The sequence below is a fragment of the Paramisgurnus dabryanus genome, chromosome 14 (genome assembly GCF_030506205.2).
Source record: "Paramisgurnus dabryanus chromosome 14, PD_genome_1.1, whole genome shotgun sequence".
Taxonomy (NCBI): Eukaryota; Metazoa; Chordata; class Actinopteri; order Cypriniformes; family Cobitidae; genus Paramisgurnus; species Paramisgurnus dabryanus.
Genome location: NC_133350.1, coordinates 8,426,094 through 8,714,451, shown reverse-complemented (window position 1 = coordinate 8,714,451; position 288,358 = coordinate 8,426,094). Strand labels below are relative to the sequence as shown.

Here is a 288,358-nt window from a genome sequence, read left to right as displayed (position 1 = left end):
CTAAACCACATGAAACGTTTCTGAAATTATATTTTGTAAGGCTTGTTTTATTTGTCAAAGAAAGGGAGACTGATTTCTAGATAACGTTATGTATTTAATGTTTTGAAAACTATTGTGAACCTGTGCTTAAGTCAAGTTTTTATTACACTTAAACTGATAAATTATTTAACAAATAAATCTTGAAATGAGACTTACTGCTCTCAAATCCTATTATTTCATTTGATGCTAAAGGAAATTTTTTGTTTTTAAGGTTTTTGGCTTATGATAATTTTAATAGACATCAGTGTCTGATTTATTAATGTCCTTTTATTAATTGATTGGTTAGCCAAGAGAGTTATTTCACATAATTTGAGTTTTGTGACAAAAATGATACGGCCATAATAAATCACAGAACTTTTGTACTTAAGTACATTTTGAGGCAGATACTTTTGTACTTTTAGTCAAGTAAAAATTTTAAGCAAGTACTTCTACTTTTACTTGAGTAATATTTTACCCTGGGTATCTTTACTTTTACTCAAGTACACGATTTGTGTAATTCGTCCACCACTGCATCTAACCAAAATCACACACATCAAAGCAAAAAATATTCATCCAACCCCGTTTAAAAACAGTCTGTGGGTGGACATTCATCGTATTGCATTGGTTTTCATTTCTTTCATTGACTTTATTGTATATGAGAGGTTGTAGTGAGCTCACATTTTCTGCTACAATGAAGACTAAGATATTGAATTAAACGGGTAAATATCAGGCATGCATTGCAACCACTCTAAACGTGCTAATAAGAAAGGGGGCTAAATAATTGACCAAATATTAGTTTAACCAAAAAATCCTAGCTTGCACTTTCTGTCTGTCTTCCATCAGAGTGCAGTTTTTCCTTGTCTTTCATATTTGTGTTTAGTATTGTGGAATTGGCAAAGACCTGGTGGTTGTTTGTGAAAGCTGTACAGACAAAATTAATAGGCCTAGCTATTTTCATTATTTCACAGCCTTATTATACATCAAAGTTTAATATGACATGGACAAAATATTAAATATCCTTGTCTAATAGTCTGACAGTATTGTGGCATAGTATCAGGACATCCTTGTGTCTGTTGCGCACGGCTAGGGGCGAATGGCCGGATGATGGGCCTATTTGGGAAAAAGTCCAGGGCTGTTTTTTAGCCCCAGTCCGTCCCTGGTAGGAATACAATAAGTGATTGTGTAATATTACTAGCAGTAAGATTTTTTCTGTATAATATTCAAAATATTATAACCCATTTAATGAATAAAAGAGGGTCAGTACAGCATATGCATTATGCATGTGACATTTTTCCTCCTGAATTTGGAATATAACGAGTTTCCTGTCTTACGTAACCCTGCTTCTTGGGGATTTTTGTGCATGTGGTATGAAATGCTTTGGAAAGGATGTGAAAGATATCTTCTGTCCTCCTCGTCCCTCTCTTTCTCTCTCACTGCCTTATTCAGCCTTCTCACTATCTTGCTCGCTCCCTATCTCTGTCTGTCTCTCTCTCTCCCTCTCTGTTAAACACATGAGAAAAACCAAATCTATGTCCTTTACCCTTTAGCAGTACAGAACCCATGGCACACAGCTGGCAGAAGGTGATAAAAAATGTTTATGCGGTTATGTGACTGCATGCTCTTGCAAAGGATCAGTACTGATGTTTATAGTTGTTTATAGTTTCACATGCTCACATAGTACAGGTGTGTGTGCATGTGTGTGTGCGTGCATGCGTGTGTGTGTGTAGGCTTAAAGCTTTGGCAGAAAAAAGTAAAACGTGAGTTTTCCAGGCGCGCAAATACGTTTACGGGAGGGTGGAATATGAATGTGTGTTTATGCTAGTGGACATCTTTTGGTAAATATGACTCAGCCGTGAATTACCTTCGTCAAACTGGACTGGCAAACGCTCTGTTACACATTCACAACTGGAAATAACTTATAAATAACTTATTGAAATGACTAAGGCCACAGCATGGATAATCTGACTCTCTCACTAGCATCAATTCAAGCTGATTAAAATTGCGTTCACTTTACATTGTTTCATGCATGATCTGTTTTTCTTTTCTCTGTGCAACAAAAAAAGTTGTCTTTGAAATGGAGCTGTGTGGTATTTACTGGCAGATGTTTATGCCATCTGCAGTTCATTAATGCACTACCACCAAACAATGGGCACATGAGAGTTCCTGCATTAATTCAATTCACACTTTTCACAATACAAAAGAGGTAAATTTAATAAAAGCTGCAGGCTTTCTTGAACATGTGTGTGTTTCTATCACACACACCCCTCTTATCATCAAACAGCCGTCTGAACTAGTGAGGGGGGCTTGGGGGAGTCCATCAGTGTGGATGCACAGCGCCGCCATGTGGATGGTAAGGATACTACAAGATGCTGAGGTTGAAGAGGCTCTGCTGTAACCCTGATGAAGGAGGGACCGGACTTCTGTTCGCATTGGGAGAGGCGCAGAGGAAACTTCTGCAGCTTGGCTTCTCCCGAAACATTTGCTACAGTTTGGACCTAATTCTGATTTCTGCTTCAAATCATTCGGAATGTATGCCTGATAACCCTACATATAAACCAGTACACCAGCAGTCTGAAGATTTTGTGATTTTGGGAGGGTAAGTGGAGACTTGACTTTACTTTTGCTGTGTATCAGAAGAGCGCAGCTAAGCTGTAACTTTGTAGCACGTACGTTTTTCGTTTGTTCGCGAAAAGGTTCATTTGCATCTGCTGCGTATATGAAAAGAAGAAAATAACTTTTTATAATTGTAAATACAATTAATAAAAATAATAAACATCGGTTTATAAAATCGATTCACAAGCATATAAATAGTTTGTATTTTTGTTATTATTAATTTAATATTATTAAATGTGTGTGTCAAGCAGCCAATCGTGTAAGATCAATCTATAGATCATTTAACTGAATAGAGCGTCTTTGCGCGCGGCTGTTATTTCTATTGGCTATAAAACTCATTTTGGAAGATGTGATAAGCATATTTAAAATTGTATATATTTTGTTAAATCAAAATAGGCCCTGGTATACCTGTGGTTAAGGTGAACAGAACTTTATTAACCTACATCAGATATATATTTCTGTATATAATAAATGGATACATTTGCTTGTTAATGCATGTGGATCGTTTGCAAATTATGTATTTACGCAATACTTGACAGTGCATGTCGTAGTATCACCTATGCTTTAGGATTTAAGTATAGGAGTGAGTTGTAAGTTATTTCTGCAGTGATGTCTTTAATAGTTCATAGACGTTGGGAATTAAATAACTTCATTTTGATCACAGTGTGAGTTCAAAAAAAAAAAGAGAAGGCCTTGCTCAGATAATTCTGCTTATAATTTAGATCAAGTCCCTCCTTTAAGGACTGACCGACACATTACTTACAAAGAGTAAATGGACAGGTGAACTGTTGAACTTACATCAGTTGTTTTATAGTTACTGACTTCCACATTTTTGGAAACAATAAATTAACATCCACAGATAACATCTGCGCATAAATCTTAATGTCACAAGCAACAATAATATCTGTTCCTGTCAAAAATTTCCAATCCTCAATCACCATTTAAAGGGGAGATATCATGAAAATCAGACTTTTGCCATGTTTAAGTGATATATTTGGGTCCCCAGTGCTTCTATCAACCTAAAAAATGTGAAAAAGATCAACCCAGTAACTAAGTTTTGGTAAACCATTCTCGTCAAGCATGTGAAAAAAATATGTCATTGAAATTTGGCTCCACCTGTGATGTCAGAAGGGGATAATACCGCCCCTTAATCTGAACTATCCAACCACGGCACTGCCATTTACTACAAAGATCAGCCCATTTGCATTTAAAAGAACACACCTAAAATAACTTGCAAAATGTGAATTATAACATGCTATAATAAATTATCTATATGATATTTTATGCTAGAAGTTCACATACGTACTCTGGGGACACCAAAGATTTATTTTACATCTTATAAAAGTCTTGTGAAATGTCCCCTTTAACAACGATAATAAAAGATAAGTGTAATTTTGCCTATATATTTTATTTTATTTATTTATTTATTTATTTTATATTTTATATATTTTATTTTATTTTTATTTAAAAAAAATATTTCTTTACAACAACATAACATTTAACCACGTAAATATAATTAATACAAGAATTAGACATTCAGACGGAAATTCACCTTAGCAATAGGCCTACTAATTATATCAAAAGCTTTCTATCTGCTGACCAATTAGAAATAACTTCTGGACACTAAACCACGCCCATATTAGGTTCTCAGATTTGCTGGCTTGTAATATTTCTGTCGTTCAAAGACAAGCTTTACCAATGTAAGTTTCATTAGTGTTTCAGTGTTTCACTCTCTTTCTTTGTAATGCCTCCAAAAATTATTATTTTCAAAATTATATGACTTTACCAGAGTAATAAACATGGTACGAAGTTTTCACAATCTTTTTCAGGCACAATATTGATATAGGTTTACCTTAGACATGTCTATGGAGCACATGCATATCCTAATATCCATTTCAAAAATCCAAAGCTACATCAACTTTTGAAGCATTATGTCAGACCCAAATTCAATTACAATCTATGTCCCTGTTGAACTAAATATTGTTAGAAATTAACATTGACATCTAGCAGGAATTTTATGGTTTGCTGATATATAATTATGCATTGGATATATTTAGTTAAACAAAGGCATTATGCTGCAAATTGCTTTATTGTTAATTCATACAATTCCCCATTTTAACAGCCATTATCTCTGAAAATATGTTTTACTTTGCAGTCTGTTTACTGTCTGTTTATTGATTTTCTCTGCCTAAAGATGACAGATGTTCAACAGACAGTCTAAGTGTGTTGTCTTTTATAAAAGATCAGTGTGGTCATCCTGTTTATGTCTCTCTTTAGGAAGGAGAATGAGGATGTTGGGAATATTGGTGCTTCTTGTGGTTCTTGTGAGTGTGGCACAAGGCCAGACTCAATCCTCGCCATGCACACGTGAGTTAATGTTCATTTAATGAAAATATGTATGAATGTATAAACAAAAAAATATTATTTTAAATATAATAACATAACATACAGACAGTAGAAGTTTGGAATACAATAAAATACAATCTTATCCTACTTTTTTAATCTATTACTTTCATTTACAGGAGTGAAATGGGTAAATGGTTGATATTGACTAAATATTTGTTTAATTTGTTTATGAAAAACATTTGGTCTAATAATAAGAAACGAGTGAAGACATAAGGAATTAAATTTCTCTATTATCAGTTGTATAAAAGGTCTTTGTATTATTAAAGGGATAGTTCATCCAAAAATTCTGTCATCATTTACCCAGCTTCATGTTGTTACAAACCTGTATATATTTCGTTGTTTTGATGAACACAAAGGAAGATATTTAAAAAATATGTTTGTAACTTAACCGTCTGTGGACCCCATTCACTATAGTAGGAAAAAATAATAATGTGGAAGTAAATGCCGTCCACGAACGGTTTGGTTATAAACATTTCTCAAAATATCTTCCTTTGTGTTTATCAAAACAACGAAATTTATACAGGTTTGTAAACAACATGAGAGTGAGTAAATAATGACAAAATTTTCATTTTTGGGTGAACTATCCCTTTAATACACCCTACAAGTTTTATAGCTTAAAACATTATCCTCATCTTTAAAAAAGCATTTATGTAATCAAGCTCAAAAAATTGGGGGTCTTAATAATGATGTATTTGGGTCATTCTACAGAAAAGGTGGAATTCGGGTGATGGAAATTTGCTTAAATGAACTTCTTTCAACATACCCAAAACTTCTTAACTTGTCAAATCTATGAATCCGCAAAACGGGGAGCTTAATCTATTTTTAACTTTTTAATACATTTTAATAAAGAATCTATGAGTAATTTATTTGTCATTGGTGTTACCTGTGATTTACACAACATTAATGTTGATACTAAATATTTTTTCTAATTACAGCTTGTGTATTTAGTTAAAGGTTGAGTAGAGGAATGATAACAGCAAGAAAAAAAATTGATTATTAATATTAGTTTAATTAAATTCTTCACCTTTACCCAACATTGTATGAAATTATTTGATTCTCAGTTTGACTTTTTTCTTTAAAACCAACAAAAACATTCAACCAAAAAGGCTTTGATGCAAAGACTGAAATATCAACAATGTCTTATATCCCATATCAACAACAAAATATTACTGGAAAGTACAAGAAAATACATTCATAACACCAAAACTTGGTTTAACACCAATGACACAATGTAACACCAATGACACAATGTAACACCAATGACAAAATTAGAATATAATAATAGATAATGAATATGATAAAACTTTCTGGGCCCTATTTTAACGATCTGAAACGCAAGTACGAAGTGCAAAGCGCAAGTGACTTTGTGGGCGGATCTTGGGCGCTGTTGCTATTTTCCCGGCGGGAGAAATAACTCTTCAATAAGGGGTTGGTCTGAAGTAGGTTCATTATTCATGGTTTGGGCGTAACGTCAAATAAACAAATCAGAAAGTCATCCAACATTCCCTTTAAACGCAAGTGCGCAAGTTCAATGGCGGGTTGCTATTATTATGACGGATTTACCAGGCGCACGCCAGGAGCGGTTCACAGCCGAGGAGACCGACGTTCTTGTAAGAGCAGTCAATGACAGAGAAGTTGTTTTGTATGGGGATAGGAGAAACCCGCCCAAATCAGCGTAGGTTAAACAGGCGTGAGAGGAAATAGCCACAATTGTCTCATCAGCTGGCATCCCCAGGACGTTGCGCCGCAAGCGCTACAATGATGTCAGGAGACGGGGAAAATCCCAAGCTTGCCAGCATAATTCGGCACGCCGTGTAACAGGAGGTGGATCTGCCTCAGGACCTGACGCCAGCAGAGGACATCGCTGCGTCCACCCTCACCGCTGAAAGCCAAGAAACGCAAGCAGTTCAACCCCAAAGTACACTTACAAATCAAGTTCACATAGATTAAGGTTTCTTATGAAAACATTTTAATTATTATTTACATAAAATAAACGTAATACAGCCACACAACAAACTTATGAAAATATCTTAATAACTATTTGCATGATAATTTTTTAATGCAGCCACACAAAATAAATAAAAACTATCACCACAATGCTCACCACTATGATTCCCCTTATCTCATGTGTTAATATTTTTAATTATAACAATTTATTATTTGCAAAAATAACTGTTGCATCTGTGTAGATTAGATAAGTAAAATGTGTGCGCGTTGTGCACGCTATACATTATGGTCATGCATGCGCCCTTAAAATAGCATAATGAACAATGCGCAACACACCACTGACTTTAGACTAGTTTTTTTCTGGTTAGTGGTGCAATTGTTTTTTGAAACTGCAAAATAGCATCAGGGATGGTTTGCGCTGGAACACGCCTCCTTTTTTCACTGAACCGCCCAGGGAGCGCAAGTTCATTCCCTAGTTTGCCGACGTGCGTCTGTGGAGGGAAAAACCCGCTGTGCGCCGGTACAAAATACGAATGATACAGTACATGCGTCACTGACAAAGTCAATTGCGCTGGGTGCAAGATAGGGCCCATAAACTTTCATAAAATTTTCCATCTTGTTTTGTTTTTATGCTTTTATGTTGGTCAGTTAAAGGAATAGTGCTTAGGAAGTACTCATTAGAGAAGTAACACTAATGATGGTAACACCAATGATGGTAACCCCAATGACAATTTACAGAAAAAAAACTAATATTTTAACAAAATGGCTGCCATTAACCATTTCATCAGAGATGTAACAATCACATACTTATTCAGTATAATGTATTTTTATGTAAAGATCTTAACACTCCCAGCTATAAAAAAAAAAAAGAGTAACACTAATGACATCCAAAAAAATCTTATCTCAAAATTCTTAGATATATCATGATATTTTAGACAAATAAGGTAAGACATCCCACAAACCTTTTGCCTTCCTCCACTGCACTTCTTTCACTGACCTCTTGACCCATGAAAAACTTCAAAGAGCTGATGCATTGTTTCAAAATAAAAGTGCTTTGGGTAGGGTAACGCCAATGACATAAATTTGGGGGACAAATATTTATTTGATATTATTCATATAAATAGTGTATTAAATTCATACAGGGTTTAAGGTAAATGTAAATTTGATTTGTTTTACAAAAAACATGGTTTTAAATAATAAGTACACAGTTCAACTTCCATGTATGATCAGAGGGACAGGGCAATTTTCTGGACCAGACATTTAAAAAAAAGTTTAAAAAAGACAAAAAAGAAAATTAAATAAATAAACTCTCTCGTCATTTTTAGGACAGTCTATATTTATTAAATATATATCATTATGGGATTATTGGGTCAAATTAAATGATTAAGGGGTCTGCAAAAGCAAGGGACAAGCATTTCCACCTTTTTTGTAGAATGACCCATTTGTGAAAACACATAGGCTAATTCATTTGCGAATGACTGGCCCAACTGCAAGAGAACAACACCTACTTATCCACCTTATTCTTGACGTAAATGCAGGCGCCGCCATCTTTGAGCTTATATGGGTAAAACTTCCAGGGAAGCCACTACATCCAATGGTAGTCCTATAGTAAGGGATATGAGTCTGCCGTTTTGACCGGCATTTTAATGCTTATTATGAAATCCAGGAAGACCGGCATAATTTGTGCAGTTAGGGGTTGCCATAATAGCTGATACAAACACCATAAATCTCTACAAAACATTTGTTTTAACCATAATACACGCACAAGAACTGAATGTATATGTGGCGCATGTGCATCTATAAACTATATCCACACATCCATCCATTAAAACCTTTCATAGAAACTGACAGTGAACAATAAATACAATAATTATTCAAAAACAATATAAAAATATGCTAATTTAGCTGCTTTATTTATTCTGCTACAATATATTATTACAAAAATGAAATTACAGTACAGAATATATAGCCTACGACATGAACTGCTTATTAGTAAATGTTTATAATAGTTTGTGATGTGTTTGCGCATACTTTTGTTATGTTTAAAAAAAAAAATTTTTTTAAATAAGCAAACAATTTCATAAGCTCATATTTTATCTACCACATACATAAAACAATAAAAACATGTAATAGTAGTTTAATATGTTTATTATGGTTTGTTTAAATAACTTACAATGTGTTGAATGAGAATCATAAGTTACTGCTGCTGTCGGATCGCGTGAAGCTTGATGTGTCGCCATCAAAACTAGATAAAAAATTGCCGTTTAAAAAAACCTCACACCAGAGGGACAGTTACATTTTAAACCATCACCTGAAAAGGATAAAAACAAGAAGTCTCTGTATATTCCGTGTATTAAACATTCGACTGACTGTCCCACTATAGAGATACTGGTATGTCTCTGTGCTTTTATATTTGCACATTGAAGAACCGTCACTCCCGAGGAACAACATGTAATGATTGAATATATCTTCATGTCATGTACCAGGACTCTTCTTAATTTCATCCTCACACTGGCTCATACATTAAATTATGACCGTAATCATCATGGAAACCTTGTTTCCGGTTCAGTGACAGTATGTGCCGGAAGTCGCCCCCATAATTCGTGCAAAGCATCATGGGACGTAGGAATAGTGTGGATACATCATCACAATATTAGCCCCGCCCTCATGCTTCTGAAGGAGTGCTTATTTAGATTGTAATGTCAACCAAACATTGCGCTATTCTTAGCTGTGATAAAACTATAACCTTCAAGCTTCAAAATTACATAAAAAGGTTTAAATTAATTAATTTAATGCTTCCATTAGTGGCAAAAAATGTAAGTGATTGTTTGGGTGTTTGTGACATGAATGTGCTTAAAAACTGTTTGAGTGTAACTTTTACACCTCAGGGAAAAATAATATAATAAAGAAACCATTCATGACCCCCTTAATAGCGTGTTCTTTTTTTTCAGAAAAAAGGGAATGTCCCATCGACTTGTATTTTGTCATTGATACATCGGAGACCATAGCTCTGCAGGAGAACCCACCTGGAAGTCTGGTAGACAGTATCAGGGATTTCACAATCCAATTTGCAGAGAAACTACAAAATTTTAAATACAGAGATGCAGTTGATATCAGCTGGTCTGTGGGAGGTTTTCACTTCTCCCAGGACTATAAAAACATCAGTACCGTCACCAGTAAGGATGAATTTATCAAGCAGCTGAAAATTAAATTGGCCAAAAACATGTACCTGGGCAAAGGGACGTACATTGACTGTGCCATCAAAAACATGACCAATCAGCTTGTCAATGTTTCTCCCCACCCCAACGCCACACGCTTCTCTGTGTTCATTACCGATGGTCACGTCACAGGAAACCCGTGCGGTGGGATCAAAGAGGCAGCGGAGCACGCGCGCGAGCACTCAATTAAACTTTTCTCCATCGGATCATCATCCAACAATCTTGAGAAGACGGGGCTTGAGGAGATTGCTAATTCACCTGCTGGACTTTATCGGGATAAATACATAGCAGTTGATCTTACAGGGGGACGGCCTCGCATAGCCACAGAAACAATTGACCGGATTTACGATTCAATGGTATTGCAGTGTACCTTTATGTACCTTTTTATTTGGTTTGCAGTTGTACAAAATAAATAAATTTGAATAATTTATAAATAAATTATTACAAATACATCTAAGTAAATTAAGATATATGTCATATAAATATGTATGTTATCTTAAAAATGTTTTAATTATTCAACTTTAATATCTTTTTCTTTCACAGCTTCATCTGGCTTACCAAGAGGTGAGAGTCATATCAACTAAACTGACTACATTTCTTTATTTTGACATTTAAGTTATGTTTTGTTGAGACAAGTTATGAATTGTCTAGATAGGACAAATTTCTGAATTGTGTCATCATAGTTTTAAGTAGTACCTCAATTTAATTTTTAATCCATTTTTATAGTGCTACTCAACAAAATGTTTGGAGACTCCAGGATCCCCAGGTCCAGCGGGACCCAGAGGACAGAAAGTGAGTATTTTAAGTTTGCGATACCAAGTGTCTACGACTAGCCAGTAATTTAGCTGTGTTTTTAGCATCTAACATGAATTTGGATTATTACAGGGAGCTAAAGGTGATAACGGTGGCGCTGGCCTCAAAGGTGCAAAAGGTCGTGCTGTAAGTACAAACTCAAGGATGCATTTTGGTAACATAGTTTTAAATAAAAGTGAAAGAAAATTGCATATCTAATATATACATTCCTGCCAGTATAATTTGCTTTAAATCAAAATGTGAAAACTTACAGGGAGATCCAGGTATTGAGGGACCAATTGGATATCCTGGACCTAAGGTAGGGGTCTTACTTTCCTCTTGTGCAATTATGTCAATTTTATTATCTCTATCTACATTCATGTTTATTTTTTCTTTATTAGGGAGTCCCTGGTTTCAAAGGTGAAAAGGTATGAGTGTTTTGAGAATTATCTGTAGTATCATAAAATATGCATAATGCATCAAAGACAGCAATTCCTTTTTTTAACACAATTCTCTGACATTTAGGGAGAAATTGGAGCACAAGGGAGAGTGGTAAGTTCCTCAATGTGTGTTTTTCTTAGCTTACCCAATGCATGTGTTTAAAAAATATGAATGAAACATTTTTATTTTTTGTATACCAGGGTGTTTCAGGAGGTCCTGGCCGGAATGGAACAGATGGGCAAAAGGTTGGTTATGTTGGTTATATAGCGTCAGAGTGATGGTTGGATATTTTAACTGACTTGAAATTTATAGACTCATGAAATAATAATCGAAATTCCAATATGTCAACAGGGAAAAATTGGAAGGATTGGCGCCCCTGGCTGCAAAGGTGACCCGGGTGACAAGGTGTGTGAGTTTTTCTTTTCGATCATCATTTGGATATAAGGTGTTAACATAGAGGGTCACTGACAAATAAATATTTCTTTAACAGGGTCCTGATGGCTATTCTGGAGAAGTTGGAGAACCCGGTCTTCCAGGGTCTCCAGGAGAGAAGGTACCTGATACAGAAAAGGAAAATCTGCCTCTTAGTCGAATTGTTGGTTTGAGATGTCATGCCTTCTGACTTTGTTCTCAGGGTGATCCGGGTCGTTCAGGAAGACCAGGTCTAGCCGGCCCACCTGGAGATCCTGGACCCAAAGTAAGTATTCACAGCTGAAGATATTACAATGGTATTTGCTATCAATCATGTTTTAATATGCTCTCTGATGCCCCCTACAGGGAGAACGAGGAAGTCCTGGATCACCCGGAGTTCCCGGTCTGAAAGGAACTGCTGTATGTATTTATTTAAATCAGCTTTATGATTTCGAAAAATGTTGATCTATAAGTATTTAGATTGTTTTATGTTTTGTTTTATAGGGGACACCTGGGGGACCTGGACCGAAAGGCGATCCTGTGAGGAGCTTTTACATTTATATTTTTTGTATATTGCATTTTCCCCCTGTAAACTAAGATGACCTGTGTAAGATTTGTTATATTTTATAATGATTTTTAGGGAAGGCGAGGTGACTTTGGACCCAAAGGCAGCACTGGAACGAACGGGCCGAAAGGAGAGAGGGTCAGTGTTGTTTAAAATTTCTTTTTATAAAGGTCTTTGTCTTTATTAAAATTAGTTACTGTAATAACTTTCTCTCTCTTTTTAAACTCAGATTTCATATAAGGAAAGACAATGCTTTAGTGGTGTTTTTAATACATAAATCTAATGTATTGACTTATTATTTAATCTGATTATAATTTGACAGGGTGAGCCAGGTCCTGAGGGTACCAGGGGTCTTGCAGGTGAAGTTGGGAACAAAGGATCTAAGGTACAAAACCTGTTTTCAAACTGTTTTAAACAGGACTGAGAGTCTTTTAAACAGGACATTTTAGGGCGGAATAAATAAATATAAATATTTACTGACCTAAATGCTTGTTTTTGAAACTTCTAGGGTGATCCTGGACTTCCAGGACCAAGAGGCCCACCAGGAGCTTCTGGGGAACCCGGAAGAAATGTAAACAATACATAATCAAAATTGTCTTTATTAATAAATGTCAAATGTTAAGACACAAAAGGGCCTGTGGGAACAATACACATTGGCTGTGTTTTTAGTATGATGGCATCTTTTATGGTTTCGGACCGGCTTCCAAATCATTATGTTATGTCTGATGATGTTGAACAAATTAACTTGCAATGGCCATAAAGGTTTTTTCTTAGTGGAAAATAATCAATAGTTAAACAAGATATCATAAACAGCATTAAAGGGATAGTTTACCCGAAAAAAAAAAAAATCTGTCATCATTTACTTATGCAATTAAAGATATTTTGAAGATCTGGGGCACCATTGACTTCCATAGTAGTTAAAATAAACTATGGAAGAAAATAGTGCCCCAGATTTGTTTGGTTATTGACATTTTTCAAAATATTCTCATGTGTGCACATCAGAACAATAAAAGAAATTTAAATAAAATGAAGTATAAAGATTTGTGGAAAAAATAATTTTTAATAATAAAATATTTATTACTTAAAAAGAAAGTTGGAACAACCTGATGGTGAATAAATGATGACAGAATTTTCATTTTTTGGTCAAGTATCCTTTTATTAAGTTTATATAGCAAATAATTTCCTATCTGCAATTTAAAGGAATAGTCTACTCTTTTGCCATATTAAACTATGTTATTACCTCAACCTAGACGAATTAATACATACCTATCTTTTTTCAATGCGTGCACTATACAGCGCGTTATGAATGTGTTAGCATTTAGCCTAGCCCCATTCATTCCTATGGTACCAAAAAAAAGTTTTATTTTGTGGCACCATACTTGCTAGTATAACTCCTCATGTAACAGTCTTTAAATAGGGAAAACACAGAAGTGTTTGGTGGCTTCCCTTTTTGGTACCATAGGAATGAATGGGGCTAGGCTAAATGCTAACACATTCACGACGCGCTGTACAGTGCACTCATTTAAAAAAGATAGGTATGTATTCATTCGTCTAAGTTGAGGTATAACATAGTTTAATATGGCAAAAGGGTAGACTATTCCTTTAATTTGGGTTTAGGTTTGTTAGTGAACTTTTTACAGTATTTACAATGATGGAATCAGCTTAGGATATAAGCAAGTGTTATGTTTTCATTAAATCTAGAGCCTATTCATCTACAAAAGTAAACTTGTTTTTTTTCTGCTGAAGGGTTCACAAGGTGACCCAGGTGATGCTGGCCCTAGAGGTGACCCCGGCCCCCCAGGACCAAAGGTACTTCAGACAACGTCACACAAAGATTTGACTAAATATTACTTCAATAAAAAAACTTGTTAGTCTTTTATAAAGAGAGGATTTTGTTTCGGTTATCATAGGGTGATTCTGGCAGAGCTGGATTCAGCTATCCTGGACCAAGAGGACCTACGGTACTGTAATAAGTTAAATATTGACCGCAGTTCTTGCAGTTACTTCAGATCACATCACATATTGCAAAAATAGTTGTTAAAAGTTATAATCTTTTCACAGGGTGACAGGGGTGATAAAGGTGCACCTGGACCAAGAGGAAGCAGAGGAGATTGTGGATCAAAGGGTGATCCAGGCACTAAGGGAACTTCAGGAGAGCCTGTGAGCAATTTTTTGCCACATTTTTATGTTTACTGGGCCCTAGTGACACAACTAGTTGACGAGATGCATAGTTCAGGAACCTAATGTGGATTCTGTCATGTTACTGTGTTACAGGGAGAACCCGGACCCCCAGGAGAACCTGGACCAAGAGGGCTCAAAGGAGGTCCAGGAAGAGATGTAAATATATATTCAGTCACATAAAATTACCAGAACATTTTAACGTTCGTTACCAGCGCAGCTTAAGCATTCATTTTCACTTAGACTTTTTTTTACAGGGTGATCCCGGCTCAGAAGGAGATCCTGGTCTTACTGTAAGCATTACGATAAAGATTTTGTAATCGCTTAGTTGCACACAGTTACTTTAGGAATGCGGTTTCAATTGTGTTTATGTTTTGCTCAGGAATGTGATGTCATGAACTATGTCAGAGAGACCTGTGGATGCTGTGGTAAGATTATTGTAATCTTTTCAATCAAAGGGTTTGCTACTCTAATAAGTTCGATTTGGTTCAACAAGAGCCGTCTCTTGTGTTTCAGACTGTGAAAAGAGATGTGGGGCCCTGGATATTGTGTTTGTGATTGACAGCTCAGAGAGTGTGGGGCAGACAAACTTTACCCTGGAGAAGAACTTTGTGATCAACACCATCAACAGACTGGGCTCATTTGCAGATGATCCCAGTTCTGAGACAGGTGAAAAGACTAAACATTGTTTTAATTCATTGTATTCTCAGTGATCCACTTTATGCTATAGATGCAAATGATATCTTTAAAAAAGAGTACCATGACAAAAATACAATTTAAAATGAACATTTAAATAAGTTTAGTAGAGGCTATCTAACCATCTTTCTGTAACTATCATGTGCAACGTTTCTCAGGAATCAGAGTCGGTGTTGTTCAGTTCAGTCACAATGACACATTCGAGGCCATTAACCTCAATGACTCCAAGATCGACTCTCTGCCCGCCTTCAAAGAAGCCGTGAAGAAGCTGGAGTGGATCGCCGGAGGAACGTGGACTCCTTCCGCCATGAAGTTCGCCTACGAAACCCTGATCCATGGCAGCCGTCGTGCAAAGGCTAATATCACCGTGGTTGTTATCACAGATGGCCGGTACGACCCCCGCGATGATGACCAACTGCTCGGTTACCTCTGCCAGAAAGATGAAACCGTTGATGTCACTGCCATTGGAGTTGGGGACATGTTTGAAAAGAAGCATGACGACGAAAGCCTGAAGTCCATCGCCTGTAACAATGGAGCGATTATGAGCATGAGGGGTTTCGCTGATCTGGTGGCAGAGGATTTCGTCGATAAGAATGAGCATGTTCTATGCCCAAGTGAGTCATGTTAAACTCAAGAGTTAAATATGTTTATCGATTTTTTTTTAATAGACTATAATCTATATATAATAACATTTGCAATAAAATTAGCATATAATAAATGCAATAATACTATATTATTTTGTACTGTATATAGTTTTATATAAAATTTTAAAGAGGTCATATGATGCGCTTTTATGTTTTCCTTTGCCTTTGGAGTGTTAAAAGCTGTTTGTGCATATAGAAGATGGACAAAGATTAAAGGGGACATATCATGAAAATCTAACTTTTCCATGTTTAAGTGCTATAATTGGGTCCCCAGTGGTTCTATCAACCTAAAAAAAAGTGTAAAAGATCAACCCAGTAACTTAGTTTTGGTAAACTATTCTCTGCAAGCATAAAAAAATTGGTCATTGAAATCTGACTTCCCCTGTCATGTCAGGGACAATAACACCCCTTAATCTGCACTATCCAACCACGACACTGCCATTAAAGGAATATTCCATTTTCTTAAAAGAAAAATCCAGATAATTTACTCACCACCATGTCATCCAAAATGTTGATGTCTTTCTTTGTTCAGTCAAGAAGAAATTATGTTTTTTGAGGAAAACATTGCAGGATTTTTCTCATTTTAATGGACTTTAATAGAGCCCAAAATTTAATACTTAACTCAACACTTAACAGTTTTTTTCAACGGAGTTTCAAAGGTCTATAAATGATGCCAAATGAGGCATAAGGGTCTTATCTAGCAAAACAATTATCATTTTTGACAATAAAAATAACAAATATACACTTTTAAAGCACAACTTCTCGTTTAAACGAGAAGTTGTGCTTTAAAAGTGTATATTTGTTCTTAACAAACGTGTCCCAGCCAATAAATGACAAGAAGGATTTGGGAGTGGGGGTTGGGAACGTTCATGACTATTTTAGAAGGCACGTAAGGGAGGGGGAGGAGCTAGCTACGCTCCGTTTTGTTTGACAACACTGTGAACGTGAACAAGAAGTGACGTCACACAGATTCGCTTAGAGCGGTTTTAAAGTCTTGAACGGGGCGTAACATTTCCGTCACACGCTTGAGGTATTCTGCCAACACACTGGATAGCTGGCCAATCAGAGCACACGCTTTTCAGAATGATTTAAAATCGACGCGTTTCAGAAAGGCAGGGCATAAAGGAGAAACAATAGTGTACGGTATGTGAAAAATAATGTTTTTTACCCGTAAACCGCGTTATAAACTGCATTACACAAAATATACAAAATGATGTTCTTTTTTAGCAACGTCATATGACCCCTTTAATAATTTCCCAATTTTCTGTTTTTCCTCTTTCTTGTTTCCTCTACTTTGTAGTAATGAAACATTGTGAGAAAACGCTACAAATAACTTTTATTGAATTGTAAAGCCTTTAAATCGCCTTTTAAACTTAATGTTTTATTTTGTATGTTTTAGATCCTGAAATTGTTTGCCCCGATCTTCCATGCAAATCTGGTAAGTTGTTTTTCTGATCTGTCCATACTTAACCTAACAAACTAGGTAAGACTAAAACAAGTTAAATGTATATGACAAATTTCATGTTCTTTTATTTATCCTTTATCTTCTCAACTGTATTCGAATTGCCTTTCACAGGGTTTGAATAGGGGACAAGTGCAAACAGGCTAATATAAAATAATGTCCAAAACAGGTCCAAAAACCCAAATCATTTTCTACATAAAATGATGCAACATTCTGTAAAAATATACCCTTGATATATTTAATGTTGACTGAGTGTTAAAATTAATTAAAAAAATCAAGCGTAGATCATGAGAGTTTAGCCTGGATTTCACACACAAGGTAATGTGTTGTTATACATTTGTAAAATGTAATAAACCTGCCCAGTCTGACAAGCGAGGCATCGATTGTCAGTGTTCAGTACCACCCAAACATTGCAGTAGGATCGTTTTAGGCGGAGCCATTTGCTAGGAGGGCTCCTAAACTATTGTTTCAACACTCACTTGCAGATGTGGGGTCTACCTGGAATGAGTATCCCGTACATATCGCCCTTGCAGAGGAGGGGAAGGACAGTCCCATCCCGAACACTGTACCGAGTGTCGCAAACTTAATCGACAATCTACAAGAGGCCAAACACCCAGATGCCTACACCAAGGCTATAGCTACATTGGCTTACTCAGCCCAGAGAGCCAAGATGGCCTCTGGTCCTGACAAACAGAAATGGACCGATCTTTTCATTGACTCGTTTAGAGTCCTCTATTCTGACATCACGGGAGACCCAACCAAAGCTCTTGGCTTGTGTTAGGGCTCAGTTAATAAAGCATGATATTGGGCAATTTAAAAAAAAAACACACTGATAGTTAGTAAAAATAGGAAGCACTTGGCCTCGCTGTAGAGTTGTGCTTATGAATTCTTGAGTAAAACGCTAGCTGGACTACGCATGAATTTCGTCATCAATTCGTTGTTGCGTTAGCAGTTATGATCTAACGCAGTTACTAATAATCTAGCATGAACAATAATGAGCATATTGGCTAGATTAACAATTATTGCTACTTACACGTCTATGCTTTCCTCGTAGTTCCTTTCTAAGTTAATGTGAAATAGCTATCTTTGTCTCTGACCTCAATGTCTGCTATGCTGGAAATCTTTTTCTTTAAAGGAAGAAAATTAGATTACAAACTTGAACACTTTTTACCTGTGCAACACGCTTGAATCCTCAGGGTTTAAAGACTCTTGTAAATCTGGGAGATGGGTTAGTGTTGTAAATAAAGGATTCGTGGTTATCATACTTGAAATCTTAGTTTAAAAAATTAAGGGTTTGAATAAAAATTCTGTCATCATTTAATCCCCTCAAGTTGTTCAAAACCACATAGACTTTCTTTTGTCCATGAAACACAAATTAAAAAAGAGTTTACCCTTTATCCTACCCTTTTTTTATACATGGGGGCCGTAAAATTAACTTTAATAAATGTATTAGCTAGCATAAAGTAACAATAGGCAATACCATTTTTCGGCCGCTCCAAACACTTTCCTGTCTAAACGTCACCATACTGTCTAAATAAAAGCCTACAAAAAAAAAGAAAAGAAAAGAAAAGCTGATGGGTAAAATTAACAAGACAGTCAGTGGCCGTCGGTGGGATTAATGGATGATGTCAATTAACAAAAGAATCCAAATCGAATGTCTTGAAAGACAGGTTTGCTAAAACGGGGATAAATAAAGTGAGTGGGTGAATTTTTTCACTGAAGGGGGGTATTTATGTCTTAACACCTTGTAAAAGTGGATTTTGCATAATATGTGCCCTTTAAAAAATCTTGGGGCAATTTCGCGGACAGTGTTTACATGAATCCAGGACTAGGCCTTTGTTATTTTAGGACATTTAGGTAGTTTACAAAAACATTAATGGTATGCATCTTGAGACAAAACAATGCCACTGACATATGTTAAAGTCGCCATGAAACGGAAGTAGCAATTGTCTTATTTTTCTTGTGGTGGCATATATCCGATAAAAAACTACTTCTGAAATGTTGTTATTTGCTAATCGCTGCAATCTTTTCCCGGACCCCGCCCACATGCCATACCGAAAGTAAAGAGATTGTTTTTGAGAAGGGGGAGGTGATTTGCATTTTTGATTAAAGATTATAAGGGCACATTATTATTATTATTATTATTATTTAATAATGAAGCTCACAGAAAAATACCCCAGTAGTCCAAAAGAAGTAGTTTTTCAGTTCAATTTCATTGTGACTTTAAGATATGTCAGTGCAAGTTTTTTTTTAAATGAAGGCATTTCAAACATGCATTTTAGTCTGGGAGTAAACCACCACCTAATGTGTTCCATTAACCCCCTGGGGTCCAAAAACGCGGCGCCGCGTTTTGACGTGTTTTCTCCTTATCATGGCAGAATCAACTTAAAATACTCCATCATTAATAATCATACACTTACGTGTTTGACATCATTTGAAACTGTAAAGGGTCTTCTTTAATATGTGTACATTCACAATAACAACAGATCTTTGTGTTTTTGTTAAATAAAGAAAATAAACAGGGTGCGCATCCAGACATTTCTGTCTCCGCCAGCTGTCTCTCAAATCACGTTACAAAAATCAATTGAAACTCAGCGAATACTCGTCACACAAACATGATACACATATCCAAAGAAAGCCTGAAATGTTTATTTTTAAACAAGCTAATTATAATCGAAAACAAATATTGCCTGTTTATATAATCTGCATGTATTTGTCCTCACATTCTTTACTATAGTTCCCTCTCACATTCCTGCCTCATTATGCAGCTCATTATGTGAGTCTTTTGTTTGCTAGCTGTCAATCAATCTTTCTCACATACGGCCCCTCTAAACAAAAAGTGTCTTACAATTTCTAAATCAATATATTGTTTTATGTGAATGAGTATGCAGGATGATTTTCACATCATTTTAAAGAAAAAACTCTAGACTACTAGATTCTGTTTAGAAAAGTCTTGTTAAAACATGTTTAGTATGGGTTTTGTGGACTCATATCAGTGCCTAAAAAATTTAGCTTTTTTCAAAACCATGCATAAACATTTTTCTCTCAAAAATACAAACATATTGTACATACATGTAGCTCATATAATATTTTAGCCCAGTTTGTGCTGAACGCAGTGTTATGAGACACTTGCCATTAATATGTTTAAAGCAACTGAAAAAAGACCAAATGTAAGAGCATGACCTCTGACAGTGTCCCAAAATGGTCGGACCCCAGAGGATTAAAAGTACATTTTATTGAAATGGGGGTGATTAAATGATAACAGATTTATTTTTATTTTTTTTGAGTGAATAATTCCTCTAAAGCATCTATACATATGCCATTAGTTATTAAACTTGCTATGTTCAAATTCATTTAAATCAGTTTTGCACTTTGCACATTGTGACTGAATTCCAAAGCTTCTCATAGATGTATAAAGTGTTTTAGTGCTGTTTTACCCTTGTTGATCATCAGATGTCACCTGCAGTGACTTTTTTTAATCTATCGTGCAACATCTGCAAGTCTGTGGAAAAGTGCTTTAGCTAATGTTACGCATTTTTGTTTAATTCTTTATATATCCTAAATTACTCTGAGTTATTAATTAGCTTTTTAGGCAGCATTAAAGGAACAGTATGTAAGAAATTTATAGCAATTAATCATAAAATGGCCCTGATATGTCACTAGACATTAAGAAATAATTTTCATTTCAAATACTTATATCACTGACAACAGTGGTCTGGCCAGGATACTGTCATTTAAAGGTGCAGTGTGTAAATTTTAGCGGCATCTAGTGGTGAGGTTGCGAATTGATATCAAAGGCTCAGTCCGCTGCTCACCCCTCGCTTTTGAAGCACATAGAGAAGCTATGGTAGCCGCCAACGGAAACACACATCATTGTTGGAGACAACTTTGTAAAAAAAGGGTTGTCCGTGAAGGGCTTCTGTAGAAACATGGCGGCACAAAATGGTGACTTCCACGTAAAGGGACCCTCTGTGTATGTCGATAAAAATGTCTCATTCTAAGGTAATAAAACATAGCAGTTCATTATAAAAAGGTCTTTATACACCCCTGATAATATTTTGTATATTATTTTTCATTGCTTTTTAAAATTACACACTGCACCTTTAAAAAGTGGAATTGCAGCCCTCAACTGATGTTTATGTTGTCATTTTGTGTATTGGCCACCAGTTGTGTGATTGCAGTACCAGTTTTAGCCACAAGTTTTGTGATTGCAATATAATTTTTGGCCACAATCCTACATACTGTTCTTTAAGCTTTAGAGAGTCCAAAATGTATGATTAAAATAGATCTATATACAGATAGACTTGTGCTTTTCTGTAGCTTCTTATGTTAATGACCATCTATGTGACATATATTGCACCGCATACAGTATATGCAGTGATTTTTATATCAGGCAATGTTTATATTAAGCAGTTGATTTTAACTGAAAATACATATTAATGTAAATTAGCTGTGTATACATTGACAATAGCTTCCGAGACTGAAAGTGTACTATTCAACATTTAGTATGAATACTAAAGAATGCCATAATGGTCAAAAATTGGTAATTTTTCTTTATAATGCGAAAGTATGTATATTTAATTAAAATGTTAGGTGACACTGTTTATCCGAATGGTGAAGTGAAAATGGTGTTAGCTCTTGGACTGCAGACAATGTTTAGCCGAAACAATGTGAATTATTTGTATCAAATAAACTTCTTTAGCAATCAAATGCTTATTGTGTGTAGGTTTATCTGTTCTAGAATTAAGCCGTTGTCATGATGAGCTATTTTAATCCTTTGAACATTTCAACAGTGGTGGCCGGTGACTTCTTTTTTTCGAGGGTGGACAATGCGAAATTCATCACAACATGTATATAGCTCGCATTGTGTGTGGTTCGTAATTTCAAAATATGTGTTCTCCGTGTCGAGTGATCCTATGTACATCAAAATAAGTGCCTGCTGCAGACGCGTCTAAAGGGTTTATGATAAAAAAGATGCTCGCATTTGCCAGATACTCTTATAATCTCATGCGTAATCAGAGTTAACTGTTAAGGGAGTGTCTTGCGTGTATTTTGTGAACATGAGCGTCTCTTTTATCATAAACGGTTTTGACGCATGGGCAGCAGGCACTTATTTTTACAAAACACGTGATGCACATGGTTCACATGACGCAACAAACACATATTTTGAAAACATAAGCAACACACACATTTGAATTCGCGCCCCTCGGAAGAGCAGTCAAGCGCCCCCACTGCACTTCACACACTTTATTCAGTTTAATGAGTTTAATTCCACAAGAATTTTAGTTTTGATAATACCTACAGTTGCATTAAAAAAATATGTTTGAAATGCATATTGTTTTTAAATATTAGAGATTTTAGAGATTCCACATGAATGAAGTTGCATTTACACTCTTTTTGTGTTTTACAGAGCCAGCAGTAGCCAACTGCATCCAGCGTCCAACTGATATCATCTTCATGTTGGATGGCTCAGAACGCATGGGTCTGGAGAATTTCCGCTATGCACGTGAGTTTGTGGAGAATGTCGCTCGCCGTCTGACCCTGGCCCGTGGAGACGACGATACACGCAATGCCAGGGTGGCTCTTCTGCAGTTCGGTAATGATAAAGATAATAATGTGACCTTTCACCTTACCAGCAACATTAATGTCATCTCTGATCGCCTTGCCAAGATGACGTACCTGGATGCTACTTCCAACGTTGAGAATGGTATTATCTACGCCATCAACAATATTGTTAGGAGCGAAACCAAGCAATTGGCTAGGCAAAATGCTGAGCTGTCGTTCGTCTTCATCACTGATGGGGTCACCAACACTAACAATCTGACTGAGGGCATCGCCGCGATGCGCAAGGCAGAGGCCGTTTCCACCGTGATTGCTATGGGCAGCGACGTTGACAACGAAGTTCTGACGAAGCTTGCACTGGGAGACCAGACGGCTATTTTCAGGGGGCAAGATTTTGCCCAGCTGAGCAAAGCCAGCTTTTTTGAGCGCTTGATTCGGTGGATCTGCTGAGGGGTGGGTTCATAGTAGAGGGGCGTGAATTGGTGCGTCATTGAGTTGAGCACAATAATAAAAGTAGAACAAATGTTATACTATGTTCAAAATGTGATGCATTTCTGTGAAAGCATAAATGATTTGTTAAACACTACTGGATTGAATGACATTTTAGCTTTTGAAACATCTTGGTAGAGACCCTAAGTGGACCATTGAATGGATAAAAAACTATTATTTGCTTGAACTCAATGATGCACCAATGGAGAGGGGCTGGGTACAGAAAAACATTGCAGTAGAGGTCACCTGTAACATTTCAAAAAATTTGTATTGAATGTGTATTTTGACAAATTTGCAAAATGTAGTTTTTATGTCTGTATTTTTTATGCTGAAAGGCCTTTAGCATATTTTTTGTTTTGTATATTCCTCTACACAAGGTGCTAAACCAGCAGATTATGACTGGAGTTTTCATTGAAGAAGTGTTTTCATGATGCACGTTAATAGGAAGTGCACCGATTCAGGGGTACAAAAATCCATTCCAACAAGTACACTTACATGTGCCAAATCATTAATGCATATTAGAGATTTGATTACATAGTATTATTCAAATTTGCATTGCCATTGATTTAAAAAAGGGCCTATACAGAAAATCTATGCCAGCTTCCATAGCACATGCACTCTTAATTCAACACATGCTTAGGATGTCTGTGTTTCAGATTAAACATGTACATTTAGTGAAAATAGAAATTTTGTTCACCCATGTTTTAATATAAATGATGATACGGCTATACTCCATTATTATAAGCACCACTTTATTTCAGGAACCAAAAAGGATTGGATATTTGACATGCTATTGGACACTTGAATGATAAATTCCATAGTTGCTGTCAAACAGAAGTCTTAAAAGTACAATAAACCAAAACTGTGGTAACACAACTGGGGTGTCTGGTTTGTTATTTTTACCGAACAACACACTGAGAAACCAGAAGTGGTTTTGCAGGGTGCACTAAATTCACATTATGCACTTTGGATCAGAGTCAACAACAGTTTAAGGTCCGTACTGTCATTGATTTCCAACATTTCCTGAAACTTAAGGAAATGTATCATCCGACAGTTGGTTTCAACACACTGAAGTTATGAAAGTAAGGTTTTAAATTATATCTAAGTATTTTCAAACCAAATTAATTAGTGCAAAAGGTCAGATTTTCTTATTATAGGCATATAGCATATGTGGTCTTTGGTAAATGGGAACATTTTTAAATCATAAAAGGGTAAAATTGATTATATTGTGTTGTAAATATAATATACTGTATTCATGAATTACGGTAACATATTTTATAATCCAAAATATACACTATATTTCTAATAGGACACATCCAATACAATTTAATCTCATTGTTCTGCAATGCCATCTTGAAGCTCATGAAGAGATTGTGTACGACCTAGTAAAGGCATGTCTATAAACGCACGTGTCTTTATTCTCTCTCTCTCTCTCTCTCTCTCTCTCTCTCTCTCTCTTGCTTTTAATGTACTCAATGCACTTTCCTGCTATCATCATGAGCCAATCAGAAGAGGAGTTTTACTACAAAAACCAAACCGCTTTTGGTCCCGTCCGCGTACCGTAGACAGATCTCAATGTCAAGTGCGAACATTAACTGAGATTTTCACATCCACAATTTAATAAGCATTCTGTGTGTATGTGGTCAGATGACTGGATGATGATAATAATTAGATTGTCTGACAATTATTAAAGTGAAGGTATGTTTAAATAACTGTAAATCATCCATCCGTCTCTGGATGCTAGCGAAGGGATTAGCCAACTTCCGTGTTTCCTGTCATTCAAGCCGGTAGACGTCACAATGTGGGCGGGGCTCTTGTCTCCTGTCAACATATTTCACGACATAATTCACGGAGGATGTCCAGCATTTAACATGCAAAACAGTCGGATTTTACACGAGGAGATTTTTTAAATGTTTTAAAAGCCTGCTTGTGCGGCGGGTATAGTAGTTTTATCGAACAATGGAGGGACAACAACACCATTGCGGACATGACTTGGCTCTTCGTGAATGACACAGATCTCCGGTTGCATGCTGTCCTCCTCTTGTGATCAACAGGGAAGACGAATGTTTTATCTTCTATAACGTCTTAATTTCTATTTGATAAGCATATAAATAGATGACAGCATGAGGAGCCGCAGTAATTCAGGAGTGAGATTGGATGGATTTGCCAGACTTGTCCATGAAACGATATTATGCCATCAGGTAAGTTCAAGTTCTATTCTAATCTATTCTATTCGTTATGTTATGTTATGTCAATAGATTAAAATATATCCTGATCAATTAAAATAAATAACTAGTTGTTTATTTAATCTTTTAAATTCGTGTGTTTATCATTTGTGTGAATAACACTCATAAATGGGCAATATACATATGCATTGCCCATTTGCATTTACTTTGAATCACTAATCTTTTGCAATTGAGAGAGGATACAACATTTTGTCAACAATCAGACAGGTGTGAATACATCACACAGGTGTAGGTTCATGCAACACCAATTAATTGAAACTAATAACTGGGTTATTGTAAAACACTTACGTTTTAAAATCAAAACCAAATCTTTTTTTAAAAGTAATAATGAAAAAGTCTGTCTGTGTGAACTTTCGGTGTGGCTGAGATTCCATAGTACTGTTGGGGCCCTTCTGACAAGGGGAATCTAAAAATAAATAAGGCTTGAACAAAGGTCACTTTTAAATAACCCATGGGTGAGGGAAATATTTGTATTATCTACAACATGCATGTGAATTCTTTTAAAAGCTGGGTTGAAGACTTATGCACAACCCAAGTAACTGCAAAACATGAAACGTGAAACTTTATGAAAACCTTTCTGCCATAAAACGTTATTGTATGTGATATCAGTTTAATTATTAAGTGAGTTTTTAGAGATAACCGATTACAAAAGGTTTAAGATATAAATGCCTATAGAATGTAAGAAATAACAACATTGTCAGCTAATGAAAACTGATTTTACTAATGTACAGAATCCAGTGACCGGTCTCCTGCCAGCGAGTGGGCAGCTAAAGGATGCCTGGGTCAGGGACAATGTTTACAGCATCCTGGCCGTGTGGGGTCTCGGCATGGCATACCGGAAGAACGCAGATCGTGATGAAGACAAAGCCAAAGCCTACGAGCTTGAACAGGTGAAACTTACAAACTAGACCACCTGAACCTACTGAACCATTAGCGCACTAGTAAGGATAACATACTGTTGGATGGTTGTTTCACCTGTAAAGATACACTGACTGTAAAAGTTTCCTATTATGATGGATTTGAAATTTTACAATATTTAATTTAGTTGTAAATGTGTTACTTTGTTATATTGGAATATGTCTTGCAAATAAAAAGTAGCATGGTAATAATTAGTGCTGTAAAAAGATTAATCGCATACAAAATAAAAGTTTATGTTTGCATAATATATTCGTGTGTGTATAGTGTGTAATTATTATGTATATATAAACACACACACATGCATGTATATATTTAGGAAAAAATATTTATTTTTCTTTTATTATGTATATATAAACTCACACATACATACTGAGAATTGTTACTAGGCCTGTCAAAAGATTAATCACGATTAATCACATACAATAAATATATATAAAAAATATTTTTTTATTTATTTTTCATTTATATATATAAATGAAAAATAAATAAAAAATATTTTTCAATATATATGTATTGTATGTGATTAATCGTGATTAATCTTTTGACAGCCCTAGTAATAATTCTCAGTTACTACATTGTAATAGAGGCTTAATTCTTGTATTTTTTGTTGTTTCAGAGTGTGGTCAAACTCATGCAGGGACTGCTGCAGTGTATGATGAGACAGGTATAGCATTATTAAAATCTCATTTTTAAATCTTTTAGCTGAAGAAAGTGTAACTAAGAGCATTTGGTGTGGTCTTGTATCTGTTCTTTCTTTCATACATTCATAAGTTAATTTATTATTTTATGAGCACATGCATACATTTGAACACACACACCAGGTTATAAATTGTAAAGCATGTGCGTATTACTGCAGGTGGCAAAAGTGGAGAAGTTCAAGCACACGCAGAGCACAAAGGATTGTCTACATGCCAAATATGATACAGCCACCTGCGCCACGGTGGTTGAAGATGAACAATGGGGGCATTTGCAGGTAGATGCGACCTCACTGTACCTGCTCATGCTGGCTCAGATGACAGCTTCAGGTGAGAATAATAATTTATAGATGATATACATTTGATCTTTAGCATTTGTAGAAGTTATTTATTGAAATGTTATTTTAGGTCTACGCATCATTTCTAACTTGGATGAGGTGGCGTTTATCCAAAACTTGGTGTTTTACATCGAGGCGGCATATAAAGTGGCTGTAAGTCCTAATCTGTTTATTAAGTATTTATAGCAGAGTGACCAAGCATCACAGTCACATTGCAATTTCCTACAGGATTATGGGATGTGGGAGAGAGGGGATAAGACCAATCAGGGAATTCCTGAGCTGAATGGAAGCTCTGTTGGAATGGCTAAGGTAGGAGACTCACCCTTTTTTTTCATTTCTACTACCTTTTTGATACCAAGTTCATTTTATATAACTGTTTGTGTTGTACTAGGCGGCATTAGAAGCCATTGATGAGCTTGATCTGTTTGGAGCTTACGGAGGCCCAAAATCAGTGATTCATGTTCTACCAGATGAAGTCGAACATTGTCAGGTGACTTACAATAACAATTATGCAGATTATGAATGTGTTAGTTAGTAGGTCATACTTTACAGGCAAGTTCTATTATTAGGTAGAAAGTAATGCATTTCTGAGACAAAGGATTTGTTTCTTGTGCATCTTGTCTAGTCTATCTTGTGCTCCATGCTTCCTCGCGCCTCCACCTCTAAAGAGATTGATGCCGGTCTGCTGTCCGTGATCTCCTTTCCAGCGTTTGCAGTGGAGGATGTTGATCTGGTGAACATCACCAAAAGTGATATCATCAACAAGCTGCAGGTACTGTGGCATTAGGTCATGCTAAATGCTACAGAAACTTTGTATAGTATATTATTTGAAGAATCGTGATCTTAAAGCTGGTGTAAGCAATTTTTGGGCCAGACGGCTTTTTAAACATTCCCTCAGATTGAAACAGAACCTCTTCCAAGTTTTCTGACTGGCTAACACCCTAATACATCATTTGTTATTGTTGTGCTGTCATGTTGTGCATTAGCCTGGTCCAACCAGACTCTCGTACATTCATTTCATTTGTACAGAGAGTCTGGCCACGCTCCATTGCAAAGCGTTACTTCCCTTAAGGAGGGTCCATTGTTGAAGTTTAAAACTATTGGATCTGCCCAGAGTCACTCAGGATCTGCCAAAGCCAATCGCTAACATGTGGTCGTGACGTATATCATGCACCGAAACCGTCCGGAAACAACAAGTCAGAATAATCAGACAAACAAAACTTAGCAAACCTGGGTCTTGCTCCGGCTTTAACTTCTGTATATTCGGCAGTTTTGCAACAACGCTTTTCTAACGTCTTTCTCCGCTGCCATTACTGAACTACAACTCAAACTGACGCACGACCTCAACGTCATCGTTCTTAGCCACCCCCATCTGTTCGCTGATTGGTCCTGCAGATGTTTGCAGGAGAAAACGAAACTCTATAGAGCCATCCCAGACGTACTGCTGAAGCAAAATGAAAATTAAGCGGAAGCACTAAGGAGGGCGGAGCCAGGCTAGTTGTGCATAGTTTAAAGAAAAAAAATCACTTACAGCTAGTTAGGAAATAATGCAAGCTTAAAAAAACTTGCAACACTATAATAACAGTACATGAATAATACTGTATTAAGACCTACATTTATTTAAAAAAAGCAATAATGAGTTAAAGCATGTACTAATCACAAACTAATGAAGAGTCATCATTAACTACAATCTGACAGTTTGTTAAATATTAGTTAATGTATTAATTAACAGGTATTTTAGTGTGACAGGTTGTACTGTTTTGAGCAAACTAATGTGTGTAGTTCATTATTTTTGCAGTTAATTGGTTAAAAAGATACTTCAAATTAAAAAGTAATATCTCCCAAACTATGGCATAAATTTAACTTCTTACACCCTGAAGCTATTTTGGGGATTTTTGCCTGGATTTGGCCTACCCAATTTCAAAAGCATCCCATACCCACATGCAGAGGTTTACATACAAAAGTTTGGTATCATTTTACAGGTAACCCTTTGAAATTACATAAAACACTGTTAAAAGTGCTCATTATGGTTGTATGTGATATCAGTCCTCTAATAAACACAAAAATAAATAGGCGCTTTTTGATGTTTTTTTCTAAAGTTTTTATTTGAAAGTATATAACTCTGGCCCTGGGTATCTCAGGTCCCTGCAGACAGTTTTGTTTGATTCCAGCAATTGTCAGCTTACAGAGGAAAAAGGAATTTTTTCTCTATCATAATCTATGCAAAAGTTATTTTACTCCAACTGAAGGGAGGAATAATACCCTTTTTGTATACAATTTCTGCCTAAAAACATTTGAAGTGTCCCCATAACCACATACAGTGGAATAAATGCAGACAGTTCTGGTTGTTAGCAGCAGCAGACAGTAAACAACCAAAAAAAGAATGAACTCTTTAGCATGTCGCATTCAAAAGTTATTCTTATTTTACTAAAGGGTGTGAAAATACATTTTTCATATAAATATGAATTTTTTGTTTTGCACATATAATAAATAGCAAGGGATTATATATGCACACATATACTCATTGTTTAGAGTAGGACCTAAAATAAAAGATGGTGTATCATTTGTGGCTATCTGTGCTATCTGAGGCAGTCCACACTCAAGTTTCCCATATGTTTACAAAAGACCATTTTTTACCTTATTATTCATTCGATGATTGTTGGATATGTGTTGATATTAGAACAAAAATAACGCTGTAGCCTTATTCCTGAGAGTGAGAGCTTTCATTTGATATAAGACTTGCCCATGTTTGTCATTTTTGAAAAATATGAAATATGTAAATATTAAATGATATAATAAAATATTGGGGGGGTGATAGTGTAAATTAAGTGTAAATAACTTTCTTACAGTAAAAGATGTGTCAAAGTGATGCATATCTGCAGAAAGTAGAGACTCTAAGCTTTCAAACAGTATCTCATATGTGTTACTGGGGTCCATGACGGAGCATCAAAGATTAAAAGAATATTTTATATTAAGTCAAAATACGAAATTCTGGACCCGGGACAGGGTCCTCAGGGTTGAAGAGGTTAAAGCTGAAAAGGAAAGAAAAAATTATATATATTTTCTATTATTAAAAATATTACGTTTTTGTACAGTCGCTCTGTAAAAGTCTGTCGTCACTGTGTGACCCCAAAGATGTAAATGTAAGTGTAAATTGTATTTGAGGAGAGTTCAATGGTTAAGTAAGAAAAATTTAGTTCTTTATTATTATTAATTTATTATTAATTATTAACTTTTTAGTAAATGATTAATTTACTGTTATTGTAAAGTATAACCAAAATATGTTTCATTTTAGGGACGCTATGGTTGTTGTCGGTTTATCCGTGATGGATACAGAACTCCAAAAGAGGTAACCAGTTATGAACTGATTTCTATTTCATTGACCCTCATTGACTAGTTCATGTCTATAACATTGTGACTTTTTATAATGTGATAGGACCCCACTCGACTTCACTATGATCCAGCAGAACTGAAACTTTTTGAAAATATTGAATGTGAATGGCCAGTGTTTTGGACCTACCTAATATTGGATGGGATTTTCAATGAGGAACATGAGCAGGTACAAACATAAGAAATAACCTAAAATCATATAGCTCTGCTTTTATAAACTAGAAGTCACTCCTACTGGCCACATGCAGGCATTATGTTGTGTTGACGCTTGACTGTGAAATTCCTCATAGGTGCAGGAATACAGAGAAGCCCTTGATGGAGTTTTAATCAGGGGGAACCATGGGATTCGACTGGTGCCAGAACTCTATGCTGTACCTGCTGACAAAGTAAGTTTAAACACTGGATGTCTATTGTCATTTAGTGACCCTCCCGTCCTTCAAAACGTCCTTTAGTGGAACAGAAAGTTTTTTTTTTTTTTGCTATCGCATTGCTATTAGGGCTGTCACAATGATTAAATAATCATCTCATTGCGATTGTTTGACCTCATCGCGATGATTTCAGATCACCGCAATTATTGCACATCTCTATAAAAAACACAAGGGGGAGCTGCAGCGCCTGTATAAACAAGACCGTGTCAGGTTACTTTTTAATAAGTGTTATGTGTATTAATATTTACAGCTAGGTAAACCTTGCAAAAGATTTCATTTAAAATCACAACAATGTGAAAAATTTTCATAAACAAAGGAAAAAATTTATGAGAATGAAATGTCAAACTAAAAAAAAAAAAACGGTCAATTAATCATCGTAATCGCCAAAGCCCTAAAACAGGCAATTAATTGTCACATTTTATTAGACGACTTACCATCAGCCAAATTTCATAATTGTGACCGCCCTTATTGCTATGAAGAACCCTTTAAGTGCTTTTATTTGAGTGTATGCCACATTATACTACAATAGCCAGATCCATCTCAGCATCTGTTATAAGTGGTGGGTTAGATGCTGCATTTGGTTCTTCCTTAATGAAAGGTGACCGAGTGCCACAGGGATGACATATTTTTGTATGGGTTATGCAAAACCCATAAGTGGCTTGGCAATTTAGCACTTCCGGTTCCATCATCCCAAAGTAAATAGGGTTTTGGTTAAACTAAATAAGATCTTGGGTTAACATAAGCCCAAGATATCTTCACGTTTTATTTCAATGAATACATTTTTCAAGTTTAAAAGTGTCTAAAAGGGCGGTTGCTAACAAGTTGCTACATGGGACTGCAGACTTTAAACGCCATCAATGCATAAAGATCTCAAAAACCATGCAATTCAGAGTATTTCCTTATCAGAAAACATTGTGAGAGCTGTCAGCACTTGGTGGTGATGACGTTGATGTCGAGAAGCTGTGTGGTTTGGTTGTAGCTTAAAGGGACATTCCACTTTTTTGAAAATAGGCTCATGTTCCACCTCCCCTAGAGTTAAACATTTGATTTTTACCATTTTGGAATCCATTCAGCTGATCCCCGGGTCTGGCGGTACCACTTTTAGCATAGCTTAGCACAATCCATTGAATCTGATTAGACCATTAGCATCGCGCTCAAAAATGACCAAAGAGTTTTGATATTTTTCCTATTTAAAACTTGACCCTTCTGTAGTTACATCGTGTACTAAGACCGACGGAAAATTAAAAGTTGCGATTTTCTAGGCCAATATGACTAGGAACTATACTATCATTTTGGCATAATACTCAAGGACTTTGCTGCGCAATGATATTACGCAGTGCCCCAAAATAGTCCCCTGTTATTGAAAGTAACCAAGGGGCATATTTTCGGGTGTTGTGTAATATCATTACACAACGCCTGAAAATAGTCCCCTTGGTTACTTTGCTGTCGTACCATGCAGCCATGGTACGACAGCAAAGTCCTTGATTATTACGCCAGCATGAGAGTATAGTTCCTAGCCATATCTGCCTAGAAAATCACAATTTTAATATTCTGTCGGTCTTAGTACACATGACAATGTAACTACAGAAGAGTCAAGTTTTAAATAGGAAAAATATCGTAACTCTTTGGTAATTTTTGAGCATGATGCTAATGGTCTGTTATGCTTAGCTATGCTAAAAGTGGTACTGCCAGACCCGGAGATCGTCTGAAAGGATTTCAAAATTGTAGAAATCAAACGTTTCAGTCTGAAAAATGAGCCTGTTTTAAAAAAAAGTGAAGTGTGCTTTTAAGGTTTGCTTTTTACTTCTAGTAAGTGCATTTAGACTTCAAAAATTCTTAAAAGTTAATCTGTGAAGATTATCTTGTTAGACAAAACGTCTTAGTGTCGTCAAACATTTGTTAAACACAGAGTTTATTTTTTGCAATAATCCAAAAGTCTGTGTGAAAAACGAATGGGCTCTTTGGCGTGAGAACCAGTGACCTGCTAACTTCCGGGTTGGCCTAAAAAATATGTCATCCAAACAGTCCTCACGCACAATGTTTAATAAACAAACAATCATGGGCGAATTGATTTCATCTGTTGCTCATTTCTGTTTGTATCTTGTTGCAGATTGAGGAGGAGTACAGGAACCCTCACTCTGTGGAACGTGTGGCTGCTGGCCAGCTACCACACATGTGGGGCCAGTCCCTGTATATCGTTGGCAGACTGCTGGCTGAGGTGCTAAAGTTGTAAAGACTGTATCCGTATATGTTTCCAAAATGAATCACATAACACATAGCTCATTGTTTTGTTGATTACTTGTTTTGCCAGGTTTTGTGTTGCCAAGTCTTCCCTTAGTGTCTTTGATTAAGTGCAAGTGTTAAATGTCAACACAGAGTAAGGTTGCATCCAGCCTTACTTGTGCAATCATGCCTATTTTATCTCTTGGGTGCTTTTACTTTTTTTTTTTTTGCCAAATTGTTCGTATTTACTAGGGATTTTTGGCGCCGGGAGAAATTGATCCTCTCAACAGGAGATTTTCCAAAGGGTTCAAGCCAGATGTTGTTGTGCAAGGTTTGTGACTATTATGACTTTAAAGTTAGACTCTACCTTCTTGTAAGCTTCCTCTGAATTATAGCAGGTTGAATGATTTGACATCAATTTAAAGTGTGGTAAAAATGACGTTTTTAATGATGTTTACTGGTGTATGTCTGTGTGGTGTTTTTAATATCCTTTAAAACAAACCATGTGCAAATTCAGCAGTCAACACCATTGCTGAGTAATTTCTTATCCGCTTGTTAAGTCGTAAGGAATACTGTTTCCGGGTCCAAGCCTCCACTCATTTCAATAGAGGATATTAGCTGACGCTTTTATCCAAAGCGACTTACAATTGCTATTTATGTCAGAGGTCGCACGCCTCTGGAGCAACTAGGGGTTAAGTGTCTTGCTCAGGGACACAATGGTGTGTCACAAGTGGATTCAAACCCGGGTCTCTCACACCAAAGGCGAGTGTCTTATCCACCACCCCATTTACGCATCCATGAGTCCATGTCTGGTCATCTTGGATTTTGTTATGAAGATAAAAATTAGGATTGGGTGTTTTTGGAAGTTTTGCATAATGATACAAGTGTATATTAGTGTGATTTTTCTGTTATTTCCCTATGGCATTTGATATCATTTGGACCCGGAAGCACTGCATGATGTCAGACATGCGAATTAAAGCAGTTTATCAAAGACAGTGTCAACAACATTGCATTGTGGTTTGAAATGTTTTAAACAAACACATTAACATGCTGACAAAGTGGATCAGGTAGTTTGAGCTGAAGTGATTGTGTAGAGGCGTGGTCTAATTTGCATATTCAAATCCACATGTACTAACAAAGCAAAGGTGTAGAGTTACATTCAAGCTATGTTAAAGCAAGAAGAGATTATTTTCACCGGAAATTTGATTATAAAGAAAGATGACTGTTAAGGGATAAAATTATCGACTACAGTGGGACTTAGAATCAAATTCAATTTGTAAAACGAAACTCATACTTGACCCTTCAATTCGATTTGCTCTGTTTAGTGAGTGTAGTGGCTGAATCAGTGGAGATCCAACTACTGCTGAGGGATCATGGGATAGACGTTCAGACAGTGTCTGAGGTTTCACCCATCCGAGTCATGCCAGCTCGCATTCTGAGCCACATTTATGTAAAATTGGGTAAGTATGAAACAGAACAACCGGTATGAATAACAACACTGATTTAAAGGGGACATATCATGAAAATCTGACTTTTTCCATGTTTAAATGGTATTATTGTGTCCCCAGTGCTTCTATCAACCTAGAAAATGTGAAAAAGATCAACTCAATAACTTAGTTTTGATAAACCATTCCCTGCAAGCATGTGAAAAAATTGCTCAATGAAATGTGGCTCCCCTTGTGATGTCAGAAGGGATAATACCGCCCCTTAATCTACACCATCCAACCACAGCAATTGCTTTTAGATCTACTCATTTGCATTAAAAAGGACACACCCAGAAACGGCACATTTTTGCTCACACTTACAAAGTGGCAATTTTAACATGCTATAATAAACTTTCTATATGATATTTTGAGATAAACTTCACATATGTACTCTGGGGACACCAAAGATTTATTTTACATCTTTAAAAAGTCTTGTGAAATGTTCCCTTCAAACAGCGTAAACATCTGCATTTGTAGATGAATCATAACATCATTTGTGACCCTGGACCACAAAACCGGGTAAATTTTTAAAATTGAGATTTATACACCACCTGTAAGCTGAATAAATATTTAAAATCCTGGAAGCTCAAAATATTGAGAAAATCGCATTTAAAGTTGTCCAAATGAACATGTATTACTAAAAACGTGCCGCGTTAACCAATCAGGAGCTTGCTCTAGTAGTGACGTGATTACAGGATGCAAATGGAGTCCTGGAAAGCCCCTCCCATGACACTATGGGCTCTATCTTACACCCGGCGCAATGCAGCGCAATGCGCGACGCAAGTGTCTTTCGCTAGTTTCCACCCTAATTTTCACGTTTAGCGCCGCGTTGTTTAAATAGCAATTGCATTTGCGCCCCCTTTTGCGCCCATGGGCGTTCTGGTCTGAAAACGAGGTGTGTTCAGGCGCATTGTTGGCGCGTTGCTATTTTGAGGCAACTAAAATAGACTACGCCATTGACCAACAAAAACCTGGTCTAAAGTCTAAAGTCAATGGCGCAATGTGTTTTATGTTATTTAAAGAGCGCATTAGTAAAATGCGCCTAAACACGGGAGGACAACGCGGGTTTGCTTATCACAAGGTACATAATGCGCAGCAGCACAAAAATGCTTTTAAATATGAAAGATTAAAGGATTGAATGTAAAAGATTATTATTGAATCTCTTGGACATAAATGAGGACCGATTATGAGACGTTAGAAGGCGCAAAGAGCTGCTTCACCTGCAGCCTGCTAAGTAAATAAATGCTTTGCTTTAAACAAATGCGTCTGTTTTTAAATGTTTTTTTTTTAATGCTACCTCACGGATTTATTGTCTATGATGACTCTGTACCTGTGGATATGGTAAGATGAGAAACATTTTTACGTAATGCTTAAAAAAACTCTTTGCTAAAAAAAAACGCTGTCCAAAGTGCTGAAACGTGAGGAGAGCCGTTTGTAAATTCTTTATCTCCTGTTTATTACAAATAAAGTATTTTTAGAGTACAAACCTTATCTTACATGCTTGTAAATAATTTTTTGATGATATTGGATAGCCATACATTAAAAGCAATTACAAGCCTGCTTTTTACTTCCATGACTAAAAGAAAACGTGTTTTAAAGGTTTTGATAAAAAAATAACAATTTCAATACAAGTGAAAAACAACACAATTATTTAACATTAATCTTAAACTGGGGATCTTCTTCCTCCGCTTATTTTTTCAGTTTACAAAGTCCGTCATCTAAATAGGGATTAGACATAACGCCAGCGCAACTAGCTTTTAAAGGGGATGAGAGCAGAGACTCTCATTGGTTTATTGCACGTTACGCCCAAAATACTCCCATTACAATAGGACCTACCCTTTTCGACCATGCGCTCGGCGCAAAATCCATTTTTCCCGTCGTTAAATTAGCAAAAGTGGATTCGGACACGCCCATTTAGATGTTGCGCTGTGCGCTTTAGACAATGCGCTTAGATCGTTAAAATAGGGCCCTAAGTCTCGTGAATGTCTCGATAACTAGAATTTCATGCACGAATGAAGCAAGTAAACTCAAAATGTTCAAGCGGCAAACTAGACGCGGTAGACGTTAATTTGACGCCTCAAACGCGGCTGGTGTGAACACACAGTAATGCTACGAACACCAAACGCTTGATTTAACTTTGTGACATGCACATTTTTCCTTCGAGTTGAATATTTTGAATATTTGAGGCGAATAGAGCATGTTTTTGTGGCAAACACCATGCTCATATCGCGTCATTCGCATCGCTCCACGCGAGGACGCATCTTATTGCCTCTTTGCATTGACTTTGTCTGTAATCTATTCGCGCAAATTGTTGAACTCGCGTCTGGTGTAAACCCACAGTAAGAGTAGTGGCATTTCGGCAATTTTAACTGACCTGACTTTTTTTATTACACAGGTAACTGTAAGAAACTGAATCTGAGTGGACGGCCGTATCGTCACATTGGTGTCTTGGGAACGTCAAAGTTCTATGAGATCAGAGATCGTACCTATACATTCACCCCACAAGTACCTCAAAGCATCATCCGACATAGTTGAAATACTAAAACAAATAGAAAATCTAATGTACAGTAAGACCAGGACCCTAAAAACAAATTTTTCTTCTCCTTTTTTCTCAAAGTTCATTGACCAGCATCACTTCTACTTGGCCCTGGATAACCAGATGATTGTGGAGATGTTGCGAACAGAGCTTGCCTACCTCTCTTCCTGTTGGCGTATGACAGGAAGACCTACACTCACATTCCCTATCACAAAGAGCATGCTGCGTAAGATCCTTCAAAACATGCAATGTTGCAGTGTAATAAGATGAGAGATTAATATGTTCATACTGTATCTTCTTTTCTTGGACCAGTTGAAGATGGTGACAGTTTTGATCCTTGTATTCTGTCTACACTGCGCAAACTTCAAGATGGCTACTTTGGTGGTGCAAGGTCAGAAAACAGGAAGTAGTGAAAGATCAGAATAACAAAAACAGAACCTTGATAGCATAGCCTATATACAGTACATCACCTACACATCTCTTTGACGTGTTTTTGACACACACACATTAATATATATATATATGCATTAGAAGGATCTAAAGTCTTGTTATTTGTAGGGTACAGATGGCAAACCTCTCCTCATTCCTCACCACATCCTTCCACACTCAGCTCAGCTTCTTGGATGTCGATTCTGAAGACAACCTCCTGGATGAGGACGAGGAAGAAGATGAAGATGAAGACAGTTTTAGGCCCTCAGGTATTCCTGCTGACTGATACAAAAGCTCACGGCTGCATAACTGTAATATAACATAAAGTTGACTGATTTATTATCCAGTGGCCTCTGTTTTACTTTTTAACTTCATTGCAATGATTTTAATGACATAAAGCTGCAACATTAGCACTGGGCGCTTGTTAAGTTGTTATAATAAGGTGTTGTTTGTTTCCCTGTAGGAGGTTCTGGAGACATGTTTGAACAGTACCTCACAGATCTGCTGCACAGCACTGCCACAAAATGCCATTTACCTCCTATCCAGGGGGGGCAGCACCACGTTTTCAGCGCTGAACACACTACGAGGGACATTCTGTCTTTTATGGCCCAGGTTCAGGGAAAAAACATGCCCAGTAAGCTCTTAAAGGTCCATCTCAGAAAGAGTTCCTGAATTATTACCCCAAGACGATGGTCCTCATGTTTGCACTCTTCTGTTTTCCAGAACCTTCTATGTATTTACCTATAGCCCCCATCATGAGCAAACACAGAAAGTCTCTGAATCTGCTTGATGTACCACAACGCCTTGCTTCTCACTTTACCAAGGCAAGTGTACTCAGTGTTGTGCAATAACAAAAAAACAGCGTGAAAGCATTTTTTCAAGGCCCTGGGAAGTTTTCGAAAATATACATGCGTAGATACAGGTCATAGAAAGTGCTTGAATCTATTTTATGCAAGAAGTTTTCTGGAAAAAAATCCATATTATTTCCTGTCTAGTGTAGGATAATATAATAAAAAAATTTAAGCACACATGCTAAACTGTTAGCTTTAAATGCTTATATCTTCTGTATGCGAATGTTGATTCATACCAAAATGCTTTTTTGCATAGTTGTGTTTGACACATGAAAACGTCTCGGGTTACGTATATAACTGTTGTTCCCTGAGAAGGGAACCAGACGCTGCGTCTCCCTTGCCATACTTCCTGCGTCCCTGTAACGCCATCTTTGGCAATATTTCAGAAAGCCAGATACTTCCTAGTTCCCGCATCACCCTGTCTTTGTCATTAAGCCTCACCATTGGTTGAATTTGATATACACTTTCAGACGCACTTACCCCTGGAGGCGTCCCCAACGTGTCCCCACAGTGACGCATCGCGAGTTCCCTCAAAAGGGAACTGTAACGTATCTTAAAAGGTAACACGATGTGACCTTTCTCTCACTTGAAATGTGTCCCAACATTTAGTCATTGAGGGTATTGGACCTGGAAAGTGCTTGAAAGGTCCTTGAATTTGAACTTAACTAAGGTGTGGGAACCCTCCAGGGAACTTGCGCCGGTCTCTTGTACCTTAGTTTTGATTGTTCTGTTGATATCGATATTAAATTCACATTTACGTAAGTCTGCAAACCTCACCAGGCTGATAGCGTGGACTTGCACTTGCCACATGATGCTCATGGGAACACAGACTTTGCATATCTGGCTGACCAACTTCAGCGCTGTCCAACCCTTCAAGATCAGGCAGATATCCTCTATGTCCTCTATGCTATAAAGTGGGTACACACATGCACCTGCAACTGCATTATTATGATCATATGATATGAATGTAAATAATTTGTCATAAAATATGTGCTATTTTACACATGTCTGTGTTGTGTAGGGGTCCAGACTGGGTGGTAAATATTTCAGGTCAGGGTGGGGTGACGGTTCATTCACTGCTGGAGGAACTTTATGTTCGGGCAGGGACGTGTAAGGAATGGGGTCTCATCCGCTACATCTCGGGCATCATGAAGAAGAGGGTGGAGGTCCTTGCTGAAGTGAGAGTCTATTGATATTTATATACATTAATGTGCAATAGCACAACAAGTGTAATAGCAATAGCACTTTTTTAATGTTTTCATGTGCTCACCAGGCCTGCACAGATCTGATCTCCCATCATAAACAACTGACTGTGGGTCTTCCTCCTGAACCCAGGGAGAAGGTCATCTCAGTGTGAGTATCTTTATCCACTGATCCAGGACTAAGATGGTCTAAGATGTTCAAAATCTTCAAATCATTGTTATCCTTTTATTTTTAGTCCACTTCCCCCTGAAGAACTGATACACTTGATCTATGAGGCCAGTGGACAAGATATCAGCATTGCAGTCCTTACACAGGTAATGCTAACCAAGATGCATTTTTACAGATGCATGTTTAGCTTAAACCCTTTTGATTTTGTGCACATCATAGGAGATTATGGTGTACCTGGCCATGTATGTGCGGTCACAGCCGTCGCTTTTCGGAGACATGCTTCGCCTGCGTATCGGGCTTATCATGCAGGTGATGGCCACAGAACTCGCTCGCAGTTTACATTGTTCAGGTAAGATGGATAAGAGCATCCTTGCTTTTAGACATACTGTACACGTGTGCACAGGAACTCAATCTGAGTGCACCCCCTATAGGCGAGGAGGCATCAGAGAGCCTGATGAGCCTCAGTCCATTCGACATGAAAAACCTATTACATCACATCCTGAGCGGGAAAGAGTTTGGGGTTGAGAGAAGCGGTGAGTATACAGAAATCGGCATGTTTAAACTTTTAAAAGGTACAGTATTTTACACACTATAAGTCACACTTTTTTCATAGTTTGTTGGGTCCTGCGACTTATAGTCAGGTGCGTCTTATACATTAAAATTATTTTATATGAACCAAGAGAAACCATTACTGTCTACAGACGCTTTAGTCCGCTATATGCAGCTTCTGTATTTATGTAATTCAATGGATTCAGTGATGCGGAATGACTACATGGCATTTTTTAACTTGATTTGGCGTATTGTGTTAATTTAGTCTGTTCAGCCTCCCAGGTATGTTCGGTATGCTATTGTGTATCATGTAAATAACTGTTTATATACGGACACCTATTCAGCCTGCTGCTCTGTGCTATTGTTTAGTTGAATAACTTGCCTTTCCAGATTAAATGTCTGTTCTTCGGCTTGGATTTTGTGAAATCATTTTCTAAATAAACACGACGTATCGTCCAGTGCGACTTATATATGTTTTTTCCTCTTCAAAACGCATTTTTGACTGATGCGACTTAAACTCCAGAGCGACTTGTTGTCCGGAAAATATGGTACCCATTGAGATTGCCGAGATACAGTTGTAAAAATGATGTACAAGTTGCACTGTTTAAAACTTGACACATCATATGAGATATGACGTAACACAATGGCCAAAAACTGGTACAACAAACGTTATGTAGACCATGGGGTCCGGGGACCCTTGGGGGTCCGTGGTAGTAATACCAGGGCTTCTCCAAATATTGTTTAAATTCTAAATATTTTTGGGGGAAGAATGAAATAGGCATCCAATAAAAATGCATTAATAGTCTAATAATGAATATTAATACTTAATAAAAGCATAATTTCCCATTTTAAAATCTATTGAGTAAAATGTATGTAAAATTATGTAGATAACAGCATTCTACTGTGCATACCAAAATTTTTTATTTTAATATTTTGTTAACTTAACCATCATACAATGTATGTAAATCCAGTCTTAATTTTATACATGTACTACTGGGGGTCCCTCTTCCTTCTCTCTATCCATTAAGGGGTCCTTAACCTAGGGCTGTCACAATGATTGAATATTCGTCTCATTGCGATTGTTTGACCTCATTGCGATGATTTTAGATCACTTCAATGATTGCACATCTCTCTGAAATACACAAGGGGGAGCTGGAGGAATTGATTTTATGAATTTTTTTGCAGTCACTACAGGCATGTGGTCTAGTACTAATATGACCTTAGTATGATTATCTACTATTTAAGGCCTGTTCTGGTATAATTTATTTTGATTGCATTTTTATTTTAAGATATATTTCAGACACTTTATTGTGTTTATTTCTTATCAGGAATGTTCTGTTTTCAAAAGATATATTTATTAAATAATTACTTTTAAATCTGTGTTATGTGTTTTAATATTTCCTGCCAGTTAAACCTTGCATAAGATTTCATTTAAATAATCAAATACATTTTCATGAACAATAAATTTATGAGAATTAAATGTCAAAGCAATAAAACAGACAATTAATTGTCATAATCGTCAAAGCACTAAAAAAGGCAGTTAATCGTCATAACCGTCACAATTTATTAGACAATTAACTGCCAGCCAAATTTCATAATCGTGACAGTCCTACGCTTGACCTGAAAAGGTTGAAAACCTCTGATGTAGACTTTTAAAGGCATTTACCAGCAAATATTGACAAGTAGACTTCTTACATCGCTGCTCTTCTGATATTCAGTAACTTCTCTTTCCTGTGTCAAAGTGCGTCCGATTCAGTCCACAGCTGTAAGTCCTGCTATTTCCATCCATGAGCTCGGACACACAGGTGCCACCAAGACCGAGCGCACAGGCATCCGAAAACTGAAGACTGAAATTAAACAGGTGGAGTAAGAAAGAACATCAACAAAGTATTTCATAAATTCTGGTTTGATGTCTTTAACCTGCCATTGAAGTTGATTGTGAAATTTCTACTGTTGATGTGAACATAAATCTCTTCTGATGTATGTTAAATGACATATGCATTATTTTATTTTCAGCTCGATGACTCCAGACCCCTAAGTGTGGGTTAAGGTTTTTTTCAGGAATGCTTATAGCTGTAGAATTGCTTTCATTGTATTTGTTTCAGCACATTTGTCTAGACCACGAATTTAGTGATAGCATGAATATTCAGACTATTATTTATTTTCCTGTATCATGCACATCTTTTTTTTTTACTCATATAAAACATTTTCAGGTTTTAGTTTGTCATGAAAATGTCTTTTAATGGGATGTCTCAACTGTTTAGTGGACTTGCAGAATTCACCTGAGACGGTTTCCATTTTTCTGTTCATTGTTAAATGTTTGTTGTGCTTTTATTGTCTTAGATCTTTACCAGCAGTCATTCCATCAACAGTAATATCACGTCCCCTCGTTCAACGGTAACTCAATGCCATTGATTTTCTCAAAACTCTCCACTAACCCCTCGTTCTCCATGATTGAAAATATTGAGCAAAGCTGAGTTCTTTACCATTTCTGAATCAGTCAGTTCAAAAGATTCAATCAACCTGGATAGGGTTGCAATACCGAAACAACGCAAATGCGCATATCACAATATGCATAACGCAATGGTTTGCAATAACTACATGATTTTAATATTTCAAAAAGTTAAGTATACACTGTCAGAATTTTTTTTCAAAAATGGTCCCAAGCTATCACTGGGGCAGTACCAATTTTGTACACTCACCTAAAGGATTATTAGGAACACCATCCTAATACTGTGTTTGACCCCCTTTCGCCTTCAGAACTGCCTTAATTCTATGTGGCATTGATTCAACAAGGTGCTGAAAGCATTCTTTAGAAATGTTGGCCCATATTGATAGGATAGCATCTTGCAGTTCATGGAGATTTGTGGGATGCACATTCAGGGCACGATTCCCGTTCAACCACATCCCAAAGATGCTGGTGAGATCTGGTGACTGTGGGGGCCATTTTAGTACAGTGAACTTAATTGTCATGTTCAAGAAACCGATTTGAAATGATTCGAGCTTTGTGACATGGTGCATTATCCTGCTGGAAGTAGCCAACAGAAGATGGGTACATGGTGGTCATAAAGGGATGGACATGGTCAGAAACAATGCTCAGGTAGGCTGTGGCATTTAAATGATGCCCATTTGGCACTAAATTGTGCCAAGAAACATCCTGCACACCATTACACCACCAGCCTGCACAGTGGTAACAAGGAATGATGGATCCATGTTCTCATTCTGTTTATGCCAAATTCTGACTTTACCATCTGAATGTCTCAACAGAAATCGAGACTCATCAGATCAGGCAACATTTTTCCAGTCTTCAACTGTCCAATTTTGGTGAGCTCGTGCAAATTGTAGCCTCTTTTTCCTATTTGTAGTGGAATTTGAGTGGTACCTGGTGGGGTCTTCTGCTGTTGTAGCCCATCCGCCTCAAGGTTGTGCGTGTTGTGGCTTCACAAATGCTTTGCTGCATACCTCGGTTGTAACGAGTGGTTATTTCAGTCAAAGTTGCTCTTCTATCAGATTGAATCAGTCGGCCCATTCTCCTCTGACCTCTAGCATCAACAAGGCATTTTCGCACACAGTACTGACGCATACTGGATGTTTTTCCCTTTTCACACCATTCTTTGTAAACCCTAAAAATGGTTGTGGGTGAAAATCCCAGTAACTGAGCAGATTGTGAAATACTCAGACCGGCCAGTCTTGCACCAACAACCATGCCGCGCTCAAAATTGCTTAAATCACTTTTCTTTGCCATTCTGACATTCAGTTTGGAGTTCAGGAGATTGTCTTGACCAGGACCACACCCCTAAATGCCCAGAAGCAACTGCCATGTGATTGGTTGATTAGATAATTGCATTAATGAGAAATTGAACAGGTGTCCCTAATAATCCTTTAGGTGAGTGTATAGAGGTACTCATATGTACAGTACTAATATGAACTCTTTAGGTGCAAATGTGTACTTTTTAAAAGGGTACCACCCCATTGACAGAAATTGCATTTTAAGCAAGCATTTTTCTTCAATATCATGCAGCCCTAAATCTGGAGGATTGGTTTCATTAATAATTTTATTTATTCTGAGCATATGTACAGATTGAATTTGATTCGATTGATTTCATTGCAAGTGACTGAGTTGAAATGGGGTGATCTTCCAGTCACAATCCTCAGTAACATTACTAATAATCACCGCAAATCATTTTATACCAATCTTGTCCTGTTCACCCTGGTGATCGTTTCACTCACAAATGGCATGCGCTGATAAGATGACATCATAACCGTGTTTGAACCATTTCCTGCTTGCTTAACCTTCTAAACGCATGCTTTGACGTATCATCATGACATGCCGAGTAGTGCCTTCTCACATTGTGTCTTTAAAATGAAAATATTGATGATACAAATGTATCTGTAGCGATGCAGCAGTCCCTCAACTCCCAGTGGGATCCTGTCCCCGACCGGTACAGGTGATTCACATCTGCAGTGGGAAGAACGTCAGGGTCAATGGCTGAGACGACGTAGGCTGGATGGAGCCATAAATAGGGTGCCCATGGGCTTCTACCAGAAGGTCTGGAAGATTCTGCAGAAATGTCATGGCCTCTCCATTGCTGGTTATGTTTTGCCTTCTTCCACTACGAGTGAGGTACATCCACATGCACACATACAGATTGCAAACACAAATCACAGTAAATATATAATCTTTTTTGCAAAAATTAGTAAAGCTGTCTAAATTATCCTTTTATATGTATTTTTTTTTACAATGCCGTGCCCCATAGATTTTAATCTCCTGTATTAGTGCATTGTGCATTTTACTGTATTTTGTAATAATTAATAATAAATTATTTATTATTATAGATGACAGAGGGAGAAATAAAGTTTGCTGTACACGTGGAGTCTGTCCTCAATCACGTCCCACAACCAGAGTACAGACAGCTGCTGGTTGAAACCATTATGGTGCTCACCCTTGTGGCTGACATGGAGATTTCAAGTATTGGTGGAATTATTCACATCGATCGTATAGTCCACATGGCCAATGATTTATTTCAGCAGGATCAGGTACCATCATGTTCCTTTTGTACTGTATGCTCTGCCTATAATTTGTTACTCTATACAATGTAAAAAATACTTTGCTGCCTTAAAAAATTTAGTTAAATCAACTCAGATTTACAAGTCATGTCAACAGAGATGAGTTGTCACAACTTATAAAATATAGTCGAAAAAAGTCAACGTAATTTTATAAGTTATAACAACTCACATGTAGTTATAACAACTCATCTCTAGTCAAGATAAATAAGTTGAAATAGTAAGTTGAAATGACAAAAATTTTTAATGCAGCAAAGTATTTTTTACAGTGTAGGTTCACATTATGCTGGTGAAAAGTTTGGACTCTTCTTACATTTACATTTATTTATTTTTAGCAGATGCTTTTATACAAAGTGACTTACAAATGAGAAAAGCATTTAACAATTTGTCATGAGATCATTAAGTAAGGGATAATGTGTCAGCCGGATGTTATCACTGAATAAATCCCATCTGGGTGATTATGGATCACCCTGAATGGGCTTTATTTTGCGATAACAAATGGCTAACTGTACAGCTACTTCACACAAGTAAATATATGGATATAAAATATTGATGATTGTTATTTATTATTGTTTTTATTTATTTGTAAGAAATGCAAACTTTCTTTAAGCCAAGACACATCGTTCAAACAAGACGAGCATGCAGTTTGGTTTTTATTTTTAGATATAGGCTCATATTTGTTATTAATTACGGTATGCATTTTTATATTTAATTTATTCATGAATATTAAGCTGCATCTGTTATGGTACGTTCACATGGGGCATACGCGTTAAAGGGATAGTTCGGCCAAAAATGATATTAAACCCATGATTTACTCACCCCCAAGCTGTCCGAGTTGCATATGTCCATCGTTTTTCAGACAAACACATTTTCGGATATTTTAGAAAATGTTTTAGATCTTTCAGTTGATTAAATGTAATGTTACGGGGTCCACCCATAGTCCACGACCTTCAAGTCCAAAAAAAGTGCGTCCATCCTTCACAAATTAAATCCAAACGGCTCCAGGATGATAAACAAAGGTCTTCTGAGGGTAATCCTTGCGGTGTTGTTGTAGAAATGTCCATATTTAAAGTTTATTAACGTAATTAACTACCTTCTGGTAGCGCCGCCATCTTGGTCGCATCCGCATTCAGGATGAGAGCTTACGCAGCCTACGGAGGCTACTCTGCTGCTGCTCTGTGCCCCCGCCCTCCGAATTTGTCATACGTCACTAAGAAAAGTGCGTACACTACGCTAATACTCTCTTCTGAATACAGAGGAGTCTAAGATGGCGGCGCTACCGGAAGGTATTTATTTTCGTTAATAAAGTTTTAAATATAGATATTTCTACAACACCACCGTGTGGATTACCCTCAGAAGACATTTGTTTATCATCCTGGAGCCGTTTGGATTTAATTTGTGAAGGATGGACGCACTTTTTTTGGACTTGAAGGTCGTGGACTATGGGTGGACCCCGTAACATTACATTTAATCAACGGAAAGATCTAAAACATTTTATAAAATATCCGAAAATGTGTTTGTCTGAAAAACGATGGACATATGCAACTCGGACAGCTTGGGGGTGAGTAAATCATGGGTTTAATATCGTTTTTGGCCGAACTATCCCTTTAACGCTTCCCATTCACTTTCAATGGATGACGTCATGCGTTACCGAACTGAATTGTGGATTCGTCGCCGCTGCGTCATTGCCGTTGCTCGCGGCAGAAGTTATACACTGTGTGTTCTTATTGTTTGAATCGTAAAGATTTAATAAAGAAGGAAAAAATTAACATTTCTCAACTTTTCAAGCGGCAACGCGTGCTTCAGCCAATCAGATCGCCTTATGGAAATAACCTAGGCAGAGTCAGCCAATTACGTTTATGGAAGACCGGAGCATGTGTTGTAGACATTGTGATTGGCTGTTGGCCACGCTTCAGACAAGCCTTCCATCAAGCGTTAACACCCCGTGTGAATGTACCGTTGAGGTCACATGGAGAACCCGGATGATTAGGCAATTGTTATCTGGGAATAATTATCTGAATGTCGATCATATAGCCAATCAGCCAATCAGAATCAAGCATTCCACAGTGTCATGTAATAAAAGTAAATGTAAGCCACCTTTTGCGTAATGTCTAGCTCTGAATTCTCAACACATGTTTCCCATGTATGCTGAGCACTTGTTGGCTACTTTTTCTTTGCTGTCTGTTTCAACTTATCTATAAAAAAGAATAAATCCAGTAAACAGTATTTATGTTGTCTCCATGTTCGTGATTATGAAATTCTCCTACATGGGGATACTTTATAATTGCCTACAAAGCTTTCAAGGTTTTTCAGGATCATGAGAAATATTCAGTCGAATGTGTCCAGATGTTTGACTGGTTGTAAACTTCACATCATCCTTAACATCTGCTTGTATTACAGAGATCACAAGGGGCGAATGAGTATTTCTTGGAGAAAGATGCCGCCACAGGAATATGCAACTTCTTTTATGACAGTGCCCCTAGTGGCAGCTATGGTACAATGACTTATCTCTCAAAAGCTGTGGTCACATATGTGCAAGACTTCCTGCCAAACAGCAGCTGTCTGATGCAGTAATGACTGTAATTCCTATAGTCTTTCACCTTAAGGACTGATCTGGGACCAGTTTAATAAAAACTTACAGAGAAAAGAATGTAAAAAAATCAGTTGATCTCAGATCTCAAGCATGACCGGAAAAGTCAGTAAACATTAGCTGTGCATTTTTTGGTAGTACAGAAATTGTGAAATGCAGCCTATCTAGAGTATTAGATAAATTAATTTATATTTAGAAGTTTTATTATATCTTTAAATTATTTTTAATAAGTTAACTTATTGACTTACTCTTTTTAGTCATTTTAATCATAATTGTTTTATGCTCATTGAAGTGTGTTTTATTTAAATGTGTGCTTTGGACACTATGTTTGCTTCTATGTACTTTTCTGTGCTCTCTTTTGTTGAGTAGTTACAAAAACAGTTATATTACATTATGTTTTACTACTGTAAGTATTATGTTTTCACTAATATTTATCATGTACCTTGATGTTGCATTCTTAAAATACTATATAATAATTTATTTAACAGGTGCTTAACTCTATAAAGTTTGTCACTGGGGAGGAACCTTTTCAAAAAGTAAACTTTTGTACACTTAAAGGTACAAATTGGTACCTCTATGGTACATGCTGTTACCTAAGATGTACAGTACTGGTACACATCTGTACCATCCCAGTCACAAAACAACGTTTGTTGAGTGTTGAGTATTTAACAGGTGATTTCAAGTAACACAATACAGAGAATTATGTGAAACATAAAACACATGGTGTATATGCATGCAAACATGCAGAATTGTAAGTTATAGGAACATAAATGATGTACAATACTAGTTTGACTACATGATGTTTAAAGAGTATGAGGGCATTTTACTCTGTTGATGTGACTGAACCTGTCTTGTTTATTTCCATAATGTTTACAAAAAATATTAGTTTTGAGGTGATGTACTGTATATTATCCTCTAATAAGCATTTGTATGACCACATACAAATAAAATCTGATGAACCACCACTGTTTCATTGCAGTTTTTCTTGGTATAAGGTATAATGTATGAGATTGTGTATTTTTGCTTTGTCAGTAACTATGGCCACGTACACAAATCCTGCTGCATAAAACAACAAAATACAATTAAATCCTACTGGAATAAGTCGCAAAACACACTACGTAATGTACTTTGTATGTTTAATGTAGTGGTTTTAATGCCGAACAGTTTATAGTTAGTTACTTTGGCGCCCCCTACAGGCCGTTGTAGTTGAAATACAACTTCCGGTTTATGACATCTCGCGCGAGGTTGACTGCAACCAGTCAGTGAACGCGCGTGCTCGAGCGGGTGTTTGACTGAGGTAAAGAAAGTGACTAGGATTTTATATCGGAATAAATTTGAATTAAACTTGAGTTAAAGGCGATGGACTTTTCAGAGCAAACCGGCTTCAGACGTTTCGAGAGAGAGTAAGAAATCTGCGTTATTTTTTGTGCTATTCGTAATGTGGGTGTTGTGTACAAATAGCTTTTCACGAGAATGGTTAACATGGTAAAATAAGAGTGTTTGACTGAGAGATTTGGGTTGAAAAGCAGTCGTATGATGTTTGTAAGATTATTAAATGTTTTCTTAAAAGTGACCTAATTGAAAACAACGTTAAAGTGAGTTTTTAGATGTTCCTCACCGTGTTTCAAAACGTAAACAATTTGTTAGTTCGGCTGGTCACTAGGATTTTTAACAGCCTATGTATGTGTGAGGTAAGTTAGTTTGCTAGTTAGCTCAAGTGCATGTCTTCAGCATTACTTTAATTTAGTTTATTGTTAAAACTAGCTTGTAGCTGTACTTTAATGAATAGTTAGTTAGAAGATGCACGTAAACGAACATTAAGGATCTAGACATACCTGGCGAGTTAGTTTAACGTTATCTGTTGTATTTTGGTCACGCATAACTGTTGTTTTCAGGGAATGCTTCCATTACCTCGCTAACTTTCCTCAAAGACAAGAGTCAGGATGCAGCAGAGAGGTAGAAACCATCACCCTAATAAGTCAGGAACTGTGTGTATTAGTCTATATATGTTTGTCGTTTGGGTTCTTTATCTAAATTTTAAAATGTTTATAATTCATCACAGGTGAATGTTTTGGTTATCAGTGAGGTCTCTACCAGATCTGTCTTCATGAAACTGCGACGAGCCTCAGTCCTTAAAGGGCCACAGCAAAATGTCAAGGGCTTCCAGGCATCAAAGAGCAACAGAGTTTCAAAGCATGGTTCCTCTAGGATGAACGCTGGTTCCACCTGCTCTGAGATCAGCTCTTTAGTATTAAGTGACACTGACTCTAGCCAGTCGGATGGGAATATTATTGACCTCACTGTAGTCAAAGACCATGTGAGAGATATTAAAGAGCCACCAAAGAGAAGTAGAGGTGGGACATTAATCCAGTTAAGTGAAGAAGAAGAAGAGATGCCAAAGTTTATGAAATCTCAAGCGGACTCATCCGGAACGGTTCAGAAGATCTCCCTGGATCCAGCAGGAATGGCTGAAGACACTTTAGGAAAAATCAGATTGATGAGTAAGTGCTCTAGAAGCCCTTATGAATTTGAAGGAGATGAAGAATCTGGATCTGCATTGGATAAATCCAGCGCTGAATTTTCGGTGAAATCGGGTCCCAGCTCCCCTAATCTCACTGTTAATACGGCAAGATGCAGAAATTGTGAGAGTCTTTTTGGCAAAATGAGAAGACAACCATCTTCTAAAACGAAAAACAGAGACAAGAGTAAGCATCTCTGGTGGTTTGTAAGAAATGAAGCTTTGATACATGCACCCGTTTATATATGTGTTGTCTAAAAATACTTATTTCTTCATTTATTAGATCCAGCATCATTATCTTGTGACCAGTGGATACTTCTTAAAGAGTGGCATCCTCGGAAAGGTCGCCGTAGGAAGAAGGGGTGCGTAGTGTTAAAAAGCAACTATGCTCCAATTCACGATTTTACATTTTCTTTGGTGTGTAAGTGTGTATTAGTATGTTAACGATATGCAAAAGGTACAAATCCCAAAGAAATGACGCGATTTATTGTCTGCATCGTAAATATCTTTTCTTGAACTACAACAAACAAACAGATTGTAGGCAACAGTTTACTTCCTGGGATTGGTGATGTAGACAAGACCGACATTGTCATAATTTCTAAGGATGATCCAATCAGGATTTTTGCAGCCGATACCAATTACTGATTTTTTTTCTCTCTTCGTGATCGACCGATATCAATGCCGATTCTTTAAGCTAATATGCAAGCTCTTTGATGACAAAGAGAAATTTAATATGGCTTTAAAAACACTTACCGCTATGTCTGTTAAAAGTAGTGAAAAACACTTCACTGTCTTTACTGTATGAATTATATTAAAGGGTCATTTAATGTCGTTTTTGGCTGATACAGATCTGCGGCCAATCGAACAAAGCAACCCTAATAATTCCTCCCGCTTCGATTCAGGCCAATCACAACTTACAAATTAACTGGCCAATCAGGAAGACAGAGCTTTTCAAATCAATGAGTTTTGTACAAAATTTGTGCGTTTCAGGAAGAGAGTGAAATCTGGAGCTACAAAAATGTACAATATATGGATAATAATGTGTTTTTTAGCCATAAACCACTTGAACACATTGTATTTTACCAAATACACAAAATAACGTTGTTTTTAGCAATGATAAAGGTGCACTTTAAATATGATAATGGTATCATAATGGTATTCAAAGACATTTAAGCATTATAGAAACCAAAATGGTTGTGTGTACAAACTGCAAGGTTTTGGGATTCAAGATTTTAAAGTTAGATTGAGTTTCCTATACTGGAGGCACTTCCAAATTACTACTATAACCACAGTTTGGGCACCTTATATCTGTGAATACATTTTACAGTTATATTTTGGCTGAAATAAGTGTAAGGAACCAGAGATGGTTTGCCCAAAAATTTAAATTCTGTCATCATTAACTTGTCCAAAAGTTTTATACATTTCAATATTATGCTGAACACAAAAGTAGATATTTAAAAAAAATGTTTGTAACCAAACAGATCTGGGGCACCATTGACTGTCATTGACTGAGTAAATGATGACTGAATGAATGTTACATTTCAGATTGTTGTGGACCAGCCTGATTCAGATCAGAAAGCTGGCAGAACAAGGCTCCGTTTTTAAGGCCAGAAGTCAGACTGTCTGCTCCAGACCTCATGTGTTCCAGCAGCGGTAAGTCCTGATGGCATTCACTATCCCAACAAAATTTCAAATCAGCTTCTTGAGTTTGTACCAGTATTGCAGTAGTATTATGTGAGATACTAAGATGGTAAAGCCTGATTTATACTTCCGTGTCGATTGTACGATGTAGGTACAGTGTGGCCTATGCGTAGTCATGTATCCTACATGTCAATTCTACACGTACCACAAGTGCTGCAATTGGTCTGCTAGAGCCCCTCCCTCATGTCAAAAAATCTGTGATTTATAGCAGTGTTTCTCAAACTTTTTCAACATGCGGCCCCTATGTGTATGGAGCTTTCCTTCGTGGCCCCCCCAAAGAAAAGTTATGACAAATGGGTTCTAAAACGCAACATTTTAACTCTTTCACCGCCATTGACGAGATATCTTGTCAATTAAGAGAAAACGCTTCCCCGCCAATGACGAGATTTTCCGTCTTTCCGCAATACGCTATTATCCACCAGGTGGCGCCATTCCACAACTTTTTAAACCCGGAAGTATTGCCCTATGGCAAGCTGCTGCATGTCCGTGTCAGTTTTAAAGATCGCTCTGAATGGGATCTCTATAAAAGTCCGTCACAAAAATGGAATTATCTCTGCTTTTTGCTCAAAATGTGGTGTTTTTGCAGAAACCTACCCATATTCAAAAGCTGATTATAAAAGAACCACTGAAGGTAGGATGAAACGGTTTTTTTTGTTTGAAAGCAGAGGGTCTGTTCTTTCATTTGGTATATTGTATGTTTAAATATTTAAAGAAGAACATTTTCTGGAAGGCATTAAACTTTGGTGAAAATCATGAAAAACGCTGGCGCTGGCTGGCAACTTTAAAAAAAACTCTGGTGGTGAAAGAGTTAATTAAACAAAACATTAAATTATACAAAGTAGTACTTTTTTGTTAGTAGCCTTATTTTTTTTTAGGTTTAATTACATTGAATTTATGATAAATTTATTTATTTTATAAAAAGTTATAAAACTGGGGCCCCCCTGGCACCATCTCGCGGCCCCCAGTTTGAGAACCACTGATTTATAGTTTTGCATTTCCCGCTTGCAATGGTAAAAATGGACCAAGTTAAGGAGTGATATTTAACAACTATTTAATGCAACACCAAAGAGGTTTTTTTTACCTTAAAATAACATTTCCAAAAAAAGTTTCAGGCGTTCATCCACTCGAAAACAAGGTGAACGGCACTTTCACATTCGCTTTTCAGCCCTCTATTGGCCAAAACCGCCCTAAAGAAGTTTCCAACCATTGGATCGCGGTCCTGTAGTTCCAGTGAAAACAACAAAAACTTGCTTTACGGCAGACCTACAATCCAATCAGAGCCAGCTTTGCTGCAGTATGCTAAATTATTTACAACAGTGGTAATGGACCATTCCGCTTCCAACCTGTAGGGGGAGCAAAGAGCAAAACCTATTTAGTGTTGCTTTAAGTCATTATCTATTTGCCCCGATCACTGCTGATTCTTCTCCAACAATGTAAACAATATACTGCTGCTTTGGCTTTTGTGTCGATGCCCATCACTGCCTACTAGAGATGCACAATGTTTGGATTTTTGCTGATATCCAATATGCCAATAATTCTCAACTCATTTTAGCCGATGTCGTTAACAATATGAGACTGAAAACAAAACAACTTGCAGTTTTTGCTGAGTTACAGAGTGTTTTTAAGAATAATCATATGAAAATAGTACATTGCACAGTCTTTGTGTTTTGAAATAACTGTTTGTGTATTTGATAGTTAAAGCAACCCAACGTTAGGGGTCTGACGTCAAGCCGACGTTGGGTACCTACTATCAATCTGTATGTCGATGTGCACAACGCCGCCGAAGTATAAATGTCAAAGTTGAACTTTATTTTGTTCTGCTTATACCGTTTAAAAAGTCTTTCACAAAGTAAATCTAGATTTAATTTTAGAGTTATTTAAAGTGAATGTCTAATTCAAAAATTGTACAATAGAATTAGAATTGTTGTTTTACTTGCACTTACTTGCTATAAAAATGTAAATTTGACATTTTGTGTCCAAATTTTTTTATGAAAATTAATTTATTTAATAGCTTATAACCAAAATTGACAAATAACTAATTTTTGTATGCATGTGTTTTTAGGAATTTACGTCGTTGCAAGTATTTGGCCTCCATTCACACCGACCTGTCCTTGACCAAAGCAAAGCTCCAGCATCGTAAGAGACGGCGACCTGTGGCCTGGCCACCCGTCGGTGGATACAAACCGGTTAAAAGGAAGTCTTCCATGAACAACACTTTATCCCAGCAGCTCTTATCACCCGAACTCACCATCACCAATACACAGAAAAGTAAACCACAAGTTGTTGAGTTGTCAGTATTAAACGCAAGTTCCAGACAGAACTCTCATCCCTTCTCCAAACAGAAGAGGAATAATGTCCAGGACAAATTGGACAAGCAGGAAGTGTGCGATGGCGTAGAGGGAACGCGACGGGTGCTGAGATTTGATGCCACGCCTGAAGTTGTTGCCGTGGAAACTGCCAAAAAGAATCAGGACCCTCAGCGACGGCTTGAAAGTGGAGAGATTTGTGAAGCCCAGGAAGGTGTCAAGACCAAGGACTCGAATTGCCCGCAGGAGGAGTTTTTTGAAGATTCAGATGGTTTTAAGACACCGACAGATCTGTTCAGCGTGAAACCTGTGATTAAAAGAGGGAGCCAACAAAAAGTCCCAGCCTCTGGTGATACTAAACATACTCTACAGACGGCAAACTTCAGGTCCATGTTAGCCACTATGGCGAAGAATCAGAACAAGATTATTAAAGAAACTTTTCAGTGATTTTGTTTTTTTTACTATGGAGATTTTTTGAGTTCTTTTTTTAGCGTTACTGGCCTTGGGTTTCACTTCTGTTAAAAAATAGATGTAATTGTTGACTTTATAGCTAATATTTATTGTACTGTTACAATATTTGTATTTTGCAATTGGATTAGCATCTGTAAATAATAAATTGTTCATTGACACAGCATTTTGGTATCTAACCTCACCTGCAGTATTGATAATGACCACTGTGCGGCGCTGTTTTCACACAAACGTGCACTCGCTTTTTATTAGTTATTTAATTTTGCACTGTTTAGGTGACAAAAAAAATATTATTAAACATGGCATTTTGTCATCTAAGATGTGTGCAGGAATTAATATTATAAACCCTTAAAAGCTTTTGTCAGTGGGTTTTAAATCAGTCTCCTAATGAGGAATTATTTTGGATGTGTTTTTGGTCATGTGTCAATTAAAAATAACATGATTTTTATTATAATTTTATATATAATATTTTTCAATTAATAGTTTTTTTTCATAAATATGTTTAATAAATAGCACGTGTCCTGTTGGATTTATATTTTAGTAGCTATACAGTATTGTTTATTTATTTTAGCTAAGTTTAGTGCGGTTAAACGAGCAAAAATCCATCTAAAACACTTCAAACCCGCAAGATAAAAACTCTGCCCTTCAGGCACGTGTTCGCCTCAGTTTTATGAAGCAACAAACTGCTTAATAACACCATACACAGCTGTTTTAAATGGGTTAACGGGCACACAAGACATTTAAACTCTTACTGGTGCTGATGTTGAGGGGTAGGGCTCAGTGGTTCTATCAAAACCCAAACGCGCACGAGAGCGCGCGCACTCGTCACTCGCAGAGCATCAGTTCAGAAGGGATGCAACAAAACCGGACCTTTTCCCACAGGACTGTTTAGCTGATTTCTTTCTTTCGGACAATCATATACTCTTATAATCGCGTTATGTTATATGTGAGTGTCGCGGCGGTAAGGCGCACAGCCAGATGAGCAAAGCTAAGAGGATTTAATGCAGCTGGACACGAGCCACATTGAGTGAAGAAGATTATATTGTTTTAATCAAATGCAAAGAAGTTTTTATTGCTGGTCACTTTAGTTCGAGTTGTGGAGGGGTGATGTTTGTGTTCTGTTGGTCTGTTATGTGATTTAAGTGTTTTTTGCACTAGTATATAAAAATGATCACCCTACAAAGATGCATGACTTCAGCTTCACAGTAAAGGGGTGAGTTACGTGACAATTTGATATACTGTCATTTTTATTTCTTTCAATTTAATATATTTCTTGTCTCAGCTTTTGAACATAAAAATGGGTAACTTTAGAAGCTTAAACAATTACATATAAAGTTTTAAATTGCATTACATTAGTGTGTTAGTATTATTTAACAATTATACTGTTTTAATGTAAGCCAGTACCTTTCATGAAGAATAAAGAGGTGTTTATTATTAAATAATGTATATAAAAAAATGTGTTTTCTGTTCATAGGCATTCTGACAAACTCTGGACCTGATCTTTACTTGCCCAAATCTGGATTCATTATAGGCAAAGATGTGTCAGTGTTACTCTGCGCTGCTTGTGCTCTGTTTGCACATGGTATGTGTTTTAAATAAAATTATTATTCTGACTTAAACACTATTTTATTTAAAAAAGTGGTTTGTTAAAATACTAACATTTTTATTATTTTGTAGTAGTATTAATTTAGCTATTATTTCCCCTGCTATTGATTCCCCTCAAGGTCAATTAAATTTATATTTAATAAATTCTTGCCATTATTGAGGGAAAACGGTAACATAGTGATAAATTATTTTATTACTTCTATGAAACAGAACAGTATTTATAGCCTGAATGTCTCTGTTATGCATTAGCTCTTTGTAAAGGCATGTTTCATTTCCAAATATTCCAGCTGCCATAAGACCCTTAATCCATCAGTTTGACTTATTTCTCAAAGGAGAACAAAATGTGTGCTTTTTATTTTTAAAGATTAATTCGTATGCATATGAAAGCCCACGTTAAGGTTAATTTAAGGTTTTATCCTAGAAACCATCCTAAAATGAAATGACAACCTGCTCAGTCTTAAGTCCTCTCTCAAGAGACTTTTATTTCCACAGCCCGCAAGTCAGACCTTTATCATTAGTTTTTTTTCTTCGTTTTCCACCCATGAATTGCAAAATGTCGGATTAAGAGCAGGCCCAAATCTCTTTGAAAAGAATAAAAGTATTCATTATTTTTCTAATAAATTAATCTCTTTCCACTGAGAGGGGATTTGTGGCAGAGCAAAATGATCCAATTTTCACTTTTGCTTCTTTTGTCAGATTTTTTGTGAAGTTGTTATTTTATACATCTGACTTGGTTGCATTTTTTAATCTCATGGATTTGTGCTTTATAGAAACAATTAATTTCATATAAAATACAGCACCCAGCTATTTACCCATTAGGCTCTGTGCATGGAAATATTTTCACTTATTGTTACAAAAAATACATTTTCAATTAATGCCAAGAGGTCGAATAATGAGGTTTACATAATTATTGATGCATGTCTCATATATTCCCCTTTCTTGATTCTTTATCTGTGTAAATGAAATATAAAATCTATAGACAACTAGACAGTCTTTTGGCACGTATACATTACATTGAAACTGTTCATCAATGTATGCCACTAAATTTAAAAGTGAGAGATTTCTCAGCTTCATTGAAAGGAGAGCGAGTCTGGCAGCTCCGCCCTGTTCTTCATCTCTGTTTTCCTTCAGGTCCATTCAGTTTGGTTTATTAAATGCTGTTAACAATTTACATTGTTTCAAAGCAGCCTATTACTAATGTTTTTTTCAGGTCCATAATTCTCTATGTAAACTCATATTTGTCTGCTTATTCATGTGCTGTTCACATTAAACCATTGCTGTAGGTTAAGAAAGAAGAGGGATGGATGTGATTTACGAAGTAGTTTTACTACTTGGGGTTGAGAAAGTGTTTGTCAGTTAACGTTGCTGTGAATATTCATATGTGGTTACATCCTGTTTGCATCATTTAAAACAAGAGCGTAGCTTTCAGTTTCTCTTCCTTTTCATCTTCAGATTATTCATATGCATCATGTTCCTTTCATTTATCTTAAACATTCTCATTCTCATCATCTCTCTTTTTATTCTTGCTGTTATATTGCAGTCGTGTGAATGTGCTGTTCTTGATACATCAGGAAATATTACTCTTTAAACAAATCTATTACATACTAAATACGCTTTTTATGTATTATATTAAATATTTTACCACGTACAACCACTTCATTTCTCTCTCTGCTTTTGTCTTTGAAGGTGACTTGTGGAGCAGAGCTCAGAACAGCTGTGTCTCGTCTGGGTTGGAGTGAAAGTGATAAGGAGGCGAGCAACCCTCCTTACGGCTCTCGTTCGGGGAATCTCAAATCCATGCGGCTTTTCCCCCACCCGTCCCAATCTGACACTCAAAGCCACGATGCTCCTCCAGACCCCGGAGCACTAGATCTGTGGACTTGGTTATCAAACCAAACCGACACAGAAGGCATCCTCTCCAGGGCCAAACGTCGTCCCTATGTGAAAACCGGCAAGTTTAAGAAGATGTTCGGCTGGGGCGACTTTCATTCAAACATCAAAACGGTCAAGCTAAACCTACTCATCACCGGGAAAATTGTCGATCACGGCAACGGAACCTTTAGTGTGTATTTCCGTCACAATTCTACCGGACTCGGCAACGTATCCGTCAGCCTGGTCCCACCGTCCAAGTCCGTTGATTTTGAGATCACTCAGCAGGAAACGATAGAGGTGCCTAAAGACAATAAGGCTTTCAATTGTCGCGTGGAGTACGAGAAGACAGACCGGAGCAAGAGGACGTCCGTTTGCAGCGACTTCCCGAACAGGGTCTGTCTCCAGGAGCAGACCCAGAGTCATGTGTCCTGGCTTTGCTCCAAGCCCTTTAAAGTCATCTGCATCTACATTGACTTCTTCAGTGCAGACTACAAGCTGGTGCAGAAGGTCTGTCCAGACTACAACTACCACAGTGACACTCCCTATACTTCTGTGGGATAGCGCTGACGAGATTGCATGTGCTGAATCATCATCATCATCTCCTTGTTAAAGACTTTATAGCCTTTTCCCTTCAAACAAAAAACATCTGACGGAGGCAGAAGTTGGGAGAGCAAACACCCGTTTTGTTATGATTGGTTCACCCAAAGATTTAATTCTGTCATTAAATACTGTGAAACTCCGCTGTATAAATGTTTGTTAACATTTGTGTTATACAGAAATATTTAATTTCTGGGTAAACTCTTCTTTTAAGGATTGAGATCTGACAATGCTATAGTCTCCTAAGGACTGTTTCTCATGCTTTACACAGTGACCCCAGCCGTCCTCAATGACCCTTGTGATGTCATCTGTGTGAAGTTACAAAAGATTCAAAACATTTTCCAACCAACGTGGCTGGGATTTATGAGTAGAACAAAAATGTGAGGCATTTAGTATTGCAGTCATTTGTGATTCCCCTATTTCATCCCGACATGTTTTGTGCTTACCAACCCACAATATGAATAGCGAAGATAAATGTTCAAGTCATAATGCGATCTAATTATTTTTATATTTTGTTTCTGTTATTAAAAAACCACTGAAATTTTCCAAACACCTCCTTTTGTCCTTTCATTCTTATTAAGGGTTGTCTGCTGTTTTTTGCTATCTTGTACAATTGTGGATAAAGATTTTTACAGATGATGAAATAAGTAACAAAAAATAAAATTTTCTTTAAACCCCCTGTTTCCTTCTGGCACTACCAGTATTTGTCAAACTAGTGACCGTGGAGGGTTTACAGTGGAGGTAGGGTTTTTTTATCCATTTGATCAGTTTAACCTCTGTTGGTTCTCTAGTCTCACATCAGAAGATAACCTTTATATGAAATCTCTGATCATACACTGACTCTGGTCTCTTAAATGTACACAATATCAATATGGGGCGGTTAATCTCAGTCAAGCCTTGATAAACAGGCGGATTGAAGATTTGCATCACACTGAATTTAAACCTCTAAAGGAGATCAAAAACTAAACCAAGCAATGATTTTAGAAGTTTGTCAGATGCAGTATTTGGTTAGTTAAAAAATTTAATATTACTCATTACTAGTTCCTAGTTTTACCCACTACTAGTAACGTTTTCAAAAGTAATCTGATTACTTTTCCCCATTACTAGTTACTTTTTCCAAAAGTAATCTGATAGCTTTACTTTTTCCAACTACAAGTTACTTTTCCAAACGTAATCTGTCATGTGTGATTTATTTTCAACCCACCATATTTTTGTGCTCAGCAACCCACAATATGAATAGCTCATATCTTTACTTTTTCATCACTACTAGTTGCTTTTCAAAAGTAATCTGATTACTTTTTCCCCATTACTGTTTACTTTTCCAAAAGTAATCTGATTACTTTACTTTTTCCCATTACTAGTTACTTTTTCAAAAGTAATCTGATTACTTTACTTTTTTCCCATTACTAGTTACTTTTCCAAAAGTAATCTGATTACTTTACTTTTTCATCACTACTAGTTACTGTTTCCAAACGTAATCTGTCATTTGTGATTTATTTTCATCCCAACATATTTTTGTGCTCGGCAACCCACGATATGCATAGCTCATATCTTTACTTTTTCATCAATACTAGTTACTTTTCCAAAAGTAATCTGATAACTTTACGTTTTCATCATTACTAGTTACTTTTTCAAAAGTAGTCTTATTACTTTACTTTTTCATCATTACCAGTTACTTTTTCAAAAGTAATCTGATTACTTTACTTTCCCCCATTACTAGTTACTTTTCCAAAAGTAATCTGATTACTTTACTTTTTCCCCATTACTAGTTACTTTTCCAAAAGTAATCTGATTACTTTACTTTTCCCCATTACTAGTTACTTTTTCAAAAGTAATCTGATTACTTTTTCCACATTACTAGTTACTTTTTCAAAAGTAATCTGATTACTTTACTTTTTCCCCATTACTAGTTACTTTTCCAAAAGTATTCTGATTACTTTACTTTTTCCCCATTACTAGTTACTTTTCCAAAAGTAATCTGATTACTTTACTTTTCCCCATTACTAGTTACTTTTTCAAAAGTAATCTGATTACTTTTTCCACATTACTAGTTACTTTTTCAAAAGTAATCTGATTACTTTTTCCACATTACTAGTTACTTTTTCCAAACGTAATCTGTCATTTGTGATTTATTTTCATCCTAACATATTTTTGTGCTCAGCAACCCACGACATGAATAACTCATATCTTTACTTTTTCATCAATACTAGTTACTTTTTCCAAAAGTAATCTGATTACTTTTTTCCAATTACTAGTTACTTTTTCCCACGGTAATCAGATTACCCCCCACACTAGTTACTTCTTTCAGACCAAACAAAGCCATGATTTTTTTTTACATTTGCCAGATGCAGCATTGGGTTATTTAAAAAATGTAATATATTACTTCTTTCAAAAGTAATTACTTATTACATAACTTTCCACTACACCCAAAAACATGTTGGTAGAATAAAAAGAGCTAGCTTCCTGCATTTGTGACGTTGTGACAAAAATGTAACTTGTAAGTAGCCCGTTTTTGGATGGTAACTGCAACATACAACACTTTTGCACTACTTGTTACAAGGGAAAGTAATATTAGCCCAACACTAGTCAGACGACACATCAGGTTTGCTTTCAAACAAACATTTACATCTAGTATGATAAAATTAAGAACTCATCAAAAATATATTTGGATTATAAATACAATTATACCATTTAAGAAATGACACATGTCGATTGTGCAAATTAAGACCAGGAACAAATAACCAAGTCACTTTCAAAGTCATGTTAACACAAACACTCTTTACAAAAAAGCAAGCACAAAATTGACTTCCATTTTATTTCCAAAGCAATAAATCAAAGTTCATTTGAACTACAATACATTTGTTCAAACACAAAGAACTCTCCTGTTCAGTAAAGTACATTAACCATGGAAAATAAATTCACCTTTAACTAAGGTCAAAACTAATTCTGTGCGAAATAAAGGGGAAAACAAGGTCTGTAAACAACACCGTAAACAAATCTTCATATTTACCAAATAGTTTACCTTGGTGCAAAATGTCGACATCTTTTGTCTATTGACATCTACCGGTTTCGTTGCAATACTCAATGTGAATTCCCTCACATTTCACTTTACAACCTCAGTTAATACTTACACCAATTTCAATGATGATAAACGTACTACGAGACATTTTGCCAGCAATATGGGCAACATCATTAATTAAAAAGTGTCAGTGGAGACGATCTTTGCACTTGATGCATGTGCGTAGCTATGCGTTTAGTGAGCGTTTACTTGTTTTTTTGAAACGTCAGACCACAAGTTTACAGGTAAACCGGCCCCTCGACAACATGACATACAAGGTCCTAAACACCACCATGTTAAAACTACTGCATTATGTGGGAGCTAGTGCAATCCAGACAGGTCTGGAATCAGTCGCAGCAGGCACATAACTACATGTAGAGACACAAAGAAATGGCGGGGTGGATCCATTAAGGCCAAAGGACTCGCTGAACGACACTCCAGCAAGCCAGAGTAAACAGCATGGCGGCAACCACTACGAAGTCCATATCTTCTTCTTCCTCTCTTGTGAACGGAGACCACTGTGTTTTAAACAAGCTCCTCCGTTTTGTGTCTCCAGTAAGGGCGAGTGAAGAGGGGTGTTGGGCAAAAAGGAGGGGGTAGAAGGGCTTTGTGGGGTAGTTGCCTCATGCGTCGTATTTTATGCAGTCAGTGAGGGCAAAGGTCAGGACTGTTTTAGCCGTTTCCTAGGCAAACCAAAAGGGGGGCACTGGGCGGAGGCGAGAGCACGAAATGCCTCGGCCACTAAGTGAGGATGAGACTGAATCATCGCCTTCCAACCGGCCGTCTCCATTATATCTGCAGCGTGACTGCAAGAGAGCAAAAACAAGCCTGATGGTTACAATCAATAAACCGAAAACATTCGTCACAAAACTGTTTCCACTTTTAAGCTGAAATCCAGAATTTTTTTTGCTAAAAATAAACGAAAATCAGTTAGTGAGCAAGTACATAAAAATCATGATGTGAATGATTCATGGTAATGCGGTAAAATTATTTATAAGCACAGCTCTTGAGGCAGATTTTGTTGGAATGTTAGTTGCGTTGAGAATGTAAAGTTAGATGAAGTTTTACGTTTCGAACAGAGAGGCTAAAGTTACAGATATAAATAAGTAAAAATGTTATTAGTTCAGTAAAACTATACAAATAAAAAACACATCAAAATAACAAACAAGACAATGTCTGTGACATGCTGTGGATTGTCAGAAAATGTGACTCATCCTTTATTTGGCCTGTTCAAAAATCTTAAACACACAAAAATCTCACGGTACGGTACATATCTTGATACCGGGGTTGCGGTGAAATATGTTGTGATACAGTAAACCTAGGCGGTATATTGGGATATTTCCCGTTTTAGGAATAGGAGAATAATTTAAGGAAAGCTGGCACACCACCTTTTGCAAAAAATAAATAAATAAATAAATAAAATGTGGGGCGCGCCCCTATGCTAGTACTTTCTGGCACGGTTTAAGTTCAGAGATAAGAAAAATGCTAACATGAATCTCGAATAATTGCTATTTTGAAAATGTTCAATATTATAGGTTTAAGAGTCGACAAAATAAAAGCATGGTACTTGCGTGTATCAATATTTTTCTTACACCTCTAGTTACAACAAGCAATTAATGTGTTTGGTGCTCTTACAAAGTAAGTTGACACTCGGGGCAATATCTGAATTTAAATTCTGGATAGATACGCAGCGTCCGCTGAATATAAAAATGCTAATAAACGTCCAAATAATTTCAGTCGCCCTTAGAGCAGTGGGATGACTTAAAGGGGCATTAATGTCTTAATGTCTTTCACAAGACATTAAGATGTAAAATAAATCTTTGGTGTCCCCAGAAGTTTTTCCTTTGTGAAGTTCTAGCTCAAAATATCATATTATAATATGTTAAATATGCCACTTTGTAGGTGTGAGCAAAAATGTATGTGCAGTTTTTAGAATGGCAGTACAGTGGTTGGATAGTACAGATAATGCAGCGGTTTTATCCCCTTATGACATCACAACGGGAGCTAAATTTCAATGACCTATTTATTCACATGCTTGCAGAAAATTGTTTACCAAAACGAAGTTACTAGCTTGATCTTTAACACATTTTCTAGGTTGATAGAAGCACTGGGGACACAATTATAGCACTTAAACATTGAAAAGGTCAGATTTTCATGATATGTCCCCTTTAAATCACAATAAGCACACAATTGGCAGCTTCTATTTTAAATACAAATGTGTTAAGGTCTCTTTATTTGCAAAGGATTCTGGGAGGTTGTAACATGTTGGCACACATACTTGCTATTCCAGTTCTTGCCATCTTTACAGCCCAGCTGTCTGAGAATGCTGCACCTGAATAGGGAAAAAAAATGCAGACAAAACTCACTCAGGCACTGCTGTGTTTCAAAAGATAAAAATTTCAATATAGAAACTGACAGTCACTTTATCAAGCAAGCAAAACGAATATGTGCAATTCTGTTTGTGTACTTGCCTATTAATGAAGTCTATGGCTTGTGCTTTAAGCTGCTCTGCACTGTGCAGGTCAGCCAGAATGAGGATGTCGGCCACATTCTCTACAGACAGACTGTTACAGAGAGCCTCTTCACATAATACTTTTAATCTTTCCAGAGCATACTGCACACAACCATAAACAGACAGCAGGTCAGTTACAAGTACAAGTAGACAATAAACGTAGTAAGCATTTCCTTTAACACCTCTCACCTTGTCTGCAGCAGCTAACAGGTTGTCGGCCATTTTCTCCAGGTTAGGAGCTTTACCAGTGTAAATAAATACCATCATTTCTCGAAATACATCCGGTTCGACATCACTGATGTCCACGCGGTTCTGCAACAGAATTGCAAAAACATAAAATTAATTGCGTTCTGTTTCATTAGAACAGGGTTTCCCAAAATGTTGATGAAAAATATTAATTCCTCACAATAAATCATAAGCTGCAAATAAATATTTTTAAAAGTAAAAAATAAAACACTAATAAAAGTAGATTTTTACTAATAAAAGATATATATTTTATGTGTGAGTGTGAGCATTACGCAATACTACGAAAAAAATAACAGATGAAGGTAATAACATCATAATAACAATAAAATAGATGAAAAAAAATTAAATATGCAAATGTGCTATTAAATTATTAATAAAATAATATAATTATAATATAATAATATTATTAATATTTACTTAATCTCAGGAAATACTTTAAAGTCACAATGAAATTTAAACCTTTATTTTTTAATAATGTGTTTATTTTTTTATTACTTTTCTGTGAGCTTCATTATAAAAATAAATAAATAAATAAAGGAAAAAATTTATGGGTCCTCATAGTCTTTTATCAAAAATGCAAATAACATCTCCTAGAAACGATCCCTTCACTTCCGGTCACAGGGTATAGCGGGAGGCCGTAGCCCGGGACAAGATTGCAGCGTTTAGCAAATAGCAACATGACTCAACAATCCAATCAATTCTCGATTTTTCTCATTTCAAAAGACATTTCACTCAGATATATGTCATGACGAGGACAATAATACAATCACTACTTCCGTTTCATTGTGACTAAGTAAATAATTTAGGTAAAGGGGGTTTGGCTGACAAAAAAAGTTTAAAAACCCCTGCATTAGACAATTTCTCTATAGCAGTGGTTTTTATCTATTAAAAAAAACAGAATAGACAAATTCTTATTAAGTTACAACTCAAAGGTCTAGCAGTATAATTTGTTCAAAAGAATATAATACAGTTTGGTGCTAAATATTTTTTACCGATTTAATATTTTGGTTTTTATTTACAATTTTATTAATTCATCACAGGACATTTAATCTTGTTTCCAAACTTTATTAAATTAATTTGTAATGACGTAAACTTATGATTGTAACTTTGAAGTTAGTGTCCAAACCATTTTCACTTCAAGGCCCCCTAGTTGTCCACAACAATATTTAAAGGCCCCCCACTTACCAAATTTTTTCCACATAAAATTTAATAGAACTTGGATTGACTAGACGGGTACAAAAATTGACAAAAAATTAAGAAACATCTTGATTTTTGCTTAATTTTTTATAATTTTAAATCATCTTGAGGCCCCCTTGGAAATCTGCTGAGGTCACCCTGTGGGCCCCAGCCCCCTGATTGGGAAACACTGCTCTATAGTATTGTACAAAACATTCCAAAATAAACACAAACGTAACAAGTTGTATCTGTCTATCTTACCACTTACTTTTTTACTCTCCTCCATTTTGTGTTCAAACATAGCATTGAAAACTGGCGACCTCGCTGCAGACAGAAAAAAGTTCAGTGCAAAAAAACATGAATCATCTGTTTTAAGTGTATCATCTGTATGCACAGCACAGCCGAGCCGAGAGTAACGTCATGCACGTCATTATCAATTCACTGAATATTCTCTACTGACCAAATCTCACGTTCATATAACAAAGCTCACCTGCCAGTATGGATTTGTGCGCTTTAAACTCTTGTCCTCCAACGAACAAGCTGCAGTCTGTGAACCTGGAGCCTTCCCATAGGTTCCCCAAGTCATCGGAAAGTTGACACTCTGGGACCTTTAGCATGTTTGTGTTAGATTGGCCCGAGATATTCACAGAGTCCTGGACCACACTTACCTAAAAACACAGAAAAATGTATTTAATACTTTTTAGTGAAGTCTAACAAACTTTTTTATTAGACACTCAGCATCCTTGTACTGTTTTTGTGTTTGTATTATAGTCATGGGCCATTAACCAATAAGCATTCATTTTTTAGCTTTCTTAAAGGGACACTCCACTTTTTTTGAAAATAGGCTAATTTTCCAGCTCCCCTAGAGTTAAACACTTGATTTTTACCATTTTTGGAATCCATTCAGCTGATCTCCGGGTCTGGCGGTAGCACTTTTAGCATAGCTTAGCATAACCCATTGAATCTGATTAGACCATTAGCATCGCGCTCAAAAATGACAAGAGTCTCAATATTACGCCTGAAAATAGTCCCCTTGGTTTATTTTAATAGCAGGGGACTATTTTCGGACACTGCGTAATATCATTGCGCCTAATGAAAGCCATGGTACGGCAGCAAGTAATTGATTATTACGCTGGAATGAGAGTATATTTCCTAACCATATCTGCCTAGAAAATCACAACTTTTAATTTTCCGTCGATCTTAGTACACGATGGAACTACAGAAGAGTCAAATTTTAAATAGGAAAAATATCGAAACTCTTTGGTTATTTTTGAGCAGGATGCTAATGGTCTAATCAGATTCAATGGATTATGCTAAGCTATGCTAAAAGTGGTAGCGCCAGACCCGGAGATCAGCTGAATGGATTCCAAAACTATAAAAATCAAATGTTTCACTCTAGGGGAGCTGGAAAATGAGGCTATTTTCCAAAAAAAAGTGGAGTGTCCCTTTAAGGTTGTCTCATTTGTCATCATTAGAGGTGATGTAATTTTTTTTAATGCCAACAAACTTTTCCAATTTCAGCTTAAAATGGATGCATAATACAAAAGCTGTTGTAAGCAGGTAGATTCACATGATTTGAAATAGCACTGGGTTGCAAAACCTATATTGGTCAACTATACTGAAAACAGCTGCCCAAGTAAGAGCAAGGAACTAGATTTGGTTGTGGTTCTTTAGTGATCGTATGAGTATTTTAAGACAAGTACATTTCATAGGTCAAGGTACCTCACAGAACAGAGTAAGTTTGTCATCTGGAAGAAGTCCATTTGCTTCGTCGAGCAGAAAATCTCGCCTGATGAACTTCTTAAAGCCCCAGTCCTTTCCCTGGACGAAGCGGTAGGCTCTTTGGCTTTCTGAAGTGCGGTCAGAAAATACAAGCACTAAATAAATACACCGTACTGTAGGTCACACCCAAACACAATCTTCTGGACTTCTTAAAAGGCTCACCCATGGCTTTAGTTTCTTCTCTTTTGGCGTTCAGTAAAGAAAACTTGAACTTTGCTCTCACTTCACTTTTGGGACAACTAACAAGCAGTAAGTACAGAGAGAGATAATCTTTACTCTCATCATCCAGACCCTTTGGATTCACTCTTAGACACCTATAGGAAAGCAAAATGGAGAGGAAGGTTTCATTTGGAGTGTGTGTGAAGCTTTCTAGCAACCTCTTGACCAAATCAAAATGAGCAACTATGGCTTCACAAGCTGCGTTTCCATTAAAGATTTACTCAAGATTTACTTAAGCACTGTTTTCTAAATGTCGACAAGAAACTATTGTGAAATGACACCGTTTCCAAATACCGAGGTCAAAATTTTATGTTGTTGTTTTGCGATAAGTCATTCCAAAAACCATGCGGACCGGTCTACTCGACTGCATACGGTAGTGCGCAGACCGACATGCAGATGACATCAAAATACTGCGAGAGCGACTTGAAAGCATACAGAGCAGTTGACACCCGAATCGCCCTCGTGGTATTTTTATGTCACATATTGTTGGTTCTTGTAACCATGAAGTTGAACACAGCTCTTCTGTCTTGTCCTCCAACCAAACATACCAAGCCATATTTAAAGAATGATCATGTGACTTATACGCACATCAATTTGGTGATACATTCCTTTTATGAATTGCCTAAAAAAACAACTCAACCGAGCGTAAAACTTTTTTGTGATATATGGGAATTTATCCAAAATTGCTGTGTTTCCACATTTCAATTTGAAGGGTAATAGAAATGCAGCTTCAGATAACCACAATGGGAATGTCAAGCTCCTAGTTGTGTGTATCGTGTGAAAAGGTATTGGTCTTGGGCATTAGACAGAAAAATCAAGCCATTTGAGAGCTTTCAACAACACTAAAACAAACCATTTCATCTTGTCGTTTGGGCCAGACGAGAAGGTCGAGCTTCTCACGACTTCTCCCATCTCCTCCCGACAGAAGCTGAAGTTGTTTATCGTCCACATGTAAGAAAACTTCACAACTTTTACCTGCCGTGGAAAACACAAGGAGACGTTGTTGACTCCCGTTTTTTACTCGAACAATAGTTCATTTTATTCTCTCCGTGTCGCTCTCACCTGTGTGTAACACCAGCTCTCCGCTACAGGTCCTGATGTCATTTCCCCTGGGGGAGGAGGTGTGGGAACCCGTGACATGGCCTGCTTTTTTACCCTGATTTAGCTTACTGCTCGACCTACACACAAAAACAAGACAAAACTATGCAGCTGTAGTCAAAACATGGACTGTAAACAACCGGAAAACAAAGTCAAATGGTTTTCCCAATATGGCAACTAAATAATGACACTTAAAGTTACATAATTCATAGCAAAAACATAAAACTAACAGCAAAAACATATAATAGACACATAATATTAACCATTTAATGGATTAACTTAATGAGAAGCAAAACGCGCCACCATCCAGTGTGTTCTTAGGCAGTTGCTAAAGTGTTTTTAAAGGATTTAGAAAAAATTTTAATAAAATTTTTTTGGGGAATATTGTGGTCTTTCACAAAGAATTTATCTGTGAGCTGCTTTATAAATATTTTTTTTTATTTATGCACGCTCATAATTTTAATCAAAAATTGTAATCTTCTTCCCTCCTCAAAACGATTTCTCTTTACCTCCGTTCACGAGGGCGGGGCAAATAGGTTGCAGTGATAAAACCCAACTTCCAACAATCCAATTAATTATCGATGTACGAATTCATGCCCCGACCTAACTTTTCAGAAGTCGTTTCACTCGGAAATACGTCAAGATGGGGAAAATAAGACAATTGCTACTTCCGTTTCATTGTGACTTTAAAGCTGCAATTCAAAACTTTTGCCTCTGTATCGCCATCTCTGTTTGAAACGTAAAATTGCAGGAGGTTGCTGTACGTACTTATCTTTACATCTGTCCGGCAAAATTTGACCCAAAAATAATAAATTATTATAAACTTTTTCTATTCACATGTCCCGCCTAAAACGTGTGGAAAACACTAGGTACATATGTTCTTGTCACATGACCTGCGGTGCGCTTGCAACATTTGGAAAAGTTGAGATGTTTTTAACTCTGTGCACGTGCCTGGTAAATACGAGGGCATCACACCATGTGTGCGTCGCGACAGCGTCGATTCCATTATGAACACACATACCGCGCGCCTACATTTGAAAAAAAGTCTTAAACACGCAAAAGATTCGATATGTGAACGGACACTTACTGTGTGTTCACACCTTCACCGGCGAGAGCATCAAAGTGGCTGGAAGTCATTAATTTTCAATGAGAGCCATCAGCGAGCAGCGGCACGTCATGTACGGTGTGACACTCTCACCGATAATGGTGTGAACGCACAGTCAGGCGGTTGGTAAAGTTTTTTTGGGTGGTTTGCTGTGTTTCCTTAGCTGCCCAAGTCTTTATGACATTCTGGTCCCTCAAACAGCTCCTATTTTTAAAACTGTCTGTTTATCTGCCTGGAGAAAAATCGCCAAACAGCCAAGTATGAACAACTAGAAAAGTAATAGCACACAGCTCTCTTCAATATACAAACTGACTTGAACTATCAATCACGTTCACAGCATAAACAAAGCGACAGGTGATGCTGAAGTTTAATATTTCTACATTTTTGAACAGACAAACAATATAAGCAATAGTACAAGCAAAAACTGAATAAAATATAATAATACCTAGTGTTCAGAGATCAGCAGTTTGTTTTTCCATGTCATCGCTGGGCTCAAGCTCAGAGACACGCCGCCAGTGTGAATGGAAACAATGACTAACAGTTCAGACTGAACTCAGACTTTAAACAACCCATTCTTAACACACACACACACACACACACACACACACACACACACATACATACATACACGGAGAGAGAATAAAGCAGAAGTCACATTATGCATCCTTCATATGGTCCTTTATCACAGTAAACAAACTTGGAATTTGTAAAATAAGTTAATGTATAAAACATATCAATGTTACAACTGCAGATGACAATAAATCAGAATTCACCCAATAAAAAACACTCACCTCAACAAATCTGCTGAATCTCACTTACAGGAGTTTTGTGAGCCTTCAGTGAGGAATGTTTGGCAGGCAGGGATGTTGTAGGATGCCACTCTCAGTGAACCCTGGCAAGAATGAAAGACTTTTTAACACCACCACATCTACAACCAATGGCATTGCATGACATTCTGTGTGGCTCAAATCTCAATGTACAGATTAGTGACATAACTTACAGTATAATCAGATTTAGATATTCAATAAATAAAAATTTGAGGTCTGTTTGGGAATGTTCTATCATCCAAATGCTGAAATGCACAACCCCCATCAATAGATTTACAAGTAAATGGTGCAAAGGACACTGGGATGTTTGCTTAATTGATGTACAGAACAGGAATTGACACAGCCAATCAACCTTTGTTGATGAGACCGGCAGGTTTCCAGTGGCGGCCGGTGACTTCTCTTCCGAGGGGTGCAAACTAAAAAAAAAAGTGTGTTGAGTGTTGTGTGTTGCTCGTGTTTTCAAAATATGTGTTTGTTGTGCCATGTGAACCATGTGCATCAAGTGTCAAAACCGTTTATGATAAAAGAGACGCTCACGTTCACAAAATACACGCAAGACACTCCCTTAACAGTAAATTCTGATTAAGTATGAGATTATGCGAGTATCTGGCAAACGAAAACATCTTTTTTATCATAAACCCTTTAGACACGTCTGCAGCAGACACCTATTTTGACAAAACAGGTGATGCACATAGGATCACTTGTCGCGCCAAACACATATTTTGAAATTACGAACCACACACACATGATGGGCTGCAAACTTCGCATTGTGCGCCATCGAAAAAAAATTCACCTGCCGCTTCTGCAGGTTTTAGTCATGAAATATACAAAAACTAATATTTATAGTAAACTTGCTGAAAAGTCTTTTGCATTGCTCTGATTATGATTATTCATAAGTTTTTGTTGTATAGCAAGAACAAAACCGTTATTAAAGGGAACATTAAAATAACACTGTGTTTCTATAGCTCATCTAGCAGGGAGGGCATGTGTTAGCGACTCAAAAGTCATGGGTTTTATTCCCCGCAGTGGCGGCCGGTGACTTCTTTTTTCGAGGGTGCACGATGCGAAGCTTGTCACAACGTCTGTAGCACGTCATGTGTGTGGCTCGTCGTTTCAAAATATCATGTCATGTAAAACCCTGCAGATCCTTTGAACGGGTTTATGATAAAAGAGACGCTCACGTTTGCTAGAAACTCGCTTAATCTCATGTTTAATCAGAGTTTAGCGTTAAGTTAGTGTCTTGTGAGTATTTTGTAAACATGAACATCTCTTTCAATGCGTGTGCATCAGGCACGTATTTTGACATGACTCATGATGCACTTGGTTCCCATGACGCAACAAACACATATTTTGAATTTGCGCCCCTCGGAAGAGAAGTCACCGGCCACCACTGATTCCCAGGGAACATACATGCTACTAAATTTTTTTTTAGAAAAACAATGTCCCATAAGTTGGTTTGGAAAAAAGTATTTGCCAAATGCACAAAATGCAAAACACAAAAAATTGTTTTATAAAAATTTTAAGGATGGAAAGCAGAAACTTTTTGGGGAAAAGTTTTTATATTTGAATCTAAAACAAATGAGAACAAGTTATCCTTATTAGTCAAATGAATAAAGTTATCACACGTGGCTGATATATCATATCACTACTTTATCTATTAGAGAAGAAAAAACAACCTCACAACGAATGTAATTTTCTGTACCAAGTTTTGTTGTTCCAAATAAAAATTACTCACAAATTACATCACAAAATTTTTTTTATTTGTCAATTGAAAGTCATTTTTCAACACAATATCAACACAATATACATATTAAGATTTTTAGAAAATCTCAAATTTTAATAGTCCTAATCATACAAAAATCCATGTTAACTTTATTCAGTATATTAAGTTACTAACAAAGGTTATTTGCATAAGAATGCATCACATGCATCATAGCTGCTGGAAAATCAACTTTTCAGCTTGATTTTTATCAATTTAACAGAGGGTTTAACAGAGCGACTTCAGCTAAAATCGTCTATCATTTTCACGTCGCGCCATGACACACGTATCTACGATTACCGGCGTATGCACGCGATTCACACACACACGCAACACGGTAACAAATCTCCGGTATGCACCCCAAACCAAATCAGCCGGTAAAACAAGTGAAGTTTCTCTCAACATGAAGCAGACGATCGTATCAGCTAACGCGCTACAAAACCAAACCCAACAGCAAGTTTCTGTTACAAATCGATAACCGCGTTCCTCGCGACATAATAACAAGTATGTACGTACATTCACGCGCCGAGCACTTGTCGCCGTTCCGTTAGATCCGCTCGCCGTGCGACTGATGCGGAAAACGAAGAAGAAAAAAAATAGTAAAGGAAACCAAGTTAGCCAACCAAGGCTTGTCTCGTTTGGCCTAAATTTCAGGCACGGCCCAAACAAGAGGCAGAACCAAAACAAAGGCGAGCCGACAATTTTGCTTTCCGGTCGAAACAAAGAAAAAGCATTGTGCCAAAGCCCTCGAGTATCTCATATATTTGACCCAAAGCAAAAACATAATAGTAAAGATTTGTGAAATCGAGAAAGCCATCTGTCTTTGTGTCAGTGCGCAGAGCGGTGATTAAAATAAAAGAAATAAAATCATTTTACAAACCTCTCAGACACTCCGCATCACAGACATGAAAACACGGCACAATATGTGACCTGAGTAAGTCGAAGAAAGGATTTTGTGCGAAAGGAGTGAACTTTTTAGCCTTTCTTTACAGATAAGGGGTGTTTTTGCTCTCTGTCTCTCATAGCGCTGCCTGCGCTTCTGCTCTACGCACTGCGCATGCGCGGAGAACTTCCTCCTGAAACCATCTGTTCTAACAACAAGCGCAGCCAGTTTGCTTTTAGTAGGCTAAACGTAGAGCACATTCAAATATTTATTTAAATACGATTGTGTTTGTTCATCAAAAGTCGTAAAAGAATTTAAATAGGACGGTTTAATGCGTTTAGATATATATTAGGACAATAGTACATTTTGTGATGCATATTACAGCTTTAAACTTGTTTGGTAAAGTTTTTCTGTAAAGTCTATTTTTAAATTATGAAAAACCTTTAGTAACAAGCAATATTATTAAATGACTGCTGTTTATCATTATAAATAATAACAATTAATGTTGAGAAATTAAGTGTTATCAAAAAATATAGCCTTTTGTTTATTTCTCGGGGAACACAGATCCTGAAAAAAAGTATTGTTTACATGCACTACAAGTCGCTTTGGATAAAAGCATCTGCCAAATGCATAAGTGTGATACAGTTAGACATCTGCTGCAAAAATTGTTCTGTATAGGCATGGTTGTTAAGTAGACCCGTCCCATAAAGTACATGATGCAATTAGATTATATTAAGACAAGTCATGCAAAAAAGTTTTGGAATTGGGTATGAGCATCAGGCCTACAATAATGTTTAACATGGTAAAAGTTTATTCCAGTTCCCCCTCCCCCATACACCCAAACAGGACTAGTATGTGCCAGCCATCATTGACTAAAATTATATTTTATCCCACTTGTCATCATTTTAGATTGAGGCATGCTGATCGATATCATGTCTAAGAGATTGAATGAGATGCCACGCAATATATCATCGTTTGATATCTCCGAAAAAGATAACAGTATTTTGAAGCAGGTATTGTAATGGTAATGATCCTCAATAAATCCAGGCTATCACTCAATGGGATATGAAAAGCAGTTTGCCAGAGAAGATGTAATATTGGAAATAATAATACATGGAAAAAGTGACTTACGCATATTTTAATGGTTTTTGAAAAACTATTTTTTGTTAAAAGATGTGGGTTCATCAGCTCTGAGTTAAAAGCTCTCTCACTTTCTTCATTACCATGACAAAAACGGTCTCAATTCACTGTGACCTGGCTCTATGAAAACATCAGTGTTTGAAAGTAAGAGGATTATCAACTAAATGAAAAAGATGAGAGTGGATGAACGGGAATCTGTGTGGAAAAATTATTCTATTATCAATCATAAAAGAAGGAAAGTTTAATAAAAAAGGGCTTAATATGTTTGTGTCGGTGGTAAAATGATGGTTTGTATTACATTTACAACATCCCTACAAATCATTTTATTGTAATATAAAACAGTGCTTTTTATAAACACTTTAGTTCCGTTACAAAGTTAGCTGCCAACAGACAAGAAACATCATAAGTGATTGAAATAGTAGCTAGTCTAGGCAGCACCTTAACAATCCCAGATGACCAAAGTCTAGGTTACAGAAATAAAATATAAGTTTAATTATAACTGACATTTCCCCAACTTTATTAACCATTGTACATTTAATTATTTAAAAAAAAAAACTACTATTATGTTTGGACCTGTACCTCTACACTTTTACTATTTTTTCAGCCTAAAAGAACCTACCTTTTACCTAACTTTTTTATTACAAAATAAAAACTTTTGTGAAACAAAAAGGTGCAAAGGTCCGTGTAAAGTAATTTATGAGAATTGTTTCTAAACACATTACAAATGTTAGAAATATATTGCTGAAACACGTTGCAAAGACTGTTAAACTGTAGTACTGAATTGTGGGGTTAGACCACTAAAGCCCCAATAAAGTGAAAGTATAGCGATTGTCTTATTTTCCCTGTCGTGACATATAGGCCAAAGACTGCATCAAGACTGCCTTATTTCAGAATATTAACAATTTTAAACTTGACTATTATTCTTAATTAATCCTAAATTGCTGTAATATGCTTATGACTTGCGAATGTACTGCTTAGTGAACTTAAACCAGGCTTAATGATGTATGCATATGCGCCCTGAGAAACAAGCATATACCAGTAAAACCGCTTCTGAAGGGAAAAAATGTAGGGCTGGACTTGAATTCATCCATCGAATTGTTGAAAGTTGGGTCATGATGCTATTTGCTAATTGCTGCAATCTTTTCCCAGGCCCGCCCTTCTGCCATACCCGGTGACCGGCAGTAAAAAGAAATTGTTTTGAGGAAGGAAGGAAATTTGTGTTTTTGATTAAAGACTCGGCTCAACAAAATCGAGAGCATCTATTCAGGTTGTAGCCGTATTTGAAAGTTGAGAAAGACCAAGAGCCAGTGGGTTTTTCAATAATTCAAATTCAAAATTCAAATTTTCTGTGGTGTCACAAACAGAGAACAGATTTAATATCAGACTTTACACCAACTTTAGAAGAACCATTTTTGGCTGAATGGTCCCATATGGCAGTGTGAGGGACCTTTAATTTTAATAATGTACAGTATAAGCGGCACAGTGTGTTTTGTAACAGAGCAGTTAAGTAAAGATAGTCTTGGTTTAATAGATTTGTGGCACTGGCATACTACAAACTTTTTCATCAGGAACAAAGACAGTACAAGAGAAAAGAAAGAAGGAAATAACAGCTTTTTGAGTTGAGTTTACCCCTCTGGCTTTGTGAACCTCAATTAGAAGACAAAATTCCCTGTCAAGTTGCGAGATGCCCTGCTAGTCTTAACACTGACAAGAAAATGCTTGATCACATTTTCTCAGCGAAACCGTGTCAGAGAAAACTAACCTACATGAAAGGTTTTTTTTAATGTTGCTTTCTTTTTTTCAGATTTTTTTAAACATTTCCGTTTGTATGCAAAAACAAAATAGTCCACAGTAGTTGCAGCTGAGCTGGTTTCAGCTGAACGGTGTCAAACTCAGAATTGATCCCCCTAGCCACTAATGTCTTATGAACTCCAAAGCTACTGCAATAATCATCCGTTGTAATTAACTCTATTGTTTAAGCTCGGAATTCTAATCCGGGAAATAGTAATGAGTTTTAAAACCTTTGGCAACAGAGGAGGATGGAGAGAGATAAAGGATCAAAATAGAAAAAGTAACACATCTTTTAAAAGAGTATTCCATAGAGTCAAATTGTACAGTTGTATGTTGTATTTATTTTCTATAGAGGTAAAATGATATGGAACCATTTTTTTTTTCACATTTTTCACTTTTGTTGCAAAATCTGAGGTACAAAATTACTGTAAAAGTGTTGAAGTCATGTGTATGTGCATGTGAGTGAGTGAGTGAGTGAGTGAGAGAGAGAGAGAGAGAGAGAGAGAGAGAGAGAGAGAGAGAGAGAGAGGGATGGAGGGAAAGGGAGAGAGAGGGGGGGGGAAGGGCGGGGGGATGTTGCTCTGTGTATGACTGCCAGTTCTGTTACAACACTGTGTTACTGTCAATCAAGTGTTAAAGATAGTTTCAGTAGTAACAACATAAACAAGCGGCTTTCTTGGAACAGACGTAATTTCCTGTAAACTCTGCAAAGAATCAATAACAACAGAGTCCTTACAGTAGTTTATTTCTGATAACATGCTAAATAAACCAGTAAATTACTTTAATTAAAATCATAGCTAAAGCGTATCAAAAACTACATTGAGCTAACGTTACTGTGTAAAATGTGTACTATATAACAATGTTAACTACAGATGGGCTGCCAAACATACCTTCACATAGCTTTGATCCATTATCGCTGTCTCCCCTCGTCTTAAGAAAACCAAAACATTTGTTATTTTCGACGAGGTATTCCAAAGTTCAGTTTAGCCACTAGCCAGACCATTAAAGTGCACCTATTTAATTACTAAAAACAACATTATTTTGTGTATTTGATATAATACAATGTGTTGGCGTGGTTTATGTAAAAAAAAACATATTTTCCATATACCGTAGAGTTTTGTAGCTCCAGATATCCTGCCTTCCTCAACGCATAGATTTTGCACAAAAGTCATCGATCGGAAAAGCTCCGTGTCCCTGATTGGCCAGCTAATCTGCACGTCGTCATTGGCCCGAATACCTCTGACATCAGCCAAAAATATGACACTCCTTACAATGTTTGAAAGATTTGCTCACAATGCAATTCTAACAGTAGTTAATTTACAGGCTGCGAGTCAAAGCGGGAGGAATTATGATAAAATCGGTCTTGTCTACGTCAACAGTCCAGGAAGTAAACTGTTGCCAAGAAAAGAGAACTTGTGTCATTGTTTATGGGGTATGTACACTGTAAAAAAAAAATCTGTAGAAATTCATTGCATGAGGCTGTTATTGTATAGTTTTATTCTGTAAAGATAAAGACTTGTTCATATTTACAATTTATTTCATTTTTAACAAACTCTTGCCAATAAACAACTAATTTAAATCTACGGTAAGTTACTGGCAACCAGTTGCAAGTAACACTGTAATTTCTATGGAATACACACCAAAGGAAATGTTAAACCGTGATACAGACGATAGTTGCTCTTTAAACAAACAGAGACCAGAAGTTAAGTTCTGCCCAGATGTGTAACTGCAACAACGCACGTGCATCCAATGAAGCCATCTATACCTTTGATCATGTCTGAACTTCCCCATAAACAGAAACACAAGTAATTTTCGTCACACCTAAAAGATTCCCAACATGTTCTTTGTCTGTATAGATCCAAAAGAACCTTCACAAAACCTTTCTAATGCATTAAATTTCTTTGTGGTGGTAAAAGGTACTACTGACTTTGAATGAAAGGTTTTCCTATGGCATGACTGCAAAAAGTTCAAACATTATAACAAGAACACACTGCTTTTATCACTCATTCAGCAGATGATCTGTGCTGAGAGCACCTCTATGTGTCAATTCAGAATTAGCAGGAATATGTGCAGTAATATATTATAAATGTTGCTTTTTGCTATTTCAAAGACTTCTGTCAGGCGAGTGGTTTAAAAAAAAAAAAAACAAGTAATTATCAACAAAAGCAGACAGTTGGTTTGCTTAATTATGAATAAATGTATTGCCAAATTCCAAACACACACATAGCTTAAAGAGAAGTTAATCAACATTAGCTTTTAGTGATAAAGCATCAAAGGAAATGTGCAGACACAGCGACACACAAAACCACATTGTCTGTCTTGCTAACTGAGAAATCATCCTTAGTTTTCTATTAGAAATAGAAAATCTCTCTGTTCCTTTTCGCTCTATCACTGCTTGTCAGAAGAAAGGACAGAAAAGCGGGAAGCGCGAGGCGGCTAGTCGGTCAGAAACACGCGCGATTCACGCGCTTCCAGCAGCGCGCGCTGTGCAGATAACACACGCGCGGGAATGTCAACGGTTTGACAGGCTTCCGACGGTTTACTCGCTTTCATCTCCGACGCTGACAGCGCTGTTTAAAGCTCGTTTTGTACTTAACTTATATCTAATTTGTGGTTTTGGAAAGAGAAATCACAAATGTTTTGATGGGCTGGTGAAGGAAGAGGCGCATGAAAAAGTTGTTAAACTGCAAAAGACTCCTTGTGATCTGTCACTACAATCTGAGGTAAAAGCTCTGGCTTATTTAAGGGCATATGCAAAAATCACCAGAAATTATTTGGTATTCATTTTTTACGTGTTTACTATAAGTGCCCAGTTTATTTATATTATAAAACTATAATAATACGATATGGTTTCTCATTGTTAGACTGATAAAACTTGAATGGTTGCAGTTGCTATAGTGAATCAAACAAAGCTCACACCTAGTCTCTGTAAATAAACAATTCCCAATCCTTTCTCAGCTTTAAGTCTATGTAATTTTTACCTGTTTTGTTATCCGATGCAAACAGCACATGTATGATCGCTTAGAAAGCTATATCACACCTTTTCTACCTTTTCTTTTTTACCCCAAAATGAAAATATTGTCATTATTTACTCACTTTTATGTTGGACAAAGAAATATTGTGAAAGTGAATGGGACTCATGAACAGTTTGGTTACAAACATTCCTCAAAATATCTTCCTTTGTGTTCATCAGAACAAAGACATTTATACAGGATTTGTAACAGCATGAGAAATGAGAAAATTTTTGGGTGAACTATGCCTTTAAGCGGTTTTTAGGTATGGTTCGTGTCAGTATGGCAAACATTTTTGTGGAAAAATGTCTAGAATAACTGCACTAATATAAATCCAGACACAATCTCTCTCTCTCATTGACAAACAAAAGCACTTTGTCGCTGTGATTAGCCATCACTGACTTTTCACAAAAAAATCTATAAGCTAATAGGTTTCATCTATGCTAATACCAATACTTGTATTGACAGTTTCACAACCAATGCGTTGTTTGTCTGCTGTGAAAATGTTTAAATTGGTGTGTTTTCCTATCGAGCCCTTAAGCCAAACATACTCATCCAATATCTTTCCAAGCAGGTAAAACCCTGCACAGCAAAAAGTCCAGTGTTAAATTAACTCTCACAGAGTTGATTTCAACACTTTTTCAGAGTTTATATAGCTCCACACTCATCAGAGTTAAATGAACACTTTCAAGATTTTTTACACTAGGCCAGAGTTTCGTTTTTGTCTAGCAATCAGGGCTGGAGGCCCTAGGAAAAATTTAATTGGAGGCCCCTCACACCCCTCTAATTTTCAGAATAATGTAAGAAATCATTAAAGCACTGCAGTTATCAAATATGTTTTTCCGTATTACTTTTATTTTTTATCAAGTTAACCAATGAAATTTATCTTAATTTTATTAGAAATTATGCAAAACCACATGTGTTAAACATTTTAAGGGAGGTAAAATTTGCTGTTGCTGTGGATGCAGTAATTTATATATATAAAAAACACAGTTTGTGGAATTACATGTAACAATTTTGCTTTCTTCAAAGAATAAAATTAAAAAGACAATAATACATAGAAAATACCCAAACCCTAAAAAACTACAAATGAAGACCCCCCAGACATTATTTCATTAAATGAGCATCAGTGTTATTTGTTGCTTTTTTATTTTAGCTTGGTATGAATTCCACTCTTTCTGAACCAATATACAGTATAATATCTATTCTAGACCATGTATATGTTCACATGTATTGCATTACCTTAAATATACACATTGAATACCAATACAAATCAGCTGCTCCTGGTATTTAAACAGACATACTAATAAGCTAATTATTTTTACATCTTAAAAAAAATCATATGACCCATTTAACTCTGGGGATTTTGCTGTGGGTTTCAGATAAGGACACCAGAAATTAGAAATAAGCATAATATGCAGCCACAGAAAACAAGTTTCTGAAAGTTAAAATCAGAGCATTAAAAATTAGTGTAAATAATTTAGTTTTACTTACCGTTCAATCTGCAGGACATTTGGAAAAGGTAGTTGACCAGCTCAAATGGAAGACTGAAATGTGTGGGTGGGGTGTAATTACATCTTTAAGGAGTTGGGTTAACACTGGCATGATTAACTCAGTTAATTAACTTCAACTCCAAACAACAATTTACTATAAATGTTAAATGTACTCTTAAATTTCAACTCAGAAATGTTTAACACTTAAATTGTAACTCTCCCATTTTTGCTGTGCGTTTAACCCAGGTTTTATACTCGTGATATTAAAATCCTCCTCTAAAAAATATAATCGGTAACGGTGGCGTCAGGATGAGATGCTATGTGGCATTGTCAACCTTGCTAGGGCTGCACGATTAATCGAGGGAAAATCACGGTCTCATTCCTAAATTATAACGATTCGACTGTCTATTAAACCTTCGACAGAAATCATACCGGAACTTTGAAATAGGGCGCTGTTGCTGAGTCAAAGAGAGTCATCATCATGTAAATGGGGATTTTTAAACAGTGAGTTGCAAAAACAAATTGGCTCACGTGTTTAAACGACGCGGATGAAGCTGGGGTTTCACTGATGCAGCTCGCGATGGCGGATGTTCGTTGTGTTCATTTTTGTTTTAACATATTCACGGACGCGCAAATACTGGCCGCGTGTAGTTCGATTTATTTGCAAACTGTTTTAAAATTAACAATTAAGGAAGCCTCTTTAAAATGCTTATTCATCTTTTGCTTTGTTTTAAGGAAACTGAAAGTAAAAAAAACTACTCTCTTCCAAAAGCGATTGTGTTTTTTTCCTTATTCTCCCATTTAAAAAATTGTTACACTGCTTGAGACAGATTATACCGGTCTAGATGGGTCCTGGATTGAGGTCATTAAATATTTCAGATTTATAAAAAAATTCAAACTGATGAAACATTTTAAATAGATTGCTGCCATTCGGTTTTTTGTCAGATCCTCTAGTAAATAATTATTTTGTTTAGTTAGCATTCAAAATAGCGATCTTCGTTTAAAATTTCCTTTCAGAATCGTGCAGTCCTTGCCAAGTTCTGTGTTTGTTGTGTGCTCAACTGGTCATTAATACTGTACACATTTACAGAAGTTTAATCATCTTTATAACGTTGGTTGAATAATTTTCATTACATACGAACAGATGCCGTTGTGTATAAATTGCACAAAACCCCGATAATCACAACGCACTTAATTACTCGTTGGTTTTCAGCTTTCAGATAATAAAGACAAAACACTATTTATTTTTAATTTACCCTTTATTGATTTGTGTCGTGTTTGTGTTCTCCTCTCGCTACCTTCTTTCTTGGCGTGTGTGCGCTACGGCTGTCCGCTTCCGGGTAGGCTGTACGTCCTACTAAGGGGTCGTTGGTTCCAAAGGTGGTGCATTTATAGTTCCGGACGGGACCATTCATTTTCTTTGTTTAGGGCTGTTTGCCTTTATTATTATAAATTATGTACATGACTTTATCTTAAAGTAAAGTTGTTGCTTATATGCTTTTTAGTATGTTACACTATATTATGTTTATTTCCATCTGCATAAATTTTTTTAAATATAACTTCTTGGTGGGGTGATAATGAGGTGCAGATGGTTTGTTCCTGTGCTTAGGCTGTTGAAGCCTAAATCAGTTATCAGCCTTTGGGGTGAGAGGATGGGGGCTAGTGAGTTTGTCTGAAAGTGGCTGAAAATTATGATTATTGCAGTGTTCTTAAAAAAACAGAACATGTGCATATTCAAGTTATTAAACAAAATTATTTTCCTTTGATTATTGACACAGTAATCTCAAAAGTTGCTTCAATAAAACTCACTTGGGAAGTACTTGTGCCTTCATTACCACATAGCGAAATTGCCCATAGCGTATCATATGCCTGATCAATTATTATAGGTTTGGACTGCATGAAATAAAAACCTAATAAGAGCAAAACCACAGTGCTTCACATAAGAGCAGCCTTAAGCATTTGTGTGTTGAAGCCTCAAAAGACTTATGCGCTTGTTCCTAACTCTTTTTCAAAGGCCACCTTATACTGACCTCAGTTTTAATCAGTACTTACTGACCCTGTCACCTAGTCATAATCTCCAGTGTATTGGATTTAGCAAAGGTCTGTATTAAGATTCAGGCCCTTGGCAGAGGTAGAAGTTTTTTAATTTACCTGTGACATTAAGACAATGCCTGAGGGGCATAATGTGACGCGTATGAAGCCCCGTGAGAGGCCTGAGAAATGTTCAGTGTCTCTATAGAGAAAGCAGAGACACCTCACCGGTGAATTCAAACCGCGAACGGCACGTGAGGTTCCCCGCCTGCGATAACAGCTAAGAAACATGAGCTCTATGGATAAACACTTGCAGCCACTTACCCCAATGTCCACAAACGCTCACACTTATTTATTTCATGTGGTATTTTCTGGAAAAACACTTGAGGAATTGGTCTCAATAACCCTTCAATCACACAAGATGGCTGTTCAGTTTTAATTGTCAGCGGGAATAAATGCATGATTGGGACTCTTGAATATAAAGTTCATATCTACTAATCATTTAATTATGATCGGGAAATGAAGCAAAAAGATTAATTAAGTGGCATTTTCGTGATGCTCTGATTGATTTAGAATTACAATGTCATTTGCCAAGAAGCTCAATAATAATAATTATTATTTAAATAAACTTGAATTTTTATTGCAAGTTTGCAAGCCTGATGTGTCAGACACTTTCCTAGTCAATATCCTGCTGCTGTGATATAAGGATGATGAAATAATCTACAAATTATGATTCATTATTTTTTTCAACTTTTATTATCTCCAAACAGTAATGGAGCGGACAATATCCATATCTTTCCATATAGACTTTAAAAATGCCGCATAATTTTCAACCCAGTGTTGGGTCAAAAGGTGATGAACCCAACCCATTGCATTGTAATCTAATCTATGATGGGTTGTTTTAACCCATTGTTGGGCTGAATAGAAAAAAATTCTGGGTTAATTTAGCCCACTGGCTAGGTTTGTCTCTTTTTGACCCATTGCTGGGTTGAAAATACCCCAGCATTTTTAGTTGTCTCATGGTTGGGAAAAATAGCGACAAACCCAACTGTTGGGTTTAAATAAACCTATGCTTGGTTCTTTCAACTCATGGTTTAGTCAGACGTGAGGTTAATTTTAAACCATCAGTTGAGTTTGTCCATATTTTACCCAACCATTGCTTAAAAACAACCCAGCATCCTATTAAGTAATTATAAATGTTCCTAAAACGGAACCAACAGTATTTTGTAAATGCCTTTGAAAATATCCGCAGCCCATGCCTCTTTATCTTTATCTCTCCAGGCCGTCTTGCACTCCAAGGTGCTTTTTCTCAGCAAAGGAATTTTGCACGGTGCCTTGAAAACGGGACTAACACGTCCACGCCTCGTATCTGCATGATCAGAGGAAAATGAATGGGGTTGTCAATGTTCACACGGGGGAAAATGTATGATCTATTCTTCTTCTAGTGCTGTTTAAGCAGTGCAGTTTAACTTGTTTTACATTTCCCATTTATGTTGTCCTGGGGTCAAAAAGATAGGTGAGGGTTTGCAATGTGGACCCAGTTAACATTATACAATGAATGCATATAATTAATAAATGCCAAAGAATATGAAAAACCCAGCGTTGGGTCAAAAAAGGATATGAAACCAGCCTGTTGGGTTGTAATGTATCCATTGCAGGATTGTTTTAACCCAAAATGCTGGGTCAAATATTAACATTTCTGGGCTATTATAACTCAACGGCTGGGTTCGTCCCTTTTTGACTCAAAGCTGAGTTAAACATAACTTGTAGTATTGTGTTTGACTTCATATAAGTTCATTATTAAAGATTATAAGAATTGTATACCTTAATATTCCCTCCTTCCGTTCTGTGCCTGAGAAGAAGTGCAGACAGCACCCCTTAACTGCACCTTCAAGTCTAAGAGATACCGGACGTTAACAGCATCCATCACTTTCTCTTTTTTAGGATGTGGGGAGAGAGGACGTAGATGTGATTAGCATCCTGGTTGCAGAGTCGTGGTAGTGCTTTGGATTGGTCTTCATGGAAAGGAGCAGAGAGGTGACAGTGATGTATGGTTTCTGGAGCTACGCAGTCTTCGCCTGTTGATTACCTTGTAGCAACCTGAATGCTGAAACTCTGCTGAATCAGTCGAAAAGGTCTGGAGAAAAAAATGCATTATACATAACCGAATAACTTGTTTATGGGTGAATTTCATGAGCAACATGCTATGATTATATTTCATTCCAACGGAATACACTGCAAAAAAATTATTTTCAAGAAAAAAAATCTTAGTATTTTATTCTTGTTTTCATTAAAAATATCTTAAAATTCTTAAATTAGAATACTTTTTCTTGATGAGCAAAACGACACAAGAACATAAGTATAGTTTTTAGATCAAAAATATCTAATTTAAGTGATTTTGTGCATAAAACAAGCAAAAAAATCTGCCAATGGGGTAAGCACATTTTTCTTGAATTTAGTGTTTAAGAAAAATGTTGAAGATTTTTTGTTTACCCCATTGGCAGATTTTTTTTTGCTTGTTTTATGCACAAAATCACTTAAATTTGATATTTCTGGTCTAAAAACTAGACATATTGAGTCGTTTTGCTCATCAAGAAAAAGCGTCTTAATTTAGGAACTTTTAGATATTTTTACTGAAAACAAGACAAAATTATTAACATTATTTCTTCTTGGTAATAATTTTTTGCAATACAGATGTAAATGTGAAACACAATTTTTATTAGAATTTAATATAAATTACTATTGAGAATAATCTGAATTACCAAAAGAAGCAAAAGTAAAATGTCTGACTCTGCACACATTGTGAAAAATAGAAAAGGTCTACCTATTAGTAATCAAAATGCAAATGATCCTATACTTGGGGGGTGTTAACTGATGAATTGCTGCTAATGAGTATCATTTACCAAATTTGACAAGCCCCTGACTGAATTACAGCCACTGACAAAATTTCTCAAAGAAACTAAAAGACTTTGCTCTTTTCAGAGGCGTCATGCCCATTCAAACTGAGGGGGCACCTGCCCCCTTGGTTTTTTTGAGCCAATGGATTTTCATCCAACCTCAAAATCAAATAAGCGTCCATTAATCTGTTATTTGACTTTTAATCTGTTAATATGCACAATATTATACATTCTGTGCTGCATCCTTGTCACTTTTCGGAGATTTTCGCCGTTTTGATAGTGTTTTGATCATGTTACATTACTTTTATTCTGGCGGCAGCTGGCGCTGCAGTCAGAGCGCAGTCGCAGACGTCATCAGTGTCTGGGCGCGCTCACGAGCTCTCTGAAGTTGCTGGCTTGCTGCTGCATTTGGCTATCTGAGGAATTAAAACGTGTTAGAAACGCTCACAACATTTCCAAACCCCAGTACGGTAATGTGCAGTTAACCTTCTCTGTGTAGAAAATGTATGGTTTTAAATGTGACCGTCTCAACGTTATATTAGCAGAGATTCATCTTCTTGGCACAACGCCAAAGTTCGCCAAAGTTCACGCGGGCGCGGAATCTCACATGCTCACATGAGGTAAAATTTAATGCAAAAATCCGTTCCTCTAATAATTTTATCTAAACATATTTTTTAAAATCATTATTGAACATTAAAATCAATCACGTGGCTATAGCTTATGTCATTTTCGTTGTTTATATACTTTATGGATTTAAAATTACATTAATTTTATATGATAATGTAGTTGTTGTGCAAAATGCATTAATGACACAATTAAACAAGCCATTAAGACTTAAATAAAACATGCCGTTTCAGATGTGAATATGATGCAAATGTGTCATTATTCCGATTGAATAGTATATGATATGAAAGTAGTCATCACTTTTATTTTGGAGGTTTTTGCATGAAAGCAGGGGTTTTCAGATTGTTAGAAATGTAAGTGCCATGGAAAAGACTGAAAGCTCTATAATATTTCGTTTGATGTCTGTGTATGCACAAATTTCTGTGAGCTGTTGACACTGTGCCCCCTTAAAAAAAATTGGTGCATGACGCCCCTGGCTCTTTTAGTGAAGTTTTGTTGACACTGTTCTGCATCATATACTTTGCAATGCCATTAAGATTATACAGTATGACACGTGAAATTAGGTTGACACAAAACAGCAGTTAAACTCAGCCATCAGCCGGCCTGGTCAGACTGGAATACGAACGAGCTGAGTCTTCTGTCTCGGCACATTTGCTACGTAATATTAAAAGAGAACAACATCTTCACCACCCAACATTGCCTCTAGCAAGACTATCGACTCTCATCTCCAAGAAGAAATGGATCAAATGAAATATTACATGGCCAATGGTTGCCCGCAGCCACCCGCGGTTGAAGTCCCACATTACAGAGCGGATTGCGGATGCCGTGCTGAATTGTGTCTGGATTGTGTGTGTGTGGAGGGGGGTGATGAGGTGCTTTGCCAGGCCAGGCCCCAGGTGCCAAATGTGATGCTGAGAGAGAGCAGGAGAGTAATTCTTCCCGCTGGAGCGAGCACTCGCTGTTTAAATACCCCGGGCACTTGGCCATCTCTGTCTCACATAACAGCATCTACACACTCCTTTCTACCCGCATGTCCTTCTTCAGCAGTTTGGAGATCAAGAGGAAAACTGTTTGAGAGAGAGGAAGAAAGTGAAGCGAGTGATGGAGTGAGAGAAAGACAAATAGAAAGGCAGTCAAAGAAATAGGGAGGGAGGGAGATAAGACAGCAGAAGTGGGTCAAGGACTCAGTTCAGCCATAATTACAGAACTCCCAACACCACAAGCTGGAAGATCAATCCGACATGGGATTTAGGAACCTATTCTCTCTCTCTCTCTCTCTCTCTCTCTCTCTCTCTCTCTCTCTCATGAATGAATGAATGAATCTGTTTTGCAGAATTTTTTGGCAGAGCTTTTAGTGTCCTTTAACATAAGGCTTTTAACTCTCACTTTTGAACCTAACTAATCTGGAGTGAATTTCACAAAAACATATCCAAGGTTATATCGGACTCCAATACTAATTCACAAGATTTGGCTCACTTTCCATAATGGGACTCAACAGTAATGAGAATTTTGGGGCTTATAATAATAAAAAGACCTGTATTTTATTTATGCAAAATATACTTTTCCATATGTTTCATTCAAACATCCCCAAACAGGGAGGAATTTAGAAACCACCAAACACCTCCATGTTTTCCCTATTTAAAGACGTTACATGAGTAGATACACGAGTAAGTAAGGTGGCGTGGCACAAAATAAAACTTTTGTTTGGAGCCATAGGAATGAATGGGGCTAGGCTAAATGCTAACACATTCAAGAAGCTCTGTACAAAGATTAAAAGTTTACGCATTGAAAAAAGACAGGTTTGTATTAATTCATTTAAGTTGAGATTAAAACATAGTAAAATATTGAAAAACGGTCATGTTTTCCTTTAATAAGTCAGAATGCATGAAATACTGTTATACCTGTCCTTTAAAGGCGGAGTCCACGATGTTTGAAAAACGGTTTGGAAAAGGAGACGGGCCGACTACCAAAACACACTTATAGCCAATCAAATCAAATCAAATGCCGGGTTGCGTATGTGTGGGGCGGGTCTATCAACAGAAGGTCCAGATTCTATTGGGGTAGGGGCGTGTTTGTTTAGGCGATTTCAAATATCAACACTGGCTTTCAAACATCATGGACTCCGCCTTTAATATTACCTTTTTAAGGAGGCACCAATATATCGGCCTATAAGATGAAACAATCAGACAAATTGTTTAAAGGTCTCGTTCTTTCTGTGTTTTTTAAAGCTTTGATTGTTTTTACAGTGCGCAATATAACATGTGTTCATGTCTCACATGTAAAAAAAAACACGGTACTTTTCACACAATTTACTTATCTGTATACGGCTGTTTTCACTGTCATAAAATCGGGCTGATGTCTTTTTTGTTCTATGAAGTCCCTCCTTCAAAAATACGTATCGAGTTCTGATTGTGTTGTTTGTTTAGTGTGGTATGATTCAATAGCAGCTTATCTTCCCGTTAGCTTAGCTGGCGACTGACATATTCCTGTGGGCGGAGTTTAGTCAAAAAACTGTTCTACTGATGTCAATAAAGCAGAAAGTAGAGGGCTGTAGTCCAAACCGGCCGTTCGCTGTGCAAACCAGCACCAAAACCAGCATATGCTGGTCTTGCTGGTATGCTGTTTTTTCAGCAGGGAATATATCGCCTGGCAGTGAACTTCGAGCTTTATCATTTTACAGGTATTATTTATACTATTATAGCAACATGACACACTAACTAGGGTTTACAAAATGGGATCAGAAAGAACGTGACCTTTAAATACAGTCAATAACCAGGGCAGATTACATCCTGGCAATCAAAACGCATTAGATCTCATAATGTGTGATTATATCGAAATTTCAAACATAAGTAGTAAAATGCAAAACTATCGCAATTTATTGTATCGGTAGATGTCATTCCAAGTAATTGATTATTGTTCTGGCAAAGGAATATTGTGTTGGTGCACCCCTATCCCTTTAGTTTGTTTTTGAACACTCAGACAATCCGTTTAGATCATACAAAATAACCCAAACCTCGCTTTTCCGTAAATAACCTCAATCTGTGTTATGCCTTTACACAACAGCTTCACCTATCTGAGGAGTTTTATCACGGGCCGATATGAATTCTGTCAAAATGGCCTGCGGCAGTCTCATGTGTTTTATGATCCAGTGTTAACACTCCATTCTGAATATCTCTCTGGAGACCTAAAAGAAATGACACCAGGCTACATTGACTGAACGCGGTGCCACAGGTCAGCTACTGCCGCCGTGTCTAATGGATTCTCATGAGTCGCCGTGACATTCACATTGACAGGTGATATTGACAAAGAGGCAGTTCAGCGATACATTTTATACGTGAAACACTTATGAGTGCTGTTTCTGAGTTCCCTCTGCCGCCTATGGGCTGTGATACTGCAGAACATCCATTAATAAGGGTCAGCAGACAGCTTTATCATGCTCTCTGCTGTGAAGTTAAACCAAAAAAATGACTAACACTAAGAAAATGATATTTAGGTACTTTGTAGAAATGAATCATTTGGTGTCTTTAAGTATGTGTTAAATAGTTTATATCTGGAAGATGAAGGTTATTTCTTAAATGTCAAGTATATTACCTGTAGCTTATTGGTTTATAGAATGGAACACAAAGGACATTTGTGACCCTTTCTGTAAACTCTAATTGTAAGATCAGGAGTTTTGAGAGTGGCGGCTCGTGACTGCTCATCCGAGGGGAGCAAATTCAAAATATGTGTTGGGAGTGTCATGTGAACCATGTGCATCACGTGTTTTTTGTGTCCAAAAACTGTTTATGATTAAAGAGACGCTCACATTCACAAAATACACGAAAGACACTCCCTTAACAGTAAACTCTGATTACGCATGAGATTATGCGAGTATCTGGCAAACGCGAGCGTCTCTTTTATCATAAACCCTTATTTTGACAAGACACGTGATGCACATAGGATCACTCGACGCACAGAACGCATATTTTGAAATTACGAACCACACACATGACTGGCTACATACATGCTGTGACGAACTTCGCATCGAGCGCCCTCGATAAAAGAAGTCACCGGCCGCCAGTTTTGACATGACAGTATACAGAAAACAGTATATAACAAAAACTGACTTTAAGCCGGGTTCTCATAGACTGACCACAGTGATTTATCAATAAAAAGCATCAACAACATATCCATAAAGAAAGGGTTCAAGTAAGCCCACATAAAAATGAACAGAGGTAGAGCTTTATCCATCCTCTATGGAAACTACCACCCTCCCAAAAAAAACCCAAAAGCTTCTGTTACCTTTTGAAAACATATGTCATAAGTTTAGCATCAAAAGGATGAACACGTCTGCCTATGGCCAACACACCATTGCAACCTGTCAGCATTTGTGTAAAGCATACCACACTGAAGCTCATCTCTCAAAAGCACAGGCCAGGGACAATGTCCCTGAGACAGACCGTCTGCCCATAACTTTGCCCTCATCGGACAGGCCGTTCTCTGTATGTGATTGATAATGCCTGTCCGGCACGAGGTGAAACATACAATGGAGTTTGGCAGTCACCTGATTCGAAAGGATTGCAGAAAATGAAATCGATGCGGCTCTGTGGAGACGCGTCGCTTGATCGACCTCTATCGGACCGTCATCAATACAATTATTGATCCCAAGGGGAAAATGTCGGCCCGTGCGCACCGTCAGACAAACTGATTTAAATTACCGTTGAGAACAAATGCAAGATTTGATCGGAGGAGAAAACGCAGCAATCCGTCATCAAGATAAAAGGTTTCTCATTCATGCATCATGAGTCAGACTGCTGCAGAAAAATGTTTATGATGCACTTTTACAATCCTTGCTCTCATGATATTTCTGAAAGACTGGCTTTGGTTTTAAATCAGCCCACCAGAGGCCTAGCCAAAGGTTCAAGCAGTCCAACTTTGGGATAACAGTGGTTTACAAGTGATACTGTACAATCTCAGTAGGCGAGATGCGACATCGTCTGCTATGAATCTGAAACACCATCGCAGTTATGCTGCAGTTTCGCTTATGCTCTGCTTACATTGTTTGTGCATGCTGTGCAGTTTTGCTTACGCATCGCTCGTGCATACGTGCGAACCAGGGCATGTGTTGAAAGTGTGTGTGTCATAGCAGACTTCCTTACCCTTGGGGACCCAGTATTTTAAATAGTGTAGCAAGTCGCAGACTTAATTTCCCATGCACAATTACACTTTCTCTCCAGAGTCTTCAGCCGGGGGCAGAGGAGCCGGAGAAAGCTTTTAATGGAAGAGAGAAGGGAGTAATGAAGAGACGGGAGTTATCTCCTCCCAACACTCCTTTTTTCTTCACTGCCACTTGCTTTTATCTCGCTCTCTCATTATTGGCCGTCTTCTGTGTTTACGTCTTATAATGGTTTACTAATATTTGGAGGGTTAGCTGCCCTCTAGAAAGTGCTTTGCTGTTAAGGCAGACTGCTCTTTATGTTTTGTGCCGTTTAATAGAGTACATATAATTCAGGTCGATGGTTAATGGTGAAATTTGCTATTTTTTTCACAATACTTTCTGTTATCCCAGCTGTATGCAGAAACAACTATTTGTAAGCCAATTGTAAATTGATCCTCCTGAAAAGTGTAAACACCATGGCCCTGTGATGCTACCAAAACACTGCTGTTTGAGTAATCTGACAAACCTAACAACAATGTCAGGTGTTTGAGGTCAGACGATTTGTTTGAATACCAGAAAATCGAGGATAGTTGGAAACCTATCTGAAAAAAGTCTCCAAAACATACAACTACACACTGCAAAAAATGACTTTCTTACTTAGTATTTTTTGTCTTGATAGAAATATCTAAAAATTCTTAATGTACTTTCTTGATGGGCAAATGACCTAAGAAAATAAGTCAAGTTTTTAAACAAAACAAATAAAATGTAAGCAAATTTGTGCATAAAACAAGCAAAAAAAATCTGCCAATGGGGTAAGCAAAAAATCTTGAACATTTTTCTTAAACACTAAATTCAAGAAAACTTCAAGAAAAATTAGCTTACCCCATTGGCAGATTTTTTTTCTTGTTTTATGCACAAAATCCCTTAAATTTGATATTTTTGGTCTAAAAACTAGACTTATTTTCTTGGGTCGTTTTGCTCATCAAGAAAAAGCATCTTAATTTAAGAATTTTTAGATATTTTTACTGAAAACAAGACAAAAACACTAAGATTTTTTTTCTTGAAAATACTTTTTTGCAGTGCAGATATAACATATCTGTGCCGATACCGATATTCGATTTTTGTCTTGTTTTCAGTAAAAAAAAATCTAAAAATTCTTAAATTAAGATGCTTTTTGCCCTAAGAAAATACAATATAAAATTTAAGCAAATTTGTGCTTAAAACAGGCCAAAAATCAGCCAGTGGAATAAGAAAAATTGAAAAAGTAAACTTATTTCAAGAATTATTTTTCTTATTCCATTGGCAGATTTGTTTGCTTGTTTTAAGCACTAATTTACTTAAACTTTATATTTTTTTTCCAAAAACTAGACTTATTTTCTTTGCTCATCCAGAAAATAAATCATAATTTAAGAATTTTTAGATTTTTTATTTTACTGAAAACAAGACAAAAATACTAAGTAAGAAAGTCATTTTTTGCAGGGTAGAACAGTGGTTCTCAAACTTTTTGCAAACGAATTTGAATTTAACAAAACATATTAAATGATATGTATTGCTGTTAGTTAGAAACATAATTTTTTTGAGGTTTAATTACACAAAATTTATGATAATTATTGTATTTTTATAAAATGTCATAAAAATTGGCCCCCCTGGCACCATCACATGTCTCCCAAGGGAGACCCCCCCAATTATAGGTAGAATCACATCTACCTATAGTTTTGCTTTTCACTTTTTTTGTCGAAGTATTATGTCATAAAATTCTAGAAGTAAAGAGTGTACAAACTTTTGTCACAAATTTCAAAATTATCACATGCGTTTTTAGCACACCTTTTGATTGCCAGGATATAATCTACCCTGATCATCAGGTTTTTATAAAAATTTGGCCGATGTCCGATAGTGGGAAAAGCAGCTTTTATCTGCCCATACTGATTATAGGACGATATATCTGTGCATCACTACCAGTGGCAGCCAGTGACTTCTTTTTTCGAGGGCGCTGGATATTAAGTTCGTCACAACATGTGTGTAGCCCGTCATGTGTGTGGTTCGTAATTTCAAAATATGTGTTCTGTGCATCGAGTGATCCGTTGTGCATCACATGTCTTGTCAAAATAAGGGCCTGCTGCAGACACGTCTAAAGGGTTTATGATAAAAAAAGATGCTCGCTTTGCCAGAGTTTACTGTTAAGGGTCAGATCAATACCAAATACAGCATACAAGAGTACCAATCGTATACTTTAAACACTTTTTGGTGGAAGCACTATTAAAGAAAAGAATATGTAAATATATAAGTTTTGTGTTCCACAGAAGAAAAAAGTAATATAGTTTTGAAACAACATGAGAATGAGTAAATGAAGGTTCAGTTTAGAATTTGTAGGTGAAGTGCATCTTTAAATGTGGACATGTTGTTTTCAATAAACCTGGATCTCGATTATAAGAGTGTGCTGGTGTTGTTGTGGTGCGGAGCTGATCTGCCGGCACAGTGATGTATGTGTTTGTTGTTTAAAGTGCACGTGAGAAGAATCCCGCTGGGCTGGAACCCTATTAGAACTTCAGCACTCATTCTTATCTCATCTGATAAAGCGCACAGAGACACGAGCGAGAACGAGAGTTCTCTAATGCACTTCTCTACTGATAGTGAAGAGAGGAGGGGGAAGATACGAGAGAGGAGGAGAATGAAAAGAGTTTGTTTAAAAGCTATTATAATAGTACATTTTCTTACGAACACAACATTCAAAACAATCACATACTTAGTGAAAAGTCTATGGAGGTTCTGATGCTGTATGGACATGTAAAATTAATGTCGTCCTTCAGCAGTAACCAAATTGTAAGAGACAAAATACATTTTGATGCATAAATACTGCGGTGGGCCACCCATTTGCCTATAATGGGTAATCTGATGATCTCTGGCTGAATAGCTAGCACGAAAATATTCAAGGTCCAAATAACCTACAATATTTCCCTTTGAGAGTAGTAAAATGTTGTTTAGCTCTTCTCATAAATCAATGAATCCAATTTCGTAATCTGGGCTGTTGGAAAGTCTTATCAGTGACCTGACTCAAAGAACGCTGTGAAGAAAACTCGCTTAAACATCTGATTCGATCCACAACTTTTTAAATCAATCACATTTGCTGATTTCATTTATCGTACTGTAATCCATTTATCATTTACGGATTTAACAGCATGCAAAATTTTTATTTGGCTTTACAGGATCACACTGTTCTAGCCGGCCAAACTAGACCAAAGTGTTATTCTAGATGTAGGTAAGCTCCTGTTAAAAGAAAAGATATCTTAAAGAATGTAATTTTTACCAAACTCTATCAGACTTATAACAAAATATATATATTTTTTAAAGTACATTATAAGATATCATTAGTGGCTCGTGACTGCTCATCCATGGGGCGCAAATTCAAAATATGTGTTCGAAGTGTCATGTGTGTTGCTTGTGTTTTCAAAATATGTGTTTGTTGCATCATGTGAACCATGTGTTTTGTCAAAATAAGTGCCTGCTGCACACGCGTCAGAACCGTTTATGATAAAAGGGACACTCACGTTCACAAAATACACGCAAGACTTAACAGTACACTCAGATTACGCATGAGATTATGCAAGTATCTGGCAGCGGGCACTTAGTTTGACAAGACACATGATGCACATAGGATCACTCGACGCGCAGAACACATATTTTGAAATGACGAACCACACATGATGGGCTACAAGCATGTTGTGATAAACTTCGAATTGTGCGCCCTTGAAAAAAAGAAGTCAAGATATGCATTTTTTAATCATTATGTGTGTTCCCTGGGATCAAACCCACAACCTTTTGCACTGCTAATGCTGTATGACTGAGCTACAGGAACACTCAATATGAAGTTTAAATGTGAAATTTGAAAACTAGATTTAACCTAAGAAAACGGAAAACCCTCTAAATGCCATCTTTGTCAAAAAAGGATTATGACATTAACCGAATTCAGCACAAATTATACAATCATCAAATACCTTCGCTTTGAATCCACTTAATCTAATCAGAAATATCACTTTGTTTGCAAAATTTGTTAAAAGTGATTTTTCAGCAAAATCCTCTAAGTGCACAGTGCACAACTGTGGATCACATACAAACTTGTGCCCCTTGTGAGTAGTTGGACCTGAATGCATCACATTGCCCTCTTATGTATGGTTCGGTTGTATTTTTATATTGACTTTCACCATTTGCAATGTTTATATTTCATTTTGCAACTTTGTCTTGTCCAAAGAAGTAGATTTTTGCCAAAAAAGCTTACATGCACTTAAGAGGGTTTTGCAGGGAATCACGTTTAAAATAAGGTATTTCACTTACTGACTAAAAACCTTTTCATTGCCATTAATGTGAAATTACTGAACCTAAACATAAGAGACAGATAACAAAAAATATAAATTTACAAAAAACACACTTAGAGGATTTTGCATCCGAACTCCTTAAATAATAACTTTAGGTTAATTCTGTTCTTTATACAAAGTTATCACATGGCTTCAGAATGCTTGAATATGGATACAATTTTTTCCTACTTTGATGAGAACTGTACAAAGACAAAATCTCTAACTTTCGGTTTGTGCAGATATATTTTGACACAAGATTTAAGTTTTTCCTTGATCTTCTTTTATATGTTGCTATCAGCATATAACAAAGGCAGTGGTTCTCTTTTTCAGCCTACAGCCCCCTTGTGTACGTTCCTTCACTTCGTGGCCCCCCAATAAAAATGTATGACATAAAACATTATAAAACTTAAAATTTGAATTAAACAAAATATATTAAATTAAGTAGCCTTACATTGGTTAGTAGCCTTATTATTATTTTATTTTTTTTAGGTTTAATTACACATAATTTTATGATAAATTAACCTCCTAAGACCTGGCGTGTACACATATGTGGACATGAATTTTTTTGTTGTTGTTTGCACCATAATACTTAATTCTGTGTAACTGGAACCTGTTGTACACAAACATGGACAATTACACTGCTTCATGTTCAAATAAATATTTGGTTATTATATTTATTGGTTCTTCCTAACCCGAAATAGCTGGAAGAAATCTGGAAAAAAGAAGACAAACAAAAGCTCGGGTCTTAGGAGGTTAATGCATTTTATAAAATGTCATAAAACTAGGCCCCCCTAGCACAATCCTGCCACGGTCCCCAGTTTGAGAACCACTGCTCTAAGTTAGTGCTGATTTGTTCACAAACTTCAGTCAATCGCCTTTACTGTGTCATACTGCCACCTACTGGCTGATGAGTTTTCATGCAGTTATATCACACCTGTGTTTCCCTCATTTGATCTCATCTGCTGCTGCTAATGTGCATACTAATAACAATTCATGAGGGGAATATGACAGTCTGGGCTTGGCCCATCAAAGTTGGCCCAGTGTTTTGACACTGATAAGAAATGACAGCAGCACTGTTCCAGAACTGGCAAAGTTAAAGAGTGAAACCAGACAGTGAAACAGCAAAAACTTCTCACACGTTTAACCCAATATAAGATTATTAAAACACATCTATGGATCCTCATCTAACAATGCATTTATCTTCATCAAAGACTGCGAGATTGAGATTTATTTATAAACCACTCAAAGACACAGATAGAAAATATGTACAGCATACACATTACAAAAGAGCACGTCAACAGAATTCTTTCAGCTCCTTATTAGAGGTATAAAAGTACACAAAGTTATTGACACTTTAGGACTATGGTGAAATAAAAAGGATACAAACAATAAAGATATTTCTCAAATAAATAAATAAATAAATAATATGGCACTAATAATAATGGCACTAATGTAGTGCATAACTAAAACCCAGCTTTAAAGGGATAGTTCACCCAAAAATAAAAATAATGTCATTAATGATTCACCTTCATGTCGTTCCAAACTTGTAAGACCTCCGTTAATCTTCGGAGCACAGTTTAAGATGTTTTAGATTAAGTCTGAGAGCTTGTTGACCCTTCAATAAAAATCTATGTACGGTATACTGTCCATGTCCAGAAAGGTAATAAAAACATCATCAAAGTAGTCCATGTGACATCAGTGCGTCAGTTAGACCAAAATACATTTTGGCCCCGAAAAGAACAAAAATTATGACTTAATTCAGCATTGTCTACTCTTCTGCTTCTGTTGTGAAGCGCTTAGCAAGACTAAAGTCACGTGACTGCAGTGACATGGCTGACGTGTTATCCTCAGACATGTTTGCAAAGTTTCTTTCCAAACTTACATCGTGCGTCTCCCTCAGACTGTAAACGAAGCCCGGCCACAAAAAAAAAACAGCTGGGGCGCACCAGATAACACGTCAGCCGCGTCACTGCAGTCACGTGACTTTAGTCTAGTGCATGCGCTTCACAACAGACGCAGAAGAGAAGACAATGCTGAATAAAGTAGAATTTTTGTTATTTTTGGACCAAAATGTATTTTCGATGCTTCAACACATTTTAACTGACCCACTGATGTCACATGGACTACTTTGATGTTTTTATTACCTTTCTGGACATGGACAGTATACCGTACATAGATTTTCAATAAAGGGTCAATAAGCTCTCGGACTTAATATAAAACATCTTAAACTGTGTTCTGAAGTTGAACGGATGTCTTACGAGTTTGGAACGACATGAGGGTGAGTCATTAATGACATTATTTTCATTTTTTGATGAACTATCCCTTTAAAGGTTCAAAGGACAATTTCTCACTAAGTTGGTCCAGACAAAATGTGTGAGTTTCTTTTGCCTATTCTGCACAGACTCTGTGATTATAAAATGATTTTAAACATGTTAGAACTGTGACAAAACGAGAGTACTTACAGATATATACAATTTGACCAAAAAATGTCAAAAGCTACCCCATACAGGCCCGATTTCTGTAAATCTGCATGCTCAGGTTTTTGCAAGGTTCTATGAAACCACGTTGATCCATACCGGTAATAAGAGCATTACACAAACTTTATGATTGACGTACACACATAAACATACATACACAGGATACAAACACACACACACACGCACAGAATCTCACCATGGTATGCATGATAACAAACCATTTCCAGGGTATAACATTCACCACGTTCCTTTCGCTGTGTTTAATTCTCCTGTCAGCAATTTCTGTCATCTGGCTCTATTTGTGTGCTGTAAACATCCGTGTTGTGGTCTGACTTGAGATTGCTTTAGTATTGCATACACACTGTGTTAATGAGAGTTCACATGTCCACATCATCGTAAGTCATTGTCTTCTGTGGAGTGCTGCTGGGACTTTCCTCAGGGTTTTTACTGAAACACAAACAAGAATTTATCATTAACACACAACCGGAGAAACAATGTACAGTGTCCACCACTAGAGGGCAGAATTTAGCTATTAAATCAAAAATTTAGCTCTCAACCTAGTAGGTTTCTACATAAAATCATCCTAAATAATATAAAGAACATTCTGTAAAAATATAACCTTGATATCTTTATATTGACTGAAAATGGATATTAAAAATCAATGTGAAATCAAACGTTGATGCACTAAATCTCAAATAATTAGAAGATGAGACTTTAACCTGGATTTCACAGACAAGGTCACATTTACTTAAACTATAAACTGCATACCAATTGGCCAACAATATCCAAACAATATCGATAACAACAGGCTTACCACAAGATGAAGGACATAACAATGAGAAGCAGAATCAAGATGAACCCTGCAGCCATCAGTCCATAAACCCAGAGCTTTACACGGCCGTCTATCAATCAAAACAGAGACATCACATGAAGGTGTTATTCTGACTCGGATTTCAACCACTGTGTCATAATATAACACTATTATAATTTAGCTTGTAGTGGTAGCTGTCAATCAAATAACCTATCCAATAGGAATGAACAGGGAATCTGTAATACCTGGTCCAAGTGGCTGTAGCGCCCAATCATTAATCTGGTTCTTGTTTCGAGCGTGTTCTGGTCTGACATGTCCTGCGCTGGTCTTCACATCTGCTTTCTTATAATCCAATCCTGGAGTTCTGGTGCAATAGTCCAGAAAACCATGAGAGGACATGACCTCTGTGAAGCCCTTCTCACAACCACAAACTCCACTCTGACAGACGGAAAGATAGTGTATATGAATTCAGCAAAAGTTTATTTCTTTACTCAGTGATGAATTCAATGATACATGTATCCATATGACAGCTATTATTACCTGTGTACAAAAAGAAAAGGGTTTGGTACATGGAGGGTGACACTGTTTCACTGCAGAGGGCCGGTTTTGGGCGATGCAACCTCCTAATGGAAAGAAAGAAAATAGGTGAATAATCTTTGGGAAAATCTTAATCTATGCTTTGTAATTTTTCACAATGAACAACCTGAACACTGCAAAAAATTACTTTCTTACTTAGTATTTTTGTCTTGTTTTAAGTACAAATATAAAAAAATAGATAAAATATATAAAAAATATATTTTTCTTAAACAATTAATTCAAGAAAAATTCCAAAAATATTTTGTCTAAAATCTAGACTTATTTTCTTAGGTCATTTTGCTCATCAAGAAAATGCATCCTGATTAAAGAATTTTTCGATATTTGTACCAAAAACAAGAAGACAATACTAAGTCATTTTAGAAGCAGTCACAAATTAGTTAAAAAATAATGCATTCACTGCAAAAAATTACTTAGTATTTTTGTCTTGTTTTCAGTAAAAATATCTACAAATTCTTAAATCAAGATGTATTTTCTTGATGAGAAAAATGACCTAAGAAAATAAGTCTAGATTTTAGACAAAAACTATACAATTTAAGTGAATTTGTGCTTAAAACAAGCTAAATTATCTATCAATGGGGTGAGAAAATTTTGCTTAAATTAAGTGTTTAAGAAAAAAGAAAACTTATTTTTTGTTTTTTTTTCTCACCCCATTGGCAGAAATGTTTGCTTGTTTTAAGCTTAAATCTACTTATATTGTATATTTTTTTGTCTATAAACTAAACTTATTTTCTTAGGTAATTTTGCTCATCAAGAAAAAGAATCCTAATTTAAGAATTTTTTGATATTTCTACTGAAAACAAGACAAAATACTATGTAAGAAAGTCATTTTTTTTGCAGCGTTTAGACAGGTGCTTGTTTGTTAATGGATTAAGAATTATGTAAATCACCCGTGACGTTGACTCCATCAGAGCGCTGACACCACACCAGTCTGCGGTTATGCCTCCATTCACCAGTCATCCATTCATAACTGAGACAGGTCCCACCTGTAAACAGACACAAATACATGAGTGTACATTTACTGTTTAGTGTATAAACAACAGTTTTCAGTCTTGCAGAAGGTTGACAGTCTGCTAAACAACAGATTGTTGAAGAGAGACAGGTGTTCATTTGTCCAAATCTACAGGACGCCAAGTATTCTGCTCTCCACTAACAGATGTGGATAATTGGTGATTTACCATTACCTGTCCATCAACACATCTATTTCTAAGCACGTATTGCAAATGCACGTCCATGACAGAAAGAAGCCTTCAGCAAACGCCGAAATCTCGCAAGATGTTTGGTTTAGGATTCTGGCTAGATGGGATACTGCTAGGGCTAAATCCTGAGAGATGTTGGGTTTAGGGTTAGGTTAGGATAAAAACAGAACTCGGCACTCGACAAGACTTCACGAGATTTCTGCGTTTACTGTATTCCTTCTAGACACACCCGTTTTTATGAAATGTCTATCTGGCAATGCTTTTGTAAACATGTGCTGGGTTCTTAAACAATAGCGGGGTTTCCATCCAAACGTGAGTGAATTTTTTCAAAATTCCCCCCCCCAAAAAACAAACAATGCGAATTAGGTGCGTTTCCATCAAGTTGTTTGAGCGAACAATGGTGGTATTGGTAAGCTATTAACCAACAGTAAATAAAACAGCCCCATATTTGATAAAGACAATGACAGTGGAAACAGCTAAACGGTCAATCTCGTGGGTTTAATGGGTCTCATTCATTAAGCAAGCATACGCACAAATTTTCACAAACAAATCGTGATTCAACAAAAACTTTCATATCACAATTTCTTCTAAATGTACGCAATAATTACGTACACTATAATCAAAAACTAGGCTATAATTATAATGTTTATAACAATGTTGATATATAAAATTTACATGATTATATTTTATTTCATAATATTTTTTGTATTATATATTATTATACATGATCTATATTATTATTATATACATTATAATATACATTATTATAGACGGTTTCAGCATTAACAACATAAACAAGCGGCTTTCGTGGTCAACACGTAACTTTCGGTAACTTTATTTTTTTGATAGACCCTGATTCCTCTCAAATTATATCTATACTTTGGATGCTTTCACAACATAATTCCTAGAGTTAAATTTGTGTTTGATGAGTTTGCTATGATTATAAAATGTGGAGAACAGAATGAGTAAGTGTTTATAAACTTCTTAACATTCACTATAGAAATCTAACATTTCCATTGCCTTTAAAAGGCTTTCCTAGGTTTGAAAACCACAAATTTTAAATTCCAGGTTTTCCACGTCTATGAGAGATCCCCGTATGTTATTTCTTTACATACCTTGGCATGGCTGTGTTTCATAGACCTGGCTTGGACAGCTGTCCTGGTTCTCCGCCACCTGTGTGACTACGGCTCTAGAACGAGCCTGTCGACCCCACGTCTCAAAACTACGCCCATCCAAACACAGCAGCTGACATGAACTCCATGGGGACCACTTGGCCAGGTGACATTCGCCTGATGTACAAGATGAAATCGCAGACAATGAGTAATCGCAAAGACTGATGTCTAACCAAATTGTGTGCAGCAAATGCAAACCTGGGCAAGGGATCGCGCAGGGCTGCTGTAACTCAATCTCACTCCCTTTACTCTGGGAATTTACCACACACCAATGGTCATCTACAGGGACCGGCTGAGGAGGACCTGAAAGAGAACCCCAGTGCACAACACAGGACATTTCCCTCCGACTTACACCCTCACCACAGTCAGCACCCTGTGATGAAAGTCATACAAAGACAATTTGAGCTACACGTCTGTCTCTGGAGATAAAAAGCACAGCTATGCCTATCCATCAGCTAGACTAGCACCAAACCAGCATGGAAATTAGTTCAGGTCTAAGCTTGTCGTTTCAGCTGAGTTGGTTTTACAAAATCAATACCTCGACCCTGCATGGACTCCAGTTCCCCAGCCTCCAGCTGTAGCAGGGTTTGATGGGACACGAGCGAGTCTGTGAGAGCTGAGACGGACACGGACGACCTCCCTCTCCAGCAGACTGTAAAACCACCCTGGAGCGCGTCATCTGACCTGAAAATTTTACAGACGTACCTAAACGTTGGCATATGGAGATGCGAAAGTTTTCCCAGATTCACAGGTAGTGCATTTCACATTAAAGTGCAAGCGCCGTTCGCATGCTTAAATTTAATAAGAGCTCAGGGAACAGTTTACTCATGGGCCTGACGGAGCCTTGAATTGAGATAAATGAGACTGATTAAAGCTTTTAATTAAACTCCTAACAATAGACAGAAGGAGGGGTTGAGCTCCAAGGAGCATGAAGGAACTCACAAATGTTTAATCACAAAGGTGTGTGCGTGTGCGTTATCTTTTCAAAGACACCACATTCATTTTTCGTATTATTAGTTATGCTTGTCTGCTATTATTGTTCATATGTAGGGTTGGGGATTTGTTCAAAACCCCTAATCCGAAATATTAAACTTAACCTGACATGCACTGTTTGTGCCATCTCAAATTACCCAGGTAATGATAGCTGCCATTGCACCGTCTAGGTTGCCAAATATGTAGGCAATGAGTAATGAGTAACCCACTTCTAGCCAAAATAAACTTGAATTTGGTAATTTTTGCCAAAATAACTTGCAAAATGTATGATATTCCATCATGTAAGCATTATTTATGGGCTATTGTTAGACGCCTATTACATTTTCACAGACAGCCCATATTTTAGCCTAGACGTCTGGGAAGTTAACATTGACTTATGTGTGAAAATCCATGTGTTTAACTAACTAAATTTGTGTAATGTCTTGTTTCTAAACTTGCATATTTATTTATTTTTTCTCAAGTCTGCAAAACCTGTAAAAGTTTTTCAGTTTCTCTGTCAAATGCACGAGTCGAGGACAGACTTTTATGCATTGCTTTAAACTCATTTCCATTTGAGACGTTTATCTTTCAGACGCTGATACAAGTGCACATAAACAACACTGCAAGAGAGGTGTTTGTGTTGCAATATCGGGATAATGGGACATGTGCCAGTCGGATTTTGCTTTAGCCGTTTATGACTTTTCCAGGATAAAAGAAAAAAAATGTATGTTATTTTTTGGGCCAGTTTTGCATTTATTTGTAAGACAGTACGTCAGGAAAAACGTGAAAGCATAGGGTGGAGAGATGGGTACAGGATTGGCAAAGGACCTTGTGCAGGGATACGACCTCGGGTCGTCGAAAGTGCGTTTGCACCATATGTCAGAACACTGTCCACTACACAATCGACTCCGACAAAACAAAAAAGTTTTCCACGTTTACATGACCTTAAACATTATCAGTCGGGGGAAACGGAAAGAGCCTCTTCACAAGAATTTAATAATAATAATAATAATTAGTTATATAGAGATTGTACTTTGGTTTCCACAGGTGTGTGAACATTCTGACCAGTTGGACCACTCTGTAAGCAGGCAGTTTACAGGACAGCCCACCTCACAGGGGGCAGACAGCTTTCCTCGTGATGGACCCAACTAAAAAAGAGAAGAAATAGTAAAGTAAGTAAAGTAAGTGAAGTTTTATAATCTCAGTATATTAATAAAAAATATTGAGCACCTCTTTGCACATGCTCAGTTCCACCAGCTTTCCGTCACTGCGGACACAGTTCAGGAGTCGTGTCTTAATCCCCCTGCCGCATACTGCATTTTCACCTATCTGACAGCTACTCCAGTCTTTAAAACACACACACACTTATTTTCTAGGTTAATGTAACCCAGAGTTTGTCCAAATTTAACCAAACCTTGGGATGAAACAACAGAGCACTTTTTAGAATGTAGTAGAGATTTGCCATGGACTTGTTATTACTTGATATGTCACAACTAGCAGTTTTATACTAAAGTAATGATATTTTCTGTCCCTAAGTTTACCCTTACATAACATTTCTTGCATTTTCAGATATTATTTTAAACATTATTTACAGTGGCGGCCGGTGACTTCTTTTTTCGAGGGCGCACGATGCGAAGTTCGTCACAACATGTATGTAGCCCATCATGTGTGTGGTTCGTAATTTCAAAATATGTGTTTGCCGCGTCGAGTGATCCTATGTGCATCACGTGTTTTGTCAAAATAAGTGCCTGCTGCAGACGCATCTAAAGGGTTTGTGATAAAAAAGACGCTCGCGTTTGCCAGATACTCGCATAATCTCATGCGTAATCAGAGTTTACTGTTAAGGGAGTGTCTTGCGTGTATTTTGTGAACTTGAGCGTCTCTTTTATCATAAACGGTTTTCACACGTGTGCAGCAGGCACTTATTTTGACAAAACACGTGATGCACATGGTTCACATGATGCAACAAACACATATTTTGAAAACACAAGCAACACACATGAAACTCGGAACACATATTTAGAATTTGCGCCCCTCGGATGAGCAGTCACGAGCCGCCACTGGTTATTTACTGTTTTCCTTGTGCGATCCACACATTGCAACTTATTTACTGTAACACTAGAAAAGGATTTACTTTAATTCTGGGGACATTTGTGACCCTGGACCACAAAACCATCATCAGTCGCACGGGTACAGTATACTTGTAGCAATAGCCAACAATACATTGTATGGGTCAAAATTATAATTTTTTTATGCCAAAAATAATTAGGATGTTAAGTAAAGATCAAGTTCCATATAAATTTCCATATAAAAATGTATTTATCATTAGTAATATGTGTTACTAAGAACTTCATTTGGACAACTTTAAAGGTGATTTTCTCTTTTTTTGCACCTTCAGATTCCAGATCTTGAAATAGTTGTATCTTGTCCAAATATTGTCCTATCACAAAACAAACCATAAATCAATGGAAAGCTTATTTATTTTTTAAAAATTCCAATTACAAAAATAGTTTCATAGTGTATGATGAAATCTGACCCACACAATATGCTATATTGTGGCTAGGATGCATTTTGAATCAGGATGTGTTAATCTTGTGAATGCAGTACCTGAATATACGTATGAGTATTTAAGACAGGTGACATTGTTACAGGCTTGAGTTTGGTTTAGATCAGGGCAGATGTGATCTCCTTCTGGCCATCTCAACACACTTCGACTCCTCCACCTCAAATCACCATCGTTACAATCCTACAGGAACATAACTAGTTAAAATCATTCGATCACGACAGGTCATTTCTCCATTATCTGTCTATACATCAGTTGAACTCACCACAGAACATTTGGTCCATTGGCTCCATTCTGAGGTCACACAGTGGGTGGGGCAAGGCAGTAAACAGGTCTCAGCTGTGATTGGCTGCTCCTCTTGGTCACACAGCGAGTCGTCCACACTCTCATTCTGGTTCTGTCCTCCCATTTTCACACAGCTGTCAGTCAGAGAAAAAAGCTTTTTTTTTAACTATTCAATGAGAAAGAAACTATAAAAAAATATTCAATGCTCAGTTTTGACTACTTGTGCTATCCCATTATCCTCTCTGACTTCACTTCAGTCTGAAGGGCAGAGTTATGACCTCCCTTATCTTTTGAAGCAGAGTTATGACCCCATGAATCTATTTGGCGCTACTGTGACCTCTGCTCTGTTTTGAACGCTGACTTACAAGACAATTTTGCTGCGTGACGCACACAGGATCTGTTTTATCATCGAATAACAGTGGTAAAACACAATACAATATATCGAGCTGCTCTACCACAAAGGAGACATAATAAAAGTTTTTATTACTCACCGAAGAGACAACACTTCTCTTTAATGAAATAATGGATTATTAATAACTATTTTGATGACTTCAGTCTCACCGGATTTTGCGCGTCCGTAGTCCTTCTCCACACATAGGCCGGCCTGGTGTTGTGTTGGTTGATGCATTGTTAGTGTTTATGGGGTGGATGATGCACATGGACCAGGAGGTCACGTCCCATATATACTGACTGCACTGAGAGTAACAGTGCAGTACCTCAGACACCTGATAACAAACAATAAAACTGTCTTTAACTAAGCGTACAGGTATGTGTTTAGGCATATATGTGAGTTTGTGTGTATATGTGTGAATAAAGATAATATGGGACCCTGGACCACAAAACCACACAGTAAAAAATGACTTTCTTACTTAGTATTTTTGTCTTGTTTGCAGTACAAACATCTACAAATTCTTAAATTAAAATGTATTTTCTTGATGAGCAAAATGACTCAGGAAAATAAGTCTAGTTTTTAAACAAAAAAATATAAAATTTAAGCAAATTTGTGCTTAAAACAAGATTAAGCTTGATTAAGCTTTTATGAAAAAAGCTTGTTTTAAGCACTAACTTACTTAAAGTTTATATTTTTTGTCTAAAAACTAGACTTACTTTCCTAGGTCATTTTGCTCATTAAGAAAATGTATCTTAATTTAAGATTTATTTTTATATTTATTACTGAAAACAAGACAAAAATACTAAAAGTAAGAAAGTAATGTTTTGCAGTGCATATTTTTTCATATATATATATATATATATATATATATATATATATATATATATATATATATACATCATTTGAAAGCTGAATAAATAATTTCCATTGATATATGGTTAAGAATTTAACATATTTGTTAGAATATAAAAATATTTGGCTGAGATACAACTATTTGAAAAAATGCAATCTGAGGGTGAAAAAATCTAAATATTGAAAAAAAATTATCCAAATGAAGTCCTAAGCAACACATATTACTAATGATAAATATTTTTTTGGTATATTTATGGTATATATTAAAATATATATATTCATGGAACATGATCATTACTTAATATACTTAATGATTTTTTGCATAAAATATGATAATTTTGACCTGTACAATGTATTTTGGCCATTACTACAAATATACATGTGCTACACTGCAAAAAATTATTTTCAAGAAAAAAAAATCGTAGTATTTTTGTCTTGTTTTCAGTAAAAATATCTAAAAATTCTTAAATTAAGATCCTTTATCTTGATGAGCAAAACGACTCTAAACACTTAATTCAAGAAAAATTTGCTTACTTTTAAATTTTTTTAAAAATTTGATATTTTTGGTCTGAAAACTAGACTTATTTTCATCTTAATTTAAGAATATTTAGATATTATAACCAAAAACAAGAGAAAAATAAAAATATTTTTTTCTTGAAAATCATTTTTTACAGTGTGTAGCCTAATGTTATTAAAGTACACACAAACACTGCAGGAAGTATGGTGCGTGATCCCATTACCTTAATAATGCCTTGCTATTGCATGTTTTCTGTGATGAGAATATTGTGATACGTAAAAAAGAGGTTAATATAAGACGTGAACTTTAGCACAAATGTTCTGCGCAAGTGCACAAGGTATTTTTGCATCCGATTGATAAAATACTACGATTCATGCGTTTACATGCATACTTTTCACCTGATGATTGGATCACATATCGGACTACACCACCCCTTTCAATACGATCAAAACTTGCATCTGATTGACCTCAATCGTATTGATTAAGGTGTTAACATGAAGGCTTTACAATCCGATTAAAGGACAACACCACCGTTTTTCAAAATTTTATATGTTCTTACCCCAACTTAGACAAATTAATACATACCTCTCTTTTTTCAATGTGTGCACTTAATCTTTGTACAGCGCTTCGTGAATGTGTTAGCATTTAGCCTAGCACCATTCATTCCTTAGGATCCAAACAGGGATGAATTTAGAAGCCAAAAAACACTTCCATGTTTTCCCTATTTAAAGACTGTTACATGAGTAGTTACACGAGTAAGTATGGTGGCACAAAATAAAACGTGTTGATTTTTAAGCGGATAAAAAATGAGAACATATTGTATGGCAGAAGAGCACTTAGTTTGCAGCACTTCAGTTCTCAATACAGTTCTCAATTTTTATCCGTTTAAAAAAATCGCCCATGTTTTATTTTGTGCCACCATACTTACTCATGTAACTACTCATGTAACAGTCTTGCTAAAGTGTTTGGTGGCTTCTAAATTCATCCCTGTTTGGATCCTAAGGAATGAATGGGGCTAGGCTAAATGCTAACACATTCATGATGCACTGTATAAAGATTAGGTGTACGCATTGAAAAAAGATATATATGTATTAATTTGTTGAGGTAAGAACATAGTAAAATATTGAAAAACGGTGGTGTTTTCCTTTAAGCTATCAATACGATTACAAACAGATTATTTGGTTGCATGCAAACGTAGCTAATGTGTGCCTTCCCACTCACACACAAATACACAACGATACACTCACCTGAGCCTTTGTAGACATTCAAATCAGCGATGCATGACCAGCAGCCAAACCGCAATAAAGACAATGGTGGGAAAACAGGAAAGAGAAATAAAATAAAGGAAAGAAGTAAAAATAATAGATAAAGTTTTTTTTCATTAGTAACTAACTTTAAGGTCTGTACTTCAGCTAGGTTATACTGTCTTATTTCTATGAGTGAAAGTGAGCTTAAGGAAACGCTTGCGGACTTAATAAAACTTTCATTTTTACTCAACTTGCCCAGATGGAATATAAAATAAAGAAAGTGAAATACAGGAAAAAACAGCAAAATGCTGAGGGGGATAAGAGCTTCAATCCCTGTAGATCTCTGTCCTCTACAATCCTGACTTAGTGGAACAGAATGTGGTTGAGAAACATTGAGGATGGGCATGAAAGAGGGCAGACTAGGGAGCGACCAAAACCCAGGCCAAATGAATAATGAATCAGGTTTACACACGCTGCCACATCCTCCGTGACTCACATCCACAGTTCAAGATTTTTGAAAACAATACAGACATGAACACACATGTATTCATGTATCATTTCTTTACCCATGGCTGCTTTAAATGAATTGAGCAGCTGTATTAGCAAGCAAAAAGGTATTTAAGGTACATTGTTTGTATTTTTTATAATTTGCAAATTAAAAAATATCAATAAAGACAAATATCACACAGACACATGCACAAAAAAAGCCTCTCACCTGATTTTTGTTATTGAGTTGTGGGCAGGGTCGGCCTCCATTGAAAGGTTTTTCTCGTAGCCACTGAGAGCGAACTTTCACACCTCCACCACAAGAGGCGCTGCAGGTGGACCAGTTAGACCACTCACTCAACCTACAGTCTGTAGAACAAGGCACGTGACAGACTTCCTCTTCATAACCTGTAAAATCATATATGTCATTTTAAAATGTGCCTGAAATGCATTTGTGTCGCAAATTCATTTACAGTGGCTCTGCATGACAATATTTATAATATGTATTTTAATTACATTTAACTTTTATCCAAAGTGATTTGGACATTGCGTCATGGACATGCTATATACAAGCCTTCCTTAAAGGGATAGTTCACCCAAAAATGAAAATAATGTCATTAATGACAGCATTGTCTTCTCTTCTGCGTCTGTTGTGAAGTGCATGCGCATGACTAAAGTCACGTGATTGCAGTGACGTGGCTGACGTGTTATCTGGTGCGCCCCAGCTGTTTTTTTTTTGTGCACACGGGATTCATTTACAGTCAAAGAAGCATGCTGTAAGTTTAAAAAAAAAAACTTTGCAAACATGTCTGAGGCTAACACGTCATCCGCGTCACGTGACTTTAGTCTTGCGCATGCGCTTCACAACAGAGAAGACAATGCTGAATGAAGTCGTAGTTTTTGTTATTTTTGGACCAAAATGTATTTTCAATGCTTAAAAACATTCTAACTGACCCACTGATGTCACATTGACTACTTTGATGATGTTTTTATTACCTTTCTGGACATGGACAGTATACCGTACATAGATTTTCAATGAAGGGTCAGCAAGTTCTCAGACTAAATCTAAAACATCTTAAACTGTGTCCTGAAGATGAATGGAAGTCTTACGAGTTTGGAACAACATGAGGGTGAGTCATTAATGACATCATTTTCATTTTTGGATGAACTATCCCTTTAACACTAGACATCTGAAAATAAGTCATATGTATACATAATACCATATTTATACGATATAAAAACTCATAAATCACCAGAGCTGCTACAAAGCTGTGGTTCCACCAATCGTCCCTTGTGATCCAGACAGGCTAGGGCTCTGTAACGCTTGCCAGCTCCACACTCGCTGTTCCTTTTCTGAGTTTGCCAGTCCTGGACGGCCTTTTGGCCTTCCTGGTAAACTCCTTGGAGGAAAGGATGCCCAGCTTGATGTTTTATTGGATGGAGCAAACAGGGCGACCAGGGACCCTGAGGTTGGGTGTAAAACTCAGAACAGGGGCAGGCTTCTTTCTCCTGGAGAGGAAACAACTCTTGCTGTTGGCAACGCCAGCGCTTTTTACTGCGACCTGACAGTTTGTGTGGGGATGGGGAGAGATAAGAGGAAAAGTTAGATAAGTGATAAGGGCAGGATTAAAAACATTTTACAGGTCGTCCTTTTACTAGTGTCCAAAGTTAACCACTGCAAGTGCCAAATCTGAGAAAAACTGGCTTGTATCTTCATTTAAAGGGGACGTATCATTAAAAGCGGACTTTTTCTATGTTTAATAGACCCTTTTACTGTTTGTACACAATGATGACGTGGCAGCGTATGCGCGCGCATTTAGGCAACAGAAGTATCGTAAGAATCAACAGTGAAGCAACACAAACAGTAAGTTATTTTTAAAAAATTGACTTTATCAACATTTTCAACACAGCTACCAGATCCGTGTACTATAGTGGAGTGGATAAAAGACGTTAGCAGATGGCCAAATATAAAGTGGCCAGATACATATATACGTATATTAGTATATTATATTAGTGCAACCAAACGCAACAACGGGACATTTTGATGTTGAGAAACCGTTTTAATAAACTTTCTGAGTTGCTACCACGTTAGAACCAATGGGGAATAACACCACTTCTGTTGCCCAAATGCGCGCGCAGGCTATTTGATCACGTGAGCTGTAAAAGGGTCTATTGCTATAATTGGGTCCCCGGTGCTTCTATCGATCTAGAAAATGTATAAAAGATAAACCCAGTAACTTAGTTTTGGTTAACCATTCTCTGCAAGCATGTAAAAAAATAGGTCATTGAAATTTGGCTCCCCTTGTGATGTCAGAAGGGGATCATACTGCCTCTTAATCTGCACTATCCAACCACGGCACTGCCATTTAGAGCAGAGATCAGCTCATTTGCATTTAAAAGGACATAATATTAATATAATATAAAGGACAAAAAATATTTTAAGCAAAAACATCATATTCTTAACTTAAGTTAATACCTTTTGTCTAACAATTCAAAATACTTCATTGTAAAAATGTGGCTAAAATGAATTCTGGACCCTGAATGTACAAAAATGGTACCTATCAAGGATCGGTTTCGGGTACGCCAACTACCACAGCCTTGGCATTGGGTAAATCTGCTCCAGGAAGTGAAGGTGCATTCGTTTTTACATGCCACCCGGCACTCCCTCACCTGTACGGGCATCACACCTGCCCACCTCATACAGTCGGCAATATCTGCTGCAGCGTCATCCGCACCGACACAAGTAACGTCTTCAAATGGGAAGGTGATATGAAATAAACAGAGGGTGAGAGAGACAAAATTCATGAACGTAACCCAACATGCTCAAAGAACTAATACATTTTCTTGAAACTGACTTCATGCCCGTCTGTCCAGCTTTTCCAAAAAATTATACAGAATTTGGTCCCAAACACTGAGCCAACCTCTCAGATTTTAACATGCTGGTACCCAAATTTCAGTTGCCTGGGTTACTGTAGGTTTTCTGGATGCTGAAACTCACTTTGAAGGGATACCTGCTGTGCAGTAAGAGGCCTTTTAATTTACATGTCCCAGCAGGAGATTTAAAGTGGACTGAAATGTCCAAGCAGTGCTAAAAGATGCATTTTTACAACTGCCTATACACAGAAGGGAATTCCTTCAGGTAGTCAAATCTCACGTAGAAAACAATAAATCTGTTACCTACCTCTTAACTCTAAGCCAATCCCGCATGGCTCTGTGGGTCCGCCCACAGCATGTCTCACCGAATCAGGTACCAGAATGCACTGATGCCAGCGGTGGGTCTGCCATCTGCCAGAAAACAACATGTGCTGGGGTTTGGCTTATGTCCAGTTATATCATAAAAAATTAGTAATAATTATAAATCTAGTGGTAGTTTATATCAGTATGATGTACTGCATGGACACAAGTGTTTATGTTTTCCCTGATCATGTTTGTATTGGACTGGAAAGAGTTTTTTTTACCTGTAAACAGGACACAGAGGAGGCGGCTCACATTCTCTCTCCTCATAAAGAGTGTCTGGACACTCCTGACCTCCATTAGCAGGTTTCTGGATAATGATCCTGTGACGAGACTGGGTTGAGACCGTTTCATTCACTAGATGAGGGAAGAAGATCAAACAGGCCTGACTATTCATTGAAACATTCTTTGAAAGTTTCTTGTAAATGTAAGATATTAAATAACAGGCATTCCTGTAATTATAAGGTTTGGCAATGTGTGTTGATAGCAGTCAGTGTGAATTTATATAAAATTATTTAGCATTTGTCTCACTCACCTAAAAAACTCTGTAAATGTTTCCCTAAGAAAATTAAGCATGTTTTTTGTTTTAACTGTTGTAAAACCATGTTTACCAAAAAAATTAATAGTTAAACCATGGTTACTGTAGTAAAACCATGGTTTTGCTATTAGCAGTTAATACACACACACAAAAAAAAAACATAATTACTACACTTGTACCATAAAAATAAAACATGGTTAATTTTCGTAAGGGCTGACTCAAAATGCAAAAACGTAATTGTTAAACAAACTTGAAGAGAAACTACCAAGTGTTTTGTTGTTTCTGTGGATCATTTGTGTTACTGCCCTTATGAAAATGAACCATGGTTTTTATTATAGTGTAGTAAAAATGTAGTAATCATGTTTTTTTGATGCATTGATTACCATTTGCAAAGTATGGTTAGTGCAGCATGTTTTGGGTTTAAATTTATGCATGTGTCAGATGGGGTGCGCGGGGCAAAAACTAACGCGGGGTTAATTGTAACACGGACTGTTTACATTGTTGTACAGGGTTGAGGGATTAGTTTTTCTCTTATTTTTTCACGCTGCCAAAAGAAGATTCATGAAAATGTATAATGTTTTACCAGACAGTTATTGATGAACGAGTGTTTTGGTGGCATGTAAGTAAATTTTTTCATCATATGATTTTTTTCGGTGTCTAAGCTGGGTGTGTAAGATACCAAATCCAATGCTATGTCATCTTAATCATTGTCTTGTTGACTAAAACATAGCATCGTTTTGAAATATGTCTGCAGCTCTTAGCAACTTTTTTGGTGGGCTTGAAAATATTTTGACCCAGCGGGGTTAATTGTAACGCTGTGTTACAACTAACCCCTCAGCACTTACAATATGAAAACCGCTTATGTTAGCGTAATTCTTGCCGTTGTTTTAAATAGGCTACACACGACTGATTGCTGGCTGCCAACAAAATAAATGTGCCTGTCTTTTTAAAAATTGTGAGTCAAAATTTATAAAATTTATTTTTGTTCATATCTTCAATATTGATTGAATGAGGTCACGTCAAAGATTAAAATCATAATGAAATTAATGACTAAAATCAGACTTTGATACTCATTATCTCAGAATTAGATTTTGAGACTTTAGTATGGTTTTTAAAGACTGGGTCACATATAAAAAAATTTTTTTTTGTCATAATTGTGCTGCCTTTTCTCATATATTTAAACATTTGTATCCATTAAAAATTGAACTACTGTTAGAAAAGGGCTGGATGAATGAATATATAAACAATATTCACTTTAAGTATATAGACAAAATAGTATTGAAATATTTGCCTGCAAACTTAATTTTTAGCAAGTGTTACAACTAAACCCCCTGCCTGTTACAATGAACCCCACCTATGGGGTAAGTTGTAACGTTTGCACTTCTGTCACGTTTGGTGTAATTGTCCAAGAATGGTAAGTAATAGAAACAAACTTTAAATGTTCATTTGTAGCAGAGATGTGTGGGTTGCTTGCGTAAAAATATAATAAATCATACTCAAATACTTTTGGAATGATTGAGCCAAAACCAAACAGCGTTAGGTTGTGCCCCGCTCTCCCATACTTTTTCATGCAATGCTCCACCACTGAGCTATATGTATTTCATGTATTTGTAATAAAACCATGGTTAATTTTTGTAATAGTCTCCTCTATTCAAAATAATGCTGCCACAGCCTACAGATGAATTTGAAATTGGAACTAAATATAGCAACATGCAATGATGTGATAATCTACCAGTAGTTATGACAGACATTGCTGCATCTCACGGTGATTGGCTGTCGCCAAGTGTTTTCATTTCACATTTGCATAAATTTGAGATTTCTGACACAAGCTTCACTCTAATGTCAATCCCACAATCCACTGCACAAACCTGCAGCTCAGCTCTAAAAGAGAATGAAGTGAAAACTACCGCTTGTCACCGTGCCAGTTAGGGTTTAAAGCATAAATGTGTACAGAAGAGATGACTGTATGTTTACCTGGTAAACATGATGTGGGACAGGGGCTCCATTCACTAAAAGGTGTGACGACACAGTCAATTTGGCAAGGTAGAGCACAAGAGCGGATCGATTCGGGGCGAGATGACTCAGGGCAGCTAAAGCAGAATCAGTACAGAAATACTCACAATTTAATACATTTCAATTCCATTCAATTCAGGTTATTAGAGAGCCCAGAGGATAGTCTTATTGCTTGTTAGTTGCTAAACAGACTTCAAGGGAAAAAGTAAAAGCTTTATCAAATGATCTATTTTCCTCAATTTGTTACGGTTATTGCAATACCCAGTAAGAATGTAGTGCAATAAAATAAATGTGGATAATAACTCAGATCATCTGCTCTTGACAGAATGTTTTTATACTAAAATCTCTGGCTATTGATCAAAGACTTTGTGAGACATAAAATGTCTTGTTCTTTGGAAAAACATCTGAGATAAATAAGAATTTTAAATTTAATCTCAGCGATGTCTATTAGATATAACTGAGACATTAAAGCGATATAACACATAATATGTGAACCTGTCCAGGCTAAAGTCTCATCATCTAATGATGAAATCAGGTTCGATCTCATTGACATGACCTTATTCAGTCAATATTAAAGGAAAACACCACCGTTTTTCAATATTTTACTATGTTCTTACCTCAACTTAGACGAGTTTATTCACGCCTCTCTTTTTTCAATGCGTGTAATTAATTTTTTCACAGCACGTCATGAATGTGTTAGCATTTAGCCTAGCCCCATTCATTCCTTAGGATCCAAACAGGGATAAATTTTGAAGCCACCAAACACATCCATGCATTCCCTATTTAAACACTGTTACATGAGTAGTTACATGAGTAAAGTATGGTGGCACAAAATAAAAGGTGGCGCTTTTTTAAGCAGATAAAAAATGAGAACTATATTGCATTGCGAAAGACGATCAGGTGCAGTAATATTGACGGAAGTTTGAGCGAGAGGGGGAGGAGTCAGGAGTAATGATGTTACTGCGCGCCGAGGTCAAAGTGCTGCAAACTAAGTGCTCTTTTGCCATACAATATAGTTCTCATTTTTTATCCGTTTAAAAAATCATGTTTTATTTTGTGCCACCACGCTTACTCGTGTAACTACTCATGTAACAGTCTTTAAATAGGGAAAACATGGAAGTGTTTGGTGGCTTCTAAATTCATCCCTGTTTGGATCCTAAGGAATGAATGGGGCTAGGCTAAATGCTAACACATTCATGAGGCGCTGTACAAACATTAAGTGCACACATTGAAAAAGATAGATATGTACAAATCTGTCTAAGTTAGGGTGAGAACATAGTAAAATATTGAAAAAACTGTGGTGTTTTCCTTTAATATTGACTGCATTAACGTTATGTCAAGTGAAATCAAACCTGATGATACTTTAGCCTGGACAGGTTCACATATTATTCTAAATCAGTTTACACAATAATACATTACAAACATACACAGTCCAAATAATAAATCTAGTGTAAAAGATATAAGTTGTTTCTTTACCGTTTTGGTAAAACATGTCCATTGCCAGCTTTTCTGCAGGTGACTTGGCGCATCTGCACTCCAGTGCCGCAGGCGTCTTCATTCTCCATCTGGCCTGTGCTGTTCCTCTCACTCCCATCTGTGATAGAGTCTGGCATACAAGGCTCCCAAGATGAAGTATCCCAGTAATAAACTGAGCAAGGGTTTGTACCACAGGGTCTCCACTTCTCCAACTCAGATCGTGAAGAACATGGCTTACCTTCTGCAACCGACGGTAAAGAAATATGTTGTTTAGTTCCTTTTATGTTTAATAACAGTTTAAAACAAAGCAAAGTAGGCTTCTACTACTGTATACTTATGTATAATTTTGACATTTTGAAATTTACTTCATGTTTAAAGACATTATAAGTAAACATTGATTTATTATAGAAGGGTCTCTCAAACTAGGGTTCACAAACCACCGCAGGGAGATTGTGAGTTGATGAAAAATAAATAAATTGCAATTAAATCATAAATAAGTAATCCAATAGTGGTAATAATAACAATGTAAAATACTACAGATAAAAACTTTTAAACAAACAAAAAATAAATGTTTTTAAACATGCAAATGTGCTATTAAATTATTGAAATATTTACTTATATTAACTCTTTCACTGCCTTGATGAGATATCTCGTAAATTAAGAGAAAACGCTTCCCAGCCAATGACGAGATTTTCCGTCTTTCCGCAACTTTTTAAACCCGGAAGTATTGCCCTATGGCAAGCGGCTGCATGTCCGTGTCTGTTTTAAAGATCACTCTGAATGGGATCTCTATGAAAAGTCCGTCACAAAAATGGAATTATCTCTGCTTTTTGCTCAAAATGTGGTGTTTTTGCAGAAACCTACCCTTATTCAAAAGCTGATTACAAAAGAACTACTGAAGGTAGGATGAAACGTTTTTTTTTTTTTTTTTTTTTTAAGCAGAGGGTCTGTTCTTTCATTTGGTATATTGTATGTTTATATATTTAAAGAAGAACATTTTCTGGAAGGCATTAAACTTTGGTGAAAATCATGAAAAACGCTGGCTGGCAACTTTTTTTTTAAAACGCTGGCGGTGAAAGAGTTAAAGGAATAGTTAACTTTAAAATGAAAATTCTGTCATTATTTACTCATCCTCATGTTGTTCTAAACCTGGATGAATTTCTTTTTTCTGATGAACACAAAAGAAGATATTTTGAGAAATGATGGTAAACACACAGCAGATAGTGACCATTAACTTCCATAGTAGGAAAAAATATATTTTGGAAGTATTGTGATAAATGATGAAGAAAATATTTTAATAAATGATGGTAAGCACACAGTTGACGGTACCCATTAAATTCCATCATATTTTTTTATTCCTACTATGGAAGTCAATGGACACTATATGCTGTGTGTTTACCATCATTTCTCAAAATATCTTCTTTTGTGTTCAACAGAAAAAAGAAATTCATACAGGTTTAGAACAACATGAGGATGAGTAAAAGAATACAAGATTTTCATTTTAAAGTGAACTATCGCTTTAATTAATTTAGGTCAAGTAGGCTGACAAAAAAAGTTAGAAAACCCCTGTATTAACCCCTAACCTACAGAATAACTTTTATTAACAAATACAGTATAGCATATAGAAAAAATGCATAGGAATATATTACACTGTTTAAAAATGATAATCCAAAACAGGATAAATTAACAAATTGTAGTTTAAATGCCCTGTAAGTAGTTTTGGATAAAACCATCTGCCAAATGCATAAATGTAAATAATAAACAGAGAATACGCTTAATAATAAGCTAAATCACATGCATTAAAATGTATATTGATGTCTGTGGTAAAAAGGCCATATGTTCATGGGGTCAACTAGAAGTCATATCCATTATGAGTAAGTCATAAATAAAGCATGAATAATTAAAAAGATAGAGCTGCTTAATGGACACCAGCATAAAAGAAACATGTGTAAATAGGACAGGACAAGGATTAATAAATGATCTACAATACACTTTAAAAAGCGTATTAGAGACTGAACTTTAATAAGGAACTGTGTAATTCAGTGTCTAAAAAGGCGCTAAGTAAAAAGGATATCTTTATATCATCTACTCTACTTTCACCCAGCTTTGGTTCAAAAAAGAGATGAACCCAACCCTGTAACCCACAGTTGGCTCCGTTTCTGGCTTAATTTAACTCAACAGCTGGGTTTTATAGTGAACAATATCTATAGATTTATAGATGGATAAAGCTTTCAGTTAATGCAGACTACCTAGTGAAAAACAGATTATGATGTTGTGATATGCTGCACACTTATTTTCAACCCAGTGTTAGGTCAAAAAGGGACAAGCTCAGCCGTTGGGTTAAATTAACCCAAATATTTATATTTGACCCAACAATCGATTAAAACAATCCAGCATTTTAAGTTGAAACAACCCAGCATAGGTTAAATTACAACCCAACGGACAGGGCTTTTACATTAAAAACATTTTTAGATTGTACATCTTTGCAGTCCAAACTTTTAACAAGTGTGAACCTACGCTCCCCAGGAAGAGCCAGGATAGTGCGAGAGCGAGTCTGCCTTCCCTCAAAATGTTTACTGGAACAAGATTGTGAACATGGAGACCAGGAACCCCAATCTCCCATCACACAGTCTTCTGGACAGGCCATCTCACAGGTCTGCTGGGCCGGAGTAAAATCACCTGGACATCGATCACTAGGGGCCGACTCACCTATTATACAAAAAATACATTTTGACTGAATGCATTAACTTCAAAAACACATACACACAAGCCTGTTCTTTCTTCTATTTCAGATTCCTGTTACAAGATGTTTTTCTTCTCCAGTAAATTAGTATTCATTTAACATCCTATTGTAATACGAGGGAATATTCAATTAAATACACCAGTACAAAATTATGAGGGCTTTTTAAATAACAGAAATATCTCAGACTTCTTTCATCTTCCAATAATTATACTGAAAATACTAAAAATGCCGTGAACAATCAGTTTTCTGTAATTAAAGTAGAAAATTATGCAAATAAGTTGTTTAGCAGGCATGGTGATTGCTCGGTTCTCTCCTCAGAGACTACGAATGAGCAATATTAAAGCAACTGTAATTGTAATTAACAGACAGCTTAAAAATAATCATCCTGTAATGAATTTAACAGTAAAATATCAGTGCTTACTAAACAACTCTTTGAAATGATTTATGACGATCGGTCGGTGGCATTAAGTGGTCAGATATTTTTGTATAATGACCTCTGACCTGTACATTGACGTCTTCCACACTGCTAGTTTCTTGTTTCTGTGGTCTCTTTATTTAAACTCACATACGTATCTCAAATCAATACTTTATGTGCATTTGTTTGTTAATCAATTTATACATTTTATCAGTACGTGTGAAATTGAACTAGACGCTGCTAATGCAATATAACACATGCTGTTTCTGCTCCTTCATATATCCAAAGAGTTTTCAGTTTGATCCAATTTATAAAAGAGAGATCAGCTCTACCGATTCTTTCCGAATAGGCTCGAGCTCCTGGAGGCTTACCGTGGGCGGAGGCATGAACAAGCACACACACAAAACATTATACCTAAATTGTCTGGATAACTTATGATTCACTAAATGTTTGTGTCGTTTACATTATATGCACTTACGTGTGATCGCCAACAAAACACAGACATTTGATAAAGTTTTACTTAAAGGAATAGTTCAGCCAAAAATTATATTAAACTCATGATTTACTCACCCCCAAGCTGTCCGAGTTGCATATGTCCATCGTTTTTCAGACAAACACATTTTCGGATATTTTAGAAAATGTTTTAGATCTTTCAGTTGATTAAATATAATGTTACGGGGTCCACGACCTTCAAGTCCAAAAAAAGTGCGTCCATCCTTCAAAAATTAAATCCAAACGGCTCCAGGATGATAAACAAAGGTCTTCTGAGGGTAATCCGCGCGGTGTTGTTGTAGAAATATCCATATTTAAAACTTTATTAACGAAAATAAATACCTTCCAGCAGCGCTGCCATCTTAGACTCCCACAGAGCAGCAGCAGAGTAGCCTCCGTAGGCTGCGTAAGCTCTCATTCTGAATGCGAACGCGACTAAGATGGCGGCGCTACCGGAAGGTATTTATTTTCGTTAATAAAGTTTTAAATATGGATATTTCTACAACAACACCGCGCGGATTACCCTCAGAAGACCTTTGTTTATCATCCTGGAGCCGTTTGGATTTAATTTGTGAAGAATGGATGCACTTTTTTTGGACTTGAAGGTCGTGGACGCCGTAACATTACATTTAATCAACTGAAAGATATAAAACATTTTCTAAAATATCCGAAAATGTGTTTGTCTGAAAAACGATGGACATATGCAACTCGGACAGCTTGGGGGTGAGTAAATCATGGGTTTAATATCATTTTTGGCCAAACTATCCCTTTAAAGCTGCTACCGTGAATAAACTAAATCCATTGTTTCTATAATACTGCGTTCATTGGGAAGCGGAACAAGCTTAAATTACCCCCCACAAACAACAACACTTCTGTGGTGATGTTGATTTTGTATCAGTTCTTCGTTGGTGTGTGCGATATTCCAGTTAAAGTGCCCATATAAGGACTTCCACTGTACTTCCTGCACTGAAATTACCCATAAAAGATATAAAGGTATAGGTATAAATCTTTCATGTTCGAAAAAACTTGTAGGAACCCTGTCGAAGTACATCTGGCACAGAAATACTCGTCACACGTCCTGCTTTTTGACACTTTGCCTACTTTTAAACAGAAAGCATGAAATTACTTTAATTAACCCCCCCCAACTTAATAGGGTTTATAAACAGTTTAATTGATTATAACAATGAAAACAATGATAATAACCCTGATAAGCAATGCGTCCATTAAGGGTATCACGATTTCGATTTTAAATCAAAATAGTTTGAAATTAAGTCACAACCTTGAACTTCAAATAAAAAAATGGAATCGTCAATGCTTCCACACCCCCATGTCACATCTGGTCGGCTTGCCAAGCGGAAAAAAAACACGTGTTGAGGGCTGCGAGTCAACCTCCTCTAACTTAGCTAGTTATAGCCAGTCAAAAGATAAAATGGCAGATGCAGAAGACACCACGCGAGCTGCTCTTTACAAGGAAAAACAAAAAAAAACAGCATGCGCCTCCCAGCTTCATCCCACCGGCATCTCCGGGTTCAAGATCAGATTTTATATTTCATAAAAGTCTAGTCTAAAAATGGTATAGCATAAAAAAAAATTTAAATCGAGAATCGAATATAATCATGACCTTAGAATTGAAAATGTAATCGAATTGAGGATTTGGAGAATTGTGACACCCCCAGTGTCCATTAAATAACACTTAATTTTGTTGTTTAAAAAAACACACTTAAAGCAACACCAAATAGTTTTTTTTACCTTAAAATAACGTTTCCAAAAAAGTTTCAGTGGTCATCCACTCAAAACAGGGTGAACGGCACTTTCACATTCGCTTTGCAGCCCTCTATCGGCCAAAACCGCACTAAAGAAGTTTCCAACCGTCGGGTAGTGGTCCTGTAGTTCGGGTGAAAACTACAAAAACTTGCTTTACGGCAGACCTACAATCCAATCAGAGCCAGCTATGCTGCAGTATTTACGACAGTTCTAATGAACAATTACGCGTCTAACCTGTAGGGGGAGCAAAGAGCAATAACTCTTTAGTGTTGCTTTAATAACTCGGTCATTAATAAAATGTACTCTCAGTGTGTTTCTAGTTATTTTACATCGGCTTTCAGTCAGAATTCAGAGTTAGATCTATTCATTTCATTACACAAAAACCCTCAAGAGTCCCTCACTTCTTTCTGATCACCATACTGGAAGCATACATTTGTGTTTATCCTCTAATCCTGTACGGTAAGATCTTCACACAAAAACAATGCGGTTTGGCACGTACAGAAAGACACAGAATCAACTGGTAGATGTTCTTCAGGTTGTTGTGCGATAAAAGATAAAAGTAAGGTAATAAAACAGATCCCCTCTGAGAATCAGATATCGAGCTGCTATAGTTCATTTCTTCATTACGTCTCAGATGCAGGAAGGGCAGCGTTTCTCCAATTGATGCTCAGCCCTCAAAATCAATCTTTTTGAATCAAATGTTTTGCCTTAGACGTAAATGCACAAATGGTGCAAAGCGACTGAGGGTGCTCTTAATATGTACTTTTATGAGCTTTGTAACCACCGTCCTTGCCTGTTGTTTTATAAAGGGTTATTTTCATTGTCTTTGTGCCGTGCCAGACGGGGAGTTTTCCACCTAACTGTTGCAGGAAACCATTTCCCAGAGTTATTATGTACCCAGTACATTAAAAAGCGCATCAGGGGTGCAGAACTGTTTATAGGGAGCAGTCAGAAATCAATAGCAGGAACTGCCTCGTAAACATGTATCAGACTTGCAGTCAGATCACAAAACCTGTATTGACAGCTATTAAACCATCAGACAGTTCTGTAAACTGTTAGACACAAAACACGCTTCAGTGATCCCATCATCATATTTAAAACACACAGACCCGCATTGAGTATTTTGCATATAAGGGGACAGCAGGGTTTGGGCTTAATCAATCAAAAAATCTTATTTTTACACAAGCAACACATATCTGCTTATAAGCAACACCTAACTCTTTCCCCGCCAGCATTTTTTTTAAGTTGCCAGCTAGCACCAGCATTTTTTAAGATTTTAAGTTAGTGTTTTATAATTTGGGTAAAGCACCACCTAATGGATACTATGGATTGCCCCAAAAAAGTTTCATTAGCAGGGAAGAGTTTTTTCTTAATTGATGAGATAACTCGTCAATGGTGGTGTAAGAGTTAATCGGGGTTAGAGCTATTTCATGCATTCTGACTTATTAACAGTGTTTAAGAGCTGGATTCATAGGCAAAGTGTCAATGTATGACAGAGTATTTTTGTGCGAATGCACTTCGCCAGGGTTCGAACAAGTTTCTAAAAGTTTTTTTGAGCATGAAAGATTTATACGTAGGAGGTAATACTACTCTATATGTACTCAAAAGATTAAAGGATTAGTAAATTCTCTTAAAAAAAAAATCCAGATAATTTACTCACCACCATGTCATCCAAAATGTTGATGTCTTTCTTTGTTCAGTCGAGAAGAAATTATATATTTTTTGAGGAAAACATTCCAGGATTTTTCTTATTTTAATGGACTTTAATGGACCCCAACACTTAACAGTTTTAATGCAGTTTAAAATGACTCTAAACGATTTCAAACGAGGCATAAGGGTCTTATCTAGCGAAACAATTGTCATTTTTGACAAGAAAAATAAAAAATATGCACTTTTAAACCACAACTTCTCGTCTTCCTCCGGACCTTTGACGCGCCTCACGTAATAGCTCACGTCAAGAGGTCACGGATGACGTATCGAAACTACGCCCCAGTGTTTACAAGTGTGGAGAAAGAGGACCGTTCCGACGTTGTTGTATGTGGAATGATAATAATTAATGTCTTTGTGACAGTTTATTGTGTTAAATGGTCCGCAAATGTGCGTTTCATATATGCAACATGTGACCTTTCGACGTCACTACCTACGCAATTACACGAGGTCGCGCTGGCGCATCACAGGACCGGAGGAAGACGAAGTTGTGGTTTAAAAGAGCATATTTTTTATTTTGCTTCCAAAAATGACAATCGTTTTGCTAGATAAGACACTTATGTCGTTTGGGATCGTTTAGAGTCCTTTGAAACTGCAATTTTAAACAGCATTAAAACTGTTAAGTATTGGGGTCCATTTAAGTCCATTAAAATTAGAAAAATCCTGGAATGTTTTCCTCAAAAAATATAATTTCTTCTCGACTGAACAAAGAAAGACTTCAACATTTTGGATGACATGTTAATCCTATAACATGAGATAAGCAGAAACAATATGTGTTATGGGAGCTTTAAGGGTTTGTCTCTTATACAATTACAGAGACGGATGTCTAAGTGTTACAGTTTACCCCATGTAAACCTTTAAAGAGCCCAGATGCAAAACGTCTAAGTGCGTCTGACATGTTTACTTGTAAATGAGCATTTTTTTCAGACTCTTAATGGATTCTGCCAACAAAGCAATGGCCTCTATAATACTAAGTAGTACATTTCTGGAACAGCAGGTTTCATAACAAGACCATATTTATGCAATGTTACTGCAGAGAATAACCTAATTACTGTACGGCAAGAATCTTATATAACTTCAAGTCAGCTGCATTTCACATTAATGGGTTTGGCATTTAAGGTTCACTTCTCATATATGCAACATCCCTAGTGCATGCTGGGCAGATGATGCTGTCAGGGTTAATGCATATGTGTCTGATGCAATATTCAACTCTGCCATGTCTAGTCATGCCTGATGAAAGCCTATCCGGGAAAGTACACATTTTAGGAGACATGTATGTTTCAATGTATTATTATATACAGCAATAAAAATGCATGTGAATATGCATCGGTGCAATCAGAATAAAAACATATTTAAAATCTAAATGTCAACATCTGTGGGTGGGTGCCAAATATATACTATAAAAATCTGTAGTTAAAATCTGAAACACACCGCAATACTAATACATATCGTCAGGGTTTATACTGTATATTGTTAGTGTCTGGACTGCAGTGGTAACACTCTATAAATCACTTATTCACTCATATCCTTTCTGATGGTGGACATCACAGACACTTGTCATAGATGAGTGACAATTGGACAATACTGTCACAATCCCCCGAAGGCCTCCTCAGGCTACATTTGTATATCAGAACTACAGTACAACACTGTGACATGCATCAGTCTGTCAAAGAAGATTCTGATCTTAAACCTGTCAGAAACAGCTTAGAGATACACCGTTTGCCCACTGGGAGCAGAGAAAATGAAAACCACTGATAAGCTGTTTAAACAAGTAAAACAACTGATCATTCAAGATCTGACAAAGGGAATAATAGAAGGCTGGACACAAAAAGAGTGAATAGAAATAGGTTGCTAAGATGTTTAAAGTGGTTTAAAGCCTGTTGCTATGAGTTGCTACAGTGTTCTTGGTGGTTGCTTAGGTGTTGTGAGTGGTTTAAAGACTGTTGCTATAAGTTACTACAGTGTTCTTGGTCGTTGCTAAGGTATTGTTAGGTGTTGTGAGTGGTTTAAAGCCTGTTTCTATGATTTGCTACAGTGTTCTTGGTGGTTGCTTAGGTGTTGGGAGTGGTTTAAAGCCTGTTGCTATGATTTGCTACAGTGTTCTTGGTGGTTGCTTAGGTGTTGTGAGTGGTTTAAAGCCTGTTGCTATGATTTGCTACGGTGTTCTTGGTGGTTGCTTAGGTGTTGTGAGTGGTTTAAAGCCTGTTGCTATAAGTTGCTACGGTGTTCTTGGTGGTTGCTTAGGTGTTGTGAGTGGTTTAAAGCCTGTTGCTATGATTTGCTACGGTGTTCTTGGTGGTTGCTTAGGTGTTGTGAGTGGTTTAAAGCCTGTTGCTATGAGTTGCTACGGTGTTCTTGGATGTTGCTTAGGTGTTGTGAGTGGTTTAAAGCCTGTTGCTATGAGTTGCTACAGTGTTCTTGGTGGTTGCAGAGGTGTTGTGAGTGGTTTAAAGCCTGTTTCTATGATTTGCTACAGTGTTCTTGGTGGTTGCTTAGGTGTTGGGAGTGGTTTAAAGCCTGTTGCTATGATTTGCTACAGTGTTCTTGGTGGTTGCTTAGGTGTTGTGAGTTGTGTAAAGCCTGTTTCTATGATTTGCTACGGTGTTCTTGGTGGTTGCTTAGGTGTTGTGAGTGGTTTAAAGCCTGTTGCTATAAGTTGCTACGGTGTTCTTGGTGGTTGCTTAGGTGTTGTGAGTGGTTTAAAGCCTGTTGCTATGATTTGCTACGGTGTTCTTGGTGGTTGCTTAGGTGTTGTGAGTGGTTTAAAGCCTGTTGCTATGAGTTGCTACGGTGTTCTTGGATGTTGCTTAGGTGTTGTGAGTGTTTTAAAGCCTGTTGCTATAAGTTGCTACGGTGTTCTTGGTGGTTGCTTAGGTGTTGTGAGTGGTTTAAAGCCTGTTGCTACGAGTTGCTACAGTGTTCTTGGTGGTTGCAGAGGTGTTGTGAGTGGTTTAAAGCCTGTTGCTATGAGTTGCTACAGTGTTCTTGGTGGTTGCTTAGGTGTTGTGAGTGGTTTAAAGCCTGTTGCTATGAGTTGCTACGGTGTTCTTGGATGTTGCTTAGGTGTTGTGAGTGGTTTAAAGCCTGTTGCTATGAGTTGCTACAGTGTTCTTGGTGGTTGCTTAGGTGTTGTGAGTGGTGTAAAGCCTGTTGCTATGATTTGCTACGGTGTTCTTGGTGGTTGCTTATGTGTTGTGAGTGGTTTAAAGCCTGTTGCTATAAGTTGCTACGGTGTTCTTGGTGGTTGCTTAGGTGTTGTGAGTGGTTTAAAGCCTGTTGCTATGATTTGCTACGGTGTTCTTGGTGGTTGCTTAGGTGTTGTGAGTGGTTTAAAGCCTGTTGCTATGAGTTGCTACGGTGTTCTTGGTTGTTGCTTAGGTGTTGTGAGTGGTTTAAAGCCTGTTGCTATGATTTGCTACGGTGTTCTTGGATGTTGCTTAGGTGTTGTGAGTGGTTTAAAGCCTGTTGCTATGAGTTGCTACAGTGTTCTTGGTGGTTGCTTAGGTGTTGTGAGTGGTTTAAAGCCTGTTGCTATGATTTGCTACAGTGTTCTTGGTGGTTGCTTAGGTGTTGTGAGTGGTTTAAAGCCTGTTGCTATGATTTGCTACAGTGTTCTTGGTGGTTGCTTAGGTGTTGTGAGTGGTTTAAAGCCTGTTGCTATGAGTTGTTACAGTGTTCCTGGTGGTTGCAGAGGTGTTTTGAGTGGTTTAGAGCCTGTTGTTATGAGTTTCTACAGTGTTCTTGGTGGTTGCTTAGGTGTTGTGAGTGGTTTAAAACCTGTTGCTATGAGTTGCTACAGTGTTTCCTGGTGGTTGATATGCTGTTGTGATGTTTTGTAGCCTGTTGCTATGGGTTCCTCAGGTGTTTCCTGGTGGTTGATATGCTGTTGTGAGTGGTTTAAAGCCTGTTGCTTAAGTTGCTACAGTGTTCTTGGTGGTTGCTAAGATGTTGTGAGTATTGTTAAGCCTGTTGCTATGAGTTGCTAAGGTGTTTATAGGCAGTTGATAAGTTGTTGTGAGTGGTCTATAGATTGTTGCTGTAGGTTTCTAAGGTGTTTCTATGTGGTTGATAAGTTGTTGTGAGGGTTTATAGCCTGTTGCTACGGGTTGCTAGTGTGTCTCTAAGTCGTAAATAAGCTGTTGTGAGTGTTTATAACCTGTTTCACCAGTATGGGTTGCTAGGTGGTTGCTCTGGTGTTGTGAGCGGTTTAAAGCATGTTGTTAAAAGTTGCTACATAGTTCTAGGTGGTTCCTAAGGTGTTATGAGTGGTTTATAGCCTGTTGCTACAGGTTGCTAGAGTATTCTAGGTGTGTAATAGGCTGTTGGAGGGCTTTATAGCCTGTTACTATGGGTTGCTAGGGCCTTTCTAGGAGCTCATTTACTGGCCCAAGTCTCTATGATACTCTGGTCATTGAATACGTTTCACCAATAGTTTGACCAAAGGTTATGTTTTAAAATACCAACAATGTAAAACTAAACCTTCTCACCAGTGACAGAGAAGCACCCAACAGTCTGTTCTTGGGTTCCTGAGCCACATGATCCATTGTGAGGAACACAGGGCCCCTGAGATGTCACTCGCCACAGGAAGCAGATGGGGTCATCACAGATCATTGCTTCGGTGATATGAGGGCAACTGTGTGACTCTACCCAAGACTCAGTAATTACAGAACGTTTCCTTACCCTGAAACCTGAAAAAAATCACAGTATGCACATACAATATAATACAAACTGTCAATAATCTAGATTTAATTATAGATTTCTTAAGACATGTTCACAATGCAAAGGCAGCACAGAAGCCAAATACTAAATTAGAGTCAAGGGTCAAGCTTGGTTAGCATGGACTCAAACTGTAAGATTCTGGGAGTCTCTACTAACAGCTTTTTAAAGGGAGCCGTGTATGTAGATAATACAATTTTTGGTAATCATATAAAATGAAACTCTGTGGCTAATCTGTATGAATTCGTACATCTCATTTGTTTTTGTTTTTGTCTGTCTTCTTTCACTCAGGGTCTAGTGGTGGGTCTTCATTATTGCTTTTTTAAATAATTACACATTTTGAACGATTCACATAATACAAATTAATCTGAATTAGTCACCACGTAAAATAATGTTCATATTATATTAAAACTAGACTGCCAGCTCCATTTGACCTCACATCCTACACAAATATCCAGTCAATGAGATGAATAGAAATCCACTCAGGCTTTCTCCATGTGTTACAAATCTACAAGACAATCACATTGATAAGGATTTACACTTCTTTGTGGTGAATCTGCAGAAAAGACGACTCGAACCAAAAACACTCACTGTTGCAGCAGATGCCATTCCCTAAGAGAGCTTTTACAGCAAGCATAAATAATAGATGAATACAACTGTCCCATCACTGTCAGCTTACTAAAAGGGGGCAGGACTACAGCTCAATTTTTTTGAAGCACGCCCCCTTTCAGAGTTGTCCCCTCGGACACAAACCATTTACAGTTCTGAGAAGGAAAACCAAGGTCAAGGATGCAAACACGAGTGTGTGCTTAGAGAGATTTAGAGGAAATGTGTGATACAGTTTTATGGGATGCTTTTTGTCTCTTACCTCTCCTCCCTTGAGGTTCTAAACAATTGTCATGGAGACAAGGTCCCCAAGGTGACCATAGTGTAAGGGGGCAATGTTTCTGACAGGGGATGGAGCAAGACTGAGCCAAGGGCGGTAAAGGTCCAGTGCACAAGTTCCTCCTAACAGGCCTGTTGACTATAATGAAAAACATTCAGGAATAGAAACAGAGAGAGACAAGACAGATTTACCATAACGCTTCTCCACAGGAGTTATTCTATTAAAATTGTTTTCAAAACTGTATGAAATGCATTTTTGGAAACCTAATATAAGTCTGCTCAAAAGTAAATGTAATTCAAATCCGCCCTTTCACTGTGTGGCCACAGATTACCATTTAAATCAAAAAACAGAAACGCAGAGAAAAATAAATCCCGCCGGTTAGCCCTCAGCATTAACGGCCCATAGAGGATTAAAGAAAATAAAAGCAATCGTTCCTGTCTAGGAAACTTGTCTTAATGGGTTTACTATTAATAATAAAATACTTTCATTTGAGTTGATCAGATTTGTTTATTTACTATACATTAGAGATAATAATTCACCCGAATCAGCTGTTAAAAATATATATTATACCCGCCACCTATGAACCTATATTACACTTTAGTATATCGCGTGGAATGGTGCGCTGTGATTGGTTAAGCGGATTTTTTTTCATTCTGCAGAGAAAGAGAACTGGGGTTTGGAAAAAAGGGGAAAAAAGAGGACAGAATAACACAGTGGATATTGAATTTTGCATAAAATTAAGAATTTTATTTAAAGCAAAAGTTAAACCCATGCATTGTTCGTGTGGATATAACTGCAATCTGCACATCACTATTGTATTTAAAAAAACCACATGGTAATACTACAGTACGCTTTTAATAAATAATAATATGCTGAATTTTAAATCAGTGGTCTTACTTTGGGATGGAGCTGTGTTGTTATGGATTTTGACACAATATGCCTCTCGGGTCTGGATCCCACCTCCACACAGGACACTACTGTTGCTATGGCGATGGTCCTGTTGACTCAAAAGGGGAGTAACCTGACATGGACTCCATTTGGTCACGCTCCATTCATACCTGGATTTCCAGTAAATTAAGATTAAGGGAATGCAGCTCAAATCACATCGATCTGTTTAGTCTTCCTAAGAAACAAATAGGTAACACTTTACTTGAAGGGGTGTTCATAAGACTGACATGACACCTTCATAACCATGACATGTTGGCCGTGAACATGAAGGAGATTTTATGCACGTTTATGACAACTGTCATTAAGTGTCATTCGTTTAACTATGTCATTTTTAATGCAAAGATGACAGTGTTTGAGATGTCTTTGTTATGACAACTTGACATTAACCAATACATCATAACTTGTCATGACAACTTGACAATACCAAAACAGCATAACTGACCACTTTTTACCAGTGATACAAACTGAATTTGTCATTAAAATGTCATTAAGTGTTAATACTTGGTCAAATAGTTTTATAACAGCGTCATAAATATTTTTCTTGACCTCAGCTACAGTGGTAACAATATAATTTGTCATTAAAATGTCATTAAGTGTTAATACTCTGTCATATAGTTTTATAACAACGTCATGAATATTCTTCAGTTCATAATGTTTTTTAAAGTTTCTGCCATGTGTTTAAGAAAAAGATTATTATCCAATAATAATAATAATAATAATAATAATAATTTATAAAATTTTACTTTATTGCATTTGGAGACCGATTCACCTAAAATTAAATGAAAACAGTACAATAATGAGTTAAGCCATACAGCGTTAATTAATTTAAATGTTTTTGTTAGTTTTTTCTTTTATGTCAGAAAATTTCAGAACCCTCTGTGTGAGGATGAACACGTTCTGTTAGTTGTCAGTTTATTGTGCACATACTTAAAGTTAAGTATAATCTTAAATAGTCTGTTGCATTTTGTTAAAGTATTGGAAAATATTTGTCATAGTATTAACACTTAATGATATTTAAATGATTGTTTAATGTAATGTTAACCCATGAAGCTAGATCGTTTCTTAAGTTTGATCATTATGCTATGTCATGTTTATAACAGATTCATGACAAGTTATGATGTATTGGTTTATGTCAAAATGTCATAACAATGACATTTCGAACAACGTCATCTTTGCATTATAAATGACATAATTGAACAAATCAAAGTTGACATAAATGTGCATAAAATCTCCTTCATGTTCATGACACGTGTCATGTCATGATTATGAATGTGTCATGTCAGTCTTATGAACACTCCTTCAAGTAAAGTAATATCAAAAATGTATTTAAAAATCATTACATCTGCATTTTTACCTTGCGCAAAATGCCAGTGTGTCTTCCAAAATATTACAGCGTTGTGTTTCCTCCAGTGCGGGGCATGACTCTCCACCAATAGCTGCTCTCATTAGGGTGCGGTATCTACTTCTGAAGCCAGGTGATTGGTCGGATGTTCGACAGGTCTTAGAACAAGGACTCCATGTTGACCAATCAGACACTTTGCAGTCTCTGGGCATCACGCAGGATCGAAAGTTCACCGGGTTGTTGTCATGGTCACAAAGGCTAGAGAAAAATGTATTGCATCATAACATTTACAACAAAAAATTTACGACACTGTAAAATGAAGAATTGTAGTGTTGTAAAAAGTTGACTGATATGTTGTGAGTGTCCTTTACACCTACTGGTTTTGTATGTTTTTCATTTTAGTTTTTCATCAAATTTTTTGTTAAAGATTACATTTACAAAAAAGTCACATTAATTTAAATGGTTATTAAAGGTTTTCTTCTATGACTGTTGCCTTTTTTATTTTATTTGATTCTTCTGAAGCTGTTGGCATGCATTTAGCCTCTGGCTCGCATGATAAAAAGGTAACAATATAAACAGAATATTTCTCAAGCTGTCTTTAAACTCTCCAAGGCTTTAACATTGCTGCTGATTCTTGTGAATATATTGGCATACAAAACACGACAAAGCAAACTATGAAATCCTGGGAGAGAGTTGGGGTGGTTTGTGGGTGTTTCAAAAGTTTTTTTCTGGCTTAGTATAAATGCGCAAAAGTTTGAAGACCACGAGGGAAATCTTGTTATCAGGAAACATGTGAAAATGATATTAATGTATTAGTCATTTTGTGTAAACGAAAGCCATTTTTGCTAAGTCCCTTTAGGAAAGTCACACCACTGGGCGGCAATGTTTGCAACGCCTCCGGGCAGTTATTTTTAGTTATGCAAGACTAAACTTCTATCTACTTGAATGGGGAAAGACGGATAAAATCACAATTAAACAACATGTTTGCAACACCTCTGGGCAGTTATTTCAGTCATGCAAGACTAAACTCCAATCTACTTGAATGGGGAAAGACAGATATCTTTAAAATCACATGCTAAAACCACAATTAAACAACATAATTCTGTCCAACAACACTGAAAAAAATGATTCATTGAATTTAATCAATTTTTTAAGGTAAGTGGTTGCAATCAATTTATTTTAGCTACATTTAAACAAAAAAGATTAGTAAAGTAAAATAAAATATAAAACTTTTGTTTAAATGTAGTTTAAATAAATTGATTGCAACCACTTCCCTTAAAAAAATGATTAAATTCAATGAATCATTTTTTTTCAGTGAATTAAACCTGACATCAACTGTACCATAACTTTTTTAATTAATTATGTATTAACCCTTCAGTAAATCATTAAGAAAATCTGTGATAATAGTAAGAATCTGACATGAAGACAGTGAGATTATGAGTTTTATGCACAAATGTGCAACACAAATTGGCAATGTGATGACAATTACAACCATAAGAATTACCATATTTAGATGTATGTACATATTTTAAAACTTTTATATGCTCATCTTAAGTATGTGTTAGAAGTGTCAAGTAAGATTTACTTAAAGTTGTTTACCAAAGTTGTTTACTCATTCACAAAAATGCATCACTAAATAAATAATATTTGGCAGAGGAACAACTTTTTGAAAAACTGGAATCTTCGGGTGCAAAAAAAGAGAAATATCAATAAATAAAGAATATAAAAACGTAAAAGTCACACATATTACTAATGATAAATATATTTTTATGTATTTACGAAAGGAAATTTACAAAATCTCTTCATGGAACATGCTCTTTACTTAATATTTGATCATTTTCACCTATACAATGTGTTGTTGGCTATTGCTACAAAGAGTTTGGTTCCAAAACATGATAAACGCCATTAAAGAATTTTTTTTACCACCAAAATCATTATTGTATCAGGTCAGTATTAAAAAATATTATCTTTTCTCCATTTTTTTCCAAACAGTGACAAACGCTAGTCCTCCTTCTCTGCAGAATGCAATAAATCTGCTTATTACACGGCTCTCTGGAATGCTTGATTCTGATTGGTCAGTTGAGACATTTGCAGGTTCGTTCTTTTCGAATAATAACCGCTCCAAAATAATAACGCATAGCCGGTACTACTTTTACGAGTTAGATCCCTCCGCGCCAATAAAGATTACTGTTTGTTTGGCGCCATCTTGTGACAAACACTGGACAACCACGACAAGACACAGAGAGCTTACTGAGACTGAACTTGACAAAATAGAGCATGACAGCTACGAAGCCAACACACAAAAAAATACAGAATGGGCATTAAAACTTTTCAAAGACTGGCTAAAAGAGAAAAAAATGGAGACAGACAAGTATGAAGCAGAGGATCTTAATAAGGTATTACGATCATTTTATGCATCTGTGCAAAGTTTCGCGGAAGGATAAAAAATGTTAATTTAAAACAAATATGCCAATAAAATGTTTCAAATTCATATTCATGTCCAGTTTTTTTTCTTATGTGACAAGTAGCCGTGTAATAAGCGGGATAATGTAGAGGCAGCCGGTAGTTATCGGGAAATAAGCCCCTTCAGTGTGATACAAGACCCTCCGCTTCGCGTCGGGTCCTGATCACACTGTCGGGGCTTATTTCCCGATAACTACCGGCTGCCTCTACATTATCCCTTACTTAACCAATCACAGCGCACCATTCCACCCATTGTAAAAATAAGGGCGGTGCTTTGAATAAACACAGCATCTACTCTGTACTTTGTGATGAACAAACAACAACAAAAAAGAATACTTTTGATGGCATTGATAAACCTGTGGTGGTTTTCTGTGGCGGGGAAGAAATATAAGCCATCAAAATCTAATAATTTATGTGAGGGGCACACGGGCGAAGGAAAAATGCCGGCTGTTGCTTGTTCTCAAACACAGCATCAAGCTTCTGTCATCCTAACACATTGACCGCAGGGGATTTTATGAAAAACTTTCCATTATTTTACTCTAAGTCAACGACTTTCCAAAAAAAAAAAAAAAAAATTCAGCGACGATGTTTATATCTGTGTATACCACTAGTCAACTAAATGAATATAACATTGCAAAGATGAATGCACATTTATATATTGATTCAATAGATTTATAGCATTTTGGAAAAAAATTGGCATGGATTTATTGCATTTTCGTAAAAAATAATCAGTTTAATTCAAATTATGGATTTTAATTTTTAATGTTATTATAACCGTAAGATGCTATGTGAAAGTTTGTAACAAAAAATTGTGTTTTTCATCTTGTCAATTTCTTGGTATAAAAACAAATTTTTACCCAAATTAGTCAAAATAGATTTATTGCGTTTTGGAACCAAACTCTCCATGTATACCCATGCGACTTATGACTGGTTTTTTTGTGGTCACAAATGAGTAAGCAAGGCCATAAATAGTACCGGGTTACAGAGTTAATTTGTATCTCAAGTCACTTTTCCAGGGTCATAAAATATTTGGTACGTTTTCAAAGTTGGTTCCATCAGAACTGTGTCCTGGAAATTGATTTCCATGAGCTACTGAGGAAAGTTTGTCTATGGACCTGAACTCAACAGATGATATCATTGATTTTTTTTTAATCAAATACAAACTTTTATAAACCAAACATAATGCAATGGGATTTTGTTTTTCAGTTTCTTTGTGAAATCTCTACTTTTAAGATAAAAGCTGTGGTTTACTTGTCTCACTGGAATTCCTCTGTTCTACAGTGTAGTGTTTCCTAACATGTGGGGATCTTCTGAATTGTGTCTTAAATTTTTATATTCACTGCAACACATTGCAGTCCAGCGCTCTCACTGGAGCTTATTACTGGGCTTCTCAAAAAGGCAACAAGTACTATTTCCATTAAAATCGAATTAAAAATGTATCAAGTATGGCAGGATTGGGATGTTTCCTGGCCAGAAAAAGGGCTTCTCTGGTTTCTTTATCATCCAGAGTAAAAAGTAACATTAAAACACTGTGTAATAAAAAAGTAAATCCAAGAATAAAGGGATGTTTTTTGTGTAAACACTATCAGATTTTGTAACAGCATTATTTAAAATGTAATAAAGTAAAAACTCTATGTGACATATTATAATAAAGGTGTACATTTTTAAGACAAAAAGTACACTGACTGTATCATTTCATCATGTCTCCCATTCTCAGTGTGAGTTGTGTGGGTCATAAAAATTATATATGTATGGATGTATAGATCATGTATTCATTTATTAAATAAAGACCCACCTAAGCATCGAATTCTTTCCATCACTCCTTGTACAACGAAGCTGTCTGGTCTGGTAGCCGATTGTGATTTCCCACAATGCTTTGTGGCCTCTTTTATCATCATTGTGATTTTGGCGATAAACATTTTCAGTTTGCCGCTTGACGAAGTACGAACCTTTGCCTGCTTGTGTCAAATCCAGCCCAAAACTAAAGTCCACTGTTGTTTTTCCAATGGGTGCCTTTCCTTTCACCCTGCAAGGGCTCCAGGGCCCTACCCATAAACTGTAACTGTACTCCTGTTGGTCAGATGGACATTGGGCTGGGTGAGTGTTGTCATAGTTACACGGGCGTGTCTGGGTAAGACTGGGACAGTCAGCTCCTCCGTAAAGGGGTGCGGCCAGAACGTGCCTGGTGCGTTGCTGGAGAGCCGACCCGCAGGTACGGCTGCAGGTGGACCAATGAGAGAAGGCGGAGACGACGCAGTCGATAGGGCAGGGCAACAAACACGCCTGCTCTCGCTCGGGTGCCGAAGAGAAAGCTTCACACATACGAGGGCTCACCGCGGTGCCGTTAGTACGCTTCACACACAGCACACCTCGGCTCTGTACTCCACGCTGGGCGGTCACACATCGATTGGCTGGGAGGAAAGGGGTCGGGGTGCAGGGACCCCAAGGAGACAAATGCCATTCGAACAGATCCTTCTGCCATTCGCACATCTGCACACACACTCGCTGGTGTGGTGGGCGTTCAGACGGAAAGCAGTTGGACTCATGTGTGCTCCAGCCTTCGGAATGGATACACGATACCGAGCGGTTCTGAAGCCCGACTGAACCGCAATCACTGGCTACGCATATACCCCATACACCTGCAGCAAAACAGACAAATTACATTTATTATTACAGGCACCATTGTGTAGCAAAGCAAAATAACAACAACTGGATTACAAAGCATTACATCATCCTCTGGGGATGTGAAAGGTCATCACAACAATGATAAGGTCACCAATGCAACCAAATGCCAACTAATGGAGGGACTGATGTCAGAAAATGAAACAAAGAAGCATATGGGATGACATCATCACAAACCAGTGAACGCTCTCATCCAATCAGAACAGAAGACACATCTCGTGTTGGTAATAAAAAAATCTTGTTTTTAATTAGAAAGCTGTCAATGAATTAAAGCTCAAACGTAGGATGCAAATGACTGTTCATGTGCACACTGCCCACACTAAGTTTATGCGATGCAGGGTTTCAAGTAAAACTTTAACTGCTGAGATCTGTCCCACTGAGATCTCCAGCTTAATCAGGATTCTGATGGTTGGCATACTGATTAAAGATGTGGGAATAATCACTTTGGACTGAAGAGATGTGAGGAAAAACCACCATGAAAAGCAATTTCTGTTTTCTTCCTGTTTTTTCTTGGCTTTAAGTTGATAAGGCAATTTGACATTTTGAGGGATAAAACAGGGAAAAGAAATAAAAAATGATAAGAAAGGTAGCTTTTATATCTTTGAAATCCTCTTTGCGTTGGCTCTCAAATCTCATCTGCACTTGTGCTCATTCGAATACGCCGTCTCAAGAGCTGTCTGTGAATTTCACGAAAAAATAAAACCATACAGGTTGGAATGACATGAGGTTGAGTATATAATAATAGAAATTTTATTGTCAAGAGAACTTTAACAAGCCAGAATACGTGATTCTCCTGTAGCACAACTGGTAGAGCTTTGTGTTAGCAGGTCATGGGTTCGATTCAAAGGGAATATACTGAAAAAGCGCATCTTAAAATGCGGTTAACACATTAAGTTTTCCCATTTCCACACAAACATTTTCTTAAAGGGGTCATAGCGTAAAAATCTGACTTTTTCCATGTTTAAGTGCTAAAATTGGGCCCCCGGTGCTTCTTTCAACATAGAAAATGTGAAAAAGATCAACCAAGTAACTTAGTTTTGGTAAACCATTCTCTGCAAGCATGTGAAAAAATAGGTCATTCAGATTTTGCCTGTTTTGTGAGATAGGAAAAAAGGCCCATTACAATAATACCGCCCCTTAATCTGCCCTATCCAACCACGTCACTGCCATTTAGTGCAGAGAGAAAGAGAAAAAATTATTGACAGCACAATTAAGTTTCAAACCACCAACATTGCGATCAGTGTTTGCATTTGCATTTTAAAGGACACACCCAAAAATGGCACACTTTTGCTCAGGCCTACAAAGTGGCAATTTTAACATGCTATAATAAATTATCTCTGGAGCTAAAACTTCACATACGCACTTTGGGGACCGCAAAGACTTATTTTACATCTTAAAAACATCTCATAATATGACCCCTTTAAAGAACTGTGTGTAAATTATAGTGGCATCTAGTGGTGAGATTGTGAATTGCAACCAACGGCTCAGTCCACAGCTCACCCCTCCCTTTCGAAACGCATAGAGAAGCTACGTTAGCCCCACAGGACAAACATGGCGTCACCTGTGACAACATGTGTTTCTCAATGTCAAGGAAGGATCCTTGGAAGCCAGAATTTTTAGGATGCTACGTCATAGACATCAGTCGAAGGACTGTTTCAATGTCGAGGATCTTCGGAATTTCAACCGTGCCGCAAGCAGACTTTTTCACTGATGTAATGACGCAATGAATTTCGTGGACTATATTAATATCAGTGAAAAAGTCTGCTTTCGGCACTGCGCACATAGGATTGTGGGTGATTTGAGAGCATGAAGGCTACAAATATAAATCCTTTCCTGTATATGGGATATTTTTCAAACGAAGGACTCAGTCTTTGGTTGAAATTCCGAGGATCCTCGACATTGGAACAGTCCTTCGACGGATGTCGATGACTTAGCATCCTCGAAATTCTGGACCAGTCTGGTCAAGGAAGTATCCTTGACATTGAGAAACACCTAATATAGTGACGTAACAAGCTCTGTACAGCAGTTTGGGCATTTAGGGCTTCTGTAGAAATATTGGGGTGCAAAATGGCAACTTCCATGTAAGGGACGTGCAGTGTATGTAGATAAAAACACCTCATTCTAAAGCAGGGGTCTCCAACCTTTTTGTGAGTAAGGACTACCACAATGGATAAACCAATCTGGAGGGCTACTTTTTTTATATAGTCCACTTTTTTTTCTTTTACTTGTTGATTTTATTATGTTTTATTATTATTATTTTAACATTGTTTAAAATTTTAACATCCATAATTGAAGCCAAGCTTATATAAAAATAGTAAATAAATAAATAATTAAATTGAAGCTAATAATAGAATGTGCTTTGGCGGGCAACTTCATTATGTATGGTCTTTATACACCACTAAAATACAGTTATGTATATTATATTGCATTTCTGTCAAGAGATCCTCCTAAAAGTTTAAGCTAAAATCGCACAGTGTTTATGAGGGTAATAATATTCTTTACAGTTAAGGTGCACACAATGACTTGCACTGCTGTGACATGCTCTTTCCAACTTGCAGTCTGACTTGTGCATCTCGTGGGAAGTCAATCTCCTCTCTGTTGATCTCCTTGCTGTCACTCATGAGGTTGTCATGGAAACACAGCAGGCAAAGAGATGCACAGAGACCTGAGATGTGAGCAGGACTCTGTCCCACAGTGTCATGCACTATAAAGCTATGGGACGAGATGAGGTCGTTTCGAGGGCACTGGAAGCAAAGAAACCAGCGGCAGGATCATGACTGGTTTTACTCTGGTTTTAACAAGCTTGACACCAAGAAGGCAGACGTACTCTTTGAACTGCTCTGGTGTAGGACGTTTTACCCAGTAGAAGTATCAATCCCAAAAGAGGAACAATCCCTAAGGAAACTTTTGCTTAAGTCTCACGTGAAAAATAAATAAATCTCACAAATGTCTCCTTTTGAGTTTCAGTAGAGATCTCAACACTGTCACAAACTGAGATTGGATTTGCTAAGTCTGCAATCAAATGATTTCAATATAAACTAGTAAACATTCCATTAGCAGCAATTTACATGAAAACACACAAACCTACAGGGGCGCTTCCATGTTGGGACTCCAGATCTCGAGGGGAGTGTGGGTGTGAAGATGAACATTAGCACTGCTTCTTACAGTATGCTTCTGTACCACATCACCTCAGAAAACAGATCTCATTCTGACACATGCTATTGGTTAAATGACCATAATAAGGATAAATACATGAACAGAAACATAAACTAAGTCACCTCCTATTAAGCTAAGCCAGACAGTAGTTAGTAAGCATAGTTGGCTACTGTTTTGCTAATGAGCAAGTGTATTGGTATATTATGCTACACAGCATGAGATGACAACGCAGTCTTTGTTTATACAGAAAATAAATTGAATTACACATTTATGATGTCTGAAAGCGCTAGGCCCATTAGTGTTGTTTATACGTTTTAAAAAACATTTTCTGACCCAGAGGTCTCCCGAGACAGGCCGTTTTCTTCCTCTTAAATGCGCGAGGAACGTTCTAGGCTGCACTCGTGCACTTTTCGGTTTCATCCTGGGTGCAACAATAGGGCACATGACAGATTAATTACTCGCTGATGGGCACAGACACAATTACAGTGCTTTTAGTCTATCAGACACTTGAGCAACAGAAATGGAGCTGTTTTTGTTCTGTCACGAGCCTGTGGGAGTTTGCGGATGGGATTGGTGGATTGTGTCATCTTGAATGCAAAAGCAGAGGAATGCTGGGATGGAAGGTGATGATATTACAGTGTGCGTAGCTTGTATACACTATGTTTGGGGATTTAAAATATACACACATCAGTGATGCGCGGGTTGATTCAAAATCAACCGAAACAGTTGGGAGTCATCCAAAAATATTTTTATTGATATTCGGGTCGCGGACGGTCGAGTCGTTTGAAATAAAGATGCCAATTAACTATTTTAAACAATTTCTACTTGTAAAAAATGCGGGCCAGGAAGCGGGTTAGGCAAAAATAAAATTGCGGTCCGAGCTGCGGGTGGGGGGGACCTTTTAGTTAAAAACGTTGGTCGGGTGTGGGTTGTTTATACATTGACCTGTGCATCACTGACACACATAGGTTCATTAACTATTTCCCCGCCATTTAAGAGTTTATTTTTAAGAGAAAACACTCCCGTGCCAATGACGAGTTTTTCCGTCAATCCGTATTTCCGCTATTATCCACCAGGTGGCACTTTTACCCAACTTATAAAACCTGGAAGTATTCTGCAAACAGTTCAAAATCTTTGATCTCTATCAAAAGTCCTTCACAAAAATTGAATTATCTCTGCTTTTTGCTAAAAATTTGGCATTTTTGACGAAACCTACCCATATTTGAGGGCTGATAAAAAGAGAACAAATGAAGGTAGGATTGTTTTGCTTGATAGCAGAGGGTCTGTTCTTTCATTTGATATATTGTATGTTTATATATTTAAAGAAGAACATGTTTCTGGAAGGCATTAAACTTTTATGAAAATCATAACAAATGCTGGTGCTGGCTGGCAACTTTTTTAAAAAGCGCTGGCTGTGAAAGAGTTAAAGACATAGCAACAAAGTGTAATTGGTCCAAAGTCTCGCTGCACAAAGTTCAAGGCGGAAAAACGCGCTCCGTTAACCAATCGGGAGCTTGCTCTAGTAGTGACGTGATTACAGGAAGCAAGCGGAGTCGCAGAAGCCCCTCCCATGACACTAATTTCCACGTGAATTTCTCGATGACTAGAATTTCACGCACGAATGAAGCGAGTACACTCAAAATGTTCAAGCGGCAATGTAGACGCAAATTTGACACCTCAGATGCGGCTGGTGTGAACCCACAGTAAGAGATAAGATGTAGAGGTCATACATATCCATGCCCATTCCAGCATCATAAGCTATTTCAAATCTGTTATAAATCTTGAGAAAATGTAAAAACAAAGAGAACGCTTGCTTCTCATGAACACCACCACCAACGACTTTGTAAATATTTTGTGTGTGTCTGGTGCTGATTTCCTCTTATTCCCTGCACTGTAATCCTTCAAACCAAACAAATGAAAGAAATTAACGCTAATTGAATGAATTGCACAATTTATAAAACAGGCAGATATTTGCAACCCAAGATTCTTAGCTTAAGATCTAGTTCAGAGACGCTGAGATTTTCCTTTTGAAACAAAGTAGAGAAAGAATAACAAGAAAAGATGAAACAGATTTTATTTCATACTAAATATACAAAATAATGCAACTTTTTGGCATGTGCCCCCCAACCCATGAAGCGGCCATCCCTTTATGCCCCCTCCCAAAAAATTCATGAAATAAAACTTAGAATTTGAATTAAACAAAATATTAAATATATATTTTAAGTATATATTAAATTATACAATATAGTGCTATTGGTTAAAGCTGAATTTTTCTGAGGTTTAATTACACCGAATTTATGATGAAGTGATGTGTTTTTTAAAATTTCATAAAACTGGAGCGCCCCCAACCCCAGTTTGAGAACCCCTAATATAATGCAATCACTAGGGATGCAGCGATACCGCTACTGGTATCGGGCTCGATACCACATTTTCTAAAGTACTCGTACTCGTTAAAAGTCCCCCGATACCTGGAATCGATACCACGGTCTGAGAAATGTCTATGTTTGAGCGGCGTGTAAGGGGTTAATGCCTCTTGTGTTGTCCAAAGAGGCAGAGTTTACAACAAACTGGAAAACTAGTCCTTTGTTTTTTTGTTAAATTATATGACTAAAGCTGTTACCTGTAAATTTAAATCATGTTTTTTTATTAAGTACTCGGTATCGGCAAGTACTGAAATGCAAGTACTCGTACTCGTACTCCAAAAAAGTGGTATCGGTGCATCCCTAGCAATCATGCTGTTTCATGATATAATTTAGTTTTGTTTAGTAATTATTTTTCAACATTTTCCAATTATCTCTTGTTTTTATCAAAGTTTTATTATCTGCCTGTTTTATTTATTGTTCAATTCAATCAATTTAGCTTTAATTTCTTTCATCTTTTGGTTTGACTGAAGGATAACAGTGCATGGAATGAGAGGAAATCAGCACCAGACACACAAAATATTTGAAAAACTTAATTTCATTCACTTGCTCACTGATTGTGGTTTTACCAAGCTGTGATGTAAATAAAAACATTTCTCCAACCTTCTGTTTTTACAGGAAATGCATCAACACAAGAAATAAATCTTTGCTCATCAAAACTTGCTCATTTGCAGAAATCCTGACAATGCATCAGATCTGCTTCATTTAGTTTTTTTTCTCCTTTTAATAAGGTTAATTTTCCTCTTTACTTGTGCGAGATGAAACAGACTTTTGCGTCTAGCTTATGACGCCAGATAGAAGTAGAACTCCATGGAGACGAGTTTAAAATTAGGTTTTCAAGCTGCCCGACTGCTTTTAAGATACAAACTCAGAGTTTCCTTTTCCTCCACACAGACTGCTTATTCTCAGAGCACGTCAATTGTATGATATGAAGCAACAGGAAGAGGAGAAATCCAGAGTTCACACAAAGATAGACACAAACATGAAAATAAACAACACAATGCCCCAAGAACCATTTAGTCAAAGGTTCTTAAAAGAAACTTCTTTCATACACGTTTAAAGTCTAAAGAACCATTCTCATCTACAAATAACCTAAAAACAGAAAGGATGTTCAGATGTTAAAGTTTCTTAAAGGAACCATACAGCCAAAATTATTCTTCTATGCAGTGTGGAATTCACAACTTAATATCGACAGGATTAACAAAAACACATACGTTTGCTCTGATGTAAGAGCATGCTAATGCTAGCTAACTCAGCACATCATTGCTTGCAAATAATGACGCCTCTTTGTTCATAATGCATATATTTAAACTTAAAATGAGACGATTAAAAAGGGGGTGGCAGTGGCTCAGTGGTTCATGTAGGTTGTCTACAAACCGGAAGGTTGGTGGTGATCCCCGGCTCCACTGGACCAAGTGTCGAGGTGTCCTTGAGCAAGGCACCTAACCCCAGCTGCTCCCGACGAGCTGGATGGCGCCTTGCATGGCTGACACCGCCGTCGGTGTATGAATGTGTGAGTGAATGGGTGAATGTGAGGCAACATGTACAGCGCTTTGGATGGCCATAGGTCTGTTAAAAAAGCGCTATATAAATGCAGTCCATTTACCATAAAAGGCAAGACGGATGCTGACTGACATACTTATATTACAATATTTTAGCATTTTGTTAATAGACTGCCTACCCCTGAGTACCCCAATCCGATTGCGGTTCTCCCGGGGGTTAGTTTTGTAAGCGGGAGAATGTTATTATAGCAAAGTGGTCAGGCTGATGTCTTGTGTTTATTCCACTGTTTGATTTGTAATTATTAGATTATTTTCACAAATTTCACTTACCCTGCTGTGCATGCCATGAACAAAGCTGTTCCTCAATTTGTGTGTTTTCCATTTGAATGGTCAGCGAATGAGACACCTGCTGCTTGCACTGAGACCTAACATTATAGGCTTTAGCTTCAATTTTGATTAAATTATTATCTAATCGGTTGCATATTATGTGGTGGATATATCCCTCGAATGCTTACTGCAGTCCCGTTTGTCTTGCTCTCTCAGATATTTCACCTGTTCACCAAAAATGACTAATTATCTCCTTGGGAATGTCTGACACCGGTGCATACATACTGTAATAGACCTGCCAAGCTCAAAAGCTTAACTCTTTCACCGCCAGCGTTTTTAAAAAAAGTTGCCAGCCAGCGCCAGCTTTTTTCATGATTTTCACCAAAGTTTAATGCCTTCCAGATAATGTTCTATTTTAAATATATAAACATACAATATACCAAATGAAAGAACAGACCCTCTGCTTTCAAACAAAAAAAAACGTTTCATCCTACCTTCAGTAGTTCTTTTGTAATCACTTTTTGAATATGGGTAGGTTTCTGCAAAAACACCACATTTTGAGCAAAAAGCAGAGATAATTCCATTTTTGTGACGGACTTTTCATAGAGATCCCATTCAGAGCGATCTTTAAAACAGACACGGACATGCAGCTGCTTGCCATAGGGCAATACTTCCGGGTTTAAAAAGTTGCGGAACCTGGTGGATAATAGCGGTATTGCGGAAAGACGGAAAATCTCGTCATTGGCGGGGAAGCGTTTTCTCTTAATTGACGAGATATTTCCTTGTGAAAGAGTTAACAGACGTAGCAACAGTAACTAAGGAGGTCGGGGCTTAGCAAAGGGTCAATTGCAAATGATTGCCAACAAAATACATACATTGGATGCAGTTTTATTTACAGCCTGCGAGTCATGACCCAGTTCGGAACGCCCGATTTTGACAAAATCAGTGTTAAGACACTAACTCCAGCTGCTCCCGACGAGTTGGATGGCGCCTTGCATGGCTGACACCGCCGACGGTGTATGAATGTGCGAGTGAATTGGTGAATGTGAGGCAAATTGTAAAGCGCTTTGAATGGCCATTGGTCTATGAAAGCGCTATATAAATGCAGTCCATAAACAAAGACACACACACACAACTTCGCTGCTACCCTGGTCAAACAAACAATATCCATTGTTTCCAAAAGGCTGGGTTCATTGGTAAGCTAAACAAGCTTAAATTTCACTCACATACAACAACACACTACTTCTGTGACGTTGATTTCATGTCAGCTCTTGGTTGTGTGCTATTTCGGTTTAAGTGCCCATATAAGGACTTCTACTGTACTGGGGGGCTCTGTTACGCAACGGATTCAATGGGTACCATGCAAATTGTGTGATAAGCACAAACTCTTTAGGCTTGCATGCGCCATTGCAAACTTTTCTTTGTGGAGAGTGAATGTTAGCACTTATGTTTGCCGATGTACAAATAAGCATTTCTACACAAACAAAGGACTGTTTCGATTTTCCATTCCGGGAATCATCGCCCCTGTGGGCCTGCCCTTTGATCCAAATACAGCACGTGAGGAGACACAGTCAGAGCCTCTATGGACTGACCGCCACTTTAAAAAAAGTCTCATATTATCTGTCCTTTTTTAAAAAAGCATTTAAAGCTTTGTTTAACAATACTAGATATCCATCCATCCTTTCATCAATCAAAATAAGAGGGTTTTATTTCCACGTTTTAAATCTCTGAAAATTGCAGTTGTCATCTGATATCCCTAATGCCTACGGGGATTCACATCAATATGTTGGATATTTTGTTAGTAATTCAAAAAAGGGTTGGTTATGGTTATGAATTATACGATTACAGAAGCTTGGCTGTACAGGACAACGTTAACGGGACGAGTGCTAATTTTCTGTCCATCTCCCGCTTAACAATTGTTGCCATGGCAACATGAAGAACACTCAGCGTAACTCCAGCTGGATATAAGATTGATCAGACTTCACGGATAACACAGGCAGATGGTCTCACACTTATCAGATTTGCCAAACATACATCCTTCCTGATGGCAGATATTATGTCACCACAAGGATCAATATCTGAACCAAGCAGATCAGTTTTTACATTCACTAGTTCTGTTCTCTTCTATCAAAAGCAGACTTAAAAAGACTATTACCTCCTGTTGACTGACTGTACCAGACACTGTCATTCACACATTTGATTATGTAATCCCCAAGATGTGACTTCTACAACTGGCTCGGACCGCAGAGAAACTAAGCATGAAATAATTGGTCAGACATCTCAGTCTGTGGATGCATTTTAGAAATATAAACTGTACGTTTTGCGCCTTGAAATTGTCTAGAATAACTGCTGTGTGTTCAAAATATCACAGTAACATTTAACCTGCGTACTGTATGAAAAAACATCATGTTCCAATTTCCCTTAATGAGTTTGATCCAAATTTCTCCTTCTGTAGGACATTTGAGATATCACGTCCAATTATATCTATTATATCTTCTATTTTGCACACAACGACCAGAACATATTTCAACCAGCCAGTTTTAATGTCGGCTTTGGTCTGTCCCCAACAAGCCTAGTCTTTGAATATAGTGCATAAAAACATATGGTATATTTTTATGGGTTCCTTTATCCATTTTGGAGTTTTATTGCCTCTATGTACTTTGTTGTATTCATAGGAGAGGCATCTTGTTCCACCAAAGAAGGAAAATGACATGAGGCGAGTAAATGATGAAAGACGTTTCGTTTTCTGTGAAATAATCCTCAAGTGTGGATCATACTGTAGCAGACAAATGCTGATAATCCAGCTAGAGACAGTGCTAAAAAATTCACTATTGGAGTCAATTCTGAAAAAGCTAAATCCAAAGAAATATTGGCATCCCACCTGCTTTCCAAACATACAGGCTTCTCTTTAGTCCATCTGCCTCCAGGGGAAGGGTCAATAGGGCTACACAGAGCAAGATCGCCCAGAGAGAGATGACAAAGGGAATATTATGTTTCAAATATGCCATTCTCCATCAATGTGTTGGTGTCCAACCTGTAACAGAAGAAACATGACTTGAGGTAATAAACATGAGGTTTTACAGCACATTAAACATCAGATCTGCAACAAGTACTGCAACAACAAGTCATTTATGCCCAAAGTGAAAACAGGTGACACTACACTGCAAAAAATGACTTTCTTACTTAGTATTTTGTCTTGTTTTCAGTAGAAATATCTAAAAATTCTTAAATTAAGATGCTTTTTCTTGATGAGCAAAATTACCTAAGAAAATAAGTCTAGTTTTAAGACAAATAATATACAATTTAAGTGAAATTGTGCTTAAAACAAGCAAAATTATCTGTCAATGGGGTGAGAAAAAAAATTGTAAAATAAGATTTCTTTTTTCTTTTTCTTAATTCAAGTAAAATTTTCTCACCCCATTGGCAGATTTTTTTTGTTTTAAGCACAAATTCACTTAATTTGTATATTTTTTGTCTAAAAACTAGTATTATTTTCTTAGGTCATTTTGCTCATCAAGAAAATACATCTTGATTTAAGAATTTTTAGATATTTCTACTGAAAAGTTAGAATGTCATTTTTTGATCAGAGTGTAAAAATCTTATCTTTTACTGTCTATGATTCTTACGGATACAGTAAAGGGCTACGAAAGACAACATGTCGCATCTCGACTGTCATGAAAATAAACGCTACTTTAAAAAAAATATATCTTGGTTAGGGTGTCATGCCTACTCAATCCCTGATGCATTCTTCCAGCCGCTGTCCGCTGCTACCGAACTAACACTATTTTTACAACATAAGAAGGCGTGACACAACATGAAACTTTGCTCGAAGTATCACCTGGATCTTTACACATGAAGTTTACTAAAAAGAAAGTTTTTGTACAACTGACTTTGGCTGTTATGGTGTCCGCTCGTCATCTCTGCCAGACGTAAATAATCGATTTCCGAATACGAATGAATTAATCTCATATGAGGCTCCTTTTTCAACTAGAAGGTCAATATTGTTTTTCACTTGCGACAAAACAACGAATTATCTGTGCATTTTTACGGAACTATGCTTTAGGAGATATCAATCTTTACTCTCCTCCCTCCTTACGTCGCAATTGGAGATCGATGCATCTTGACTGGGAAGAAGGCGGCGAGCGGACGCCAAATCATCTAAAGTCAGTTGTTCAAAACCTTCTTTTTAGTTAACTCTCTGTTCACAAACAATGTTCTCAATGCTCGAGTTCATGTGTAGAGACATAGGCGATACTTCGAGCAAAATATCATGTTGTGTTGAGCCTTCTTAGTGTTGTTAAATAGTGATTTTGATGCTCACAGCATATTGAAGGCACAGCTTCTAGTTCTTTTGCGACCACTTCAGGTCCTCAAAATGGCGGAAGACAATTGAGTGACGTCAGCTGATATTCATGTATAGACCAAAACACTTTTTGTACCAGGCTGTAAAAAGATTATTTTCTACTGTAAAGTTGGCCATTTTAACATGGTGATACATGGGAATTGACTGTAGCGGCCACTTGATGAATTTGCAATTAATTCACACCCCTATTGGCTTCATCAGAAAAATTGTATGGTTGCCCCCTGGTCAAAATTCCCATCTTTGCAAGTATCCTTATAAACACGAACATTAGGTCTTAAGAGAAAGCAAACAGCTAAAAGAGAAAACAAACGTTTAACAGTAAATTGGATTCAGACTTTGGTCTTAAAGGCGGGGTGCACGATTTTTGAACAAACCATTAAACAGAGACCGGAAGTTAAGTTCTGCTCAAACGTGTAATCCCGTCACCGCATGTGCGTCTAACGAAACCATCTATAGCATTAAAAAAAAATGTTTCTTAAGTGGCTCTGGTAATTTTTGACCAATTATCTGATGGGGTGGTCAAACACTACAAACTTTAATCCATTGACTTCCATTCATAAGTATGTGAATGCTTAAAACCATGAATACAAGTTTATGGGAAGTGGGTTCACTTTTTTCCAAAGTTTAAGTTTAGCAGACGTGTGAATCTGTATCATGTGAAGACGTGTGACCAATAGAAGATTGATTGAAGTCAGGCCGCGATCTTTTTCGAAGACCCAAGATGGAGGATAACGTTTCATGCAATCCCATTTTATACAATACAGCTTTAATATAACAAAACAACACCAGTGCAAGCATGTCAGACTCCCTGATGTTAATAAAAAACCCAAACACTTGGTGAATGGTATATCTGTAGCTGCTCATATGCACAGGTGTCTCCTTAGAAATGTTTCATGCTGAAAGTCTAGTGAAACCTTGGCTTAAAGGGATAGTTCACCCAAAAATAAAAATTCATCCAACATTTCCTCACCATAATGTTGTACAAAACCTGTATGAGTTTCTTTATTCTTTATGAGATTTTGATAAATGATGGTAACACACAGCTGACGGTACCCAATAGTAGGGAAAAACAAATACTATGGGTACCAATAACTGGGTGCTTACCATCTATGATTAATATAATAATGACAGAATTTTCATTTTGGGGAGTAAAAAACATTTATCTAACAAGTCTTTCTGTGAAGAACTTTTAGCACAATCAAGCAGTGCGTGTGTGTGTTGTGAAATATACTGTAGGATGTGTCAGAGGAGGAAATCTCTAGAGATACTGAACAAATTTAGACAAAAGCTAAACCTGTGAAATCCTTCATCTATATTTCTTTCTCTCTTTCCATCCCATTTTACTCTTTATTCCTGCTTCTAAGGCACAAATAAACGCCTTACCACAGGAAGAGGAATCCAGGTAGTGTTTTAAAGATAATTCATTGGCACTGGTTAGGGCTGCCCAGCTGATGCGTGTGCTCTGCTCGGGAAGAACGTTTAAGAGATGAACAGAACGCTCTGAGAGCTTTGTTACACAAGAGGCCTGCCTGATTCAACTCTGCTAAATTACATCTGCCACATTCCTACCATGTCAAATCTGTTACTTACAGTGGGGAGAAGAGGAGACAATGTTGAGAGAGAGACAGAGATAGAGAGACAGGAAGAAGACAAAATGTGGAAGATAATAACAAAATGTGCAAATGTGGAGTTACGGCGAGACGAAGGGTTGGGAAACCAATTGTACAGTCAGAGAAAAGCTAGTAATTCTTTTGACTGGACAAACACAAAGATCCACTTAATATGCAGATCTCCGCAGGAACATCCGATTCAGACAACAGTCAATCAACACTTCATGTGATGTCTATAAGATTTTGGGTCCTCAGTCATGCCACAAAGTGCTGTCTCCATCCGTGTCTCCACATGTTGGGCTGGATTCACAGAAAAGGCTTAGCTTAAGCCAGTATTATGCTGTAGTTAAATTAGGATATTTAAGTCACTTTTACAAAAAATGCCTTAGAAAAATGCAACCTATTCTCCAACCCATACGATTGCTTTGGTTGTTTGACCATTTCACCAAATACGAACAATAGGTGCATTTACTAAATTAGCGCCTCTACCGGCAGCAGGTAAAACTTAAAGGGATAAGTCGGCCAAAAATGATATTAAACCCATGATTTACTCATCCCCAAGCTGTCCGTGTTGCATATGTCCATCGTTTTTCAGACAAACACATTTTCGGATATTTTAGAAAATGTTTTAGATCTTTCAGTTGATTAAATGTAATGTTACGGGGTCCACAACCTTCAAGTCCAAAAAAAGTGCGTCCATCCTTCACAAATTAAATCCAAATGGCTCCAGGATGATAAACAAAGGTCTTCTGAAGGTAATCCGCGCGGTGTTGTTGTAGAAATATCCATATTTAAAACTTTATTAACGTAACTAAATACCTTCCGGTAGCGCCGCCATCTTTAAAAGTTGTGATTTTCTAGGCAGATATGGCTAGGAAATATACTCTTATTCTGGCGTAATAATCAAGGACTTTGCTGCCGTAACATGGCTGCAGGAGGCGCAAGATATTACGTAGTGCCTGAAAATAGTCCCCTTGGTAACTTTCAATAGCAGGGGACTATTTTCGTGTACTGCGTAATATCATTGAGCCTCCTGCAGCCAAGTTACGACACCAAAATACTTGATGATTACGCCAAGTTATGAGTCAAGTTTAAAATAGGAAAAATATGGAAACTCTTTGGTTATTTTTGAGCACGATGCTAATGGTCTAATCACATTCAATGGATTGTGCTAAGCTATGCTAAAAGTGGTACCGCCAGACCCAAAGATCGGCTGAATGGTTTCCAAAATGGTAAAAATCTAATGTTTAACTCTAGGGGAGTTTTAAATTCAGCATATTTTCAAAAAAAGTTGTGAAAAAAAAAAGTGGAGTGTCCCTTTAAGGTTAAGTAAAATATGGGCTAATGTTAATATGGGGTTAACTATTCAGAGGGGAAGGAACAAAATGTCATCAGTTTTTCACGCTCAGATAATGCTGAACTTTCTTATCTTCTGTCCCTGCTGTTTCTGAGATATTCCTTTTTGTTACCAGAATCCCCAGACCACTGAAAATATCCATATCCAATGTAAATCATCATCATGTTTCATTCAGCACTTGGCATTTTTACCATAAGACAAATCTTTGTGGATCTGCCATTAATGTTTGTTATATGTTGCATTTCACTTGTTATATTGTTTGAAAGGTTTGCCACAACTAAAGTGGGCATCGAGAGACCATCCTAACAGTTTTCCGTCTTGTTCTCTTTGTGCTGTTTTCTTTGCATTCCCGCTCTGCGTTTTATCATGAGATTTTAGATTGACGCATAGCATTATCTGTTAGCTCGGACCGGAGATTCCTAGCCAACGCTGAGTAATTACAAAGCTAATCATTGTCGACAGGGGCATTCACTCACTGGCACGCACGTACAGACTTCAATGGACACACACATAGGTTAGTTTTACTATATAACTACCTTTGTTTCATACCAGGTTGTTGATATTTTAAAAATCAATTACCTAAACCTTACCCCTTAAACATTAAAGCAGACCATCACTTGGCTCATTTATAAGCACTTTTTTAACATGTACTGTATGGAGCATCCAAAGATGGCCTTAACTATATTTGTGGGGACATACAATCTTAAAAATAAAGGCACCAAAAATGATCTTTGTCTGGCTATATTGAACCTTAAACATAAAAATCTTACTTGTGCAACAGGAAGAAATTGTTCTTTTAAAGACTTATGTGGCCTTTACCTGCTATCGGATAATCATAAGTATGATTTTCCTCCAACACCCTCTGATATCATGTTAACCTGTGGGAAGTTCGGAAATAATTTTGATTCCTCAAATTCCCGAGACGGACAGGCCTCAAACTTTAAAAATGGTGTATGGGAGAAAGATTTCCACTGTGGCAGGTATGCTTTATCAATTTTTATCCGCAACAGCCTTATTGCCTTGTATTGTCGTTAAATTAATCATTTGAAGCATATTGTATGTAAGTATAAACCTGGCATCCTCGATTCTTTCCGACAACAAAGCACCTGAACAGAATAAACGTATAATCACAATTTTAGAAGTGTGAATTATCAAGTTTTCAATTGCACGTGAAGGCAGCGTAATGCTGCGGGCATACCATCGGGGACTTTGTTGCTGTGTGTTGTCTGTCTCTTTTAATAAGGTCGTTAGGAGGCGTTCCTAATTCTGGTTGTCCTAGTGACAGTTATTAACAAACGAGAAACCGCCTACCACCGTAAAGGGCGATCACACTACACTTTTCGTTCAATTGACTTCATGAAAAATGAAGTTGCATTTCGCTGTGTAAGTTCAGATCTGGTGAACTCTGACCTGCGAATTCGTATCACGTGGAGATATGTGACCAGTAGAAAACTGGTACGTCAAGGTGTGACCTTTCTCTTTACTGAAAAGCAAAAATGGACAAACACCTTATCTTGATCTTATATTGACAAACCGAAAAATATTTGCATGCTCAAAGTCTAGTGTAACCACCCCTTTAAGGTAAACAGCACCGTTTTTCTTACCACAACTTAGATTTATTAATATCTTTTTTCAATAAGTGCACTTTTAATCTTTGTACAGCGCTTCTTTAATGTGTTAGCATTTAGCCTAGCCCCATTCATTCCTATGGCTCCAAACTAAAGTTTTATTTTGTGCCACCATACTTACTCGTGTAACTACTCATGTAACAGTCTTTAAATATGGAAAACATGGAAGTGTTTGGTGGCTTCTAAATTCATCCCTGTTTGGAGCCATAGGAATGAAAGGGGATAGGCTAAATGCTAACACATTCACGAGGCACTGTTACAAATATTAAAAGTGCACGCACTGAAAAAAGAAAGGTATGTATTAATTCGTCTAAGTTGAGGTAAGAACATAGTAAAATATAAAAAAGGTGGTGTTTTCCTTTAACTAATGAGCGTTGGATAACATGAGCTCCACGGCTTTGGTAGTCAATCCCGAAAGTTGCTTATCATTTGCATAAAACTTTTCTTAACTTTGTCAAAATGTTGAACAAGCCCACTTTCTTTCGCCAACGGTCACGGTCTCATGTCGCCAGAAGTAACCAAGCTTCCATTAAAATGAATGAGATCACGTTACGCTGCAGTTGCTATTTGCTGAGATTCTTTGGAAAACCAAAAAGTTTTATTTTATGGTATTGCTGTGAAGAACCCTTTACTGTAAGCAAACACTTGCAGACACAAACAATCAGCCGCCTGATTAAAAAGAGGGTTCATTTGAGAAATTGCAAGACTTTAAACTTAGAAGTTTAACTGAATAGTTTTTTGTCTGATTGAATAAGTGCATCCTTTTCATTAAGCATCGAAATCTGCTCTGTTCGGGTGTTGAGAGGTAGTTAAAATAGAGTAATGAACAGATTTATCTTAATCTCCGGAATGCAGGCATCATTAAAACCGCAGGAAAAATAAGTACACACATTCCCATTCTCGTCTAAAAGATCTTTTCTAGGCAAGCAGTTTCAATATATGACTATGTTAAAGAGCTCTTACAGCTTAATCATAGCAATAACAAGCACATTAACGTTCACGGCAATTTTCACAGAACTTCTCACGCCTTGAAATTCGGTTCTCACCTACGAGAAACCAATGACATTTTCATAATGCCAGCCGTAGAGTGCCACCTCATTTAAAACATTAAACTTCAGCGTTAAAATTCAGCCTTCATTAAATCTCCTGCGCCTGAGTTTCAGTGTTTACTTAAACCTCAATTCAGGTGTGAGGCAAACGAGGATATCTAAAATAAATGTCAACTTGACTTGCCTTTGTTTAACCTTTACATCTCTGGTACTGTAGTAATTAACCTGGAGGACATCTGAATTAATCTTGAGTTACTGCGACGGCTGCGCTCGCTGATGTTGTCTCTTTATGAATCAGATCTTATTTTCTTTATCAGAATAATTAACTTTTCATTACATAGATGCTATTAAGGAGAGAAAGTGACCCGCGCTTTACAAATAGGGTGAGTTTCTGTATTGTTCCTTCGTCAAATTCTATCAAATTGCATTTAGATTTACGCATTTGGCAGATGCTTTAATCCAAAGCAATTTACAATGTATACATTTTATGTGTGTTCCCTGGGAATCAAACCCATGGCCCTTTTAGTATCCCTACCTTACCAATCTGTTACGTCCTGCTAAAACCGCGCTGGTAAAGTTGATCGATCAGCTTGGTCATCTGCATTTTCTGGATCAGATTTGGCTTGTATTGATAAGGTAGTAAAGACAATATTCACTCCATTGTATTGTGAACTAATCTTCCAAACATGGTAAGGAGCGTCACATTTCCGGTGGACAACAGAGATATTCAGGCCAATCACAATGTTCTGGTTAGCTGGCCAATGAAGGACACTGCGCTTTTCAGCAGGATGAGCTTTGGACAAAATCAATGTGTTTCAGGGAGGCAGGGCATAAAGGAGCAACAATAATGTACGGTATGTTGAAAATAAGGTGTTTTTTAAAACCATAAACCACGCGAACACATTGCATTACACCACTGGTAGATGTGTTGCTTCCAAGGCCAGCAAATGCCACAGGATGGTTTATTCTAAGATGCGATCTTAGATTGGTAGTATTTCCTCGCGAGACAATTTTCTGCTACAAATACGGCATATTGCCCCGTCCAAATTCACCGGCTGCCCCTTTTCATCTGTCTCAAAGCCAAAATGTGCCCAAATAGGTGAAACAATATTTGGTTTAGGCACAAGATTTGCAGCTATTTTTTAGGGATGCACCGATAGGATTTTTTGGGCCAATACCGATTTAAACAGACAACTTCTGGCCGATACCGATATAAAAGACTTGTATACAATACTACCTCCTCTTGATATTTCTGCAGAACACTCGTTGCAAATGCAAGATTTTGAAGAAAGCCCAGACCGCAGACATTTTTCCGAAATACTCTAGACCGCATGGATCACGTGAATGAGTAATCTCGTGTGATTTACTATTTGATTTATTATTTTTTCCCTCATCGCACGTCTGACAAACTATAATTTATACAACTTATTTTGTTTTGGGAAGTATTTAATTATTTAGATAATTATTGTAAAAAATGCTGGATTACGCAACAGACATGCAACTCATTGCCTTTATGCGGTTAATTAATAAACAATCGGTATCGGCATTTCTCGTGCTGTTGCCGATATGCCAATGGTTTCAAATTCAGCAAAAATCGGCCGATAAATATCGGCGGCCGATACATCGGTGCATTACTACTATTTTTTGAATATCAGGCTATTTCATCAGGCTAGCGCCAACTGTAAATAATAGCCTATACCACGTAAGAGAAGTAGTCTAAGCAATTAAAATTAAAAACTCTATTAACTCATAATTCTTTTGCCTGTTTGTGTGTATGTAAATGAATATTATCTGTAGATGTCACAAGTACTGAAATCTAGCTGTTACTTACCTACTTATTCATTTAGCTGACGCTTTTATACAAAGCGACTTACAATGGGCTTTATGCTCAGCTGCACTACTTCCTGAATTTCAGCCAGCTCCTTGTTTCCTGTCTGCCATTATTGGACAAACTGATTAATCCAGGTGTGCCTGACCTCAGTAGTCACAAACAAACTGATTAATCCAGGTGTGCCTGACCTCAGTAGTCACACCAACAATAATCAGACACACCTGGATTAATCAGTTTGTCCAATAATGGCAGACAGGAAACATGGAGCTGGCTGAAGTTCAGGAAGTAGTGCAACTGGGCATAAAGCCTATTGCTATATATGTCAGAGGTCACACGCCTCTGGAGCAACTAGGGGTTAAGTGTCTTTCTCAGGGACACAATGGTGTGTCACTCGAACCCGGGTCTGTCACACCAAAGGCGAGTGTCTTATCCAATGCGCTATCACCGCTGTTAATTAATAACAATAACAATCACACACACACACACACACACACACACACACACACACACACACACACACACACACACACACACACACACACACACACACACACACACACACACACAATAAACCCCCCATGTTTAATGGACTGTCCATTCCTTGCACAGGAAGCATTTGTTTTCTTCAGAACCCCTTGAACATTGAACAGAATACATTAAATTATGATAAACAATGATTATTATGTTGGCTTGACAAAGCCAACATACTGTTGTTGTATCTAAACTTATTATTATTATGTTGGCTTGACAAAGCCAACATACTGTTGTTGTATCTAAGCTTATTATTATTATTATTATTATTATTAGTGGTGCTTGCATTTATGCAAGGCATCACTATTATTATTGCTCATACTTATTAGTGGTGCTTGCATTTATGCAAGGCATCACTATTATTATTGCTCATACTTATTATTAGTGGTGCTTGCATTTATGCAAGGCATCACTATTATTATTGCTCATACTTATTAGTGGTGCTTGCATTTATGCAAGGCATCACTATTATTATTGCTCATACTTATTAGTGGTGCTTGCATTTATGCAAGGCATCACTATTATTATTGCTCATACTTATTAGTGGTGCTTGCATTTATGCAAGGCATCACTATTATTATTGCTCATACTTATTATTATTAGTGGTGCTTGCATTTATGCAAAGCATCACTATTACTATCTTGCATACTTATTATTATTATTATTCTTCTTTTTCTGGACACTTTTTTGGCGCGTAACTCGTCCCGCACGCTTTGTTGTAGACCCATAAATTAGGGCTCAAATCGACCGGCTTATTGAGGAGAAGACTGCTATGACTTTTATAAGCGATCGGGTGCAGGATTTCCGAAAGGGGGGCGAAAAACCACCCAAAAAATCCCATTGACTTAACATTGCGCCCAACTTTGACGAGTCATAGCTCCGCTCGAGGATTTTGTAGAAACATGTGGGTTATAACATTTGAAGAGGGTGGTAGGCTCTTTAAGAACATGGATCACAATGGGGTGTAAGTTGTACCCCTGGGGTGTAAGAGGTGCCCAAAAGTGCCCCAATGAAAAGTCAATGGGGCAAAATCCCATAGACTTACCATTGCAAAAATTTTGACGGGTCATAGGTCCGAGCCAGGATTTCATAGAAACATGTGGGTTACTACATTTGAAGAGGGTGCAAGACTCTGTCAGGACGTCCCCCACAATGGGGTGTAAGGTTACCATAGCAACCATTTTGGGCACCCTAGCAACCTATACCATAGACTGCCATTATAAAATGCCTGGATGGATATCTTTGCACCACAGTGTCATAGAGACATGGGGGTGGGCTCATTTTACTCAGGCATCCAATCAGTCTCTCAGGATCCTTACAGACTTACTAAGCCACGCCCCTAGCAACCACTTTTGAGCACCCTAGCAACATAAAATACAAACAGTTATATCTCGGCATCAGAACATCGTAGAGACACGGGGGTTGGACCGTTTTACTTGTGACTCGGAGTGTAATCACTGGGCACATCATTGGCCACTCCCAAGCCACGCCCCTAGCAACCAAATACAGTACCCTAGCAACAGAGTAAACAAAGCCTTATATCTCCGCATCAGAACATCGTAGAGACACGGGGGTTGGACCGTTTTACTTGTGACTCGGAGTGTAATCACTGGGCACATAATTGGCCACTCCCAAGCCACGCCCCTAGCAACCAAATACAGTACCCTAGCAACAGAGTAAACAAAGCCTTATATCTCCACATCAGAACATCGTAGAGACATGGGGGTTGGACCGTTTGACTCATGACTCGGAGGGTAATCACTGGTGGATGCCATTTTTTTCCCTAGCAACCAAATACAGTACCCTAGCAACAGAGTAAACAAAGCCTTATATCTCCGCATCAGAACATCGTAGAGACACGGGGGTTGGACCGTTTGACTCATGACTCGGAGGGTAATCACTAGTGGATGCAATTTTTTTCCCTAGCAACCAAATACAGTACCCTAGCAACAGAGTAAACAAAGCCTTATATCTCCGCATCAGAACATCGTAGAGACACGGGGGTTGGACCGTTTGACTCGTGACTCGGAGGGTAATCACTAGTGGATGCCATTTTTTTCCCTAGCAACCAAATACAGTACCCTAGCAACAGAGTACACAAAGCCTTATATCTCCGCATCAGAACATCGTAGAGACACGGGGTTTGGACCGTTTGACTCGTGACTCGGAGGGTAATCACTAGTGGATGCCATTTTTTTCCCTAGCAACCAAATACAGTACCCTAGCAACAGAGTAAACAAAGCCTTATATCTCCGCATCAGAACATCGTAGAGACACGGGGGTTGGACCGTTTGACTCATGACTGAGAGTGTAATCACTAGTGGATGCCATTTTTTTCCTTAGCAACCAAATACAGTACCCTAGCAACAGAGTAAACAAAGCCTTATATCTCTGCATCAGAACATCGTAGAAACACGGGGGTTGGACCGTTTGACTCATGACTCGGAGGGTAATCACTAGTGGATGCCATTTTTTCCCTAGCAACCAAATACAGTACCCTAGCAACAGATTAAACAAACCCTTATATCTCCGCATCAGAACATCGTAGAGACACGGGGTTTGGACCGTTTGACTCGTGACTCGGAGTGTAATCACTAGTGGATGCCAATTTTCTCCCTAGCAACCAAATACAGTACCCTAGCAACAGAGTAAACAAAGCCTTTTATCTCCACATCAGAACATCGCAGAGACACGGGGGTTGGACCGTTTGACTCGTATCTCGGAGTGTAATCACTAGTGGATGCCAATTTTTTCCCTAGCAACCAAATACAGTACCCTAGCAACAGAGTAAACAAAGCCTTATATCTCCGCATCAGAACATCGTAGAGACACGGGGGTTTGACCGTTTGACTCGTGACTCGGAGTGTAATCACTAGTGGATGCCAATTTTCTCCCTAGCAACCAAATACAGTACCCTAGCAACCGAATAAACAAAGCCTTATATCTTCGCATCAGAATATCGTAGAGACATGTGGGTTGAATTGTTTTACTTTTGGCTTGGAGTATAATCATATATTGTCCCCCGAAATTTGCCACGGCAAGCACCACTCACATTTTCTTCAGGAAATGTACCTATCTAGTTATTATTATTATATCTTATTATTCTTATGTCTGCACACTTTTTCGGCGCGTAACTCGTCCCACACGATTTGTCGTAGACACACGAAAGAGGGCTCAAATTGACCGGATTATTGAGGAGAGGTGTGCTATGACTTTTATAAGAGATCGGGTGCAGGATTTCCGAAAGGGGGGCGAAAAACCACCCGAAAAATCCCATTGACTTAACATTGGGCCGAACTTTGACGGGTCATAGCTCCGCTCGAGGATTTGGTAGAAACATGTGGGTTATAACATTTGAAGAGGGTGGTAGGCTCTGTAAGAACATACATCACATTGGGGTGTTAGTTGTACCCCTGGGGTGTAAGAGGCACCCGAAATTTCCCATTGACTTATAATGGGGCAGGAAACATGCCCATATAAGGGAATAAAAAAGTTCCAGATGGAATATCTTCGCTTTACAATGTCGTAGAGACATGGGGGTGGGCTCATTTTACTCAGACATCCAATCAATTTATCAGGATAGTCCCAGAGCTATTAAGCCACGCCCCTAGCAACCACTTTTAAGCAGCCTAGCAACATAAAATTCAAACAGTTTTATCTAGGCATCAGAACATCGTAGAATAAAGGGGGTTGGATCGTTTTACTCGTGACTCGGAGGGTAATCACTGGCCACATCATTGGCCACTCCCAAGCCACGCCCCTAGCAACCAAATGTGAGCACCCTAGCAACAGAGTAAACAAAGCCTTATATCTTCGCATCAGAACATCGTAGAAAAACGGGGGTTGGACCGTTTTACTTGTGACTCGGAGTGTAGCAACTGGTCACATCATTGGCCACTCCCAAGCCCCGCCCCTAGCAACCAAATACAGTACCCTAGCAACAGAGTAAACAAAGCCTTATATCTTCGCATCAGAACATCGTAGAAACACGGGGGTTGGACCGTTTTACTTGTGACTCGGAGTGTAGCAACTGGTCACATCATTGGCCACTCCCAAGCCCCGCCCCTAGCAACCAAATACAGTACCCTAGCAACAGAGTAAACAAAGCCTTATATCTCAGCATCAGAACATCGTAGAGACACGGGGGTTGGACCGTTTGACTCATGACTCAGAGTGTAATCACTATGGGATGCCAATTTTTTCCCTAGCAACCAAATACAGTACCCTAGCAACCAAATAAACAAAGCCTTATATCTCTGCATCAGAACATCGTAGAGACACGGGGGTTTGACCATTTTACTTTTGGCTTGGAGTATAATCATAAATTGTCCCCCGAAACTTGCCACGGCAAGCACCACTCACATTTTCTTCAGGAAATGTACCTATCTAGTTATTATTATTATATCTTATTATTCTTATGTCTGCACACTTTTTCGGCGCGTAACTCGTCCCACACGGTTGGTCGTAGACACACGAAAGAGGGCTCAAATTGACCGGATTATTGAGGAGAGGTGTGCTATGACTTTTATAAGAGATCGGGTGCAGGATTTCCGAAAGGGGGGCGAAAAACCACCCGAAAAATCCCATTGACTTAACATTGGGCCAAACTTTGACGGGTCATAGCTCCGCTCGAGGATTTGGTAGAAGCATGTGGGTTATAACATTTGAAGAGGGTGGTAGGCTCTGTAAGAGCATACATCACAATGGGGTGTAAGCTGTACCCCTGGGGTGTAAGAAGCACCCGAAATTTCCCATTGACTTATAATGGGGCAGGGAACACGCCCATATAAGGGAATAAAATCATTCCAAATGGGATATCTTTGCTTTACAGTGTCGTAGAGATAAGTGGGTGGGCTCATTTTACTCGGGCATCCAATCAGTCTCTCAGGATCATCTCAGAGCTATTAAGCCACGCCCCTAGCAACCACTTTTGAGCACCCTAGCAACCTATCCCATAGACTGCCATTATAAAATGCCCAGATGGATATCTTTGCACCACAGTGTCATAGAGACATGGGGGTTGGCTCATTTTACTCAGGCATCCAATCAGTCTCTCAGGATCCTTACAGAGTTACTAAGCCACGCCCCTAGCAACCACTTTTGAGCACCCTAGCAACATAAAATACAAACAGTTATATCTCGGCATCGGAACATCGTAGAGACACGGGGGTTGGACCGTTTTACTTGTGACTAGGGGTGTAACAATTGGGCACATCATTGGCCACTCCCAAGCCACGCCCCTAGCAACCAAATTTGAGCACCCTAGCAACCGAATAAACAAAGCCTTATATCTCCGCATCAGAACATCATAGAGACACGGGGTTTGGACCGTTTTACTTGTGACTCGGAGTGTAATCACTGGGCACATCATTGGCCACTCCCAAGCCACGCCCCTAGCAACCAAATACAGTACCCTAGCAACAGAGTAAACAAAGCCTTATATCTCCGCATCAGAACATCGTAAAGACACGGGGGTTGGACCGTTTTACTTGTGACTCGGAGTGTAATCACTGGGCTCATCATTGGCCACTCCCAAGCCACGCCCCTAGCAACCAAATACAGTACCCTAGCAACAGAGTAAACAAAGCCTTATATCTCCGCATCAGAACATCGTAGAGACATGGGGGTTGGACCGTTTGACTCATGACTCGGAGGGTAATCACTAGTGGATGCCATTTTTTCCCTAGCAACCAAATACAGTACCCTAGCAACAGAGTAAACAAAGCCTTATATCTCAGCATCAGAACATCGTAGAGACACGGGGGTTGGACCGTTTGACTCGTGACTCGGAGGGTAATCACTAGTGGATGCCATTTTTTCCCCTAGCAACCAAATACAGTACCCTAGCAACAGAGTAAACAAAGCCTTATATCTCAGCATCAGAACATCGTAGAGACACGGGGGTTGGATCGTTTGACTCGTGACTCGGAGGGTAATCACTAGTGGATGCCATTTTTTTCCTTAGCAACCAAATACAGTACCCTAGCAACAGAGTAAACAAAGCCTTATATCTCCGCATCAGAACATCGTAGAGACACGGGGGTTGGACCGTTTGACTCGTGACTCAGAGTGTAATCATTATGGGATGCCATTTTTTTCCCTAGCAACCAAATACAGTACCCTAGCAACAGAGTAAACAAAGCCTTATATCTCCGCATCAGAACATCGTAGAGACACGGGGGTTGGACCGTTTGACTCGTGACTCAGAGTGTAATCATTATGGGATGCCATTTTTTCCCCTAGCAACCAAATACAGTACCCTAGCAACAGAGTAAACAAAGCCTTATATCTCAGCATCAGAACATCATAGAGACACGGGGGTTGGACCGTTTGACTCGTGACTCAGAGTGTAATCACTATGGGATACCAATTTTTTCCATAGCAACCAAATACAGTACCCTAGCAACCGAATAAACAAAGCCTTTTATCTCTGCATCAGAACATCGTAGAGACACGGGGGTTGGACCGTTTGACTCGTGACTTGAAGTGTAATCAGCAGTGGATGCCAATTTTCTCCCTAGCAACCAAATACAGTACCCTAGCAACCGAATAAACAAACCCTTATATCTCTGCATCAGAACATCGTAGAGACACGGGGGCTGCACCGTTTGACTCGTGACTCGGAGTGTAATCACTACTGGATGCCAATTTTTTCCCTAGCAACCAAATCCAGTACCCTAGCAACCGTATAAACAAAGCCTTATATCTCAGAATCAGAACATCGTAGGGACACGGGGGTTGGACCGTTTGACTCGTGACTCAGAGTGTAATCATTATGGGATGCCAATTTTTTCCCTAGCAACCAAATACAGTACCCTAGCAACAGAGTAAACAAAGCCTTATATCTCCGCACCAGAACATCGTAGAGACACGGGGGTTGGACCGTTTGACTCGTGACTCAGAGTGTAATCATTATGGGATGCCAATTTTTTTCCCTAGCAACCAAATACAGTACCCTAGCAACAGACACAAAGCCTTATATCTCCGCATCAGAACATCGTAGAGACACGGGGGTTGGACCGTTTGACTTGTGACTCGGAGTGTAATCATTATGGGATGCCAATTTTTTTCCCTAGCAACCAAATACAGTACCCTAGCAACAGAGTAAACAAAGCCTTATATCTCCGCATCAGAACATCGTAGAGACACGGGGGTTGGACCGTTTGACTCGTGACTCGGAGTGTAATCATTATGGGATGCCAATTTTTTCCCTAGCAACCAAATACAGTACCCTAGCAACAGAGTAAACAAAGCCTTATATCTCCGCATCAGAACATCGTAGAGACACGGGGGTTGGACCGTTTTACCCGTGACTCGGCATGTAATCACTAGTGGATGCCAATTTTTTCCCTAGCAACCAAATACATTACCCTAGCAACAGAGTAAACAAAGCCTTTTATCTCCACATCAGAACATTGCAGAGACACGGGGGTTGGACCGTTTGACTCGTATCTCGGAGTGTAATCACTAGTGGATGCCAATTTTTTCCCTAGCAACCAAATACAGTACCCTAGCAACAGAGTAAACAAAGCCTTATATCTCCGCATCAGAACATCGTAGAGACACGGGGGTTTGACCGTTTGACTCGTGACTCGGAGTGTAATCACTAGTGGATGCCAATTTTCTCCCTAGCAACCAAATACAGTACCCTAGCAACCGAATAAACAAAGCCTTATATCTTCGCATCAGAATATCGTAGAGACATGTGGGTTGAATTGTTTTACTTTTGGCTTGGAGTATAATCATATATTGTCCCCCGAAATTTGCCACGGCAAGCACCACTTCACATTTTCTTCAGGAAATGTACCTATCTAGTTATTATTATTATTATTATATCTTATTATTCTTATGTCTGCACACTTTTTCGGCGCGTAACTCGTCCCACACGGTTGGTCGTAGACACACGAAAGAGGGCTCAAATTGACCGGATTATTGAGGAGAGGTGTGCTATGACTTTTATAAGAGATCGGGTGCAGGATTTCCGAAAGGGGGGCGAAAAACCACCCGAAAAATCCCATTGACTTAACATTGGGCCAAACTTTGACGGGTCATAGCTCCGCTCGAGGATTTGGTAGAAGCATGTGGGTTATAACATTTGAAGAGGGTGGTAGGCTCTGTAAGAGCATACATCACAATGGGGTGTAAGCTGTACCCCTGGGGTGTAAGAAGCACCCGAAATTTCCCATTGACTTATAATGGGGCAGGGAACACGCCCATATAAGGGAATAAAATCATTCCAAATGGGATATCTTTGCTTTACAGTGTCGTAGAGATAAGTGGGTGGGCTCATTTTACTCGGGCATCCAATCAGTCTCTCAGGATCATCTCAGAGCTATTAAGCCACGCCCCTAGCAACCACTTTTGAGCACCCTAGCAACCTATCCCATAGACTGCCATTATAAAATGCCCAGATGGATATCTTTGCACCACAGTGTCATAGAGACATGGGGGTTGGCTCATTTTACTCAGGCATCCAATCAGTCTCTCAGGATCCTTACAGAGTTACTAAGCCACGCCCCTAGCAACCACTTTTGAGCACCCTAGCAACATAAAATACAAACAGTTATATCTCGGCATCGGAACATCGTAGAGACACGGGGGTTGGACCGTTTTACTTGTGACTAGGGGTGTAACAATTGGGCACATCATTGGCCACTCCCAAGCCACGCCCCTAGCAACCAAATTTGAGCACCCTAGCAACCGAATAAACAAAGCCTTATATCTCCGCATCAGAACATCATAGAGACACGGGGTTTGGACCGTTTTACTTGTGACTCGGAGTGTAATCACTGGGCACATCATTGGCCACTCCCAAGCCACGCCCCTAGCAACCAAATACAGTACCCTAGCAACAGAGTAAACAAAGCCTTATATCTCCGCATCAGAACATCGTAAAGACACGGGGGTTGGACCGTTTTACTTGTGACTCGGAGTGTAATCACTGGGCTCATCATTGGCCACTCCCAAGCCACGCCCCTAGCAACCAAATACAGTACCCTAGCAACAGAGTAAACAAAGCCTTATATCTCCGCATCAGAACATCGTAGAGACATGGGGGTTGGACCGTTTGACTCATGACTCGGAGGGTAATCACTAGTGGATGCCATTTTTTCCCTAGCAACCAAATACAGTACCCTAGCAACAGAGTAAACAAAGCCTTATATCTCAGCATCAGAACATCGTAGAGACACGGGGGTTGGACCGTTTGACTCGTGACTCGGAGGGTAATCACTAGTGGATGCCATTTTTTCCCCTAGCAACCAAATACAGTACCCTAGCAACAGAGTAAACAAAGCCTTATATCTCAGCATCAGAACATCGTAGAGACACGGGGGTTGGATCGTTTGACTCGTGACTCGGAGGGTAATCACTAGTGGATGCCATTTTTTTCCTTAGCAACCAAATACAGTACCCTAGCAACAGAGTAAACAAAGCCTTATATCTCCGCATCAGAACATCGTAGAGACACGGGGGTTGGACCGTTTGACTCGTGACTCAGAGTGTAATCATTATGGGATGCCATTTTTTTCCCTAGCAACCAAATACAGTACCCTAGCAACAGAGTAAACAAAGCCTTATATCTCCGCATCAGAACATCGTAGAGACACGGGGGTTGGACCGTTTGACTCGTGACTCAGAGTGTAATCATTATGGGATGCCATTTTTTCCCCTAGCAACCAAATACAGTACCCTAGCAACAGAGTAAACAAAGCCTTATATCTCAGCATCAGAACATCATAGAGACACGGGGGTTGGACCGTTTGACTCGTGACTCAGAGTGTAATCACTATGGGATACCAATTTTTTCCATAGCAACCAAATACAGTACCCTAGCAACCGAATAAACAAAGCCTTTTATCTCTGCATCAGAACATCGTAGAGACACGGGGGTTGGACCGTTTGACTCGTGACTTGAAGTGTAATCAGCAGTGGATGCCAATTTTCTCCCTAGCAACCAAATACAGTACCCTAGCAACCGAATAAACAAACCCTTATATCTCTGCATCAGAACATCGTAGAGACACGGGGGCTGCACCGTTTGACTCGTGACTCGGAGTGTAATCACTACTGGATGCCAATTTTTTCCCTAGCAACCAAATCCAGTACCCTAGCAACCGTATAAACAAAGCCTTATATCTCAGAATCAGAACATCGTAGGGACACGGGGGTTGGACCGTTTGACTCGTGACTCAGAGTGTAATCATTATGGGATGCCAATTTTTTCCCTAGCAACCAAATACAGTACCCTAGCAACAGAGTAAACAAAGCCTTATATCTCCGCACCAGAACATCGTAGAGACACGGGGGTTGGACCGTTTGACTCGTGACTCAGAGTGTAATCATTATGGGATGCCAATTTTTTTCCCTAGCAACCAAATACAGTACCCTAGCAACAGACACAAAGCCTTATATCTCCGCATCAGAACATCGTAGAGACACGGGGGTTGGACCGTTTGACTTGTGACTCGGAGTGTAATCATTATGGGATGCCAATTTTTTTCCCTAGCAACCAAATACAGTACCCTAGCAACAGAGTAAACAAAGCCTTATATCTCCGCATCAGAACATCGTAGAGACACGGGGGTTGGACCGTTTGACTCGTGACTCGGAGTGTAATCATTATGGGATGCCAATTTTTTCCCTAGCAACCAAATACAGTACCCTAGCAACAGAGTAAACAAAGCCTTATATCTCCGCATCAGAACATCGTAGAGACACGGGGGTTGGACCGTTTTACCCGTGACTCGGCATGTAATCACTAGTGGATGCCAATTTTTTCCCTAGCAACCAAATACATTACCCTAGCAACAGAGTAAACAAAGCCTTTTATCTCCACATCAGAACATTGCAGAGACACGGGGGTTGGACCGTTTGACTCGTATCTCGGAGTGTAATCACTAGTGGATGCCAATTTTTTCCCTAGCAACCAAATACAGTACCCTAGCAACAGAGTAAACAAAGCCTTATATCTCCGCATCAGAACATCGTAGAGACACGGGGGTTTGACCGTTTGACTCGTGACTCGGAGTGTAATCACTAGTGGATGCCAATTTTCTCCCTAGCAACCAAATACAGTACCCTAGCAACCGAATAAACAAAGCCTTATATCTTCGCATCAGAATATCGTAGAGACATGTGGGTTGAATTGTTTTACTTTTGGCTTGGAGTATAATCATATATTGTCCCCCGAAATTTGCCACGGCAAGCACCACTTCACATTTTCTTCAGGAAATGTACCTATCTAGTTATTATTATTATTATTATATCTTATTATTCTTATGTCTGCACACTTTTTCGGCGCGTAACTCGTCCCACACGGTTTGTCGTAGACACACGAAAGAGGGCTCAAATTGACCGGATTATTGAGGAGAGGTGTGCTATGACTTTTATAAGAGATCGGGTGCAGGATTTCCGAAAGGGGGGCGAAAAACCACCCGAAAAATCCCATTGACTTAACATTGGGCCGAACTTTGACGGGTCATAGCTCCGCTCGAGGATTTGGTAGAAACATGTGGGTTATAACATTTGAAGAGGGTGGTAGGCTCTGTAAGAACATACATCACAATGGGGTGTAAGCTGTACCCCTGGGGTGTAAGAGGCACCCGAAATTTCCCATTGACTTATAATGGGGCAGGGAACACACCCTTATAAGGGAATAAAATCGTTCCAGATGGGATATCTTTGCTTTACAGTGTCGTAGAGATAAGTGGGTGGGCTCATTTTACTCGGGCATTAAATCAGTCTCTCAGGATCATCTCAGAGCTATTAAGCCACGCCCCTAGCAACCACTTTTGAGCACCCTAGCAACATCTCCCATAGACTGCCATTATAAAATGCCCAGATGGATATCTTTGCAGCACAGTGTCATAGAGACATGGGGGTGGGCTCATTTTACTCAGGCATCCAATCAGTCTCTCAGGATCCTTACAGACTTACTAAGCCACGCCCCTAGCAACCACTTTTGAGCACCCTAGCAACATAAAATACAAACAGTTATATCTCGGCATCAGAACATCGTAGAGACACGGGGGTTGGACCGTTTTACTTGTGACTAGGGGTGTAACAATTGGGCACATCATTGGCCACTCCCAAGCCACGCCCCTAGCAACCAAATTTGAGCACCCTAGCAACCGAATAAACAAAGCCTTATATCTCCGCATCAGAACATCGTAGAGACACAGGGTTTGGACCGTTTTACTTGTGACTCGGAGTGTAATCACTGGGCACATCATTGGAGACTCCCAAGCCACGCCCCTAGCAACCAAATACAGTACCCTAGCAACAGAGTAAACAAAGCCTTATATCTCCGCATCAGAACATCGTAGAGGCACGGGGGTTGGACCGTTTTACTTGTGACTCAGAGTGTAATCACTGGGCACATTATTGGCCACTCCCAAGCCACGCCCCTAGCAACCAAATACAGTACCCTAGCAACAGAGTAAACAAAGCCTTATATCTCCGCATCAGAACATCGTAGAGACACGGGGGTTGGACCGTTTTACTTGTGACTCGGAGTGTAATCACTGGGCTCATCATTGGCCACTCCCAAGCCACGCCCCTAGCAACCAAATACAATACCCTAGCAACAGAGTAAACAAAGCCTTATATCTCCGCATCAGAACATCGTAGAGACATGGGGGTTGGACCGTTTGACACATAACTCGGAGGGTAATCACTAGTGGATGCCATTTTTTTCCCTAGCAACCAAATACAGTACCCTAGCAACAGAGTAAACAAAGCCTTATATCTCCGCATCAGAACATCGTAGAGACATGGGGTTTGGACCGTTTGACTCGTGACTCGGAGGGTAATCACTAGTGGATGCCATTTTTTTCCCTAGCAACCAAATACAGTACCCTAGCAACAGAGTAAACAAACCCTTATATCTCCGCATCAGAACATCGTAGAGACACGGGGTTTAGACCGTTTGACTCGTGACTCGGAGTGTAATCACTAGTGGATGCCAATTTTCTCCCTAGCAACCAAATACATTACCCTAGCAACAGAGTAAACAAAGCCTTTTATCTCCACATCAGAACATCGCAGAGACACGGGGGTTGGACCGTTTGACTCGTGACTCGGAGTGTAATCACTAGTGGATGCCAATTTTCTCCCTAGCAACCAAATACAGTACCCTAGCAACCGAATAAACAAAGCCTTATATCTTCGCATCAGAATATCGTAGAGACATGTGGGTTGAATTGTTTTACTTTTGGCTTGGAGTATAATCATATATTGTCCCCCGAAATTTGCCACGGCAAGCACCACTTCACATTTTCTTCAGGAAATGTACCTATCTAGTTATTATTATTATTATATCTTATTATTCTTATGTCTGCACACTTTTTCGGCGCGTAACTCGTCCCACACGGTTTGTCGTAGACACACGAAAGAGGGCTCAAATTGACCGGATTATTGAGGAGAGGTGTGCTATGACTTTTATAAGAGATCGGGTGCAGGATTTCCGAAAGGGGGGCGAAAAACCACCCGAAAAATCCCATTGACTTAACATTGGGCCGAACTTTGACGGGTCATAGCTCCGCTCGAGGATTTGGTAGAAACATGTGGGTTATAACATTTGAAGAGGGTGGTAGGCTCTGTAAGAACATACATCACAATGGGGTGTAAGCTGTACCCCTGGGGTGTAAGAGGCACCCGAAATTTCCCATTGACTTATAATGGGGCAGGGAACACACCCATATAAGGGAATAAAATCGTTCCAGATGGGATATCTTTGCTTTACAGTGTCGTAGAGATAAGTGGGTGGGCTCATTTTACTCGGGCATTAAATCAGTCTCTCAGGATCATCTCAGAGCTATTAAGCCACGCCCCTAGCAACCACTTTTGAGCACCCTAGCAACATCTCCCATAGACTGCCATTATAAAATGCCCAGATGGATATCTTTGCAGCACAGTGTCATAGAGACATGGGGGTGGGCTCATTTTACTCAGGCATCCAATCAGTCTCTCAGGATCCTTACAGACTTACTAAGCCACGCCCCTAGCAACCACTTTTGAGCACCCTAGCAACATAAAATACAAACAGTTATATCTCGGCATCAGAACATCGTAGAGACACGGGGGTTGGACCGTTTTACTTGTGACTAGGGGTGTAACAATTGGGCACATCATTGGCCACTCCCAAGCCACGCCCCTAGCAACCAAATTTGAGCACCCTAGCAACCGAATAAACAAAGCCTTATATCTCCGCATCAGAACATCGTAGAGACACAGGGTTTGGACCGTTTTACTTGTGACTCGGAGTGTAATCACTGGGCACATCATTGGCCACTCCCAAGCCACGCCCCTAGCAACCAAATACAGTACCCTAGCAACAGAGTAAACAAAGCCTTATATCTCCGCATCAGAACATCGTAGAGACACGGGGGTTGGACCGTTTTACTTGTGACTCAGAGTGTAATCACTGGGCACATTATTGGCCACTCCCAAGCCACGCCCCTAGCAACCAAATACAGTACCCTAGCAACAGAGTAAACAAAGCCTTATATCTCCGCATCAGAACATCGTAGAGACACGGGGGTTGGACCGTTTTACTTGTGACTCGGAGTGTAATCACTGGGCTCATCATTGGCCACTCCCAAGCCACGCCCCTAGCAACCAAATACAATACCCTAGCAACAGAGTAAACAAAGCCTTATATCTCCGCATCAGAACATCGTAGAGACATGGGGGTTGGACCGTTTGACTCATAACTCGGAGGGTAATCACTAGTGGATGCCATTTTTTTCCCTAGCAACCAAATACAGTACCCTAGCAACAGAGTAAACAAAGCCTTATATCTCCGCATCAGAACATCGTAGAGACATGGGGTTTGGACCGTTTGACTCGTGACTCGGAGGGTAATCACTAGTGGATGCCATTTTTTTCCCTAGCAACCAAATACATTACCCTAGCAACAGAGTAAACAAAGCCTTTTATCTCCACATCAGAACATCGCAGAGACACGGGGGTTGGACCGTTTGACTCGTATCTCGGAGTGTAATCACTAGTGGATGCCAATTTTTTCCCTAGCAACCAAATACAGTACCCTAGCAACAGAGTAAACAAAGCCTTATATCTCCGCATCAGAACATCGTAGAGACACGGGGGTTTGACCGTTTGACTCGTGACTCGGAGTGTAATCACTAGTGGATGCCAATTTTCTCCCTAGCAACCAAATACAGTACCCTAGCAACCGAATAAACAAAGCCTTATATCTTCGCATCAGAATATCGTAGAGACATGTGGGTTGAATTGTTTTACTTTTGGCTTGGAGTATAATCATATATTGTCCCCCGAAATTTGCCACGGCAAGCACCACTTCACATTTTCTTCAGGAAATGTACCTATCTAGTTATTATTATTATTATTATATCTTATTATTCTTATGTCTGCACACTTTTTCGGCGCGTAACTCGTCCCACACGGTTTGTCGTAGACACACGAAAGAGGGCTCAAATTGACCGGATTATTGAGGAGAGGTGTGCTATGACTTTTATAAGAGATCGGGTGCAGGATTTCCGAAAGGGGGGCGAAAAACCACCCGAAAAATCCCATTGACTTAACATTGGGCCGAACTTTGACGGGTCATAGCTCCGCTCGAGGATTTGGTAGAAACATGTGGGTTATAACATTTGAAGAGGGTGGTAGGCTCTGTAAGAACATACATCACAATGGGGTGTAAGCTGTACCCCTGGGGTGTAAGAGGCACCCGAAATTTCCCATTGACTTATAATGGGGCAGGGAACACACCCATATAAGGGAATAAAATCGTTCCAGATGGGATATCTTTGCTTTACAGTGTCGTAGAGATAAGTGGGTGGGCTCATTTTACTCGGGCATTAAATCAGTCTCTCAGGATCATCTCAGAGCTATTAAGCCACGCCCCTAGCAACCACTTTTGAGCACCCTAGCAACATCTCCCATAGACTGCCATTATAAAATGCCCAGATGGATATCTTTGCAGCACAGTGTCATAGAGACATGGGGGTGGGCTCATTTTACTCAGGCATCCAATCAGTCTCTCAGGATCCTTACAGACTTACTAAGCCACGCCCCTAGCAACCACTTTTGAGCACCCTAGCAACATAAAATACAAACAGTTATATCTCGGCATCAGAACATCGTAGAGACACGGGGGTTGGACCGTTTTACTTGTGACTAGGGGTGTAACAATTGGGCACATCATTGGCCACTCCCAAGCCACGCCCCTAGCAACCAAATTTGAGCACCCTAGCAACCGAATAAACAAAGCCTTATATCTCCGCATCAGAACATCGTAGAGACACAGGGTTTGGACCGTTTTACTTGTGACTCGGAGTGTAATCACTGGGCACATCATTGGAGACTCCCAAGCCACGCCCCTAGCAACCAAATACAGTACCCTAGCAACAGAGTAAACAAAGCCTTATATCTCCGCATCAGAACATCGTAGAGGCACGGGGGTTGGACCGTTTTACTTGTGACTCAGAGTGTAATCACTGGGCACATTATTGGCCACTCCCAAGCCACGCCCCTAGCAACCAAATACAGTACCCTAGCAACAGAGTAAACAAAGCCTTATATCTCCGCATCAGAACATCGTAGAGACACGGGGGTTGGACCGTTTTACTTGTGACTCGGAGTGTAATCACTGGGCTCATCATTGGCCACTCCCAAGCCACGCCCCTAGCAACCAAATACAATACCCTAGCAACAGAGTAAACAAAGCCTTATATCTCCGCATCAGAACATCGTAGAGACATGGGGGTTGGACCGTTTGACACATAACTCGGAGGGTAATCACTAGTGGATGCCATTTTTTTCCCTAGCAACCAAATACAGTACCCTAGCAACAGAGTAAACAAAGCCTTATATCTCCGCATCAGAACATCGTAGAGACATGGGGTTTGGACCGTTTGACTCGTGACTCGGAGGGTAATCACTAGTGGATGCCATTTTTTTCCCTAGCAACCAAATACAGTACCCTAGCAACAGAGTAAACAAACCCTTATATCTCCGCATCAGAACATCGTAGAGACACGGGGTTTAGACCGTTTGACTCGTGACTCGGAGTGTAATCACTAGTGGATGCCAATTTTCTCCCTAGCAACCAAATACATTACCCTAGCAACAGAGTAAACAAAGCCTTTTATCTCCACATCAGAACATCGCAGAGACACGGGGGTTGGACCGTTTGACTCGTGACTCGGAGTGTAATCACTAGTGGATGCCAATTTTCTCCCTAGCAACCAAATACAGTACCCTAGCAACCGAATAAACAAAGCCTTATATCTTCGCATCAGAATATCGTAGAGACATGTGGGTTGAATTGTTTTACTTTTGGCTTGGAGTATAATCATATATTGTCCCCCGAAATTTGCCACGGCAAGCACCACTTCACATTTTCTTCAGGAAATGTACCTATCTAGTTATATCTTATTCTTATGTCTGCACACTTTTTCGGCGCGTAACTCGTCCCGCACGTTTTGTTGTAGATACACTAAAGAGGGCTCAAATTGACCGGTTTATTGAGGAGAGGTGTGCTATGACTTTTATAAGAGATCGGGTGCAGGATTTCCGAAAGGGGGGCGAAAAACCACCCGAAAAATCCCATTGACTTAACATTGGGCCGAACTTTGACGGGTCATAGCACCGCTCGAGGATTTTGTAGAAACATGTGGGTTATAACATTTGAAGAGGGTGGTAGGCTCTGTAAGAACATAGATTACATTGGGGTGTGAGTTGTACCTCTGGGGTGTAAGAGGCACCCGAAATTTCCCATTGACTTATAATGGGGCAGGAAACATGCCCATATAAGGGCATAAAATTGTTCCAGATGGGATATCTTTGCTTTACAGTGTCGTAGAGATAAGTGGGTGGGCTCATTTTACTCGGGCATCCAATCAGTCTCTCAGGACCATCTCAGAGTTATTAAGCCACGCCCCTAGCAACCACTTTTGAGCACCCTAGCAACATCTCCCATAGACTGCCATTATAAAATGCCCAGATGGATATCTTTGCAGCACAGTGTCATAGAGACATGGGGGTGGACTCATTTTACTCAGGCATCCAATCAGTCCCTCAGGATCCTTACATAGGTATTAAGCCACGCCCCTAGCAACCAATTTTGAGCACCCTAGCAACATAAAATTCAAACAGTTATATCTCCGCATCAGAACTTCGTAGAGAAACGGGGGTTGGACCGTTTTACTTGTGACTCGGAGTGTAATAACTAGCCACATCATTGGCCACTCCCAGGCCACGCCCCTAGCAACCAAATATGAACACCCTAGCAACAGAATAAACAAAACTTTATATCTCCGCATCAGAACATCGTAGAGACATGGGGGTTGGACCGTTTGACTTGTGACTCGAAGTGTAATCACTAGTGGATGCCAATTTTTTCCCTAGCAACCATATACAGTACCCTAGCAACAGAGTAAACAAAGCCTTATATCTCCGCATCAGAACATCGTAGAGACATGGGGGTTGGACCGTTTGACTCGTGACTCGGAGGGTAATCACTAGTGGATGCCAATTTTTTTCCCTAGCAACCAAATACAGTACCCTAGCAACCAAATAAACAAAGCCTTATATCTCTGCATCAGAACATCGTAGAGACAAGGGGGTTGGACCGTTTTACTTTTGGCTTGGAGTAAAATCATAAATTGTCCCTCGAAATTTGCCACGGCAAGCACCACTCACATTTTCTTCAGGAAATGTACCTATCTAGTTATTATTATTATTATTATTCTTCTGGTCCACACTTTTTCTAACTGTAACTCCTCCTAGAGCTTTCAAGCTACACCCACAAAACTTTACAAAACTTTTAAGACTGGTACGTAGATTTATGCTATATCTTTTCTAACTGATGGGACCTACCGAATTCCTAAACGGGGCGCTCAAACACCCCAAATTTTCCATTGACTTAACATTGCGGCAAACTTTGACGGGTCATAGCTGCAAGCGAGAAATTTGTAGAAACTTGTGGGTTACCACATTTGAAGAGGCTGACAGGCACTGTGAGAACATACCTCACATTGGGGTGTAAGTTTCACCCCTGGGGTGTAAGGGGCACCCAAATTTCCCCATTGACTTATAATGGGGCAAGGAACATGCCCATATAAGGGAATAAAAACGTCCCAGATGGAATATCTTCACTTTAGAGTGTCGTAGAGACATGGGGGTGGGCTCATTTTACTCAGGCATCCAATCAGTCTCTAGGGATCATCTCATAGCTATTAAGCCACGCCCCTAGCAACCATTTTTGGGCACCCTAGCAACATATCCCATAGACTGCCATTATAAAATGCCCAGAAGGATATCTTTGCAGCACAGTGTCACAGAGACATGGGGGTGGGCTCATTTTACTCAGGCATCCAATCAGTCTCTGAGGATTCTTATCAAGGTATTAAGCCACGCCCCTAGCAACCAAATATGAGCACCCTAGCAACATAATAAACAAAGCCTTATATCTCTGGATCCGAACATCATATAGACATGGGGGTTGGGTATTTTGGTCATGTTAGCCTTATGCTAGCTTCATGCTAAGTCATACTAGCTTCATGCTAGTTTCTTGCTAGCTTTATGCTAATTTCATAATAAATCTTGCTAACTTCATGCTAATTCATGTTAGCATCATGCTAGTTTCATGTTAATTCATGTTAGCATCGTTCTAGCTTCATGCTAATTCATATTAACATCGTGCTAACTTCATGCTAATTCATGTTAGCTTCATGCTAGCTTCATGCTAATTCATGTTAGCATCGTGCTAGCTTCATGTTAATTCATGTTAACATCGTGCTAGCTTCATGCTAATTCATGTTAGCATCGTGCTAGCTTCATGCTAATTCATGTTAGCATCGTGCTAGCTTCATGCTAATTCATGTTAGCTTCGTGCTAGCTTCATGCTAATTCATGTTAGCATCGTGCTAGCTTCATGCTAATTCATGTTAGCATCGTGCTAGCTTCATGCTAATTCATGTTAGCATCGTGCTAGCTTCATGCTAATTCATGTTAGCTTCGTGCTAGCTTCATGCTAATTCATGTTAGCATCGTGCTAGCTTCATGCTAATTCATGTTAGCATCGTGCTAGCTTCATGCTAATTCATGTTAGCATCGTGCTAGCTTCATGCTAATTCATGTTAGCATCGTGCTAGCTTCATGCTAATTCATGTTAGCATCGTGCTAGCTTCATGCTAATTCATGTTAGCATCGTGCTAGCTTCATGCTAATTCATGTTAGCATCGTGCTAGCTTCATGCTAATTCATGTTAGCATTGTGTTAGCTTCATGCTAATTCATGTTAGCATCATGTTAGCTTCATGCTAATTCATGTTAACATCATGCTAGCTTCATGCTAATTCATGTTATCATCATGCTAACTTCATGCTAATTCATGTTAGCATCATGCTAGCTTCATGCTAATTCATGTTAGCATCATGCTAGCTTCATGCTAATTCATGTTAACATCGTGCTAGCTTCATGCTAATTTATGTTAGCGTCGTGTTAGCTTCATGCTAATTCATGTTAGCATCATGCTAGCTTCATGCTAATTCATGTTAGCTTCATGCTAATTCATGTTAGCATCATGTTAGCTTCATGCTAATCATGCTAACATGATGTTAGCTTCCTGCTAATCATGCTAGCATCATGCTAGCTTCATGCTAATCATGCTAGCATCATGCTAGCTTCATGCTAATTCATGTTAGCATCATGCTTATTCATGTTAACATCATGCTAGCTTCATGTTAATTCATGTTAGCATCATGCTAGCTTCATACTAATTCATGTTAGCATCATGCTAGCTTCATGCTAATTCATGTTAGCATCATGCTAGCTTCATGCTAACTCATGTTAGCTTCATGCTAATTCATGTTAGCATCATGCTAGCTTCATGCTAAGTCATGCTAGCTTCATGCTAATTCATGTTAACATCATGCTAGCTTCATGCTAATTCATGTTAGCATCATGTTAGCTTCATGTTAATTCATGTTAGCATCATGCTAGCTTCATGCTAATTCATGTTAGCATCATGCTAGCTTCATGTTAATTCATGTTAGCATCATGTTAGCTTCATGTTAATTCATGTTAGCATCATGTTAGCTTCATGCTAATTCATGTTAGCTTCATGCTAATTCATGTTAGCATCATGTTAGCTTCATGCTAATTCATGTTATCATCATGCTAGCTTCATGCTAATTCATGTTAGCTTCATGCTAATTCATGTTAGCATCATGTTAGCTTCATGCTAATTCATGTTATCATCATGCTAGCTTCATGCTAATTCATGTTAGCATCATGCTAACTTAGTGCTAAACATGCTAACATGGTAACTTTTGGTATCATGTTTACGGAAAGTTATAATACTAAACTAAACTTGTTTTAAATTTCTCTCAATCTGTTTTAAACATTCAGGCTAGGCTTTGTCAAGCCAACATAAAGTTTGTCTTCAAACTTTTCTATCTAGTTAGTGGTGCTTGCATTTATGCAAGGCATCACTATTATTATTGCTCATACTTATTATTAGTGGTGCTTGCATTTATGCAAGGCATCACTATTATTATTGCTCATACTTATTATTAGTGGTGCTTGCATTTATGCAAAGCATCACTATTACTATCTTGCATACTTATTAGTGGTGCTTGCATTTATGCAAGGCATCACTATTATTATTGCTCATACTTATTATTATTATATCTTATTATTCTTATGTCTGCACACTTTTTCGGCGCGTAACTCGTCCCACACGGTTTGTCGTAGACACACGAAAGAGGGCTCAAATTGACCGGATTATTGAGGAGAGGTGTGCTATGACTTTTATAAGAGATCGGGTGCAGGATTTCCGAAAGGGGGGCGAAAAACCACCCGAAAAATCCCATTGACTTAACATCGGGCCGAACTTTGACGGGTCATAGCTCCGCTCGAGGATTTGGTAGAAACATGTGGGTTATAACATTTGAAGAGGGTGGTAGGCTCTGTAAGAACATACATCACATTGGGGTGTTAGTTGTACCCCTGGGGTGTAAGAGGCACCCGAAATTTCCCATTGACTTATAATGGGGCAGGAAACATGCCCATATAAGGGAATAAAAAAGTTCCAGATGGAATATCTTCGCTTTACAATGTCGTAGAGACATGGGGGTGGGCTCATTTTACTCAGACATCAAATCAATTTATCAGGATAGTCCCAGAGCTATTAAGCCACGCCCCTAGCAACCACTTTTAAGCACCCTAGCAACATAAAATTCAAACAGTTTTATCTAGGCATCAGAACATCGTAGAATAACGGGGGTTGGATCGTTTTACTCGTGACTCGGAGGGTAATCACTGGCCACATCATTGGCCACTCCCAAGCCACGCCCCTAGCAACCAAATGTGAGCACCCTAGCAACAGAGTAAACAAAGCCTTATATCTTCGCATCAGAACATCGTAGAAAAACGGGGGTTGGACCGTTTTACTTGTGACTCGGAGTGTAGCAACTGGTCACATCATTGGCCACTCCCAAGCCCCGCCCCTAGCAACCAAATACAGTACCCTAGCAACAGAGTAAACAAAGCCTTATATCTTCGCATCAGAACATCGTAGAAACACGGGGGTTGGACCGTTTTACTTGTGACTCGGAGTGTAGCAACTGGTCACATCATTGGCCACTCCCAAGCCCCGCCCCTAGCAACCAAATACAGTACCCTAGCAACAGAGTAAACAAAGCCTTATATCTCAGCATCAGAACATCGTAGAGACACGGGGGTTGGACCGTTTGACTCATGACTCAGAGTGTAATCACTATGGGATGCCAATTTTTTCCCTAGCAACCAAATACAGTACCCTAGCAACCAAATAAACAAAGCCTTATATCTCTGCATCAGAACATCGTAGAGACACGGGGGTTGGACCATTTTACTTTTGGCTTGGAGTATAATCATAAATTGTCCCCCGAAACTTGCCACGGCAAGCACCACTCACATTTTCTTCAGGAAATGTACCTATCTAGTTATTATTATTATTCTTCTTTTTCTGGACACTTTTTTGGCGCGTAACTCGTCCCGCACGCTTTGTCGTAGACCCATAAATTAGGGCTCAAATCGACCGGCTTATTGAGGAGAAGACTGCTATGACTTTTATAAGCGATCGGGTGCAGGATTTCCGAAAGGGGGGCGAAAAACCACCCAAAAAATCCCATTGACTTAACATTGCGCCCAACTTTGACGAGTCATAGCTCCGCTCGAGGATTTTGTAGAAACATGTGGGTTATAACATTTGAAGAGGGTGGTAGGCTCTTTAAGAACATGGATCACAATGGGGTGTAAGTTGTACCCCTGGGGTGTAAGAGGTGCCCAAAAGTGCCCCAATGAAAAGTCAATGGGGCAAAATCCCATAGACTTACCATTGCAAAAATTTTGACGGGTCATAGGTCCGAGCCAGGATTTCATAGAAACATGTGGGTTACTACATTTGAAGAGGGTGCAAGACTCTGTCAGGACGTCCCCCACAATGGGGTGTAAGGTTACCATAGCAACCATTTTGGGCACCCTAGCAACCTATACCATAGACTGCCATTATAAAATGCCTGGATGGATATCTTTGCACCACAGTGTCATAGAGACATGGGGGTGGGCTCATTTTACTCAGGCATCCAATCAGTCTCTCAGGATCCTTACAGACTTACTAAGCCACGCCCCTAGCAACCACTTTTGAGCACCCTAGCAACATAAAATACAAACAGTTATATCTCGGCATCAGAACATCGTAGAGACACGGGGGTTGGACCGTTTTACTTGTGACTCGGAGTGTAATCACTGGGCACATCATTGGCCACTCCCAAGCCACGCCCCTAGCAACCAAATACAGTACCCTAGCAACAGAGTAAACAAAGCCTTATATCTCCGCATCAGAACATCGTAGAGACACGGGGGTTGGACCGTTTTACTTGTGACTCGGAGTGTAATCACTGGGCACATAATTGGCCACTCCCAAGCCACGCCCCTAGCAACCAAATACAGTACCCTAGCAACAGAGTAAACAAAGCCTTATATCTCCACATCAGAACATCGTAGAGACATGGGGGTTGGACCGTTTGACTCATGACTCGGAGGGTAATCACTGGTGGATGCCATTTTTTTCCCTAGCAACCAAATACAGTACCCTAGCAACAGAGTAAACAAAGCCTTATATCTCCGCATCAGAACATCGTAGAGACACGGGGGTTGGACCGTTTGACTCATGACTCGGAGGGTAATCACTAGTGGATGCAATTTTTTTCCCTAGCAACCAAATACAGTACCCTAGCAACAGAGTAAACAAAGCCTTATATCTCCGCATCAGAACATCGTAGAGACACGGGGGTTGGACCGTTTGACTCGTGACTCGGAGGGTAATCACTAGTGGATGCCATTTTTTTCCCTAGCAACCAAATACAGTACCCTAGCAACAGAGTACACAAAGCCTTATATCTCCGCATCAGAACATCGTAGAGACACGGGGTTTGGACCGTTTGACTCGTGACTCGGAGGGTAATCACTAGTGGATGCCATTTTTTTCCCTAGCAACCAAATACAGTACCCTAGCAACAGAGTAAACAAAGCCTTATATCTCCGCATCAGAACATCGTAGAGACACGGGGGTTGGACCGTTTGACTCATGACTGAGAGTGTAATCACTAGTGGATGCCATTTTTTTCCTTAGCAACCAAATACAGTACCCTAGCAACAGAGTAAACAAAGCCTTATATCTCTGCATCAGAACATCGTAGAAACACGGGGGTTGGACCGTTTGACTCATGACTCGGAGGGTAATCACTAGTGGATGCCATTTTTTCCCTAGCAACCAAATACAGTACCCTAGCAACAGATTAAACAAACCCTTATATCTCCGCATCAGAACATCGTAGAGACACGGGGTTTGGACCGTTTGACTCGTGACTCGGAGTGTAATCACTAGTGGATGCCAATTTTCTCCCTAGCAACCAAATACAGTACCCTAGCAACAGAGTAAACAAAGCCTTTTATCTCCACATCAGAACATCGCAGAGACACGGGGGTTGGACCGTTTGACTCGTATCTCGGAGTGTAATCACTAGTGGATGCCAATTTTTTCCCTAGCAACCAAATACAGTACCCTAGCAACAGAGTAAACAAAGCCTTATATCTCCGCATCAGAACATCGTAGAGACACGGGGGTTTGACCGTTTGACTCGTGACTCGGAGTGTAATCACTAGTGGATGCCAATTTTCTCCCTAGCAACCAAATACAGTACCCTAGCAACCGAATAAACAAAGCCTTATATCTTCGCATCAGAATATCGTAGAGACATGTGGGTTGAATTGTTTTACTTTTGGCTTGGAGTATAATCATATATTGTCCCCCGAAATTTGCCACGGCAAGCACCACTCACATTTTCTTCAGGAAATGTACCTATCTAGTTATTATTATTATATCTTATTATTCTTATGTCTGCACACTTTTTCGGCGCGTAACTCGTCCCACACGATTTGTCGTAGACACACGAAAGAGGGCTCAAATTGACCGGATTATTGAGGAGAGGTGTGCTATGACTTTTATAAGAGATCGGGTGCAGGATTTCCGAAAGGGGGGCGAAAAACCACCCGAAAAATCCCATTGACTTAACATTGGGCCGAACTTTGACGGGTCATAGCTCCGCTCGAGGATTTGGTAGAAACATGTGGGTTATAACATTTGAAGAGGGTGGTAGGCTCTGTAAGAACATACATCACATTGGGGTGTTAGTTGTACCCCTGGGGTGTAAGAGGCACCCGAAATTTCCCATTGACTTATAATGGGGCAGGAAACATGCCCATATAAGGGAATAAAAAAGTTCCAGATGGAATATCTTCGCTTTACAATGTCGTAGAGACATGGGGGTGGGCTCATTTTACTCAGACATCCAATCAATTTATCAGGATAGTCCCAGAGCTATTAAGCCACGCCCCTAGCAACCACTTTTAAGCAGCCTAGCAACATAAAATTCAAACAGTTTTATCTAGGCATCAGAACATCGTAGAATAAAGGGGGTTGGATCGTTTTACTCGTGACTCGGAGGGTAATCACTGGCCACATCATTGGCCACTCCCAAGCCACGCCCCTAGCAACCAAATGTGAGCACCCTAGCAACAGAGTAAACAAAGCCTTATATCTTCGCATCAGAACATCGTAGAAAAACGGGGGTTGGACCGTTTTACTTGTGACTCGGAGTGTAGCAACTGGTCACATCATTGGCCACTCCCAAGCCCCGCCCCTAGCAACCAAATACAGTACCCTAGCAACAGAGTAAACAAAGCCTTATATCTTCGCATCAGAACATCGTAGAAACACGGGGGTTGGACCGTTTTACTTGTGACTCGGAGTGTAGCAACTGGTCACATCATTGGCCACTCCCAAGCCCCGCCCCTAGCAACCAAATACAGTACCCTAGCAACAGAGTAAACAAAGCCTTATATCTCAGCATCAGAACATCGTAGAGACACGGGGGTTGGACCGTTTGACTCATGACTCAGAGTGTAATCACTATGGGATGCCAATTTTTTCCCTAGCAACCAAATACAGTACCCTAGCAACCAAATAAACAAAGCCTTATATCTCTGCATCAGAACATCGTAGAGACACGGGGGTTTGACCATTTTACTTTTGGCTTGGAGTATAATCATAAATTGTCCCCCGAAACTTGCCACGGCAAGCACCACTCACATTTTCTTCAGGAAATGTACCTATCTAGTTATTATTATTATTATATCTTATTATTCTTATGTCTGCACACTTTTTCGGCGCGTAACTCGTCCCACACGGTTTGTCGTAGACACACGAAAGAGGGCTCAAATTGACCGGATTATTGAGGAGAGGTGTGCTATGACTTTTATAAGAGATCGGGTGCAGGATTTCCGAAAGGGGGGCGAAAAACCACCCGAAAAATCCCATTGACTTAACATTGGGCCGAACTTTGACGGGTCATAGCTCCGCTCGAGGATTTGGTAGAAACATGTGGGTTATAACATTTGAAGAGGGTGGTAGGCTCTGTAAGAACATACATCACAATGGGGTGTAAGCTGTACCCCTGGGGTGTAAGAGGCACCCGAAATTTCCCATTGACTTATAATGGGGCAGGGAACACACCCATATAAGGGAATAAAATCGTTCCAGATGGGATATCTTTGCTTTACAGTGTCGTAGAGATAAGTGGGTGGGCTCATTTTACTCGGGCATTAAATCAGTCTCTCAGGATCATCTCAGAGCTATTAAGCCACGCCCCTAGCAACCACTTTTGAGCACCCTAGCAACATCTCCCATAGACTGCCATTATAAAATGCCCAGATGGATATCTTTGCAGCACAGTGTCATAGAGACATGGGGGTGGGCTCATTTTACTCAGGCATCCAATCAGTCTCTCAGGATCCTTACAGACTTACTAAGCCACGCCCCTAGCAACCACTTTTGAGCACCCTAGCAACATAAAATACAAACAGTTATATCTCGGCATCAGAACATCGTAGAGACACGGGGGTTGGACCGTTTTACTTGTGACTAGGGGTGTAACAATTGGGCACATCATTGGCCACTCCCAAGCCACGCCCCTAGCAACCAAATTTGAGCACCCTAGCAACCGAATAAACAAAGCCTTATATCTCCGCATCAGAACATCGTAGAGACACAGGGTTTGGACCGTTTTACTTGTGACTCGGAGTGTAATCACTGGGCACATCATTGGAGACTCCCAAGCCACGCCCCTAGCAACCAAATACAGTACCCTAGCAACAGAGTAAACAAAGCCTTATATCTCCGCATCAGAACATCGTAGAGGCACGGGGGTTGGACCGTTTTACTTGTGACTCAGAGTGTAATCACTGGGCACATTATTGGCCACTCCCAAGCCACGCCCCTAGCAACCAAATACAGTACCCTAGCAACAGAGTAAACAAAGCCTTATATCTCCGCATCAGAACATCGTAGAGACACGGGGGTTGGACCGTTTTACTTGTGACTCGGAGTGTAATCACTGGGCTCATCATTGGCCACTCCCAAGCCACGCCCCTAGCAACCAAATACAATACCCTAGCAACAGAGTAAACAAAGCCTTATATCTCCGCATCAGAACATCGTAGAGACATGGGGGTTGGACCGTTTGACACATAACTCGGAGGGTAATCACTAGTGGATGCCATTTTTTTCCCTAGCAACCAAATACAGTACCCTAGCAACAGAGTAAACAAAGCCTTATATCTCCGCATCAGAACATCGTAGAGACATGGGGTTTGGACCGTTTGACTCGTGACTCGGAGGGTAATCACTAGTGGATGCCATTTTTTTCCCTAGCAACCAAATACAGTACCCTAGCAACAGAGTAAACAAACCCTTATATCTCCGCATCAGAACATCGTAGAGACACGGGGTTTAGACCGTTTGACTCGTGACTCGGAGTGTAATCACTAGTGGATGCCAATTTTCTCCCTAGCAACCAAATACATTACCCTAGCAACAGAGTAAACAAAGCCTTTTATCTCCACATCAGAACATCGCAGAGACACGGGGGTTGGACCGTTTGACTCGTGACTCGGAGTGTAATCACTAGTGGATGCCAATTTTCTCCCTAGCAACCAAATACAGTACCCTAGCAACCGAATAAACAAAGCCTTATATCTTCGCATCAGAATATCGTAGAGACATGTGGGTTGAATTGTTTTACTTTTGGCTTGGAGTATAATCATATATTGTCCCCCGAAATTTGCCACGGCAAGCACCACTTCACATTTTCTTCAGGAAATGTACCTATCTAGTTATTATTATTATTATATCTTATTATTCTTATGTCTGCACACTTTTTCGGCGCGTAACTCGTCCCACACGGTTTGTCGTAGACACACGAAAGAGGGCTCAAATTGACCGGATTATTGAGGAGAGGTGTGCTATGACTTTTATAAGAGATCGGGTGCAGGATTTCCGAAAGGGGGGCGAAAAACCACCCGAAAAATCCCATTGACTTAACATTGGGCCGAACTTTGACGGGTCATAGCTCCGCTCGAGGATTTGGTAGAAACATGTGGGTTATAACATTTGAAGAGGGTGGTAGGCTCTGTAAGAACATACATCACAATGGGGTGTAAGCTGTACCCCTGGGGTGTAAGAGGCACCCGAAATTTCCCATTGACTTATAATGGGGCAGGGAACACACCCATATAAGGGAATAAAATCGTTCCAGATGGGATATCTTTGCTTTACAGTGTCGTAGAGATAAGTGGGTGGGCTCATTTTACTCGGGCATTAAATCAGTCTCTCAGGATCATCTCAGAGCTATTAAGCCACGCCCCTAGCAACCACTTTTGAGCACCCTAGCAACATCTCCCATAGACTGCCATTATAAAATGCCCAGATGGATATCTTTGCAGCACAGTGTCATAGAGACATGGGGGTGGGCTCATTTTACTCAGGCATCCAATCAGTCTCTCAGGATCCTTACAGACTTACTAAGCCACGCCCCTAGCAACCACTTTTGAGCACCCTAGCAACATAAAATACAAACAGTTATATCTCGGCATCAGAACATCGTAGAGACACGGGGGTTGGACCGTTTTACTTGTGACTAGGGGTGTAACAATTGGGCACATCATTGGCCACTCCCAAGCCACGCCCCTAGCAACCAAATTTGAGCACCCTAGCAACCGAATAAACAAAGCCTTATATCTCCGCATCAGAACATCGTAGAGACACAGGGTTTGGACCGTTTTACTTGTGACTCGGAGTGTAATCACTGGGCACATCATTGGCCACTCCCAAGCCACGCCCCTAGCAACCAAATACAGTACCCTAGCAACAGAGTAAACAAAGCCTTATATCTCCGCATCAGAACATCGTAGAGACACGGGGGTTGGACCGTTTTACTTGTGACTCAGAGTGTAATCACTGGGCACATTATTGGCCACTCCCAAGCCACGCCCCTAGCAACCAAATACAGTACCCTAGCAACAGAGTAAACAAAGCCTTATATCTCCGCATCAGAACATCGTAGAGACACGGGGGTTGGACCGTTTTACTTGTGACTCGGAGTGTAATCACTGGGCTCATCATTGGCCACTCCCAAGCCACGCCCCTAGCAACCAAATACAATACCCTAGCAACAGAGTAAACAAAGCCTTATATCTCCGCATCAGAACATCGTAGAGACATGGGGGTTGGACCGTTTGACTCATAACTCGGAGGGTAATCACTAGTGGATGCCATTTTTTTCCCTAGCAACCAAATACAGTACCCTAGCAACAGAGTAAACAAAGCCTTATATCTCCGCATCAGAACATCGTAGAGACATGGGGTTTGGACCGTTTGACTCGTGACTCGGAGGGTAATCACTAGTGGATGCCATTTTTTTCCCTAGCAACCAAATACATTACCCTAGCAACAGAGTAAACAAAGCCTTTTATCTCCACATCAGAACATCGCAGAGACACGGGGGTTGGACCGTTTGACTCGTATCTCGGAGTGTAATCACTAGTGGATGCCAATTTTTTCCCTAGCAACCAAATACAGTACCCTAGCAACAGAGTAAACAAAGCCTTATATCTCCGCATCAGAACATCGTAGAGACACGGGGGTTTGACCGTTTGACTCGTGACTCGGAGTGTAATCACTAGTGGATGCCAATTTTCTCCCTAGCAACCAAATACAGTACCCTAGCAACCGAATAAACAAAGCCTTATATCTTCGCATCAGAATATCGTAGAGACATGTGGGTTGAATTGTTTTACTTTTGGCTTGGAGTATAATCATATATTGTCCCCCGAAATTTGCCACGGCAAGCACCACTTCACATTTTCTTCAGGAAATGTACCTATCTAGTTATTATTATTCTTCTTTTTCTGGACACTTTTTCGGCGCGTAACTCGTCTCGCACGGTTTGGCGTAGTGCCATGAAAGAGGGCTCAAATCGACCGGATTATTGAGGAGAGGTGTGCTATGACTTTTATAAGCGATCGGGTGCAGGATTTCCGAAAGGGGCGCGAAAAACCTCCCGAAAACGTCCCATTGACTTTACATTGCGTCGAACTTTGGCAGGTCATAGCTCCACTGTAGGATTTTGCAGAAACATGTGGGTTACAGCATTTGAAGAGGGTGGTAGGCTCTGTAAGAACATGGATCACATTGGGGTGTAAGTTGTACCCCTGGGGTGTAAGAGGTGCCCAAAAGTGCCCTAATGGAAAGTCAATGGGGCGAAAATCCCATAGACTAACATTGCCAAAAAAATTTGACAGGTCACAGGTCCAAGTGAGGATTTCATAGAAACATGTGGGTTACTAAAATTGAAGAGGGTGCTAGACTCTGTCAGGACGTCCCCCACAATGGGGTGTAAGGTTACCCTAGCAACCGTTTTGGGCACCCTAGCAACATCTCCCATAGACTGCCATTATAAAATGCCCAGGTGGATATCTTTGCAGCACAGTGTCATAGAGACATGGGGGTGGGCTCATTTTACTTAGGCATCCAATCAGTATCTTAGGATCCTTAAAGACTAACTAAGCCACGCCCCTAGCAACCACTTTTGAGCACCCTAGCAACATAAAATTCAAACAGTTATATCTCGGGATCAGAACATCGTAGAGACGCGGGGGTTGGACCGGTTTACTTGTGACTAGGGGTGTAACAATTGGGTACATCATTGGCCACTCCCAAGCCACGCCCCTAGCAACCAAATTTGAGCACCCTAGCAACGGAATAAACAAAGCCTTATATCTCTGCATCAGAACATCGTAGAGACAAGGGGGTTGGACCGTTTTTCTCGTGACTCGAAGGGTAATCACTAGTTAATGCCAAGAGGTGTTAAGCCACGCCCCTAGCAACCAAATATGAACACCCTAGCAACCGAATAAACAAAGCCTTATAACTTCGCATCAGAACATCGTAGAGACATGGGGGTTGGACCGTTTTACTTGTGACCTGAAGGGTAATCACTAGTGGAAGCCAAGAGGTGTTAAGCCACGCCCCTAGCAACCAAATATGAACACCTAGCAACGGAATAAACAAAGCCTTATATCTCCACATCAGAACATCGTAGAGACACGGGGGTTGGACCGTTTGACTCGTGACTCGAAGTGTAATCACTAGTGGATGCCAAGAGGTGTTAAGCCACGCCCCTAGCAACCAAATATGAACACCCTAGCAACGGAATAAACAAAGCCTTATATCTCTGCATCAGAACATCGTAGAGACACGGGGGTTGGACAGTTTGACTCGTGACTCGAAGTGTAATCACTAGTGGATGCCAGTTTTTTCCCTAGCAACCAAATACAGTACCCTAGCAACCAAATAAACAAAGCCTTATATCTCTGCATCAGAACATCGTAGAGACACAGGGGTTGGACCGTTTACTTTTGGCTTGGAGTATAATCATAAATTGTCCCCCAAAATTTGCCACGGCAAGCACCACTAACATTTTCTTCAGGAAATGTACCTATCTAGTTATTATTATTATTATTATTAGTGGTGCTTGCATTTATGCAAGGCATCACTATTATTATTGCTCATACTTATTAGTGGTGCTTGCATTTATGCAAAGCATCACTATTACTATTGCTCAGGGATATTATTATTATTATTATATTTTATTCTTACATCCGGACACTTTTTTCGGCGATTAACTCGTCCCGCACGCTTTGTTGTAGACCCATGAAAGAGGGCTCAAATCGACCGGATTATTGAGGAGAGGTGTGCTATGACTTTTATAAGGGATCGGGTGCAGGATTTCCGAAAGGGGGGCGTAAAACCACCCCAAAAATCCCATTGACTTAACATTGGGCCCAACTTTGATGGGTCATAGCTCCGCTCGTGGATTTTGTAGAAACATGTGGGTTACAACATTTGAAGAGGGTGGTAGGCTCTGTAAAAACATAGATCACAATGGGGTGTAAGTTGTACCCCTGGGGTGTAAGAGGTGCCCAAAAGTGCCCCAATGAAAAGTCAATGGGGCAAAATCCCATAGACTTACCATTGCAAAAATTTTGACGGGTCATAGGTCCGAGCCAGGATTTCATAGAAACATGTGGGTTACTAAATTTGAAAAGGGTGCTAGACTCTGTCAGGACGTACCCCACAATGGGGTGTAAGGTTACCATAGCAACCATTTTGGGCACCCTAGCAACCTATACCATTGACTGCCATTATAAAATGCCTAGATGGATATCTTCGCACCACAGTGTCATAGAGACATGGGGGTGGGCTCATTTTACTCAGGCATCCAATCAGTCTCTCAGGATCCTTACAGACTTACTAAGCCACGCCCCTAGCAACCACTTTTGAGCACCCTAGCAACATAAAATACAAACAGTTATATCTCGGCATCAGAACATCTTAGAGACACGGGGGTTGGACCGTTTTACTTGTGACTAGGGGTGTAACAATTGGGCACATCATTGGCCACTCCCAAGCCACGCCCCTAGCAACCAAATTTGAGCACCCTAGCAACCGAATAAACAAAGCCTTATATCTCCGCATCAGAACATCGTAGAGACACGGGGTTTGGACCGTTTTACTTGTGACTCGGAATGTAATCACTGGGCACATCATTGGCCACTCCCAAGCCACGCCCCTAGCAACCAAATACAGTACCCTAGCAACAGAGTAAACAAAGCCTTATATCTCCACATCAGAACATCGTAGAGACACGGGGGTTGGACCGTTTTACTTGTGACTCGGAGTGTAATCCCTGGGCACATCATTGGCCACTCCCAAGCCACGCCCCTAGCAACCAAATACAGTACCCTAGCAACAGAGTAAACAAAGCCTTATATCTCCGCATCAGAACATCGTAGAGGTGGGGTTTGGGGTTTGGACCGTTTGACTCGTGACTCGGAGGGTAATCACTAGTGGGTGCCAATTTTTTCCCTAGCAACCAAATACAGTACCCTAGCAACAGAGTAAACAAAGCCTTATATCTCCGCATCAGAACATCGTAGAGACACGGGGGTTGGACCGTTTGACTCATGACTCGGAGGGTAATCACTAGTGGATGCATTTTTTTCCCTAGCAACCAAATACAGTACCCTAGCAACAGAGTAAACAAAGCCTTATATCTCCGCATCAGAACATCGTAGAGACACGGGGGTTGGACCGTTTGACTCGTGACTCGGAGGGTAATCACTAGTGGATGCCATTTTTTCCCTAGCAACCAAATACAGTACCCTAGCAACAGAGTAAACAAAGCCTTATATCTCCGCATCAGAACATCGTAGAGACACGGGGGTTGGATCGTTTGACTTTTGGCTTGGAGTATAATCATAAATTGTCCCACGAAACTTGCCACGGCAAGCACCACTCACATTTTCTTCAGGAAATGTACCTATCTAGTTATTATTATTATTATTATATCTTATTATTCTTATGTCTGCACACTTTTTCGGCGCGTAACTCGTCCCACACGGTTTGTCGTAGACCCATAAATTAGGGCTCAAATCGACCGGCTTATTGAGGAGAGGTGTGCTATGACTTTTATAAGCGATCGGGTGCAGGATTTCCGAAAGGGGGGCGAAAAACCACCCAAAAAATCCCATTGACTTAACATTGCGCCCAACTTTGACGAGTCATAGCTCCGCTCGAGGATTTTGTAGAAACATGTGGGTTACAACATTTGAAGAGGGTGGTAGGCTCTGTAAGAACATGGATCACAATGGGGTGTAAGTTGTACCCCTGGGGTGTAAGAGGTGCCCAAAAGTGCCCCAATGAAAAGTCAATGGGGCAACATCCCATAGACTTACCATTGCAAAAATTTTGACGGGTCATAGGTCCGAGCCAGGATTTCATAGAAACATGTGGGTTACTAAATTTGAAGAGGGTGCTAGACTCTGTCAGGACGTCCCCCACAATGGGGTGTAAGGTTACCATAGCAACCATTTTGGGCACCCTAGCAACCTATACCATAGACTGCCATTATAAAATGCCCGGATGGATATCTTTGCACCACAGTGTCATAGAGACATGGGGGTGGGCTCATTTTACTCAGGCATCCAATCAGTCTCTCAGGATTCTTACAGACTTACTAAGCCACGCCCCTAGCAACCACTTTTGAGCACCCTAGCAACATAAAATACAAACAGTTATATCTCGGCATCAGAACATCGTAGAGACACGGGGGTTGGACCGTTTTACTTGTGACTAGGGGTGTAACAATTGGGCACATCATTGGCCACTCCCAAGCCACGCCCCTAGCAACCAAATTTGAGCACCCTAGCAACCGAATAAACAAAGCCTTATATCTCCGCATCAGAACATCGTAGAGACACGGGGTTTGGACCGTTTTACTTGTGACTCGGAGTGTAATCACTGGGCACATCATTGGCCACTCCCAAGCCACGCCCCTAGCAACCAAATACAGTACCCTAGCAACAGAGTAAACAAAGCCTTATATCTCCGCATCAGAACATCGTAGAGACACGGGGGTTGGACCGTTTTACTTGTGACTCGGAGTGTAATCACTGGGCACATAATTGGCCACTCCCAAGCCACGCCCCTAGCAACCAAATACAGTACCCTAGCAACAGAGTAAACAAAGCCTTATATCTCCGCATCAGAACATCGTAGAGACACGGGGGTTGGACCGTTTTACTTGTGACTCTGAGTGTAATCACTGGGCACATCATTGGCCACTCCCAAGCCACGCCCCTAGCAACCAAATACAGTACCCTAGCAACAGAGTAAACAAAGCCTTATATCTCCACATCAGAACATCGTAGAGACATGGGGGTTGGACCGTTTGACTCATGACTCGGAGGGTAATCACTAGTGGATGCCATTTTTTTCCCTAGCAACCAAATACAGTACCCTAGCAACAGAGTAAACAAAGCCTTATATCTCCGCATTAGAACATCGTAGAGACATGGGGTTTGGACCGTTTGACTCGTGACTCGGAGGGTAATCACTAGTGGATGCCATTTTTTTCCCTAGCAACCAAATACAGTACCCTAGCAACAGAGTAAACAAAGCCTTATATCTCCGCATTAGAACATCGTAGAGACATGGGGTTTGGACCGTTTGACTCGTGACTCGGAGGGTAATCACTAGTGGATGCCATTTTTTTCCCTAGCAACCAAATACAGTACCCTAGCAACAGAGTAAACAAAGCCTTATATCTCCGCATCAGAACATCGTAGAGACACGGGGGTTGGACCGTTTGACTCATGACTCGGAGGGTAATCACTAGTGGATGCCATTTTTTTCCTTAGCAACCAAATACAGTACCCTAGCAACAGAGTAAACAAAGCCTTATATCTCCGCATCAGAACATCGTAGAGACACGGGGGTTGGACCGTTTGACTCATGACTCAGAGGGTAATCACTAGTGGATGCCATTTTTTCCCTAGCAACCAAATACAGTACCCTAGCAACAGAGTAAACAAACCCTTATATCTCCGCATCAGAACATCGTAGAGACACGGGGTTTGGACCGTTTGACTCGTGACTCGGAGTGTAATCACTAGTGGATGCCAATTTTCTCCCTAGCAACCAAATACATTACCCTAGCAACAGAGTAAACAAAGCCTTTTATCTCCACATCAGAACATCGCAGAGACACGGGGGTTGGACCGTTTGACTCGTATCTCGGAGTGTAATCACTAGTGGATGCCAATTTTTTCCCTAGCAACCAAATACAGTACCCTAGCAACAGAGTAAACAAAGCCTTATATCTCCGCATCAGAACATCGTAGAGACACCTGGGTTTGACCGTTTGACTCGTGACTCGGAGTGTAATCACTAGTGGATGCCAATTTTCTCCCTAGCAACCAAATACAGTACCCTAGCAACCGAATAAACAAAGCCTTATATCTTCGCATCAGAATATCGTAGAGACATGTGGGTTGAATTGTTTTACTTTTGGCTTGGAGTATAATCATATATTGTCCCCCGAAATTTGCCACGGCAAGCACCACTTCACATTTTCTTCAGGAAATGTACCTATCTAGTATCTTATTATTCTTATGTCTGCACATTTTTTCGGCGCGTAACTCGTCCCACACGGTTTGTCGTAGACCCATAAATTAGGGCTCAAATCGACCGGCTTATTGTGGAGAGGTGTGCTATGACTTTTATAAGCGATCGGGTGCAGGATTTCCGAAAGGGGGGCGAAAAACCACCCAAAAAATCCCATTGACTTAACATTGTGCCCAACTTTGGCGAGTCATAGCTCCGCTCTAGGATTTTGTAGAAACATGTGGGTTACAACATTTGAAGAGGGTGGTAGGCTCTGTAAGAACATGGATCACATTGGGGTGTAAGTTGTACCCCTGGGGTGTAAGAGGTGCCCAAAAGTGCCCCAATGAAAAGTCAATGGGGCAAAATCCCATAGACTTAACATTGCAAAAACTTTGACGGGTCATAGGTACGAGCGAGGATTTCATAGAAACATGTTGGTTACTAAATTTGAAGAGGGTGCTAGACTCTGTCAGGACGTCCCCCACAATGGGGTGTAAGGTTACCATAGCAACCATTTTGGGCACCCTAGCAACCTATACCATAGACTGCCATTATAAAATGCCCGGATGGATATCTTTGCACCACAGTGTCATAGAGACATGGGGGTGGGCTCATTTTACTCAGGCATCCAATCAGTCTATCAGGATCCTTACAGACTTACTAAGCCACGCCCCTAGCAACCACTTTTGAGCACCCTAGCAACATAAAATACAAACAGTTATATCTCGGCATCAGAACATCGTAGAGACACGGGGGTTGGACCGTTTTACTTGTGACTAGGGGTGTAACAATTGGGCAAATCATTGGCCACTCCCAAGCCACGCCCCTAGCAACCAAATTTGAGCACCCTAGCAACCGAATAAACAAAGCCTTATATCTCCGCATCAGAACATCGTAGAGACACGGGGTTTGGACCGTTTTACTTGTGACTCGGAGTGTAATCACTGGGCACATCATTGGCCACTCCCAAGCCACGCCCCTAGCAACCAAATACAGTACCCTAGCAACAGAGCAAAAAAAACCTTATATCTCCGCATCAGAACATCGTAGAGACACGGGGGTTGGACCGTTTTACTTGTGACTCGGAGTGTAATCACTGGGCACATAATTGGCCACTCCCAAGCCACGCCCCTAGCAACCAAATACAGTACCCTAGCAACAGAGTAAACAAAGCCTTATATCTCCGCATCAGAACATCGTAGAGACACGGGGGTTGGACCGTTTTACTTGTGACTCGGAGTGTAATCACTGGGCACATCATTGGCCACTCCCAAGCCACGCCCCTAGCAACCAAATACACTACCCTAGCAACAGAGTAAACAAAGCCTTATATCTCCACATCAGAACATCGTAGAGACATGGGGTTGGACCGTTTGACTCATGACTCGGAGGGTAATCACTAGTGGATGCCATTTTTTTCCCTAGCAACCAAATACAGTACCCTAGCAACAGAGTAAACAAAGCCTTATATCTCCGCATCAGAACATCGTAGAGACACGGGGGTTGGACCGTTTGACTCATGACTCGGAGGGTAATCACTAGTGGATGCCATTTTTTCCCTAGCAACCAAATACAGTACCCTAGCAACAGAGTAAACAAAGCCTTATATCTCCGCATCAGAACATCGTAGAGACACGGGGGTTGGACCGTTTGACTCATGACTCGGAGGGTAATCACTAGTGGATGCCATTTTTTTTCCCTAGCAACCAAATACAGTACCCTAGCAACAGAGTAAACAAAGCCTTATATCTCCGCATCAGAACATCGTAGAGACACGGGGGTTGGACCGTTTGACTCGCGACTCAGAGTGTAATCATTATGGGATCCCAATTTTTTCCCTAGCAACCAAATACAGTACCCTAGCAACAGAGTAAACAAAGCCTTATATCTCCGCATCAGAACATCGTACAGACACGGGGGTTGGACCGTTTGACTCGTGACTCGGGGTGTAATCATTATGGGATGCCAATTTTTTCCCTAGCAACCAAATACAGTACCCTAGCAACAGAGTAAACAAAGCCTTATATCTCCGCATCAGAACATCGTAGAGACTCGGGCGTTGGACCGTTTTACTTTTGGGTTGGAGTATAATCATATATTGTCCCGAGAATTTTGCCACGGCAAGCACCACTCACATTTTCTTCAGGAAATGTACCTATCTAGTTATTATTATTCTTCTGGTACAAACTTTTTCTCACAGTAACTCCTCCTAGAGCTTTCAAGCTACACCCACAAAACTTTACAAAACTTTTAAGACTAGTACGTAGATTGTTGCTATGACTTTTCTAACTGATGGGACCTACCGAATTCCTAAACGGGGCGCTCAAACACCCCAAATTTTCCATTGACTTAACATTGCGACAAACTTTGACGGGTCATAGCTGCAAGCGAGAAATTTGTAGAAACTTGTGGGTTACCACATTTGAAGAGGCTGGCAGGCTCTGTAAGAACATACATCACAATGGGGTGTAAGCTGTACCCCTGGGGTGTAAGAGGCACCCAAATTTCCCCATTGACTTATAATGGGGCAGGAAACATGCCCATATAAGGGAATAAAAGTGTCCCAGATGGAATATCTTCACTTTAGAGTGTCATAGAGATATGGGGGTGGGCTCATTTTACTCAGGCATCCAATCAGTCTCTGAGGATTCTTATTGAGGTATTAAGCCACGCCCCTAGCAACCAAATATAAGCACCCTAGCAACATAATAAACAAAGCCTTATATCTCTGGATCCGAAAATCATAGAGACATGGGGGTTGGGTCTTTTGGTTGTGTTAGCTTCATGCTAGCTTCATGCTAAGTCATACTAGCTTCATGCTAGTTTCATGCTAGCTTTATGCTAATTTCATAATAAATCTGTCTAACTTCATGCTAAATCATGTTAGCATCATGCTAGCTTCACGTTAAATCATGTTAACATCATGCTATCTTCATGCTAATTCATGTTAGCATCATGCTAGCTTCAAGCTAATTCATGCTAGCTTTATGCTAATTCATGTTAGCATCATGCTAGCTTCATGCTAATTCATGTTAGCATCATGCTAGCTTCATGCTAATTCATGTTAGCATCATGCTAGCTTCATGCTAATTCATGTTAGCTTCATGCTAGCTTCATGCTAATTCATGTTAGCTTCATGTTAATTCATGTTAGCTTCATGCTAGCTTCATGCTAATTCATGTTAGCTTCATGCTAGCTTCATGCTAAGTCATACTAGCTTCATGCTAGTTTCATGCTAGCTTTATGCTAATTTCATAATAAATCTGTCTAACTTCATGCTAAATCATGTTAGCATCATGCTAGCTTCAAGTTAAATCATGTTAACATCATGCTAGCTTCATGCTAATTCATGTTAGCATCATTTTAGCTTCATGCTAATTCATGTTAGCATCATGCTAGCTTCATGCTAATTCATGTTAGCATCATGCTAGCTTCATGCTAATTCATGTTAGCATCATGCTAGCTTCATGCTAATTCATGTTAGCTTCATGCTAGCTTCATGCTAATTCATGTTAGCATCATGCTAGCTTCATGCTAATTCATGTCAGCATCATGCTAGCTTCATGCTAATTCATGTTAGCATCATGCTAGCTTCATGCTAATTCATGTTAGCATCATGCTAGCTTCATGCTAATTCATGTTAACATCATGCTAGCTTCATGCTAATTCATGTTAGCATCATGTTAGCTTCATGCTAATTCATGTTAGCATCATGCTAGCTTCATGCTAATTCATGTTAACATCATGCTAGCTTCATGCTAATTCATGTTAGCTTCATGCTAGCTTCATGTTAATTCATGTTAGCATCATGCTAGCTTCATGCTAATTCATGTTAGCATCATGCTAGCATCATGCTAATTCATGTTAGCATCATGCTAATTCATGTTAGCATCATGCTACCTTCATGCTAATTCATGTTAGCATCATGCTAACTTCATGCTAAATCATGTTAGCATCATGCTAATTCATGTTAGCATCATGCTAGCTTCATGCTAATTCATGTTAGCATCATGCTAGCTTCATGCTAATTCATGTTAGCATCATGCTAATCATGCTAACTTCGTGCTAACATCATGCTAATCATGCTAACATCATGCTAGCTCCATGCTAATCATGCTAGCTTCAGGCTAATCATGCTAACATCATGTTAAATCATGATGGTTTCATGTTAAATCATGTTAGCTTCATACTCAAACATACTAACAGCCAGATAGCCTACAAAACTAATCTTCTGTCAAACCGTTTTAAACGTTCAGTCTACGCTTTGTCAAGCCAACATAAAGTTTGTCCTCAAACTTTTATATCTAGTTAGTGGTGCTTGCATTTATGCAAGGCATCACTATTATTATTGCTCATACTTATTATTAGTGGTGCTTGCATTTATGCAAGGCATCACTATTATTATTGCTCATACTTATTATTATTATTATTATTAGTGGTGCTTGCATTTATGCAAGGCATCACTATTATTATTGCTCATACTTATTATTATTATTATTATTATATCTTATTATTCTTATGTCTGCACACTTTTTCGGCGCGTAACTCGTCCCACACGGTTGGTCGTAGACACACGAAAGAGGGCTCAAATTGACCGGATTATTGAGGAGAGGTGTGCTATGACTTTTATAAGAGATCGGGTGCAGGATTTCCGAAAGGGGGGCGAAAAACCACCCGAAAAATCCCATTGACTTAACATTGGGCCAAACTTTGACGGGTCATAGCTCCGCTCGAGGATTTGGTAGAAGCATGTGGGTTATAACATTTGAAGAGGGTGGTAGGCTCTGTAAGAGCATACATCACAATGGGGTGTAAGCTGTACCCCTGGGGTGTAAGAAGCACCCGAAATTTCCCATTGACTTATAATGGGGCAGGGAACACGCCCATATAAGGGAATAAAATCATTCCAAATGGGATATCTTTGCTTTACAGTGTCGTAGAGATAAGTGGGTGGGCTCATTTTACTCGGGCATCCAATCAGTCTCTCAGGATCATCTCAGAGCTATTAAGCCACGCCCCTAGCAACCACTTTTGAGCACCCTAGCAACCTATCCCATAGACTGCCATTATAAAATGCCCAGATGGATATCTTTGCACCACAGTGTCATAGAGACATGGGGGTTGGCTCATTTTACTCAGGCATCCAATCAGTCTCTCAGGATCCTTACAGAGTTACTAAGCCACGCCCCTAGCAACCACTTTTGAGCACCCTAGCAACATAAAATACAAACAGTTATATCTCGGCATCGGAACATCGTAGAGACACGGGGGTTGGACCGTTTTACTTGTGACTAGGGGTGTAACAATTGGGCACATCATTGGCCACTCCCAAGCCACGCCCCTAGCAACCAAATTTGAGCACCCTAGCAACCGAATAAACAAAGCCTTATATCTCCGCATCAGAACATCATAGAGACACGGGGTTTGGACCGTTTTACTTGTGACTCGGAGTGTAATCACTGGGCACATCATTGGCCACTCCCAAGCCACGCCCCTAGCAACCAAATACAGTACCCTAGCAACAGAGTAAACAAAGCCTTATATCTCCGCATCAGAACATCGTAAAGACACGGGGGTTGGACCGTTTTACTTGTGACTCGGAGTGTAATCACTGGGCTCATCATTGGCCACTCCCAAGCCACGCCCCTAGCAACCAAATACAGTACCCTAGCAACAGAGTAAACAAAGCCTTATATCTCCGCATCAGAACATCGTAGAGACATGGGGGTTGGACCGTTTGACTCATGACTCGGAGGGTAATCACTAGTGGATGCCATTTTTTCCCTAGCAACCAAATACAGTACCCTAGCAACAGAGTAAACAAAGCCTTATATCTCAGCATCAGAACATCGTAGAGACACGGGGGTTGGACCGTTTGACTCGTGACTCGGAGGGTAATCACTAGTGGATGCCATTTTTTCCCCTAGCAACCAAATACAGTACCCTAGCAACAGAGTAAACAAAGCCTTATATCTCAGCATCAGAACATCGTAGAGACACGGGGGTTGGATCGTTTGACTCGTGACTCGGAGGGTAATCACTAGTGGATGCCATTTTTTTCCTTAGCAACCAAATACAGTACCCTAGCAACAGAGTAAACAAAGCCTTATATCTCCGCATCAGAACATCGTAGAGACACGGGGGTTGGACCGTTTGACTCGTGACTCAGAGTGTAATCATTATGGGATGCCATTTTTTTCCCTAGCAACCAAATACAGTACCCTAGCAACAGAGTAAACAAAGCCTTATATCTCCGCATCAGAACATCGTAGAGACACGGGGGTTGGACCGTTTGACTCGTGACTCAGAGTGTAATCATTATGGGATGCCATTTTTTCCCCTAGCAACCAAATACAGTACCCTAGCAACAGAGTAAACAAAGCCTTATATCTCAGCATCAGAACATCATAGAGACACGGGGGTTGGACCGTTTGACTCGTGACTCAGAGTGTAATCACTATGGGATACCAATTTTTTCCATAGCAACCAAATACAGTACCCTAGCAACCGAATAAACAAAGCCTTTTATCTCTGCATCAGAACATCGTAGAGACACGGGGGTTGGACCGTTTGACTCGTGACTTGAAGTGTAATCAGCAGTGGATGCCAATTTTCTCCCTAGCAACCAAATACAGTACCCTAGCAACCGAATAAACAAACCCTTATATCTCTGCATCAGAACATCGTAGAGACACGGGGGCTGCACCGTTTGACTCGTGACTCGGAGTGTAATCACTACTGGATGCCAATTTTTTCCCTAGCAACCAAATCCAGTACCCTAGCAACCGTATAAACAAAGCCTTATATCTCAGAATCAGAACATCGTAGGGACACGGGGGTTGGACCGTTTGACTCGTGACTCAGAGTGTAATCATTATGGGATGCCAATTTTTTCCCTAGCAACCAAATACAGTACCCTAGCAACAGAGTAAACAAAGCCTTATATCTCCGCACCAGAACATCGTAGAGACACGGGGGTTGGACCGTTTGACTCGTGACTCAGAGTGTAATCATTATGGGATGCCAATTTTTTTCCCTAGCAACCAAATACAGTACCCTAGCAACAGACACAAAGCCTTATATCTCCGCATCAGAACATCGTAGAGACACGGGGGTTGGACCGTTTGACTTGTGACTCGGAGTGTAATCATTATGGGATGCCAATTTTTTTCCCTAGCAACCAAATACAGTACCCTAGCAACAGAGTAAACAAAGCCTTATATCTCCGCATCAGAACATCGTAGAGACACGGGGGTTGGACCGTTTGACTCGTGACTCGGAGTGTAATCATTATGGGATGCCAATTTTTTCCCTAGCAACCAAATACAGTACCCTAGCAACAGAGTAAACAAAGCCTTATATCTCCGCATCAGAACATCGTAGAGACACGGGGGTTGGACCGTTTTACCCGTGACTCGGCATGTAATCACTAGTGGATGCCAATTTTTTCCCTAGCAACCAAATACATTACCCTAGCAACAGAGTAAACAAAGCCTTTTATCTCCACATCAGAACATTGCAGAGACACGGGGGTTGGACCGTTTGACTCGTATCTCGGAGTGTAATCACTAGTGGATGCCAATTTTTTCCCTAGCAACCAAATACAGTACCCTAGCAACAGAGTAAACAAAGCCTTATATCTCCGCATCAGAACATCGTAGAGACACGGGGGTTTGACCGTTTGACTCGTGACTCGGAGTGTAATCACTAGTGGATGCCAATTTTCTCCCTAGCAACCAAATACAGTACCCTAGCAACCGAATAAACAAAGCCTTATATCTTCGCATCAGAATATCGTAGAGACATGTGGGTTGAATTGTTTTACTTTTGGCTTGGAGTATAATCATATATTGTCCCCCGAAATTTGCCACGGCAAGCACCACTTCACATTTTCTTCAGGAAATGTACCTATCTAGTTATATCTTATTATTCTTATGTCTGCACACTTTTTCGGCGCGTAACTCGTCCCACACGGTTGGTCGTAGACACACGAAAGAGGGCTCAAATTGACCGGATTATTGAGGAGAGGTGTGCTATGACTTTTATAAGAGATCGGGTGCAGGATTTCCGAAAGGGGGGCGAAAAACCACCCAAAAAATCCCATTGACTTAACATTGTGCCCAACTTTGGCGAGTCATAGCTCCGCTCTAGGATTTTGTAGAAACATGTGGGTTACAACATTTGAAGAGGGTGGTAGGCTCTGTAAGAACATGGATCACATTGGGGTGTAAGTTGTACCCCTGGGGTGTAAGAGGTGCCCAAAAGTGCCCCAATGAAAAGTCAATGGGGCAAAATCCCATAGACTTAACATTGCAAAAACTTTGACGGGTCATAGGTACGAGCGAGGATTTCATAGAAACATGTTGGTTACTAAATTTGAAGAGGGTGCTAGACTCTGTCAGGACGTCCCCCACAATGGGGTGTAAGGTTACCATAGCAACCATTTTGGGCACCCTAGCAACCTATACCATAGACTGCCATTATAAAATGCCCGGATGGATATCTTTGCACCACAGTGTCATAGAGACATGGGGGTGGGCTCATTTTACTCAGGCATCCAATCAGTCTATCAGGATCCTTACAGACTTACTAAGCCACGCCCCTAGCAACCACTTTTGAGCACCCTAGCAACATAAAATACAAACAGTTATATCTCGGCATCAGAACATCGTAGAGACACGGGGGTTGGACCGTTTTACTTGTGACTAGGGGTGTAACAATTGGGCAAATCATTGGCCACTCCCAAGCCACGCCCCTAGCAACCAAATTTGAGCACCCTAGCAACCGAATAAACAAAGCCTTATATCTCCGCATCAGAACATCGTAGAGACACGGGGTTTGGACCGTTTTACTTGTGACTCGGAGTGTAATCACTGGGCACATCATTGGCCACTCCCAAGCCACGCCCCTAGCAACCAAATACAGTACCCTAGCAACAGAGCAAAAAAAACCTTATATCTCCGCATCAGAACATCGTAGAGACACGGGGGTTGGACCGTTTTACTTGTGACTCGGAGTGTAATCACTGGGCACATAATTGGCCACTCCCAAGCCACGCCCCTAGCAACCAAATACAGTACCCTAGCAACAGAGTAAACAAAGCCTTATATCTCCGCATCAGAACATCGTAGAGACACGGGGGTTGGACCGTTTTACTTGTGACTCGGAGTGTAATCACTGGGCACATCATTGGCCACTCCCAAGCCACGCCCCTAGCAACCAAATACACTACCCTAGCAACAGAGTAAACAAAGCCTTATATCTCCACATCAGAACATCGTAGAGACATGGGGTTGGACCGTTTGACTCATGACTCGGAGGGTAATCACTAGTGGATGCCATTTTTTTCCCTAGCAACCAAATACAGTACCCTAGCAACAGAGTAAACAAAGCCTTATATCTCCGCATCAGAACATCGTAGAGACACGGGGGTTGGACCGTTTGACTCATGACTCGGAGGGTAATCACTAGTGGATGCCATTTTTTTTCCCTAGCAACCAAATACAGTACCCTAGCAACAGAGTAAACAAAGCCTTATATCTCCGCATCAGAACATCGTAGAGACACGGGGGTTGGACCGTTTGACTCGCGACTCAGAGTGTAATCATTATGGGATCCCAATTTTTTCCCTAGCAACCAAATACAGTACCCTAGCAACAGAGTAAACAAAGCCTTATATCTCCGCATCAGAACATCGTACAGACACGGGGGTTGGACCGTTTGACTCGTGACTCGGGGTGTAATCATTATGGGATGCCAATTTTTTCCCTAGCAACCAAATACAGTACCCTAGCAACAGAGTAAACAAAGCCTTATATCTCCGCATCAGAACATCGTAGAGACTCGGGCGTTGGACCGTTTTACTTTTGGGTTGGAGTATAATCATATATTGTCCCGAGAATTTTGCCACGGCAAGCACCACTCACATTTTCTTCAGGAAATGTACCTATCTAGTTATTATTATTCTTCTGGTACAAACTTTTTCTCACAGTAACTCCTCCTAGAGCTTTCAAGCTACACCCACAAAACTTTACAAAACTTTTAAGACTAGTACGTAGATTGTTGCTATGACTTTTCTAACTGATGGGACCTACCGAATTCCTAAACGGGGCGCTCAAACACCCCAAATTTTCCATTGACTTAACATTGCGACAAACTTTGACGGGTCATAGCTGCAAGCGAGAAATTTGTAGAAACTTGTGGGTTACCACATTTGAAGAGGCTGGCAGGCTCTGTAAGAACATACATCACAATGGGGTGTAAGCTGTACCCCTGGGGTGTAAGAGGCACCCAAATTTCCCCATTGACTTATAATGGGGCAGGAAACATGCCCATATAAGGGAATAAAAGTGTCCCAGATGGAATATCTTCACTTTAGAGTGTCATAGAGATATGGGGGTGGGCTCATTTTACTCAGGCATCCAATCAGTCTCTGAGGATTCTTATTGAGGTATTAAGCCACGCCCCTAGCAACCAAATATAAGCACCCTAGCAACATAATAAACAAAGCCTTATATCTCTGGATCCGAAAATCATAGAGACATGGGGGTTGGGTCTTTTGGTTGTGTTAGCTTCATGCTAGCTTCATGCTAAGTCATACTAGCTTCATGCTAGTTTCATGCTAGCTTTATGCTAATTTCATAATAAATCTGTCTAACTTCATGCTAAATCATGTTAGCATCATGCTAGCTTCACGTTAAATCATGTTAACATCATGCTATCTTCATGCTAATTCATGTTAGCATCATGCTAGCTTCAAGCTAATTCATGCTAGCTTTATGCTAATTCATGTTAGCATCATGCTAGCTTCATGCTAATTCATGTTAGCATCATGCTAGCTTCATGCTAATTCATGTTAGCATCATGCTAGCTTCATGCTAATTCATGTTAGCTTCATGCTAGCTTCATGCTAATTCATGTTAGCTTCATGTTAATTCATGTTAGCTTCATGCTAGCTTCATGCTAATTCATGTTAGCTTCATGCTAGCTTCATGCTAAGTCATACTAGCTTCATGCTAGTTTCATGCTAGCTTTATGCTAATTTCATAATAAATCTGTCTAACTTCATGCTAAATCATGTTAGCATCATGCTAGCTTCAAGTTAAATCATGTTAACATCATGCTAGCTTCATGCTAATTCATGTTAGCATCATTTTAGCTTCATGCTAATTCATGTTAGCATCATGCTAGCTTCATGCTAATTCATGTTAGCATCATGCTAGCTTCATGCTAATTCATGTTAGCATCATGCTAGCTTCATGCTAATTCATGTTAGCTTCATGCTAGCTTCATGCTAATTCATGTTAGCATCATGCTAGCTTCATGCTAATTCATGTCAGCATCATGCTAGCTTCATGCTAATTCATGTTAGCATCATGCTAGCTTCATGCTAATTCATGTTAGCATCATGCTAGCTTCATGCTAATTCATGTTAACATCATGCTAGCTTCATGCTAATTCATGTTAGCATCATGTTAGCTTCATGCTAATTCATGTTAGCATCATGCTAGCTTCATGCTAATTCATGTTAACATCATGCTAGCTTCATGCTAATTCATGTTAGCTTCATGCTAGCTTCATGTTAATTCATGTTAGCATCATGCTAGCTTCATGCTAATTCATGTTAGCATCATGCTAGCATCATGCTAATTCATGTTAGCATCATGCTAATTCATGTTAGCATCATGCTACCTTCATGCTAATTCATGTTAGCATCATGCTAACTTCATGCTAAATCATGTTAGCATCATGCTAATTCATGTTAGCATCATGCTAGCTTCATGCTAATTCATGTTAGCATCATGCTAGCTTCATGCTAATTCATGTTAGCATCATGCTAATCATGCTAACTTCGTGCTAACATCATGCTAATCATGCTAACATCATGCTAGCTCCATGCTAATCATGCTAGCTTCAGGCTAATCATGCTAACATCATGTTAAATCATGATGGTTTCATGTTAAATCATGTTAGCTTCATACTCAAACATACTAACAGCCAGATAGCCTACAAAACTAATCTTCTGTCAAACCGTTTTAAACGTTCAGTCTACGCTTTGTCAAGCCAACATAAAGTTTGTCCTCAAACTTTTATATCTAGTTAGTGGTGCTTGCATTTATGCAAGGCATCACTATTATTATTGCTCATACTTATTATTAGTGGTGCTTGCATTTATGCAAGGCATCACTATTATTATTGCTCATACTTATTATTATTATTATTATTAGTGGTGCTTGCATTTATGCAAGGCATCACTATTATTATTGCTCATACTTATTATTATTATTATTATTATATCTTATTATTCTTATGTCTGCACACTTTTTCGGCGCGTAACTCGTCCCACACGGTTGGTCGTAGACACACGAAAGAGGGCTCAAATTGACCGGATTATTGAGGAGAGGTGTGCTATGACTTTTATAAGAGATCGGGTGCAGGATTTCCGAAAGGGGGGCGAAAAACCACCCGAAAAATCCCATTGACTTAACATTGGGCCAAACTTTGACGGGTCATAGCTCCGCTCGAGGATTTGGTAGAAGCATGTGGGTTATAACATTTGAAGAGGGTGGTAGGCTCTGTAAGAGCATACATCACAATGGGGTGTAAGCTGTACCCCTGGGGTGTAAGAAGCACCCGAAATTTCCCATTGACTTATAATGGGGCAGGGAACACGCCCATATAAGGGAATAAAATCATTCCAAATGGGATATCTTTGCTTTACAGTGTCGTAGAGATAAGTGGGTGGGCTCATTTTACTCGGGCATCCAATCAGTCTCTCAGGATCATCTCAGAGCTATTAAGCCACGCCCCTAGCAACCACTTTTGAGCACCCTAGCAACCTATCCCATAGACTGCCATTATAAAATGCCCAGATGGATATCTTTGCACCACAGTGTCATAGAGACATGGGGGTTGGCTCATTTTACTCAGGCATCCAATCAGTCTCTCAGGATCCTTACAGAGTTACTAAGCCACGCCCCTAGCAACCACTTTTGAGCACCCTAGCAACATAAAATACAAACAGTTATATCTCGGCATCGGAACATCGTAGAGACACGGGGGTTGGACCGTTTTACTTGTGACTAGGGGTGTAACAATTGGGCACATCATTGGCCACTCCCAAGCCACGCCCCTAGCAACCAAATTTGAGCACCCTAGCAACCGAATAAACAAAGCCTTATATCTCCGCATCAGAACATCATAGAGACACGGGGTTTGGACCGTTTTACTTGTGACTCGGAGTGTAATCACTGGGCACATCATTGGCCACTCCCAAGCCACGCCCCTAGCAACCAAATACAGTACCCTAGCAACAGAGTAAACAAAGCCTTATATCTCCGCATCAGAACATCGTAAAGACACGGGGGTTGGACCGTTTTACTTGTGACTCGGAGTGTAATCACTGGGCTCATCATTGGCCACTCCCAAGCCACGCCCCTAGCAACCAAATACAGTACCCTAGCAACAGAGTAAACAAAGCCTTATATCTCCGCATCAGAACATCGTAGAGACATGGGGGTTGGACCGTTTGACTCATGACTCGGAGGGTAATCACTAGTGGATGCCATTTTTTCCCTAGCAACCAAATACAGTACCCTAGCAACAGAGTAAACAAAGCCTTATATCTCAGCATCAGAACATCGTAGAGACACGGGGGTTGGACCGTTTGACTCGTGACTCGGAGGGTAATCACTAGTGGATGCCATTTTTTCCCCTAGCAACCAAATACAGTACCCTAGCAACAGAGTAAACAAAGCCTTATATCTCAGCATCAGAACATCGTAGAGACACGGGGGTTGGATCGTTTGACTCGTGACTCGGAGGGTAATCACTAGTGGATGCCATTTTTTTCCTTAGCAACCAAATACAGTACCCTAGCAACAGAGTAAACAAAGCCTTATATCTCCGCATCAGAACATCGTAGAGACACGGGGGTTGGACCGTTTGACTCGTGACTCAGAGTGTAATCATTATGGGATGCCATTTTTTTCCCTAGCAACCAAATACAGTACCCTAGCAACAGAGTAAACAAAGCCTTATATCTCCGCATCAGAACATCGTAGAGACACGGGGGTTGGACCGTTTGACTCGTGACTCAGAGTGTAATCATTATGGGATGCCATTTTTTCCCCTAGCAACCAAATACAGTACCCTAGCAACAGAGTAAACAAAGCCTTATATCTCAGCATCAGAACATCATAGAGACACGGGGGTTGGACCGTTTGACTCGTGACTCAGAGTGTAATCACTATGGGATACCAATTTTTTCCATAGCAACCAAATACAGTACCCTAGCAACCGAATAAACAAAGCCTTTTATCTCTGCATCAGAACATCGTAGAGACACGGGGGTTGGACCGTTTGACTCGTGACTTGAAGTGTAATCAGCAGTGGATGCCAATTTTCTCCCTAGCAACCAAATACAGTACCCTAGCAACCGAATAAACAAACCCTTATATCTCTGCATCAGAACATCGTAGAGACACGGGGGCTGCACCGTTTGACTCGTGACTCGGAGTGTAATCACTACTGGATGCCAATTTTTTCCCTAGCAACCAAATCCAGTACCCTAGCAACCGTATAAACAAAGCCTTATATCTCAGAATCAGAACATCGTAGGGACACGGGGGTTGGACCGTTTGACTCGTGACTCAGAGTGTAATCATTATGGGATGCCAATTTTTTCCCTAGCAACCAAATACAGTACCCTAGCAACAGAGTAAACAAAGCCTTATATCTCCGCACCAGAACATCGTAGAGACACGGGGGTTGGACCGTTTGACTCGTGACTCAGAGTGTAATCATTATGGGATGCCAATTTTTTTCCCTAGCAACCAAATACAGTACCCTAGCAACAGACACAAAGCCTTATATCTCCGCATCAGAACATCGTAGAGACACGGGGGTTGGACCGTTTGACTTGTGACTCGGAGTGTAATCATTATGGGATGCCAATTTTTTTCCCTAGCAACCAAATACAGTACCCTAGCAACAGAGTAAACAAAGCCTTATATCTCCGCATCAGAACATCGTAGAGACACGGGGGTTGGACCGTTTGACTCGTGACTCGGAGTGTAATCATTATGGGATGCCAATTTTTTCCCTAGCAACCAAATACAGTACCCTAGCAACAGAGTAAACAAAGCCTTATATCTCCGCATCAGAACATCGTAGAGACACGGGGGTTGGACCGTTTTACCCGTGACTCGGCATGTAATCACTAGTGGATGCCAATTTTTTCCCTAGCAACCAAATACATTACCCTAGCAACAGAGTAAACAAAGCCTTTTATCTCCACATCAGAACATTGCAGAGACACGGGGGTTGGACCGTTTGACTCGTATCTCGGAGTGTAATCACTAGTGGATGCCAATTTTTTCCCTAGCAACCAAATACAGTACCCTAGCAACAGAGTAAACAAAGCCTTATATCTCCGCATCAGAACATCGTAGAGACACGGGGGTTTGACCGTTTGACTCGTGACTCGGAGTGTAATCACTAGTGGATGCCAATTTTCTCCCTAGCAACCAAATACAGTACCCTAGCAACCGAATAAACAAAGCCTTATATCTTCGCATCAGAATATCGTAGAGACATGTGGGTTGAATTGTTTTACTTTTGGCTTGGAGTATAATCATATATTGTCCCCCGAAATTTGCCACGGCAAGCACCACTTCACATTTTCTTCAGGAAATGTACCTATCTAGTTATATCTTATTATTCTTATGTCTGCACACTTTTTCGGCGCGTAACTCGTCCCACACGGTTGGTCGTAGACACACGAAAGAGGGCTCAAATTGACCGGATTATTGAGGAGAGGTGTGCTATGACTTTTATAAGAGATCGGGTGCAGGATTTCCGAAAGGGGGGCGAAAAACCACCCGAAAAATCCCATTGACTTAACATTGGGCCAAACTTTGACGGGTCATAGCTCCGCTCGAGGATTTGGTAGAAGCATGTGGGTTATAACATTTGAAGAGGGTGGTAGGCTCTGTAAGAGCATACATCACAATGGGGTGTAAGCTGTACCCCTGGGGTGTAAGAAGCACCCGAAATTTCCCATTGACTTATAATGGGGCAGGGAACACGCCCATATAAGGGAATAAAATCATTCCAAATGGGATATCTTTGCTTTACAGTGTCGTAGAGATAAGTGGGTGGGCTCATTTTACTCGGGCATCCAATCAGTCTCTCAGGATCATCTCAGAGCTATTAAGCCACGCCCCTAGCAACCACTTTTGAGCACCCTAGCAACCTATCCCATAGACTGCCATTATAAAATGCCCAGATGGATATCTTTGCACCACAGTGTCATAGAGACATGGGGGTTGGCTCATTTTACTCAGGCATCCAATCAGTCTCTCAGGATCCTTACAGAGTTACTAAGCCACGCCCCTAGCAACCACTTTTGAGCACCCTAGCAACATAAAATACAAACAGTTATATCTCGGCATCGGAACATCGTAGAGACACGGGGGTTGGACCGTTTTACTTGTGACTAGGGGTGTAACAATTGGGCACATCATTGGCCACTCCCAAGCCACGCCCCTAGCAACCAAATTTGAGCACCCTAGCAACCGAATAAACAAAGCCTTATATCTCCGCATCAGAACATCATAGAGACACGGGGTTTGGACCGTTTTACTTGTGACTCGGAGTGTAATCACTGGGCACATCATTGGCCACTCCCAAGCCACGCCCCTAGCAACCAAATACAGTACCCTAGCAACAGAGTAAACAAAGCCTTATATCTCCGCATCAGAACATCGTAAAGACACGGGGGTTGGACCGTTTTACTTGTGACTCGGAGTGTAATCACTGGGCTCATCATTGGCCACTCCCAAGCCACGCCCCTAGCAACCAAATACAGTACCCTAGCAACAGAGTAAACAAAGCCTTATATCTCCGCATCAGAACATCGTAGAGACATGGGGGTTGGACCGTTTGACTCATGACTCGGAGGGTAATCACTAGTGGATGCCATTTTTTCCCTAGCAACCAAATACAGTACCCTAGCAACAGAGTAAACAAAGCCTTATATCTCCGCATCAGAACATCGTAGAGACACGGGGGTTGGACCGTTTGACTCGTGACTCAGAGTGTAATCATTATGGGATGCCATTTTTTTCCCTAGCAACCAAATACAGTACCCTAGCAACAGAGTAAACAAAGCCTTATATCTCCGCATCAGAACATCGTAGAGACACGGGGGTTGGACCGTTTGACTCGTGACTCAGAGTGTAATCATTATGGGATGCCATTTTTTCCCCTAGCAACCAAATACAGTACCCTAGCAACAGAGTAAACAAAGCCTTATATCTCAGCATCAGAACATCATAGAGACACGGGGGTTGGACCGTTTGACTCGTGACTCAGAGTGTAATCACTATGGGATACCAATTTTTTCCATAGCAACCAAATACAGTACCCTAGCAACCGAATAAACAAAGCCTTTTATCTCTGCATCAGAACATCGTAGAGACACGGGGGTTGGACCGTTTGACTCGTGACTTGAAGTGTAATCAGCAGTGGATGCCAATTTTCTCCCTAGCAACCAAATACAGTACCCTAGCAACCGAATAAACAAACCCTTATATCTCTGCATCAGAACATCGTAGAGACACGGGGGCTGCACCGTTTGACTCGTGACTCGGAGTGTAATCACTACTGGATGCCAATTTTTTCCCTAGCAACCAAATCCAGTACCCTAGCAACCGTATAAACAAAGCCTTATATCTCAGAATCAGAACATCGTAGGGACACGGGGGTTGGACCGTTTGACTCGTGACTCAGAGTGTAATCATTATGGGATGCCAATTTTTTCCCTAGCAACCAAATACAGTACCCTAGCAACAGAGTAAACAAAGCCTTATATCTCCGCACCAGAACATCGTAGAGACACGGGGGTTGGACCGTTTGACTCGTGACTCAGAGTGTAATCATTATGGGATGCCAATTTTTTTCCCTAGCAACCAAATACAGTACCCTAGCAACAGACACAAAGCCTTATATCTCCGCATCAGAACATCGTAGAGACACGGGGGTTGGACCGTTTGACTTGTGACTCGGAGTGTAATCATTATGGGATGCCAATTTTTTTCCCTAGCAACCAAATACAGTACCCTAGCAACAGAGTAAACAAAGCCTTATATCTCCGCATCAGAACATCGTAGAGACACGGGGGTTGGACCGTTTGACTCGTGACTCGGAGTGTAATCATTATGGGATGCCAATTTTTTCCCTAGCAACCAAATACAGTACCCTAGCAACAGAGTAAACAAAGCCTTATATCTCCGCATCAGAACATCGTAGAGACACGGGGGTTGGACCGTTTTACCCGTGACTCGGCATGTAATCACTAGTGGATGCCAATTTTTTCCCTAGCAACCAAATACATTACCCTAGCAACAGAGTAAACAAAGCCTTTTATCTCCACATCAGAACATTGCAGAGACACGGGGGTTGGACCGTTTGACTCGTATCTCGGAGTGTAATCACTAGTGGATGCCAATTTTTTCCCTAGCAACCAAATACAGTACCCTAGCAACAGAGTAAACAAAGCCTTATATCTCCGCATCAGAACATCGTAGAGACACGGGGGTTTGACCGTTTGACTCGTGACTCGGAGTGTAATCACTAGTGGATGCCAATTTTCTCCCTAGCAACCAAATACAGTACCCTAGCAACCGAATAAACAAAGCCTTATATCTTCGCATCAGAATATCGTAGAGACATGTGGGTTGAATTGTTTTACTTTTGGCTTGGAGTATAATCATATATTGTCCCCCGAAATTTGCCACGGCAAGCACCACTTCACATTTTCTTCAGGAAATGTACCTATCTAGTTATTATTATTATTATATCTTATTATTCTTATGTCTGCACACTTTTTCGGCGCGTAACTCGTCCCACACGGTTTGTCGTAGACACACGAAAGAGGGCTCAAATTGACCGGATTATTGAGGAGAGGTGTGCTATGACTTTTATAAGAGATCGGGTGCAGGATTTCCGAAAGGGGGGCGAAAAACCACCCGAAAAATCCCATTGACTTAACATTGGGCCGAACTTTGACGGGTCATAGCTCCGCTCGAGGATTTGGTAGAAACATGTGGGTTATAACATTTGAAGAGGGTGGTAGGCTCTGTAAGAACATACATCACAATGGGGTGTAAGCTGTACCCCTGGGGTGTAAGAGGCACCCGAAATTTCCCATTGACTTATAATGGGGCAGGGAACACACCCATATAAGGGAATAAAATCGTTCCAGATGGGATATCTTTGCTTTACAGTGTCGTAGAGATAAGTGGGTGGGCTCATTTTACTCGGGCATTAAATCAGTCTCTCAGGATCATCTCAGAGCTATTAAGCCACGCCCCTAGCAACCACTTTTGAGCACCCTAGCAACATCTCCCATAGACTGCCATTATAAAATGCCCAGATGGATATCTTTGCAGCACAGTGTCATAGAGACATGGGGGTGGGCTCATTTTACTCAGGCATCCAATCAGTCTCTCAGGATCCTTACAGACTTACTAAGCCACGCCCCTAGCAACCACTTTTGAGCACCCTAGCAACATAAAATACAAACAGTTATATCTCGGCATCAGAACATCGTAGAGACACGGGGGTTGGACCGTTTTACTTGTGACTAGGGGTGTAACAATTGGGCACATCATTGGCCACTCCCAAGCCACGCCCCTAGCAACCAAATTTGAGCACCCTAGCAACCGAATAAACAAAGCCTTATATCTCCGCATCAGAACATCGTAGAGACACAGGGTTTGGACCGTTTTACTTGTGACTCGGAGTGTAATCACTGGGCACATCATTGGCCACTCCCAAGCCACGCCCCTAGCAACCAAATACAGTACCCTAGCAACAGAGTAAACAAAGCCTTATATCTCCGCATCAGAACATCGTAGAGACACGGGGGTTGGACCGTTTTACTTGTGACTCAGAGTGTAATCACTGGGCACATTATTGGCCACTCCCAAGCCACGCCCCTAGCAACCAAATACAGTACCCTAGCAACAGAGTAAACAAAGCCTTATATCTCCGCATCAGAACATCGTAGAGACACGGGGGTTGGACCGTTTTACTTGTGACTCGGAGTGTAATCACTGGGCTCATCATTGGCCACTCCCAAGCCACGCCCCTAGCAACCAAATACAATACCCTAGCAACAGAGTAAACAAAGCCTTATATCTCCGCATCAGAACATCGTAGAGACATGGGGGTTGGACCGTTTGACTCATAACTCGGAGGGTAATCACTAGTGGATGCCATTTTTTTCCCTAGCAACCAAATACAGTACCCTAGCAACAGAGTAAACAAAGCCTTATATCTCCGCATCAGAACATCGTAGAGACATGGGGTTTGGACCGTTTGACTCGTGACTCGGAGGGTAATCACTAGTGGATGCCATTTTTTTCCCTAGCAACCAAATACATTACCCTAGCAACAGAGTAAACAAAGCCTTTTATCTCCACATCAGAACATCGCAGAGACACGGGGGTTGGACCGTTTGACTCGTATCTCGGAGTGTAATCACTAGTGGATGCCAATTTTTTCCCTAGCAACCAAATACAGTACCCTAGCAACAGAGTAAACAAAGCCTTATATCTCCGCATCAGAACATCGTAGAGACACGGGGGTTTGACCGTTTGACTCGTGACTCGGAGTGTAATCACTAGTGGATGCCAATTTTCTCCCTAGCAACCAAATACAGTACCCTAGCAACCGAATAAACAAAGCCTTATATCTTCGCATCAGAATATCGTAGAGACATGTGGGTTGAATTGTTTTACTTTTGGCTTGGAGTATAATCATATATTGTCCCCCGAAATTTGCCACGGCAAGCACCACTTCACATTTTCTTCAGGAAATGTACCTATCTAGTTATTATTATTCTTATGCTCCCCCACTTTTTCTGACTGTAACTCCTCCTAGAGCTTTCAAGCTACACCCACAAAACTTTACAAAACTTTTAAGACTGGTCCGTAGATTTATGCTATGACTTTTCTAACTGATGGGACCTTCCGAATTCCTAAACGGGGGGCTCAAACACCCCAAAATTTCCATTGACTTAACATTGAGACAAACTTTGACGAGTCATAGCTGCGAGTGAGAAACTTGTAGAAACTTGTGGGTTACCACATTTAAGGAGGCTGACAGGCTCTGTAAGAACATACATCACAATGGGGTGTAAGCTGTACCCCTGGGGTGTAAGAGGCCCCCAAAATTTCCCATTGACTTATAATGGGGCAGGAAACATGCCCATATAAAGGAATAAAAGCGTCCCAGATGGAATATCTTCACTTAAGAGTGTCGTAGAGACATGGGGGTTGGACCGTTTTACTTGTGGCTTGAAGGTTGATCATTATGGGATGCCAATTTTCTCCCTAGCAACCAAACTTAGTACCCTAGCAACGGAATAAACAAAGCCTTATTTCTTCGCTTCAGAACATCTTAGAGACACGGGGGTTGGACCGTTTTACTTGTGGCTTGAAGGTTGATTATTATGGGATGCCAATTTCCTCCCTAGCAACCAAACTTAGTACCCTAGCAACGGAATAAACAAAGCCTTATTTCTTCGCTTCAGAACATCTTAGAGACACGGGGGTTGGACCGTTTTACTTGTGGCTTGAAGGTTGATTATTATGGGATGCCAATTTCCTCCCTAGCAACCAAACTTAGTACCCTAGCAACGGAATAAACAAAGCCTTATATCTCAGCATCAGAACATCTTAGAGACACGGGGGTTGGACCGTTTTACTTGTGGCTTGAAGGTTGATTATTATGGGATGCCAATTTCCTCCCTAGCAACCAAACTTAGTACCCTAGCAACGGAATAAACAAAGCCTTATTTCTCCGCTTCAGAACATCATAGAGACACGGGGGTTGGACCGTTTTACTTGTGGCTTGAAGGTTGATCATTATGGGATGCCAATTTTCTCCCTAGCAACCAAACTTAGTACCCTAGCAACGGAATAAACAAAGCCTTATTTCTTCGCTTCAGAACATCTTAGAGACACGGGGGTTGGACCGTTTTACTTGTGGCTTGAAGGTTGATTATTATGGGATGTCAATTTCCTCCCTAGCAACCAAACTTAGTACCCTAGCAACGGAATAAACAAAGCCTTATATCTCAGCATCAGAACATTGTAGAGACACAGGGGTTGGACCGTTTTACTTGTGGCTTTAAGTGTGATCATTATGGGATGCCATTTTTCTCCCTAGCAACCAAACTTAGTACCCTAGCAACGGAATAAACAAAGCCTTATATCTCCGCTTCAGAACATCATAGAGACACGGGGGTTGGACCGTTTTACTTGTGGCTTGAAGGTTGATCATTATGGGATGCCAATTTTCTCCCTAGCAACCAAACTTAGTACCCTAGCAACGGAATAAACAAAGCCTTATATCTCCGCTTCAGAACATCATAGAGACACGGGGGTTGGACTGTTTTACTTGTGGCATGAAGGTTGATCATTATGGGATGCCAATTTTCTCCCTAGCAACCAAACGTAGTACCCTAGCAACGGAATAAACAATGCCTTATATCTCCGCTTCAGAACATCATAGAGACACGGGGGTTGGACCGTTTTACTTGTGGCTTGAAGGTTGATCATTATGGGATGCCAATTTTCTCCCTAGCAACCAAACTTAGTACCCTAGCAACGGAATAAACAAAGCCTTATATCTCCGCTTCAGAACATCATAGAGACACGGGGGTTGGACCGTTTTACTTGTGGCTTGAAGGTTGATCATTATGGGATGCCAATTTTCTCCCTAGCAACCAAACTTAGTACCCTAGCAACGGAATAAACAAAGCCTTATTTCTTCGCTTCAGAACATCTTAGAGACACGGGGGTTGGACCGTTTTACTTGTGGCTTGAAGGTTGATTATTATGGGATGCCAATTTTCTCCCTAGCAACCAAACTTAGTACCCTAGCAACGGAATAAACAAAGCCTTATATCTCCGCTTCAGAACATCATAGAGACACGGGGGTTGGACTGTTTTACTTGTGGCATGAAGGTTGATCATTATGGGATGCCAATTTTCTCCCTAGCAACCAAACGTAGTACCCTAGCAACGGAATAAACAATGCCTTATATCTCCGCTTCAGAACATCATAGAGACACGGGGGTTGGACCGTTTTACTTGTGGCTTGAAGGTTGATCATTATGGGATGCCAATTTTCTCCCTAGCAACCAAACTTAGTACCCTAGCAACGGAATAAACAAAGCCTTATATCTCCGCTTCAGAACATCATAGAGACACGGGGGTTGGACCGTTTTACTTGTGGCTTGAAGGTTGATCATTATGGGATGCCAATTTTCTCCCTAGCAACCAAACTTAGTACCTTAGCAACGGAATAAACAAAGCCTTATTTCTTCGCTTCAGAACATCTTAGAGACACGGGGGTTGGACCGTTTTACTTGTGGCTTGAAGGTTGATTATTATGGGATGCCAATTTCCTCCCTAGCAACCAAACTTAGTACCCTAGCAACGGAATAAACAAAGCCTTATATCTCAGCATCAGAACATTGTAGAGACACAGGGGTTGGACCGTTTTACTTGTGGCTTTAAGTGTGATCATTATGGGATGCCATTTTTCTCCCTAGCAACCAAACTTAGTACCCTAGCAACGGAATAAACAAAGCCTTATATCTCCGCTTCAGAACATCATAGAGACACGGGGGTTGGACCGTTTTACTTGTGGCTTGAAGGTTGATCATTATGGGATGCCAATTTTCTCCCTAGCAACCAAACTTAGTACCCTAGCAACGGAATAAACAAAGCCTTATATCTCCGCTTCAGAACATCATAGAGACACGGGGGTTGGACCGTTTTACTTGTGGCTTGAAGGTTGATCATTATGGGATGCCATTTTTCTCCCTAGCAACCAAACTTAGTACCCTAGCAACGGAATAAACAATGCCTTATATCTCCGCTTCAGAACATCATAGAGACACGGGGGTTGGACCGTTTTACTTGTGGCTTGAAGGTTGATCATTATGGGATGCCAATTTTCTCCCTAGCAACCAAACTTAGTACCCTAGCAACGGAATAAACAAAGCCTTATATCTCAGCATCAGAACATCATAGAGACACGGGGGTTGGACCGTTTTACTTGTGGCTTTAAGTGTGATCATTATGGGATGCCATTTTTCTCCCTAGCAACCAAACTTAGTACCCTAGCAACGGAATAAACAAAGCCTTATATCTCCGCTTCAGAACATCATAGAGACACGGGGGTTGGACCGTTTTACTTGTGGCTTGAAGGTTGATCATTATGGGATGCCAATTTCCTCCCTAGCAACCAAACTTAGTACCCTAGCAACAGAATAAACAAAGCCTTATATCTCCGCTTCAGAACATCATAGAGACACGGGGGTTGGACCATTTTACTTGTGGCTTGAAGGTTGATTATTATGGGATGCCAATTTTCTCCCTAGCAACCAAACTTAGTACCCTAGCAACGGAATAAACAAAGCCTTATATCTCCGCTTCAGAACATCATAGAGACACGGGGGTTTGACCGTTTTACTTGTGGCTTGAAGGTTGATCATTATGGGATGCCAATTTTCTCCCTAGCAACCAAACTAAGTACCCTAGCAACGGAATAAACAAAGCCTTATATCTCCGCTTCAGAACATCATAGAGACACGGGGGTTGGACCGTTTTACTTGTGGCTTGAAGGTTGATCATTATGGGATGCCAATTTTCTCCCTAGCAACCAAACTTAGTACCCTAGCAACGGAATAAACAAAGCCTTATTTCTCCGCTTCAGAACATCTTAGAGACACGGGGGTTGGACCGTTTTACTTGTGGCTTGAAGGTTGATTATTATGGGATGCCAATTTCCTCCCTAGCAACCAAACTTAGTACCCTAGCAACGGAATAAACAAAGCCTTATATCTCAGCATCAGAACATTGTAGAGACACGGGGGTTGGACCGTTTAACTTGTGGCTTTAAGTGTGATCATTATGGGATGCCATTTTTCTCCCTAGCAACCAAACTTAGTACCCTAGCAACGGAATAAACAAAGCCTTATTTCTCCGCTTCAGAACATCTTAGAGACACGGGGGTTGGACCGTTTTACTTGTGGCTTGAAGGTTGATTATTATGGGATGCCAATTTTCTCCCTAGCAACCAAACTTAGTACCCTAGCAACGGAATAAACAAAGCCTTATTTCTTCGCTTCAGAACATCTTAGAGACACGGGGGTTGGACCGTTTTACTTGTGGCTTGAAGGTTGATTATTATGGGATGCCAATTTCCTCCCTAGCAACCAAACTTAGTACCCTAGCAACGGAATAAACAAAGCCTTATATCTCAGCATCAGAACATTGTAGAGACACGGGGGTTGGACCGTTTTACTTGTGGCTTTAAGTGTGATCATTATGGGATGCCATTTTTCTCCCTAGCAACCAAACTTAGTACCCTAGCAACGGAATAAACAAAGCCTTATATCTCCGCTTCAGAACATCATAGAGACACGGGGGTTGGACCGTTTTACTTGTGGCTTGAAGGTTGATCATTATGGGATGCCAATTTTCTCCCTAGCAACCAAACTTAGTACCCTAGCAACTGAATAAACAAAGCCTTATATCTCCGCTTCAGAACATCATAGAGACACGGGGGTTGGACCGTTTTACTTGTGGCTTGAAGGTTGATCATTATGGGATGCCAATTTTCTCCCTAGCAACCAAACTTAGTACCCTAGCAATGGAATAAATGTTAGCTTCATTCTAGCTTCATGCTAATCATGTTAGCTTCATGCTAGCTTCATGCTAATCATGCTAGCATCATGCTAGCTTCATGCTAATCATGTTAGCTTCATGTTAGCTTCATGCTAATCATGTTAGCTTCATGCTAGCTTCATACTTATTATGCTAACATCATGCTAGCTTCATGCTAATCATGCTAGCTTCATGCTAATCATGCTAACTTCATGCTAATCATGCTAACAGCCAGATAGCCTACTAAAATAAACTTCTGTCAAACCATTTTAAATGTTCAGGCTACGCTTTTTCAAGCCAACATAAAGTTTGTCCTCAAACTTTAATATCTAGTTGTGTTTATTGTTCATATCACACACCACTTACCCTCATGTAACCTTTACCAGCAAAAAAATGTAAATAGGCTACAAAAACGCGGTGATGCTGATGATGACCTGATCACTGCGGTCGGCATCACATTACTGCGGTGATGTGGTTATCGTCACAGCCCTAACCACATACACAACATAATGTTCAGTTAATGTATTTTCCCATTTAAGTAAATAGATCTTTTTTGCATAACCAAAATAACCATCAAGTGGTGCGACTTTCCTGAAGGGACTTTGATTGAAGTAAGGGATTTCAGGTCAGGTTTGGTTTCTAAAATTGAATAGGTCCTATCAGGTCACCTGGCTTACAGGTCAGATTCAGCCATCAACTTTTTTCTTATTTCTTGTCAGAGATCAGAAATGCTATATTTTTAAGTCTAAGCGTATTACGTCCATAGATAAGCAACATAAACTGGAGAGTCGAGTCTCTCGCATGGTAAGCTGTTCGAGGTGCCAAGAGCGCCTCATAAAATGCTGCATTAGAAGCAGCTGCTTATGTAGGCAGTCAGGCAACTCTCTAAATGTTGGAATAGAGTTCGAGTCCATGGTGTTTGAGGTTTAAATGCGTAGGAAAACCAGAACTGCCAATATTATGTGCAAAATGCTTGGTGCATAGAAATGAATGTCCCAAGCTTAGACAGTATACTGTATATGGTTTAAAAAATCAGAAAGAGCTTTATTGCCAAGTATGTTTCTGCATTGCACACACAATGAATTTGTCTTGGTGACCGAAGCATCCATTGCAGAAGACAAACATAGTGCAGACATAGATAGAAATTACACATTGAAATAAAATAACACTAATAATATGTGTCTGTGAAAACCCAGCTAAAGTTTTTTCAAGTAAGGTCATGTCAAATTGATTAAAATTCAAGCAGTGGGTTGGGTATGTGGGGTGCAAGGAGATTTTTTATCTAGAGTTATCTTTTCAGGCATGCTCACTGCCCATTGTAGTTTCCCGGTATCTGATTTTGAAGTTTAAATTGAAACATAAAAATCTCTGATGTCTCCAATGTATTCATATTATAAAACAGACATCAGAAACAATCAATGACACCACCTTACAGTACATTAGGCAATTACATTAGGGTCAATAGTAATCCACAGTTTGATCAGTGTGTGTGTGTGCGCGCTTTCTCCATTTCACTTGTTGTGATTTGCTGTACGTGAGAACACGGATACGTGCATCAATTTGAGTGTTTTATTGTATCTAAGTATCTTAGTATCTGTGGCATGAGTCATGAAGGATTGGATCAGGTAACAGGGTTGGCGGCATATTGTGTCAGCTACTCGGTGACAAACTGACCTTCCCTGCTGCTGAGTCAATTACAGTTCAATTAGGACACAGACCCTGCTGTGGCCCCAAGCACTTGCTGTAAGAAGCATATGGCAGCTATATATGGCCAAACTGGCCCCGGCTCTGCGGGAAACCGTCCCACATACACTTACGAACTGAAGTGGAAATGAATGAATCAATAAAAATGCAGTTTCTATGAGGTCCAAATGAAAGCTCTGCACAGTTACCGGTTTGAACATCTGTTCTTGTAATTTCCACGGAGGTTTGGGAAAGCTAAAGTATTCCGCATAAATAGGATAATGCATGTCGACCTTTAATTGGTAAAGTGTATGAGAAATGGACTGTGCATTACGGCCCTAAAAAAACAGAGCTTTTGCTTTAATAAAACCCAGTTGAAAGAAATATTTCAAATGTAAAGTGTCAATAGTTTTTTATGAGACAGCAATGAGAAATGAGACTTTTGCTTCCCATGCTAATCTTAGTTTCCTTGGAGAGGTCTTAGAAGCCATTTACACAACTCTGTTTTCAATTAAAAATTCAACACTTTTTATTCGTTTACACAACAACATGAAAAGTGCTTAAAGCATATGTTAATTTTTACACATTGTTTTGTGTTATACTATTTAACACATTGGGCTCTATCTTACACCCGGCGCAATGCAGCGTAATGCGCGACGCAAGTGTCTTTTGCTAGTTTCCACCCTGCGCAATTATAATTTTCACTTTTAGCGCCACGTTGTTTAAATAGCAAATGCCCTCCGCCCCCTTTTGTGCCCATGGGCGTTCTGGTCTGAAAACGAGGTGTGTTCAGGCGCATTGTTGGCGCATTGCTATTTTGAGGCAACTAAAATAGACTACTCCATTGACCAAATAAAACCTGCTCTAAAGTCTAAAGTCAATGGTGCAATATGTTTTTTGTTATTTAAAGAGCGCATTAGTAATATGCGCCTATAAATGGGACGACAATGCGGGTTTGCTTATCACATACATGAATGCGCAGCAGCACAAAAACGCATTTAAATATGAAAGATTAAAGGATTGAATGTAAAAGATTATTATTGAGTCTCTTGAACATAAAGGAGGACTAATTATGAGACGTTAGAAGGCGCAAAGAGCTGCTTCACCTGTAGCCTGGTAAAGTATAAATGCTTTACTTTAAACAAATGCATCTGTTTTTAAATGTTTTTTTTTTTTAAATGCTACCTCACGGATTTATTGTATATGATGACTCTGCACCTGTGGATATGGTGAGATGAGAAACATTTTTAAGTAATGTTTAAAAAAAACTAATGGTGCTGTCCAAGTGCTGAAACGTGAGGAGAGCCGTTTGTAAATTCTTTATCTCCTGTTTGTTACAAAAAAGTATTTTTAGTGTACAAACCTTTTCTTACATACTTGTAAATTATTTTTGATGATATTGGATAGCCATACATTTAAAGCAATTAAAAGCCTGCTTTTTTACTTCCATGACTAAAAGAAAACGGGTTTTAAAGGTTTAAAGTGAAAAACAACACAATTATTTATCATTAATATTAAACTGGGGGTCTTCATCCTCCGCTTAGTTTTTTAGTTTACAAAGTCCGTCATCTAAATAGGGATTAGACATAGCTCCAGCGCAACTGGTTTTAAAGGGGATGAGAGCTGAGACTCTCATTGGTGTATTGCACATTACGTCCAAAATACTCCCATTACTCATTAAAAAAATAGGACCAACTCTTTTCGCCCATTCGCTCGGCACACAAACCATTATTCCTGTCGTTAAATTAGCAAAAGTGGATTCAGACACGCCCATTTAGACGTTGCGCTGTGCACTTTAGACAATGCGCTTAGATCGTTAAAATAGGGCCCATTATGTGTTATTTTAACACATTATGTGTTGATTTTGTACACCTTTTAAATCGGGGTTTTAAAGTGCAAATGACAATATTTTTCAGTGTAAACTACGAAAACACAAACTTGTGAAAGCATTGACTTGCATATTTTGTACCGAGACATTGTGTGTGTGACATGCACAATTCTGCGTTTTTATAGACCTGTGCTAAAAGCACATATTCATTTTTTACACATTGTTTTGTGTTATACTATTTAACACATTATGTGTTCTTTTAAATAAAAGGGACAACATAATATTGTTGTGTTAAAACAACACAAAGTATGTTGTTCCAATAATAACAGACACACACATTATGGGCCAAATTTACTAAACTGGGCAAATAAGCGGGAGAGCGTAATTCCAAAAAAAAGCGCAGATGGGAGTGGTAATATCTCCGGGTTATTTACTAAAAAGCAGCAAATTAAAAAACACAGGCGCAACAGCTGATTTCCATAATGACCAACACAATCTACTAAGAACAGTGCAAATTAGTTCAGGGTTGTAAATAAGCAGAGCTGATCCTCAGGTGGATGATCTGCTAACGTCCAATGCGCTTGAGTTCAGCACCACGGACAGCTCAGCTGAAAATTCGGGGTTAGAAATCCCAGCTAACAAAGCCATAGTACACTGAAAAGAACCCTTACTTATAAAAAAACGGAATGTTCCCTTTATAAATCACAGATCACCTGCAAGTGTGCGTACATGAATCATCCTCAGATCCCACCCTCAAGCCTATTTTCCCATTAAGTTTGTTTTTTATAGATAACAACCTTTGCGTGAAAACTGGCGTAGGCACGTTTCCAGCCTCGTTTTGTGCGTATGCAGGCTTTATAAATAAGACCCCTGGTATTGTGTGACTTCTCCTCCTGTAACTAAAAAATATAGCATGGCTTGGAAAACAATATTTTTAAATAATATGTTCTTCTGGCATTACAAATAAACTACTGCTTCTGCCAAGCCTCTTATCAGCTACAAATGCAGCCAATTCAAGCACAAAATTATTTGAGGCATGCTTTTTTGACTTTAAATAATGGCACAAACACAATAATATCTCATGCGCAAACTTATGTAAATCTCCTCCCTTAAATTTTGCGTATAAAAGGGAAACTCCTCGAAATGTATATGCAATAAGGTCAGTCGTAAAAATAACTAGACCACTTCTTATCAGCGCTAATTATCCACTGCACTTCTTTAGTAAATCCCGACAGTCGCTATTAGTAAGCTTTTAGTAAATCCGGCCCCAAATGTGTTGTCCTTAACTCTTTCCCCACCATTGACGAGTTAACTCGTCACTTAAGAGAAAACACTTCCCTGCCAATTACGTTAACATGCAACCAAATAATCCGTTTGTAATCTTGTAATCTTATATAATCTTCAATCGTATTGAAAAGCCTTCATGTAAACACCTTAATCAATACGATTGAAGATGATGGATGCAAATTTGGATCGTGTTGACGGGGGTGGTGTACTCCGATCCGCAGGAGAAAAGTATGCATGTAATCGCGTGAATCAGTATTTTCTCAGTCGGATGCAAAAATACATTGTGCACATGCGCAGAACATTTGTGCTCAAGTTCACATCTTATATTAAACTCTTATGTCACATGATTCTTGTCACAGAAACACACAATAGCAAGGCAGTGGCATCACACATTATTAAGGTAAGGTTACTGGGGTCCCGCGATGTACCTTCTGACGCGTTTGTACTTACATTAGGCTACTTAAAGCAATAAAATAGCGTTGTGACTTTTGAAAAGTGTGTTTTCATCACCTATATCTGAAAACTTCTTAAGAATAAACTTTCTCCAACTCCGCTTTGACTTTAATCCAGAGATAAAGCCTGAACTCGACGAGAGATGCTGTATGCAGCGAGGCGTTGCCAAGTCCTCTGCTTTTTTCAAGTTTAGATTTGAGCTACTGTTTAAACTGTTTCCACCAGTTGTTTTTTTTCTGCTGGTTAAAAATGAAAGGATTTCGTTTATTAGTTATTGGTATTTGGGCTGTGAATAGTAATTGGGATGCTTTTGGGCTAGCTTTGAATGTCCATATGGGATGGTTCTGATAGCGAATCTGGCAACCCTGGCTGTGCGCATGCGCAAACGTTTTGTTCGGATTCTATAGAGTGTACATGTAAACTAACATTTTAATCAGATTGCAATGTTAAGGGAGCATGTTAACTGTTTCGTCGTAACCTTCAATCGTATTAAATTCAATCGGATTGACAAAATTTTGTGCATGTAAACATAGCCAATAATGAGTTTTTCCGGCTTTTCCGCAATATCGCTATTATTCACCAGGTGGCCGCAACTTATAAAACCCGGAAGTATCGCCCTAGGGCAAACAGCTGTATGTCCGTGTAAGTTCTTTTGCAGATCACTCTGAATCTGATCTCTATCAAAAGTCCTTCACAAAAATGGAATTATCTCAGGTTTTTGCTAAAAATGTTGGTGTTTTTGAAAAAAAAACCTACCCATATTTGAAAAGTGATAAAAAGAAAACAAATGAAGGTAGGATGAAATGTTTTTTTTTTTTTGAAAGAAAAAGGTCTGTTCTTTCATTTGATTAATTTGACTTTTGTGGAAATCATGAAAAATGCTTGCGCTGGCTGACAACCATTTAAAAAAACGCTGGCAGGGAAAGAGTTAACTAGACACAAAATGTGTTGTTTTAACACAACTGTTTTAAGGTTGTACGTTGTTGTCTGTGAGTGAAAAACGCATAGAAAAAACATGCCTTTATCATGTAAACATACTCTTTTTATTAATAACCCTTGTAAATTTATGTTCCCTGTTCTTTTTTTTATAAATATAGTATTTGTATTAAATCTATATTCATTGAGTTAAATTGAGAATCGAGTCTAAAAATCGTATTGTGATTCGGGATAAAATCTAGAATCGAATCGATAGCTGGTGAATCGAAATTGAATCAATCTGGAACATCTGACTTAATACCCAAGTCAATATGTGTCAACCGCAAAGACAATGACAAAAGAAAAAGAGTTTATCAGTCTTTGAGCTAATTTTCACACAGATTGAAATGGCGTTATTTTCATGTGTGCCAGACTAATGAGAGTTTCTGGATGAGAAGTGACTAAGGGAAGTGGATTTCAAAGTGAGTCAGAAACTCAACATGTTTTTGAGTCGTCTTTGATTGTCTTTCTTTCATCTGTTCTTCATTTAGTTCTATTGTGATTCATAGCCACAAGGGCCGAGCAGAGAGCTCAGATTCTTTGGGAGCCGGGGTTTTATTTGACACAGCAGACAGAAATGTTCAGACAAATGTTGACACTTTAACCTTATTTTAATAAGGCTTCCATGCGAAAGTTTCGTGTTTATAAACTTAATGAATTCAGCGAATACATCACATTACAGAAGTTGTAAAGAATGGCATTTCATTCAACTAAACTTAATCTAGCTAGCTGAAAACTCAATCTAACTCAATATCTGGATACTGTCGTGCTAAATAAATGCTGGGTTGGTTTTAACCATTGGCCCAGCATTCGGGTTAAAACAACCCAGCATAGGTTTATTCATAACCCAACAACTTATTCTGTTTAAACCAACCCATAGATATGTACACTAGATGTTACCTTGGCTACGACAGTTCATTGGAACGAATGCGTCAAATAGAGCCGCCATCTTGAAACAGGGGAACCCAGCATCAAGCGTCACTGTAGGCAATGGTGTAATGGAAATAAAATCACCATAAATCGTCATGAATGCGATTTTCTAGGTTTTCTTTTGGTTCGTTCCAACAGTCAGACATATATTTAGCTATACAGTATAAGTGTTGATATTTTTTCTAACTATAATGCATATTGCTAGTAGGCCTAACATCAATACGCAGCACAAAAGTCCAGCATCGTCCATGAATTCGAAGTACAGGCAGAGATAGCAGCGTTACCTAGCTACTTCCTATGATAAGACCCCTGTTCCAAGATGGTTATCCATAGTTGCTGTGTATCTTAATAACTTTTTTACTAAAGTGGACACTGTATCCCTGACAAATGCTTTGAAGGTCCAGACAAAATCAGCAGCTGTCAATGCTTTGATCTTTCCTTATACTCTAAGGTGGATTATTTTTGTCTACTACAACTTCTGTAGTCTTGATCTTCTTCACTGGAAGTTTTACAGCAGAATTTAAAGATCAAACACTGGTGTCTAGACTGGTTTCTATGCTCAGCTAGAATGACACATTACACATGAAAATGAAAGCTAGACTATAGGACAGTGGGAAGATCCTTGATCTAAAATCCTAGATGTGTATTTTTCACCCTATTTATTAAATCCTGCATTTACTGTATATTCAAAAATAAGTTGCAGATGGAGGCATCTTAGGATACATTTAGCTTTGTTTTTGGGTGGGTTCAAGTTGCGATAGCATACAGTATGTTTATTAGTTGGTTACTATTGTGACAAAAAATATGTGCATATGTCAGTTTCATATGAATGCGAGGAATAACACAATTTTTTCACAAGTATTCTTTTCAGAGTGGTGTAAATGTGCCAGTGTTACACTACATAATTAGTGCATTTAGTAAGAAATCAGCCTCGCACATATGTTTAAAACACCCAGCACACCTCAGACACATCAACTGTAAAAGGTTCTCACTTGCACACTCAGTATGTTTGCAAATCAGATGGTTAGACACTCTCAAGTGAATGTCTGATATCACAACTTTCAAGTGTTTTCAAAAGTGATCAAACTCAAAATATGTTTTAACAATAAGAATATTTAAAGTGGATTTATAGACGGTTTCATCGGATGCACGTGTGCTGACGCGATACATGTCTGGATCCGAACTTTACTTCCGGTTTCGTTTCTTTTAATGGTCCGACTAGTTGCTAAACTGATCTCTTGAACAAATGCCTTGTCGAAAATAACAAATGTTTTGGTTTCCTAGGTAAGCCATGTGTTGTTTTTTTTTTGCTTGTTATATAACTAAACTACGTTTAAAGAACTTTGTTGTTATTTATTCTTAGCGGAGTTTACGGACCACGACAGCCGCTTGTTTATTTTGTTACTGCTGAAATCGTCTATATACTCTAAAAATGATGGGTTATTTTTTACTCAGCGTCAGGTCAAAAAGGGACACAGGATTTAGGTTAAAGTTACCACCATGAAAATTTTTATATTTGACCAAACAATGGGCTAATATAACCCAGCATTTTGGGTTAAAATAACCCAGCATATGTTAAAATAAGTATTTTAGTGCTCATGTGGGAACACTCTTAAAGGTCACGTTATTCCTGATCCCATTTTCGAACTTTAGTTAGTGTGTAATGTCGCTGTTAAAGCATAAATATTACCTGCAAAATGATTAACTCTTTCCCCGCCATTGACGAGATATCTCGTCAATTAAGAGAAAACGCTTCCCCGCCAATGACGAGATTTTCTGTATTTCCGCAATACCGCTATTATCCACCAGGTGGTTCCTCAACTTTTTAAACCCGGAAGTATTGCCCTATGGCAAGCGGCTGCATGTCCGTGTCTGTTTTAAAGATCGCTCTGAATGGGATCTCTATGAAAAGTCAGTCACAAAAATGGAATTATCTCTGCTTTTTGCTCAAAATGTGGTGTTTTGCAGAAACCTACCAATATTCAAAAGCTGATTGCAAAAGAACCACTAAAGGTAGGATGAAACGTTTTTTTTTTTTGAAAGCAGAGGGTCTGTTCTTTCATTTGGTATATTGTATGTTTATATATTTAAAGAAGAACATCTTCTGGAAGGCATTAAACTTTGGTGAAAATCATGAAAAACGCTGGCGCTGGCTGGCAACTTTTTTAAAAAACGTTGCCGGTGAAAGAGTTAAACTCAAAGTTCACTGCCAGGTGATATATTTTCTTTAACAGAATTCCCCTTTCAAAGCCTATACAGCGAACGGCCGGTTTGGACTACAGCCCTCTCTACTTCCCGGTTGAATGATGTCAATATAACGCCCCATTCAGACAGCCAGCGACCAGCAGTAGCAGAGCAATGCGATCTCATTCATTTTAATGGAAACCGGGCGACTTCTGGCGGCACGAGCGAAAGTGACCATTGGCGACCGTATGGGCGTGTCTAGCGATGCAAGAAAGTTAAAAAAAGTTTAATGTTGAGCGAATTTCGGGATTTCTAAGCTAAGCTGCTGTCGAATCACAACACACTAAACAAACTACACAATCAGAACTCGTTATGTATTCCTGAAGAAGGGACTTCATAGAACAAGGAAGACATCAGCCCGTTTTTAGGACAGTGAAAACAGTGGTATACAGATAAGTAAATTGTGTAAAAACACAGCATTTTTTTACACGTGAAACATAAATGTTATATTGCGCAATGAAAACACAATCAAAGCTTCAAAAACACAGAAAGAACGGGACTTTTAAAAATGCTAGGTTATGGTCAACCCAGCATTGGGTCAAAAATGGACGAACCCAACCACCTGGGTTATAATTAAACCTATTCTGAGTTATTTTGACCCGAAGTACTGAAAATAACCCAGCATTTATTCGAGTGTTCCTATCATAGATATGTATAAAGGCTAGATGTCTTACGGTGGAGTCTCTAATGTCATCACCTGGCGGCCATCTTACCTCAGACAGCTCGCTCACTACGTTATTAACGTGGCTATTATTCTGGATGCTTTAATATGTTTCATGAATTTGTTATTTATTTTTAGTATAAGTATGCAGTGTCATAGGTACATCTTTTACGTTTATAACAAACCAAACCGTTTGAAAATCGGTAAAAAATTAAGCAAGTTATGGTCATTAAAAAGTACCTGCATTATTAAAACTCAATGCTACGAATGAGCGAGCGCGCCCTGTGGTAAGATGGCCGCCAAAATGCGGACGTTCCATTCAATTGGCCAGCAGCGCGGGCGAGACATCTAGCCTTTATACATATCTATGGTTCCTATATACTAAAAATGTTACATTATAATGCTATATACACACTGTGCAAAAGTCTTATGCCACCATCACCAGACTTGTTGCTTTAGAAGTTTTAATGTCCATCCATATTTATTTTTCAATCTATTTTAATAAGAAACAAACAGAAAATACAGGATACAGTGTTTCCCCTAGGTTTACAGCTTTGGGGGGGGGGGGGGGTGGTTGGTTGGTTAGGTATGTATATACAGGGGTTAAATTGTGATTTGTTATGTGGGAGCTCTGTGGGGAGGGGTACTTCGAGGGGTAACATGTTTAATACTGATGACAGCAAAGCCACTGGTGTGTTTCAATGACATTCTAGACTTCTGATAGGATTTGAAAAGAATCAACCTCCTTGAATAATTCTAGGCATAAGATGCTACCCCAAAAGACTTAATTATCAAGAAAAGGGACAACAGTACTGCATCAGCAACATGTCTTAGAAATTAGCCATGATTCCCTATGCTGGTCGGCAGTTAGTAAAACAATCATTTAGTTAGATTTGATTTGTGTAATCAAAATACATTATTTTATTAAACTATACAATGAGTTATATCCAGTGTTATCCAGTTAACATACTGTTATTAGATGAGTGACATACATACTTTAGTCTTCTATTAAGTTTTCTCAACGTGGGCACCATTCTTACCTCTCTCTCCCACTCTCTCTCTCTCTCTCTCTCTCTCTCTCTCACACACACACACACACACACACAAACACACACACACACACACACACACACACACACACACACCTCTACAATGTCAAATGATCCTGCGTGCGCGTTCTTGAAGCTGCTCTCGCTTGAGCTGCATATTTTCAACTTGCGCAAAGACGTGTTTAAAGGGAAAAGCGCATGTTTTCGCGGCAATTGCGCCGCCCAATTCGCGTCAATCGCAAATTCAGAAATATGACAGCATAGAATGTTACTGTTACACAGAGTTACTACAAAACACGTGGGCGGCGCGGGCATATAGCATGAGAGAGGGAGAGAATGTGCGCGTGTCTGGGAAAGTCATGATAAACTCAGTCGTCTTCTCTGTCAGTAACATCCGTGACTGTTGGAGTTTACGCAAAAAAAGAGAGTATACGGAGGAACGGACTTTGAAAACACCCGTCACCTTTTCAGTTATGGGAGAGAGAGGCGCGCGCTGCACACAACACGGGAGAGAGCGTGCGCAGTAAATTAAGCCGAACAGTAAAATATAAATGTGCGCACTCAATTGGATAATTGTAAACGCGCAAACACAGACAGAAAAGACATGCCATCGTGGAAATAAGATAAATAACATATTACTTGAGGGCTGTTTGGTATGTTTAATAAAATGACAAATTGTTCTCTGGCGCTTCAAAGAAAATCAAACCAAATTTACTTGACCTTCAAGGGGGGCGGGTCGAGCCGTAAGGAGGGCGGGGCGCCCCCCTTATATAATGGTAGGGGAAACACTGGGATATATGTACATCAATTTTACATGTTCAGGACTAAATGTCTTCTTTAGGCATCGTCGATGTTTAGTGTGACCTCTCTTGGCACTAAACACATCTTGAACGTTTTTTAACAGAATGAAGTAAAAAGACAAATTTCTTTAAAATTAGAAATTAGGATTTCATTTCATTTAGGTTTAAGAGATCCTGCAGTTTCCTGCTATTGCTCAAGTGGAAGGGGAGTTTACCCTAAAAACTTGACACTTCAGCTTATACTTGTGTTTTAATACAACATACACATTTCCTGTATTTTCTGGGTGTATTGTTTTAAATAGACTGAGAAACAATTATATATGATCACTATAACATTGCAAAAATAACAAATCTAATTCTGGCATGGAGGCGTAAAACTTTTGCACGTACTGTATATGCTATTTAAATATAACCATGCTGATGGTCTGTTGTTAAAGCGCTCCAACTTATGTGAACCATCAATCCTGTTTTCAAATAAATGCCAATTGTAGCTATTCTCATCTACTGTAATAAGGTTTTGTGAAACTTTAACAGAACATTAAGGGTGGAAGATCTCCTTCCATCTCATAAACACATACTGTAAGTAAAAAATAGCCTACTGTATGTTTACTTGACATGATATTGTTATACAGTGTATTAGCCACTACATTCACTAAATTCAAACTGCAGTCCACACAGCGGATCTACTGTAGCACTAAACAGAGAAAGATGGATATGCCAAAAACAGATCCAGAAAAATAAGGTCTGACACAGACTAGAGAGAAGAATACTGCTTCATGAGATAAACTGAGATTTTCTCGACAAGTGGATTTACTAAATGGAGACAGAATGTAAGTACTGAATCAAACAAAACTGGGTTACAGCGCAGCACAGACAAACTGGCATGAACTAAAAAACAAAGTTTTAATCGAAGGTCCTGGAGCAGCAAATAGTTTCAGGCCAATTTAACCCCTATGTAATATTTTATAGGGGCTTTGTGAATCTGCACAATGCTACTGTGCCTTGTGCTGTAGTACAATAACGGGTGTACTGTTGTTTGTGTGCATCCTGACAGTTTGTAGAGTCCTGTGAAGATTATTTAGAGCATCTCTATCTGGACCACAATGACCACTTGGCCTCTGCTAACTGAGATGCTGTGGGGAACCCAACAGTATTAAATATTCAATCATGGGGTTTTCATAATTAAACTGGTAAAGCTGTTGTGAGTGTGAATGAGTTTTGGTGTTTATGAGTTTACGACGTGTGTACATTCTGGTTGACACTGGATCCCCTACAGGCTGAGTTTTGTAACAAGGTTAATTAGCAGATTTAAAGATGCGCATGTGAATAGGAATTACCTCTCCAGCACTCCATCTCTTGATTCCTATCAAGAGAACTACACTCCAGTGTTTCTCATACATTTATTTACTCGTGGCGCACCGCCACAGAATCAACAATGGCTCCCACAAATAGATTTTTCATGCTTCCCATTTAAATTAATATTTTACTGTTTAAAAACGGCTTAATTGTTGCAAGTGATCAGCGCGCCTCTTTCTCTCTCATGTTGTTTGCGCCTCTGTCTCACATAACAGTGAAAAAGTGGAGGTGTTTTCAAAGTCCGTTCCTCAGTATTAGGGCTGCACGATGTGAGGAAAAGTTGCGATGTGCGGTGACATTGTTTAATGTTGCGATGACAATGTGAGTTGCGATAAATATTTTATATTTTTTCATGTTTTAGGGGCCATTCAAATGTCGCGCCTAAAAACGCGTGGAAAACAATAAACACATAGGTTATTGTCACAAGATATGCACGCTGCGCTTGTGTCATTCTGAAAAGTTAAAATGTTTTTTAAAAGCCTGGAAAAACGAGCGCGTCGCAACGCGTGCGAGTCAAGACCGTGGCACTTCCAGAGCGAACATACTGCGCGCCTACATTTGAAAAAATGAACTTGAGCGCGCAATAGACGCAATATGTAAATCACCACTTCCACAGTACCTGTGTTTGCGGCGTCATCTCTCCTAAATCCAAAATAATTCCATGATATAGCTGAAGTGCTGTTCCTTTTCACCACAGGGTTCGTCTGACAACACTTTTTCTCACTCTTCTCCGCAATCGTTTTTGATAACAGGCACAGCGTCGCAACTGACACCTCACAAATCAATCTGAGTGTAGCTGACTTGGGGGATCCCCCTGATTGGCAAACCATCCGTGCGCCCCAAACTGCCTACTTCCATACTATATAGTATGCAAAGAGTACGATAAGTAGTGCTTTTCGCCTACTATATAGTATGGAAGTATGCGGTTTGGGACGCAGGGCATGTCTTCAGGAGTAAACGTAATAGGTCAAACGTTTATTACATGCGCTAACCGTTTTCCCTTCATTCATCGCGTCAAGGCTGTCTGTTGCGATGTGTTCATCGCGTGAGTTCATATCGCGATGACAATGAAAATTCGATGTATCGTTCAGCCCTACTCCATATACTTTTTTTTCGCGTAAACGTCAACAGTCACAGATGTTACTGACAGAGAAGACGGCTGATCGAGTTTAGCATGACTTGACGAAAGGTTAGCATTAGTGTTTCCCACACACCTGTTCTCTCCCTCTATATACTGTATGCCCCAAGTGTTAGTGTTTTGTAGTAACTATGTGTAGCAGTTACTGTGTATTCTCTCATATTTCTGAATTTGCACCGAAATGTCTCAGATTTAAAATAAAATAAATAAAACGTTAAGGATTTTAGCAACAGTTGGATTGAACATGAGGTGTTACAGGGTCATGTTTAATGTTACAGATAATCTTTGTTAATGTTAGTTAATATCAGATACAATTGTTCGTTCATTGTTCATTAACTAATGTTAACTGCTGCAACTTTTGATTTTGAAAATGTATTAGAAAATGCTGAAATTGGAGACGATAACTTGCGTCATCGTTTACTTTGGGGTTTGTACCTTTTGCATATCGTTAAAATGTACTAATACACACTTACACACCAATGTTATGTAAAAACGTAAATCGGACAATAGGTGCTCTTTAAATCCATATTAAATATAAAATCTATGGTAAATATTCCTGTAGCTCACAGGACACAATTTATGCTACCCACAGTAGCAGTACTAATTCCACAGTATTTGTACTAATATCTTCTCTCGTGTTCAACAGAATAAAGAAACTCATACAGGTTTAAAACAACATGAGGGTGTGAAAATAATGACAGAATTTTCATTTTTGGGTGAACTATCCCTTTAAGAGTGTAACCAGCTAACTTTTAAAGTGTATGTATGTGTTTGATGGCGGTGTGCCTGGCCTTATTTCTTGACAATTAAGATAATATCCTCAGAAAAGCCTTGATTACTAAGTGCCCTAACTACCCCTCCTATAAATTATGAAAACAATGGCATTAATTATGAATCACGCTATAGGCCTTAAACATTCACATCACACTCCAGTTCACAGCACACTCATTCAATCTTCTGTCACTAATGGGCACTTTCAGGGGAATACACGATGACACACATGCACACTGCACTCTTCTTTCAAGCCAAAACACAATAGAATCAAACAAATCTCCGATCAGCGCATCCCAAATTCATGACCCTCAGAAAGGGACGCACAAATATTTTATGGCTGTATAGATGAATACACATAAATCCATCACGACACATATCTACGAAAATGAAAAAGGAGGAAAAGAAAAGTGACAGAGAAGGATATGACAGAGACTTGGACAAACAGATGGATAGATAATGAATCATATTTTTGATATAAAACTGTAGATCAGAAATAAATGTATAAATGTTGTTTAAAATAAATAATAAATGAATGAAAGAAAAAGGCAGATAAAGAAAATAGTGGGGATGTGCAGAAAATTAAATGCATTACAAGCACATCTGTAGGGGCACAGGTAATCCTTTGCCTGCTTTAACCTTAATGGAAAATTTAATTAAAACTTGGGCACGAAGAGACAGCAGGCATACGTCTCACGCTTAAATGAGTGCTTCATACATTACACAGAGTAAAGTGACACTTTATCTCCTGATCCACCAGCTACTCAAACATCTGCTTCTCACTTTTGATTAAAACTTAAAGAACAACACAAGATGTGTCTGGTTTGCTGCCAAGGTCATATTGCCCACATATTGCATCTCCTTAATGTCTTCAGAGGTCTCTAAACTAAAATCTGTTCATCCAGATGCTTTTGTCACATTTTTCTGTCTCAAAGGAAAGAGGTTTAATCACCAAAAAAGTGCCGGATGCAGCTCAAAAAAACTTCTTAAAACAACCGAAAGAAGGTGTAAGTGAAACATGCCCACAGTAATACCACAAATCACAGTCTTTTTATACTAGACAACAATAAAAAAGCAAATTTAGATGAAGTCTCTAAAGATTTTCCTCCTGAAGAAAAACCCCAGTAATCTCCTTTATCTCATTTATAGTTCTGAATAATATATCAAACTATTCTCGGATTTGCCAAAATATCAAAGTCTGCATGAACAGAATTGAAGTGCATATCATAAAAAACCTCTGGCACGGAGTAAACTGAGCCACCCTATATGCCAGTGTTGTAGTCGAGTCCGACTCGAGACCAAGATCAGAGATCAAGTGTCGAGTCCAAGTCAAGATCGAGTCCACATCAAGCTTATTTAAACTTGACTCGGACTCGGCACTCGATCACTGGTCTTGACTTGTACTCGACTACAACACTGCTGTATGCTATTCACATTCATTTCATTCACTTTCAGTCAACAATTGCTGTTAATTGCTAATTTGTATCTAGTTTTCTCTCTCATAAAAACATGCAAAGCTAAATGAAGTGCAACATCTGAGCAATAACATAAGCAGTATAGACTTAAACACAGTACACGCATAAACAACCATCCATCAGGAAGAGAATTGGATTAAACAACACAATATCTTTTTTTTTCTTTTTAAACACCTATTGCTTCATCTCACATACAGTATATATACACATGCTGTCTTACCTGTCCTACTGCGTCCTGTGAGTCCCTCAGCCTTTGAGAAGATGTGAGCAGCAGAAAGGGAGTGATAAAAGAGGAAAACAGGAGGAAAATGACCACAAATACGATAACAAAGTGTCAAATAATGAGAAAGAAGAGAGAGGGAAAGTGGGAGAGGCTGATTAATGTGTGTGAAAGACAGATAGAGAACAGTAGAAAACAGTATCCCAGTGGGCAGTCCTTTCTGAAGATTAAGCATCTGAGAGGAGAGAGAGAGCGAGGTAGAGGACGAGAGACAGCGAGATGGGATTGTCTGTGTGTGGTGTGCAGACACTGCCAGCATCTCTCTCTCTCTCTCTCTCTCTCTCTCTCTCTCTCTCTCTCTCTGTCACTCAGCCAACACCCCCTTCCACCCACCCGTTTTCTATCTCATTTTCAAATAATGAATCGCCATTCAAAGCATATCAGACTGGCTCTAAAGAGTTTAACTCTCTGAACCATCATACATAAATTGTATCAGACTGCAAATAATTTTGCATTTCAATCTGAATTTGGACAGGTGGCATTTAAGTTTCCTTTCGCTTCATTGGCTCATTAGTCGTACTTACATTATTATCACCACAGCTTTAACTTAAGGTTTGGAACAATCTGTTGCCCATAACATTTTAGCACTATTTAGGGCACACTATCCAAACTGCACCCGAGCACAGGACGGGGAACATAAAGCAAGACGTCATTTGGTGAGAGGGCTGTGTTGGGTCCTAAATAAAGCCACAAACTTAACATTAGGATGGGCTTCAGTGTTGAGAGAGTGCTTTACTTTCTGTTTTCTTCAAAACAATTGCATCCTATTGACAAAAGCATGCTTGGGCACAGATCGATAAAAGTAAAAAAAAAACATGAAGTTAAACTGAAAAAGTGATATTACAGATTCCTGGGGTCGCAAATTCAAAATAAGTGTTCGGAGTGTCATGTGTGTTGCGTTTTTAAAATATATGTTTGTTGCAACATGTGAACCATGTGCATCACGTGTTTTGGCAAAATAAGTGCCTGCTGCACACGCGTCAAAACCGTTTATGATAAAAGAGACGCTCAAGTTCACAAAATACACGCAAGACTTAACACTAACAGTAAACTCTGATTACGCATGAGATTATGTGAGTATCTGGCAAACGCGAGTGTCTCTTTTATCATAAACCCTTTAGATGCATCTGTAGCAGGTACTTATTTTGACAAGAAGACATGTGATGCACATAGGAACTCTCGACCAGATGAACACATATTTTGAAATTACGAACCACACACATGACGGGATACATACATGTTGTGACGAACTTCGCATCGAGCGCCATCGAAAAAGAAGTCACCGGCCGCCACTGCTCATTTATAAACTGTGTGTAAGATCCTTACTAAAAGTCTATGTAAACACAAAAGCCAAAAACTATTAAGACTTTTAAAACAAAGCACTGTCTTCTTAATAAATCACTGATCACCTGCAAGTGTGCGTACATGAATCATCCTCAGATCCCACCCTGCAAGCCCATTCTCCCGTCAAGTTTTATTTTATTTTTTTCCAGGGAACATTTCCAGCCCCATTTTGTGCATATGCACGCTTTATAATTGAGACCCCTGGGCTCTTTTGATTTGGACTAAAAAGTAGCCACCTAGGAACTTGTTACAGACCTCTCAAAACACTTTAGCAGTTCCTACAGTGGCAGGACGTTTTGCACAGACATTTCTTTTGGAAAATGCACAAATCAAGCTATAAAACATTATATATTTTATTAAGTTTATTTAGATAAGTCTCTCACATCTGTCCTGTGACAGTACCTCCACCCTATCGCCTCACTCTCAGTTGTTAGGGAGGGGGGAGTACTCTGGGTTCAGGCTAAATTTCTGAGCTTGGAGCCTCTTCCCTCGGACAGCACACTAAATATGCTTTATTATCATATTTGATTACATGCAAACTCGTGAATCTGTAAAGTCTTAAAGATTAAAGATACTTTAGGGTGTTTTCAGACCTGGTTCGGTTCGCTTAGTCATATGTGAACACGGCAATCGCACTCGGTCAATCCTGACAAACAACTTTCAAGGGGCAATAAATAGGATTTACCCCCACCTAGTGGTGAAATTGTATTTTGCATTCAAACGAATAGTGCTCTCTAGCGCCTCGCTTTTCCAAATGCATGTTGCAACTACGGTAGCCGTTACGTACTCACTGATTTCGTTTAGCTGGTTACTGTGTTCTGAATAAAAACGCGTTGGTAGGCTAGTGCTTTTTGTCCTTCTTTGCTATTATAATTTATCAATACGGCGAAATGACATGGAAGCCTCCTTGGACTTACCCGGTCAATGTAAGTAAAGAGAAGAAATTATGAGCTTATAAAGAAATGTAAGATCACTGGCAGAGATCATTTGACACCAACGAGGACATATTTATGAATAAAGACATTGATTTTGATTAATAAAACACTTAAAATCCTACTTAGAGTCCCTTTAAATGGCAAATAAACAGATGCAATCTGACCAATTAAAGAGGGTTTAACTCATTCCCTGTCAGCATTTTTTGTGATTTTCACAAAATGCCTTCCAGAAAAATTTTCTTCTAAAAATATACAAACATACAAATATATCAAATGAAAGTACAGACCCTCTGCTTTCAAACAAACAACAAACAAACAAACAAAACGGGAAAAAACTTTTCATCCTATCTATATTTTTGTCTCTGCTTATAAACTCTTAAATATGGGTATTTTTCTTAAAAAAAATTTTTTTTTAAAAATAGCACAAAGCTGAAATAATTGCATTTTTGTTAAGGAATTTTGTTAGAGATCAGATTCAGAACAATTATCAAAACAGAGTTTAAAATAAGTAAATAATTTGTTGCTTCAGTTTTTTATAAATTGGGTAGTGGATAATTGTGGTATTACAGATTAACATAAAACCTCATCAGGAACACTTTTTTATGCAAATGTTTTCTCTTAAGTGACGAGATAAATCATCAATGGCGGGGAAAGAGTTAATCTCACGTGACTTGTATTATCAAAGTCTGGTCCATTTGGAAATATTGCGAACCGAACCCAAATGAAATTGCAACATTGTAGCCATTTAACCCCTGGTTTTGGAACAAAGCAATCAATCTACAGGTCTGAAAACAACCTTGGACATAATTTGGCTCCTCATGCACCAAACCTTCTGGAGTACTTATAAAACTTTTAAATAAGTCTCAAATCTATTTACAGTATGCATTCAAAAAGCTTCAAAATACAAGTGCCTCAAAGCTTTCACATTATCATGTTTAGGGTTCTTGAAAGACCTTCAGAATACTTTTGAACACATAAAAGGACGTTTGAAACTCTTAAAAGGTGCTTCAGAAACGGCACCTGAGGAACCTTAAACAGTGCCTTGAGAATCTTCAACTTTTACCAACAGGAGACTCACAAAAAGTTCAGTGGATATTTGAAAAGGATTTCCATACGTCTGACATCTCAAATTACCAACGAGTGGAGTAAAAATACAACTCTGGAGATATGAAAAGAATCCATGATATGCTGCTCATAATGGTCTGAATGGCTTTGAAAAGGACAGATGATCAGTGCACTGTGAAAAGCCCATATCAATGAGACAGAGAAGTCTGCATTCATTGAAAGAGATGCAAAGTACTCTCCAGGAATAGTTTATCCTTCATCTGCAGTTGCACTAACACGCACGCACACACACAGACACACTCACACACACACACACACACGTAGGGACCCACACGTACATACACCACATGGCAATGGCAGGGGAGGACAGGGAAGAGGCAGATTTCTGAAGAACTAATACGATCAAATGTTTTATAAAGCATTCCTGTCTCGTGTCTAATTCCGGACCTATATCTGTCTGTTTGGTGTCAGACGTCTATTAATCTAATTCAAAATTCTTGGATATATATGCTTAGATAATGTTGATAAGGTATATCTATGAACTATCTATGAACCCCTAGCGTTGATCTCATCAAACTAGAAAATACTAAATCTTGATTCATTTTATGTTTAATCCACTGATCTGTATAAATGACTGGATTGCGCATAGAATGCTTAACGTAGCAGCGAGAAGTGAATCCACGGCAGAGATCATGCAGAGGGCGTCATTGACTTTAAAGCAACACTATGTAGTTTTTTTACCTTTAAATAATGTCTCTAAAATTATTTCAGTGATAGAACAACTTTTAACTGGACAAAATGTACTGTTGCTGCAACCTGAGCAGCCTCCTAGCTGCTACAAGCACACTCTGAAAGTGGTGGTGGAGGGTAGGAAACACAGCCCCGCCCCTCCCCCTGCCTGCAGAAGAGTGTCTGATACCAGGCACTGTTGCACTTTTCAACCACATGGGGGAGCTGTAAGTCATTTTTACATGGAAACTACATAGTGTTGCTTTAATGTAAAGCTGCTTTGAAACAATTACCAATTGTGAAAAGCGCTATATAAATTTAAACAAAATAAAAAAAGAAAGAAAAAGAAGACAGACTTACATTCAAAATCATGATCTAAATTCACCTGGTTTACAACGTATCAGCCACACAAGATTAATATTTAGGATATGTGTACCAGTGGCGGCCGGCGACTTCTTTTTTCGAAGGAGCTCGATGCGTAGTTTGTCACAATGTATGTAGCCGTCATGTGTGTGGTTCTTTTTTCAAAATATGTGTTCGGTGCATCGAGAGAGAGATCCTGTGTGCATCACGTGTCTTATCAAAATAAGTGCCTGCTGCTGCAGATGCGTCTAAAGGGTTTATGATAAAAGAGACGCTTGTGTTTGCCAGATACTCACATAATCTCAGAGTTTACTGTAAAGTTTTGTGAACGTGAGCGTCTCTTTTATCATAAACGGTTTTGACGCGTGTGCAGCAGGCACTTATTTTGACAAATTAACACGTGATGCTCATGGTTCATATGACACAACAAACATATATTTTGAAAACACAAGCAACACACGTCACTCCGAAAACTTATTTTGAATTTGCGCCCCTCGGATTTGCAGTCACGAGCCGCCAGTGATGTGTACGTAAATAAATTGTTACTTCTGACAATTTTTATAGCGCCATCGAAATTCTTTTTTACATTGCTGTATCAAATGTTAGTTTACCCACAGTTTAAAACGTTATCCTAACGTTTCAAAATACATGCCACTAACATTGTTAACAAATCTTACTGTATGAACAAAAACAATACTGTATAACATAACATAATTTCAAAACTGGTAAAGTAGTGTTTTATCATTAAAATCTGATAACCTCCTATTAATTTAATAGAATGTTTGGGCATACCAATATGGCAGCGCTGTGGCTTCACATTTGTGACGTCATGCGCAATCCAGTCATTTATATAAATCAGTGGTTTACCACAGTCACATATGGTTTATGCATATCTGCATGGAGATTATTAGGGCTGTGCGATACTGAAGAAAAAAGGAATATGGGGTAGCATGCTAAATTCATAACGTGCGATATTCTATGCTGTATACGGTATTTCTTTTTCTAAAATCTATTTAAATAGTATTATTTTTTTTTTTTATTCATCCATGTGCCAGACTATAATATCCACATCGACCTAAGACTTTGACCATAAGTAACTACTTTTTAAAGTATTCAATTTAATTTGCTAATTTATTGCAAACCACTGCGTTAAAAGTGCAGTGTGTAATTTTTTGAAAACAGAAATGCAAAATAATATACAAAATTATATTATCAGCGGTGTATAAAGACCATTCATAATGAATCGTTATGTGTTTATTACAGTACCTTGGGATGAGAAGTTTTATCTACATACACAAAGGGACCCCTTACATGGAAGTCGCCATTTTGTTCCGCCATGTTTCTAGCCCTTAACAGACAAACTTTTTTTACTAAGTTGTCTTCGACGATGACATGTTTGTCCAGTGGCGGCTACCGTAGCTTCTCTATGTGTTTCAAAAGCGGGGGGTAAGCAGTGGACTGAGGCGTTGGTTGCAATTCGCAACTTCACCACTAGATACAGCTAAAATTTACACACTGCACCTTTAAGCTGTGTTCAGACTCGCATCAACTAGCAGTAGCAGAGCGACGCAATCTTATTGATTTCAATGGAAGCTTGGCGACTTCCGGTGAAAAGAGCGACAGTGAAAGTTGGCGACTGGATAGGGCATGTCCAGTCGCACAACAAAGTTGAGAAATATTTAACTTTATGCAAATGATGAGCGACTTTCGGGAGCAACTACCAATAAGAACGAAGCAGTGGAGTTCACATCATCCGTTTCTTGTCAGTTACTGGAGTGGAAGTAACTCATTTATGACAACCAGATTTATGAACGACAAAGTCGCTTATAATGTGAATGTACCTTTATGCACTTTCGACAATTTCAGAATACTGCGCAGCCACAGAGGTTATTGTGCATGTGCAGAACAGAGCTACCTCTATATGTCAATAAAATCTTGACAAAGTCTCTACAAGCATGGGACAATGAATACATAAACTATAAGGGTTCAGAAGTGTAAAGCTCATACAATGACAAAAATAATGTGACTATTTGTCTGTGGTTTGATAATGTTTCAAATGTGATATTGACCTCACTCAATATCTGTGATGACCTTGAGATGAATAGTGACGAGTCTGTTTATTCACAGCATCTTTTAATTTGAAACCGCCACAGGGCTGCTGGTGTTTATAGTTTTTGCCGAACTATGAATGCTAATTAGACATGAATACATTTCTCTTTCAGAACTTTAGATAGACCTTTGTGCATCAGAGTGTATCCATGACAACGACATCAGGGAGGTGATGAATTCAGACTAAAGGGCAGAGCCCGTAGGCCAAAAAAATGAGAAGGTATAAATGAGGGATGCAAAATTCAATAGGAGGTTTTTTGTTTCCAAGATTATAGCTTAGAAACCACAGCAGAAAGATTAGATACAGCTGCTCTTTATTCAATGCACAAACACTGCCTGACTCACTCTGAAATAGCTTATTAAATCCTCTTTTTCCTGTTTATTAGTTTACTGTTTTTTTATGGACTACAAGAAGTGCAATACTGCAAATATTACCTTACGATATGTACAATTAACAAGGCCATAACTGGGCTCTCATTGAATATTATTAGGTTTTTATCTGCATTTATCTATGAGAAAGCTGCATCTGAACTACTGGACGTTGTAAATGGAAGGGTAGTTATGGTTATGAAAAAGTATTTATAATATATAAAACACCACATTAACTTAGCATGCATAATATAATGAAGTGATGTTTACACATTTCAATATTATATGTACATAAAATCTTAAATAAGTACTACAATACTTTTTGTTTAACAAGAAAAAATAAGTTACAAGTGAGAGTTAAAATCAAATAATTAGCGCAATAATACGATAGCAAGCTGCAGCATATTTCGAGTTAGATTTAATTGGTGAACTTTACCTTCGGTTCGGATCCTGTCATTCAAAGCATCAGACCGCTCAACACACTTCTCGTTAATTCCAGTGTGAGTTAAAATTGTAATAGGTGACTTCTAAACTTTGTAATGTATTCATTTACATACACAAGTCTGGACGATTTTGTAAAACTAAGGATGATCAAGTCCAAACGCGTTGCCCGGTTTCACTTCTTTCGGCTCTGGAAATATTTGACAGCAAAATATCGCGAGAGCGTGTGTTTTTAAATCGTTCTCGCGGTACCTTGATGTCATCTGGCGATCGTTCTGCGCAGTCGAACACACCCACATACTTGAACTGATTTTATATCAGATTAATGCATTTTTGTCCCTTAACTCTACCTCTCTAAACACCACAGAAAGGTGTGCGTGAAATTATATTAAAAGCAAACATAATTTGGTTGATTTATGAGCCTTTTTTATCTAGCAAGGCGCAGTAATGTCCTCACAAGGTTCTTCTCATGATGGGTCAATGAAGACATTTGGCCATTATCTAAACTTTTACATTCAGCACGATCTCAAAGTTCGCAATATTTGTTTTTGTTGTATTTTGTACTGCCCATTACATTTTCATTTTGGGAGGTACTAAAAACTGACAATGAGTAACTCGGCTAATGATTCGATTAACATGTATGATTATCATGATATTTATACAACAGCGCTCTCATGAGGTAGATATGCGATATGATATATTTTTTAAACTTGAATTGGTTAATGACCCAACTTAAGAATACTGTTAGTGCTACAAATTTAACAACATACATTTAAATTCAAGCACTTTATTAGACCATAAGTCGGCTATGTTTATACAAGTAAGATTATATGGTTGTCCGGCATCAATGCCTTATAAGTCTCTGTTTGATAGAAGTGCGCAAAAATGTGCTGACGTCAGAGGAAGGGTGTAGACGCTTTACAGTCTAGCCCGTTTCTATGGTCTAGCCTGTCCACTCTAGACACTGTTGTAGCACATTACGACGAGAGCAAAAATTTAAAGTTTTTTTGTGATTGTAACTATTTTTACACAACATCTTACTACATAATGCAAAGAACATTCTGTAAAAATATAACCTTGATATCTTGTAAGGCCATGTCAACGATTGAAATCAATGTAAAAATAATCCATGCTCTTTCATGCTCTTAGACTCAACTAGATTATGAGACTATATATTATACTTCATTGCATTGTATTGTATAATATGCATCATATTATGTTATATATTGCATAAAATACGCCTAGCAGTACGTACGGCACCCAAAACCCGGAAGTTTGAGCTGAGCGGCAACACCTCCGATTTTCAGAGGAACATCTTTGGCTGTAAAAGAAGAGGAAAAAAGTGAAAAGCAAGCAACAGATACGAGGGGCGTTATAGTTTTTGTGTGATTAAACCCTGAGTTTATCTCTGGATAAGTCGTGTTGAAGGGGATGCTGGGTGTCTCAGAGATGACGGGCAGGTAAATACAATAAATATGACTGCTGTTTATATTTTTTATTTTACACAGAGATGCATGAAGAACACATCGCCACTTTATTGCATTATCTTTTTCTTATAGTTTTATTCTTGTTTACGTCTCGCATCTCCGTTTACTTCGGTAACATCGCTATTGTTGATTGTTTTTTACTGTGAGCGTTAATATTAAAGATAATGGATTGTGAGATAACGGTGAATGCTAAGCTAACTAACGTTAGCCTCCCTAGTGGAGTTTTCCTGACACGCACGCACACGCGCAGTGTTTAGATAAACCCAGTCATACTGTAATTAACTGGCTGCATAATAAAGAAGAATGAAATGTGGGGTAAAGTATCTGAATAAGAAGATAAATGTTTAAGTCTGTACACAAGACGGTGCAGATAAGTATGATATTTAATAAATTACATTACCCTATGTAAAACTTAATTTCAATGAAATATATCTGTGAAATTTATGACGGATAGGTCTCGTTTTTAAATTGTCAAATTTATTACGAATTAAATTAATAAAATTGTAAGATGTTTTGTTTGTTGGGAAAACATATGAGTTCAGTTTTCCCAAACATTCCTGAGATTGTTGCTTACTGTCAGATCTCCCAAAGGAGACGCATACAATCTACTTCCTGTCCTGAGATCAGATAAAGTTCTCCACTATACTTTGAACTGGAAATTAAGTTAAAAATGATTGTTCAGAGATGATCTCTATCAGTATTTTACTTTAACGCGCCAATGTTAGACACCAATCCCAGCCCTGTATCTCAGTGTTACATGTAAAGGATGTATTTATAGTAAAATAAAATATGTAAGGAGTTATAAATGCATACTTTGGTTTGCGGACAGAAACAATCTTTACCCACAAACACACAAATGGTTAAACATCTCTGACTTTCTCACACAGCGGTGTCAGGTCTAGTGTTGTTCTTGCACACGATAAGTCCTGGGACATAGTTTTCTTAAAGTGATAGTTCACCATTTAATGATGATGTATGAATTTCTTATATACAAAGGGAACTGTGCCCAGTTTGACTTTTGGGTGAATCAACAGTGTAAGAGCCTTTATCTCTTAAAAACATACATATGATCTATTTTTGGAGCTGCTCTGTGTTGGTAGATCCGCTTTGGTTTCCCATATTAGGGAACATGGCCTTATAAACACCAGTCTGTTTTAGCACCCAGGCAACGGTGTGTGAGAAGATCCACCCTCCTTATAGCCACATCACTTGTGATGTCAGAGGATAAATGTCTGTCTGGGGAACCGTGAGTGGTTAATTTTGAATGATCATGTCTGGTTTCAAGGCAACGGCAGGCTATTTATGTTGATGTGATGTAAAAACTTAGTTTCAGTATTGTACAGTCATTGTGAGTCACATGGAGTTTTTAGGTAGAGAAATGGGCGCACCAACTTCATCACTGTTAAAATCACTCTGTTTGTTAGCACTATTAAAGAGGACATTTCATGAAAATCATGTTTTAGTGCTATAATTGGGTCCCCAGTTCTTCTATCAACCTAGAAAATGTGTAAAAGATCAACCCAGTAACTTAGTTTTGGTAAACCATTTTCTGCAAGCATGTGAAAAATAGGTAATTGAAATTTGGCTCCCCTTGTGATGTCAGAAGGGGATAATACCGCCCCTTTATCTGCATTATCTAACCACGGCACTGCCACTTAGTGCAGAAATCAACTAATTTGCATTTAAAAGGTCACACCTACAAAGGGGCAATTTCAACATGCTATAATAAATTATCTAAATGATATTTTGAGCTTAAACTTCACATACGTACTCTGGGGACATCAAAGATTTATTTTCACAAGACTTTTTAAAATTGTCAATGTCCCCTTTAAATTAAGTGTGTTAAACCCATTTTACTTCTGTTATGTGTCTCATTTTTGTGTAAAATATTTGGATAATAAGACACATGTACCATTTATTATGATATAATGCATAATAATCCATGCATAAGAAAGTAAAATAGGGTCTACTTTGATTTCATGTTTAAAAAACTGTTAAAATATCCCCTGACAAAAGATCAGATATGTGGAGTCTTGCTTTAATCCTTGGTTTTGTTTGTAGTGTAGATACTTTAATGCCATTAAAGCTGACCCATGGTTTTGTGTTTAGGTAATGGCCGACATAAAGCAATGTTGATCGATTTGGATTTGAAGATTTACAGATCATAAGCTTACAGACACCACTGATCCAGTTATCCTGTATTTGATCTTTTCCTAATAGCAACATGGCTAATGCCCTGGCAAACGCCTCGTGCGAGCGGTGCAAAAGTGGCTTTGCTCCGGCGGAGAAGATTGTTAACAGCAACGGTGAGCTGTATCACGAGCAGTGCTTCGTCTGTGCCCAGTGTTTCCAGCAGTTTCCAGATGGACTCTTTTATGAGGTACTTTTATCGAAACATGTCAAAAATTATCATTACCGCAACATGATATTACATTAAATATGCATTTACAAACTCATGTTTTGGTAATGAGAACTAAAAAATTGTCTAGGTACTATGACAAACAAAATTTCAACTTTTATCTGGAGAGAAAAAAATAAAAACTGCTTACCTGGTAGCCATCTTGAGTGTCACAGTCAATAATGTCCCTTCCAACAATTTTCTTGAAAATGTTAGTTCCTTGAGGGCTTAAACAATGATTGAAAATTGTTGCGGAGGATAAAAAATTGGTCTTGGACACATTTATATTCTTTATTATTATTATTATTATTATGATATTCCTTTGATTTTCCATGTCAAAGAACCCAAATCCAGTCATGGACACGTTGCGGTAATTAAAATTTTCCCCTTAAATATGGAAAAACAACAAAATTGGTTTGAATGATGTCATTTGAAATCATGTGCAAAATAGTACATGAAGAGATGTTAGTAACTGTATAGATAGATAGTTTAGCATCTACCAGAAGTACCCTGATGTACTATGGTAAGCTAATATTAATGATTTATAAATTCAGATACGATTTAATGTTTGACTTTATTTGACTTAAACCCCGCTTGAGAAAAAATCATCTGTCAAATGCATAAAAAAAATGTAAAAATAAAATATAAACTGTACATAATTTTCAATTTTACGTTTCAAACAGAGATGGCGATAGAGAGGTAAAATTCATGAAATGCAGCTTTAATATGCTTTTTATGTACATAAAGTGTTCATTTGACTCTTATTACAGCTGATGTCGTGCTTTTTTGTTGATATGTTTATTTTTCTGTATTTTTATAGTTCGAGGGAAGAAAATACTGTGAACATGATTTCCAGATGTTGTTCGCTCCATGTTGCCACCAATGTGGTAAGAATCGACTCACAGAAGCGCCCACACAAACACAGGTGATGCAATTCACTGACTGTGTTAATTGTAAATTTCATTCCCACAGGAGAGTTTATAATTGGGCGTGTGATTAAAGCCATGAATAACAGCTGGCATCCCGACTGCTTCTGCTGTGATATCTGCCAGGCCGTGCTCGCTGACGTCGGATTCGTCAAGAACGCCGGCCGGTGAGTTTGTAGCCAATTAAAAGTCTCTCTAGTGGTGAGACCACAGACAACAAGTCTTAAGATCTAGGATCATCCTACCTAAAATTGACTGTGTTTATCAGCCACCTGTGCCGCCCGTGTCATAACCGTGAGAAGGCTCGCGGTCTCGGGAAGTACGTCTGTCAGAAGTGTCACGCCATCATCGAGGAGCAGCCTCTCATTTTCAAAAACGACCCGTACCATCCCGACCACTTTAACTGCAGCAACTGCGGGTCAGTACAGCGGCGTGCATTTTCACTATCTGCTAGGTCTGTTTACAGAAACCGATATGAATTTGTGGTTTCGTGTGTTTACAGTAAGGAGCTGACCGCTGATGCTCGTGAGCTAAAAGGTGAACTCTACTGCCTCCCCTGCCACGATAAGATGGGTGTGCCGATCTGCGGAGCCTGCAGGCGTCCAATCGAAGGCCGTGTGGTTAATGCCATGGGAAAGCAATGGCATGTTGAGGTGTGTGTGTAAGACAGTGTGTTCATTTTCTCTTTCTAATTTCATTTCTTAATGAGACATTTGGTTCGAACAAGCTTTACAGAACAAGAAAAAGAGAAAAGCTTAATTTGATAGTGATTATAACTGACTGCGTAGAGGTTTCACAGCACACTTATTATGCTGCTGCGATCTCTTTAGTTACCGTTGCTCTACTGTGACCCAAATCAATACCTTAACAAATTAATGTAAAGTTATTAACATTTTAATTTACCTTGGAGCAATTGTAGGTGTCTGTACCGATACTGTTATACATGGTCATATGGGAATGAGATTTGATGTGTAGTTTAATCCTGAGAACCCACAGCACATTTAGATGTCTGTCTTATTTAACACCCCTGATTTATATCATTAGCTCATTATTAGACCGATCCATGATCCATCCTTATACAAATCTATTGAGATTATTTGTGATTTTCCAAACCTTTGTATACCCAAAGCTGTACACGACCTATTTCTTTAAATGTGTGAGAATGTCCCTTCTTATCTGAATCATGTTCTTATATTTGTCATACTTCAATTCACTGCTCTCCTGTATATATTGACCTAAATTCTGTATGTGTATGTATTTTTGCAGCATTTTGTCTGTGCTAAGTGTGAAAAACCCTTTCTGGGACACCGTCATTATGAGAGGAAAGGTCTGGCTTACTGCGAGACTCACTACAATCAGGTAAGAGATGCAAAACTCAATTATGGTATAAAATAACTTCTATTCAAATATGCGAAGACGGACACTTTTAGCTGCACAAGCTTCATTTCATATTTTGTCCAAAATGTCACATACACCGCAATTCAAAATTAGAGCTGGGTATTGCAACTAATTTGGCGATCAGATTAAGATGTTTTTATATGTTTTTTATATATATCAATATTTCATTAAAATTATTACTTTTGCAGACATAGAATTTATTTTGTGTGCTGTCACTTTAAGTCCTACAGTACATGTAATGCACTGATCCAGTATACTGTTACCCATGGGATTTTATTTTTAATTTGTTCACATTCACACATCACACTGCGATTACAAGGATTTCTTTAACCTCATAAGAACCGAGCTGTGGTTTGTCTTTTATTCAGATTTCTTCCAGCTATTTTGGAGTTAGGAAGAACCAATGAATATAATAACCAAATATTTATCTTTATACATGAAGCAGTGTAATTGTCCACGTTTGTGTACAACAGGTTCCAGTTACAGAATTAAAGGGGACAGAGAATAAAAAACCATTTTTACCTTGTCTTTGTTGAATAATGGTAGTCTACCCACATTCACAAACATACAAAAAGTGCCAAACATGCTAAACATCTCAGTCTCATAAAAATTCCTCTTTTAGAAATGTCAGCCAGAAAGCGGCCCAATCTGAAAAACTGATGCTTATGACATCACAGGCATCTCACTGCCCCTCCACTTTAAAATAATTGGCTACATTTTTTGAGTGGCAGCAAAGTCAGCCAATCAGTAATGAGATTGCAAGTTAAGCCAGCAGGGGGAGCCAAATAGGTGCAAAACCACTTGTTTAAAATCCCCAACCCTAATAGTGCTATCTGAGAGAGGTTTTTAGGAAGCTTCTAATGCATTACAGACCCAAACAAAAAAATTTTGTCTACATGTCACATCACAGAACAAGAATAAATACCCCGTTCAATCATTCTATGTCACCTTTAAGTATTATGGTGCAAACAACAACAACAAAAATGTTTTGGGAGGCTAAATATGTCTGTTCAAACCTGGACACAAAACTTTTCAAACATTGAGATGTGTTTTGCATCTTGCTTGAATATTTAAATTGCATAAATGATACACATAAAAATGATAAATATCTGTAATTAAGAATCAATTTATGGATTTCCCAAAATCAATATAGTTTTGTCAGTATAGTAAAATCAGGTGAATGTATTTTTTTTTACCAGTCCTATTCAAAATGCAACTTAAGTGTGCATTGCATTCTTGATGATGACACACATTTATGTTAGGCTAGCATTAGGGGTTTTACTATTAATCGTGCAAATGCGCGTTTTCTCAAAAAATGAATTACTGAGAAATCCCGGCACATCCGAATGCCAGGGGGTGCTCTCATGCAGAAACTCCCTTTGTGCCACAGAAGAAGTAGCATTACAAACGCTATTCCAGGAAATGTCTTTAGGAATATTTATATCGCTGTTCTTCAAATTGTTTCAGGTATTTTCATGCTAATAAAGAATATTTTGAATGAGTTTGTTTTACGAGTGTTGCCTTTTTAAATGCACGTTATAAACAACTCCGACTCGTAATGATTTTAGATTGTTAAGGACTTCCTATTGACCAAATGCCGTAGTACACGCACAAGCTGTGCATGAAATTGTGTGATTCAGAATCTATTTCAGACATGCATTTTTAATGCGATGTAATCGTTACATCCCTAACTAGCATACAATGTGCTTTATTTGCTGAAGCAGTTTTTACTTTTTGTTGTTACTGTCATTAGTTAGTTTTCTAATAATAAGTGAGTTACAATCAACATTTATAGTTAACTAGATTTAACAATACAATAATAATTTCTGGTTTAATGGCACAAACAATTTAAAGGTAACTCTAATTAGCATATTTGCGTTTAGCCTAAAATGTTGCCATATTTATTGCCACAACTTTATGGAAAAAAAACACTTTGATTCTAATGTATAACTTAACTGTTTGTCTTTTGCCAGCTTTTTGGTGATGTTTGTTACCATTGCAACCGCGTGATCGAAGGAGACGGTAAATACTGTTCAGATTGCTTCTTTAATGTTTAAGTTAAATGTCTATAGGTCTGAATTTAAAGATGATGTTTGTTGGTTTTCTCTCAGTGGTATCGGCTCTGAATAAGGCTTGGTGCGTGAACTGTTTCTCCTGCGCAACATGCAACACCAAACTCACCCTCAAGTAAGTGATCTTACACAAACTGTATTCATCTATTAAAGTGGTTCTCAACCTATGTGTTTTAACCCTATATGGGGTGAAAGATTTCTATAAAATGAATCTTATGGATGATAAGTATTCAGAGAAATGTAAACCTAAAGTGTATCACTTTGTTCTGTCACGTATTTGGGGTGCAAGAGTTTTGGAGCCTAAAAAAATAGTACTGCAGACTAAAAAGATTAAGGACCTGTGCGCTATCACCAATTTCCTCTTTCCTTTCTTTGTTATTGACTCTTCTGTGTCTCTGTAAATTTGTCTTTGTCTGTGCAGAAGTGCCTTTAAATTGGGTCTTTCAGCTTTTGTGTTGTGATGTTCTTCTTTGGACCATTACTAACCTTTCTGTGCTCCTAATGCTTGTATTTTCTGTTTCTGTCACCCTCAATCCTCTCATTCGCTCTCAAAACGGCACCACGTTCTATTTCTCTTTCCAACTTTAAATCCATTTCCTTTACCCTTTGTCCTCCACCTTTCCTATTGTCGGTCGTTTTTTCTTCTCTCGGTGGTCCTGAAGGGAGAGATTCGTGGAGGTGGACCTGAAGCCGGTGTGTAAACACTGTTACGAGCGGCTACCGGAAGACCTAAAACGTCGGTTGGCGAAACGGGAACGCGACTCGCGCGAACGTCGAAAGAAATCCATCGCCGTCTGTCTGTAACCCTTTTCTATCTCTTCTTTATCTCTCCATTCTCATCTGCTTCACTCCTTCCTTGTCATTGGTTAGTGTCCTCACGTGTTCGTATCATTTCACAACTCTTTTTTTTTGTATTTGCTTCATAAATGTTTGTTAGGGTTAGATTACACACAAAGGTGCTGATTTTCATATTATCAATATCATTGTTTTTTTTATCATCTTTCCATTACTCCTAAGTATTTATTAAAAAGCACAGAACAAAACATGTATCGTATGAACATGTAGTGCTTATTTTACGTCAAATGATCACATTTGTATTGCATTGTATGGTATGTGGCATCCAAATTATAATGCGCAGTCACTAAAAGCATATAGTGATATTTAAAATGATATATTTGTAGCTTTTGCTACCAAAATTACACATCTTATTTGTTAGAGACATCTAAAGGTAACGTAAACCCATAGCATTGCCGTAATGCAGTACGCTTGCAAGATTCAGACTTGCTTGTTTTTTGGCAAAATTGTGTTAGAAAATGGCTAAATTTTGCAATGCTTTTTCAGGAACAAGTTTGTGGAGTTTGACATGAAGCCAGTATGCAAGAAATGTTACGAGAAGTTTCCTTTGGAGCTCAAGAAAAGACTCAAGAAGCTTGCGGAAACCCTGGGCCGCAAGTAAACCTCCTCACCTGCAGGAGGAGCCAAAGGGTGATCAAGTATTACAACAATGGTGCTTAAAGAAATGAAAACAGACCAAAGAAAATCTGGAGTTCAGATGCATAACTTGTCTTACATGTCTTAAATCTTACGTTTTTTTTATAATCTACAAAAAGATGTCTTTCTTTTTTGAAGTAGCCTGCAGATTTTCTTTGGTCTTACACCAAAAGTTGTTGCTGTGTGTTAACACGCTTGTATAATCACTGAAACCAAACCAAACGTTGTCTAATGATATATGTATGTACTTGCATGTTTATAAAAGTAAATTCTAGATCTAGTCACACCGTTCAGGGGTTTTGGGATCATTCAGCACGTATTTCAGCTTGTTTTTCCCCTTTCTGTATCTGGCCATGGGCCTCAGCTTTGATCTGTTGATCTAAGAGTGCTTGATATTTAATGTATGCCCGAGCCTTACATTTTCTGTCTGGAAGGGAATCAAAAGTTAGCGCATGATGTAATGAGCTTAGAAGAATGCGAAAACTTCTAAACCTTTAAAACCAACAACTTGATTGCTGCGTGATGATATTTCCTCAAATATTGTGCTTTATTAAAGCTTTTGCGGTGTGCTAGAAATATGCAATAATTTATATCACGTTCACTTACGCATAGTTTTAAAAACAGCGCTGACTGTCACAATCTTTTACTTTTTTACTTTTAAGAGTTTTAGGATGTTAGAGGGCTCTTGTAATCTACAAATTTAAATGATGTGCCTTGTGTTTTTTATGTTTGATTTATCACAAATGACTGAACGTAAACATTTCATCTGAGAAAATTCTGTTGTTTATGGGTTGGTTCTGTATCCACCTTTTAAAAATGTCTTAAAATGGATTATCAACCCTTACTACAGTTCTGCAAATGCACATTTAGTTATATTTGTATAATTTTTAATTGTACATTAAAGTACACTGAAAAATGAATAAATAAATAAATTTACCCCAGCAGTCTCTTGGGCAGTACCTTTTAAAGAGGTCCTAATAATATGTACCTTTAAGGTACTAATATGAACGTTTCAGGTCTAAAGCTGTACTTTTTGAAAGGGTACCGCCCCAGTGACAGCTGGGGTACATATTTTGAAAATTTCTTTTGATACGCTTATTTTCTAGTTTTAGTTTTTCTCCTCTTTAAAAGAATTTCATTATAAAAATGTATTAATTTCAAAACAGAAATATATGGAACAAGCAAAACTATTTTTACGCATTTGTCTTAGTCTGTATTCACAAAAGCATTTAAGCAAAATATACAAAGTTGTGATGCTTGTTGGCAGCTTTAACATCTTAAAATTCACTAATGTTCTGTATGAAATATATTAATAAAGTATGCACTATTTCATGGTAATTTAAATTGTTGTATACTTTTTGTGTATCTGGTGTCTCAAAAATATGCATTTTTTTACCTTTTAAATTAAATTATACCACGGGACGGTTAAATGCTTTATCTGATTGGTTGAGAAATGATCCATGGGTGTTGAGGATTTTTTCTGTAAACCGCACACATAACCTTTTAAATAACTTAGAAATAGGCATCAGAGCGATGTTTGTGGTAACCGTGGTTTAAAAGGAATAATGCATGCTTCACATCTAACCACATGACCACCTTTGTGTGTGCATAATTTTCAAATAATTGACCGTTGTCAAATATTCCTTACTTTGTGTATTGTAGATTGTATAGAGTGATCTGTTCCCCAATGGTTCTCAAAATGAGGCCGGGGGGGAGTAGATAGAGCCGGGGGGCCCTTAGTTTTATGACATTATATAAAATACATTAATTTATTATAAATTGTGTAATGAATCATTAGAAAAAATTTTGCTACTAACCAACAGCACTACTTTTCATCAATATGTTTTGTTTAATTCAAAGTTTGAAGTTTTCTTTGGGAGGTCGTAAAGGGATGCACCCTACAGAAGGGGGGGCACCTAAAAGTTTGTGTTAACCTTTAATATTTTTTCAAGAATCTGCCTTAGATGTAATATGTTATATATAAACATGTCACCAGGTGGTGCTCTCCACACAAAAATATCTCTGAAAAACGTCTACAAAAGTTAAAGGGATAGTTCACCCAAAATTTAAAATGCTGTCCTCTTTTCATCTAAACCTGTATGAATTAATTTTTTTCTAATGAACACAAAATCAAATATTGATAAATGATGGTAGAAACACCTGATTGTAACCATTGACTTCCATTGTAGGAAAAACAAATGGGATGGAATTCAATGGTTCCCGTCAACTGTATGCTTACCATAATTTAACAAAATATTTCCCAAATATTTGTTTTTTCTACTATGGATGTCAATTGTTACAGCAGATGTGTGCTTACCATCATTTATCAAAATCTTCTTCATCATTTATCACAATAAAATATTTGTTTTCCTTCTATGGAAGTCAATGGGTACAGTCAACTGTGTGCTTATCATCATTTACCAAATATCTTCTTCATGATTTATCACAATACTTGTAAAATATTTGTTTTTCCTACTATGGAAGTCAATTGATACAGCAGATGTGTGCTTACCATCATTTATCAAAATATCTTCATCATCATTTATCACAATACTTCCCAAATATTTGTTTTTTTCTACTATGGATGTCAATTGTTATAGCAGATGTGTGCTTACCATCATTTATCAAAATATCTTCATCATCATTTATCACAATACTTCCCAAATATTTGTTTTTTTCTACTATGGATGTCAATTGTTATAGCAGATGTGTGCTTACCATCATTTATCAAAATATCTTCATCATCATTTATCACAATACTTCCCAAATATTTGTTTTTTTCTACTATGGATGTCAATTGTTATAGCAGATGTGTGCTTACCATCATTTATCAAAATATCTTCATCATCATTTATCACAATACTTCCCAAAGATTTGTTTTTTTCTACTATGGATGTCAATTGTTATAGCAGATGTGTGCTTACCATCATTTATCAAAATATCTTCATCATCATTTATCACAATACTTCCCAAATATTTGTTTTTTTCTACTATGGATGTCAATTGTTATAGCAGATGTGTGCTTACCATCATTTATCAAAATATCTTCTTCATCATTTATCACTATACTACCCAAATATTTGTTTTCCTACTATGGAAGTCAATGGGTACCATCAATTGTGTGCTTACCATCATTTACCAAAATATCTTCTTCTTCATTTATCACAATACTACCCAAATATTTGTTTTTCCTACTATGGAAGTCAATGGGTCCCATCAACTGTGTGCTTACCATCATTTATCAAAATATCTTCATCATCATTTATCACAATACTTCCAAAATATTTGTTTTTCCTACTATGGAAGTCAATGGTTACAATCAGCTGTCTGCTTGCCATTATTTACCAAAATATCTTCATCATCATTTTTCACAATACTTCCAAAATATTTGTTTTCCTACTATGGAAGTCAATGGTTACAATCAGCTGTCTGCTTGCCATTATTTACCAAAATATCTTCTTCATCATTTATCACAATACTTCCAAAATATTTGTTTTCCTACTATGGAAGTCAATGGTTACAATCAGCTGTCTGCTTGCCATTATTTACCAAAATATCTTCATCATCATTTATCACAATACTTCCAAAATATTTGTTTTTCCTACTATGGAAGTCAATGGTTACAATCAGCTGTCTGCTTGCCATTATTTACCAAAATATCTTCTTCATCATTTATCACAATACTTCCAAAATATTTGTTTTCCTACTATGGAAGTCAATGGCTACAATCAGCTGTCTGCTTGCCATTATTTACCAAAATATCTTCATCATCATTTATCACAATACTTCCAAAATATTTGTTTTTCCTACTATGGAAGTCAATGGTTACAATCAGCTGTCTGCTTGCCATTATTTACCAAAATATCTTCTTCATCATTTATCACAATACTTCCAAAATATTTGTTTTCCTACTATGGAAGTCAATGGCTACAATCAGCTGTCTGCTTGCCATTATTTACCAAAATATCTTCATCATCATTTATCACAATACTTCCAAAATATTTGTTTTTCCTACTATGGAAGTCAATGGTTACAATCAGCTGTCTGCTTGCCATTATTTACCAAAATATCTTCTTAATCATTTATCACAATACTTCCAAAATATTTGTTTTCCTACTATGGAAGTCAATGGGTCCCATCAACTGTGTGCTTACCATCATTTATCAAAATCTTCTTCATCATTTATCACAATACTTCCAAAATATTTGTTTTTCCTACTATGAAAGTCAATGGGTAGCATCAGCTGTCTGCTTACCATCATTTATCATCAAAATTTTCATTTTTGGTGAACTATCCCTTTAAAGTTCTTTAAAGAGCATCTTTTCTCTCACCTTTTTTCTTTTCTTTTCACATTTGCACTTTTAATAAAAATAGCAACGTTAATTAAACGTTTCAATCAAAAGAACGTCAAACAGTAAGGTGTCAAATATGAAGCACACTCAGGTGGATTGGATTGAATAACCAGCCTCTCAGTTTCACTGATCCGATGAACACTTTCCGTCGGATCCTCTTAAGCTCCTCTCCTAAGCACAAGTTTAAACAATACCTCTGATTTCATTATTGTGACTCAATAGCACAGCCGAGAACTGTGGGAAATATTATCTGCCGTCGTCTCTCGACTGTCATCGTTTACAATGGGAGTAATTTACATTCAGTCTAATTTCTGTGCTCCCTATGGCTCCAGCAATTCGTCATTTCCCTCGTGAGAGTATCTTTCTCTTTTCGAATCAAACGAGAGAAGGAAATGACAGAGAACAATAAGACATTCAGAAAGTCCTGAAAGAGGACAATCGAAGAGGGTGGATGCGTGTAGTTAGTTTCCTTGGAGATAATCGGGCACTGCGCATGTACGTACGGCACCGTTTCTCTTCACTAAGAGGCTTTTTAATATAACTTGTTCATCTTTATCTACATGCACTGGAACAAATAGATTTTGCTCTCCTTGTTCATTGATTATTATCTAGCGGCTTCATAACAACCCCATAAAAAAATCTTAAGTACGTTTTTAAAAATGTAATACGGGTAGCGGGAAACCAGAAATGGGTGGCGTCTGGTTATTAAGGATTTATATCAAACTAATGTTTGTTTGGGGCCTGCAGGGCTATTCTGGTCTTTATGCGAATGAAGTATACCGGTGGAAAGCAGAGTTTGTTTGAGACCGTGTCCATAAGTAGCCGCCTTTAATTATTCATGTTGAGTGGGAATAGTTATTTGCTTGACTTTGTTATTCAAAGATTGAACGCATTGATTGACTACTGTAGACATTTGGTCCTCTTGCACGTGTTGGATCAATTTGTGTTTGTGTGTGCGTAAGAGTGAATACAAGCAGAGAGGTTCATTGCTTTGGGGAGTTATCGCAAAGGACTTAAAATCTATCATGGTGACAGTGTGCATGGAAAACGTCGATACGTGTCACACATAGAAACCCTTCCGGGTGGATAAAGGGAGGCGACAAGTGCCGAGCTGGGGATCTGTGTGCGGAAACGCGCAGGTGCTGCAACGCTTATCGGGTTTCTGGTTGTCCAAACATAGCCCGCTTCATTTTTTTGATTAATATTATTGATCCAACAGGGAATATTATGGTGGGCCATTCATCCGATATGAACACTGCTGCTCTGCTGAGTCGGGTGATAATTTCAAAGTTGCTTTTCTCTAAAGTTTAGCGAGGGAAAAGTGTCTCACGCAGGATATTGGCATGTATGCATTATTTATATATTTTGGTGGTTTCTATATTATCAAAATCTACTTGTCAAATCTACTTGTTCTCTGCATAATTATAAGTTAAAGGAGCGACAGCATTAGCATAACGTGAAAAACAAGTCTAAAATGGGAAAAGTTGTGTGATCACACAGATTCAACAAAAATTTGGATCTGTCTTTTTACAGACTGCAAAAAAGACTCAAAGAAGAGGTAAATCAGTAGCAGTAGGGTGAATCTCGCGAAATTAGGCTTATGAGGTGTCATGAAACATTTTTATAAAAAGTAAATGCTATCAAAATAAGAAGCATACAGTTACAAACATCACTTTATGTATCATTTGGCACATGATTTCAAATGACATCATACAAACCAATTTTGTTGTATTTTCCACATTTAAGGGGAACATTTTCATTACCGCAACATGTCCATGACTGGATTTGGGTTCTTTGACATGGAAATATTTATAATAAAAAAATCTAAAAAATAAAAAGCTTCAGTGCATGTTATGCTATAAACATTTCCAGTAAAGAAACATGTGGGATTTGGTGATCATTGGTAAATGTAGAGACAATAATAAGGAATATAAATGTGTCCAAGAAAAATTTTCTCACCCTCTGCAACAATTTTCAATCATTGTTTAAGCACTCAAGGAACTAACATTTAAAAAAATTGTTGGAAGGGACATAATTGACGGATTATGATGGCTCAAGATGGCTACCAGGTAAGCAGTTCTTATTTTTTCTATCCAGATAAAAGTTTAAATTTTGTTTGTCATAGTACCTAGACAACTTTTTAGTTCTCATTACCGAAACATGAGAAATAATTTTTGATAATGATAATCTAAAAAATGTAAATAATTATAAAAAAAATGTAAATATATTTTAAATCCTCCAAAAATAATGGTTAAAGTAAGTTCAGACCTTTAATCTTACATGTGCAAAAAAATTGACTTCAAGGACTTTTAAAAAATTCTGATGCTGGACACCTTCTAAATCTGGATTTCGTGAGAATCACCCAGAAAAAAGCAATGTCTGGCCAAATGCCAATGTCCACAGACTACTGGTTGTTTGGCAAGTTGTTAGGGTCACTGTTAAGGCCAACTAAATTCAATTTAAGCTGATAATATTTTTACTGCCGTTTTCGCAGCAGCCGCTATGAAAACCAGCCATTTTGTTGAATGTGTTGCCACTTAACAGGACGAGCTCCGGCGTGGTCATGGAAAAGTGACGTCGTTACATACCCTCTATTTAGGTACAGATACCCTCCAATACCAATATGTATTAATGTAAACTCTTTAGGGGCAAAGTTGAATTTTTTAAAACGGTACTGCCCCTGTAATCTCACGTAGCTGGGGTTCTGGGAACCATGGCCGCTTTGAATGGCCAAGGACCACATGACTGACATGTATTGTAAAGCAATCAAGCATGCTTCACTTTATGGCACGTCATGTTTAGGGACGTGGATAGTCCAACCAGCAAATCATTCATTCATGATGTCTCTGAAGTTCAAAACAACAATAGCAACCATGTTAAAGGGGTGGTTCACCCCAAAATGAAAATAATGTCAATTACTCATGTCAGTCCAAACTCGGAAGACCTCCGTTCATCTTCAGAACACAATTTAAGATGTTTTATATTTAGTCCGAGAGCTTGCTGACCCTTCATTGAAAATCTGTGTATGGTTTACATAAATAAAATAAAAACATCATCAAAGTAGTCCATGTGACATCAGTGGGTCAGTTGGAATGCGTTGAACCATCGAAAATACATTTTGGTCCAAAAAAATGACTTTATTCAGCATTGTCTTCTCTTCCGCGTCTGCTGTAAAGCACATGCGCAAGACTAAAGTCACCTGACTGCAGTGACTCGGATGACGTACAAGCGGCTGACGTGTTATCTGGTGCGCCCCAGCTTTTTTTTTGTGTGCCTGTGCTTTTTTACAGTCTGAGGGAGATGCAAAAAAACTTCGCAAACATGTCTGAGGATAACACGTCATCCACGAGGGTGATTCATTAATGACATTATTTTAATTTTTGAATGAAATCCATGATACATATGTCAATCATCTTTCAGACGAACACATAGGGACTTATTTTAGTAATTGGCTTTGTTTTTCCAAGGAGAAATCAGGAAACAACTTCTGACTTTAAACCCCCAAAAAGTGCATTAATCCTTCACAGAGGCAATCCAAACACCTCCAATGGGTTAATAAATGCCTTCTGTGGGTAATCGATGCGGTTGTCTAAGAAAAATATCCATATTTCAAACTTTATAAACTGTAATAACTAGCTTCCGGTAATGGTACCATCTTGTACTTAACGCGATTCATGAAACAGTTTTAGCATATCGTTGAATGCCATGGGTACTTGCGCAGTGACTATAACCGGAAGCTAATTGATATTTTTTCTTACAATATTGCATCGAATACCAGCTGAACACCTTTATTAAGCCATTGGAGGCGTGTGGATTACTTCTGTGAAAGATGGATGCACTTTTTAAGCTTGAAAGTCAAAGTTGTTCCCGGAACTCTTTTTTCTACCATTATAAAGTTTGGAAAAGCAAGGACATTACTAAAATAACTCCAAATGTGTTTGTCTGAAAGATGATGGACATATGTATCTTGGATGGCTTGAGGGTGAGTAAATCATGGTTATTTTGATATTTGTCTAGAGTATCGCTTTAAAAAAAAAAATTTGTTTCCAATAATTGCGTCAAGCAAAACTCTTGCCGTCGTTTATGCCATGAACCTTGCATACTTTCAGATTGTGTTGTTTCCAGGCGAACTGTTAAAGAACGCGACACACACGTCTCCCAGAAATATAATTCACCCAATCAGAGGACGACTTTCGAAGCTGCTGAAGTGTTTTCAGAAAAGTGTGCCATATGCATCAGAAGTTCATCCAACAGTCCATGGGCGTGACGCCCAAGGCTGAGACTACAGCTACCATTTTTTACTGATAGTGTGGTCCACACTTAGCTTCTCAAGTGGAGCAATCCGGATAAATCCAAACAATTTTAATTGCGAAACTAGGCTATGAAAAAGCAGAGTTGTGTAATTTATATAATTTCCATGAGTCAAGTGAAAAAGATTCAGAGATGCTGTATTGTGCTGAACCTATTTCTAGACACAGATTTTCTACATCCCGTTGTGCCAAATTGCCCCCCAAAATGAAGCCAACTGAATCTAAATGGGACACATGTTTAATTCAGTATATAGACAAGCGATATCATGACTGGCTCGCTTGTGCATCAGGGAAAAGTGTGTGGCTGTTTTTTGCTTAGGTTGTTGTTTGATTGTAAGTTACTAAACTGAAATTACTTCAGGTATTGATTTTTCTTCTGTCCATTATCCTATAATTTAGGAACACGGTCGAAGGGAAATGTTTTCACGGATATCTTATTTAAGAATGGCGTTAAATCTAAAAGACGTAATGAACCTTTGAAATGTGGGGGGTGAATTAGATGTGCGTTTGTGATGCCAAAGGTTTAATTGCATCGTTTATCAGTGTGGCAGTGAGTTTTACGAAATATTTAGTTAAGATGTAGTTCCTATGGAAACGTAATGGTAAAGCATTTGTTTTGTGATCGAAAATGAGATTGCCTTAATGTATTTTTCTTCTGCCATTAAATTTTTCTTCCGCCTTTCAATACTTTCCCATACTAGTCATTTAAAAAAATAAAGAAAAAAATAAAGATCCTTCAGTTTGTTTGTAATCTAGGGAAGGGTTTCCTAAACTGGGGTTCCCCTGGTGGTTCACAAGGGAATTGCAGGGGATTCATGAGTTGATTAAAAACAATTAATTCCAATTAAATGTTAAAATAATAATTAATAAACAAATAAAAAATACACAATATATGTTTTATTTTATAAGCTGAATGTCATGTGACCATTACACAACAATCTTATATATATATAATATAGCCGATTGTTCTATCAATGAACTATCGGTGCCAATTAATCGGCAAGACTGACCGATTAATCGGTCTACCTCTTAAAAGTACTACTGATAAAGACGGATGAAAAATAAATGTTTTTGCAGTTAAACATCTTAATGTATTGAAATATCTTAAATTCAATTACCTAAACCCAATAACCCAAGTTACCCAATAACCTAAAAAGTAAATAATTTAGGTCAAGGGGGTTCAACTGACTAAAAAGTTTGAAAACCCCTGATCTAAGGTGCTTGCAACTCATTTGATTTGAATAAAATGCCCATATTGATGTAGTGCATAGCTTTAATGCAGCATAGATTGCTTTAGGTCTGCCGAATGTATCAATGTGGAGAAACAAGAAAACCATTACATTAACCCAGGGTTAAAAATTGCCCCGGGTTTACAATTTCAAGAGTGAAAATGTTGCCCAGAGATCCTCCACTCAAAACAGTATATAACCTGAATGAAATAACTTTTTTTGCACCATTACCTCGTCAAAAATGCCTATAAAGTGAAAACTCCATTGCATCCAGGCCTTCTGAGTAACATTAAAGGACGACAGCGTACCAGATTCACAACCCTCCTGAAGGGTCATACTGACAGTATCTTATTTCTCCCCGTACTCTCTGTCTACAAATCCAGGTAAGCTAAAAGCAGATAATTTGTTTCAGACCGAGCACAGTATGAGAGCTCTACCGGCTTTGTGAACCATCACTCTGAATCCCACTGCAAATAACGGAGGCATGGGAACGTAACTTCATGCTGGATTTTTTTTTGACACTGCGACGGTGTTAACAGAGCTTAACCTTCTCCAGGTTTAATTTGCACAGGTGCCAGTTTAAATGTCACTGCTGCCCTCATGATTGAAGATACTCTGCCGTGCTGTATTTCCATGAAGTTATTAAATAATCTCTAGCCTGCTATTTTGGTAATGGCTTGGTATATTAGCAGTGATTATGTTTTAGCTGTGAAGTAAAATATGAAGATGGATCTGTAGGCACTTTGCTTTTTTGACAGCTAAAGTAAGTGGATGAAAAGCTGACTTTGAATATAAACATTTTATTATTATTATCAGAGTACATACAATATGATGTCAATTCTCTCTTCTCACATAATGTACACCATAGAGTTCAAATGAATGTGCACCAGACTAAACATATATATGTATTTGTTAAATACATTAACCTTTGATATTAATACACCTGCCGTGCGCTGGCGTTACTGATAAATCTGATCACGATTGACCCCCGCGGCCTGTTAACCTTTACTATATTGCATATTAAGTTTTGTGCGTCTGAACTGAATCCGTCCCTCTTGATGAGACAGTGAGAGAGTGTGAGAAACGGCAAGGAAAGGCGAGCCATTGATTTGCCATCCAACGCCTCTGCCGTAATCACCTGATTGTTCCAGACAAATATACGAGGGGTTCGACGCGAATACAAAATTAGATCTCTCTTCCCTCTGGCTTTCTCCCAAAAGACCACAATTTTTTCTTAACCATGGAATGTCTAACAAAGAGGAAAGTTAAACCACAGCCAAACTTTTGCTGTAATATTTAAGGAACTGATTTTATTTTAAAGAGCAAAATTTGACTAGTGTTTAAAGGGACACTCCACTTTTTTGAAAATAGCTCATTTTCCAGCTCCCCTAGAGTTAAACATTAGATTTTTACCGTTTTGGAATGCATTCAGCTGATCTCTGGGTCTGGCGTTACCACTTTTAGCATAGCTTAGCATAATCCATTGAATCTGATTAGACCATTAGCATCACGCTAAAAATAACCAAAGAGCTTTGATATTTTTCCTATATAAAACTTGACTCTTTTGTAGTTACATCTTGTACTATGATTGACGGAAAATTAAAAGTTGCGATTTTCTAGGCAGATGTGGCTAGGAACTATAAACTCATTTTGTCGTAATAATTAAGGACTTTGCTGATGTAACCAAGCTGCAGGAGGCGCAATGATTTTACGCACTGCCAGAAAATAGTTATGTGCTATTGAAAGTTACCAAGGGGACTATTTTCAGGCAGTGCGTAAAATCAAATGTTTAACTGTAGGGGAGCTGAAAAATGAGCATATTTTAAAAAAAGTGGAGTGTCCCTTTAAGACAGAGCACTTTAGTATATTGCAGAAAACATGTGATAACTCCTATTCACAACTCGTAAAGCCACATTTACACTGCATGTTTGAAGTGACTCATTTCCATTTTTTTTCTCTCATGTGGCATGGATCGAATATGACCCCCGAATGTGTAAGCAGGAAAAAAGTGCATAGATTCCAACATTCTCAGATGGGTTTCAGGTAGGCCTGGCAAACTCAATTCCTTTTAAGGATCCGGGTTATTGTGAGTCACTCACTAAAGTGATCGGGGTTGTGTGAGTCACTTGAATCACTTGAGTCAGTATTGCTAAATCGCCAAGGAAACTCAGTACAGACCCACTTGTAACCGGCTGATCCGCGCGACTCGAGTCTGCAATGTTTCCAGCAGATCTGCCAATCAGAGCCGGAAACTTTGCAGATTCGCATGTCTCTCGAGTCTGCAATGTTTCTGGCTCTGAGTGAGAATCTCGGGTCAGTCGCAAATCAGCCGGTTACGAGTGGATCTGTACAGCGAGCGAAGTCTCATCAATAATGTGCAAGAGGTTTGTGTGTGTGGTGGTGTCACCACCAGGGGCTGGCTGTTTTAAACTAAAGCCACGCCCCTTTACAACTCCCACCTCGAGGAGGTCCCCAAAGCCAACCCAATGACCAGACAAACACGGGAACAGGTAAGTAAAATTTAAAACAAGCTTTATTTAGTTTAAATATTTAAAAGAACTGGGAATTTGGGAAAAGGGGAAATTAAAACTAATAGGCCTCTTCTTCTCCCTCCAGGGAGACTGCAGCCACGGCAGACAGGCCAAGGGCAGCAAGGGTGCCAACCACCATAAGCTGGGGGAAAAAGGGAAACGTCAGGCTCCGGCCTGGGCCCTGCTAACCGTGGCGCCCTCCTTCTTCCGTCCTGGAGGCAGAATAATTTGGTGTGACTGGTAAGGAAGATCTCCACTGTCGGTGTACCTTTCCTCGGGCCGGCAGGGGGTCCTCGCCCCACGTGCCTTTACGTTCCCTGTCGTACGTCCGTCCACGTTCTCCTTATGCCCCACAGATAGTCACTGCTACACAAAAGCACTGTTAGCTTGCACTTGAGGTGTCTCTCACCGGCTCTGCTGCTTGCAGCTCTCTGGGTGGGTATCACGTTACACAGTCTGTTCTCTAATTGCTTCTCCTTGCTCTCCACAGGCGGCCACTAGGACACAAATGACACTGTTACTTGAACTTCGGGTATTGCTCACCGGTTCTGCTGCTTACAGCTCCCTGGGTAAGTATCACGTTCACAGTTTGCTCTTCAGTGGTTCACTCTCGTTCTGCTCTCTCTCCACAGGTGGCCGCTAGAACACAAAGACACTGTCACTGGGACTTCGAGTAATTCTCACCGGCTCTGCTGTTTACAGCTTTCTGGGCAGGTATCACATTCACAGTTTGCTCTTCAATGATTCACTCTCGTTCTGCTCTCTCTCCACAGGGGGCCGCTAGAACACAAAAACACTGTTGCTGAGACTTCGAGTAATTCTCCCCGGCTCTGCTGTTTACAGCTTTCTGGGTAGGTATCACATTCACAGTTTGCTCTTCAATGATTCACTCTCGTTCTGCTCTCTCTCCACAGGTGGCCGCTAGAACACAATGACACTGTTACTGAGACTTCAAGTATTCCTCACCGGCTCTGCTGTTTACAGCTTTCTGGGTAGGTATCACGTTCACAGGTGGCTCTTCAATGATTCACTCTCGTTCTGCTCTCTCTCCACAGGTGGCCGCTAGGACACAAAGACACTGTTACTGAGACTTCGAGTATTGCTCACCGGCTCTGCTGTTTACAGCTTTCTGGGTAGGTATCACGTTCACAGGTGGCTCTTCAATGATTCACTCTCGTTCTGCTCTCTCTCCACAGGTGGCCGCTAGAACACAATGACACTGTTACTGAGACTTCGAGTATTCCTCACCGGCTCTGCTGTTTACAGCTTTCTGGGTAGGTATCACGTTCACAGGTGGCTCTTCAATGATTCACTCTCGTTCTGCTCTCTCTCCGCAGGTGGCCGCTAGAACACAAAGACACTGTTACTGAGACTTCGAGTATTTCTCACCGGCTCTGCTGTTTACAGCTTTCTGGGTAGGTATCACGTTCACAGGTGGCTCTTCAATGATTCACTCTCGTTCTGCTCTCTCTCCACAGGTGGCCGCTAGAACACAAAGGCACTGTTGCTGAGACTTCGAGTAATTCTCACCGGCTCTGCTGTTTACAGCTTTCTGGGTAAGTATGGTTCTCCTCCGTAGGTCAGCAGAGGGGCGAAGGTCACACACCACCTCACCGGGTCGAGCGCTGCCCTATCTCCAATGCCCATAGGCCGATCGATTCCTAGACGGGGGCGCCCTTTTCGTAGAGACCACGGGGCGGCGGACCCTTTCGCCTCTGACTCTGCGACAAAACAGACACAGGTAAGTTCACACCACGAATGTTTCCAATGGTTTACTCACGGTCACGGACAGCTCTTAGTCTGCGTCCCTTCGTACTCCAAACAGCGCACTACTTATGGTAACAGTGATTTCTGTAGTCGTTGGCCTCTCCGTCCTCTGCCCAGTGGAAGAAAATGGATGATGCGGGGCTTCGTCTACAAGACACACAGCAACCCACAGCAATATACACAGCACCACTCCAAACGTGAAAAGGATTTAATACACAGTCTCACTCACCACACTATAAGTGCACCACAACAAGGGAAGCGCCCGGTGTCCTCCACTGCGCTTGGGCTACGATAAGGCGATGGGAAATACGACCACAATAAGTCTCGTTGCGGTGGCTGTTTGAAGTTATACTTCTAACGGCTCGCCCACCACGCTCTTATAGGGGTAGGGCCGCCCTCCTTCTCTTGGAGGTTTCCAATAGTTACACAAGTTAACTTTTGCCAGTTACTCCACACAAAAAGGGTATACTCACGGCGAATAGCCTTTGTTTACGTTGTACCAGAAGGTCAATTTTCTTCCTGCTTTACTCCTTCAATATTGGTTAGAACAAGTTCCTTTTTACCCATAGGATTCTTCCTGTTTACTCCAGCAGATCCACAATCAAGACTGCAACGAGAGAGAGAGAGAGAACCACAGACAGCCACCACGTCCAACAATGAGCACAGCTCCGTTTCCCAGCACACACTACGCACACTAACTGTGTTCTAACTGTGCTTTATATACTCCTCTCTGTACTATAATCATCCAATTGCCAGGCGATCTCTTCAACTAGGCACAGCTGTGCCCAATCGGCTGATTACAGCCTCCGTGAATCTGCCGGATGTCCGGTGTTTCCGTTTTCCGGTCTGGACGGAAACATCCGGGCGGAACCAAAACTTCCTCGACTTTTGGTTCCGCCCTGAAAGATCGTCACCCCGTGACATCCTCCCCCGCCAATGCATTCCAGTCCCTGGAATGTCCTTGAGTAGTCCACTCACCGTAACGGGAAGGGGGTCGGCCTCGATTCTCCCGTTGGGAGCGCCTCACAGGGGAGTCAGGTCCGGCGGGCTCGGGCACAACCTCAGGTTGTCTTTGGGCGGCCGGGGGTTCAGCTGGCGCTGGTACTGGCTCTGGTTGTCTCTGGGCGGCCGGGGGTTCAACTGGCTCAGGTGCTAGCTCTGGCTCTACTGGGGCGGCCGGGGGTGGTGCTGCCACGGGTAGGCCTGGTACCACAGCCCATCCTTCCATCCAGGGGGCCGTCGGTGCCGGTTCTGCCACTACCTCCTTCGCGACCTCGGGATAATTTGGGCAAGGGCGAATCATGTTTCGGTGCACCACACGTTCCGGGCCGGCCTTTCCTTCCGGCCGGATGGTATACACCGGCTGTCCCGGCCTCTGTTGCCTGCAGACTACGTACGGGGTGGGCTCCCAACGGTCACTCAGCTTTCCTTTGCCTTGCCGCCGATTGTCTCGAACCAAGACTCTCTCTCCTGGTAACAAGGGGGCGTCCCGGGCCGTCCGGTCGTACAGCCGCTTGTTCTTTTCCCCTGTAGCCCGTATCTTCTGGGATACCTGCTCGTAAGCAAAGTGTAGCCGTTGGTGGTGGCGCCCCGCCCATTCCGTCACGCTCCCTTCCTCTTGGCCAGCGGCCACTCCCAAGACCAGGTCCGTGGGCATCCGCACATGTCTGCCGAACATCAGATAAGTGGGGGCATACCCCGTCGTACTATGAACGCTGTTATTATAAGCTTGTAAAAGATTCGGTAGAGCACTCACCCAATCGCTCTGCTTCCGTTGGTCCAGGGTCCCTAGGAGCCCCAACAGGGTCTGATTAAACCTCTCACAACAGCCATTTCCTTGAGGGTGATACGACGTCGTATGGGTCTTCGTGCACCCATACAGCTGGCATAATTCTCGGATCACCTTTGATTCGAAATTTGCCCCTTGGTCTGAGTGCAGGAACTCTGGACATCCAAACGTTTGGAAGACGTGCCGCCATAGAGCCGTTGCGGTGGTGTTTGCCGTCTGATCAAGGGTGGGAACTGCCCATGCGTATTTTGTAAACAGGTCGGTGATTACTAAGATGTTCGGATAGCGGTCCTGTGGCCGGCCCAGTGTCAGGAAATCCATCGCCATGATGTGGAGGGGGGCTTTGGCATGTATGGGCACCATCGGCGCTCGAGCCTCTCGTCGAGATTTAAACAACATACACCTGGGGCAAGCTTGGACCAAGCTGCGTACTGACGCTTCCAGCCCCGGCCAGTAGAAAAACCTGCGCAGCAACGATACTGTCCGTTCCTGTCCCTGGTGCCCCAGCTGATCATGGTAGGCGGACACCAAGGCTGCTGCTTGATCGGCGGGCACCACGATCTGGCGCACCTCTTCGTCCAGCTTCGGGTCACTAACCTTCCGGCAAAGCACCCCTTCCTGTAGTTCCAGCTTGTCCCACTGTCCCAGCAGTCTTTTTCCCGTCTCTGTTTGAGTCAGCCTCTCAGACGCTGTTGGCCGTCGGCCCTGCTCCACCCACATCTTTACCTGACACACATCCTGATCCTGGGCCTGCCTCGTTTTCCACCGACAGGGGTCCCAGCCCCAATTCTCCGGTACCGCCTCCTGCTGGCCTCCGGGGGCCTCCACGGCCCCTATCAGATAGCCCTCCCTCTGGCTTTCTTCTTCCTTGCCTCCCCGGCAACCGGGGTTGTCCGCCTCTGGCAATCGGGACAAGGCGTCCGCGTTCGTGTGTTCTCGCCCAGGCCGATACTGCAGTTGATACTCGAAATTGGCAAGTTGTGCCACCCAGCGCTGCTCCACAGCTCCCAACTTCGCTGTCTGTAAATGTACCAAAGGATTATTGTCTGTAATCACCGTTACCTTGGCGCCCCAGAGGTAGTCCTTAAACTTCTCGCTCAGGGCCCACTTCAGGGCCAGCAGTTCCAGTTTAAATGAGCTGTAGTTTGCATCGTTCTTCTCAGCTGGGTGGAGGCTTCGGCTTGCATAAGCAATCACCCGTTCTGTTCCCGCTTGTCGTTGGGCCAAGACCGCCCCCAACCCCAGGTTGCTAGCGTCTGTATACAAGATAAATGGTTGAGTAAAGTCTGCATAGGCTAAGATAGGAGCCTGTAACAATTCCTGTTTCAATCTCTGAAATGCCCCCTCACAGGACCCATCCCAGTCAATCGGGGGTGATCCCCGTCCCCGGTTCCGCCCTGTACCGACCAGCAGCTGGTTAAGTGGCTTAGCGATCTTGGAAAAATCTTTTATGAACCGTCTGTAGTATCCCACAAACCCCAGAAATGAACGTACTTGCCTCACAGTCTTGGGCGCACTCCAATCTCTTACTGCAGAGACTTTCCCAGGGTCTACAGCCACCCCAGCAGCGCTGACCACGTGACCCAGGAACTGGACCTCTCGCCTCAACAGATGGCATTTATCGGGTTGCAACTTCAGCCCATATTTCTCCATTGCCTGGAAAACTTCTTCGAGGTGCCGGAGGTGGGAATCGAAATCTGGGGAGTACACAATTACATCATCTAGATACACCAAGACTGACTCCATTAACTGACCTCCCAAACAGCGCTGCATCAGACGTTGGAACGTGGCTGGGGCGTTGCAGAGCCCGAAGGGCATCCGTTCCCACTCGAATAGTCCAAACGGGGTCGTGAAAGCGGTCTTCTCCCTATCGGCCTCGGCCACTGGCACCTGCCAATACCCACTGGCCAGATCCAGAGTGGAGTACCATGCAGACCGCGTGAGACCCGCAAGGGAATCTTCGATCCGGGGTAGGGGAAAAGCGTCTTTCTTAGTCACCAGGTTGAGCTTACGATAGTCCACACAAAACCTCCAAGCTCCCGACTTCTTCTGCACCAGTACGATGGGGGCTGCCCATGGGCTACTGCTTTCTCGGACGATGCCCCGCCCCAGCATGCCCTGCAATAGTGAGCGTACCTCTGTATATAAAGTGGGTGGGATCGGCCGGTACCTCTCCCTGCTGGGTCCTGCATCTCCAGTCGGAATATGATGTTCTACCACCTCTGTGCATCCGTAATCCTCCTCGTGTCTTGCAAACACATGTTGCCATTTCTGAAGGAGGGCTTGGAGTCGTTGTGTCTGCGCCTGTTCCAGCTTTTCCCCTTGCAGGGACTCACCTGCCAGGTGTCTCGGCATGTCCCTCTCCCCGTTGTTCGAGGGGGCTTCCATCTGCGTCAGGGCCACCTCGATGACAGTGGGGCACACCTGACGGAAACTAACATCTCTCTCTTCCCTCACCTGATGGGGTGCAACCCCCGTGAGTCGGGCCAGCCGCTGGTGTCGGTGTAAGTGCACTGGGTAGGGGTGGTCATTTCGAACCTTTACAGGGACCCTCCCCCGGTGGACCGCCGCTAGGCCTCGTGCTACTTCCACTTGGGGGCAATCAGCGTGGGGTTCAACCAATACCCACTCTTCGGGGCCAACTCCTCGGGGGGCCACTCTCACCCACACCATGGCCTCACTCCTAGGGGGGATAGATAAAGCATAGCGACACATCACTCTTCCTACCTCTTCCCGGCTTCTACGGACCTGGGTCATCTGGACCCGACGACAGTCGGCGACCACTCGCTCCCATAGGGGCCTCTCAACAGGGGAGATCCTAGGGCCGGGCCTAGCCCGAAATAACTCCTCCCAACACTCGGAGAGCACATTCATCCCTAGTAGGGCTCGGTGGACTCCCAAACACCTGTCTTCCACGATGATCACCCCTTTTTGGGGAACTAACACCCCGTGCACTTCTAAGTCCGTCAGCCGATAGCCAATATAAGGAATCTCTAAGCCGTTGGCGCCCCGCAACGTCAGCCAGGGGGCCTCTCCTCCTTGGGTTCGCTGCTTCCCAAATACTTCCTGCGAGAGACTTTCGGCAAACAATGTCACTTGAGAGCCTGTATCTACCAGGCACTGTACCGTCTTGCCACATACCTTCACCTCCGCCATGGGGCTATGCCCCACCATCTGGCCTCTTGAATTATCACGTCTTTCCGGGTCTCCTCGAGGGGTCCCGGCCACACGACCCACTGTGGCCGGTCGTCCTAAAAACCCCCCTCCGATGCCCTGCGAGGCCCACACTGACGGCTATAATGCCCTGGTTCTCCACAACGATTGCAGATTGGCCGCCCTTGGTCATCCCACTCAAAGCGGGGCCGGTTAAAACGGTTTGGGCGCCCCGGTGGCTCTCGGCCCCTCTCAGAGTAGACTCGCTCTCGGGGTGCCGGCCTCGGTTCCTCTTGCGCCCTACCTTGACGAAGTTCTCCCAGAAGAGTCTTAGATAGTTCCGACATCTGCTCTCGGACATCTTTCAACAATTCTACTCTGAGGGCTTGCTTCCAATCTGCGTATTCAGGTGGTGCTGCGGTGTTCCCACTTACGGCTGCACATACAGGGGTTTCACTTACTTCGACCTCATCACCTTCCAAGGCCAGTGCCTCCTTCTTTAGGTCCTCAAAGGTAAGCCCGGAGTCCCGTCGAAACTGGACCCTCAGACTTTGTCTCACGGGGCCCTCTTTCATCCCCAGGAGGAACTGGTCGCGTAACAAGGTCTCTCCGTCTCCTAGCCCATGGTCTCGTCGGGCCTGCAGGCGAGTGAACTGCTCTCGCAGCCTGAGGGCAAAAGCTCTAATAGGTTGTCGGGGGCCTTGCTTACAATTAAAAAATTGTGAACGGAGGACAGCTACGGGGGTATGGTCGCCATATTGTTCAGTAAGGAACTGGAACACAGTCTGGGCGGTGGCTCGGATTGCTTCGGGGGCGGCTTGTACCTCTCGCCGTGCTTCTCCCTCTAGGGAGTTCAACACAAACTGGAGCCGCTGAGCGGCGCTAAGGCCCTGCAAGTCGGCCAAGTACTCTAATTGGGCCTTCCATTCGGTCAGTCGTACCTCCGACTCTGCTCCTCCATATTTCTGGATCCATGGGCTTCCCATGATAATAGATGTGGCACGGGGTGGGGCTGCAGGCCCCGCGTTGTCAGTCATTGGGTGACCTTGGTTACTCAACTCGAGGTGGGGCCCTGCCGACTACGCCAAAATCTGTCACCACCAGGGGCTGGCTGTTTTAAACTAAAGCCACGCCCCTTTACAACTCCCACCTCGAGGAGGTCCCCAAAGCCAACCCAATGACCAGACAAACACGGGAACAGGTAAGTAAAATTTAAAACAAGCTTTATTTAGTTTAAATATTTAAAAGAACTGGGAATTTGGGAAAAGGGGAAATTAAAACTAATAGGCCTCTTCTTCTCCCTCCAGGGAGACTGCAGCCACGGCAGACAGGCCAAGGGCAGCAAGGGTGCCAACCACCATAAGCTGGGGGAAAAAGGGAAACGTCAGGCTCCGGCCTGGGCCCTGCTAACCGTGGCGCCCTCCTTCTTCCGTCCTGGAGGCAGAATAATTTGGTGTGACTGGTAAGGAAGATCTCCACTGTCGGTGTACCTTTCCTCGGGCCGGCAGGGGGTCCTCGCCCCACGTGCCTTTACGTTCCCTGTCGTACGTCCGTCCACGTTCTCCTTATGCCCCACAGATAGTCACTGCTACACAAAAGCACTGTTAGCTTGCACTTGAGGTGTCTCTCACCGGCTCTGCTGCTTGCAGCTCTCTGGGTGGGTATCACGTTACACAGTCTGTTCTCTAATTGCTTCTCCTTGCTCTCCACAGGCGGCCACTAGGACACAAATGACACTGTTACTTGAACTTCGGGTATTGCTCACCGGTTCTGCTGCTTACAGCTCCCTGGGTAAGTATCACGTTCACAGTTTGCTCTTCAGTGGTTCACTCTCGTTCTGCTCTCTCTCCACAGGTGGCCGCTAGAACACAAAGACACTGTCACTGGGACTTCGAGTAATTCTCACCGGCTCTGCTGTTTACAGCTTTCTGGGCAGGTATCACATTCACAGTTTGCTCTTCAATGATTCACTCTCGTTCTGCTCTCTCTCCACAGGGGGCCGCTAGAACACAAAAACACTGTTGCTGAGACTTCGAGTAATTCTCCCCGGCTCTGCTGTTTACAGCTTTCTGGGTAGGTATCACATTCACAGTTTGCTCTTCAATGATTCACTCTCGTTCTGCTCTCTCTCCACAGGTGGCCGCTAGAACACAATGACACTGTTACTGAGACTTCAAGTATTCCTCACCGGCTCTGCTGTTTACAGCTTTCTGGGTAGGTATCACGTTCACAGGTGGCTCTTCAATGATTCACTCTCGTTCTGCTCTCTCTCCACAGGTGGCCGCTAGGACACAAAGACACTGTTACTGAGACTTCGAGTATTGCTCACCGGCTCTGCTGTTTACAGCTTTCTGGGTAGGTATCACGTTCACAGGTGGCTCTTCAATGATTCACTCTCGTTCTGCTCTCTCTCCACAGGTGGCCGCTAGAACACAATGACACTGTTACTGAGACTTCGAGTATTCCTCACCGGCTCTGCTGTTTACAGCTTTCTGGGTAGGTATCACGTTCACAGGTGGCTCTTCAATGATTCACTCTCGTTCTGCTCTCTCTCCGCAGGTGGCCGCTAGAACACAAAGACACTGTTACTGAGACTTCGAGTATTTCTCACCGGCTCTGCTGTTTACAGCTTTCTGGGTAGGTATCACGTTCACAGGTGGCTCTTCAATGATTCACTCTCGTTCTGCTCTCTCTCCACAGGTGGCCGCTAGAACACAAAGGCACTGTTGCTGAGACTTCGAGTAATTCTCACCGGCTCTGCTGTTTACAGCTTTCTGGGTAAGTATGGTTCTCCTCCGTAGGTCAGCAGAGGGGCGAAGGTCACACACCACCTCACCGGGTCGAGCGCTGCCCTATCTCCAATGCCCATAGGCCGATCGATTCCTAGACGGGGGCGCCCTTTTCGTAGAGACCACGGGGCGGCGGACCCTTTCGCCTCTGACTCTGCGACAAAACAGACACAGGTAAGTTCACACCACGAATGTTTCCAATGGTTTACTCACGGTCACGGACAGCTCTTAGTCTGCGTCCCTTCGTACTCCAAACAGCGCACTACTTATGGTAACAGTGATTTCTGTAGTCGTTGGCCTCTCCGTCCTCTGCCCAGTGGAAGAAAATGGATGATGCGGGGCTTCGTCTACAAGACACACAGCAACCCACAGCAATATACACAGCACCACTCCAAACGTGAAAAGGATTTAATACACAGTCTCACTCACCACACTATAAGTGCACCACAACAAGGGAAGCGCCCGGTGTCCTCCACTGCGCTTGGGCTACGATAAGGCGATGGGAAATACGACCACAATAAGTCTCGTTGCGGTGGCTGTTTGAAGTTATACTTCTAACGGCTCGCCCACCACGCTCTTATAGGGGTAGGGCCGCCCTCCTTCTCTTGGAGGTTTCCAATAGTTACACAAGTTAACTTTTGCCAGTTACTCCACACAAAAAGGGTATACTCACGGCGAATAGCCTTTGTTTACGTTGTACCAGAAGGTCAATTTTCTTCCTGCTTTACTCCTTCAATATTGGTTAGAACAAGTTCCTTTTTACCCATAGGATTCTTCCTGTTTACTCCAGCAGATCCACAATCAAGACTGCAACGAGAGAGAGAGAGAGAACCACAGACAGCCACCACGTCCAACAATGAGCACAGCTCCGTTTCCCAGCACACACTACGCACACTAACTGTGTTCTAACTGTGCTTTATATACTCCTCTCTGTACTATAATCATCCAATTGCCAGGCGATCTCTTCAACTAGGCACAGCTGTGCCCAATCGGCTGATTACAGCCTCCGTGAATCTGCCGGATGTCCGGTGTTTCCGTTTTCCGGTCTGGACGGAAACATCCGGGCGGAACCAAAACTTCCTCGACTTTTGGTTCCGCCCTGAAAGATCGTCACCCCGTGACAGTGGCGCTGTTTATGGTTTTAAATTTAATTGTAGTAGGACTCTGATCCGGGTTAATGATAGAGACTCGCGACTCATGAGTTAATTTAAAGATCCCGGTGAAAGATCTGAGTGAGTCACGACTAAAACAGGTCTAGTTTCAGGCCTAATTTATACGTGAAAATAAATTGGATATTAATTCGGATTCATTTACGTTTGCAATGTAAGTGGACAGACTGAATATTCCTGTATCAGGCAAAGGCTAGAGGGGATACAGCTATGGCTAAATCTCTTTAGGGGGTTTAGGGTTTGTCTTGAGGATAGGATTAGGATGAAAACAGCATTTATTCAGCAAGACTTTAAAGAGCACCTCTTACATTGCTAAAAACTTTATTTTGTGTATTTGGTATAATACAATGTGTTCACGTGGTTTATGGTTAAAAAACACATTATTTTCCACGTACCGAACATTATTGTTGCTTCATTAATCCCTGCCTTCCTCAAATGCATTGATTTTGTACAAAGCTCATTAAAGTGCTGTGTCCTCTGATTGGCCTGAATGCAATACTGACAAGCGATAATATCGACTTTACTACCTTATCAATACAAGCCGAATCGGATCCAGAAAATGCAGATGTCCAAGCTGACCGATCAACATTACCGGCGCGGCTTGAGCAGGACGTAGCAGGTAAGGTAAGGATCCTAAAACATTAAAACCGTGTCTGCATTTGTGATCATAGAAACGACAAACAACAAGGCAAGACATTTGTCATGTCCACATAAACAGGCCAAAGAAGTAAACTGTTGCATACAATCTGTGTGTTTGTTGTAGTCCAAGAAAGAGAGATTTACCTTGGAAACCATAATTCAAGTCATCATTACCTTTTGCATATAGTTAACATGTACTTACACACACTTACACACTAAAAGAAATATAAAATCGTGAATCGGATAATTGATGCTCTTTAATGAGATGTTGCCCGTAGCTGTATCCCTTCTAGCCACAAGTCTGGAGATCACATACGCAGGCTTAACACGTCATCAAGCCTGGTTTATTTAAGTTATCTGAGCATTACATTTGCAAGCCATAATCATATTACAACAATTTAAGATTAACTAAGAATAATAGTCAATTTCATAATTGTTAATATTCTGAATTAATACAAATGCGACCTCCGGACGCTGAAGCCTTTCCATTAGGAAACATAGTTTGAATTGACTTTCAAAATCAAGTTTTTAACCTAATGCAGCATTTTTTTTACAATGTGTAAATGCAGATATCGGATACGAGTTGCTTTTACAAAATGACATAAGCGAGTTGGCAAAACAAAACAAAAAAACATTGGCAACAAATCGGAATTGGGCATCAAGATCTGCAGTGTAATTCCAGCCTAAGTGTGAGATTTATGTGATGGTTTTATGTGTAAGTGTGAGATTGAGTGTGAAGTTGTTAAGGCCGGCTCACAAACAAAAGATTTGTATAAGGGGTATTTGCAAATATCCTCATTAGGAGAAAGTTTAGACATCTACAAACTTACCAAATTATAATTTCACCAGCTGTGAACAAAGATGTGTTTATTCTCACGTTGCCTCTGGGCAGTTAATTAACTGGATAAGTTAATAGTTACGCTGCTGCTTTTTCAAGGAAATGAGTCTTTGAAAGTTGTGTATAGCTTGTTTCTTCTTTAACTCTCTGTCACAACACTCAATTATTTTCTTTCCCATTATCAGCATGCTGACATATTTTAACACATGTTGCTTTTCAAAAACCATACAGAAATCTTAATAATTTTAACAATTCTTAATTTAACATAGTTAATCTACAATGATGCTAAAAGTGCTAATTAAATTTAAGGAAAACAATAATCAAAACCCTTCTTTTTTAGCACCAAAATAATGGGGATCTCAATTATGCGGACAGCTTTATATTTAAGGACATTTATATCAAACACTATTAATAAAACTAAATAAATCCCCTTAACTGAATACATAGTATAGATAAATAGCAGCATTTAACTGTATATTTCTTTATTTTAAAGCATGCTTGAGATAAATGCGAATGCTGATTTAAAGCCAGACCACATCGGCCAATTATCAGTGCCTGACCTCACCGATGCCCTTGTCTCTGCAGTCATGTTTCAAAAAAAAAGTTTTTCTACCAAAACCTTTGCAGTGCTAACGTAATAGTCTCTCTACCAACTTAATAGTCCTATTAATTTCATTATTTTACTTCCCCTTGCTGTTTGGTAGCAATATAATTAGAAGAACTTTGCGTAAAGTCCTATGGGTGTTTCATGGCATTTGAGATCGTTCTAAGTAAATGTTTCAAGCTATTTATCTAAGAAATTGGCATTAGTATTGGCTATTGTTTTCTTACCAAAGTCACTTTGGTGAGCATTTCTGAAAAAAAAAGAAAGAAATGTAAACCTAATTTCTCTTTGCTCATTCTAAAGGTTAAGCGTGTTTTGCTTCAACTTTGTTCATTATTCGTCCATTATCTGATGCCGTGGTCATGTATATGGATCTGAGGTGATAATAACACAGAGGTTTGAGGTTCATTTCCAAATTGGCGTGACCTGTGAACTACTGAATCATTTGAAACGTATTCCCGCTCTAATGCCATTGCGGCAGGAAGGCTTTCTATGCAATTAGTGTCTTTTACGTTGCTTTGAATGAAAAGCATCTGTTAGGCCAGCAACACAATACTCCATTCTGTAGAGTGGGTTTTAATGGAAGGGGTTGAGGGTTATTTGAAAGTGTTGATTGATGTTTTAATGGTGTCATGATGAGAGGTTACAGGCTGATTATGCAATGTGCCATTTCAGGTGGAATTATGGGTATTTTGTTTTCATGCTGCATACAGAGATAAAAAGCAGACAATATTAAAATGTTCAAAAATAAATGACTAGATCATCTGAATATTGTTCGTTTTGTATCTACATTTCTGTTTCATAGCAAATTCAAAAGTACAATATCAATCTCATCCTAAACCTTTAACAAACAACAATGGGCTGGAATTATTTATTTACTGTTTTTCGTCGTTATCTCGGGCAAACCTCCAGTTACAGAGAGAGAATAACAGTGAAGCTTGCAATTGCTGTAGTGTTGAAGATTTACAAAGGTTAATGTAATAGTTCACCCAAAAATGAAAATTCATAATTTACTCTCCCTCACGCCATAGCAGATAGAACAGAATATCTTAACCCTCAAATAGTCCTATTTTTCTTGTTTACACTACTGGCTCTTGAAAGCATAATTGTAAGAAAAATATAAATTTTCAATAATATAAACAATATATATATTTTTTTGTGTACTTCTCATCTATACAATAAAACTGTGTTTCACGAGTTCACACTTACAAATAAGTTGGATAGATTAAATTATTAAACGTATTTGGCATGCTGTCCGGGGAGAGGGCTCTGAGCTCGGAAATGGCCCCGAACACAGAGTACCCCGCTTTAGGAAATAACCGGGAGACGGGGTGGTGGAGGGATTCTGAAGACTGCAGAGGATCTTTGGAGAGTTAAACTGTGACTTATATATGGCTTGCCTTTGTGCTGATTGGGTAGATGTGATGATTACTGATTGTGGACAGCTGGTGGTACTAGAGTATTTGTTGATTACTGATAATAGACAGCTGGAAGTACTTAAGTGACATGCTCCTCTCGAACTACGGGACATCATATAAAACATCACGTTGAGAGATTTTTAGTTAGTGATGGGAGAAACGAAGCTTTTCGAAGCTTCGAATCAATTGAACCAATTGCTTTGAAAATTGATTCAGTTTTTCGAAGCAGTTCGAAACCCACACACGCTGGTGACCCCTGCTGGTCAAAACAGTGTAAAAGCAGATCTGTCCACACATTTTACACTTTTTTTTACAAAATAATAGCAAGATTTTTATTAAAATATGTTACAAAAATTATTTAACTTAATTAAGACATAGTTAAAAGTGTATTATTTGTTTTTAGTTTTATTTAGGGAAAACAAATGAATAAAACTAACTACCCTTTTAATCATGCAAATTTTTGTCATTTAATCTGTCTATAAACAAAAAGTAGACAACATGGCAGTGTTATTAGTCAGAAGGATAAATGTTTTATGAACTTTCATAATAAAACTGACCCGAGTTCACCTAAACTTATTAGACACTGGTCATGTGATCAACTCCCCCTAGTGGTGAACCATCGGATTTTCGAAACGTTTCGAAACAGTTATGACGTAATGAAGCCTCGTTTGCTAAAATCACGTGACTTTGGCCAGTTTGAAACAAGCTCCGAACCACTGATTCGAAACAAAAGATTCGTAAATGTTTCGAAGCCTCATGAAGCAGTGCTTCGAAAACGACCATCACTAGTTATAGTACTTTTGTACCTCAACTATACATAAGCATGCGTTAAAAATATTAAAATTGTATGAAAAATTCACATCTAAATTTATCTAAATTTTATTTAAATTGTATTAAATATCGATCTAGATGCTATGTGTTGAATTCGGTCATCTGTGATTTAGAAAAAAAAACATAAAAGAATTACAGTTTAGAAATTAATTAAATAATTTAGACCAGCAGATGCCCATAGAGACCCATTCATTTTATTGGATGTGGCAAACTGCTCACATCACTACTTTAGTGATACATTTTGTGAAATTATGTATATATAAACATTAGAAAGGAGATTAAAAATAAATATTATTTCAAAAAGTAGAATTATTTTGTAGTTTTTAATGCATTTTGAAATGTTTCTTTTTACAAAATGCCACAGAAATTTGACTGAATGTAAGTGTGTGCGTGTGTGAGTGTACATGTGCATGCATTGTCACACCCCTTTATATCTTTTTTCTGAATTTGTGGCTGATTTTATTTGCCAAATTCTATACAAATGCTCTCTGTGGCAGTGATACGTGTGTGTGTGTGTGTGTTTGTTTGTTTGTTTGTATGTGTTTGTGTGAGTATGTGTTTTCTGCATTGCATTTGTGCACAAGTACCAGGCCTTTATTTCTGTGTCAAAAATTTCAGATTTATGCTGAATCTATTGATATTTTTTGACAAATGGAAAACACATTTTTTTTTGCATTTCCCATTCATTTTCTGTTGGGGTCATATTGACTCCAAGGGACAGATTAATATTTTTTTTTACATACCTTCAGAACAACCAAATCAAACCTATTTTTTTGTGTACGAATAGATAGATTATTTAGGAAAAGTTACAAAATGTTATATCTCTGTGATAAAAGGAACCTTTTTATTAAATATCGTTTGGGGTCATATAGACCCCAAGGGCCAATTGATGTACTCTTAATGTACATACTGTATATACAGGTAGGTCCCAAAGTATTAAAGGGATAGCTGACGCAAAAATAAAAATTCTCTCATCATTTACTCTCTCTCATTGTGTTACAAACCTGTACACTAACAACAAATGGAGCTAAATAGAACTAAAAGTGGTTCACTAGGAACCATTTTAAGCGCTATATAGCACCTGTATAGATCCATATTGTGCTTTATAGAACCATATGCATCTGGTGCTTTAGTGATGTTATATAACCCCCGAATGGTTCTTCATAGTTGCTTTATAGCACTAAAGATTGTTCCCCATATGATTACGAGCACTAAAGAATGTTGATAACTTCAAATCTGATGACAAAATATTATTTGACAACCAGTCACGAGAACCAATGAGATTTGAAGCTATCAACGAATTGGTGTGCTTGTTTCAAGGAATCTCACTAAATAAGTTTTGTTACAACATAAAATGAGAACATTATCACTCATTTTGGAATTATCTGGAAATTACCAAATTTTCTGGAAATTTCCCACAAAATATAAGTCAGTCATTGTAGAGGTTTTACCATGAAAATATAAAACAAACAAACTAAAAAATTCACAATAAATTAATGAAATGCATTATGATTGTATCTTACCTGTGTGCAAAAATGACATTAGGTTTGTTTAGGTGCAATAGTATTACACAGATTCATACCAGTGTGCCTAATAAATGTACAATAAAAGCAAAAGTGCTAAAACAGAGGTCTGACATGTACATGAAACGGTCAGCCAAAACTAGATGTTGATGGTCAGGTTAAAAGTATCAGGGCTGCAGTTTCAGGTTTAAAGTACACTTTAATACAGTTTCCATTTCCAGTAATACTTTAATTGTGTATTGATTTTATTTCCCCAGAGGCATAACCAAGCTTTTGAAATGGCCTGAATTCCCAGAAACCCATTATGTCAAATACAAGCCTTAGAGACATTCAATCAGCAGTTCACACAAATGTGGGGAGCCCATCAAACCTTAAGTGGCTCATTTTAAGTAATCTTAAAGGGTGTTAACTTAGTTCAACAGTCATTTTTTTGCGTTTTGTGTATGTGTAGGTCCATTTAGCTTTTTAGGAGCAAGTTTTGCAAGTGCTCTCAGGGAAATGAGAACATTGAATTATTATAGACATCTTAAAGGCAAGTACATGCAAATGCATTTAAATGTGTATATACAGTGTGGTTCAAAAGTGTGATTAAAAATCTGGAATTTAAAATCTAATGTAACTTGCAAATAAAAAATGTTTTAGGATGTGAATAATTTTCACAATTTTAATTGTGATATTGCCCATGACCATATTAACTCAAGTACAAAAGGTCAAATTTCTTCGCTTTCTTCAAAGAATAACAAGATTCGGTTTGGAATCATTTGTTTTGCTTTACAATTTTTTATTTAATTAGAAAAATGTACCCTATTTCATAATTTCTAAGAGGAATTGTCAAGTTTTTCTAAAAACCTTGTACGCTACATCTACAAAAACAAATAAAACTGTCAAAATATGTACCCCAGTTGTCACTGGGGCTGTACCATTTCATAAAGTACAGTTTTACACCTAAAGAGCTCATATTAGTACCTCCACCACGATCTCACGAAAATCTGTACATATTTTACGAGATGGCAAATTCGTATGAAAGTTAATCGTGCAAAAACATATGATTGTCAAAAAAATTACGAAACCCCACCCCTAACCCCAACATCACAGGGGTCAAGGAAAACGTACAAAAATGTATGAATATGGTCATACAAATTAATCGAATTAGCCGCCTTGTGAAATAATACTTTACACAATTTTAATTGTGATATGGCCCATGACCATATTAACTCAAGAACAAAAGGTCAAATTTCTTTGCTCTCTTCAAAGAATAATAAGATTCGGTTTGGAATAATTTGTTTTGCTTTACTATTTTTTATTTATTATAAAAATGTACCCTATTTCAAAATTTCTAGGAGGAATTGTTAAGTTTTTCTAAAAACCTTGTACGCTACATCTACAAAAAAAATAAAACTGTCAAAATATGTCCCGCAGTTGTCACTGAGGCTGTACCATTTCATAAAGTACAGTTTTACACCTAAAGAGTTCATATTAGTACCTCCACCACGATCTCACGAAAATCTGTACACATTTTACGAGATGGCAAATTCGTATGAAATCGCACAAAGTGCAAAAACACATGATTGTAAAAAAAAAAAAAACGAAACCCCACCCCTAACCCCAACGTCACAGGGGTCAAGGAAAACGTACCAAAATTTATGAATATGGTTATACAAATTAATCGAATTAGCCGCCTTGTAAAATACGTATGAATTGCCCTGAGATAGCGTTGGTACCTCAGAGGTACATACTGGTACCAAAAAGTGCATATTAGTACATCAAAGATGTACTTTTTTAAAGGGTACTGCCTCAGTGGGGACACATTTTGATCATTTTTTCTAAAAGTGTAACCATTTCATTTCCTTAACTGTTTGAACAGAGAAAGCAAAAACTTTACACTGATTTTGGTAGCCTATAGATGGTTTCAGCAGTACAGTAACAACATAAACAAGCGGCTTTCGTAAAAAACATGTAACTTTCTGTAAACTCTGCTAGGAATAAATAACAACAACGTCCTTTTAAAGTAGTTTATTTATATAACAAGCAAAATAAACAACACATAGATTACCAAGAGAAAACCAATTTTTTTAATTTTCAACGAGGTTTTTGTTCAAGAGTTCAGTTTAGCAACTAGTCAGACCATCAAACAAACAAAAACCGGAAGTGAAGTTCCAAACGCGTAATTAAGCGTCACCGCACGCGAGTCCGATGAAACGGTCTACACTGTAAAAAATTTGCAGCATTTTTGTCAAATCAACACATATTTTTATTTTACTTTAACTTAAAAAATAAGTTAAACAATTTCAACTTGAATTTATAAGTTATGTCAACTTTTTTAAGGCAAAAGTTAAAATGTTAAAAAGTTGTTTTAACTTCGTGCTGCATTTTTGTTTACAGTGGCATTAGAAATGATTATGTGTGGAGGTCCGCTTCCTCTACAACATAAAAAAATGTTCTGAATTTACATTCGAAAGATGCCACCTTTATACCTTTCATCAGTCTTCACAAAAAAAAAAAAAACACAAACATTTGACCAGTGAATGATGAACGACTGAAAAATTAAATGTGTTTTTCAATAAATGAACAATTAAGTTTAAAAAAACATTTTCAACAAAAAGCTGAGCGCTTCACATCTGAGCGATACTGAAAAGGTTATACAGATTGATTCCAAGTATTTCAACCTATTTCGAATCCATTCATCTTCCAGGGCAAGCTGTCAAGCAACTACTTACATGATCAACAACTCGGCAATAATCGTCACATCACTCAATACATGTTCAGTCACTGCGATCGCTTTGTTTTTTGGCATTTTAAATTGAGCCTGGCTGAAACTGGCAATGGATTCTGGGAACACTTCCAGCTTGGAAGCGTCTGGATACACTGGTTTGTGTGAAAGCACTATTAGACGCTATATTTTTCCACCACTAAGAACACTGAGCCTTGTACTGTTTGCTGATCCCTTCTTTACTGGAATGAGCGGCCTGTGATGATACACTTGGCAATGGTTGTTGTGGAAACCTTCTAACCTAGGGAGACATATTTGCTCCTTCATTGCAGCTGGAAATTTAATTTAAATTGAGCTATTGATCCGTCTGTGGCTGCATGTTTGAGCTCAAAAGTGCATACTCCATCTTGTTGATTCGGGCACTGATGCACTAATGGCTGTGTATAGTTGTGCTTTTTAAGCCTACGGGATAACACCCCAAACCTTTTTGTGTTTTGGTCAGTGACTTGATCCTCTTAAGCTCACGATGTGCACACTTTTGCACTGTGTTACAATAGCCAGAGACGATATATTTTAAACCTAGTCAAGCTACTGTATGCACACAATCTCCTTTGGAGTCTTTGTTCAAACACATTCAATCTAGCACCGAGTGTACTTGATTTTGTGTGATAAAATGTAATCCATTTATTCAGATACTAAACAGATCGGAGTCAAATTTGCCAAAAAATCTGCCTTACTGAACAAAGACTTCTGTTGTGTAGAGTGTGTTTGGCCCTAAAGGCATGCAAATACTGAAAACCCCTCACAACCCAACTTGGCAACCCACGTATAGTTTATCATGTTGTTCAGACAGCAGAGGTTCCCATTACATACCGTAAAATCATCTAGACCACCCTGATGGAGTCATGTCCTTAGGCAATGATGTAACACTACATTATGAATATTTACACCCTAAACTCTGAGTTTTGATAAATGTGAGAGATAAATATTTTTTCCCTGCACATGTCAGATGCGGCAGAGGCCGTCGAAAACACTTTGCGGATCCGTTCATCTGTGTAGGCCTGCGGGGGGACGATCGGGATGAGAAAATATGTTGTTTGGGACACCCAGCATGCTGAGCACAGAGCCTGTAGCTTATCTGAGGTATAAAAAAAATGTCAAGCTCGTTACGCGACTGCACGGGCAGAAGTAATTTAAACAATTATGCTGCTTGAGTAATCAATGACTCTGGGATGGTCACCAGATGTAAAGAGCATGTGTGTGGAAACAGGTGTGACCCCGCGCCTCTGCGCTACCGTCGAGTCTCATTGCCCACACCCTGGCAAGTTTGCAAATTGAAGCGTGCAGTTGCTCAGGTAATGTTGCAGTAATTTAAGGGCTCTATTGCAGGCTTAAAGTGATAGTTCAACCGAAAATGCAAGAAAAAAAACCAAGACACAGTTCAACTCTGGATTTGCAGATTGTTTAAAATTGAAAGATGGAGCAGTCCCAGAGATTAAAAAAATCACGATCACGAGTCAAAACCGCAAACGGTTTTGTTGCCAATCAGCTCGTAAGTGCATATCGTCGCTGTCCGATGAAAACCACATCCATTTTGCCGATTTTGAGATTTTTCGACGGATTGAATGTCGAGGTTCATTTCCGTATACAGTATGCTTCACATATCTAAATGGCCAATGAAAAGTTGTGAAATCATGTCATCTGATTTTCACGCATATCCATTTGGTGTCAAAGCTGTCAATCATGCCGCGTATCTCCCGCCCTGTCGAAGCATCTCACCGGTCTCGTGAAGTTTTATCAAAGATCAGCACTGGATAGTTGAATAAACATAGCCTGGTGAGACAATGACTTTCCTTCATCGAGGTAAACGTTTCCCCCCTGACGCCAGGCGTATGTCTAGGAGTGACAAAATTACTGTAGGACTGTGCAAACAAAGTATCTGTCTAGCATTACCATGTCAGTGTATTGATTCATTGTCCCTTCATAGTTTGCAAGAGACATTTAATACAATTATAATCATGGCCGGACTTACCATTGGGCTTGATTGGGCTTGAGCCCAGGGGCCCCGGCCAATAGGGACCTCCGTGCCGGCTTGCGTTCGTTTGATTTGTTCAGTCGTTTTCATTTATTATTTTACAGCCTATTGGTTGGTGCGGAATTGTTTGGTGCTGCATTTAATTCGTTAATATATGTAAGTCATCTTGGTGCTGAATATGACGCCCTGAGTTTACTGCTTTTGAAACCCATAGATGCTAGTATAATAGCGGATATGCGAAATGAGAGTCATAAATAAGCTCTACAGATAACGAGAAAGAGCAACGCGAAAATGAAGCGCTCCGTATGAAAGATTACTAGAGTAGGTCTTGTAACTCTGTTTTTTCTTGTTTGTTTGTAATCTAACGTGATACGCAGCAGGTATACGCAGTATATCCACTAGTAAT

General features: G+C 39.1%; 7 protein-coding genes across 14 annotated transcripts; 5 read left to right on the top strand and 2 right to left on the bottom strand.

Annotated features, from left to right (window-relative positions):
* Positions 1–2,431: 2,431 nt before the first annotated feature.
* col6a2 (collagen, type VI, alpha 2) lies at positions 2,432–24,318 on the top strand. 2 transcript variants are annotated; one of them, XM_065241010.2, is made up of 28 exons: positions 2,432–2,614; positions 4,909–4,998; positions 9,936–10,558; positions 10,746–10,766; positions 10,929–10,994; positions 11,088–11,141; positions 11,269–11,313; positions 11,396–11,422; positions 11,520–11,546; positions 11,636–11,680; positions 11,787–11,840; positions 11,926–11,988; positions 12,070–12,132; positions 12,213–12,266; positions 12,351–12,386; positions 12,487–12,549; positions 12,734–12,796; positions 12,920–12,982; positions 14,158–14,220; positions 14,322–14,372; positions 14,473–14,571; positions 14,686–14,748; positions 14,847–14,882; positions 14,972–15,017; positions 15,106–15,258; positions 15,444–15,899; positions 17,329–17,367; positions 22,802–24,318. In XM_065241010.2, exons 2-28 carry the CDS (start codon positions 4,917–4,919, stop codon positions 23,401–23,403), a joined length of 3,057 nt encoding a protein of 1,018 aa, XP_065097082.1. In that variant the 5' UTR covers positions 2,432–2,614; positions 4,909–4,916; the 3' UTR covers positions 23,404–24,318. The 2 variants fall into 2 exon arrangements, with proteins under 2 accessions (XP_065097082.1, XP_065097081.1); XM_065241009.2 differs by having other exon boundaries at positions 9,918–10,558.
* A 688-nt stretch (positions 24,319–25,006) lies between these two features.
* phka2 (phosphorylase kinase, alpha 2 (liver)) lies at positions 25,007–49,516 on the top strand. Of its 3 annotated transcripts, XM_065241011.2 has the most exons (32): positions 25,007–25,643; positions 26,420–26,578; positions 27,223–27,270; positions 27,463–27,631; positions 27,710–27,792; positions 27,868–27,948; positions 28,031–28,129; positions 28,265–28,411; positions 30,935–30,988; positions 31,076–31,198; positions 31,320–31,415; positions 33,568–33,675; positions 33,933–34,011; positions 35,006–35,140; positions 37,560–37,669; positions 37,782–37,926; positions 38,013–38,091; positions 38,259–38,398; positions 38,593–38,763; positions 38,853–38,953; positions 39,761–39,894; positions 40,002–40,158; positions 40,254–40,333; positions 40,419–40,497; positions 40,571–40,700; positions 40,783–40,884; positions 42,643–42,761; positions 42,917–42,940; positions 43,244–43,297; positions 45,297–45,524; positions 45,737–45,937; positions 48,365–49,516. In XM_065241011.2, the coding sequence occupies exons 1-32, from the start codon at positions 25,566–25,568 to the stop codon at positions 48,536–48,538; spliced, it is 3,687 nt and encodes a 1,228-aa protein (XP_065097083.1). In that variant the 5' UTR covers positions 25,007–25,565; the 3' UTR covers positions 48,539–49,516. The 3 variants fall into 3 exon arrangements, with proteins under 3 accessions (XP_065097083.1, XP_065097084.1, XP_065097085.1); XM_065241012.2 differs by lacking the exon at positions 42,917–42,940; XM_065241013.2 differs by lacking the exon at positions 43,244–43,297.
* A 124-nt stretch (positions 49,517–49,640) lies between these two features.
* LOC135718778 (uncharacterized) lies at positions 49,641–55,764 on the top strand. 2 transcript variants are annotated; one of them, XM_065241014.2, is made up of 6 exons: positions 49,641–49,957; positions 50,450–50,510; positions 50,617–51,259; positions 51,356–51,434; positions 52,618–52,725; positions 54,836–55,764. In XM_065241014.2, exons 1-6 carry the CDS (start codon positions 49,914–49,916, stop codon positions 55,524–55,526), a joined length of 1,626 nt encoding a protein of 541 aa, XP_065097086.1. In that variant the 5' UTR covers positions 49,641–49,913; the 3' UTR covers positions 55,527–55,764. The 2 variants fall into 2 exon arrangements, with proteins under 2 accessions (XP_065097086.1, XP_065097087.1); XM_065241015.2 differs by lacking the exon at positions 50,450–50,510 and having other exon boundaries at positions 54,836–55,754.
* A 540-nt stretch (positions 55,765–56,304) lies between these two features.
* Positions 56,305–60,171, top strand: nxph2b (neurexophilin 2b). Its single transcript, XM_065241016.2, has 3 exons — positions 56,305–56,760; positions 57,022–57,129; positions 58,839–60,171. Exons 2-3 carry the CDS (start codon positions 57,085–57,087, stop codon positions 59,583–59,585), a joined length of 792 nt encoding a protein of 263 aa, XP_065097088.1. The 5' UTR covers positions 56,305–56,760; positions 57,022–57,084; the 3' UTR covers positions 59,586–60,171.
* Positions 60,172–62,418: 2,247 nt separating this feature from the next.
* spoplb (speckle type BTB/POZ protein like b) lies at positions 62,419–74,448 on the bottom strand. 3 transcript variants are annotated; one of them, XM_065241017.2, is made up of 13 exons: positions 74,284–74,448; positions 71,609–71,709; positions 71,263–71,391; positions 69,677–69,792; positions 69,468–69,589; positions 68,558–68,709; positions 68,336–68,463; positions 67,104–67,281; positions 66,882–66,937; positions 65,381–65,503; positions 65,151–65,293; positions 64,958–65,011; positions 62,419–63,485 (listed from the first exon to the last, which is right to left on the bottom strand). In XM_065241017.2, exons 4-13 carry the CDS (start codon positions 69,752–69,754, stop codon positions 63,341–63,343), a joined length of 1,179 nt encoding a protein of 392 aa, XP_065097089.1. In that variant the 5' UTR covers positions 69,755–69,792; positions 71,263–71,391; positions 71,609–71,709; positions 74,284–74,448; the 3' UTR covers positions 62,419–63,340. The 3 variants fall into 3 exon arrangements, with proteins under 3 accessions (XP_065097089.1, XP_073667922.1, XP_073667923.1); XM_073811821.1 differs by having other exon boundaries at positions 68,336–68,476; positions 68,559–68,709; XM_073811822.1 differs by lacking the exon at positions 74,284–74,448 and adding an exon at positions 73,920–74,240 and having other exon boundaries at positions 68,336–68,476; positions 68,559–68,709.
* A 24,618-nt stretch (positions 74,449–99,066) lies between these two features.
* thsd7bb (thrombospondin, type I, domain containing 7Bb) lies at positions 99,067–237,279 on the bottom strand. The gene is made up of 28 exons (XM_065241018.1): positions 237,079–237,279; positions 148,031–148,183; positions 136,858–137,701; positions 132,612–132,857; positions 131,207–131,367; positions 130,292–130,447; positions 129,195–129,395; positions 120,104–120,295; positions 117,587–117,827; positions 116,072–116,187; positions 113,784–113,916; positions 113,507–113,610; positions 112,884–113,075; positions 111,579–111,887; positions 110,555–110,733; positions 107,394–107,557; positions 106,813–106,966; positions 106,592–106,730; positions 105,215–105,330; positions 105,018–105,132; positions 103,551–103,696; positions 103,211–103,385; positions 102,956–103,129; positions 101,532–101,627; positions 100,588–100,670; positions 100,293–100,485; positions 100,051–100,138; positions 99,067–99,683 (listed from the first exon to the last, which is right to left on the bottom strand). The coding sequence occupies exons 2-28, from the start codon at positions 148,155–148,157 to the stop codon at positions 99,614–99,616; spliced, it is 4,914 nt and encodes a 1,637-aa protein (XP_065097090.1). The 5' UTR covers positions 148,158–148,183; positions 237,079–237,279; the 3' UTR covers positions 99,067–99,613.
* Positions 237,280–245,795: 8,516 nt separating this feature from the next.
* lims1 (LIM and senescent cell antigen-like domains 1) lies at positions 245,796–255,603 on the top strand. 2 transcript variants are annotated; one of them, XM_065241020.1, is made up of 10 exons: positions 245,796–245,953; positions 248,201–248,360; positions 249,199–249,265; positions 249,351–249,471; positions 249,573–249,722; positions 249,807–249,957; positions 250,571–250,663; positions 252,676–252,724; positions 252,814–252,889; positions 254,116–255,603. In XM_065241020.1, the coding sequence occupies exons 1-10, from the start codon at positions 245,925–245,927 to the stop codon at positions 254,228–254,230; spliced, it is 1,011 nt and encodes a 336-aa protein (XP_065097092.1). In that variant the 5' UTR covers positions 245,796–245,924; the 3' UTR covers positions 254,231–255,603. The 2 variants fall into 2 exon arrangements, with proteins under 2 accessions (XP_065097092.1, XP_065097093.1); XM_065241021.2 differs by lacking the exon at positions 254,116–255,603 and adding an exon at positions 253,437–253,790.
* The last annotated feature ends 32,755 nt before the right edge of the window (positions 255,604–288,358 follow it).

What these genes read in the sequence shown, in the direction of transcription:
- thsd7bb (XM_065241018.1), bottom strand. Translation starts at nt 148,157, where the DNA reads ATGGCATATTTGAAACATAATATTCCCTTTGTCATCTCTCTCTGGGCG. An exon ending in ACACTGGCATTTTGCGCAAG is followed by an intron (nt 131,368 to 132,611) that starts GTAAAAATGCAG and finishes CTGGAAATCCAG; the next exon opens with GTATGAATGGAGCGTGACCA. An exon ending in TCCCACATCATGTTTACCAG is followed by an intron (nt 113,917 to 116,071) that starts GTAAACATACAG and finishes TCCCTCATCTAG; the next exon opens with TGAATGAAACGGTCTCAACC.
- LOC135718778 (XM_065241014.2), top strand. Translation starts at nt 49,914, where the DNA reads ATGGACTTTTCAGAGCAAACCGGCTTCAGACGTTTCGAGAGAGA. An exon ending in AGTCAGGATGCAGCAGAGAG is followed by an intron (nt 50,511 to 50,616) that starts GTAGAAACCATC and finishes AATTCATCACAG; the next exon opens with GTGAATGTTTTGGTTATCAG. An exon ending in GGTCGCCGTAGGAAGAAGGG is followed by an intron (nt 51,435 to 52,617) that starts GTGCGTAGTGTT and finishes GTTACATTTCAG; the next exon opens with ATTGTTGTGGACCAGCCTGA.
- col6a2 (XM_065241009.2), top strand. Translation starts at nt 4,917, where the DNA reads ATGAGGATGTTGGGAATATTGGTGCTTCTTGTGGTTCTTGTGAGTGTG. An exon ending in CAGGGTCTCCAGGAGAGAAG is followed by an intron (nt 11,989 to 12,069) that starts GTACCTGATACA and finishes CTTTGTTCTCAG; the next exon opens with GGTGATCCGGGTCGTTCAGG. An exon ending in CTGGGGAACCCGGAAGAAAT is followed by an intron (nt 12,983 to 14,157) that starts GTAAACAATACA and finishes TTTCTGCTGAAG; the next exon opens with GGTTCACAAGGTGACCCAGG.
- lims1 (XM_065241021.2), top strand. Translation starts at nt 245,925, where the DNA reads ATGCTGGGTGTCTCAGAGATGACGGGCAG. An exon ending in TCCATGTTGCCACCAATGTG is followed by an intron (nt 249,266 to 249,350) that starts GTAAGAATCGAC and finishes TCATTCCCACAG; the next exon opens with GAGAGTTTATAATTGGGCGT. An exon ending in TTTAACTGCAGCAACTGCGG is followed by an intron (nt 249,723 to 249,806) that starts GTCAGTACAGCG and finishes GTGTGTTTACAG; the next exon opens with TAAGGAGCTGACCGCTGATG.
- nxph2b (XM_065241016.2), top strand. Translation starts at nt 57,085, where the DNA reads ATGTGTCAGTGTTACTCTGCGCTGCTTGTGCTCTGTTTGCACATG. An exon ending in TTGTGCTCTGTTTGCACATG is followed by an intron (nt 57,130 to 58,838) that starts GTATGTGTTTTA and finishes TTGTCTTTGAAG; the next exon opens with GTGACTTGTGGAGCAGAGCT.
- spoplb (XM_073811821.1), bottom strand. Translation starts at nt 69,754, where the DNA reads ATGTCACGGGTTCCCACACCTCCTCCCCCAGGGGAAATGACATCAGGA. An exon ending in AACTTACTCTGTTCTGTGAG is followed by an intron (nt 67,282 to 68,335) that starts GTACCTTGACCT and finishes CTGTGTTTTTAG; the next exon opens with GTAAGTGTGGTCCAGGACTC. An exon ending in GCACAAATCCATACTGGCAG is followed by an intron (nt 66,938 to 67,103) that starts GTGAGCTTTGTT and finishes TTCTGTCTGCAG; the next exon opens with CGAGGTCGCCAGTTTTCAAT.
- phka2 (XM_065241011.2), top strand. Translation starts at nt 25,566, where the DNA reads ATGAGGAGCCGCAGTAATTCAGGAGTGAGATTGGATGGATTTGCCAGA. An exon ending in TGCAGTGTATGATGAGACAG is followed by an intron (nt 27,271 to 27,462) that starts GTATAGCATTAT and finishes GTATTACTGCAG; the next exon opens with GTGGCAAAAGTGGAGAAGTT. An exon ending in ATGCTGTACCTGCTGACAAA is followed by an intron (nt 31,416 to 33,567) that starts GTAAGTTTAAAC and finishes ATCTTGTTGCAG; the next exon opens with ATTGAGGAGGAGTACAGGAA.